This window comes from Corvus cornix, chromosome 2 (assembly GCF_000738735.6).
Source record: "Corvus cornix cornix isolate S_Up_H32 chromosome 2, ASM73873v5, whole genome shotgun sequence".
Classification (NCBI taxonomy): domain Eukaryota; kingdom Metazoa; phylum Chordata; class Aves; order Passeriformes; family Corvidae; genus Corvus; species Corvus cornix.
This window is the reverse complement of record NC_046333.1, coordinates 65,125,619-65,413,976: the sequence shown is the minus strand read 5'-3', so window position 1 is coordinate 65,413,976 and position 288,358 is coordinate 65,125,619. Positions and strand designations below refer to the sequence as shown.

Below are 288,358 nucleotides of genomic sequence, written 5' to 3'. Positions count from 1 at the left end.
TAAAGACCTCCTCTCCTCCTTGTTCCAGGGTGCTCTAGGAAAGGCAATTTGCCAGGGAGCAGTAAGGAATTTCAAGCTGAAGATGTACAATATTCTTGCAAAAGTGTCTGTTTTACAGGATATTGCTGTTCATTTGCTTTTCTGCCATGAGGACTTTGTGTTGCAACTAGAGTGGAAAGATACAGTGGTGTAGTCTCATCTTTTCTTTTGAGACCTGAGGTTATTTTAGAAAACAGCAATTCTAGGATAATAGCTGAAGTTAACAATACTCCTTAGCTAGATGAGCACTACCACAGCTTTAGTTAGTATATACACAGGGTTTAAAATATACTTTTGCTGATATGAGTATCTTAAAATCTCTGGTACATTTTTCCTAAGCCAAAAGGCACTCACAATAAAAAGAAACCAAACCAAACCAAAGGAAAAAAAAAACAACAAAAAAACCACAAACAAACAAAACCCCAAACAAACCCCTAAACCCAGACATTTCAAAACTTTTCAATTATGCAGGATTATATTTAGAAGTCTATTGATGATTTCATGCTTTTCAGATGGCTGTTCATATTGCAAATGCCACCAGAACAAGCTATTAGCACAATCTGAAGGATGACGTGTATTGAACAAGGTTGGCAGTAGAACAGTTTTCTTCCTCTAGGTGTTCATCATTTTCCTGGGGCAATGGTATCATGAGAGAAGGGCTGAAGGTGTAGGGAAGGAGAATATGAAGAAGTCCTGTTGCTTTTTTCTGTGGCATCTTGATTTATGGGTAGAGAGAGTGTTCCCTGTCTCAGTACCAAATAGGATTTGTCAGCCCTTCAGGAGAATTACTGTTATTTTAAGCGTGCTCTGATTTATTTTCATAGAAAAACTTCTGATAGACGTTTCATGCCACTGACCTTTTTAAGTAAGCACTCTGTGTTTCACTGAAGCAGCAGTAAAAGCAAACCATACATTAGGAAATGCATTTCACTCATGATTCTTCGTTGCAGCACACTTCATGGGGGCATTGATCCAATGTCAAAAGGAGGGGTCAATTTAGTTTTAAATCTTTAGCCTTGTGACAGCAGTTCAGGATCTGAAGAAGGATAAGGTGTACCAGGTGCAATGGCTACAGAAACAAATTGTATATGGATAGGCACAACCTCAAACACTTCAAAAACCACAGAGGCTTGCAAGGTAAGATGTGTAGGGCCTGGCTTCCCATGGATGATTTCCACAATATGAAGTTAAGGTGGAAGACTAATTAATTCTGAAGTGATAGGGTCTACACAAAGTTACATGGGAATGGTTAGCCTAGATCAAGTGTAGACAAGCGTTGTTAAAAAAACAGGCCTCTAAAACTGACGTGTCAAAGGTCTGCATGTGAAAGACTTAATTGATGGGTCCTACGTGGTGCTGACAGAGATATCTTAAGACCCTTATGACTTACAAAAAGTGACGACACTAATTACTGGCTAAAGCAGCAATGACAAAGCCCTAAAACTTTTCTGTTTTTTCTTTTTCCCCCGCAATCACAATATTTAAAGAATACAGTGAAAAAGAAGCAGTAGTTGTTCAGCATCCTACCTACCTGTGCCTGCAGTGCAGTAGCCTGTTGCACACCCCTACCCCTCTTCTCCTACATGAAGCAGCACCTTCTGTTCCTGCAGAAGAGATTTCTGCTGCCAAGAGCAGTATGCTATGTCGAGATCTATAGAGAAAAAAGCTCAGTGTGTCCATTAGGATATGTTTTGTTACAGGCAAACGAACAACTGGTGAGAAGAAATGTCCTGTGGAAGAAGTTGCTGAGTGATGTAGGACAGTGAAAGGAGGCAAATGAGCAGTTGGTGATTTAGAGAGAGAGTAACAAAGATGTTACAGGTCGGTTCTGGGAGTAACAAAGTATTTCAAGCTAATTAGCTGAAAAAATATCAGCAGTTTTAATTTCCTGAACAATTAGGACAAATAGAAATATCTTTTGCTTGCTCTGAAAAACATCATTTAAAGAACATCATGTTACAAAAAGAATTAAGGATCTGCAATAACAGAAATGGGAAGTGTAATAATCAGCTAATTCACCTGGACAATAGATCCAGACCTCATAAATAAGATCACTGTCTGTCTTCTGGTTGGCACTGAATGAAATCAAACCTTTTGCAAAACATGTTTTGAATGAAGGCTAATTCACTTCCATATAGTGTCTGCTTATTTTCTGAGGAAAAAAGAATATAATAAAACAAAGTACCAGTAAACTGGAAAGAGAAGTGTGAAATTTCAACAGGGAAATTTTTACAGAATGTCAGTAATCCTTGGGGGAGCAGGTCTCCAGTTGGTACAAATATTCAGAACTTCATTATTCAGCTTCATTTTGTAGGTGGCTTTGCAGAAGCTGTAGGTTGCCCCTGGGCAGCGCAGATGCCAAGTCAAATTGTTCCACAAACGGTATAAATGGATGAAATCGTTAGCTGTGTTTTGAGGCTATGTGGGAGGGAAGCACTGCTTCTCTTCACTACTTAATGCCTCGCCCCCCCATTTCATTCTCAAACCCCAGAGCATCCTGATGGCAACCTCATTATTAGTTGCTGGGAAGTTAATCTTAAATGTAACTTTTGGCCTCCTTGAGTGTGATCAGCTTTCTGTGCTTGCAGGACTGTCGCCTCTGTAACTGTGAAGCAAGTGGAAAGCAGAGGGATGCACGTGGCTCTCTGTGCCCTATCAGCACTACCAGCCCTACTCAAAGGCTCTGTACTGGACTGTTTCCCTCTTTTAAAATTAATCCCCCTCTTTAAATTAATGTCCCTCTTTTTAAATTAATCATTTTAACTTAAGCTTTGCCAGACTGAGTTCCTGGGATAGGTCTTGTTTTTCACCTTTGAACAATAACAGAACTGGCACATTAGCAGGAAGGGCAGTGGCTGGGGTGGGTAGGAAGGAAAGAATCATATAGCAAATAATTGTGTAGGAGGTTTTTAAATATGCAGAACTAGAAAATAAGATCCAGGACTTATATAGATTTGTGATGAGTACATATGTTCAGCTGTAAGTGATATCTGCATAGAAAATGGATCTATTTTTAGTTGGCAGGCTTTGAATCACTCTTCTAATTTGCTATTCTTGTTTTTCTCAAATGTATTAATCCCTGCAGGTGAGTCTAAACTAGAAGATTAAATGTGAGCAACTTAGAGTGATGGGGAAAATTCAGGCTGCAGATCCCAACCCAAGATTCAGACTCATCTCTGGTATGTGTGAGACTCTGAGAGATAAAATCACCTGGAGATTTGAACTTTGTTGGAAAACTGGATGACTGCCCAAGAGTAGGGATCGGACGGAGGAAAGGAGACCTGTGATTCTTGCACAACTCATGTACTCACAAGGACTGCATTTTCTCTAGCTGTAGAAACAACAAAATGTCCTGACTTCCCAAACCCCTGTAATTCTCTGCCCAGCTGATGGATAACTTTTTCTGTCTATCCAGAGGGGGCAGACTACCGCCAGCAGATGTTATTTGGGAGGAAGGGAAGGTCTGTGGAAGTGAATGACTGCCATTGCAACTTTCCTTTGTTTCTGAGGCTCTGTGTTTCCTCAGAACCACAGATGGGGACAGAGGAGAAAGGAAAAGCTTTTTCACTACGTGGATTACCATTGAAGCAAAGGGCTGATTGTCTTAAATGCACTTCTGAGTAGAGAAAGTAAAATTGATGGCAACCTTTGGTTTTTCTTCAGGAGACAGTTGCAAAGGCAAATTGCACTCGTTAAAGAGCTTATTACCACTTTCTGGGATCCAATTGACGCTTTTCTGTTTTTAGTTAGAAGCCGCTGGAGTGCTTGAGGATAGTTTTCAGTCCTTGCAAGATGAGAATGACTGGTAACTTGCTAGCCTTTATTTAATTTTTTAAAATATGATGGTCTAAACTTCCTTCTGAGGGCTGTGAGAGGTTGTCATGTAATTGTAGTCAGAAATAGAGCACTACATAAATAGTAAGAGAGGTGAAAATAGGCCTTAAGAAACAGTGCCAGAAACTGAAGTTATTATACTGGACATCTACCTGTTTTTGAACTGTTGGTTTTCTGGTTGTATGGTGTTACAATATTGCACAGCAGATTCTATTCTAGAGGCTGTTTGTAGCTGTTTTCTGATGTGGATGTGTGTTTCATATTCACCTGTGCACGAATTCTGGGTGCCTTTGAGAATAAGGAGGCAGTGCCTACCTTAGCCTGACTTAACAGTTCTTGGATCTCCATGTGAAAGAGACAGCCTTGCTACAGGCAGCTCGGCTGTGTTCTTGGAAGTCTTTCCAGCCTCCAGTTTTGCAATTTTTTTTTTCTTTTTTTTTTTCTTCCAGCTTTTCTACCTTTTTTTTTTCTTTCTTTCTTTGCAATTCAGCTAATCATCTTTGGCTCTAGAGCTTGGCACAAAGGCCTTTATCCCACTGCTGAAATGGTGTGCTGTGAGGTGCACTGTGATACTGTGCTAGGGAGAAGGGATCTTTGCTGATATCAAAGAATTTTTAGGAAGCAGCGCCACAAAGATCTGTGTTGTTTGTACTGCTATTGGCAGGAATATCTGTAACAAGGGAGCATATGAGCTCAGATATCCTTCAGATCTGAAAGATGAGCAGCAAACCTCAAAGTTGAAAGCGAGGTGAGGCAGTAAGCTTGATCTGACTCACAAAAGAGCAGTGTAGTTACTTTCTGAATTCTGGGGCACACTTGATCTTTCCTTCCTTGATTCTCAGGATACCATAAGTTATGCTCTACCTGTGGAATCTTGTGCTTCATACACACACATCAGGATTTTGTCTGTCACCTTAGCAAGGGTGATTTATTTGGTCTCCCATTCCTTGTCCCCCTCTCCCACAGACCATGGGACTTGGCCAGTCAGCCAACATCAGTAATTAATAGTAAATAACAGATCCTCTGAGCAGTTATTTCATGATCTGTTTGCACAGACTGGTCCCTGAACAACAGCAAATAGAAGGAGTACATATCTTGAACTGTTTAATCTCAATTTATGAGCAGCAATGAAGTGACTACTTATTTATGAAAGCAGTGCAATAGGCAAACTAAAAAGGTAAGAAAGCAATTAAAGGGATGGTTTAGTCTAGCTGGTGAGTAACATTACATTAAAACAGGTAATATTTGTAATGTACTGTGGAAATATCTGTTTACCACCTCCTTATTGTGGCATTTATTTTCAGTGTATGGCTTCATATGCATATTAATTTTTTAACCTCTTAAAGGTTAGAGATTCTTACAGCTCTTTTCTGCTGTCACTTACATAGAGGCTTCAAGACAGACTAACCCTAAACCATTCTGTGTTGTTTTCAGAAAATAGCCAGAAGTGACAGAACTTGCCAAATCTTTCCTTTTCCTTGAAAGCACAGTTGTCTTGAGGGAGTGCTGCTTTGCAAGGACTTCTGCAACGTTTGTTTTTAACTCCTCTGGAATGTGACACATTGTTATCGCACTTGCCTGAGAAGGCTTTGGTTGCAGGTTTATCATATATTCCAGGCTCATGAACTATTTCCCTGGGGACCACACTGCATTCTTGATTTGTATGGCGTCTAGTGGCCAGCCAGCACCATTCAATTCCTGTCCTCTTGGCATCCTGTCTTAGAAAATGACCTCCAATTCTCCCTCAGTATCTCCAAGTTGCTATTGAAAATGTGCCTGCTGTTCAGGAAGACCCACAGGCGAGTCTGGCAAGAGAAAACAGTGTCTGAGTCTAGGAAGTTTCAGTGATGCATATACACACACACACAAACACACAGTCATCTCAGGAAAAGCTGAGCTGTTTATGTTCCTGTCTTTGAAACGATGAAGAATGCAGAAAAATTCCAAATATGTACAGTATGAAACAGGTGCAGGGCAGCCCAGTGACAAACAAAGGGCAACGCAGAAAACCCCAACCTTCAAAACACGGGCTGAGTTTGTGCTTTACAAGGTGCTAATTCATAAGTTATTTCCAACATACAGCTGGGCAGATGCCAGGTTTTCTTTGGTTATGCCTTTTTCTTCCTTTTTTTTTTTTTTTTTTTTTTTTTTTTTAGAAATCAGTTTTGAGAGGAAAACAATAAATAATCCCTTTTTAGGAATTCATTGCCAAACCATCTTGCAGCTCTCACATGGTAACAATGTAGACATTAAGGCATTTGTACACTTGGCAGGAACCCCCTAGAACATAATTTTTAATCCAGTATGGACTTATCAATTATCTTAGTTGAGGACACAGTGAAGCTGTTACATTTTTGGAAACAGGTGCCTACTATCTCCTCTCCACCAAGTAATGACCTTCTAAAAATCACATTTTGAGGACAGGAAAAGCTCTTCTTTCCTTAACTACCTCTGAAAAAAAAGTCAATTGTGGTATCTTTATTTTTAATCAATGAGAATTTTCATAACAACACAGAAAAGCATTTCTTTCATCTTACATTCATTAAACTGTCATTCCAAATTTTAACAACGCATCCGTAATTGAGAAAATGGAGCAATACGTTCCTGATTTATATTGTAGCGGTACCTTGTAGATCTTACCATTTCCAATTTAGCAAGATGGGTATTGCATATTCAGCTGCACACATGCTGTTTCCAGCGAGTTAAAGGTGGGGTACACAACTTAGGTTCCTTGCTGATATGCATCTGCCGTGTGCAGGCCATGAAGTTTGATATTTTTAACAAACACAGCCAAGCTACGTTCTAGAAGAGCATTGCTCATACGGGAAGCCAGTCTGTAGGCAGGAAAGGAGTAATTTATTCCACCTACTGCAGTCCTAGCTGGGCTCCATATTTGGGGTTAGAGGCCCTGCTGAGCAGCGACCCTAAAAGAGCATGGTTGGGTAGGTCTCTCGCTGCAGCCCTTTCACTCACCTGGAGGACAAAGGGTGTTCTGAGGCACAGAATCAGGGCCTCTGGCATAGCTGTGTCTCCCCTGAGTGTCCCAAAGGTGAGCAGTTCCTGATGCTGGAGCAGGAGGTGCCCTGCCTGCCTTCAGCTGCAGTCGAGCATCTCCCTCCAGGTCTGGTTTAGCCTTATCAAGGAGCATTGTACTGTGTATATTACTTAAAAAAAAAAAAAAAAGTTAAAAACAATAAACTTCATGAAGTGTTTTCTACAGTGTTTAAAAACTCAGCTAAGGAACAGTGCCCTAGGAAACCTTGGCTCAGTACCCAAGCATTTTTCACCCATGTTTCGGTTTCAAAAATAGCTCTTGTTGTTAAGGCTAACCTCAAGACAATAACAAAGTAATGATGATGATGATAATAAAAAGGTCTCCACTTCCCTCAGAGATTGGGTAGGAGTTCATACTCCTTTTAAATCTTTCTTTTAAATGTAGCCTTTTCCCATCATAGCTCTTAAGGCAATTTGAATGCTATTAGTGACCAAACAAAGTCACATCACTGTGGACCAAGAAGCAGGAGCTTTCCCCCTTTTTGTTTTACCAAAGAAAAATTAAAAAATGTAATTTTTTTCTCTTCAAATATTTATCTTCAGCACTGACAAAGCTGATATCAAGAGCCAGAGCCATATGTCCACAGGTGTGCTTTTCCAGTCCTCTCAGTCTCAGCAAGTTTCAAGCTAGTGCTACATTGGTTGCGGCAGGCAGATTTTGGGGTGGAAAACACGTTAAAACTACAACACTTTCTCTGATTTCATACTTAGAGGGCACCCTGTTGCTGTTCCATGTCAAGCTGAGACCAGGGAGGCCTCCTTTCTCTGTAGTTCCACTCTAGATTTTTTTCCCAGGTCTTTGCCTCAGACACTGAAAGGCAGTGACGAAGTGTGCCTGGGTCTGACATGGTTATGTGCTCCTGTGCTGATTTTTATGTTAATCCTTAATTTGGTTTAACCATGCAGGTTCACACTGATTATGCAATAAGCTCTTCTGGGAATGCTGAATCTAATTGCAGTCAACTATCACCACTTTAGTCATTAGTAATATTTGTTCTGACAAGTTCTCAGGACTTGCTATCAAAACAGAACAGTTGTGCTTTCTTCTTATTTAAAAAAAAAACAAAAAACAATAAAATGTCAGTAATTCCTTTTCCCTCTCAGGAAATAGATGGATGTGATTGAAGTTTGTTGTTGTTTTTTAAATCTCTTACGACACTTTAATGTACCTGTTGAATAGAAAGATGTAAATAAAAAACTTGCATATAATGCTGATGAAAAGCTTTGTAACCATTTATATTTAAAAGAAAATCTTTGTTATTTGAAAACTAAACAAAAACAGAAGTATTTTTTTCTTAAACTTTGGGGTTTTTTTAGCTAAAAGCTTTCCAGCAGACAGCACAGAAATATTTATAAAGCGTCTCGAAATTTTCTTTTTGATTCAAGTAGTGTTAACAATAGCAGTACAATCATCTCTAGTTATTACTACAGTCACTGATTTTTAGAGGGCAGGCATACTCAGCCAAGAGAATATCTGAAACATACTGGAATTTCTTCCCAAAACAAAATTTTGCTTATCTGATAATGATAGAATTTTTAAAAAAAGTTATTATAGGATCCTGCTGAATTAAATTGTTCCTCTGAAGTTTAAAAGTATTTGAAATCTGGGAGATTCTTTGCTAATTGGGATATAAAGCCTAGTTGAAATGGATTACATTGAGAGATTGCTGATGATAAAAAAAAAGACAAGAAATTGCTCAACTGGACTAATACTGGCTCAGTGTACAATAACTTTTCATTCCTGACTAGTTAGATGATGTTTCTTTCCTGGAGCACTTACACATTCATCTCCCATGGGGCCCATGTCCTCATGGAAGTGTTAACACACATTCCTCTCTAAAAGTTTTTGGGCATGTCCAGCTGAGGTCATGGTAATTAGAGATAGAAAAGACCCTTTGGATCACCACACCTTTCTCCCTGCCAACACAATTCTGTTTCTTTAGGAGCTGTATTTACAATTGATTTGACAAAGCTTTGGAAAAGTGACTCAAGATGAGGCTATGGAGACTGTTACACAACCAAGAGATCATATGAATACTCTTTTTCTTTTTTTTTTCTTTTTTTTTTCTTTTTTTTAATTTTTTTTGGTATTTTTCTTGCTGCAATTATTTTTTCATCTCATAGGCACCTGGGAATCCCCAGGAACAATCCAGTTTGGAGCTTGTCTGTCATTAGCAACTTCCTTCGTCACATTGCCTGCCCATTAGCTCACTCCTTGAGCAGACATTCGGAACTCAGCACATGATGTGGACTTCCTTATCTTTTTATTACTCTGTTGTTGAAGCACTTTCATTCCTGGAAACTCTTAAACTGTCCTGGACTTACTCTCAAGTTTGCTACATGTGAATAACAGCATCAAAGTCAGGCCTGAAAATAAAAATTTTGGTTTGGGGAAGGTTTGGGGGCAGGGAGCAATACTTGTTTCTGACTTCTGTGGCTACGTCTTGTTCATGATACTTCCTCAGTTATACTTTAGTTACTTGTCAACACTACCTCTCCCCAACACCTCCTTCCACTAGATGGAAAAGCCTGATTATGAGCTTGCCTAGTCTGGGCTTACATCACTGTAATTCCATATGACAAAGCCGTAACTATGTTGAAGGCAATAGTGGTTTTTACCTGTTTTCCCTGGAGTTAACTGGCACAAGTCAGATGTCCACATTTCCATTGTCTCCACATATCCTTGCTTGTATATGCTGATGTATTTATTTACCAAGAGAGGTTTTTCTTTCCCTGCCTTGTTCACTGCATGTTGGAAAAACCTTCATGTTCTGTCATATTAAAATAAATACCCTTGTACTTAAAGAAGAAAAAGAAATTAATATGTAATTGTTTTCAAAAGCTTGATGAGGAGGAGGCTTCCTAAGTGGTGGTTAAGATACAAACAAAAAGAATTGGGAGATTTGTTTTTTAAAACCCCATGTTTACAGCGGCCTCTGCTTTGTCAGGAGGCTGGACTGGATGATCTCCTCAGGCTCCTTTGTACCTGGCTTAGTCCATGATCCTATGAACCTGCTTGAGGTGACAGTGGATAATCTGGATGCATTGCTTGAGGAAATTTCAGTAAAAAATGATTTGGTAGAAGTTCATTTTATGCTTCTCTCTTGCACAACTGTTTTTTCACAAAGAGGCACAGTATTTTAGGTCTTTTAAAATAATTTTTAGAATTTATCTCCATGTTTCATTTGTTCTATTCTGATATCAGACACTATATGAGACCACAGTTTTGTTACTTGAGAGCTAAACTGCCTGCCAAACTCTGCTTTAATGTCAAACTGTTGTTTTTATAGAGAAGATAAAAGCTCAAAACAAACAAAATTTTTTTAAAAATCACACAAATCCACAGCAACTTTCAAACAGCATGCAGGCAGCAGGGTGCCTTATAAACATCCCTGCTTACAAAGTCACCTTTTGAAATACTAGCAATTATGCTGCGTGAGGCACAGTTGCTACTCATGTGCCAGTTGTCACTTTTTAAAAGATGACTATTAGTAATATTTCCTCCCTGTGAGACATTGTGAAGTTGCTTGGCATTTTGAGGAAGTAAGCATGTTTTCCAAAATGCATATCTCTTAAAAAAAAAAAACAAACCCAAACCCACAACCAAACAACTTGGCATTTGTAAATGGCATAGGATATCCATGGCATAAATAGAAGCTCATTTTCTGTTGCAGGTGAGGGCTGCTGTCTGCACTCTCACTGCAGCCTCACCACTGGAAGACTACCATGAATATGTACAACACATAGGAAACCTAAAAGGAAGAAAGCAGGAGCAAGTTGTGGAATAGAAAGTAAATCTGTCACCAGCTCCAGTGTTAAAGTATTTTTGTATCCATTACACAGAATTCCAACTCCTGTCCTTGCTCCACTGGGGTTTTTAAGCACTTTTAAAAATTTCTAATAAAAATGGTCTTTTAGGTTCATTGAACCTTTTAGGTTCATTGAACACTTTCACACAAAAAGAAAGAAGATAGTTGAAAACCTGGCTCAAAGTCTGTGAAGTAACATGGAGCTTTTAGATGCCTCTTGAACCTCATGTTGGTCTCAACCTGTACTCATAGAAATTGGGAATGCAGAGACAGATTTAGCAAAAGGGTTTGGTTTGTAGTAACTTCCAAATCTCTCTGTTATACTCCTTTCTTGCTCTGTGTCTGACATTAAAGATGCCATTAGAGATGGAGAAATGGCAGAGACAGAAATAGAGATACTATTCTTGGGGCGAGGGAGGGGAACAAACCCAACCAAAGACCTTTCCAAAATGCCAGCCAAGGCTTTACATTGCTGCTCCTTTCGTCTGCTCTCTATGTGTGTAACAGCCAGTCAGCTGAACAGACATGGAACAGGACGTGGGGTCATTGCCAGAAGGGGCAGGAGGTGGCATGACCTTTCATCACCTTTATTTCAGTGGTAGAGTGCCCTTGCACAAACTGGCACAGCAGTAGCATCCTACCTCCCGTGCCACCTGTTCTGTCCTGCACAGCCTTCCAGTGGCAGGATGCCTTGCATGAGGACAGCCTGAACCAGATTCATTAAACCAATGGTACTTGTGCAATAACGTGCTCTTGCCACTGTTCCTTGAGAAGTAACAGAGGCCTGGGACCAGAGTGTCTGCTGTTCTGGCCTTTCTTAGGAGCTCTGTGTTGTGCGAGCCTAATGTTATGTAATTTCTTCTGTCTGCCAGGTTTAATTGCAAGCCTTTTCAGAGCTTGGGAATGAAAGGGCTAGCAAAACATCTCCAGTGCACAACTAATCTATGCCACTCAATTTTCATTGCAATATGAATTTAATGCAGGGACAGATTAATTGTACTAGAAAACACTGTATTAGAAAGCTCTCATTTCTTTCCATTAGTGGGACCAGTTTTAACAAAATGCAAACTGTTCTGTGTTCCTAAAGAACCACAAAAAGTTGCTTGGGAAAGGCAAATTAGGTGTTTCACTTACGTGGAGTCAAGTGAAATATGGCTGATATTTACCACTGTAACTTGGTTCTGAAGGTACTTTATGTCTCCATTAGCTTCCCAGACTTTATTATAGCTACAGCTTTTATTAATGTGGGAGTTAGGAAGGGAAATAAAAAAGTAGGTATAATAAAGGGAGAATTTAAATTTTGTTTTATTAAGAATGAACAGTATTTTTTATTTTAATTTCTGAACTGTTATATTCCAGGTATAAGCCACCATGTGGTTTGATACCTACTGCTCTAAAATGTTATTGCTTCTTATTTGCATTTAGGGAGGAAAAATCTTCATTGTTACGGGTAAGTAGTCACAGGAGAACCTGCATTAAATCAAAGCTAATCAATACTGTGCTTAACAATGCATTACCTGGGAAAGCAAAACAGATGCTTGAGAAGAGCAGAATTACCATTCTGTTTCTGAAGTAAGTTAGTTCTTGCACAAATTTTTTGAGGAATCCTGACCAGATCATGCCCCTTATTTTCTGAGAAAGGACAAAAATTTTCTGCTTGCTGTATCAGATATGACCTCTAGCCTCTTATCAAAGAATTGCCTGCATCTTTTTCCTTAATGTCCATTTTGGGGAACTCCAAGAACTGTTGTCTTCAAGGACTTGGTTTCATTTGCTCTGAGATCTAGAAAAGTCTGTTTTCACCACCATATTTGAAATACCTCTAATTCTTGAGAAAAGGATAAGTCTTACTGTTTAGTTAAACTGAATGTGATTTCTCTGAGGTTGCATTTATGAAAAAGGAGGTAACCACGACAGGCACAAAGTATTTGGCTATCAACAAATAACCCTTGTTTTAAACAAGTTTTGGTGGAGAGATCACTGCTAGATTTGAGGATAGCTGGCAACCTTTTCTCTCAAGTTAGAGAGCTCAAGAAGAGCTATTTAAGACCCTTCTATAGGGAGAAGCTGTTGAGGAATAAAGTAGTGGGAGAAGTTAAAGAACAAAAGGTGGTCTCTGGGAAGTGGTTGTCATTCTAGGAAGACACTGGTGCTCTCTGCATACCACCTTTGGGTCACCTGGTTTGATTCCCTTCCAGAGATGCACAAGGACTTTGACAACTGGGCTGTGTCACCTGAGTTCCTCACCATGTGGGTAGCCTTAGCCTGCCACTAAACTGATTTGAAACGTGGGCTTTCACATCCTTGCCAGTGCAGGAGTGAGAGCTGACAGCAGGCTGTGTACCAGACTGTTTCTATGGATTACAATAGCCATGCTGCAAGCCCCTAATTTTCTTTCCCTGAATAGGGGTGACACCCTGGTTTAGAGTCCACTGTTCTAGTGTCACTTAATTATGAGGAAATCTGATTTTTTGTAAATAGAGCACAAAATGCAGAAAAAGAGATTCTAGACATCATTTTGCTTCTGAGAACAGCATAGGGCTTAATGGGTCTCTGGGCAGAATGCAAATAAAAAGAGCCCCAGCTGAAGTATTCTTAATGTCACGGTTTTTCAACATGGCATTTAAAGTCAGTGAAAAGCAGAGTGTGGCGGCAGAGCACACGTATCAGTAACCTGAATCTCTAAGAGCCATAGTCTCTTAAGCAGGGCGTAAACAGGTAATACTATCCATATAATAGTTTCCAGGTATTGAATTAATTTGATTAATAAGCTATTTTAAGCTATCCTTTTGCAAATTTTGAGTATCAGCATTCATTGCTGTGATCCAAGCATAACTACCTCATGCTAGCTCCTTAGAACCAAAAAAATGACAGGCTGAATATAAAAGTAAAATTGTCTCACTCAACAACACAGTCCAAGATGGGTGATATGTAAATGAGAAAACAGCCACATAGAGAGATATACCAAATAATAATCACTTTATGTAACTTATCAGGTATAAGCTTTTTGATCAGAAGAAGATGAAAGTTCTATTAAATTGGAAGGGCCAAAGTTTTGATGTCATTTACACAACTACTGACAGTGATGCTAAGAACAGACTTTGCTCCACAATTTCGAACTTCTTTGGCACTTTTGTTTCAAAATACCTGATTGTGTGCATGTGTAATGTTTGTTTCTTTGGATTCTGGATGAGAGTGAAAAGGGAACAGCATCCAAATCCCTTTTTATCTCCCATTACTGTTTTGGCACTGAGAGAATTCTCAGTCAATCATTTGGATCCACTGGCTACGAGCAGCCTGGCTTGAGGTTTAACTCGATGTGCTTTGTCTGCTCCAATGGTGTGTCTTTGCTGTAACATCATTTACTGCCATGTGGCTGCCAAGGCACACCCATGTCACCCCTGTCACAATGTCACTTTAGATGGGTACAGCGATAGGATTTAATTCAGCTGTCTCCATGATGCAGGGTCACTGCTCACAACAAAGCAACAGCGCTGCTCCAACTGGTGTGCTGGCTGTACAGCTGGGGAGAAGGGAAGGCAGGAGAAGAAGGTGTGTATAAAACAAATAAGGATCTGTAATTGCAAGAAACGTGCTTAGATTGATTGCTTGATAACCTCTATTTTCAGCTCAGTATGATCATGTGAACTTTGTGGCCAAAACTTTGCTGAAACAATAGATATAGCTGTGTGACCTTTGCTAATTAGAACCATAATAACAGCACATGGCTGTACAGGAGTGCATAGTGGGGTGAATGGCCAAAGTTAAAGCCCAGTGGAAACATTTTTTGCATGCATTGATCCAAAGCCCAGTGAAGACAAAGGGAATGAAGTCTTATGTCAGAAGCAAGAACACCCAGATCCTCTTCTGATTAAATCTGGAATATTCTGTCCAGACCTTTTAGTTTCAGGTGTTTTGAAGGTAGTTTTTGCTTTAAGTGCTCTTCTATTTCTGGGAATTCCAGTTTGATTATTGGAACACCTTCATGTATCGGCAGAGGGATATGTTGAGTGATAGAGTTGCAGTGGTAGCAGTGGCCTGTCCTTGGACATCAGCAGCCTTGTCCTGGAAGAAATTGTGAATTCTCTTCTAGGAACATTGAGGAAATAGAATCGAGAAGAACAAAGTGGGAGAGCTGGAAGCAGATGGTAATACTAATTGGTGATTATTCTGAGTTACCTGAAATTTTGAGGTCTAGTAAGGCAAAGGGAATTTAGCAGGCCATAGTCTGGTACAAAAATGAGGGGAAAACAGATGGAGAGGTTTGAGAACTACATGCAAGCATGGCAAGGCATTAGGGCAGACTGAGAGCTGCACTGTAGGAAATTACAATGCATTTCAGACTTGAATTTGCCATAATAAAAGACTTTTCCTAAAGCTTGGGTCATAAATGGCACCAACAAATTTCTTCCACAAGCAAATGCAAGTTGCGTGAAGAACTTTGAGTTATTTTCTCTCCCATTTAGCAAGCACTGCTTGTGGGGCACACCCAAGGTGCACAGACCTGCTCCCCCATTAAGCAATGGGAAAGCTGTTTTTCCTCGAAGCCACGTGCCCATCCAGGAGTCCAGCATGCAGCAGGATGCTTGTGCTGCTCGGGCAGGGGTGGAGAAAGCCACTTTTCTTCCACCCCGTCTTTCTTTTCATCTAACAGGAATACCCTAATCAGGGAAGCATGCACAGGCTGTTTAGCAAGGGATCAAATCCATTTGGATGAAATTCCAGGGCTTCAAGGATAACAATGGCAGGAAGAGAGGTTTTTAAGCTGTCCCGTGCAGCACCTTGCTGGCAGATATGGCCTGCTGCCTCATGCTGCCCACCCTTGGAAAGCCCTGGCTGCTCCTGACACCAAGGAGAACCAAAAGCTCACTGGAGTTAAATGAAGAAATCCCTCCATTAATTATGAAATTATTCTGTGACCATAGCTTGCCCAAACCTAAATCTCCTCTTCAATTCTTTGGACATTTTAGGTGTTTTATGGGATGGTATGTTAGCAAAAAGGGAAATCCCCTTCTCCCCTTGCCTCATTCCCATAGGAAAACCCTCCCATACAAACCCCAGTGTAAGCATGGTTTGCATTACAAGCCCAGGTCTCAGGTATTTTCATTCTGAGGGAAAATTTTCAGTATGAGGGAAACTGTGCTTTACTGATTGCTCCTCAAAGCATATGGGGCAACACACAAGTAAGATACAGCGCATAGATTTTGCATGCTTGCTGCCGATGCTGGATACAGTGGCTGGTTTTTCATTCCTACAGCTACTGTTTTTCCTGCTTCGTTGAAATTCCCCAACAGTTAAGGTAGGTGGGCAAATGGATCAGGCGCAGGACACAGGACTGCATCTGGCATTTGCTTCAGGAATGCAAGTGCTGTAGCCTGGGAGATGTTCCTCTATCTGCCTCTGACCCTGGGATGAGGAAGGGGGAGGAACTCGAGGGTTAGTCCAAGTTAGAGCACATTTTTTCTTTTCTAACACACCATGCAGTGCTCTGATTGCCTGATAGTGACTGTATGGGAAAATTCTGTCTTATCAATTTGTTAAAAATGCCTTTCTCATTGGGGACTAGGAGACGGCACTCACAAGCACAGACAGAGAGTGTAGGAGTGCTTTGGGAGTGCTCTGATAATCGGGAAACTCCAAATCCCAGCAATTCAGCAAAACAAACCAGAAACTCCTAAACGGCACCACCACCACTAAAAGGAAAGGCATTTTTTCTGTCCTTGTAATGACCAGATCGACCTAATTTCTGTCATGACAATTTAGTTTGTTGGTTTGAGTTTTTTTTCCCAGCTGACCACAAGAGTGCACTCATGGAATGATGTCCTGCGTTGTTTCCTCCGGGTCATTTCCTTTCCCTCAGCTCTGGAAGCAGCTTGCAGCATGCGGAGGTCGGGGGGTCGGACCTAAACCCACATGTTTGTTTCTCTGGACATATAGATGTTTTCTCCCCTGGGGAGGAAGCCGCTGCAGCTGTACATTGAGCAGAACATACTTCTGTGATGAGTACATGGACACGTCACCACGGACACATGCTGGGGGCACATGTGAGTGGCACAGGCTTTGCCTACAGGCTGTGCTTTACGTTGGCAATGATTTTCTTCCTTATAAGGGATGGCCATACTTAAAGAGAGCATATCTGAGATTCTCCCACTGTCTGGTCTTGCTGTACAGTTGGGCTTTGGGGGCTTTTTTCTTCCCTTTTTCTCCCCCAGTGTTCCTCTACTACTCTTCTGTGACCTTCTAACATTGCAGAGCATTTGTCAAATAGCCAGTAATGGCTAAAGAGAGGCCCATTGTAGCAGGCACTTGCAACAATTTGTTAACAATAAACACGATGTGATTAGTAAATACCTCGTAATTGAGTTACATTATATAGAAATATCAGCTTCAGTATTTGCCAGAATGTTGGGGGTTTTTTTAATTAGCTTTCATCTGAAATAGTTGAGGTGACTTTTTTTCACCTGCTCAGTTTTTTCTACACTTCTGATTCAGGACCGCAGCCAAAGTTCAGCTCTGACTTTGTATCAGATTCTTGGACTGAGACTTAGGAGGACTAAGTAGATCGATGATTAGAAGTAGAAATGTGAAGGAAAATTTGAAAGTCAATTTTCACACTATGCACAGTGTGCATGTGGATTTGACCTGTCTTGCAGGGCTTTCTTTATTGATAAAAGTATTGCTGTTGGAAGATGAATTATCTTTATATCCAGACATGTACAACACAGACAACAACAGTATGAAGTTCCACTGGTTCATGAAGGAGCCTCTTTTGCGGTCTCGACTACTGATAGCAGAAAAGCTAAGCTGATATTTCACTGGTATTTAATGAACTACACATAGGAAACAAATTCAATTTTTTGGGGTGGCAGTTCAAAATACTCCAATTTTTTCTTCCCCCCCCCCCCTTAAGTTTTGAATTCGATAGAGACCAGACTGCTAATAAGCTACAGGCTACATTTATATCTAGCTGTGGGTCTGTGACCCCTATGATTTCCAGATATTTATTCTTTAGATAATGTATTCCTCAAACTGGGAAGGGTAGCCATTTTATATTCCCTCCCAAATCCTCATTCAAAGCGATTCTAAAATCAGAGCTGCATAAAAGCATCATTTAAGGTACAATTGCACAGCCACCAAGCTCACAAATTATATGCAAGTTGTAGTGATATGAGTCTCAAATGTCTGTGGTTTCACCTTTGCAACCACATGAAAACAGCTGCTTTACAAAACATTTCACTATCATTTAATATAAACCCTTTCTCATAATGCTTTTCTCTCTTCCATCTCCTACAATTTTATTTCTACTCCACCCATTTCCAATGTTCCTACAAGCTTTTCAATTTGTTCTGCTCCTTTCAGGTTTATTTGTGCTGTACACCATCCGTAAAGGCATCTCTGGAGCTTTTAAGTAGTTTTGCAAAGACAACAATGAGAAGGCCGTTGCACATCATATTATTTTTGGCTAGACCCTACAGGAACAATGGCTATTGTTTGGCGGCTAGCAGCAGGGAGGCTGCGTTAATGATATAGGGGTTTAGAGCCTGGGGGTTGTTCCACAAATGATTGTGAGGCATTTTAGAGTATGTGTGATTCAACAACATTTGGCAACATCTGTTTTTAAAAAAGATTTTAAAAAAGAAAAAAGCGGGGGGGGGGGGGGAGAAGGAAAAATACAAGCAATCAAAAAAAGAGTGTAAAACATCCACAAACCTGAACCTATGGATAAAAATAATGTGCTCTATTAACTTCTGGGTTTTTTCCTCTTGCACATAATTGTTGCATGTGTTGATCAAAATGACTTTCTATTTGTTCTCCCTCTTCCAGAGATTTTGACTCTGTAAGGTGGTGTTGGCTGCCTGTGAGACGCTGCGGGGATTAGCTTTCGGGCTGGGGCTGCTTTGGGCTCACGGATGTGCGAGTGCAAGAACGCCTGTGCCAAAGGACTGCCCACGTGCTTGAGAGGTAAACGCTGCTGCATCTCTGGGAATCCATCAGGCGCGTCTTTAAGGAAATATTAATGAACGCTGTTTAGAATGTTGAGGCGACTCCCGGTTGCTGCATCCCGGAACGCCATCGGCAACCTTGAAATCGCCCACCGGTGCACATGACGCTGCAAGGACCTGCTGTGGGAAGGAGGTGGCAGCTTTCCGGGGTGGGGAAGGGCCCTTCCCGGCGCCGAGGGCCGGCAGAGCTCCGCCGGGAGCTTCCCGGAGCTCCCGCTCCCGCCCGTGCTCCGCGGTGCTGCGCGGGGCGGGCGGGCCCTGGCGCCGCGCTGCCGCCAGGTGGCGCTGTGGCGCCTCGGGAGCGGGGCCGCGCTCCCGCCCTGCCGCCCTTCCCACCGGGAATTGCCCCTCACGGAGCGGTCACAGCGCCGGCACCTCGGGGGAGCGGAGCTGCCGACTCCCGCGGCGGTGTTTCTGCAGCGGTGCTCCCGCTTCTGTGCTGAGTGTAGCGGGTCCTCGGCCCTGGTGAGGGCAGCCACACCTCCGGTCCTGTGTCCGCTCCTGAGCCCCTCAGTGCAACGAGGACATTGAGGCTTGGAGGGTTGTCAGGCGCTGGAACAGGCTGCCCGCAGAAGGGGTGGAATCACCGTCCCTGGAAGTGCCGAAAGATGCGTGGATGTGGCACCTGGGGACATGGTTTAGTGGTGGACTTGGCAGTGCTGGGTTAATGTTTGAATTCAATGACCTTAGAGGTCTTTTCCAACCTTAATGATTCTGTGATTGAAAGTGTGGTTCTTCCCTGTTTGAGGCACACTTCCGCAATTGTGCTTCTCTCTGCCCACAGCTAGAAAAGCCTGATGGAAAGAAATGCTTAACCATGGAGCTTCTTTTATACACGTGTCCTCATTTCCCACTTGGGCACACTCACTGGAGGGTTCTGCATCAAAAACTTGAATTAACATCTCAAAAAGAAAAGCAGGTTTGTGTTGGTACGTATTGGTTTCCTTCTCCTCTCCTTAAGGAACATAGTCCATACCAACAGTGAAACCATATTGTCCTGCATACTTTCAGGAGGTAATTCTGCCTGCCTTGGGTGTAAAATAAAGCATTATTCTCTTATATATTTGCTGTTCTCCAGGTAGTGAGGGAAATTACCCTCTCAAGGTGAAAGGAACTTGAAGCTTTTCTTAAATGTTTTGAGAGCATTTGATAGAAAGTGACATTCGAAACACCAAACATTATCATGAAATTTTATAGTTCAGAACTATTATTGGGCCATATCCTAGAGGCTTAACTCAAACCCTTGTTTTTAGACTTACCAGTGTCTGCAATCTAAACTGAAGTGTACTGACACCAAACACATTAGGTATTTGGTTTGCTTTTCAGGAACATCCTTGCAGGATAGGGTCTCTGGAGACTTTAAAAGGCAAAAATTCTGCTTTGGGGCTTTTGGCCACTTGTTCTGAGGTCTGGCCTATTGTGATTGTATTTGGTTTTTACTTGATGCTTCTTTCCAAATGGTTAATTCAAGGACAAACAGTTCTCAGCTGTAAGCAGGAGCTTTAGTTCCAGAGTAGTTCTTGGTATCGGGGTTATTTACATGAATCCACAAAGCCAATAACCTCTTCCTCTGAGGTAAGAGTTATTACATTAACCAGCAAGATTAAATACTAACAAAAATTAATATGAACCCATATATGACTGCAATGATTTTTTCCCCCAATATTTACTGAATAATGTGCCTGGGAAGTGGGTCTTAGTTTGGCTCTCATGGCTAAGACTTCTCTTACCCATACCCCTGAGACTCTCGTTAATTTTGTGGCACAAAATATTTAATTATGTGCTCTGCCAAGTGAATACAAGGTCTCAAATTGAATTTCAGTGTCCCTGGGCAACTATTTTAGACACTTTGGTAGAATGTAAATGCATATTTTCTACATGCCAGATCCTGGCTCCATATCCATCAAAGTAAATCCTCGGTAGTTCCACTGAAGGCTTGGAACAATCTTAAATTATGTTGTTGAGGTCACATTGTGACCCTGAAGCTCTGGCAGAGACCCAAACCAAGAAATCTGTGTGGGAAACTGGGGAGGGAATAAATTAGCACTTGCCTATGCTTTTTGTGGGAGTAAACTGTTACAAAGGTGTGAGTTAAGATGAAAGCTCCTCATGGTGGTGGATATTGCGTTCCAGCTGTTTCTGCTGGAAACAGCTCCGTGTGTGTGTGTATGGGATGGGTCCCTATTTTCTGATGGTGCTCTGTCTCAAATAACAACCAGTATTGCTTTTACATTCCCTGACTGTCTGTGTCCCCCTCACTCCCTCCAAACAAATGTCGCTTAATCTTATAAAATCAAAGTCCAGGGGTAGCTTCTACTCCGGGTGTTTTTTTTCTCTGGTGAATTTAATCCTTCATTTTCCCTCTCTGCCAAATGCAAGTGGCAGGTCTAAACAGTATTAGGTAATTGTGGTTGTCATACTGCAGATTGTACTATGGAAAAAATTAATTGCTGTTTTTTCGCCCAAGGGTTTGAGCCGCGGTCCCTTCGTCTGCCTGGGACAGCGTTGTTTCCCTCTCTGCTGGGGCTGCGTTCTGTGGAGCAGCATGAAAGGGCTCCTGTGCAGCTGTTCTGGGCGAGTGGGCGGGCACCTCATTCAGTAATAACAGCTAATTTATACAGCCGTGAACATCCACGGCTATAAATAAACAGTTCTGACTGACTTTGCATATTTAAAATGAAACAAGAGAGACTGATGGACTGGGAATAGAAATCTGGAGTAAATGTTGTAAAGATCCTTACACGGGGTACCTCAGTAAAGCCCTTTGGAAATCACAGGGAAAGTGTGGGTTTGTGAGCAATGACACATTTTCCTCCTTTCAGGGCTTTGTGGACATGAGAGAAAGGAACAAAGCAAATCCAAGACCCCAGCAGTTGTGTTTTGGGGACAGGCATTCCTCATTGCTTTCCCAAAGTGCATGACTGGAATCCAGCTTCTCTCCATACAGGATGTAGCAGAGAGAAGTGCCTCTTCTGAACCCTTTTCAAAGAAATAAACAACTTCCCCATGATTCTCGTCAAAGCTTTGTAGTCCAGCTGCTCAGTCACCACATCAGATCCCAAAGGTACCCCTGGTGTGAGCAGGAGCTGAGAGTGAGGTCTGCCATTTGGCTCCACTGGCTGGAAGTAGAAAGACCTATCCCTCTGTGCTGGGGCCCAGGCGTCGTTTTGAGTTTCTGACAATAAAAGTGTTTGTACTGGACTATCAGTACAAAATAAAAGAATTTAAAAAGCAAAGAGGTAGGGACAAAAATACCCAACAAACAGGGAATTTCCGTAACTTTCTCTTCCCTAATTCCCTTCATGTTTTTCTTCTGCCTGTCTCTCCAATATATTTCCTTTGACCAGCATCTTTCGGCTGAGTTCCTTCTGTGTTCTGCTTTAGCTTCAACAGAAAAGGAGAGAGGAGTGTGTTTGTGTGTGGGCATGTGTAATTGCTTACATTCCCCTTGCGAAGCTAGCTGGAGCGAGCTATCTAGATAAGCTGGGAATTACTGAATGCATGCACGTCTCTCATTGAGTTCACTTAGTTTACAGTCTAGGCCTAGCATGTTAACTTCCCAGATTAGAATTTTTATCAGGTGCTTAACACATGAGAAGAACAATCTTATGTATACACATTATCTTTTTATTGCTCACAGGCAGCTTACAATGTGTTTCGCTTTTACTAAGCTCCAGCAGCATTTGAAAGGTGAAAATACCACCCCCGTGAACTGTGTGCACAGTAGCTCTAAGCGAGGGGTTTTGGCAATGAGGATGGAGTTAGACATTTAAGTACTGCAACTAGTTTCAAATCCTCTTTGAAAGCAGGAATAATAACAGAGATTTTTCTTTTTCACACTGACCATTAAGGAATACTTATGCTACTCTCGGTTTTGCATGTTTATTGGAGTTTGCAAAGCAGATCTCCAGTGTTTTGGATGTTAAAAAAATGTTGAGGCTAATAACAGAAATCAACTATATTGAGGAAAATCAGTAAACATGTGAATGGAGTATAATTATATGGCAGGCAGCTTTATGTTAAACAGTGCTTTAAATTAACATGCTTTCTGTCAAAGCAATCATACAGTCAGTATTACTTTTGCTAATTAGGTTACTTTTGCTGTGAGATTAACTGAAACCAAGAAAAAGGCAGAAACTGTTGCCTTCAGATTTCCTGTTAAAATGGAGGGGAGATATTAAGCATATTAATATTACAGAAAGTTTCTCTTTAGAAGAACTCAGCTTCATGGTGAACTTTCTGAGCAGACATTTCTAATTACAGTGCTTGTTAGCCCAATTTGTTATCTAGCTAGCTTGGAAGTCACAGCACTGTTAAAATTATCTCTCCTCTTAATTTTTTCCAGACTTGATGAAGGGCAATCCAAACAAGAGCTGGCTTGCATTCACAGGTCTTTTACAGAGTGGTGCCAAGCTCATGAGGGAGTGCGTTTACCAGTGATGACTTTTAACCATGGACACATCCTCACGTACGTTGTGCAAGAGATGAGAAATCTGTGTAAACAGATGAACACAATTTTCTTATTCATAGCAGTTGCAGAGTTATCATGAAAGAGGCAAACATTTCATATTTTCCACCAGTTTTCCATATGTCTGATGTCATAATGGCTTCACCAGAAGCTTCAATGCATTGGAGAAAGGATTTATCACAGCTGCACTTATTTTCCTCTACTTCATGGCTTCAGCATTCATGGAGAGAGTGTTTGGCTTCAAGAGGAGGATTCACTTGCCTTTCCACTTGTGGTCCATTATTACTATTGAATCTCCTGTTTGGAGACAGAGGAGAAGATACTATTCAGGTGTTGTAGGGGAAGGCACAGCAGAGAAGTCCTTTCACACATCAAGCATGAGGAGGATGTGAAACTGGCTCCAGCCTCCCAACATCCCTGGGGAACTCTACCCATCTGGGAGTGGGAGTAGACTGTGAGTGCATGTCTTGGACCAGCTGCTAATGCTGAAGTGCTGCAGAAGTCAAATGAGCCTGGGATGTCCCCAGCAAGTAACGGATTACTCAATGACTGAGGAATGATTCAAAATCTGCCATGGACCACACCCATTGAGAATAATTGTGCTTTGCCAGTGGGAGAAAGTATCTGCCACCAAACAAAACTAGTTTGTTGTAAGAGTATGTGAAAAGCTTTAAAAATAAAGCATATCTGGAAGGGCAGCAAATGAGTAATCCCTGCACCTGGAGGATCCTCACATGGCTGGTCAGGACAGCACAGGACCTACTGAAATACCACAGCTTTCTGAAGCACCAGTTAGAGACAGGTTGTGCTCTTGTGGGGCACCCAGTGTGGCAATAATCAACTATTTATGGGTACCTTTTCTAACACACTGTTTCAGCCTCTCTTCCCTGCTGATGATCATTCACTCACAGGAAACTCTCCTTTAAATGATCTTTCCTTGTCCGTAGACCTCAGAGGCTCTGCTATACTAATTGCTGTATTGTATTGGTGTGTACTGACCAAACAGATATTTATGGGGGTGGAAAAAAAATAAACCACAAAGAAAAAAATAGCTTGGTAGGCCAGGACCAACATGTTAACCCACACTTGTTAATGTCTGCCCTCCACTGGTGAATTCCTAAGCCCTGGTTTGCCAGAGGCTCTGATCCAGTCTGCCTCCAGTGGATCACCAGATAAACTTATTACCAAGAATAGGACCGGTGACAAATAGTGCAGGTTTCCTTTGAACAGTCAGTCATCTCTGCCCTAGGAGTCATCTCTGCAGCTTTGGGGAGTGACAAATATGAAGAATGTGAAATGTCAAATATGAATGTGCCATCACAGGTTTGTGATACAACTAGGACAAATGGATGAGTCAAAAGTAAATATTCATATTTCGTTTGCAAACTCTGGGATTTAAATCTTCTAAAATCTGAGTTCCATTCATCATCAGCAATATGGTGAAATTATGGATATAAACATTATTTGGTCACTGAAAGGAATAGATAGACTCTGGATTCTTATTCTTTGTTTTTAAAGGCATGATACAACAAATCTTCTGGAAAGGAATCTCAGTTTAAAAATCCCTCCTGGATGCTGTAATACCAAAGGGTGGAACCTGTGTCTGGAGTAATAAGTACATGCAGAACATCAGCATTTTAACATTCATACAAAAACTGCTGTTGATAAGCCTGTACCAGTACAATGGTAGCACGACTTCATACCCCACACAGTTGCCCTTTGCATCCCTTTATTTGCCGTTCGGGTTTCTGCAATCTCAACAGCTGCTCAGAATAATGACAGCATCAAGAATTCAATCTTATTATAGTGTTGCTTTGTATTGCACAGATTTGTGAGCTGCCACATAGGCTGGATTTCCCAAGGCTACAGGGTATTAAGGGAGCTTGGTTTCAAAAGCCCATAAATATAAAAATAAAACTCAGGAAAAATAATCAGTTGCAAAAACATGTTATATGAATCTGGAAAATGCATTGAATGCAAAAATACTCCAAAAAAAAAAAGAGGAAAATCAGGCTAAAGAGAAGATTGTTGTTTAACTTTATTTCAGCCTTAGGTAAACAGGTTTCAGCAATGTCTTCCCAAGGTATTTAAGAGCTCATCGAAGATCTGGAAGAGCACATCCATCTCTGCACTGAGCAGGATAAAGTTATTCCACCATAAGTTTTCTCTTTTTCCTGAGAGCAATGGCTCTTATTCTTGTCGTGCTTCCTTATCCCTTGCATTATAATATCTTTAACTTTTGTTTTGTCCCCGACGGTGTTCGTCAGCCAGCTGCTGGCCAAAGCTTTCGCTTCTGGAGGACAGCAAGCGTCCAGGTGGGTCTGTTGGAGCTGGTGCCCACTCTGACTGTCAGCCCCCCTTCCTCCCCAGTTTCTCTCCCGAAGGACAGTTCCACCACCCGGGGATAAGCATTTCTCTGGGGCAGGCATTGGGCCTATAAAACCTTGCAAGGGGTTTGCCAGGTATCCCTCAGGAGGCTTTTCAATCACTGGTGGAGCAAGTAGCTGTTGCTAGCTATAGCTCCTCTCCACCTGCATTTCAGAGTATTGAAATGAAGTGGCTGATAAATGTTATTTTGGTTTTTTTTCAGATGTGTTAAATGGAAGACAAATGAATGTGCTCCATCTTCAAATGCTGGTTCTAGATAAGAGACCTCACTTGAAAGGCTGCTCTGTCCGATGTGGAAAACTTTGATCCAAATTTCTCCCAAGGATCTAGTTGTCCCAACAAGAGCAAACCCCAAGCGAACACTGCTTGGCTTTATTTTTGAGGATTCTCCTTTGACTGGTCAAAGAAACATGAGATCAGTTGCCTGTGTGATGTTTTCCACCCATCAGGAATGGGAGAAACTATCACACGGCTCATCTTTGGTACTCAGACCCTGCAGCCAAATTCTTGGCTGAGGTAAATTTATGGCAGTAAAAGAATCAGCTCATTGTTTCAAATTATCCTCTTTGGAGTTTCTCTATTGCTCAACATTGTCTTGTACTCTAGAAACTCTGGGATTTAAAACAAAAAGAAGTCATTACTGGTACTATTTTCTGTGCCTCTCAGGCTGTGCAGCTGGGTTGCCTTAGTTACCACCAATCCAACTATGCAAGGGGAGGGAGAGGAGAGGCACATGAGAGATAATACATTTTTAAAACCTCCAATACTGTATGAAACAGTTTGTCTATAAATAATAAAATGAATTTAGGGTCTGGCACCCTGAAAAGGAAAGAAAAGGTTGTATTACTCTAAAGGCTAGATTTTCCAGCTCTCAGAAATTATACTGCATCTTTTCGGTCAAGCACAGGATGTAGGTTTAACACTTACTTGCTTGAAGCTGAAAGCTGCCATCTACAGACTTTGGAATAAGTAGGAACTAAATATACCTTTAAGTGTGAAAAAGAGTAAATATTTATGTAGCTGGTTTTAGGAAAAATAATAATGGCCTGGAGTTACAAGGGAGTGTGGAAGAGTCCGTATGAAGCATGCTGTGCTGTGGAGCAAGCTTCATTAGCAGCCTACGGTCTACCACAGGATGTGAGTCCAGAAGGGAGCCAGGCTTGCCACTCCGGTGGAGTTGTTTAATCGCTTCTTGCACCTTTGAATAAAGATATCTGGGCAACCGTTCTTCATTCAAGTGGGAAAGAAATAAAAAGAAGCAATAGCCCCAGATTTTTTTCCTTTGGGGAGAATCCTGGTGCCAGCAGCCCAGTCAGAGAGATCTGCCTTTTCACATCCCACCAGCAGCAGGTCTAATCATTTGGTGGCTTCAGGTGTTATTAGAGAAGGTGTTTTCAGATGTGCCTATAGGAACCTAGGAGATAACTTACCCTGTAGCCCAAACTGCCTTTGGGGAATGAGGAGGAAGCAAAAGAGATCAAAAGTGCCCTTCCATGTACTTTTTCTTTTTGGAGGAGGTGAGCAGGGCATAGAGTATGGAACACAAGGAGGTCTGTCCTCTACCACCAATTACTGTTATGTCTTGTGTGGGGGGGTTGGCTTTTGGGTTTGTTTTGTTTTGTTTTGTTTTCTGCAGGATCATTTTAACTGCATCCTCTGCCTTATTGTGATGGGAAGGAGAGACAGGAAAGGATAGGATGAAAAAAAGTACATAGAGCCATTTTTGCTGTGGGAACAAAGGTATGTTGGAATTGCGTCTTCATTCAGTTTGCAGCTGGTTTGTTTCCCTGGAAATGCTGAACCAAAGATTTGTCTCAGTCAGGAATATATTAAGACTCTGGCACACTGTAATTGTGTAATTGGACTGTGGCACTGTGTAATTGGAATAGCTTCCCCGTGGTTGTGTTTCAAGGCTTACTGGGACTTCGTTATTGATACCAGCTTAAGAAAGTCCTACTCTTCTCTTGGGTGGACACAGCTGGGAAGTGGATCAGGAAAAACACTTGGCACCAGCATGGGGAACTGTAACTCAAGGGGAGTGTCTTGCACATGGATGAAAACACCATGTAATTGTTAAGGCCAGGATTTTGTGGCTCCTTTGAAAAATACCAAGTATGCATGGAGAGGCAGACCCACCACACAGATGAGGCCTCCAGGGATTGCAAGAGCACACCAGATATCAATGGAGAATATTGTGTATTGTTTATATATATACTCTGAGGTTACATTCATGCTACCACAACTGGGGTGCTTTTCAGCCTCTCTGTATACACAGAGAAGTTGAGTGCTTGCCCCGATATTTTAGTCAGCTGTTGAATATGCATCTAATTTTTGCAGTTAATTAAACTCTGCTTGGCACAACATTTTGTCCAATCAGTTAACACTTTGGAAATCCAATTATTTTAATTCTGATTATCGCCAATTTATGCAGCAGGCATACTCAAGGCCTAAAATTACTAATGTGTACTCAGTGATGAAAAAAATCTGATACCTAGATGTATCAGATATCTCATATAAAGACTTATGCCATCATGTAGTGATGATGTGGTCTTTGATTAGTAATAGTTACTAATTATGTGATGCCTCTTAAACCAGAGCTAGTGCAGAAAGGTTGCAGATCTGTTTTCATTTACCAGCAATCCCCATCTCATATTATGTCTATGCAGAATAGAATGTGGCCAAAATCTCTAAACATGGACATGTAGAGCAAGCATCTTGTTTGCAAAGGTAGCAAGCAGTGAAGTTGGTTATTCAGCACATTTGAAAGCCGATCTGCTGCTTTTAGGTAGCTGAGTATGGATGGTGAGAGACTAGCTACAGACGCTCTTCTTTGGCTTGACAGGCATGTGAGACTTTGCAAAATGGATCAGGCATCAAATGTTCCCTGAGAACAGAGGGAGGTTGTCTTATTTATTTTCAGAGGTGTTTTTGCAGTGTTTTTTCTTTCATCAGAAAGCCAGTTTAAGAAATTGCAAATGTTCACACATTTGTCCTAAATAAAATACACACGTTTTCCTGACAGAAACACTTTCATCCTCAAAAACTCAATCTTGAATGAAAAAAGGAGAGAGGAAACCAGAAGAAATAATAATGACAATAAAAATAATAATAATGATCCCATGCCAAACCCCCAGAGGTGCATCCTCAGTTCTCTCTTTCTTCCACCTGTTAAATATGCTCTCCTAAATGACTCTTTTTTTTTTTTTTCCCCTCCAACTGCCCATTTGCCCAAGGAAGCTGCCTTTCTTTTTTTTTTAGGTCACTACTGGTTATACCACTACTAAAGCACCAGGGAGAAATTCTCAGCAGTTTGTAAAATTTTCCAAAGTGCTGTTTAAGTCATGGACCTGCTGCCACAGTGCTTTTGCTTGGATATGCTAATACATTCCTGTAAATTTTTGGTAAGCACTGATATTCCCTAGTCTCACAAACAACATGTGATGTGGGTGTAAGAGTTTTAGTCCAAGACATGTGACTTCTCTGGACCCTTCTTTGGACAGGAATTCAAAAGCCTGTGATTATGCTGGTAAGAGCTACTTCTTGAACCACATTAGGGGAAGCTGGCCCAAACTTTGTCTGGTAAGGTTGGGATCCTTGCTCCAATTTGTTCTCTATTTGTTAGCACGTGGGTAGGACCTGACAATTGCTCTCTGACACCCAAATGCCACCACCACCCCTCGTCCCCAATGTACTCATGTCCCCTTCCTCTCCCTACCTGCCTGGGCAGTCACAGCAATTCATTTTAAGGGTATTTTTTTCATATGCATAGAAGTAATGAAGAAAACTTGGACTGACCCCATATCATACGGTTGAGGAACTCTCCAAAGTTGTAGCAGGAGATGATGATGGCAAGGCTACCGGCAAAAAAGGCTGCTAGCCCAGAGGGGCTGAACAAAGCAAAGAGAGGATATACCCACTCTCCCGTTACAGAATAAATCCACAGGACCCTGGCAAGGAAGGAGAGAAATTACCTTTGGTTAGGACTATTCAGTTAGAAGAACCACTTCATCATTTCCAACTCCTGAAGGGCTGAGTTATTAAAACAGACTTGATACAGAGAAAATTAGCTCAGCTGCCGATACATTGCCTCAGCACTTGGCCTATTTGCTGTGAAGCACACTTGAGCCACTGCTAAATTAGATGGGTTTCAGTACAGGTTGAAATGCACACAATATTCTGCTGTCACCCTGGTGGCATTGGCTATTAACAGCAGTAAAAGCACAGTAAAATCACAAAATGTTCAGGAACAGGGATGTGCACTTGATTATGCTAAGAGAAGCTTGTTCAAATAAGCTCTCACATATGTTTGCTCTTTAGTTACAACAGCTTTTCAGCCCCTATCCAGATCCCTAGAGTCTGTGAAGACACGGAGCTGTTCCTCCCTGTCTCAGTCCTTCTGCTGTTGACCACTGTTTTGAGGAGTGGAAAGAAGTTTTCAGGGGGTGAGAGGGCAATAGGAATTCTCCATCACCTTTTCTTTTCTAAGAGGAGGAAGAGAAGAGGAATGGGTAGGTGGGAAACGGATGTGGCTGCTTCACCCTTTTGTGAACAGTTTGCAAAGCATGGTTTGGAAAAGAAGGAAAAGGAAGAGGATTAATATGCCTGCTTTATAGAGTTTCTTTTCTTCTAATTGGGCCCTCTCTTTGTGCCTTTATTATTCTCAGAAAATATCTTGTAGTGCCTGTCAGTTCACTGGTAATACGTTCATTGTTTATGGCTCATAAGAGTGGTTGGTAGAAAATGCCTGAATTTAAGAATATAAAAGTAATCTTTATATCCTAAGTATAGGAAAAATACTTTTTTATTGTGAATAAAATTATTTATTTGTATTGATTATGTAAAGAATTTAAGAAATAGGGTAGGTCTTCATTGATTGTTATCAGGATGTGCCATTTTTTTGATAAGGAATTTAAAAAATCATATCTGAGGATTATGCCATACTTTCCACCACCAGTGCTAACATGGGAATGCAATCACAATTTTTTCTGATGGCACCAGCCTGCCACCTTACGCTGAGCATCATGCCTCAAAGAGAAGCAACAAACAGGCTGCCCCACTATCCCGAAGCTGTGTCGTGACACTGAGGAATGGGAGAATGGTAAGGAAGAAAGAAAAAGGCTGAAAAGATGTTTCTTCCTTTCTCTAGTAAAAGAAGGAAGGAGTGGGTCATAAAAAGGTGGTTTTGTCTTGCCTGTAAATTGAGATGTACTAATCCTCACCTAAGGGATAGAGTGGAGAAATGGAGGGGATTGATAGTAGAGCTGTCTGGACTGAGCATGGAAATATTTAAATGTAGGGACTCATTTTCATGATTCAAGATTCTTTCATCTAACAAACAGAGCTGTGAAACACCAAAGTAATTAAAAAAAGAAAAAAAAAAAAGCCTGCAGGAAAGGCCCCTAAGAGGCTGAGCAGAAATACTGAAGTCCAGGTGCTAAGTAGGGCCTGTGCAAATGTCAGCATGTGTTCTTCACTGCACAGGACTCCTCTTTTCTTATTGTGTCTCAAACAGTAAAACAGAGAATGACAACCACCTTTCTTTTATATAATGAAGAACTAGATTATCTTGATGCAGTTTGGCCAGCTGGTGTGTCTCATATGAAGCACTCCAACCTGTATTTTCAAACCCAAATAAATGACTATGCAGGGTATTCAAAGCCACAGTGAAACCCTGCTCAGAGGCAGGTGTCTGGTGCAAGGTGTGACTGGCTGTTCGGTTTCTCTGCTGCCTCGGAGGGACCAGCCCCTTCTCAGCCCATCGACACTGCTGCAGTGGCAGAGAGAGTTCAGGGAGAGGCTTGGAGGAAGGACTCTGTTGCTTGTGGAACATATGGTGCCCAAATGCGGCTATTAAATTGCCAGGTTGCAGCACCAACAGTAAAATATGTACTTGTGTTAAGATTTCAGTGAACAGGCCAGAAAATTTTTCTTTTGGTTGAAAGCTGTTGTCTGTAGTTTGCAGGGAACCACGAAGAGGAGGCAAAAAGAAAGCAGGCAGGAGTTCCCTTGCTGATTTGGAAACAGTATTGGCATTCTAATATATTTTATCCAGTCATCAGAGCCCTGGCACACAGGGGCCAAACACTCTAAGGGGCCACCTTCCACTCAGCACCCTGGCAACACAGTGCAGCACCAACTCACAAAAGATACTGGGAGGGCTCAGATGTGGTGATGCTTGTGTTGATCTTCATCCTTCGGTGTGGATTCAGGTCCTGATATGAACCATGTCTACTGAGGGGTGAAATTGTTCAGCGGATAGGGATTTTAGGGGAAAGCACGGCACACATGGCTGTAAGAGCAGTCTGGTCTCAAAGAGAATAAAACCCAAATGTTGTCATAAGACAAAACAAAGCTGGCATTAAGCAACTGGGTGAATCAGAACACAGAAAAGGAATTTAGGAAGCCATGGTCGTAATCCTATTAGGCTCTGGGCTGGATTAGAATAAATGGCTCCTAATTTGCTCATGTAATGTAGCAGTGAAGTCCCCTGCTTCCACAGCCACTCTGATGGGTTTCAAGTCACTCAAGTGTTTCATCTGTACAGTTTATTTTCTATTCCAGATGTTCACTCACTGGGCTGGAGATGGTCTCTAGCTGAGAGTGAGAACTGGTGAGTAGGAATGAAAGGATGGGTTTTCTCATAGTTCCAGTGACTTCTCAGAAGTCTTTGCATGAGGACAAGTCACTTCCTTGCTGACCAGTATCCTGTTGTTATACAGGTGTTCTGTATTCTCCACCCTAGAGTCTGGATGTTTCCTCATCTCTGGAAAGTTGTATCACAGTATACCCTGAAATTATACAGACCCCTTCCTGAGTTGGGTCTCAATATAAGGCATCCTCTGAGAGGTTCAAAGTGTTGGCAGCTGCCCATAGTCACACAGTGTGGCAGTGCCTCCATATCCCAGCGCTGCAGCCATGATGCAATGAGCAAACCTACTCCAGGGGTGCATGACACACACAGAGCAGGTGGACAGATGGCTATGAGCTGTGGGAGATGCTGATTAGATACAATTAATTCTCTCAGGATCATTCTCCAACAGGTTGGGGATCAACTGGTGCATTGCTGGAAATGTGGGCAGTGTCCACTGGTGGAGTGGGAGGCGGTAGTGGGGCAGATGCCTCCTTGCTACCCACCAGTTTGCACCTGGCTCCAAGTATCATTTTCTGTCTCAAGTTTCTAAAACCAGCCATGTGTCCCTGCCAAATACCAAACTGAGTTTTACATCTCTCCTGCTCCCATGACCCCCAGACCTTTTGGGATTAGGTGTTTTTGCAGTGAGCAGGACAGCAAGTGGATGTTAATTTGATGGTACCAGTAAAAACAAAAACTCCAGCCCTGAAGAAATTAGTCAAAGTACCCCTGAGTTTATGGCAATTTAGTTACTTTCCTATAAGAGGCCTTACAAGAGCACCTATATTGTGTTTGAAGAAACCTGCCTTGCCTGTGTTTGGAAATAGTTTTCATGGGTCTCAGCTGAAGTTTAAATGATTTCTCCATGGAACAGACTGCTGTCTTCCATATGTCTGGGTGGGAACTTTAGCTAGAGTACAGCCTTTGGCCTTATTTTACAAATAGATTACTTGAGGAAAAAATACCTAAATTCTTACCAGCTGATATACAGAAAAGCGACAAATCCCAGTAGGATCAATCCCTTCTTCTTTGCTGGGTAACGATGTGGCAAGGCAAGGATTTCCAGGAGAGCAAATGGAAATACAGCCGTGTGCTGAGGAAAAAAGAGAGTCTGTCACTGACCGATCACAGTGCCTTCAGTCATTGCTGATCACAAAGTTCAGGGAACTTTCATGAGCAAAGGATTATTTAACAATACTGAGTATAATTGTATACAAATCTGCATACTTCATTTTTTACAATGAAGAAGTACCCCTACAGTAATAAGCACAAACATTTTCTTGTTAATATGATGTAAAAATGAGGTTTGTCTGTAGCATCATCTATGTTTATAATAGGTGAGCTCTCCTTTTGCATTTTGTAATGCAATAATTTTTTTATAATTCCCATTAGAGTACAAAAGATATTGAACTCTATCATTATGTGTGGTTGAGGATGTCAGAAGAGTGCTCCTTGAACTCACTAAGCAATTACTGAATTGCCTTCACATTCTCTTCAAGTCGTTATTGTATTTTATATAGTGTCATTTATTACCTTCCCCAGTGCAATCCCAGTGTGTTGTGCTTCCCTTTGCAAATGGAAAAATGGATAAACATACAGGAGACTTCAGTTAGCTGTGATTGAAGGTGATGAAGGAACTTTAAACAAGCTTATCCAAGAGTGAGAAAGGAGTTAAATTGCTGGAGAAATGTGTTTTCATTCTCTTTTTTTTTGTTGTTGAAGAGTTTGAACTGTAGCTTCAGTTTCAAGGACTTTAATGGTAACTGTCTGAGTATGGAGGATTTTCAGCACTGGGCTGACTGTTTTATTGTGAGGAGCTGCCTCCAAGAGGGATACTCCTCATCGTGGGGATGTTGGGAGCACAGCAGAAAGCCTTCTGGGCTCAGATGTTAAATGGCCAATGCAGGGATTCATGGGATGCTAATGCCTCAATTTGTTGACTGACTTGTACCAATTTAATAATTTGTCTGGGTGAAATTTCCCTACTAAAAGTTTTGTATTTCCTGCGCAAGCAAACAATAACTTTGAATTGCAATACCTAGGACAGATGGCTTAAACAATGTTGGGGAACAACACAGCAAAACCAGTCAATGAAATGCAGCAGGAGAAAACTACAGCAACAACTGTAGCTGATTAGTTGGCTAAATTCCTGCTAATTAAGTAAGTAGTTTCACGGGTAGATGGGGGAGATAAGGGAGGAGGGCAACAGAGAAAGATAGAGAGACTTTTAAATAGGATAAAAAAAAAAAGTCAAACTAAGGATTTTTTTTTTTTCTTTTTCCCCTAAAGGCATAACCTGCTGGGTGTATGGTATGAAGAGTCTTCTTGTCCCAAGGAAATGGTTCTAGCATTTTTAATGTAAGTATTTTTCAGAAACTGTGCTCAGTGTCAGATATGGTAATATGGTGTCAACGTTTTATTGCTGTACCTTTATGCTATAGGTTGTGAAAAATACACATTAAATTCTTTAAATACACATTGAGCTATAAACAGCATGCATGTAAACAGTATTTAACTATTTTTTTAAGAGACAGACATCCACTTTTGTCTGCTGCTTCCAAGTGACAACTCCCTGGCAGCTCAGTGTCCTCCCTCAGCCCTCCTATCGCACCCAGGAGCGGCTGTTCCTACCTGGCTGTCCTTCTATCAAAAGAACCATTCCACCTCAGTTATCTTTTTTCAGAGAAAAGAGATAGAAAATGTTTCTTTGATGTTCCAGTTCCTCTCATTCATTGGCACTGGGATTTTCTTGTGTTCTGTTTAACAAAGATATTCTTCAGCACTACAACCTGCTTGGTTGATTGCAGAGGTCTCGTATCAGTGCAAATGATCCCTGGATTCATTTAACCAGAAAAATATCTTCAGTGCACACAGTTTTCATATATAATCCCTGTAACTGTCATTTAGTCAGAAATCTATGTGTTAAGCTGCTTTCAAAAAGATTTTTAAAAGCATTTATTTTCCATAGTTGAACAATAGTTTGTCCTTGAACAAAACCCAAAATGCCCATGGCAAGGCAGCAGTGATTGAAAACCTGCACCTTGTCCTCATTTTTAGGCTTTAGCCTAAGCTTTTGGCTGGCACTCTGATTTAGAGCACCTCATTTTGACAGGTATTTTGGAGCATGCCCAGGAAAGAGCAGCACAAACAGCCTTTCAGAAAGGCTTTCTGTTGCACAAACAACAGAAAATAGGAACAGGAAAGCAGCCCAAAGGCAGGCATAGAAATCGTGAATGCACTGAATGTGCTGTTGCACCTAGAGAGGAAAGAAAAATGAGAAGTTTCAAAGGCTTAAGAGATTGATGCGGTGATGGCTGTGATGTGTTCCACGTCCATCATGTCCATGACCAGGGGTGAGTGGCTCAGTGTTCCACTGAGAAATGGCTTCATGCTGGGACCCTCCAGCAGCACACAGACAGCATGTGGACAGCCGGATATAGTCACAGGGAGCAGGCTGGGGCTGGTGAGGGGCAGCCTGCAGCTTGAACAGGCAGTGCGTTGGCACCGCTGCTGGGCGGCAGACTGGTAATGCCTGCAAAAGATTGCTGGGAGATCTTTTTAGTCTGTGTTGATTTAGAAAGGCTGATATGCTTTACTACTCATTTTTGTCAGGCTCCTCCACTTATGTAGGAGTTAGAGAAAACACTCAAGGGCCTATAAATCAATAGAAGCTTGAAAGTTACTGGCAAGACTGGAAAATATGGCTGCTTTTGGGAATAGCCAGTTTAGTGGAAGGGGTAGGGTGAAATTTCTGCTCTTCCTGATTCAATGAGATTTCCACTGCTTGTTTCCACATCCAAGGACAGCAAAAGCATTCAGGAGTGGGGCTGTCTGCCTCTTGTTTTGCAAACAGTTTCTTAAAGGTCTCGGATTGATCCTGATTTGGCAAAACAAATGCAAAAAGGAAAAAAAAAAGGAAGTAATTTGTTGTGACATAGGGAAGCTGCAAGCTGCTCTCTTCCCGAGTCCGGAGATGTCACTGGCCCATGACTGCATGCTGTGTCTTCTGTTCAAATAATTGTATCTTTTAAAATATATTTTGCCATGTGTCTTAACTAGACATGCTTTTTTTGTAGAGCCATTTAAATTTGCTGTGAAAATTCCTTCTTGAGACAGTTTTCTACAACAGTTCTCAGCTTCCTCAAGCACTCCCAGGATTTTTTTTTATTATTATTATTTTATTATTTTTCCTTTGTGGCTATAAAGGGTTTTTTTTAATTTTCCCTCTCCGCCCCCCAATTCCTTCTCATGTACACGTACACCCCAGGCTCGCAAACATGTGGGAAAATCTTCCCTTGCACTTCTGCTATCCCAGAGTATATTTCTGCCAAGCCAAACTTTTTCATTAACAGTAAAATCACAGAGGAATTTCTATCGAATACCCGAGCAAGTTTATGACAGCAGATGCGTATTTGCAGAGCAGACACCAGGGGAATGTGTGGATGGCTACAGGGCGCAGAGGCTGCCCTTTTCCTACGACACACAGTTGGCTTTCCACATGATTTCCCTCTCACAGCCCAGAGACGTTGACTTTGGCAACATCATTAGTGATAGACCATATATCATGGTTAATCATATCTGCTGAAAGGCTATAAAGGCTTCTCATATCCTTCTCTAAAAAATAAAAAAAAAGGATGAAAAAAAGATGTATTTTCTCATCCACATTATTTTTAACCATAGGTCTCTGGTGCATAGTCATTAAATATATTTTCAACCCTATTTAGCAGTGTTTCATATTCTTAAACTGACGTATGTCTGAGAAGCGCAGTATTTGTGTGGGGCCAAATTAAAATATACAGTTTTGCCTCTTCCTTTAAAGAAAACTTAATAATTAAGCTCAGATTGACACAGATCAAAACATTGGCAAAATTTGCTGGAAACAGTGACTCATTTTTTATTTCAATTAACAGTTTCTCAGTTTCACATATAAACAGTGAAACTGTCAAAAATAATTAACACAGACGGAGAAAAAAAAAAAAAACCTATTTCATTCCAAGGTAAGGAAAACAGGCTAAAACAATAGCTGTGGGTACTGATCAGGCTATCAATGAACCAAACTGAACAGAGAGCTTTTCTCTGCTCTTGACAGGAATCCTGTTGGTACTTATTTTTATGTTCTTTGAAATATTAATGTATTTACTTGTCTAACAATCTCTGAGGAAAGCTTTCAGCTAACAAATTTTGCAATAGCAGAATTTTTTTTTATTTCTTTCTATAGTGAAGAGATAAAAGTGATGTGACTTTCAAAATTAGAGGCATTTATTTACCTAATCACACTTTTAGCCTGAATTCTTCTTCCAAAAATTCAATTTTAAAATCCTTTGTGTCTCTTTCAGGAAGTCATTACGATTTTTCACTTGGTTTTGCTTCCTTTTCTTCTTTCTCTTCAGGTGAATCTGAACTAGTTATAAAATTGCAAATTTCATTTTGTTGCTCATACAAACTCTGGCATATGAATACAGGGGGAAGAAAGCTTCTTAAACATATGCTGAACTTCATCTGAAATAATGGCATGTTAACTTATCTCCTGAAGACAAGAACATTCCCCTGCTTCTTTACTTTTTGTTTCGTATCCTGTGTTGTATGTTTCCCAGGATACGTTTCAGGTTAACGAGTTTAAACTAAGATAAGTAGTCCTCTGAACATTATTTCCAGTGTTTTCTAAGCCCATATGGAATTTTTTACTTCCCATGTTTTGAGGAATTTGTGTATTTATTTAATGCTATATCCTCGTTTTGCCATTGAGGATTCAAGTGAGAGTGAGTTTCCTGGGGCTGAGAAGAGAGGGTTGGATAGAGTTAGTGCTCAGCTGCAGGCTCCAGCCTAGGCTGCGTTCTGAGCCTATGAATAATCTCCCCAGAGCTGCTGAGATCACTTGTGCGCCTGACGCGTGTGTCGCGGTTGACTCCGTGTGACCTTGTTTGACTCCAGAGCGAAGGAAAGGATGCCTCGGTTGACCAGAGCTGTTTGTTTCTAATTCGTCTGCATTTACATACCCTCCATGTCTGCTTTCCATTAACATGTGAGACTTTAGGGAGGGATCTTTTCACAAACAGTTACCACTGGCCAAACTAAACTCCACTGGGCACAGTTGGAGACCATCAAGTGCTTTTGAAAAACTGCCTGTCTTTCTCCTTTCAGACCAATTCCCTGCAGAGCTTGTGTGCTGACAACTACTCATGGCCAATACTCATGCTTCTCTCTTCCCCATCGGTATGTTACTGCAAAGGAAAAGGAAAAACCCACTTTGGTGTTGCCTTATGAGGCTCATAAGCCAGTGTTCATTGGTTGTCCCTTGAGGTGTTTACTCAGATACTCAGCTCTTTGTTGGGAAACGTCCTCTTGTCTATGGAAATTTCCTTCAGTTGGATGCTTTCATGAACAATTACAGCCTGTGTTATCTGAGCATAATAAAACTAAATGGCTTCCTGTCACCATAACCTCTGTTTAGTTTTATACTCATAATTTTCCGAATCTCTGTATGGTCTCTCCTTTCTTGGCTTAATTTTGGAACAAGTTCCCTCTTTTGATTTACTTTGCTATTATTTTGCCTGTGTGCAAATGCCTCCTTCAAAATTTTCTTTTGCAATCTCTCCCTATACATTTTTCTTCCTCTCTTAACCTCTCTTTATTTTTCAGGGTGGAAAGGGCTTAAGCATAATTGTTCATTTTATTTCTTTAACTAGTATCTTGTCATGTTTAGTTGAAGAAATAATTCTGTCTTAGGGTTCCTACATGTCTTTTATATTTCCAACCATCAGTGCATTTTCAGGGAACCACAGATTTATTTTATGGATAGAGCGGAAGGAACAGGGAGTCCTGTTACTGAGCAGGTGTGGTGGCAGATTAGTGAGGGATCTATTGCTCAGTTTAATTCCAGCAGCACTCCTCTCTGAACCATCAGCTACTATCTGTTTCTGTCCTTTCCATCTCCATTCATGCCCACCTGTAAAGCAACGTTAGTATTTTTTTCTTAGACGTGTAGGTACTTTGGGAGCGTTATCATGAAAAATGGATGAAACATTAGACCAATTGTATGATCAAAGGTAAGAGCTTCAGAGATAAAGTTTCTTGCCTGCACACATGCATTTTTGGGAATAAGGGCCTGGCTGAATATCCTATTGCTTACTAGCAAATGTTTTGCCTCAATGTCAATGCCAGAATTTTAATTGCCTTTCTCTCTGACATTAGATATGTAGTCTAAGAAACTGATGTTGCACTGCAGCTGGAGGCTGACATGAGACTGAAGTGACACATCCTTTGCCGTGGAATATTTGTCTCCAGCTGTTCCTTCGCGGGGTGTGTTACGGAGACTGCACCTGTGCGCACTGGGGTAGCAGCAGCCTGGGAGGATTCCCTGCCATAACATTTGTCTGTGAAACACATACTTTCTCCCTGAGGAAATTGGCTTATGTCAACAAAAATGGAAACTTCAAAAAAATCTGCGTAGTGCTGGGAAAAGCTAAGCATCTTTGCTCTTAAATGTGTGGGGTGATTAATTTTGTGTGCCATATTCCTCACACACACATTCTTCTTCTTTTGCCAAAAGCTGAATGTAATTGGCAGCCTATGAATGTCCATAGTTGCCAGACAGCTTAAAATTGAAACACTGTGAAATGCAAACAAATGGAAATGTTTCTCTCTTGTGTAAATATGCAAGAATTATTAAGCATTAATTACCGCCTGCAAAGAGAATCGTTTAAGATGGTCAAAGATGAACCCGAGGTTGTTCTTGTGTACACACCTGGAGTAGGAGTCGGGTTCAAGTGGCCTGGACAAGAGGATTCTGCCCTACAAACTGAATTTGCACCCCCTTTTTTGGTTAGTGATGCAGCAGCTTCCTAAAATAGCTGTAGTAAGATGTAATCCTTCACACAGATACCCTCACATGAGAGTAACTTATATTCATATAACTTACATTTTTTCCAGATGGAAGTAAATCACATTGATCTGAAATACTATTTCTGTTGATGTAGATGTGTCCACACTGGGAAAGGTGAGGCTTAGCTAGGTAGGCAGAACACAAGCAGCTTGTGTATACCAAGAAGCTCCTGGAGGAGTGGGGACATAGTGAGTCCTGCTGGTATTCTTATTGTCAGGGCATTGGTGGCCTGCTTCAGTGAAGGAAAATTACTTGTATGCACCTTTGTTTGTTCTCTCACTCCCTTGCATTTTCCTTTTTTTATTTTCAGATACAGCTTAGCTACAACAGGGCAAAGTGCAAAGGAGCTTCAGAAGCTCAGGCAATGAGGAATCTGTTGGTATCTTTGCTGAAAGTCTGCCAGGTAAAGAATGTTTTTTCTGAGTCTCCATTTACCTTCCTTCCTGGTCTATTCTCACCTTTTTAGCTTACAAAATCTTCTGAACATGCCCGACTCATAACCATATGCCAGTAGAGTGCCCAGGAAACTAAAATGCTGTTTTTTGTGAAGGTGAGAGGGTAACACAGCTACAGGGTAAATTAGAAAAACAGGTGGCCAAACTAAACTTAGATGCAGCCCGAAAAAAAAGAAAATTGTTCTTTTTAGAAGAACTGTGCCTACAGAATGAAAATATAAATCTCTTACAAAAACACAATTCTACCGTTACCATTTTTTGTGAACACATCTGCTCAACATTTATATGTATCTTTTGTTATAGATTAAAATGTTTTTGAGTTATCTCTTCTGACCCAGCAATGCCCCACTTTACTTAGCATTCAATTCTGTCAGACCCTTCAAAGTGTAGTGTTCCCCAATACTGCCATTAAGTTGAATAATACATGCATATGGTTTAATCCAAGCTGTCTCCAGCAGTTAGCCTCCTTTTGGAGAGTATCCAGATGTTGCTTGAAAAGAGATGACTGGGAAAGAAATAAACAAATTCACTTGACGAATTGGCCAGTGTATCTTTTGTCTCAGCCATCTTCCACTTCAAAAATCTTGTTCAAGTAAAATAATTGTGCTTGAGACATAAGTAGAGTGGACTTTTTTCATCCCCAAAGCTCAAGGTTTTGTATAAAGATGGTAAAACATAATTATCCCAGGCAAACAGAAGCGGAAACTGAGGCCCAGCCTTTGGGTTAAACTCAGTAGAAAAGGAAAGAGAGAAACCTAGTCTGGAATATTTGGTCTCCTTCAAATATGAGCAAAATTCCTTTCTACATTAACCATCCTTTCTGCAAAACAAAGTGTTTCTGCTCAGAGTGCAAAAACATGGCTGAACTGTAGTGCTCACTCTGCAACTATGGGTACCAGGTGGGCAACTTACAGCTCTTTCCCACTGTAAGAGCAGTCCATGTGAGGAAAAAAATGGTTATTCATTTCTGCAAAGAAGGTGCTGCAGCATCACCACAAAGCCAAGGAGCTCAGTATTCCTGAAGTGGTTTTGCATGATTATTTTTTGGGTTCACTCTCCAGTTACATAACAACATATGCTTTCCCTATTTACAACATTAAAATAGACTGAGATTTAAAAAAAAAGTACTCCCACTGCAAAAGATATGGCACTGACGCTTACTACTGATATACCCATGTCTTTCTCCTCCAAAGCCAGCTACATGCTGCCTCAATCTGCCATGAAATGCCTGTAATCTCAGAGCCATACTGTAACAGCAATATGCAAGGAAATGAACCCAAAGAAAAAGTGTCTGCTTGGCAATCAGAACTTGGAGATTGTCCCTTAAAGTGTTGATATTTCCCTGGATCTCCCAAGTGTTTCCAGGGGATATTTTGTGTTGGAAGAAAGAAATGTCTCAGCTAAGCCTGAAGGCACCTGTTGGAATGTGTTCCAAACCACAAGGATTGTCAATAGCAGGGATCAGTCTATGCTGGTGGCAGATGTTTTACGCTTGATAGTGACTGGAAGGAAAATTTCCTACCCAGGAACTGTCAAGCACAAGATGTCTGCAGTGTATTAAGAGCTTTAGAAATAAAATACCAGGTTGTGATAGAGATTTGCTTTATGTGAAGTTTCTCTCCCATCAAAATAATTTTCAGGAAGAATTGTTTTTCCTTTTTTAACACTTGTTTTTGACATTTCTGATAAAGAAAAGCATTTTGTTGTAGGTAAAATGACTGTTATGAGATGTAGGTAGGGTAAGAAAGAAGTTATAACTGATATGTTTGAGGGGTTCCTGCAAAGAGTTCTTGCACATGAAATAAAAATGTATGTCCTAACACCTCTCAGCCTTCCTATGTCATAAACAAATCTGGAAACGGAAAGGGCAAATTCTCAGCTGTGAGCCAGGATTAAAACAAGCAGCAAAGTCTGTCTCCTCTGAGCTCCGCTTTGTGCCCCCCTTGCCCAGCACCTCCACAACTGTGAGCATTTTCAACCAGTTGCCCATACCAAATCCTGGAGCTGGAACCTGCATGATGCCGAGGACATGAGGAATCTTTCATTTTGGTGGATGATGGTTTTCAGAGAGAGCAGTGCCCTTTTGCACCTGTGCAGAGCTCTGGAGCACCACAGAAGGGGCCCTGGTGGAGATGAACTGGTGGACAGAGAGCAGGTGATGAGGTGAAAAGTGCATGATGGCTGTGGTTTATCACTCGGGTATCAGCAAAGCGGACATGCCTCTGTGTGTTTGGATTCCAGTCACACGTCTCTGAATAAGCCTGTCTAAATCAAGGGGCTGCTCAAACCTCGAGCAACTGTCCTCGGCCAGACACCCCAAACCCTCCCACCTTTACCTTCAACACTCACTGGGGACTGCTGCAGTGCGTTGTAAGGCACTGTTCTTAAGAAATGAAGTCTGGAGAGAAATGAGTCTTCTATGCAATTATTTCATACTTTTTGGTTTCTCTGATTCAGCCAAGCACTGAACCTCTCCCTTCTCTCCCACTTCCCATTCACCCCACGAGGCCTCCCTGACCTTGCAATCCACCCACAGTTTCCATGTTACTGTCAGCCTCCTTTCACTTGACTGATGAGAAATATGTGATTGTTCAACACATCATAAAAACCGCCAGAGCAAATGAAGGAGAAATCTGGAAAGTATTTATAGAAAATCTGTAAACAATCATTGCAATCCAGCTATTCAAAGCTGTGCACACATTAGCTTATTAGCTGTAGAGCTGTCAGAGTCTCTTTTGTTATTTCACCTTTTTAAAAAATTAAGGGCTGCTTTGTTATACTCAGCCATTTTGTATTTAAGAGATTCTTTAGCAGACACAATTTCTATTTTGAGCTACAATAAGTGAGATTCTCTTTCCTTATGACTACACATCATTTCATTGACTTCAGAGGTTTGACAAGCACCGATTCACTGACATTCCTTGTGTGCTAAAAGGCTTCCTGAGGCAGCTTCAGGCACATGCATCTGACTGCTGCGTACAGCTCAACATCAGATTCAGATAAGCAGGAAGGAGGAGGTGAGAAAGAAAAAGCTGTGAAGCTCTTCTGGAAAACGGCACAATGCAATGGTGGGACACACGTTGCAAAGTCTCCTTTTTCTCTGCAAGAGTCTGAGGTGTTTCTTACTCACCATAGCATGATTTAACCAGAGCGGGATGACTCCGTCGAGGCTTTTGGGGTAAACCAGCTCTCGGTTGTAGGTATACAGTGTCCAAAAGGATATAGACACAAACTGGAACCAAAATGCAAAATGAAAGAAATTTAAAAATGGAAGACAAACATAACTGATAGGATTTGGTTAGTGCTTTCATTTCTGAGAAGGCAAAACATCTCCATGTTTTTTTACATGAAAAATGATGACATTGCCACATAAACTCACTTTATCACACATTTATTCTGAGATGCAGTGTTCTGTGTTGATACTGAGAGAAAAAAACCCCTGCTTTATAAAGGGCCAACACTGACATTTTCTGTGGAATCCAAGATTAGCTGCTTCTTTTTTTTTTTCCTCTTTCCCTTTCCCTTTGCAGATAGGATCTTTTGATGGTCAAGAAGTTCTCCTCAAGGGACTGTCTGTCAACCCTTTGTTTTGCTCAGTAGCAAAGTAAAAGCAGATCTTGATAAGGCAGTTCACATAAACTTACCCTTTTCCTTCACAATTCATAAGCCAAATTCCTAAAGTGCAAGTGAAAGCTGCACACTGTGGGCACCCTTTTTTTCCCTGGAGAGCAGAAATTACAGTGGGACAACATAACTGGAGGACAGGATCCCTGGTATCAGTTACTGATACCTGGAAGCTGATTTGCAATTCTTGGCCTGACTTTGTATTTGAGCACACTTTGTGCTTGGGGCTGGAAATCAGGGGTGTGAGACTCTGGAAGAGTGAGACTGTGCCACTGTCCTGCAGGCATGGTGAGGATGCCTGGGGGGATATGAGAGCAGCATGGTGAAGGCTGCTGTGCAGTGAAGATAATTAGCCAGTCTCTCTGACTCCGTCCCTGGCAGGGCTTTTTTATTGAGCCAGCTAGCTGAGCTGCTTGTGGACCATGTTTAAGCAGTGCTTCTCAGCCCTCTGAGATTCAGTGGTGGCTGCAGGCATCACTCTCACAGAGTGTACCTACATGTATAAATAATCCATCAGTTCCTGTCCAACCCACGGCATTTTGATAAACAGCGTTGTCTGTGGGGGAGTAGGTGATCCATGATGAATCTGACGTAGGCTGCAACTATAATTATTTTTCTGCAAATCTGTTTCTCTCCAGTGCTTATTTAAAGCTACTCTGGCATCAAAGAAGGAGATGTGAGGTTTTGCTGCCTCTTAGGTACCCTCTAATATCCTCCTGACCTGTGCTGCCCTTTAGAGAAAAGCCCTAAGTTGATAAATCCACAGCTATTTGGACCGTGAGATTAACAGAGAGGTTACACTTCATTCACCCTTTTGGGGTCAATGTGTATCCACCTGAGGACAGCAACCCTAATGTTTGTGCAAGAGGCTTTGCTCTCAACCATGACAGGCTCAGCACTGTTTCTTCTTCTGAGTGGTCCAAATCCATTGCAAATTCAATGGTAAAAGAAAGCCCTTAGTTCTTATCTATTTTATACACATACTTCTGGTACTATACACCCCTAATCATTTATGCAAACATTATTTTCACATACAGAGACAAAGGGTACTTACTGTGGACACTGGGAAAGCCAGGACACTGAAAAGAAGGTCTCTGCTGGAAATTACGCACTTAGCACATCGCAGTTTCTTAATTAGTCTCAACACATCAGCCAGGAAGGACACCCCATAGAAGACAGCCTGCAAAACCTGAAGTAATTACACCTAATGAGGGAAACTCATCCAGCTTTCATTAGCATGTTCCTCAATGAAATCCGTTCTTGCTCTTCAGGGAGCTGTTTTGTTCGTGAGCTGCAAGCCTGTGTGAGGGAAATAGCTGTTGGCTAAATCTCTTTTACTAACCCAAACTGATTAAATAAAGTTGGTCGGGAGATAACTTTAACAGTATCCCAGTTAATTGACTAAACAGAGATGTGTGATGTGATTCAGATGGGTGAAGTGAAGGGACATGTTGAAAGCCAGCTCCTATGTTAATGGCTGACCACTGGATGTATCTGAGCAGGAGAGAACAAATAATTCCAGGACATGTTTCCTGTAAAGCAATTGCTAGATAGCGTTTCCCACTATTTAGCCAATACAGGTTCTTCTTTCTAGAGACTCACAGTGTAGCTGATCTCAGTGTCAAGTAGCTCAAAATGATGTAAGGTGAGAATTAGGTGCAGAAGTTACAAAAACAGAACCTCTTTTGCTAAACTCAAAGGGATTTAGGAAAGAATTTCAAGTGCTTAGAAGCAAAGATCCAGGTTCCACCAACTAAAACTGAAGTTATTATTTAAGTTTAAATGAAACTATTTATAACTAATGAATTTTAGGGTTGAGAGGTTGTGTTTTGGTTTGAGGTTTTAAAACCATTTACAGGTAGTGAGGGTGGGATTTTTGCGGGAGGGCTCTAGGAGGATTTGATAAAGAATTAGGTAAGTGCTGAGTGACAAAACAGAATTTTCCAGATTAGTGTCATATTGTCGAATTGTCATATTATTATGGTTTAAACAAATATTGCTTTTCTAATTTCTCCATTTTCTCTCCTAACACTACACAGCAGATCGAGATGAACCAGATTTGTCAGACACACAAAGGCAGAACAGAACCTTGAAGAAAAATACTTCTCCCACTGTCTTGCATTTAGCACCGAGTCAGTTTAGTTAACTCATGGAGCCACCTCTTCTTTTTAAGGCTAGGTTGTCCCAGAGTGATGCAATATGGGAAATGCAGCCTACTGCAAACACTGGATCAGCTAGTGATGCTTAAATGGAAAGAGGGCTACAGCTTTTAGGATGAGATCTCTTTTGCCATGATCTTACTCTGAATCAGATATTTATTTAGAGCAAAGTCTCTGGAATTGAGGCTGGTTACTTCATCAGTTTCTGAAGAAGCTGAAAAGGGTGGTGCTTGGGAGGGGACAGGATTAGTGCAATGTTTTTCCATCAGAAATTCCTTTATTATCAAAATATATGAGGGGAGGAGGGGACTATGATTTCACCATGCCTGTTGTCAGGCAAGGGCTTCTACAAGCTTTAGTTTGCAGTCTTCCTGTGCAACAAAATGACCATAGTTTGCAGTTATCTGCAACCATCTCCAAACATTTTGTTTCTTCCCAGCACAGGGAAAAGATACACTCTTCCTTCGCTATCCGCTCCACAGTCCAGAGAGTCACCACGGTAGGTACAACTGTTGGATTGTTCCCCTCCTTGTGCAGACCCACACCAGTGGAGGTGCAGAGGTGCTGACACAGGCTGGGTAACTGGCCCAAAGTCACCCAGGACCAGGTATCAGAGGTCGTGCATCACCCTGTTCAGCTGCAAAGCCCCACATTTCCTATCAAGGCTTAGGGTGAACAGATACATTTTTACATAAAAAAACCCCCAAGCAGCTTCATCAGCCCAAAACCCCACAGATGTTTTTGTTCAATTCTGAGGCACCAAAGCAGCTCTTTTAATGTGATTTTTCTGTTCCCATTATCACAGTTAGCAGGCACTACTTCAGTCAGTAGGGATTCAGCCCTCTAAGTCACGGGTCTGGTTCAGTAAAGTCCATGCTGGGATGCAGGGTACTTAGGCACAAGCGCATGTTCAGCCCAAATGTCTGTCCCAATCCTTGGTCTCACCAGGACACCAATACCAAGTCCTTAAAGAGCTAAGAAAAGCCTGGTAATAAACAGAAGCTCTTGTTACACCCTGTAGAGTCAGCAGTAACTTTCTGTAAAAGGCATGAAAAATGAACATGAGGGTGGTGACAGTCCAGTGACACATGGTGACTAATTGCCAATAAAGCAATTAGGGAGAGGCCTGGTTCCCAGAGGATGGGGCTATTATTATCTTGTTCATGGTCAGCCTTACATTAATCATGGGACAGGGATAGGCTGCTTCTTTCTCCGCTTCAAAATTAACTAAAACAAACATTACTGAAAAGAAACAGTCCCAAAACAGCCACATTCTCAGCCTGGTAAATACTCTGTTATACACAAGGGAGGGCAATGTTATCTTCTGTATGGAAAATGCTTTTCTGAAAGTGTAACCTGACCCATTTCTCTGGCTAAACATGGAGAAGAACAACTACTGAAGAAGTTTGAACTCAGCCTCAGGAACTTGGGTTTGTGCTGCTGTAGATCTACCCTTGTTCATCACTGTAGTTTCAGAGGTGTTTCAGACACTTTAGTGATCACCCTGTATGTCCAAGAGCAATGGAAGATTATACAAATAATTTTCAAAACAGAAAACTGAGCTAGGATCATCCCTAGTGCTGCTCAGTCTGGCATTGTGCACCCCCACTAGGTTAAAATGCAGGCTCCAAACCCATTTGGGTTATTGTTGTAAGAAAGGTGCATCCAAATCTTGTAGCCCTCCACTAAAGGAAACATGTTGACATTAAAAAAAAAAAATACATGAAAACATCAAATTATTCCAGATGTCCTGTGAATTTCCCAAGCAGCAGTGCTGGCGCTCACAAATCCATTGCAGGCACTCATGGAATATGAATCCACTGGCTGTAAATAGAACGGATTCCCTAAAGTGTTCCCACACGAACAGAAGGAAGACTGGAAGCATTCAGAAAGCTAATGATTAACCCAAAGAGGAGAATATGGATATGATTATCCCTGTTGGAGAGAGGCTGCTTTCCCCTCTAGACCCTGCAGAGTTCCATGGTGCTGGGTGCTGTAGAAACATTTAATTTGGCCAGATCAATTTTCCAAACTGAGACTCATAGTGACAAAGACAAACCTCAATTTTTATCTAGTGCAGTGATCAAAAGGGCGTTTCTGTTTAACTAACGTGACATGATTTACTTTTGTGTATAAGATCTTGCCATATGTGTATATTGAAATCTCCAACTAGTACAAATAAATCGGGCTCCAAGCTCTGCCCTTAAGGGAGGGATAAATCCAATATTCCGAGCAAGTTATTAGTCATAAAAGTCAACATTTAGTGCAGACACTCATCCATTCACATGATAGTGTCCTGGAAAATATCTTTACTAAATACTGGGCCTATTCTGAAACAAATGCAAAGCAGCTTTCAGGACAATTGAAAAGTATTTCCATTATGGAAGGCAAAAGCGTAAGGAATAAATTGGGGTGGGAATGCAATTAATGGTTTTTAAAGGTGCAGTGATTTACTAATGGATTTACAGCAGTGAGCAGATTTTTATGAGCTCGGATATTTCAGGTAATGAATGATTCTGCTTGCACTGTTTTGTGTCACAGATGAATGAAATTAATGCAAAACTGTTTTTATCTGTCATTTCTGCTTCTGCAATAATGGGTCAATAAACCTCTTTGATACAAAGCCCACTTATCCTCTTTTTTCCCCCTACAATAATATTTCCTTTCTGAATCTTGATTGCTATGATCATTAAGAAGATGAATCTGAAGCAATGTCAGAGCTGTAGCTCTCTCGGGAGAGCCACGTGACTAGCAAGGAATTGAATGAAGTGTTAAAAGAGGGTCATATCTAGAAGGAATTCTTCCAGCATCTCTCCAGATAAATGCATTTCCATCCCCAAGAAACGTCATTTTTCCCAGTGTTTCCATTTCAGATCACAGTGAGGTGACCAGAGCAGCTTTCCACAGAAAGGAATTTTTAAATGCAATTCCAAAGAGATAAGAGAAATTTTGGAGGGAAAATTTCCAAGTGATTCAGCCAGCCAGTGCCAGAAGCCAGGCAATCCCAGTCTGGCAGGACACAGGCAGAAGAGCTGGACAAAGGCTGTCTCGGTGTTCCTAGCTCTGGGGAAGCCTCCAAGGCACCACCCAGGCCTGACCAGCACAGCAGATCCACTGAACCAGAATAGCCCAGTGTGAAGCTTTTGCCTGCTCTTCTTCCCCATGACCATACCTCCCAACATCCTGAGGTGCTTTCTGGGACTGCGTCCAGACTGACAGAAATTCCTTGTGTTGCATGTGCACCCAATGGACATGTGTGGCTGACAGGCACCTCTTGATCCTCCATGTCTCTCAGCAGCAATAGGAAGTGGCTTGATACCAAACTGTGGGAAGTCTTTTAGGTCCTGTGGAGCCCCACATAGAGCACTACAGCATGTGGGACTTGTTGTCTTCTCACCCTCTTCCTCTCTTATAGAGCAGCTCAAGAACCTTTTGCCACCTTTTTGCCTCTGCTTTACCAAAACATGCTACCCAGTTCAGCAGGAGAAGGGGGGTGACAGCATTTCCTTTCCTAATCCCCTTTCATTTTTTGGCAATCCTTTGAAGAACAAGGACTACCATGAAGGAGTAATTTTGCACACCCTGTCCCATTGCCACATTTTCTTCATGAAAGATAGGCAGTATCTTCAGCCCAAACTATCTCCCTGTTGGCTGGCAGCTCCATTTTAGCATTGGGATCAGATCAATGAGTGGTTAAAAGCTGGGAGACAAAGGACTGGGGAAATGGAGCAAGAGCCCTCACTCATAGAGATTTAATAAGACCTGAGCTGTTCAGCAGATCTGTAAATGAGCTGGCAAAGGGAGCAAATACTGAGGTGGTACACTCTTGTGAATCTGACGGGGTTTTTTTCCCTGTCAAAGCAAAGCCTGACTGTAAAATTGCCAAAGAATCTCAGGATACTGAGTGCCTGAGAGATCAAATAGTAGGCAAAAATCAGTGTTGGTAAGTGCAATGTAAAGCATTTCAGAAAAAAAAAAAAGCAGCTTCAATTATCTATTTTTCAACAGTGGGTTCTATATTAGCTATCACCATCCAGTAAAGAAATGTTGGACTCAGTGTGGATAGCTCTCTCAACTCGCCCTCTCCTTGCCTACCAGTGATCAAAAAAGACAAATAGAGAGTTAAGAGTTGTCAAGAAGAATTAAAGAACAAACAAGGAAACACATTTAGGCCACTGTATAAATCCATACATAATTGCTCATAATATATATATATTTTTATATATATATATTATATATAATATCATATATATATAATATCATATATAATTGCTCATAACTTGACCACTGCAGCCTGCCCCATCTACCCCCTCCTGAAACTTGAAAAACTGCTGCATAGGGCGGCATGGATGCTATAATGAAAGAAGCAACCCTTTGTGAAGAGAAATGAAAAAGGCTTGGACTTCCAGCTTGCAGAAAAGAGTAACTGAGATGATAATCTAATGCCACTCTAATGAGTGGCAAAGAAAACATGAACAGGGATGGATGATTAGATTACAACACAGAAATAATGAGGCATTCAGTTCAGTTGTCAAGGAAGCAGGTTTGCACCCAACAAAATGAACTGCTCTTTCAGGCAAGGCACACTTGCCTCATGGCACACAGAATAGGGAAAGTACCAGAAGTATGAACAGGCATGTTTTTCCTTTAGAGAGGTGAAAGGAAGGCTTTGAATGGGTATTAGCTACCTTAGCCTGGATTTATTTTTCGGCTGGGGTAGTCAGTATGCTAGTGGGACAGTAGAGCCATGGAAACTTCATTTCATGCTTGTTCATGCTCTTGCCTTGTGCAGCCTTTCCCTGACAATCTACTGCTGGTCACTAAGGGAAGCTGGATGATCATTTCAGTGAGTATTTCTTCATCCCAAAATGCTGGGTGATGGGTTACTTGCTTTGTCCTTTTGATCTCATGCTTTAGAGCTGGGTGGTAAATCTCATTATTATGGTGCCAGGGGAGGGGGATGGAGATGCTGTTTTGCCTGAAAGTATGGGTGATCAGCCATTCCCCAAAATGGCTATACTGATAAACACACAACATCACAATTAGCAGTACATATGCCACCCCAACTGCAGTGATATATGTGTATCCTCAACCTTCCACAGCTGGCTTGGCCACTGAGGAGAGCTCTGTGGCTCCCGGAATCCCCAGGTAGCGGCCACTTCACTTGCCATTCACTGCCTCTTCGTTGCAAATGTTTTGCAGAGTCACAGAATAGTTGAGGATGGAAGAGAACCAATTCTCCACCTCCCTGGGTGTCTCCAAAAGCCCCACTTGGAGCTGGGGAGCCTTTAGGCTTCCACTGAACTCCAGCATAAGGTGTCTCCTTTTGAAGGGTAAAAGTAGAGACAAACATGCCCCAGACCAGACCTCCCACTGATACTTAACTTTGACAGTCACACAGAATGGATGAAAGGCTGTATAGATCCTGGCGGTCACCCTTCAAATTAGCAAGTGTCTCTGAAAGTTTTCCCTTGTAGGAAACCTCTCCACAAGCCTGGTCTTTCCACCCCACCACCACTACTTCCCTGAGCTGCTGATGGATGCCTTGGACTCTGAACAAACCTTCTGCCCTGGGTATCTCTTGTGCTTTCACTTTGATTTCTATCCTGTGAAATGTTGGCACATTAGAAGAACCAGAACACATTACAGGCTCTCATTTTCTGTGTGCTTTTAGGAAATGTACAACCAGTTGATAGCACTGCTAAAACGCATGTAATAATGTCACAAGCACCTCTCTCCACAGGCTGGAATTTCTTTCCTTTGTGTTTTCAACTAATTATCAAATGAAGCAGGACTCTGAATGGCTAAATTAGTACTGTGCTCTGCTTTGTTTTACCCTTCCTGTAATTTAGAGGACATAAAAGCCTATTAAAAAAATTGAAGTAAAACTCCAAGCATTGAAGTGTATTGAATTAAAGGTTAGAGAACAGGCACCAAACCTGTGTGTGTTCTGGCTGAACAAAGCCCCACTTTTCTGTCCTTCTCCTCACTGACAATGTCTCTTTTACAAGGAAGCAGCTAGCTTCAAAGTACTTTCTGAAAACCAAGCATCTCGCCAGCCAGTACTCTTTCTGCCTGAAACCTGTGAATACATTTCACAGCACAAGCACAGATCCCTCCTTAGTTTCCTTTGGGGTATAAACCACCAAAGGAAGCAGTTTAACAGCAGCAAATACACCAGCTGCATATGTCTTGAGGAGCAGATGGCAGACAAACAAATAGACATATTGGTATCACTGTACAACACGATTTGCTTACCAGATTGAGGACTGTCAAATATTTCCACTGCCCACCGTAAAGGAACACTTCAGATGGCGGCTCTTCTGCTTTTACTTGTGTGGTGGAATAGGCAATGAAAAAATACCAGACAAAAGCAAGGCAGTGGTACGTGGCAAGAGTAGAGATTTCCATGCTTCAGCCAAGAGCAACTGACAACTGGTCTGAAAGCAGCTTTTCTCTTAAGGTGCTCAGTGCATGGGATAAGGCAAGGCAGGAGGGTTTACTTCGGAGCAGTCTCAGGACACGATGCCACTTTGCTCTTGTCAAAAGGAAAAATCACAAGGCTGTGAACTTTGCTTCTATTTGTTTCCCTTTTCACTGTACAGATAGGCTGGGGGGGTGAGGGGGATGAGAAGAATAGGCTTACTCCCTGGATTTAAATGCCTTGCTCAAGATTAACAGATTAGTTGCAGAGTTACATAAGTTTTGGGTTGGGTTATTTTTTTGCTAAAGTGGGGGGAGTTTTGCTGCTGATTTTGTGTAACAGGCTGTCATGTGTCGGGTAGAGAGTGAAAACAAGTGGCATTTTCCTCACTTGTAGCTGTGTTTGCAGCCATGTCTCCAGCTCAGCTTAGGAAGCCTCTGTGACTTGTGCCGAAGAAAGAAGTGGGAAATGTAATGGTCTGTGAAAGAAAAACCTAGTTGATTTGTTGGTAGGCTATGGAGGTGTCAAGGAAGCTGACAGGATTCATAGGCAAAGGTCCTTGGGGTCGAAAATTTCTGTGGCTGTTCACATTTATGCCACCTTTATGCCGTTCCCCACAGCTGGGATTCATCACAGCTGTGCTTTGCAGGCTGGACAAACCCTGAGTCACTCTGAAGATCTGGCAGGGATGGAGACACAGGGCAAAGGCTTTGGGTGACAAACAGGAAGTGCTGAGCAGTGTGTCTTGCCTCTCTGCTTCTTTATTTGCTACCATTCACCTTCAGACAGCCCCTCTTCCCTGGCACAACATCATCACATCATCAGGGCTGAGAAGAAGAGAACAACCAATACAAAATGACCCTAAAATGAAGCAAACAAAACAACTCCCAATGGCTGCTTTTCCCTCTCCTCCTGCCTCACCAAGCAGCCATAATTAGCACTGGAAAACACATACAACATTTCCTAGAGTCTCCATAATTGCCGTGCTCTCAGCAGTAATTGCCACCTGAGTGTTTCATGGGGGCCTTGACGGGGAGCAGGTGTCATGCCCCAGCCCATAGCTGGACCTTCCCCATGCAGGATGGGGAGGCAGGATGCTCTTCCCACCCTTGAAGAGGTTGCCCCATGAGTGGGGCTCAGCTTTGGCTGAGCAGGGCGTGGCTTTGGCCAAGCACACTTCTTTAAGAGATCTCTTTCCCTCCCTGCCTTTTAACTGGTCTACAGGAGCATTGAGCAATCTGCTGTGTTTTGGTTTGGCTTGTTTTTATCTGGCTTTTTTTCCCCCTCCTACTGGATGCAAGGCTCCATGTGGGATAATTTCCTAGGAACTCAGAGAGCAATCTGCATGCATGTTGGGAAACAGACCTTGCGCTAAGGCACTTCAGTAGTCTCCTGTGTTTCATTGACTTCTCCCCTAATTCAGATTGCCCACATCCAGATCCCCCAGGCATTCCAGCCACCACAACCCCAGTGAATTATTGCTGCCTCACTTAAGAAAAAGAAAGATGTAGAGCCTTCTGTGGTTGTTTGAGGTTAGAAGAGAAAATCCCCTGCCAGGAAAAAAAAAAAAAATAAAAGGGATTATGTTTTCTGTACTCTGACAATGTCACCAATCTTTTCATAGAATCATAGAATTATTTGGGTAGGAAGGGACCTTAAAGGTCATCTAGTCCCAGCTCCCCTGTCATGGTGTCTATTGTGGTGGTTTAGCAGCTTAGGAAACTTGGTTAGTAGGGAATGGAAAAAAACCAGCTGGTCAAAACTTCTGTCCCTACAAACCAAGTTTCCTAAGCTGCTAAAACACCACACATGGGGAGGGACATCTTCCACTAGACCAGGTTGCTCAAAGCCTTGTCCATCTTGGCCTTGAACACTTGAACAGACCGGGCATCCATAACTTCTCTGGGCAGCCTCTTCCACGGCCTCACCACCAGTGAAGAATTTTTTCCTAGTATCTAAGTTAAACCCACCCTCTGTCAGTTTAAAGCCATTCCCCCTTGTCCTATCCCTACATGCCCTTGTAAAAAGTCCCTCTCCAGCTCTCTTGCAGAACCCTGTTTAGGCACTGTAAGGCTTCCCCAAGGTCTCACTGGAGCCTTCTGTTCTCCAGGCTGAACAACCCCAGCTCTCTCAGCCTGTCTTCACAGGAGAGGTGCTCCAGCCCTCTGAGCATCTTCGTGGCTTCCTCTGGACTTGCTCCAACAGGTCCATGTCTTTCTTGTGCTGGGGACCCCAGAGCTGGATGGGACTGCTCCAGGTGGGGTCTCACGAGGGTGGCATAGGGGGGCAAAATCACTTCCCTTGACCTGCTGGCCACACTACTTTTTATGCAGCCCAGGATACATTTGGCTTTCTGGGCTGTAAATAAACATTGCCAGGCCATGCTGAGCTTCTTGTTAACAACCCCCAGACCTTCTCCCCAGGGCTGCTGTAAATCCATTCTCCCCCAGCCTGTATTTGTGCTTGGAATTGCCCTGACCCAGGTGCAGAACCTTGCACTTGGCCTTGTTGAACTTCATGAGATTCACACAGGCCCCCCTCTCCAGCCTGTCCAGTCCATCTGGATGCCATCTCTTCCCTCCAGAGTGTCAACTGCACCACACAGCTTGGTGTCACCAGCAAACCTGCTGAGGGTGCATTCAGTCCCACTGTCTATGTCACTGCCAGAGACGTTAAGCAGCACAGTCCTTTAGGAATGCTGCTTTCACTGCTTTCCACTTGAACATTGACCTGTTGACCATAACACTTTCAGTGCAACCATCCAGTCAATCCCTTATCCACTGAGTGGTGCATCTGTCAAACTTGTGTCTCTCTAGTTTAGAGACAAGGATGTCATGTGGGACAGTGTCAAATGCTTTGCTCATGTCCTAGAAAATCTAGCAGGAAAGGGTTTTCATTCTCCTTTGCAGAATTTCTGGGTAGGGGCAGTGCCGTTATGAGCTGCTCTTCCTTGTCTAGACTCATCCCTGTGACAAAAGGCAGGAAGAGAATAGGACTTCAGCATGGAAGGGTCTGTTTTAATAATAGTTTGCACACCAAAGACACCAGGCAGTCAGCTCTTTTAACAAGTAATCTTCACACCAGTCTTTCTGAGGTTGAGTGCAACTTAAGAAATGGGAAGGCTGAGCATTCTGCTCAGTAGGTGCCTGAATGCATGCAAATGAATGTAAATGTATGCAAAATGGCAAGGTATATTTTTTCTTTTCTGGAGGATTTTGGCCAGTATGGCTGGGAAGGTGTCAAGTGCGGTGACAGTTTTCTGATGTGGACATCTGTCCCTCAGACTGAGACCATCTGCTTTGTTTTCCCATATACGAGAAGGAAGATACATTCCCTTCAGCCTAGATAAGGGATGAAATTTGGATGCAGAAACATCACAAAGAAAGCATGAGCACCAAATAGGATCTGAAATCCAACATTCCACACTTCATGGAGTGTTTCTTATTTCACATCCAGTGTGATGTAGCAAGCAAATACATGGGAAAGGTCATATCTTACGCCGTCTCTCCATGGGTATGAACATCAACTGAAGGTTAAGTGGAATAAAGGATTCAGCCCAAATCTTTTTGCAGTGAGTGGAAAAAGGAAGAAGGAGCACACTGGGGTCCAGCAGATGTGCTGCTGCAGATCTAGTGGGACTGTTTATGGAAACACCATTTTTCATCTGCTTGGTACCACACCCCAGCTCACATCTGCTTCTCCCCTGGAGCTGAGCCACATTCACACACTCTGACAATGCTCCCAATCCACTTCAGGGGCTCATCTGATTTGTGCAGAGATAGCTGACTTCATGCTGAAGCAAACTGGGAGCTCCCAGTTAGTTCATTAACATGGTTCAGCTGAAGGATAGAACAAGTATCTGGAGCTGTAAATCACCTTGTGTACACAAAATGTTGTCTGCTCATGCCCAGTTCTACGGGAGTGACTTAGGCCAGCTTGCTTGGCTGCACCAAAATGGGTTTGACTCATTCATGTTATAAATACGGTTCAGGTACAGAGGCAACAGCAAACAGTGTAAAGTGGCAATATCTTAGATGATTGTATGTCTTTACTGGTGGGCATGGTATTTCCAGGCCATCAAGCAGTCCCCAGTTAAGTCCATCATTACCATAAAGTGTTTAATTACCACCTCAACCTGTTGCTAATGAAGCAGCTGATAGAAACAAATATTTTTGCTTCTTCACTTCTGACAATTCGTTTAAAGAAAAGATAGGAGCCTTTCAAATATTCTTCAATATTTTTGTACTGGCAAGGTTTCCTCTCTGCCAGGGCAGTATCCAGTGATGGCAAAACAAGTAAGAGCAAGGCAGAAAATTACTGGCAGGTGACAGCAGTTAGGATCAGGTGGTAGGAACAGATTCAAAGCCACGCAAAAGCCTAGGAGAGGTTTGGGGACTTAAAAAACCCCCTGTTGTTGTGTTTAACTCTTTTCTAGGCACCATCTAAGAATAAGGGACTGGTATAGAATGGGGTCTTGCTTCTGCCAGAGTGATTTTATAAGGTGAAAAAGCCACAAGGAGTTGGGCAAGTACATTTTTCTTCTAGTTTTTTTATGTTTCTGTCCTTGACAGAGTTCTGCTATTTCATGTGTAGATTTCCTAGTTTGGGCATTTTTAATTTACTGCTGTTATTATCTGCCTTGCATTAGGGGCAGCATCCCTTGAAATAGGGGCCTGGGGCCATTCTTGTGCAGCATCTTCTGTGCAGAGCATGAGCCTGTGCAGGGGCTCTGCCTCCCTGTGTTCTGGCTCATTTGCAGGTAGTGCAGGGTTTTGTGTGGAAGATGTGTTTTCTGACAAACATTATCCGAGAAAGCTTTTTAACATGTAGCGTGAGGCTGCCTGAGCTCCATGTCCCCAGGGACATGGATAATGACAATTCATTCTATGACAGCCCCAAAGTATGAAATGAAAGACAATTGACAAAATTGCAAGCTTGGCGTAGTCTGCTCCAGGCATCCTCAAATCCTGAGGCAAATTCTGCAAAATCATGCAGTTGGTATAATTCACAAGACTTAATTCTCTCTGGTTTTACTTGTCTTGGGCTTTGGTAGCTTCTGAGGGTTTGACTTTTCCAACTTTTCTTTGCAGCTGTGCAAGCAACAAGTGTAAAAATAAAATCTGAGGGCTTTGCCCAGCAATGCAGCAGTGATAGCAACAAGTAATGAAGATTGATTAAAAATATCCTGAAAGATTTCACTACAAATCTAAGAAAAGGCAATGCTGCAACATCTGCCTAATGTGTGTGACAAGTAGGGAAATTATACAGTTCTATGACAGCTTATGCATCCTCCAGCATGCACCTCCCCTCTCTATCTTGTGTAAGATTGATATTTTTTAATACATATTTTTAATGAGAAGGCAGGAAATCGCTCACCTCATCTTGATATCTTTGTTCTGAATTGACTTAAAAGGTTGTTCCAAAATGCCTAAATTCAGAGGGATTTCTCAGTCCCAAAGGGATGACTTGTGTACAAGGAGAAATTGGATTCAGTAGTTGGAAGTATTTGCTTAGATTTCAGAGTTTCTCCTTCTCATTGAATTGGCTTTTAAACTGTGTGTTTATTCAGACTGCTAAATGAAATGTCACTTTGATCCAAGCCCAAAACTTCCTGTGTAACAATGATTTGACATTTCTGACTCTTTTAAATGAATGAAAATTATGACTTTAATCAAAACAAAACCTTTTCAGCTAACAACTTGGATTCTAAAAGTAGATATGTTGAAATTAAGAAACATTTGATCAGAAAAATGCTTGCCTATCTCATTATCTCCTACTTGTAGGTGAAATTACTAATTGTTTACCTTACCACCAAACCCCAAGAGCGAGTTCTCTCTTGGCAAGGTGAATATTGCTTAGAAATAAAACACGTTTTTCACTTATTTTCAACAGCTTCCAAGAACTTACATACTTTTTTTAAGAGATCTATAAGCTGCTTCCTAACTTTACCATTTCCATTTTCTGTCAAGAGGCAAAATTAATATTTGAATATTTAGAAATACTGTGCACAAGCAACCTGAAGTTCAGAGTGAATGAAACACACCTCAGTGTACTAGGGAAAAAATTCTAGGGTATTTACCCTGTATATACAAAGTATAACTGGTTCTCAGACTCTGTCCTTTTGGACAATTGTGTTGGGCAAGCTATGTATTTATGTTAATTTTTTCTGCTTTGCCCTTTCTAGGGGGGGTCAAGAATGTACCAGCTGTTCTTGTAAATAGATGTATGTGTGTTTGATAAGCTACTGCATACCAAAATGTTTCGATTTTGTGTGGGGTGTCTTCATCTAACACTGAAACTCAGGAATTTCTAGGGTAACACAATAGAACTCTGACAGAAAAGTTATGTAAAGATTTATGACACAGAGAGCACCTTGTTGGACTGGAGGGATAAGAATTGCAGGTGGTAGAATAGAAAAACCACAGAAGTCACCTTTTCATGACTAAGGAGACATTACTAACAGCATTTTTCCCACTTCCTTTTAGTAGATAGCACATCTAGCACATGTTACTCTTAATGTGGTCTATTTATAACCATAAGTAATTATTCCACATACAAGGCAATAGAGATCCAGCACTGACTCCACTAGACAGTGTTTGCTGAATTGGTGTCATTTGTGTGCAAATCTTAGATAATATTAGATTATGTATTAGATAATAAGATAAGTCCTACCTATAGTCTGTATTAGTATAGTACCTAAATCTGTTGTCACAATCTTAGGTACTTAGATTGCAAGGTAGAGTGTGGAACTGCTTATCCCTGCCATGTGCACGGAGAAGTGCAACCCAAAGCAATGAAATGGTGTTCAGGTCACATGGAAAGCTTCTGCTGAAATGTAAGTTAACAATTATTCCTATTGAGTCCTGATAACCTCTGAAGCATGTTGGAGGAAAGGATATAATTCTGCAAAAGGTGTTCAAGGTGTGCTGGTTTGCTTCCCGCCACTGGTATCATCTTGATGGATGACTCAGTGGGTTATAGAAACATGTGTGAATGCCAGGAATTTCCTAAACCCCCGTAGATGCTGGGGACCTTGCAAGTTGGCTGGACTGGCAAGTACAAGGATCTCTTCTCCCTGGGGATGCTAATATCCTTTGTACACCAAACCCATGTCCAGTTCCTGCTCACTACCAGACACTGAAGAACAAAGCAAATTTTTCAATCTATCAAAGACAGGATAAAACAAAGGTTGCAATGTGTTAATGATGCTAACAACCTGTTAACAGAATAATGAAGTTCGAACCAGTAGTGACACTAAACCGTGCCGTAAATCAAATCCCTCCTGATGGGAGAGAATATTTTAAAGTCCTTGCAAGGAGTTTCAAAGAATAAACCCAGACTTTTCCTGGAGTTTCAGTGCTGCCAGATAGTTGTTTATTAAGTCTTATCAGAGGAACAGAGCCACTAGTGTGACCCAGGCATAACAGAGAGCACAGAAAGCAGGATAGAAGTCCAATTATCAAGATTTATGCGGCCCTTTAAAGATAATTTAACCAATGATTACTAGAAACGTATATTATTTTCACTTTCCTACCAATTATTCAGTAACACGGGCAGGAACTGCGGAATTCTTTGTCCAATCATCCCAAATTACTTTTACTTCAGAATATGGAGTAGTAGAAGAAGACAGTTTGGAGAACAACAACAACCCTCCATTTTGATATTTTTTTGCTCTTATCTATTTACGACAAAGAGAAGCCCAAAACCTCTAAATTTTTCACCCTGTGACAATCTTACATAGTAGTCTATCACCTAATTCACACCACTGTATTTTCTAGTTCCTGTCTGATCATAGGCAGTTTTTTCCAAGGTTGGAGGTCAAAACAGCGTTCTTCAGGGGGGTAAGAACCCTTAAAAACAGGCACAGAAATATTCTCAGCACTCTGGATTCCTACACAGTGGGTTGGTCCAACTGCTGTTCTAGCAGTGGGGACAGAGAGTGGGTTTCCTACCCAAGAGTCATTGCTGTGGTTTTCACAGAAAATATCAGCAGTGTCTGACACAGCTTGTGGCTCTGGACCCTACTTGCATACTGAGTAGTCAGCTGCTAGCAGGCCCTTGCTGGAGCAGGGGTTGCTCAGAGGGCTATTCCGGCTCAGGCACAGCCTAAACCCCCTGCTCAGCTCTTCAGGGAGCCATTGCTATGGCAATCAGACTCTAGCTGGGCACTGTCAGCAAGCAAGTGTTGGGTTTACCAAGTCAATGCTGTTCTTCATCTGCCACTTCTGAAACAAGAAAGCAAACCCTGCAGTGGAAGCTGTGTGTGATACCAATGATATCTCAGTGTCTTGGCTGTTGTTCTTCTCCAGCAATGTATGAGTACTCCTGCAACTGTGAAGAGCTGGCAAATTGCCCCCTGTTCCTCAGCTCCTTTTCCCATGGAAGTTCCCTCTAAATTTTCTTGCCTCTGTGGTGAAGATGGGATGGGGAAGGGGCAAGACCTGCCCTGCTTCCCCAAGCTGAAGTGGCCTGCTGCCTCCTCTTCATTTCTTCTTATCCCGATCACCAGGACCAACCCACACATAAAGATGTTTCTTAACACCAGCACCTTTATGAGGAGGTCAATCCACTTTCCCCAGCTTCCTCTTAGTTGTCACATGTATCCATGCTCACTGTAGTTCCTAATTTGCACAGGTCTTCCTCCCTGGGTGGCTTTTCCTACCTCCTCAAAGTGCTGTGGTGAACATGTGTATTGCCCAAAGAGCTGTGCCAGGCATGACCAAGCTGTGGCCAACAGCATCTACCCGCAGTATGCCTGTGCTCTAGCAGTGCTACATGTGATGGAGGTGGCAGTACAAGCACTTTGTGTCTGCTTCTGAGCCTGTCTTGCTTTGCAGGCTGTGCTTGGGGCATAGCTTGGGCTTGCCCTCTGCAGGGGAGTGAGGGGCAATGGGGAGCCCTGTGCTTCCTCTAGCAGCTGTGGCTTACCCTTGCATCTGCAGCCAGGGCCTCTTTACTTGATTTAGCATGTCACAGTTTCATGGGCTGGGTTGATTTAGTGGTGGCTTCTCACAGAGCATTTTGCCATAGCTGTTCACAAGACTGGCCGTCTCCTTTAACAAAATGTTATCCTTCAGAAGTTATCCTGTGTAGAAATGCACTTGAGTGAGTGAAAGAGAGGGCGAAAAAGAAAAGAAAGACAAAAAAAATTCCCCACAAAATCCACTTTTTCATCCACCTAAAGTTTCCTTCTGCCACTGTCAGTTCCATTACATGATGCTCATTGGCACATTTCCTTTCCTTACAGCTATTTTCAGTGCTGAGGAAAAGTGCCTCCAGGTTTTGCAACACTTCATTTGGTTACTGGTCAGATAATCAGATGTATTTGTGAGGAATTTGAGGTTGGAATAAGGCCATTTGGTACGAAACTCTTGTGCTGCCTCCTTTTCCCTGCCCTCTGAAATCATGCTGTGCTTCATTAACACTAAATATGTTTGCAGGATCTGAACTTTCTCAGTGATGTGCTTTAGCTGCTTGGTGAAAACATAGGTAGTGTGTACACCTTCATGTTTCTGGGATTAGCTGGAGATGGGAGGTAGTGTTTGCTGTTCACTTCCCATCTCAAAGGCTTGGAAGTTTTCATGTATTCTTGCTCCCTAAAAGTGGAGGTGGAAAAAAAGCAGGCCCTTGCCAAATTCAAGATGCTGGTTATCAGCTAATTCTACTGTTTACTGTTCACACAGCGAAAGAACTGCTTGTGTTTGGCAGCGAGCTTGAGTTCATCTGCAGAGTGCAGGACAGAGCTGCCTGCTTGTTTTCTTCAGGAGCTTGCTGCTGCTGCTTAATTGTAGCACTCAGTGGCGATGTGCTGTACTGCTTTCTCTGTGTGCGTTCCAAGACCCTTTAAGGAAGGAAGGTGTCATCTGCCTTGCTTTGAAAAAGGAAACCTGAGTTTCTAGACAAGTAGTGTAGGTGTGCTGGTTCCAATACATTAGATAGAAGCTGGTAAAAAGACAAGGAACAGTTAGGAGTTCAGAGAGTTCTGTTTCTTCCCAAATTTTCCCCATGCTAATATGGACTGATGCTAAGTGGTGCTGCTGCAGGTGTCTGAGAGCAGGAGTCAGACTTGTGATGACTCCTTTCAGTGATAGTGATCAAGGCAGGAAAATACACGGAGGGGGCAGGGAGTGAAAAGGATAAGAGTGTAAAAATAATCCGAAGTACCCCAAATCTGGATGAGGCTTTCCCTGAGTAGCTTCAACACTGGCCTCATGCAAGCTGAGCTGGCATTTTCCTGGGATACCACACCTGGAGCTTTTTTTTGCAGCCAAATGTATATGGGTCTGGGCAGTGCTGCATTCCAGTGGTGCTACTGTGGCATGGAGGGCAGTGCTGGTGTCACCTAAGGAGGTGCCAGTGCCAGCCCTCTCCACACTCTGGGCTGCCAAGAGGAAATATCAGCCTCTGCGTCATTAGCGACAACTTCATGCTGTTGAACTAGTCTTTGATCCCTTCCTCTTCTGCAAAACTGCACAGTGGGTGGTAAATTAATCCCTGGAGTTTAGCCCAGCACGTATGCAGAAAACACAGGGGGAAAAGTAGGTGATGCTGTGCTGATGCTGAGAGCCCAGAGCTTGCCTGTGTCCTTGGTTTTAGCTCGGAGTTGTGCTACTGACTCAGGTGGCAGAAGCTCTCGCACCACCCACGTGTGTCAGCACAGTCCGAGCTTCTTTCCTCACGCCGGCTGGTGCACCCATACAATAAGCCTGAGTCCAGATGCCACTGCTCTTCTAACTAAACGCTGTAGTCATAGTGGAATAAGAGAACCTGATTCAGTCTCCCCTGCCTGAAACGAAAGGTGGTGTTGTCAGCTAAGTGGGCTCAGTGCTGGGAAACTGGGCAGTATTGCTTCATCAAGAAACCAGGAGCAAAACAGAGGAGAGTGACAACTGAGAAATAAACAAGTAGCAAATCTAGTTGGTTAAAGGAAGGGACATGCAGTTCACACAACAATGGGAGGAGCAGAGGCTGCCACACTAAAAGGATGAGCCTTCCCAGTTTCACATATTTTGCTCTCTTACCCTTTTCTTTATCATGCTCTCCTCTCCATTGGGATGTAAATTTCCAAACTCAAAATCTAATGTGTTTTAGGACACTCAGAGGGGAGAGAAGTCTTGCTCTCTATGTGACGGGAAAATGGGAAAAATACACCCTTAACATATAAAAGATTATAAACTTTGTAATCTGCTAGCCAGCTTGGTGTGAGAGCTGAAGCAAACTGATGCTCTTCTAGAAGAAAGGCTTTGCTGAGACTCCTGTGGCTGGATCAAGCTACTGTCTGCTGAAAATGTCTAGTTCAATCCCACTAGCTGTGGCTAGGATGCGGCACATGACTGCAGCACATGCTGAGGATGCTTTGAAGTGTCTTTTTTGCTTTTAATTTTGCTTTTTAAAAAAAAAAATTTAGCTGTAAAGTATGCAGTTCAGGAAGGTCAAGTATCACGTGTGAATATTGCTGACTGCACAGCACAATGGAGGTCTGTGCGGAATGAACTTGGGCCTCTGGTTCTTTGCAGATATTTAGTAACAATCTTGAGCAGAGGATCTTTGCTTTCCACAACGGTTCCTGTAGTTCAGCAAATGCATATTCCCCTCAAAGACAAATCTATGTACCCTGAATATTGCTATTTTTGTGTAAAGCTGCATTTCACTTATTATTGCATAAGAGTTAGGCTGTGTACATTTTCAGGGAGCTTGTCCAAGGCAGAATAGCTACTCTAAAGACAGCACCATGGGATAATGACTTCCAGACTGTCCAAATCTACATTCCTTCAAGCTTCTCCATCAGTGCAGTAATAAAAACTCTGAGCCACCTGGGCTGCATCTGTACTGTGTGGGAGGTAGAAACTGGTGCACTCTGCAGCCCTGCTCCCCTGGCTATCCAGATGAGGCCTTCTGTTGAACTTCCCTCCTACCACATGCCTGAGTGTCCTTCCAGTGGAGCCATGAAATGCATCCTGATAGGGTGTGTGCACACAGGCAAAACAGGGCATGATCTTTGGAAGTAGTGAAGGCTGGATCCTGCTGGAGATGGTTTCCATGAGCACAGCAAAAGTCAATTAGGAGAGGTCCTGCAAAGGACCAGAAGGGCTTCTTCCCTGGACAGCTTTTGCAGTTTTGGGACCAGTAGCTGGCAGAGGGATTTGCTAGTGTAGCTTTGCATTGCTCTGCTGGAAGCTGGTTCCAGAGGAGATGTTGAGCAGACTGAAATTGAAGCGCACAATATTGAGCAGATCTGAGCCGCACCAAAGATGATTTGCACCTTCATGGAACAGGAGCTTGTTTCCCAACAACACAAAAGTCAAGGCATGTGAGGACTTTGCTATAGATTAGTGAAAATGTCATCTATGGGAAGTAATCAGATAATTTAAAAAATAAAAAGAAAAAGAAAGCTATGCTGCCCCAAAGCTGACTCTTCCACAAAACTAGTTTTCGTGACTTCCAAGTGACTCCACAAAATTCATGGCTATGCAGGACTTGCAGAAGCCACTCCAGTAGTGGCTCAAGCTTACAGGAGAGAGAAGATAACAGATTTTGCTAGCTAGCCTTGTACAGTGGGGTGAAGCAGACAAGATCTAAGAACAGAAGCCCTTCTTTCAATCTACAACAAAAGGCTTGCATTCAATGTTGGTACTTTGAATACAAAAAGTCAACAGCAAATGGATATTTAGTTTACTCTTTGGTGTTTTTTCTAAATATATAGTAGAAAATATGAAATAATGCCAGAAATACAAGTGGAAATGTGTAGGAGAATGTAGATTTAAGTGGGCTCTGAACTGACTCAGTAGTGCGGTGGTCTGGGCATCTTTAAATGATGAGTTTGAGGATTGCTGCTGCAAATCTGAAGTTAGCCATGTAATTCTGTGGGACAAGCATGGACTTTTAAAAATTTAATTGAAGTGTCTTTTTGAGGTGGACAAATAAGCTGTTTGTTCTCTGTAATTGGTTTCACTGAGCGCACCTTCTCTTTCAGTGAGCCTCAATGGTTAGATTTGCATTTAGGCCACTGAGAGAAGATTGGGCTGGCAAGAAAAGGTGAAGTTAAGGATTCAAAAACATCATGACAACTACAGGAAGAAAGTAGGAGGGCAAGGGAGAAAGCAGCCTAAAGGGATGGAAAGAGGAAACAGCAAACAATCTCCAGGAACCTGGATCATAAATTTTTCGGACGTATTTTGCTTTTCAAATGTAGAAGATCACCTGTGCAAGTAGGTAGTTAGGTCAGGAGCAGCAGTTCAGAATGGCCTTGTTACCTTTGGATATTGGTTACTTAAAGGAAGATACACTGCTAAGGCTTGGTGAAGCAGGGAGGGGGATTCTGTCTTCTGGAGTCCCTGTATGTATTTTAATATATAATGTCCATGCATGTGATGACATGCTGAATGGCCTTACATGGGTTGCTCCATTTCTATCAGAACAGGGAAGAGTCTGTCTGCATCATCTCTTCTCTAAGAGACCCTGGTGACTGATAACCACTCTTCAGTCAGAACTCACATTTCACCTGTAGGTTGCTTACTCTGTGGCTAAGTCCCTACCCAAAGCAGGGTGAGTTGAAAGCCTGAGTGAATCCAGTATATTTCCAGTGTGCTGCTAAGGCTCTGGAGCTGTAACTGGTAGTTCTCAGACATTAATGAAAATGACAACGCATAAACTTATCAGCCTTGTCCCCAAACCCAGACCTGACCTGCCCCCAAAATTAGGGGATCCTAGCAGCTGCCTAGTGGATGCTTGCTTTGCCCTAAAGTGTTAATTCCTTTGCCCTCACTTGCTTGTTTTTTTGTCCCAGGGACCTCATGGAAAGTTCCCTTGATGCTTCTCTCTGGAACCTGCTGAGGTCTGTGTGTCCCCAGTGGCAAAACCAACTCATTTCCCCTGTTTCTCAACTGTTGAGATGAAACAGCAGATAGCAATCATCCTTTTCCTCTCTCTTAATAGCCCCCCTCCTCCCCCCCAGTGTAGGATACTCCATGTAATCCTATCTTTCCTCTGTTTCTGGTGGAACCTTCCACTGAGGACAAAACTGTTTTATTTGGGAGGTAGGGATACAGAAAGTAGGCATAGTTTTTCACTTTTGTTTTTGTAAACCTTGTTTGAAAGTCACTTGAAGCTCACTGACCAGAGTGTTTATTTTGGAGAGAATACGATTCTGATTAAGTTACAGCGGTAATTGTATGTCATATGTATTTTTTTTTAAGTGGATAAGCTATCCACAAATCCCAGATGATGATATGTCTTGCAAAGAAGATGCTGAAGAGGGCCAAGATTCCAAGATTACTGTACAAAGGAGGCAGTGTCATCAGAGGGTGAACAAAATGGAAATGTTTGCTAGGGGAAAAGAACCAACCATCCAACCTTGTGTATACACACCTCTTTTCATTGTTGCTTTGAGCCCTTGTCCAGTACCTGTCACAGACTTTCCCCTGAGACTTGAATGCATTTGTTTTGCTCACTGTTTGTTGTGGGGACAGTGAGGAAAGGTGAGGCAATGTGACCTGTGTGTGGTAGGGCCAGTGCCTCACCTGCAACCTCAGGCCACCCTGTCCTGAGCTTCCCACCACAGGTACCTCTTGGGCCCTTCTGGAATGGTTGAATTTGGGATGCTTGGAGGATGGTGTAAATTGAAATGGATGAGGAGTTGTGCTCAGACGTGTTACTGGCCTGCTTCACAGGGCTGTGAAGGCAAGGACTGCTGCTGCCACACTGGGAAAGTAGTCTTTAAAATGGAGACCCTTAGGTGGGGCTTCTCCTTCTGTTTTCTTTTTTTTTTTTTTTTTTTTTTTTTTAAATAGAAAGTTTTGAGACTCTTCATCTGCCTGGACACTTTCTAAGCCATCTTTTCTCAGGAGTGACCATTTTTGTCCTGGAAATGATCGTTGTTGTTTTAATCCTGCCTCTTGTCCCTCACAGCCTCGTTGCTTTTTTTGGCTCTGCTCCATCCCTCCCCACCGCCTTCTCTTTACCCCTTTTGGACAAACTGCAGTAGCGTTTGCCTCGGTTAAGAAAAGTGGGGCTAGACAGGGTTGGGCAAGGCTCCTGACTTGTCACAGAAAGGGCGGTGAGGAGGAAATGTGGCCGCAGCTGAGTTTATTTTGGAGACCGCCCACTGGTGCCCTGCCCTTTGCCCGGGGCCCTGACACAGGCTCCAGCTGTGCCGGGCAGACCAGCAGTGTTCGGGGGCAGGTCCTTGTGGAGGAAGGAAGATCCTGGAAATCTCTAGTGCAAAAGAGCAAACGCTGCATTATTTTATTTCAACCTGGGAATCTATGTGGTTTGTTTCTTTTCCTTCCCCCTTTTTTTTTTATTCAGAACAGAAAAGAGTCTGCAGATCTCAGTTTAAAAAACCCAAACACTTGCATTCCTTTCATTTTCACACATATGTCATGATTTGGATAGTCCTGCCATTCTGAAAGAGCGGGTTAGAATGTGCTCAAGCTGAGGAAAACCAGTAACCACTGGGACGTCTCAGCGGGAGGACTGGGTTTCCCAGAGCTGTGCCCTCCTCGGGGCTTTGCTTTTCCCTTGCCCTCCCGTCCCCTGGGCGCTGGGAAGGGGCTGATGCAGCCGAAAGTTGACAGTTTTGTGCAACATCTGCAAATCATTTCGAACCCATCCTTGGGTGGGAGCGGGGGGGAAGCGTGTGGCTTGTTTTTGTTTTGCTTTCCCCAAGCATTGCGCAGGCTGCGGTCTGCTGGCCGAGGCGCCCGGCCCCAGCAGCTTGTGACTCAGGGTGCTGGTGGTTCTCCAGGGCTGGAGGAGGGCTGCCCGCAGCCCAGTGTGACTGGGGAACCACGAGCCTACGTAGGCGCTGAGCTCAGGGATGGGGATGTTCCTCCTCCCGCCGCAGAGGAGCCAGGAAGATCCCTGTCACCACCGAGAGTGGTTAGGCACGAGGCACACGTATTTACAAAGGTCTTTGGGAATACAGCTGGAAAACAAACTGCCTTTGCCCTTTTTTCTCTGCTTTTTTTTTTTTTTTTTTCCTTTCCTGCCATACTTAAAAGTCCCCTGGTGCTTCACCCTCCCTCATAACACTCCCACAGCTCCTCTGCCAGCATCTCCCTTAAAACCGCAGCTGAGCAATTACCACCGCTGCTCCCAGGGTGCTGGCTCCCAGAGGGATGAGTGAGGGGTCCCCGGGAGATCCCCGCGCTTGCCTGCCAGTTAGGTTTAGCAAGGATGCTACATCGGGGAAATCCCGTGAGCCTCCTACAGGAGTAAACCAGCCAGGCGTGCTATACACTCCGTGCGTGTGTGTGTATATATAGCTGTGTGTGCATGTACAGAAAGATATTATTTAGTGGCATAAGCCCTCATTAATGGCAATGGATTTGTGTGGTTTACAGCCCCTAGGAAGCTATTTGATAGCTTTCTCCTAATTTGCAAATCTTTGAAGCCAATCGCCGTACCTGGTGATTAAGGGGTTTTTTTGCAATAATCCGGTGCAGAGAAAAACAGAGGCCTCTCAGTGGTTTGCATGAAAAGGCTGCTGAGCGGGTCCTGTGATTCACGGGCCAAAAATAATGTGTTCTGTTTAAACAACGTTAGCTCTGTGATACAAACTGACAAAAGCCAGCGGAATTTAAAGGGACCCTGTCAAATCGGATCTAAAAATAACGCCAGCCAGCTGTGTTTTGGTGAGTGGGTGTGTGTGCTCATGTGCTATGTTCCCTCTGCTCTGCCAGTCTTGTCCTGGGTTGTGGGCTTTTTTCTGAAACAGGCTAACAAGACATTTGAGCTTTGCCATCTGGTCTCTCGGTGTATGAAAATGCTCTGTTCTGGGAGAAAGGGTCTGGCTTTGGTGTGGGAAGGAGCACCCCCATCCTTGGCCACAGCAGAGCCCCATCTCCCTGAAGGTGAAAAGTTGCTGGTGTGGGATTTAGCATCGCAAAAGGATGTTGCAGCAACACTGCTGGGTATCATCCTTTAATTCAATGGGATGGTGGCAGCACAGGGTCCCCCATCCACACCTGGTCTTGCACTGTTTAGTAGGTACCCTCGAGATGGAGCAGAGCTCTTTCTTCTCCTGCCACCTCTCTGGCTTTGGAGGCATCTCTTTCCCGGGGGGTGCTGTGACTCTCACTTCCCTACAAGCACCTGTGAGATGGGCTCCTCATCATGAGATGGCTCCTATTTGTAGGATAAGGGTCACTTTGAAACTGGGATTCCCCTTCTGCCAAAATTACCCTGTAGCATAAACAGGCATAGCTCTGCCAATTTGCACCTTGTCTGACCTCACCTTGCTCTTCCCAGGAAATAAATCTAGGCTTTCTATCTGAATGTAATCATGCCCTGTGCCCTGTCCCCCTCCTGGGCATGTGAAAAGAAATATGCACATAAAGCCTGTGTATGTGTGTGATGCAGCTGCTTGGAGGAGCAGAAGTGGGCTTCATTTGGTTTCCTCATCTAAAGAAGAAATAGGAGATGGAGAGGTGGGTATTTCTCAGTACCATCTACCCCTGTGCTGTATTTCCCCAAGTCCTGTCTTTTGAAGTCAGAAATGGCAATAAATAGCTGCTGGGGAATTCCCTCCTTCAGAAACCTCAGGAAAACACCTTTGCCCTACACCCAGAAGCAGCTGCCCTGTTTGCTCTTCCCTTTCCCACACACCCACCATATTTCTTGCTACCCTTTCTGTCTTTTTGAGGTTTCTGTTGCAGAAGTCCCTGTCCTGTGGTTGCTCCGTCACTGGCAGTGGAAGTTGAGCATCTCCTTCCCCCTTGTATAGAGACTGCAAACACCAAAAGATCCTTAGATCTTCCCTGCCAGGCAAAGGAAAGAGGTTCAACATGTGCAGCCTCTGGACAACTTTCCCCTTGCTGCTACACCAGGAGCTGGGTGCAGGATTGAGGTGCTCTTTAACTATCCCTTCTGAATTTTTTTTCCACGTGTGATTTTTATGTTAATTCAAACATTCACAAATTGCAGTATTCTTGCCCAAAATATTTACAATAATAAAGCTTAACTCTTCCTCTCAGCATGCTTCAGTGTAACTGGAGCACTTCCATCCCACTCTTTTTCTTGAGGGTTTAGGAACTAAGTCATGATACCTGATTGACTGAAACCTGAAGCAAAGGTGGCTTTGGAATTAACTTAAACAACTTTATTTTAGCACACTGAAACTGTAAATACTGCTATCAGATTCCTTTTTGGTATTGACAACACTTACTTTTTGATGTTATTTCCAAAACAAAATGTCAGCAAAACTTGATGTCTTGGCAGGATTTTGTGCTTCTCTGATTTTGCTCGAAGGCTGTTTTCCAAGGGAGCTTGTGCTCTTCCAATAGTAGTTTTGCTTTGCCATATATTTACTGCTTCAGTCATCTCCCACATGGGGGTGAAATATGCATTTTGCTGTAATATAATGAAGCTAATTACAAATGGGGCTGGTAATAGGATATTTATACTGATGTTTGCATTCTAGTAACTGATTTTTTTTGTTCTAGAGCATTATTCCTTGACTCTGGGCTTCTAAGCGTAGTACAGGACAGCAGTGTCCAAGGATGAAGAGAACATCTGCTCTCAGGAGAAATGTGGCAGATACTCAGAATATCAGATAGCCTCTGGTGTTCTTCCAGGTGTTCACTGAGGGGGAGAAATAAGAAACCCTTCATTTTGATCTTACTGCTGGCACTAAAGTACCAATGGAGTTCAAAAGAACTTTTCATCTTAAGAAGGAGAAAGGAAACTTTCAAGATGTTCCTCTGAAAATAGTTAAATGGAAGACATCCAGATTATGGTCTTTCACATCCACTGATCTGATCCTAGGATAGAAAGATGGACCAGGGGGAAGAAAAACAATTCTAAAGCACTTTTGTCTTGGTATTGTCAAATTGCACACTATTCATCAGCATGAATTCATTATTTGCCTGAAAAATCAGAATAAGTGTTGCAGAAAGCTTTTGTAAAAGTCAATTCCAAATTTCTATCAGAATGCATCCTAGAATACATTTCTGGAATACATCCTCCTTTTCTGTTTACTGTCTGCAAATGGATTTAATGGTGAGAGAGTTACGGAATTAAAACCAAAAAAAGAGAGGGGTGGCAAAATCACAAGCAAGTATCAGAGTAGTCCCAAAAAAGCAGATTCTGAATTCATCATAATCACAAGTGTGGAGTTTTTTTCCAAAAACTATGGAGTTAATCATTCAAATACAGTAAGACACTGGCTGATTTGTGTGTTCAATCAAGACTAATCACCACAGCTTGAATTTTGAATATTAAATGTTTGTGGAGTCTGCTCAAAAATTATGTGTATAATTTTTGTCATGTAGATTAAGTTATTTGATGAATGATGTCAAGCTACACGTCTGAAAGTTAGGAAAGGCTGGTGAACAAAATGCACACGGGGAAGAGAGGTAATTTCCTATGAATAGTTTATTCAGTTCTGACTTTGATTCCAAGACCTTCAGGTCTTAATTTTTCATCAATAGCCATTGATGTGCGACTGAGTTTTTGCTGGATGATGTTTATGGGGATGTTTATGTCTCCCTTCAAAGTGAAGATATTGGGAGCTGGTGTCTGCTGCTACATTGCAGAGCTGCTTCCTCAGAGCTGTGTAACCACAGACTGGTCTGCTTGTGTCCTGCATCTCCTCCTCACGCTGCTGCCAAGTGCAGCCCAGGGAGGTAGGCAGAGCCAGTGAAAATTGAAATTGCAGGAATAAAACAAACAGCCGTAGCTATATGAAGCTGATGGTTAATCAAGTGGAACTAGGAATTAGAAACTGGCTTGCTGAATTAGAGAGAAGCAATGGTCTGATTAAAGAAACTAAAGTGAGTTGGTGAGTGAGAGACAGTAAAATGCAGGACTTCATCAGCATGTGAAACCAAGTCAAGTAGCAAATGATGAAGCAAGAATGAATATGAAAACACTATGTAAGACGGAATCACAGAATAGTTTACGTTGGACAAGGACCTGAAAGATAACCTGGTTTCAATCCCCTGTCACAGTCAGGGACACCTTCCATGAGACAGATTACTCCAAACCCCATACAACCTGGACTTGAAGACTTGGGGGCAAGTGTTGGATCCAAGTGTGGATGGGGCATCCACAGCCTCTTTGCTGACCTCAGTAAAAAGATGCAAACAGTACAGTGCTACACCAGGGCTCTGTGAGCTGGGTTAAAAGGCGTGTTCTTTTAAGTGTGGCTGAGGTGCTCTCACTGCCTTGTGTAAATGAGATGATTTACCAGTGTCCAGTTGACTGCTTCCCTGGGATGTCCTGGCCTTTCCTTGGAGTGAAGCATTTTAGCACCCCTGAGGTTTGCTTGTAGATAGTATGTGTTGCCAGCAGAGGCAGGCAAATTCTGTGCCTGTGCCTTACTGTGATTCCCTCCTGGTGTTAACTGTGCATCTGAGTGTGGCTGGTGTCTTGTACCCCCCAGTCTGGGTAGCATCATGCAGGAGGGATATTTTATATGTGATATCAATGTATCACAGCTGAAGCCCATCTCTAGGGTATGAGCTTGTTTGAAACAGCATCTCAGATTTTCTAATGCATTTTATAGGGTTAAAGAGAAGAGTAATGCTGTGATTTGGATTCTGCTTACAGAATAGACTGCACAGTTAATTGAGAATTTCATGTTTTGGGACATTTTGTGTTTGTGGAAAAAGTCTGAAAAAAACCCTGACATAGCAATCAAGTGTATATGGTAGGAATGAAAACATATGCAATATAGTTTCCAAAGCATTGATTTTGGAGCAGTTTTGTCAAATTAAATTTCACCTTGTTATGGACAAATTAAAAAAAACAAAACACTAGAAATGTCTCTGTTGGGGAACCCTGGATCCTCCGATTGCCACTGACTTCCTGTGACCTCCAGAACAATGAGTCTTCTGACGCTGTCATCATCTGCATCCTTAGGAATGTGTCTGTGATTTGCCACAAATTAGGCAATGATAGGCAAAGAAATGCAGAAGATGTTTCTCTTTGTCTCTTTTTTTTTTTATTTTTAAATTCCAATGTCTACAGCTGGTTTTCATACAGGATTCTGTCCCCTCCCTAGTTCAGCCTTTGCAACTGAATCCACCAGTGAAACTTAACTGTAAATAAAAATGAAATCAACTTGATTACCAAAGCTGAGATACAAGGCAAATGAAAAATATAAGCTGACACAAGGCAAATGGATCATGCTGATTTTTTTTTTCATCAATAGGATATTTGTAATTCTCAATCTAGGCAAGAACATTAATTATTAGCCCATTTATTTGGGCTGTTTAGGTCACACCATCCTTCTAATGAAGAATTAAGCATGGCAACAATTGGGATAAGCAAACCTGTAATACAAGACAAGCGTTTTTGGAAAGTGCAGTCACTACAGTGAAACAATCCTATAGATCTCTGTGCTAGTGATAAGGGAAGAAGGCCTCAGTCTTTCAAGAAAATCTCATCATTTCAGTCACCTGCCCCAGACACCTTCTTGAGTAAGACTCACACCTCAGGGCAACTCATTGTGCTATGCTTTTACAAAAAGTCTCAGAGAGCAAATTGGAGGCTTCATTCTCAGCCTGCTGAAGCACAGAGAGATGGCTCCTAATTATTTCCACTCATGCGTGGAGCAGGGATATTATTACACCTAACAGGAAAACTGGAAGGTTCTGGGGAATCTGTGCTAGCTTCCAAAGAGTACTTTGTTGAGCACATGGTGAAAAAAGTTTCCTAAATAAGGGACAATTTTTCTAAAATCTTGCTATGACCTCAAGTCAGTAAAAGTCCACAAGTTAGCAAGCTGCAATTCAAAAAACAAAAACAAAAACAAAAACAAAAAAAAAAAAAAAAACCAAACAAAAAACCCCCACCAAAAAACCAAAACCAAACAAAAAACAGGCACAGAAAACCACAAACAAATTAAAAACCCCCAAGAACAACAAAACCCCCACCGCCACTCCCAAACAAACAGTCCCAAGGTTAACAAGAATATGCAGAACTGCACTGGTATATGTTATCAAAATTCAGAAACGTATGTACTGGTGGCTGAAGGAATCCCCAAGTGTGGAAGATTGGTGAGAGATCTGGTCAGGTAACCCCACATTTAACCACTTCTTCATTCTTGCATGGGCTTGTATTTCCCCAGGGGAAGAGCAGGAAGGTGGCTGAACTGAAACTTGCTTAGTCACTCCTCTGTCCACAAAACCACCCGTCTGACCCATGTAAAATTTCCAGGTCTGTCACCCCTACTGCCCCTCGTGATGGAACAAGATGATTAGAAAATTGTCTATGTGGTTATTGGACATCTTAGTAAAGGGCTCGCTCCATCTTGGTAATTCCCTTTGACGGACCAGTGCAAGGCAAAGTGTGGGTGTTTGGAGAGGCAAAAAAGGTAAAACGCAGAGAAAAGTGAAAGTGGGTTTATTTTTTTCTCTCATAAGAAGTGAAAGGATTGATTGATGTCATGGGAGAAATTAATGCCCACCCTGACCATGCAGTACCTTCAGGCTTGCTTCATTTTCCTTTACATGGGGACCTGTCCATGATCAATGGGAATTATTTCTTGTGGAAGGATGGTTTGAGTAAAATAAGGCTCTTTTGTGCATTTGCATGAGGTAAACAAATGCTTCTAAGTGCACAGATACCCATCTTCAGAGATGCTCAAAAGTCTTCTGGACATGGTTCTGGGCAGCCACCTCGGGGTGACCCCACTTCAGCAGGGGAGTTTGACCAGATGATCCCTGCAGCTCCCTTCTCACCCCAACCAGGCTGATGTGATCCACCTCCAGAGTTTTCACTTAAAGCTTGCAAGCTTCCCAGGTCTTCATGGGGAAAGGATGGGTGCCAGTTTCCAATAAATTAATTCTGGAAAGAGAGAGGGAGTAATAAGAACAGCAGAGCGTTTTCAATGCCACAGGGTAATGGAAAGTGAACTTCCTTTGTTTTAGATCATGCTGTAGTAATTGTGTGTGTGCTTTCTCTATTGATAAATGTCTCCCTAACTCTGGCTGTGACTTCTCATAGCAGGAATATCAGGGACAAAGATTAAATACATGTCTAGCAGCACAACTACACTAACAAAAACCCCACCCTCAATGCAGCCTTTTCCAACCCGAAGCTTGGAACACAAAAGGGGAAGCATGCCAGAATCCACTTCGTGCCTTTAAAAGCTGTTCTTTCTCTACAACTTCACCCACTCTGGAGCAAATACAGGAAGAACATGATTTTGACTTTTTTTTTTAAAAGCTCTTTTTCAATATCAGGTGCTGTCTGTCTGGGGTTTCTCTGGCCCTTGCAGCACATGCAGTGTTCATTAAGTTAGAGAAATATGTGATGTCACCCCCCCTTAGGTCTGACAATAGCAATGGCTGAGGTAGGAAATTAATGAGTACCTGCTGCTTCTGTTTTTGCTGAAGGCCCAGGAGACATTAGAGTAGGCTTTGCCAAGGACAGTGCAAGACAGGCACTTAATTTTGGAGAGAAGGGACATGATAAGCTGAGAACTAGTTGGAGAAAATTATGTGAAGCATGGAGTGTTGAAACCCCACTAGGCAGAGCATTCTTGGTTCTCACAGTTCTGTCAATGAGTATTTTGGTGGAAATTTAGAAATGCAGCATCTCAAACTCTTCTCTAAATGCATAGTCTATTTCTCCTCTTCCTAAAAGACAGGAAAAAAAAAAGGAAATGTTTTCAATCTATTGCTTAAGGATAGTGGGGAGTCTGGTGGTGTCTGCTTTCTTGCTGGGGAAGTGTGAGATGTGGCAACAGGGAACAATGTTGTGGAATGACTAATGGAAAGGGAGGCACTGTAATTTGGCATCTCCCATGGCACATGAGCAGTCATTTTAGAGATGCTTTTTCCATGGGGACGAATGTCAGCATTGCCAGCAGTTTTTTCTTTCCTGGTTGTAACCAGCATTGAGAACAAGACCCAAAGTGTATTCAGAACTGACTTACACATATAAGCGTGGCATACAATAGATGTGCAGGCTTCAAAATAAATTCAAAGAACAAATTGTCTTGGTGATTGTTCTTGTTATAAAACAATTTTATGATTCCAGAATTTTACTGAACAGATAATATGTTGTTTCCCAAGCTGAAAAAAAAAAAGCCCTGGAAATGAAAATGAAAAATAGAGTTTTCCACCTGGCAGATCAATAGCTTTTCAACATTTTCCTTTTCTTATGTTTCCCAAGTGAATGCCCGTTATTTGGAAGCATAACAAAAATAAGACAGAAAATGACTGTAGGAAAATTCAAAGCAAAGTCTTTCATTTAAACAACTGTAATACACAAAGAAGCGATGAAATCTGATTTCTTTTTTTTCTTTGAGAAAAGAAAGTGAACAATGCTGTATTGCTGCCCAACACTTGATTTGTGAGTGTTGGACTGAGCAGGCCATTTTCTAATGGCAAGTAAATAGCTGGAGTCAGTATCTGGAGGAGCATGCTCCATGGTGGCATTTCCACAGCATCTAATGTAGATGTCCACAGCTTTTGCTACGTGCTTGGCACTGGAGACTTTGATGGTGTTTTTACATGGATAGCTGAGTGCATGAAAAGAGATCCCCAGTAATGCTTAAGTACTGCCAAAAAAATAGGATTTACCCATGGCTGCAGAGATGTCTCCCGGAAAGTCTGAGTTCTGCTCAGAGGGAGGAAGGTCTGGCCAAGTTGTTCAAGCAGTAATGCAAGGGCATTGTTAAATTTCAAACTTTTAAATCTGCCAGTGAACTTGATCCTTTTGAGGGAGCAGAGTTACCCTGTGGTGGCTTGGTGGTTTTTTTTCCTTCTTTCTACTAATCTATGATGTTGCACTTTTAACCTGAAACATTCATTTGCCTTCTGCACCTCCTGGCTTGTGTGCAGCTGTGCTTTGTGATGCTCAGGAAAGCACCAGTGTTAGCAGAAGAGTCTTGCACAGAAGTGCATCTCCCAGTGGCACTGAGCAGGGGCATTGGAGTGACTCGCTGTTGCCAGTGAGTTAAGAAAGCACCGTTCAAACAGCAGCTGTTAGGGGGCATTTAATGGGGCTAGCACAGAGGTGGAAACAAACTTAAAAGTGTGGCCAAGCCCTCCCAATATTCCTGCCCTACCAGGCCTTAGTGTCCAGAGCAGGGTGGTTGCTTTGCTGAGCCGATGGGTGCTAGGGAGGGAGGTTGCTGAATGCTCGGAGAGTAGATCTTGGAGCAGGGGTATGACTCTGCCCAGCATTTCCTCAGCCACCAGGTGACTCCCAGTGGTCTCGTGCCCTGCCCCACCACCCACTGGGCCTTCAGTAGGGGAGTTTTGGACAGGAACAGGGGCAACACCTCAGCACCACTTGTTTCCTGGGACAAGTTGTTCATTTCCTTGTGCAAGCAGGGAACAGTGTCTAAGACAGGGATGCAAAAAAGCTGCCAGCTGCCTGGAAATCCCTGAGATCATCAAGAAGGCTGGATCTGTCCTGATGCCACAAGATAAAGTCTGCCCATTACACTATTTACTCTCATCCTTTTCCCTTGGGAGAAGGGAGCTTCTACCCCATAGTGCCATGGGCTGCCTTAACTCTCATGGCATGAGGACAGATATAGGACCCGAGGAGAAAACCTGGAGAGGTGAACAAGCACCAGCTGTAGGACGCAACGGCAGCTCTCCTTATCCACATCCAGCAGAGCCACTACAGAAACATGCTGGATCTGGAGGGCATCCTTACTGCAGCAGCAAAAGAAGCACAGCTTCTGAGACACAGTTTGCTTGTAGAAGTATGGGCTGCTTGGGAATGCTAGGGGTGTGTTTACACGACCTTCCCCTAGCACCTGCTCTGTGCTCACCCAGTTATCCAGAGGGGGAAGCAGAGCAAAAGAACCAGGGGCTGGGTGCAGAATGCATGATGAAAGTACAAAAACCTGGGAAGAATGAGGAGGAATTTGGGTGATAATTGTGAAACACCTACGGGCTGTGGCAGCATCCTCTTCTGCATAGGGACCTCTCACAAGCACAACTGCTTCATGCAGACCCTACTGACCCTTCAGGCTCCTTCTGTAAGCTCTTCCCTGTATCTGCTTGACCCTGCGGAAGAGGAGGGCTCAGATTGCCCATCAGCGTGCCTGTCCTCAGCTTGTGGCCACAATCAGTAATTATGTTTGGTATTGCACACCCCTCTGATTTGATTTAATTTTAAAACCTCTGAGGAGCAACAAGTTTTGCCTGTCTCTGATGGGTGCACAAAAATTGGGTAAAGGGAGTGTTATGGGTGAAAGCAATGGATCTGGTTTTCTCAAATATCTGGTGGGCAATTTTGAGATCTCAAAAGGAAGCTGATTTAAGGAGAGATGGTTCTCAGCAGGCTCTAGGCCTTTTTGGCTATATAAGAGTCATTAGGCAAGACTTCATGCATTCCAAATCACTAAGGCTTGTATTTCCAATCTTGGCTATGTTTTATCCTAACCATCACCCTGAATGCTACCTTTTATTCAAGACAAGTTGTCTTTTCAACAGTGTTTAAATGCATTCTTAATGTGAATTATCATGTTTTATGGTAGAGCATCTGACAAAGAAAGAGGCTTTAAGAAAGCTTTTTGCTGGCAATAAATTATATCCAAGTTTCTATGATAAGCTGTAATAGCTCTTCAGAGCAGATGTATTTTATCAATTTAAGAACACAGACGGAGAAAACATGTACTGCGTTCAGACTTTTAAAAAAGTATTTTCATGTTAGTGTGTTCACAGTCAACAATAATTCCAGAGAAGCAATGATTGTCTTCCAGTTAGACATGATGCAGCTTGTGCTGTGTCTGTTATTTATATACAGGATGACAGAGGCACTTTTCAAGCCACAAGTTGCTCCTTAACACAAAGCTGGGTACTGTTGGAAGTGATGGGCTATTGGCCCAGGTTTGATCAAGGGACAAGACATGCTCCCAGGCTGATAACTCACCCACATGCAGGTTTATGGACCCACAGGACACGGGAGAAACCTCTCTCAGTTATCTGCAATCCAGTTTCCTGGCTCAGAAGCCTTCTCAGCTGCTGAGGTTGCTGCCACACACATGAGATATGTCACTGACACCAACTTCCTCCTCCTCTTCTTCCTCCTCCTCCCAAATGTCTATGTTCCCAGCCCCCAGGGAGAGAGGCTGGCACTGTCTGCCAGCCTGGGCTGTTCTGGAGTTGCAGCCATGTCCCTCATGCCAGCAGCACATGTGCATCTCACCTGACTCAGAGGGATGGCCCTGAGGATGATAAGGCTGTAGGTGGTGTGGGAAATCCCGGACAAGCTGTCCAACCCTGGAGTGCTGATCCCCTGAGAAATCAACACAGTCCCACTCTCCCAGGTGTTTCTGTGGCATTTGTCTGAGCTTCTTCAGAGGAAGCAGGCCCACCTTCCCTGGATTTTATATGATGGGTAGGGAATATGGTCCTTTCCCTTGCCTTGTCATCTTCCTCTTTTTTACAACAGTGACAATCTGTAAGTGAGGTGGTTTTGCTCACCCCGCAGCCATACGGGTTGATGAACACTACCAATCAACATTTTCGTTGCTTTTTAATTTTTATTTTCCTTGAGAAGAGAGTATTTTGAAGAGAAATTTGCTCAGATTTGTATCTGGTTTTCAACTGGTCTGTGAAAATAGTCAACAGAATTTTCATTACTTATTCTCATCAAAAGACACTGGTAAACAAAGGAAGATTTTGCTAAACACAGGGTTAATTTCCACACCTCTGCAGAGGAAAAGGCACCCAAAAATTTAGGCAGAGGCCTTGAATCTCTAGGACCTTACAGATACAGACTGTGCAACTTCTATGAATGGAAAATTTTCTGGTCCTACAGGTAGACTGGTTTGTTAGAATTAGAGAATTAAGAGAACAGAAAAGCACCTTCTTTGAATTTCATTGTTTTCTAGCTTGGCTTTTCTAAGGAAGCAAGTCTTATGCAATCATGTTGGCTGCCTGACTTGAACCTCTCAGTGTTTGAATCCTTTGGTCATTTTTAGACACATTTTTCAGAGGGGGAAATGTCTGAGATGTTATTAAATTCCATCAGTCATGTGAAAATTAGAGTCCCATAAAATTAAAAAAAAAAGGCAAAATGTGTGCGCCAGCACAGGCAATGTCTCCAACATGATCGCAGATGGTGTTAACTGCTGGAACACCCACATGAGAGAGAGACTTCATGAATGTCCCAACCACAGGAAAAGCTTCCCTGGGAGTTTGAAATCAACCACAAGACACAGATCTTCAAGGAGCCAGATTATGTTAAACTGGGGTGTGTGAGGGAGTAGCTCTCAAACGCCTACATTTTCCCCTTGCCAAGGCCATTCCTATATTGTTTCATTTGCTCTGCATCCCTGAGAAATTTGCTCAGATCTCAAACATCTAAGAGAGTTTTCCCTGAGCAAGGTAATGGATGCCAATAGATGTGCACATCCAGACCACGCAAAGAATTTCTCAGAAACCCTGCTGAGCTGAGGTCAAGCAGAGTGAGGAGACATTTTCTCTCTTCATTACCTCATTCAGTCTTCTCCCACCCACAGGCAGGCAGACCTGGCCAAGGAGGTTTCCAGAGCAGCAGTGCTGATGTGACACTCCGCTGGTCACGTCGCTTCCTCCTTTAATTGTGTTTGTTTCTGTTTCACTCTGTGGTTGGACCAAGATGGGTTGTCCAGGGTTTGCACTTTCCACTTCAGTTCCTTCTTTCTGTGTGGAGGAAATTTGCAACTTCCCCTTATGACATGATGTGATGTAGATCATGACTGTCCTTATGAAAACCCTTCCCTAGTCCTCTTCTCCCTTAAGCTTCATGAGAGTGACCAAACCAGGTTTGTTCACACTTAATTGTTTAGCACAGAGTGGAGCAGCTCCAACTGGAAATGCTGAACCTTTAAGCAGAGCAGCCAGCACCCTTGTGGTTCAGAAATCACTGGGGAAGGCCCATGTTAAAACCCCCAATCTGCCTGATTTGGAGAGGGAAGTTGAAGTAAGACTGTCTGCTAGAGTGCCCCTTTCTGCCAGGGTGAGAGCTGCTGTTCTTTGTGTTGAGGATGATAAGCTTTAAAACAGGTCTAGATTAGAAAATCAGGTAAATGCCCAGATAATGTGTAAGAGAAGAAGCCTGCTAAAGAAAACCAGAGAAAACAGAGCTTCACTTTACCTTGCCCCTATCCAGTCCATCCTCAGGGTTGTTTGTAGATGGTCACAGACAAGTGGATCCAGGAAAAAATGTAAAAGCACATGAAGATCACTGGAATGAGGGATGGTTTAGCAATGGACTTGTCAATGTTAGGCTTATGATCTTAAAGGTGTTTTTGAAACTAAATGATTCTATGATTCTCTGTCTGATCTGTCTGCTCTTCTGATCTTTGACTGCTGGGCTGAGTCATCCTGGGCATATTTTCCCACACTCTCTTGTCCTGAGGAGCACCAGAACCTAGAGAGGGGAAAAGTGTTGCCTCTTACTGTGGGTTTCTGTAAGGCCTGTCACCATGTGCAGTGTTGTGAGACCTCTTACCATGATTCTAAAATGCAGAATAACAGCCCCCAGAGAGTCTGTTCATTGCCTGTAGAAGCCTGGTTTGTGTCTAAATAGGACTGGGAGGAGATATTGTAGAAGCTGTATAAAAAACTGCTTGCTTCTCTCTGGGTTCAATAGCCTTCTGGGTGGTCAGGAACTTTGCTGGCAGGGAAATGGGACATTTGCCTTTTTCTCTGTACTGGATTTGGCCCCGAGGGGCAAGAGCCGGAGGCTGTGGTTTCTGCAGTTGAAGATTAGTTTTCTAAGTCACTGTCCCTGGCAGATAGGCATATCTACATATTTACTCTGGAATGTGATGGTGGAGGTTCTACTCTGTCAAGGTGCTCTCAAGGAATAAACATTACATGTTTTAATTTGACATTAAGATTGGAGCAGAAATTTCATTTGCCCTTAGATGCAATCCCTGTTTAAAACAAAATCTCCATGTACCAAACAAAATCCTGGCTTTGGGTCCCAGAGGGGAAAAAGAAATCATAGTTGGACACCACCATTCGCTTCATTTTCTGCAACAGCTGAAACTTCCAAGAGACAGCAGTCACAGTGCTGAGCCAGATAAACTCTCTCATCCTCAAGCATCAGATATCTTCTAGACACATTCAAATGAATGGCATATTCTGGAGTTCAGAGGAAGACAATGAGAAGACTTTCTTGGGAGGGCTGAACTTCATTTGTCGTTGTGCATCCCTTCACACCAAAGGAGGCTTCCTTATTAAATACTTCCAGTGCCAGGGTTGTTACTGTGGCTTACTAAAGGATGAGACTTGCATGAGAGTTTGCATATAACCCCTTGACTAGAACAAGTGAAATGGGGAATTCGAAATGGCCAAAAAAAATCCTTAGTGAAGCCACAGGACATTACTTTGTTTGGGAAAATTCAAGGACATGTGGCCCTAGGGTGCAAGGAGCCAGAATTTTTCTTAGAGAAAGGGACGAACCTCTAAAGGCTTCTGTTACAAATACAACAGCAGAACATCAGGCAGCAGAAAGAGTTTTCTGGACACGTTTCTATTCATGAATTCTCCCATGATCATTGTTTAATTTTTAATCGAACACCTCCTGAAAAAAAAAGGATTACTTTCTAGTGCTTAGCCTAAAACTGCTCTGCAAGTCTATACATGACACACTGGCTTTGCAAAGCCGCAGCTTGGCGCACACAAGGTCTGTATCCCACCATCGCCCTGCAAACAGGCCATGGAGCAGCCCCAGCCGCTTCTGAGTCACTTGCTGTGGCACAAACAGGTTCTCTGTTCTCATGGGTGGGAAAATACTTGTCCCCATAGCTTTCCATAGCTCCAAGGGTGCTCGTGGTGTAATAAATAGCAGCAGTGGGGCTATTAAAGGGTGCAGGGCTGTGAGTAACACTGTTTGAATTGTGCGCTCACTGCGGTAGATTTATTTCCAGCGTTTGTCCAGCATTTATAATCTTCCCTTCCTGGAGTTCAGGATGAATCTGGAAGGGAGAAGCTTTGCTTTCTCATTTTGTGAACTGGAACAATGCTGTACAGTGGGACTCTTTAGAGATCTTTATCCAAAGGCACCCCACAGTATGAAGAGATGTACTTTATCCTCCTCCTTTTTTCTTGGTTGCTTTAAAACATGCCTTTCACCAGATTAGCCTGAGTGCTAATTCTCTGCCAACGATCTCTGAATCTCGCCCTCCTACGTGTCATCTCTGGCGGTGTAAAGAGTCTCCCCCTTCCTAAGCGTTGGGAAAGAGGGAAGACAAAGGCAAGAAAGCCTCTGCCGGAGGCTGTAGGAATGGCTGAAGTTAAAACAGACGGTGCCCGATCTGCTGCATGTGGCAGGTCACGCTCGAGCTTGGGAAGGTCTGAACCCAGCACAGGATGTAGGGAAGCTGCCTCGTGTTTCCACAGCTGGAGGGGCGCAGTCACAGATGCCACTGCCCATGGCTGGGAGGGTTCCCTGCTACGGTGTGTGTGGCTGCTCTGTGAGAGGCAGCAGAGGATAATGAAGCGAAACCCGGGATTTCTCCAGCACAGCCTGGCATGCCAGGGGAGGCTGGGATCTGGCAGCAGGTAACACCAGCACACGACTCACACCGAGGAGGTAAAGCACCAGGGACATGCCAGCTCTCTCCCTCCATACACAGCATTTGCCCGAGACATTCCTTCTAACAATGAGCTCTCTTGACAAGCAAAATTGAAAAAAAAAAACCACAAAACCCATTGCAGAGGAGCTGACACAGATTAGACCTCAGCATTAGGTAAAATATTCAGCAAGAATAGCTTCTGCTGGGCTAGCTTGGGGAAAAAAAACGCAGAACAAAAATTCAGTGCAAAGGAAGAGTGCAGATTTTTAGATGCGGATACATGAATTTGAAAATCCTGTTTCTTAAAATAAGGAGGGCTCAAGAGTGCTACGTATGGGCTAAAATATAATGTGGAATATAACTCAGATATGCAGATGTAAGAGTATCTTTCAGGTTTGGACGTTTTGTAAAAGCTTACTTTTTTTGTAAATAAATGGAGCTAAGAAGCCCTACTGGCACAGGCCGCATCTAACAAGAAACAGTCTCATTCTTCCACAAGATTTAATGGCTTCTAATGAAGATCTCAAACTTCAGTAGTAGGAGTGGAAACATCAATTGGAAAATGTATTCTCAATTTTCTCAAAATAATGTAGAAATCCTAGCTTTTTAGTGGGATCAAAGCTGGCCTTTGAGGAACAATTGGAAGAAAATAGAGTATTAGAAACATCTTGGTAGAAGCCAACAATGACATTTCCCCCAGCTTTTCCCATGTGTTTCAGGTAGGTGCAGATTTATTAATGCAGACAAGTGTTACCAATTGCACCCTGAGAGAGCATGTCCAGTCAAGCAGAAATCTAGTTTACATACCTTGCCTTCACCCCTCTGTGATTATTTTGCTCTCTATTAAATGGTTGGTTGGATTACTAATTAAAAAGGCAAAAAAAAAGGCTTTCCATTTGCAATCGTTTCAGGGCCTTAATTTCCTTGGAGGTCTAACAGTGTGTGCTGTTGACACAGCTCAAACATTCACATCTCAGTTATCCTGAAAAAGTGCTGCAAATAGGATAATGAACTTAACACATGTATCAGCGTGGGAAGTCAGAGAGTGGGAAGTCGGTGCACCCCTCCAGCAGCAAAGAGTGGAGGATCCTGCCCTGCATGGGGACATCTGTGCAAACACACACTGCCATGCCTATCGAGACATCCTGCCCTGCTCCAGCACTGCCCTTTGTCACAAGGGGCTGTCACCAGTGTACACTGTGGCCCACAGCCTTGCAGGATGCTGGGCTCTGGGGACACCTTGTAAGATGGCAGCTGTTTTTCCACAGATGCAATGAGATGGGGAAGGAAAAAAAAGCTCTCTGGTTACCCTGGTGAAACCAGCAGAAGATAATGGCAGGAGTGAGACCGTCTGGTGAATGTGACACAGAGGCTTTCCATTGTGTTTGCCTTATTTTTAAGCACACTGGCAGGTCTGTGTATATGTGTGAGCTCTTACCTCCTCTGAGCAGTCTCTGCCCAGCACACACCACTGCTACTGTGGCACATTTTATTTCCTCCTGCAGAGAACATGATCCAGTGGCTGTGGCCACTCTTCAGAAAAGTACGAGTCGAGGGCTTGTACAGCCTGACAGAACACAGCTTTCTACAGAGATGAGAAGTGAAACGAAGTTGTAGGGGCAGGAAAGTGGAAGCTACTCTCTGGTAAAAAATCAGCGTGTTTAATTGTGCCCTTACTGTAGTTCAGTCCTCGGGTCCTCTGCCATCACATGGGAGGCTCCCAGCAAGGTACATCTGAGCAGGCCACCCCTGAGCCAGGGGGATGCCCCACAGGAAGAAGCTCAGTGGAGAAAAACCAGCTGCCATTTAAAGGTCTTGGCTTCTCTGCCAGGTTCAAGCACAAGCTGCAAGATGAGATAGTGACAGTAACTCTGGGGGCAGAACCCAGTGCTGGGAGATTTCAGATAGGCAGCCAGGGGCCTCCGCACTCCTTGTGTTCTTAGATGTTCTGAAGGGCCCTGAAGGGGACAGGCACCTTTGCCAGTTATTGATCACAGTCCTCCAGCCTCTCCAGTGCAACCCACATGTCTAACCCCGAGTTTGAAGGCAAAAGGAGTTTGCCCTTGTGATGCAGGATAGGTGAAATCATTGCTTGGGGATTGCCAGAGAGTGCTGTGTAAGAGCCTCGTGTGTTCATCCTCTGAACACGCCAGATTTGCTCAAACTTCAGAAGACAACCTTGTTGTCACCTCTAAGCTTCTCTGGAAAGCAACTGCCTGTTACAAATGGCACTAAAATTTGCCTTCTGCTCTCTGCTTTCAAGATTTCTTGCGTCAGGGCAGCACCCTATAGGCAGCCAAGCAGTGTGGTGCTAGACCGTGATTTCTGACTTGAGGGGCACCTGCCACCGACACCACGTCTGCCCAAGGAAGGCTATGTAACCCTCAAGTAACCTATCTTCAACCAGAAAACAGCCCAAATCCAAGCTGCTTGCATGCCTTCCCAATTCTCCAGCTTGGCAGGAGAAATGGAGGTGGATAATAAACAGAAAGGGAACATGTTCTGCCTATCAAGCTGCCAGAGCAGTCACCATACTGCATGGGATATTTATTTGCTGGCCTAGGAGTAACTATGCAAGTGTATTCAGTTTTTGGGGAGAAAAAAGGACTTGTAGTCAGTATTTCAGTTAACGTCCCAGTATCCAGGCTTCTGAGGGGAAGGCAGAAAGAATCCAGTGGTCATGGTCACCCCTAGGCTGCTGGATGTGGCTTCTTTGTTGTGCTTCCTCAGGTCCCCAAGGACAGTGCAGGTGGCCTAGAAAGTGGCCAAATGCCCTAAGTCCCTGTGCAAACAGGGATCAACAGTGATCTTCCCCTCTGTGCAGTGTTTGAGGGATGGGAAGGAAGGGGAGAGAGGATGGTGTCTCTTGGAAGGGGACGATGTCTGCTGGTGAACAGATGTCATGAGGGACCACGTTGCTGGCGTGGCCAAGCCCAGCTCAGAGCCCAGCCCTGTGGCTGGGCACCAGAACTGACAGATGCTCATTTGTGAGTCCAGCCTGTGTGGCACATGCTTTTATAAATGTACACAGTGCTCCCAGGTCACAGTACTGATTCACCCAAATTTCCAAGAAAGGAAAACTTTACTTCAGATCGCTCTAGTTCTGTGTGCTGTAATAATTTCACTAGATAACTTCTGCTTTCACAAAAGGTAAGAACATTTTAACCAGATTATACATTATTGGGCAAACATTCTTGGTTTTGTTACATTTTTTTTACCTTTTTTTTTTCCCTCCAATGGTGTTCAACCAGCTTCAAAGTTTACATTGGGGAAAATAATTTCAAGAGTTTATAATTTTCAATTTTGTTCTACCTACCTTTGTGCTACTGAATGCCAATACAACTGCAGATTTCTGTTTCATAAAAAGAGATTAAAGGCAATGTGGAATGTAACCTCCTTTGTGCCCAGCTAGAAGTTAAAGGCATTCCATTGTTTCGCTCTCCTGTGATTATAAAAATGCTGCCTTATATTGCAGTTTGCAAAAACATAAATAAATCTGTGGTTTTATACACATAGATGGTCACTTTAGTGTTTCAGAGGAAAGAATCTTTCCAGATTGTTCTGTCTGGGTACAGGAAAAATGTAATGAGTAATGCAAGCAAAAGAAGCAGCAAAACAGCAATTCTAACTACCCTACTCTAAAATGCCAAATGCAGGCAAGAAAACAGGGTTTAATCGGTATTTGCTCCAGTGTCTCTCAAAATAGGATTCCTTTTCTCTCCATTGGGACACATTTTATCATGGCACAAGTGCAAGTAAATAATGCACTACAGGTCATTCCTTGCTTTGAACTGTGGGTAACCAGCTTCACTGGGTACTTGGATGTATGTGACTCCTGCTGGTCCCTGGTCAGGCAGAGGGAAAATGTAAGAATAACTCTGAAGTCCTTCTGTCTGAGCTGATTTATTGCTCAAGTAAGTCTATCACTAATAATAGAGCAACTGAAGCCAAGGAGCACTGCAAAGCAAAGCAGGGATTTACAGCAACCAGAAAGCACGGATTTATTTAAATAGTCAGGAAGATAAATAATTGCAAATTGCAGCATAATTTAGTCTTAATGTCAGGTGCAAAGCATTAAGGAGCTAACCTAACAGCATATGCCTGTGCAGACTCACACAAAATGCTTGTCTGTGTCTTAAGGGTTTTGTTGGCATCCACCTCAATGATCCCCAAAAGCAGACGGAGCAGAGACCTGATCCAGCAAGGCTCTGGACGTCCCCAAGGACATACTTGGAGGTTGAGAGTTCTCAGCATCCTGCAGCACCAGTCTCCCATTTAGGATTGATCTGACTGCTCAAACTTCTGTTAAAAATGCTTTGTTACTAAATCCATTTGGAGAGATGAGCTGTATTCACTAGACAGACACTCCTCCCATCATATGCATTGTCTTATTTTATACACATAAGCTGTACTGACACTGGAGAAGACCACACTTTGTGGAGGATTTTGGGAAAGTTATTAGTAACTTGGAAAAAAATAAAAGCCATTTCAACAGCCATTTGTCTTTCAGGACCCCATTGTCACCACTCCCTGTTACTTAGAGTCAGGACAGGACTCTCACAGAGGCTTCTATTTACAAGTGCTGGATGCTGGTTTCAGATCTCTGGTACAGCACTGCTTGGTGCTGCTGGCTTTTCTGCCTTGGATCATCCATGTTTCGATTTGCTGCCATGCTTGTAAAGAAAGAGCCTTTAAACATGTCCCCTTTTCTCCAACTCTCTTTGGCTTTTCTCTGTTTATTAACTGTAGAGGCATAAATGCAGTGGTTTTTAGCTTAATTTTCTATTAAGAAACAAAAGGTGTTGAGTTGTTGTGGTTATGCAGGGCAAATTTAAACAGTATCTGTGGCAGCCTGGCTTGGAGAAACATTCAAAGAGTTAGAGTTAGAATAAAGACAGCAGAATAACAATGCATGGACTTAAAAGCACAGATTCTATCTCCTTAAAAAACATTCACTACTTTTAGCACTTTAAAGGTTGTTAAAATAACAGCCTGATGGCTGTGCCACCGCTAGCCTCAGAGGACAGTATGGAGGACAATGAGCTTCTGCTGCTTTGTGTCCATTTGCTGTAAACCACTGAGCGGGTCGGAAAAATGTTCCTCTTGGAAAAAGATACTCAGTTGCCCTTAGTCTTGATGGGAGCTGTGACCTAACCTCTGATTCAGCACAGTCTTGTTTTCCAGGTTTCATCATAATAGCTGCTGAGCTGACACTCTATCTTGCTCAGATGTGTCAAGCCATGCATCAGCTGGTGATGCCCTACCCAAAAAAGTATTTAAGCAATTTTCTCTGAAAATATTAATATTGCTAAATTAACCCCTTGGGCAGCACACTCTGTCAGTGATTCTGGCTATGCAGCCTTTATCTAAACACCTTGGCAAGCTTAAATCAGTGTTTCTATGGCAAATCTTCACCCAGTTTAAATAGACACGATTTATCTATTTTAAAGCTATGCTATTTTACACCAGCCAACATAATGGCTCTTTCTTCCCAGCAAACAATCCTGAAAGATTTATTAGATTGAGTTTACCTGAGATGTACACCCCAGATGATTTTGCAAGATCATCTATGCTATCTTAATGCGGAAAGAAGGAGTTTTACTGTTATTGTATTAAATGGTTTTGTTTTTATCTTCTTAGAGAAATTATTTCACTTGATTATCATAGAAGAATTTCATCTGACATTGAGTTTAGGTGCACCTGAATTCATTATACTGTCTAATTTATATTTGATATAAAATGACAATAGCTTGAAACTGTATTGACAGATCTTTACTGAAGATAATTACTCAACAAGAATCATTCTGAATGAATTACATTGAAAATTCACTTCAATTTTACAGCACTCCAGCGATAAGAAACATAACTATACACATTTCCTTTGCTAAATTGTAGCTATAATTTTGTTTAAAACTCTTTGAGTTCTTTCAGGTAAATTTGAGCTCCCCAGAGAAGCTTGTAACACCTAAGCTCAACTTCTGAGACTTGATTAAGTCACTATTCAAGATGATATTACTACAGGCAGATGTCTTGCTCTTTTCCCTGGGATGGCAGGTTGTCAGTTGTGTCAAGGAGACAGTTTTGTGGGAAGGGTGGGAAAAGCGGCCACCTTCCCTGCTCTTATCCAGAAGAGGGTTTGTTCCCCATTTGCAGAGCAGGTAGGGAACTGGTCGCTGCCATGTGTGTCTGGTGATGTCTCCCTCCGCCCAATCCCAGGAAGGAACTGGAGGACCCAGGCTGCACCCCAGTCCCTCTCCTCTGGCTGTTTCAGTCTGTGACCACCATGGGACCAGCTGTAGGTTCACAACTGAGCATCTGCATAACTTTGGGATTACAGAGGCCTTATGCTCAACACTTTGCAGAACCAGTGCATAGAAATAAGAAATATTTCTTTTAACTACAGTGGGTACATACCTTTTACCTCAATAGATTGCAATAATTTATTCTCTCAGTTTTGATCTCTTTCTACTAAAGAGAGCTGCCATAAGTGGAAATCTAATATACGCCTCCTATATTCTTAATCTATTAAAATTCATTTGAAAACACGGGTAATATGTGTGATATAATGGTTGTTATCCGTCTTGTGTTCTTTGGCTAGAAACTGGCATGTGTGGAACCGGCTTTCCAATATTACCTTTTAGAGAAATTTTCTAAAATTATATTCAGCCAGGATATAAAACAGCAAAAAGGAGAAAAAAATTTAATAGTAAACCATGGGAGGGGAGAGGAAGGAAGAAAGGTAAAATATCATCAATACCTCTGAAATACAATTGTGGTGTGTTCACACAGAGAAGGCATTCAGCGTCCACAATGGCTTGACCTAGTAAGCAGTGTAATTGTCTCTCAGACATATTGTAGTAGTATTTATCTCATATCATGTTTAAAAATTAGTTGAGTCACAAAAGTCAGAAATGAAGAATAGTGATGACAGGAATACAGAGGTAGAAGACAGAAGAATAGGGAATGATCACACTGAGAAATCATACTGAGAGTGAGTGTGCTGCAGATAAGTTAATTCCTTCATAGATTATTAATTAAAGGTTTATTTCCTTGTGTTGAAGTATCATTGTCCTAATGGATTTAGACAGAGAGGAAGAAAAGGAAAGAATGGGGTGGATGTAACTCATCATCAGGAGAGGAAAGCCACTGCATGTAATACAGTCCTTCCATCCACGTCATCTGTCTCTCCTAGTAAAACACGTCTGGATTTTCCTCAGCATCTTAGAAATAATTTACATTATTGTGCTTCAGCTGGTTTATTAGTATTCATCTTCCTCTTAGCCAAATGGGATTGTTTATTGAGAAGCATTACTGCACATCACTGACTATCCAAGCTATTTTAGTTTGGCTGTGCTTGCTTCCTTCAAGTCTCAAAGGTTTCCAGCTGCTTGTGCTAAGGATCTGAGCCAGCAAATTGTTGGTACCCACCTAAACATTGACTGCTAGGGGTTTATATGGCTCTTCACAGGAATGTGTACCACAGGCTGCTGTCACTTTCTTGTTGCTGTTCCCACCTGTTCTACCAGCCCCGCAAAACTCTTCATGAGGGATGTTATGTTCAAGGCATTATCTGTGTGGGGAAGAGGAGGGGGTCACTGCCTTAGAGGCCATGCACATGCTCTTTTCTTATTCTTCACCTCTAAAGGCACAGCTTCTCCTCTCCACTTTTGCTCTGCTGGCTCCAGTAGGGTTGTCCTGATTTGTTCCATTCTGAGAAACTAGAGGAACAGTGGTCTTTTGAATCCTCCTTTTGCTAGCACCACTGTGCTAGCAAGCTGTGTAATTACCAGCTGTGTAATTATATTAATTTCAGCTGATAAGTTGATTGATGCTGATTTGGTGAGAAGTGAATCAATTTCGATACTGTAAAAGTTGCTGTACCTTTTTTGCATTACCTTATATCACATGTATTTTCCTGTCTCTATTATAACACACCTTTCCAGACTTAATATGGGTTTGCAGAATTCCCAGTAGACCCTGGTTAAACAACTGTGTATTTTGTGCAAATTTGCTCAGCCTTTCTAGGAAAAAAAAAAATACTATATAGGACAATGCAAAGGATTTTTCCACATGTTTTGCCTTACAAAAAGCAAAGTCTTACGTGGGAAGCTGGCTCCTTGCTTTTGCTCATTGTCACAACCCTAATTACAGACCTGTGAATTAGATGCAGGAGTAGCACTGATAAATTCTCCGGCACGTTTTACTGCCAGTCAAGTATTTTCATGCATGAGTTATTATATAAAAAGTCATAAACCACCTGAAGGAGAGAGCAGAAACCTCACTGGAAAAAGATGCATGTGTGTTGGCCAGCTGTTGTTCCACCAGGAACCAATTTTCTTCCAGTACAAATTCCCATTGTAAAAGCTAATTTGGAAGCTGCTGAACTTTTCATCCATGTAGATTTTGCAAAAAGAAGATGAGGGGAAAGGGGGTATAGTTCAGCATGTGGATTTAGTCTACCCTGTGGAAGACAGGATGTCGTGGAGAATTCTTAGATGTCTTAAGGAATAAAAATAGTAGTCATAGTCTATTCAAATATGTTATATTACACTGATAAAGCATAAATCTGGTTTCAAACAGAACTGCTGGCCATTAAACTAATTGTGTTCCTCATCTTTGGGAAAGGAAATATATCCTGGCGTGGTCCAATAACACAGTATTTTAGAAGAATGATTTTTAAAAATAAGATTAAAAGCAAAGAAATATTCAAAAATTTTAGATCCTACAGAGGGGTAAAAAAACACGGAAAAAATCCCACCCATCACAGAGCCTTAGAAAGCAGGAATATCATTGAACATCTAGTTGTGAAGGATCATGAGGTTATTTCAACCAAACCATCCTAAAGTGAAAATTCCACTGTATTATCCCCCAAAAAAAATAAATTAAACTACAATGGGACATACATAAGGAGGAAATCAAAAGAGCTGAAATGGAAAGGCCAAATGTTTGGTGGTGGAGGGAAGAAGCACAAAAAACAGTAGCAAGAAGGACAACAGCACATCCTTGAAGGGCATCAGAAGGACAGAATTTGGAAAAGAGTGAGAATACAGGTAGTTAAAAGGGTCACTTCAGAAACATGGATGTGGCATCTACTCAAGACAGATTTGTTTTTCTTTTTTATGGATGATGTCTAGAGGTACTATTCAAAACTGTGGAAAACAAAAGTGTTGAAAGAACTGGACGAAGTGGAGAATAGAAAATCTCTAGAACTCTGGAGCCTGGTGAACCATGTAAGTGACAAAAGGGCTGAGTTAGTAGTAGAAGCATTCATCTGTCGTTCAAACAGGCATTACCCTGGGACACCAGAAGCTGTCACATATACCTGGTGTTCGAAAGTTCTAGGAAGTAAGATGACTTCAAACCACAAAGTCTTTTCTCTGAACTTCGTAAGTGAAACCACAGCAGATCACAGAACAATTGGGAGACGTGGTAATCAGATACTGAGTAACGAGAAGGTATTGTAAGAGGTGTTCAAAAGGAAAATCGTAACTGGGAGTAGAAGGTAGGCAGGCAAAATGGAGGATAAATGGAGAGAATGGATGGATTTGTTTTTCAAGAAGGCCTTTGCAAAGCTGTTATCACTATTAGGGTCTAGAATCTAGGCTTTTCATAGTATTTTTCTCCGGCCCTCTGTCTTTGAACCTTTGCTGATCTACACTTGCCAACCTCAACTGATCTGGGTCAGAAAAGGCAAAAAAGGAATATAGAACTGTAGTGAGAGAATGTTTGCAGATAGGCTGCAGAAAATCTGAACAGAGTTTAAGGTAGCAACTTCCTCTGGGTTTGGCATTTGGTGAAAGGAAGCCCAAGAAAACCTAGAGTATGTCAAAAGATGGATGGAATATCTTTTTTTTTTGAAACAAATCTGTACTTGGAAGAGAACACAGAGCAGTAGATGATTCTGGTTTTCATTTTCCCTATGTCTTATATGTTTGTAACAGCCTTTTGTAAATAGTGAACAATTTAAAATATTAAAGTGATGTTAGAACACTCTGAGTGACAAATAGGACTTCACCTGGGACATCAAATTGAATTGGAGCTGTCCCTTGTCTAAAAAGAGAGAGCACATAGATTTCTGGGAGAGAAGAAGGAAACAGCTTTGTTTGGGCAAGAACATGGATTTTCCTTCTTCAAGAAGTGAGGGAACATTGGACCGCTGGAGCATTAGAAGGAAATTCTTCTAGCAGGAAGACATCCCTTAGTTATCTACTACAAAATTTCTTCTGAGTCCTGTAACGCTATTTATATTGTGGCAATACAACTTCCAGAAAAGGAATTTTGGTGGAAACTTCTAATACTGAACATTCTCACTGAACCATAGCTTATGCTGTGAAGAAAACTTCATGAGACAAATAGTGGAGATTCTGACTATACCCCTTATTTTTATTGCTGTTTGTTCTAAGGCATCTCCCAAGTCAAATTTGCAAGACTAGGTTTCAAGTTACTCACACTTTATGATAAATCTGAGAGTAGCACCAAGGTTTAGGGCTTTTATCCTTTCAGTAATGTTCTTATCTTTCAAGGTCTGAGATAAAAAGTTGGATTTACCCAGCTTCCCTTGCATCACTATCTGAGTTTGAGGCAAGTTGTTTTGGGGAATGTGGATACAATTACACTTGATTTTAGTATGAGGGGTTTTTTTCTTGTTTTTGTTGGAAAGAACATTGGATTTGGCTTATGTTCTGAAACACTTTATCTTGTGGTTGCAAACCGGAATTTTGAGTTGCATATATAGTTTTGCTTAAACTCATATCACACTGTACCTGGACTTTCTGAACTATTTTTATGGCAATTCTGTGACTTACCACTTGAAATAACTAACAAGGTAAATGCATGAGATCCAAAATTATTTCAGGTGCTGTCTCACAGGTAAGGAAACTCATACTGAAAGAATTAAAGGTAATATTAGTGATTTAATTCTAGAAAACCATAACTGGCAATGAAGACATTGTCATTGATCTTACAATGTACTGGACTTGCATTATTTCTCCAGACTGATGTGGAGATGCTCTTTCTTACCTTGACTTATAATAGATGTATCCCAGGAATTGGAAGCCTGAAGGCTGGACGCTGAGATCAGATAATATGAAGGATGTGTGACTGCTGCACAGTAATGGCTGTCATATAAAATAAAAATTTATTAAAATAGAGAGTGAAGAACATCCATGCTGGAAATGTCCTATGATCTGATCTTGGCTTATGGTACAGCATAACTGGTTAACCTGCAGCTTTTTTTGCAATGTAATTATGCCAAATTATCAAACGGAAGTATGCTGTTTAATAGTAGTAGTGAGACAATGTACTAAAGATGTGCCAACACTGAGGAGTGTAGTCCATTAAAACAACAACAAAAAAACCCAACAACAAAATCTCTAATGGACCATCCCCTATGTTCCTTAAAGAGGTAAAATCCTTTATTTGCCCTCACTGGAGCAAGGGCAAACTGCCTAAGTAAGACATATGGGACTGGTTTATGTATGTGTTATCATTCTTCCCCCAGCTTGACTGAAATGACCCAGTATCTCAGCCCAGCCTGTCTGGTAGCAGAAACTCATGAGCCGTTTTTCCACTATTTGACCCTGACACCAACAAATAAATCCCAGGGGCTGAAAAGGACAGTTAGAGAGAGAAGAACAAGAAAACATATGGCAAGATCAAGAGATGTGTCTGGTTTGCAATCTGAAGAAATACACCTTAAGATTTTCCTTCTTGCTCTGAGAATGCAACTCAATCTTCTTGCTGCCACAGAAAAACTTGGTCACCCTTCATAGATAAAGTAGTCTGCTTATCTCATCAATTCCCACTCACCCATTACTTATTTCACAAGTTAGAAAGCTGTCAGCATTGCATAAGAACCATCAGCATGAATATTTGATGACCACAGCTGCCACAAGCATAACAAACCTCATATACTGCTAGCAGCCATTAAATATTCTGTTTACTCCATAAATGTACACTTTTAGAAATCTATGGAGAGACACTGTCCAAGGAGATTTGAAGCTGGGTATTTAATATGAATCTTAGTTTTGAATATAAATTATAAACTTCCCTGAGAATCTATACAGCATTTACATCCTCAGTGCATATTTCTGCATTTAATGAGTGCTTAGAATGCAACATCATTTTTTGCTTCTGACTATTGTGTGATGAAATGCAGTGACTTTTCAGTTTACGCTCCACTGGAATGCACTTGAAAGCCGCATGAATATGTCTGTGTTTTAATAGGCACCAGTATTTTAAAAGGGTGGAATAACTTAAAATTGTTTTTTATGAAATACTAGGTTGTAATTGCATATCTTTTCCAATTTTTAATCCTGTTAGAACTTCAGCAGCTTTGCTTTTATGCACGAAAATCTCCCTGGATTTGTAAGCAGATTTCTTTGTGTTTTGCTATCTATGTTTAATGCAGCAGAGATTTAATTTATCTGTGCTGGAATGTGCTCCAGTGGCTTATACAGTGAATAACAACAACTCTTAAGAGTTACTTTTAGATATTAAAAAAACACCCAAATTTTCAGCCTGATTTGTATTCTATTTATTTTTTATTACAAAACTCAAAAAATGTTAAAGGTTTGAATTAGAAATCCACTCAAAAGTGTTTGTTATGTACCAGTACTCAGCTTGTGAGACATTTAAGTGAAGACACCAAACTGAGGCAATGATGCGGAGAAAGTTTGGCACTCAGTAAGTCCCCCATAGAGAAGCTGTTGAGCTTTCTTGAGAAAAAAAAGCTATTTATTTCAGTAAAGATATTGAGTACTAAGTTTTTCTTACATTATTTTCATTCTGGTCTTCAAAAGAAAACTATTTTCAGAGGAGTCCTGGAAAGCAGGAAATAAAAACGGGCAGTGCTCAGTCAGGGGCCGGAGCAGACAGAGATGGTATTCCTGGGGGAACCAAAATGAGCACCACACACAAGTTGGCGATTTGATGTCCACCACGGCCATGCCCACGGAAAGGGCAATAGTATTCCTTCATCTTTCTACACTGTTGTTCCTAAAGGCTACAAGACAGAATGGAAAACCTGCCTGGTGATAGTTAACATGCAGGTTTTACCATTTGAGATGAAACATCCTTCAACCAATGTTTACATGGTTTACAGATTCCAAAACTTGCCACATTTGCCAGAAACCTCTGTAAACCTATTAACCACACTCTGTGTACTTTCACAGACTTTTGTGGCCATACTTATGATGTACATTCTTCATCTAATATCAGATTATTTTGCACAAATTTTATGTGAAGTCCAGTTTAAATAGCTCACAACTAGATATATATAGTTTAAAAACCATAAGCAATGAGCAGAAAAACCTTAAGAAGATTTATTCTTACACTCATCAAAAGAAATAAAAAATTCCCTGTTTCAGCTGTGTACGTCAAAAAGCAGGGCAGTGGTAGCAGTCTGAATTCATCATGCTGTGTCGCCACTCAGGAACACTGGCCTTTTCTTCTTTGCTAACAAAGGCTATGGATCTGATTGAGCTGGATATTTTAAATCTGCATCTTTAAAAAAATTTTTGACACCATTTTAGTAGACAGGGAAAACAATGCAAAACATTCAGAATGAACATGAAGTATCAGTTGTACCTTTAAAAATTATTTTTCTGCTCCTTGCCAGTGTTTCTAGTATCTCTCTAGGAGCCTGAAATTAAACCATTTCCCTGTTGATTTGGGTTGACTTTTTCTGATTGGAAAGAAAGAAAAGAATATGCTTTCCTTTTTTTCTTCTTTTTCTAGCATTGCAAAAGCCCCACAAGGATCCTCTTCAAAGAAATCTGATCAGTGATTTAACACAATATAAAATGTTATGTAAAAGCACTAAGAAATATTCTCATAAAAGCCATTTGGGAACAAAAAAAAAGAGTCAAAAACAAATGTTTCAGCCAACATTTCCAAAGGAAGATCTATCATTTTTATTATTGTTATTTTTAGACTCAATCTTTTTCCTCGTTCAAGCACATGAAGAATTGGCTTTTCATATGCATCTTATGCCAGAACCCAAGCTGGGAACAAGGTGCTTGTCTGCTCTTCAGCATTTGATATGCTGGAGTTGAGGATCCTGAGGGAAGGGAACAAGGCTCAAAGCAACTTTACAACCCTGGTTTTCAGGATAGCAGGCTTTGGACTTGGATGTGCTTGGAAGAATCCTACAGAAAACATCCCTGGGGAAAAAGAGAGGTCCAGGGGAGCTGATTGATTTTCAAGGATCATCTGTTCCCAGCACCAGAATGGTCCATCCCAATGAGCAGGATATCAAGCAAAGGTGGCAGGAGATCTGCATGGATGAGCAAGGAGCTCCTTACCAAATTAGAATGTAGAAAGGAAGTACGCAAAAAGTGGAAGCAGATGCAGGTGGTCCAGGAGGAATACAGAGTGAGGGTGCAGGGATGGGGTAAGAAAAGTCAGCCCATATGGAGTTGAATCTTTGAGGGGAGGTGAAGGGTAAGAAGAATAGCTTCTCTGAGTACATTAATAGGAAAAGGAAAACCAGGGAAAATATGGGCTTGGTGCTGTATGGGGCAGAAGGGCAGGAGACTTGGTAGCAAAGGGCATAGAAAAGCTCAGTGCCTTCTTCCCATTGGATTTTACTGTAAGACTGGACTTCAGCAATCCAAGGGCCCTGAGGCCAGAGGGAAAGCCCAGGGCAAGGAAGATGTACACTGTGCAAGAGGACTGGGTTAGGGAGCACTTAAACAAACTGGACACACTTGAGACCATAGGACCTGGCAGGGTGCACTCACAGGCACTGAGGGAGCAGACTGATAAATTGTGAAGCTGCTCCTGATAACCTTTAAAAGATCCTGGCTTTTGGGAGAGGTACCTTGGGAGTGGAAGAAAAAAGAAAAATGTTGCTCCCTGTCTTCAAGAAGGAGGGTCTGGGGAACTACAGGCCAGTCAGCCTCACTTAGATCCCCAGAAAGTTAATGGAAAAACTCATCCAGGAACAACCTGATAGCTTTCTACAACGATATTAGTGTGTTAGGTTATGTGATAGGCAGTACAAGGGAGGGGGCTAGATGATTTTAGCAGGAAAAAAAGTGGGAAAATAGCAGGGCAAAGATATAAAAAGGGGAGGTTGTGTATAAACTGTTGACTGGTCAGTATGGTTGTATGGCTGTGCCCTGCACCTGCATTCTGTCCTGAAAAAGATGAGACTGTTTCATGCAGAGAAGAGAAGGCTCAAGATGAACCTTGTGTGTAAAAATATCTGAAGGAAAGACGTGACAGGCTCTTTTCAGTGGTGCCTAGTGACAGGACAAGAGAGAATGGGCACACACTGAAACAAAGGAATATCCATTTAAGCCTAAGTAAAAGCTCCTTCACTCCGAAAGTGGAACACTGGGATAGGTGTCCAGGGGGGTTGTGAAATCTCCATCCTTCAAAGCCCAACTAAAAATGGCTCTCAAAAACTGTAGTAGTTGTCCCTACTTTGGGAAGGGAGGTTGGACTGGACGATCTCCAGAAGTCTCTGCCCACCTCAACAGTTTTGTAATTTGGTGGCATCAGTGTAGCTGAGGTGCAGCGCAGCACAAGCTGGGAGCACAAGACATCCTCCCCTGTACCGTCACCTCCAGCAGCTCCACAACTGGAATTGGGAAGGAATTGGTGAGCACATTGCTTGCCTCTGAAGGAAGGAGCAGAAGAGCTGACAAGGAAGAGCTGCAGTCTGCCCCCCACAAGTGGCAGTGGGGAAGCTTCAGCTGTGCTCCCAAGGCTGGTGTTGCCCTGTAAGTGCTGGTGGACATCTTCCTGCTGCTGCAGATCTCTGCCCCTCACCCTGCCCCAGAGAGGCACAGCTGCCTCTTGGCATGCACCTGGTGCAAAGCCTCTTCACAGAATCACAGAATCTTTGGGGTGGAGGAGATCTTAAAGACATTCGGGTTCAAACCCCCTGCCAAGGGCAGGGACACCATCCACTAGATAAGGCTGCTCAAAGCCCCATTCAGCCCATCCTTGGGTGGGTTAGGGTGTCCAGGGATGCTGCTACAGAAATAAGACACAGGCATGAACACCTTCCCCACTTTGCAGGAAGTGATGCAGCTGGGAACATTTCCCAGACTGCTGCCAGCATGGCAGCTGCCCTTGCCTGGCCACACTGCTTGATCCAGAGGGGGAGGTCACTTGTGAGGGTCCAGATGCCTTTCACACCCCATTCCCAGCCACAGACCAGGCTCCTCTCAAGAGACATCCCACTTTAGCATAGGGTAAATATTATTTAATCTAGTAAAATTCCTTCAGATTGCTCTAGACTCTTTAAAAAAAAAAAAAAAAAAAGGCTGCCTGCTAATTTTGGGCAGTTGTTACTGAGACAGTTAAATCCAAGGGGAATTTTATTGGCCTTCTGTAATGCAAGTTAAATATAGGGGCAGCAGGAATTTCCCTCCAGGCCAGATAGGTCTCACATAAAACACTTTGCAGGCATGCACACCCCATAAGGCAATGCCGGGTACTTCACCCAAGTAACAACACTCTCCAGTATTGCAGCAGCCCTGTGTGTGAGTGAGGGTGGCTGATTCCCTTTGTCTGTGTTTCATTCTTATGCTACTGTGACAAAGTCTGTGTACCATCATTCTTACTCCTACCTGATCATTCCTCTTCTTTGATCCTTTCTAGCACCGTGGAACCTAGCTCATACTTACGCCTTTGTGTGGAATTACTTTAATAATTTCATCTGGACTACTCCAGAATTCCACTGGCACACCTGAGAGAATTCTCAGTTTATTTACCTATTTTGTAAAGTTCTGGAGTTCACTCTCTCATTCATTAAAATTCCATGGGAGATGTTTATTTTGCCTAGCACTCAGTGTAAAGTTAAATTGAAACAAAATTATAGGAAAAAAAAGTGAATGGGTAGCTGCATTTCCTTTTCCTTGATTAAAGCAAATTGGTCTGTCCTGCAAGAACTCCTCTTTGGACAAACCAAAGACCTCCACACCTTGTGCAGACATCTAAAGGTCCCCAAAGAAAAGTTCCTGTTCCAGTGTGAACTACTACTCTCATGTAAGTACTCACAGCTTGCAGCCTAAACAGGAGGGGAACAAAAGATGTCTGGTATGAAAGAGCAGGTCAGTGGAAATTCTACAAGAAACTTTTCAGATGTTTTTCAAATGAGCTCACTGTGTTAATCACTGAGCTTTTTTTTTTTTTTTTTTTTTTTTTTTGTTTTTTGTTTGTTTGTTTGTTTGTTTGGTGTTTTTTGGGGGTTTTTTTTTGTAATGGTTGTGTGTTCTGGTAGAGTAGAAGAGGAGTGTGCTACAACCAGGCTTGGATTTTGTGTGCCTTACTATCTTGGCCAAAGAGAAACACTCCCTTGAATTTTTTTTGTCCTTTATTTATAGGTAAAATGAGATCCTAGACTGCACTGAAAAGATGTGTATTGCACCAAACTGTAACTATCTTGGTAGCAAGATACTAAGTGAATTAAATATGTAATGTGTCCTGAAGGAAAGAGTGTGCTTGTAACAAATGCAACTCTTAAACCTGACATTTCTGCAGGATAAAGGAAGACAAACAGTTCCCATTAGCTTTCCTGCCTTCAACACTACATGTCACTGTGAATGGAAGTTCACAAGAGTAATTAGATACCTTAAGGATGAGGTGAAGTTCCCAGAGAATATTGATTTTTAAGTAGCAAATATATGTTCTTGCTTACTTTGTTCAATACAGATTTCTTCTTTTCTCTCTGCAGAAAACCTTGCTGGGAGAGTATTTTCACTTGCCTTGGCCATACTGATGCAAGTTGGGTGCCACAGCAGAGAGGTCCAGGTTTAATGCAAGTGCTTGATTTAAGTATGAGCTGCAGAGCTGGGGCTCTCATTGCAAAACTGCATCCAGAAAATCAGAATTTGGAGGGGAATGGAGAATGGGGCTGCTATACTTATAAACACCTACAGACTGACAGATTTTACATGATCTGGAACACATTGTCATTGGGTGTCTCAAGAATAATCTAAATTGTAGTAAGTTATTTTTTATTATTAATATATTTTATTATTTAAATAATTCAAATGGTTTATGTAAAATCTGTGGAAAATCTGTTCTCCCTGTGTTTGGGTGGCTTGACGGAAGAGGTTGTGCCTCAGTTTCCTCAGGTGGGGAATTCCTTCAAGAGGGACCCATTTCTGCTCTTCTTTTGGGGAAGAAGATTGTCCACTTTATTGTAACTGCTGGAGGTAAATGAATTAATAGCATGAAAACAGCCAGAAAGACAGAAACACAACAGCAAGGACAACATACACACCCAGTTAAACTCAGGATTTGTTCCAGAGGTGAAAATATGAAAAAAGCCTTACAAGCCTATTTCTTTGTTTTGTAAGCTGTGTTTTCTGAAAAGCATAATATAAAGTCTATGCTTATTCTGTTCTAACCTTTTTCCAGTAAAATAAATAGTAAAAATAAGAATTTTTAACCCATCCTCACACCACTGGCTTTTGATATTGAAAAAGAAGTGAGTTTGAAGTAATCATCTTGTACAAAGGAGAAACTGTATTGTCTCAATCATGTCTTAGAGCCTTTGTTTCAGAAATATTACTCTGCAGCATTCTCCTGTGCCTCCTGCAGATATCAATAACACCGTGTCGCTCAGACCAGACTATCAAATGAATTTACCAAACTAACTGCAGAGTAGAATTAATTGAATCTTCCTCACGGCCGAGTGTCCTATCATCCCCACACAGCAGGTAAGTTGGGCAGCTGCTGTAAAAACTGAAGCCATGTGCCTAGCTTAGTGGTGATAAGCAGAACTGATTTCTGTGCAAAAACATTTGATGCAATGTTCCTTCATCTACAGAGCTCCTCCATCCTCAGTTTATATTTCCTGTCCACTTTAAATCAGATGCTTGTACTGGTGAGCTCAGCTAACCCCAATTGTTGTAGGTTTGCTACTTGCAGTGTGAACACCTCTAAGCCAAGGTAACTGTGCCTGTGTCCACGAGGAAAAGACTCTCTTCACGGTCTAGGTGTGTCAGCAGCACCAAAAAGGGAAGGTGCAGCCTGTGAACAGACCTCTCCCGAGAAGCTGTCACATCAGCAGCAGCAGCCAGACATCGTGTGACACTGCGCCGATGCTGTGCCCGATTTGTTTTCTTGCTGCCTTCCTGCAAAACTGCAGCCATCAGTTTTGCAGTTAATTGTCTTCTTGGAAGTGACACACCAGGAAATTCTGATTGAAACACCTGCTTAGCAGGCTCTTCTCAGTTACATGCAGTCTGGATCAATCAGTAAAGCTGTGCTATGAAGAGTCTTTTCATTTTGTGGAGGATTTTGATATTGCAAAATCTGGTTTCATTTCAAATTGGAATGAAACCTAAATTTCAACATTTTTTCCATGAAAGGGAAAACCCTTGGGTCACTGCATTTCTGGCAGGCTGCTGAACACGGGAGGGTGCTGGCAACCCTCAGTCTCTCATCCCGGGGCTTTCCATGTGACTGGCAGGACTGGGATCAGTGAGCCTGAAAACCACAGGGTCTCCCATTTTCCCAGGCAGCTGCAAGGCTGCAAATCAGTTATTCAATTCATCATTCCCCAGCAGTCCACATGGTGATCTCTGGAGAGCTTGGTGTTGTATCCCTTCTCTCCCTCCTTCTTGTGTGATTTGGTTCAGTCTGCTGTATCTCTTTGCTTCATGTCTTTGGATTTCTAGATGTATTCCCCAAGTGCAGACCCTCTCTGAGCATTCCCTTATGAGAACTGGGACCTTGCTATTCCATCAGCCTTGGTATTCAGTAGGAGTTTTGGAGTTGAGTGCCAAGTTTATGAGCAAAAACTTTGTAGCTGATTTGCCTTTGGTGCCAACTCAGAACTTTAGTCAGGGTGAACTTGACCTCCATGTAATGGTCTGCTGCTGATGATGTGGATCCTGAGACCAGTCTCAGGTCTCAGAAACTCCCTGATGGCTTAATCAAACTCTTTCCCAGAGCACCAGCTCTGTGGGTATTCTGGCAGGCCGCCTCCTCAGGGACACATGATAGCTGAAGTGAATACTGCAGCCTTTGCATGAGGTTTCCAACCACATCCCAATCCTCCCCCTTACAGCTCCTTCAACACTATTTTAGGCAGTACAAGAGAAATACAGATCTAGGCAAAACAATAACATGTCTGTGTGCCATACCACGCCTCAGTTTTCTCATCATGCTGAACATTTTTGAGTGCTTTCTGGGGTCTTGCTCTCAGAAATGCAGAGCCTCTTATCTCTGGACCTGACCCTACAACATGGACCAATAGTTTTCCTCTCCTTTTGGTAAGCCCTAACCCCTTGTTTCATCCAACATTAATAATAAACAGTCAAAATGATGCCATTTGGCACTATTTTCTTTATCATATCTATTACACTGTCTAAATCTATTGAAAGCGCCAGTGACCCATCTAATCCCTTACCAAAGACAGAGCTTCACCTCTGTTTCATCTATAGCATGCAGATTTCATTTATCCATCCATTACCCAAGCACAAGTCCCAGCAAAAGTCTCTGAAGACACAAGGTCACACAGCACTAACAACTGGACGTTTTCTGTAATCAGTCTCTTCAGAAGATTTAGTGTGGATGAATCAACTTTCTCCAACAGGCAGAAAATACTTCCTTCAGACAATTTCTGACCACTTGTGATTCACTCAGAGATTGAGAGTGCCAAGTGATTGGAAGAGCAAAAAGGGTTTCTAAGGATGTGAGAGGCTGCCACCATTCTCAACTATGAATGTACCTGAGGACATGAGATGCTGCATTAGACTATTGTGTGAACACAGACTCATTCTATACCTACCTCAAGAGCCAAAGCATGCTTTTAAGGACCTTGTCTGAGCATCTTCACCTGAAGTCAAGGAGGGTTGATGGTGTTTAACATTTCTGAAAAACAGGCCTAACATGCACTGGGTTATGCTGACGTTCAGCCAGGGGCTTAAAGAATACAGTCTTTTCACTCCCTCAGGAGCATTGGGCCAGTCTATTTTCTTGCACAAAACAGTACTAAGAATTTATATATTATTTGCAAGGTGACAGACATTTGATGGAAACCTTCATCTGTTGGTTTGGATACAGGTCTGCTTTCGTGATCTTTTTTGTTTAGTTGGTTAGTTTGTTTTGGTTTTGTTCAGGTTGGGGGGTTTTTTTGCTTATTTGGTTTTTTGTTTGTTTGTTTTTTGGTTGGTTTGTTGGACCATCTAGAAACTTTCTATGGGAGGATACCAGAAGAGTTTAGCTTGTTTACCTTGTCAAAACCAATGCTGCAAGAGATTATGGGAGTGGTATATAAACACTGGGTAAACAGTGGAAAGATCGCTGACATGACAGGACTAGGTTAGTTAAGAGAAGTTCAGCCTGGAAGAGAGACGTTTCTAAATAGACAGTATCTTTTTAGAGGAAATAATAGAAAGAATTGCCTTACCCCTTCCTTTAAGACAGAGATTTGTCATTTATATGAATTCAGATGCAGTGTGTCTGCAAGCCACAGAAGGGAACAATAATCAGACACACAGAAAATCGTCTCAGCTCTAAGGTCCTGGAAGTATCCTTTCCACAAGAGTCTGGGCTATTGAACTGACAGAAAGCTGCTGGAAAAGGAATGTTATTTGAACTTAAGCCTGCTCATGGTGAATTCATTTGAAAATTCAAGCAGATGACTTCAGGGAAATTATTATTATGTTGCTTGCTTAGCTGCAGCTGTTATTTCCTTTTTGTATAGTGTAGACAGAGCTTTACGGAATGTTTCCCAGCACCTTCTGTGATAATTGACAGCTGTATGTAAACCGCCTATTGTTTCAGATAGCACAACATTTTAATTGCATGTTTCACATTAGAAATGGATTGAAAAATGAATAGACAAATAAAGCAGTAACGTATTTAGAATTTGTTTAACTCATTCAGTTTTTATATGTACTCTTGGGTCTATTCTCCTGCCACATGCACGTGAACCTAAATGGTGTTTAATGGAAGCTTTGTGAAAATGCTGAGGAATAACCACTCTGCTCTGGAATTCAGGCAGCACTTTGATATTGTACATGAGCACATGAGAGACTTTTTATCCAAAGGAATATTGTCTGTCTTATTTCCTTTGCCCTGTTATCTTTGGAGATTATTTATTTTTAATAAGGCAGTGGCATCAAAAAATTGCAGAGCTAGATTGTGCTGCCTACGCAGAATGGTGTGTAGGAGTCTAATGACTGTTTTTCCTCTAAAAAAGGTCCCACAAGTATGCAAACTGCCCCCAGATGACCCTGCCAGGATGAAGGCTGAATCAGAGAATCATTTAAGTTAGAAAAGACCTTTAAGATCATTGAGCTCAATCATTTACCCAGCACTACTGAGTCCACCACTAAACCATGTCCTCAGGTGCCACATCTACACTTCTCTTAAGTATCTCCAGGGATGATGACTCAACCACTTCCCTGGGCAACATCCTAATGTCCAATCTAAACCTCCTCTGACACAACTTGAGGCCGTTTCCTAATATCCTACTGCTTGGTACCCGCAACATGACTGATTCCTACTCACTACAACCTCCTTTCAGGTTGTGAAGACAGACAAAACCTCTGCAGAAAGTTTTCCGGAGGAATGAGGAGGTGAAGAAGATGGAAGAAATATTTTGTTACAAAGTCCCTTTCTCCATTAAGGCAATTCTTACAAAACAAATTTGAATGGAGGATTGAGGGACTTAGGTTTTTTAAAATGTAGAACAAAATTTGAAACACCATCACTAATTCAGTAGACCAGCAATAATCAGAGAGCAAGAGAATACTGTATGACACTGGAAAGGATTTTATGCAGATGATGTCATTCTTTCTTTGAATGAATACTATTAATCTGTATCTGAAGCATAAAACCATGAGGTAATGGTATGCATTAATTACTGCAAGCTGCCAGTGTCTCTAGGCCAGTGGTTACCAACGTTTTTGGAGCCAGCCTCTTAGCACTTCTCCTGGCCCTGGTCCCCAGTGGATAACTTCCACCTTTGCCCATATCAGCTGAAATTTCCCATTTCATCCTGCCAGACAGAGTCTTTGCTGCTCTCCTGTGTCCCAGCTCCCCATGCTCCTGCTGCTTTTTATTACTGCCAGCCCCCGAGAACAAGGCCAGAGACCCCAGCAGAGCCCATTCACTTGGTCCCTTGCAATGTACTGAGCCTCACCTTCAATGTGGACATACCTCACTGGTTGGGAAGGGAAGTCCTAAGTTGCCTGAATTGCTCTGCTAGCTCAGCAGGAGTGAAGGGAATGTGAATGCAGAGGGTCAGTGTGGCGTGTTTTCCATCACAAATTGCGCAAGTGTGTGAGCTCTTTGGTAGGAGCTCATTATTGCGTACTTCCAGGCTCTCAGCACTTGCTCAGGAGGGAACCTTGGGGGATTTTCAGAGCATTGTGTAAATGGCCTTGCAGAGCAAGCCATCAGCATTCCCTGAGTATGTCCAAAACTAGTAAATTATGCTAAGGCAATAGCACTTCCATCCATGTTTGGGGGTTTTTTTCTGGTTAGTTTTTTGGGCAGGTTTTTTTGGTCTAATTAGATTGTACATCCTTTGAAGCATATTTTGTAGTGTCTAATATAAGTACAGGCAGATAACTGATACTGATACTCAATACAGGTTTTATAGTAATGTATGAGAAGGATAAAGATAGTCCTGGCTATTTTTATAGTGGTGTAAGTGCCAGGTCTCTGACCCCAAGGTCTAGCCTGCCATTCCCTGAGGACTGGAGCTTAAACTCTCAAGTTGAAAGCAATCAAAAGACTTTATGTGTGCAGCTGACATGCTAAGGTCACCTCAAGGTGTCTGAGATAAGGTTAAGATGTGTGTAAGGACAGAGCCAGCAGAAGCTCCAACTCAGGCCTTGGGTTGAAGGGAAAAAACCCAACTGTGTCCCCTTCTTCCATTCTTTGGTAATCCATCCACATGCTACCAGCCAAGCAGTTGGTAGTTCCAAGAGAGAGGAGAAGTTGTGGAAGAGGAGTCTGAGAACCAGGGTTTAAGGGATAACTGAGACAAAGGAAGCTAAAAGGAAGATGACAAGCTTGATAAGGAAATGGAAAAGGAGGATGAGTATGGGAGCTGGGAGAGTAGAGTCAGAACTGGTTCAACAATGCGAGACTGTACGGAAAATCAGAACAACAGTGGGACAGGGGAACGTAGTCAGGGCAGAAGACTGAAACTGGATGAAGGGTCTACAGAGGCACCCTGGTGGGCTGAGAGAATTTTTAGGAGGAAGCTTTGGGGTAGAGCTGGAACTGCCTGGGCAAGGAGGGAGAAGGCAGAGCATTCGTCAGGGCCAGGGAGAGTGTACAGCAAGGGGATGCTTGTGAAGCAGAAGGACTGAGGAGAGGAAGAGACTCAGCTAGAGGAAGGTGTAGTTTGGCAAAGAGCCTCAGATGGGGAGTCACAGCCCAAAGGAGGAAGGAAGGCAGGAAGGAAGGGATTCAGCTGACAAGGAGAAATGGATAGGGCTGAGGAGTGCCAATGGAAAAGAATCAAAGCAGGAACATCATAGTGGGGTGGGACAGAGTCAATCAAGCTCAGGAAGGAAAAGCAGAAGAGCATGTGTCTCAACGGACATAAGTGATAAATGGTGTCCCTCAGGGGTGCTCAGTGGAGCAGTGTTATGTAATAACTTCATAAATGACACAGACAAAGGGATTGAGCACCTCCTCAGCAAATTTGCAGATGACACTGAGCTGAGTGGTGCAGCTGACACACCTGGAGGATGGGATGCTGTCCAGAGGGACCTAGACAGGCTCAAGAAGTGGCCCACAGGAATCTCATGAGGTCCAACACGACAAAGAGCAAAGTCCTGCACCTAGGGTGGGACAGCCCCTGGTAGTCTGGGGGACAAAGAGCTCAAGAGCAGCCCTGCTGAGAAGGACTTGGGGGTGCAGGTGGATGAGAGGCTGGATATGAGCCAGCAATGTGTGCTTCCAACCCAGAAAGCCAAATGTGTCCTGGGCTGCATCCAAAGCAGCGTGGGCAGCAGGGCAAGGGAGGGGAATCTGCCCCTCTACTCTGCTCTGGTGAGACCCCACCTGCAGTGCTGCATCCAGCTCTGATGTCCCCAGCACAGGAAGAACATGGACCTGTTGGAGCAAGTCCAGAGGAGGCCACCAGGATGATTAGAGGGATGGAGCAGCTCCCCTATGAGGAAAGGCTGAGAGAACTGTGTTTATTCAGCCTAGAAAAGAGAAGGGCTCAGGATGACCTAATTGTGGCCTTCCAGTACTTAAAGGGAATGAACAAGAAAGATGGAGGGGGACTTTTTACAAGGGCACATGGGAGAATGGCTTCACACTGAAAGAAACTAGGTTTAGATCAGATATTAGGGAAAAATTCTTTACTGTGAGGGTAGTGAGGCACTGGAACGGGTTGCCCAGAGAAGTTGTGGCTGGCCTATTCCTGCAAGTGTTCAAGACCAGGCTGGATGGGGCTCTGATCAACCTGGTCAAGTGAAAGGTGCCCCTGCCCCTAGCAATGGGGCTGGAAACATATAATCTGTAAGGTCTCTTTCATACCAAACCATTCTATAATTCTATGACTCTATGTGCCTCTTGCAGCATGTATTTCTTCGGTTCCTACAGCGTCAGCAAACAGCACTGAAATCCACTGGCAAAGTGTGTGTGTGTGTTTGTGGTATTTACACACACAGACACAAACATGAGTACCAGCTGAGAGCCCATCAGATACAGCAGGCAATGCTCAAACACTAGTGAAAGTTGTCTTTTAGCTCAAGTGGGTAATGTCTTCAAGAACAGTATGAAGGCTCCTGTGTGCTGGGGTACTGAGAGAAAACAGAAGCACATTTCTGGGCTTTCAGTGTGTTTTTATAAACTTAGTGGTCTGTTTTTTAATTTTTCTTTATTAATGTTTAAAAATATTAAGTCCCTACTTTTTGGGCAATGCTAAAATTAGGGTTGCAAAATGCTCTCAGCCCTGAGACTTACAGTTTTAACTGCATAATCATACATACATTTTTCCTCAGGACACTGCTGGAGGCACAGGACGGATCTGCTCTAGGACGGATCCAGGGTCCCCTTCCTTGTTCTATATAGAAATTGGCAAATGGGTATTGCACGAGACAAAGAACTGAGGACGGAGACTAGAGTTTGTCAGAGCTGTATCTTGGTTCTGCTCTAATTCCTATATGATGTTAATCAAGCTTTGACAGTTTGACAGCTTATTTAAGCGAGTGTGTTTCTTATATAGTGTATCCAGATTTCAGGTGCTGATGCTTATGTTTGCAGCAAAAGTCAATGTAAGTTGTTCCCTTGTCACGTAAAGTGCTGTATAATGCTAAAGCTTCTGAAAATAGAAATCAAACTGGGCATGTAAAATTAATGAACAAATGGGTATTTGTGATACCAGAGTGGCGGGTGTTACGGATATTAGTAATGCTGTCTCCACCACAGGGTTTGAGTGGCACCATTACAAGACTTTGGTATCATGCCTTGAGCAATATGGCAAAAAGAAATATTGAACAGGAGCTCATTAATGGTGCAATCACACACAATTTTCTGGCTGCAGCAGATCCTGTCTCACGGGTTGCTGACCTCTTAGGTCTGCTGGTAGAAGAGCACATCTCACAGTTCCTTGGCTTCGCAAAAATGATCTGCCTTAGTGTGGGCACTGCTTTGACTGCCATTTAAAAGCACACACACCCCCGTGCTGCCCCCCCAAAAAACTGGATCATTTGACAGAATTTGAGTTAGGAAATGACTACAGATGGAGCTGTGCTGGCAGATCAGAAAGTGTGATTATGTCCCTGGTAGAGAAGGGGTGATGAGCAGCTGGTGGTAGTGCCAGGGCAGTGACTCTTTCTTGGGATGAGCTGTGATCAAAACACATCTGATCCTGTTTCACTGGGGTCCCACCCTCAGCAACACGCAGAACATGGGGTGGCCTTCATGCAGAGCAAAGGAGCACGACATGATGTTGGGCTCCGGTACTCACCACACAGGTTTAAACTATGCCGCACAGGTGACATTTCTCGTGGTGTTTCCCAACTGCTAAGTGGTGAACTTTACAGTGTGAAATGCATTCTGACTGCATTTTTATATGTCAGTACACATGGAAATACATGTTACATAAGGTATATGTGTGTCATGCATATGTATGGAAACATATTTTTGCTACCTTTTCTTTGCTATGCACTAGGAAATACTCAAGGGGCAGATGAATCAATCCTATGGCCCAGTCAAAATTACAATGAGTCTATCAAGTAGACCTCACAGGGAACATTTAAATCCCATAGGTATTTTAGAGACACTTAGTAACTTCTGGTGCTCCTTAAATATTAACAGCTGCTCTGGACTGTTGGACAAAAGATCGTTTGGAAAGCGTTTTGTGCAGATCCAAGACATAATGATGTCTCAGTTGAAGAGGAATGATTTCTTTAATCAAATCATTGTGTAACATGTTTGATTCACCATGGAATTGCCAAGCAGTGTGTCCCAAGTCTCAGCAGCAGATACAAGGCATAACTGTGGTGGTGGAGGAGGGGAGGCAGTAGAAAAGGGAAATGTTTTTTAAACCATGCCCATTCTCTGAATCTTACGCCAGAAGTGGACAAAACAAGTTTCTTAACCAAAAGGGGAGTCTGAAAGCTTCTTTGATTTGTGCCAACTGCTGGTGGTCCCAAGAGTAGTTTGAAAGGAGAAGCAAATAGGCTGAGGGCAGCAATCAAGCACTGACTAGTGGTGAGGATGTCCTAGTCTTAATCCTCATGCCACCCTCAGAGAAGATAAAAGGATATAAAAGGTGCTCTGCTAACTTCATATTAGCAAGTTAGGCAGCTGCCCCAGACTGAAGCCAGATGGCTTTCAGGACATTTTGGTTTGTCTCTGCTATTCCAAAAGACTGTAGCGAAGATACGTGGGCTGAGCTGGGAAACCTGCCCCTCTGCTCTGGTGTACCTTGAGTGATATTCATGTATGAAATGCATCTGTTTTGATTGAGGATTTACCAATGGCAAGGAGGTTTGACATTGGCAGAACTATAATTCCCACCACCTGGTACAGTTTTCTGCACTGAAAGAAGGATGGAAAGGTAGTTAGAGCTCAAGACCCATTTTATAGAAATTTAAAAGACAAGAGATGCACCACTACAGTGACATAGGTGATGTGCACAAGCCTTGAAATGGCTCACAAGACACTTTACCACTTTACCACACAAACCTTCCCTGAGCAAACTAATTTTGCCTGTTGGGAGAAAAATAATCTATTCTTCTTTGAATGAGAAAAACTGAGTTTAAAAATGGAAATCATCTTCTGACAAACTGCACCACAAAGGTGGAGGAAGCTTCCTGTGGCACCCTTGATGTGATAACGTAGAATTAATGCCAGTTGGTTGAAGAGGCTGTCCACATGGTAACCATTCATGCTGTGCACAAGTGATGCAATTGATTTTTGTAATCCCAGACAAAAGTAGACCCTTCTGAAGCATTGTCAGCCTGTGAAAAGCTTCCAAAGACCAAACCTGCTTCTGAAAGCCAATGGTGTGGCCAGCTTCCAGCTTGGCATCTGCTGCTAATGTTCCATCTACCTAAAATTGCCATCATAACATTGCTAGAAAAAGCGTTTTTCATTTCCTGCTCTGCACTGATATGTAGAGTTACTGTGTGCTGTTAGCAACTAAGTGCTGGGTTTCACTTCAGGAACAGATGCCTTTTATTGCAGGCTGGATCCTGGCAGCCCCTCCATAATTACAGAGATGGAAGAGGGTGCAAGAAGCTGCCTGGACTCAAATGTGCATGTGTGGCGCTCTTTCCATCCAGTTTGGTTTTCTCTTTCCACTGTCCTCATCTTTCGTTTCTTAGATGTTAGGCTTCTCTTCTGATAAGAACACGCTCATTAAGTGTGAAGAGGAGCACTTGCCACATCTCTCCAGCATGTGAAAGTGCTGGATGCACATAGCTGCAGTCCCTTCCCAAACCTGCCATGTGAAATTGTTGGTTCAAGCCTTATGGGCTGCTCTGTAGTTTCTAAAATATTTCAGACCTCCTCCATTAAGACATGCTAAGCATCTGCCAGCCTCTACAGATCAGGGCATGATGGGCCCTCATGGTGGCCAGAGTTTAGTGTGAATCAGATTCATTTTCTCTGGAGAAATTTGAGAACTGAAACTGTCCTTGTCCGCTCCCTGGATAATCTCCTCCTGACAGTGGTCATGAATCATCCTTGAATAACTCTTCCATAGAAGTGGTTTTGAAGTTCTGTTGAGTCATCTGTGCAATCTGGGAGCGTTTGCTGCATGCTGGCTCCACATCTGCATTTTCCAGAACAACCCGGTGGGAAATACTGTGTGCAGTCGCTCACGGTGTCCTGCATGCTCACATGACCAGAGGCAAAAGACCATTCTTCTTGGTCACCCCCATCTCTTTTCAAAGGTAATACAGCTTTTGCAGTGCTCTTGCTTTCCAAGTTTTAGGTAAGCCAGGTCCTAAGCACTTGTTTGCTCTGAGACTATCTCTGCTGGTTGAAGATAATGCCTCCCCGAGATACTGGTGACTGTTCAAGTGCAGAGGTCTCCATTCCCACCGATCAGCCAGCAGGTGGAAATGTGTTTACATACACCATTTGCTTCTTTACACAATGAACTCTGTTATCTCAAAGCCCTGAAGAAGGCAGTCTGAACTAGCCCATGTGCAGTGGAGCAGGTCAAGGAGGGTCCACATAACCCTTTCTGCTGGCAAAGCAGGAGCTGTCATCTTCAGGTGGGACTCCAACACACAATCACAGCTGAAAAAGTAATGTGAGTAGAAAACATTTATCCACAGCCTGGAAATCCATCTGACTTCAACCTGGTACATTTGAGGTAATGGTAGCACATGGACAGGATTTTAAATATTAAAAGATTCCAACATAAACTAAATTAAAAACTAATCACACAAACTTGCAATGAAGAGGGAAAAATAAACATAACAACTGAACTCTATTAAGGGATTTGCATTTTACAGGAACATTTTCAAAACTAAACGTTTTAAAAATTGTTTCAGATAATTTGGCCAGGAATAATTATCACATAAAATCAGACTGTAAACACAGAGAAAAACAAATTAAGCTGAGACATGAGGTAAAGTAAGTTATTAATAAGAATTGTTGTTTCATATTTTGTATACTTTTTTTCAACAGCCCTGAAATGTCTTACTGCAGGATAATTAGAATATAATCTTGTTCCAGGAAATCCAGCACTTGCAAGCCCAGCCCTGTGTGTGTTTGCATTCAAGTCTGTCTGCACACTGCTTGGAATAACCTGACTGATGTGCCAGATACTCATTAGTATCTATTAGAGAACAGGGAGAAGGCAAAAAGAACGAATGTTTTAGTTGATTTTTAACTTAGGAAGGAGTACAGGTGCCACTAAAGACCATAAAAAATAGAGAGCAGCTTGGAAAAGTTACCCTTGTGGAATGGAAAGATCAAAGGGAGAATCCATTTGGGGAAAACAGTCTAAAAGTGAACACAACAGGTATTGGAAGTACAAAGCAGTAATGTGAAAAAAAAAAGTGATGATGTGGAAGGATGTTGGAAGTGCAGAACAATTCTTTCCAGATTTATAATGATTTGTAGACAAGCAAACTAGAAAGTTTTTGAATAGATTTTAAAGTAGCCTGGATGCAAGTTGGAATGCAGGCCATATTATTTGCAGCTTGAAACTTTTGCTTAAAAGTACTTGCAATCTCTTTATTGCAGCTGTGTCTTTCTTCAACTTCGTAATCTTTTGCTTGCCGTGTGACATCAGATACATTTTTAGAGTTAAGGTATATTCCAAGCTTTAGAGGTTCTAAAATCATAAGCCAGATGTTTGAAAATGGAGATATTGGGGGCTTAAGAAACAGAGAATTAACACAGTGACATATGTATATACTAGTGTGTATATATACTAGTATATTTTGCAGTTTCTTTTGCTTATTCTCTCTATGAAGTCCTGAGAATACTTAACAGTTCTCAGTAAACCTGGCCAGCCCCATCTGGGACCTTCACCCAACCACCTTAAAAGGGAGCAGAGCCCCTTTTTAGTTCAGCTGAGGACTCTTAGCTTCTGCTTGAGCTCTTGGGGGGTATTTTGGTCTCCAGCTCAGCCTGGCTAGGGCTGGCTATGGAGATATTTTCTCTGGAACTCAATGTCTGGACTGGCTTCCCAGCCTGAACTGGGCACTGTCTTATCATCATGGCCCTACTTGGACATCACTGGACCTGACCTATGACCTGGCTTCCTGTTTGATCTTGGATCTGCCTTCCTGGTTTGATCTTGGACCTGCTTTTGCAGTGTGCTTTTTCCTTATGGTCTGGACTCTTGGTTGCTGTCTCTGAGCCCATCCTGCTTGCCTCACTTGAGGCAGCAGGGCAGGCTATGGGGTCACCTCAGTTCCTGGCTTGCCATGCCTTGGAGAAAAGATCTGCTTTTGCTGCTCTCTCTTCTGCTTTCTTCAAGTGTGCATGTGAGTGTACAGAGGAGGGGCACTGTGCTACCACAATGACAGAAGGTGGTGGCTCGTACCCACTCTACAGAAGTGCTGTGACTGAAGTCACCTTTTTGCCTAAGGAAGATAGAGCTGTTATTAACCATCTACTCTTCCCCTGGAAGCAGGAAAGTAGCAGCAGAAGGCAGAGATAAGGAATAGAAGTCTCTGGCAGCATTGCTATATTGTCTCCACCACAGGAGGAAAATCTAGATAATGGTTTTATTTTCAGATGTGAAGATCTGTGGTTCAGATGTAGCTAGAGGACTTTGCCCACAAATATAGATAATCCTCTATTCAATGTTTCACTTCACTGCAAAGCCTTGCCTGACTAGGTAAGAAATGTGCACTGACGTGGTTCATGTGTTTCCAGAGCTCAGCGTTTAGGTCACACTCGGTACTTCTTATCAGTCAGACTGATCTACTTGTGTCTTATAGGTCAAGGGGACTGGGATTCTGCAGTGAGCTTCCAGAATCACCTTTTTGTCACTGCATCCAACCAACTCCACAATATCAAGGAATCTGGCCTCAGTTTTGGGCCTCGGTAGTAACAGGGCTGGGCAGCGGGTCCCAAATTTGAAAACAAGGAGCCGGCATTTGCACTTCCATGTCCTCTCTGTGCTGCCACTGGGAGCTGCTTAAGAGGTATCCACCAAATGGTCAGGGGGGATGATAGAGAAATGAATGAAGGAAGCTTCAGTTCTTCCTTTTCTAACCTGCATCTTCTCAAGATACATCCAGATTGGGAAAAATAAGGTGGAACACAGTGTCTCCTCATGCAACCTGAGTAGGGAAAAGGTGCCTTGAACTTGGGAGAGAAGTAGTGTGGAGAACAACTGGATAAAGAGACAAAACACAGCAGGAAGACAGGCCCTGGGAATGGGAGTAGTTAAATAAATGGGAATGAAGGAGTAGTTAAAAAGAACGTGTAAGTGGAAAGAATATATTAAAAAAAAAATTACAGGCAGCTTGTGGGGCAAAAAGGGGAGATACAAAGGTAGGTACCATGAGTTTGGCCTCCATAAACCCGACTGAATTATCCTGCTTACTTCATCCTGCAGTCCATAGCAGTGGAGTGAAGTGTTTCTGTATCTCTTGGTTTGTGTGAATAATATGTTCTTGGCATCAGCTTTGGTTTTAATGTGATTGGTTTTTAAACATAATTAGAAGTGTTTTTACAGCTTTGTGTACTTTTGTTTTAGAGACAACAAAAAGTAATGCACAGTTACGTTTTTTTACCAGAGAAAGATCTCTAAAACATTACACCAGAATGGCACTACAGTCTTGATAATAAGAACATGCATGGAGGAGCATTGCAGAATTGGCTCTGAATGTTTGCCACCAAAGCCTCTGACTCAACAGAAAGCACAACCTGTGGTTTGTTAGCCCTGTTGACCTCGGTGCCTCATTGTGCAAGCCGTTCACAGGATCAGATACCCGAGATGGAGCCTTAGATGAGGGAGGAGGTGCTCAGTAATGCTTCAATTATCTATGAGCTTTCTTGATTCAGTAACACTCACTTTTCTTTTTCATTTGGAGTTTACTGTGGAGGTTACAGTAAGATCATCAGGGACTCCAGGAATGCATGGTCCCACTAAGCCAAGGGGTTAACTCACATGCTCAAATGATGCCTGTAAAACTTGATACAAGAACCCCTTAAGCACATGTTCTGGTTTTCTGAGAGTGCATTAGTGGGACTTAACAGACACATAAATTCTTTCCCGAAGATAGGCACAGGAAAAATTATTCCACAAAGGAAATGCCTCTCTATAGAGGGAGTCACAGCTGTGCTCTCCCCTTCACTGCAGTCTGGTGCCTGAAGCCTTTGGGAAGCTGAGCTGTTCTTCAGGCTCGTTTCCTATCTGTGTCCAGCATCTGCCTCATGTGGCTTGGTTGTCTTTATCTCAGCTGGCCTGGCCTCCATGCTGGATTTCTTCTGGTCAAGCAGAGAAACCCAGTATTTTTAAGAAGGGAGTGCACACCGTGTTTGGGTTTTATGGGTTGACTGGCTCCTCCTCCAGTAGCATTTCTATGGCAATAATATAATCTAAGTATCTTGAAGGAACTGTGACAATTTAATCCAGTGGAGGATTCAATGTCTTAACTTCTGCTTTTCCTTGTGTTTCCATGAGCTTATCTGCAAGATTAACAGTGCATCAGCGTCAGATTCTACTTTCCACAAATGTACACACATTTAATTCATCAGAATGGCTGTTCCACAGTTTGGTCAAAACAATACATAAACCATATTTTTGTGACTTAAAAAAAGGCCTTAACATTTGCTGTAAAGACAAGGCTAGGGAATGATTCACCTCTGAAGGAAATAGTGTGCTATTTCTGTTGTACCACTTTTTAAGCCAACAGACAAACAGCTTTGAGACCTGCTGCTGCACCCTAGAACATGTTTTGATGTTGCCTTTCAAGTATTTAAACAGAAGATAGAGTCAATTGTGAAATGTCTTACTCTTTTTTGATGGAAAACAGCTTCAACTGGAATGTGACGAAGCCACGGCACAACTTTCTGGAAGGGGTGCAATGTACAGCTGAACCTGAAGAAGTCCATGTGGAGGCTGACAAACCAGGCTGGAACAACAGCTTGGTCGGGGGAAACAGGGCTGGATGTTGCAGCAGCCATCAGCTGATCCATGAAAAACCAAACCCCAAATATTTCTCTCCTTACTATAGTGAGAAGCCAGCCTTGAACCATGTTTCTTATTCATATCACTGTAGTTCTCCTTTGTCTGTCTTTCCTCTATCTTGTATGCTACATGGGTAATTGTTTATCAATGTGTGAAAATGGGTAAAGGATGCAGTCATACTGATGTGATAGGATATTTGGAAAATGAGATCCATGGCTTTTACAGTTTTGGCCTTATGAAATTTTGGGACAGCTGCAAGACTGCAAGTGCTGTGTTTTCAACTTGCATTTGTTTCCTACAGTGTATTTGAAAATTTTCTACACTCCTCAGCATTGGAGCCTGACCTTGTTAGCCTAAGACTAAAAAGATTTATAAAATCACTGGCCACAAATAGAGAAAATGATTTTTCAGGAGACCCCATAAACAGGCAAATTACATAGTACCACGATAATTCAAAGCAAAGCCATATGTTTAATTATTGTTGTAGCCATTTGGATTTAAGGATGACTGAACACCTTTAAATGATAGAGCATGGCTTACGAAAGGTGGGCTGTGTGGTTTGTGATGCACCACTGCAAATACTCTGTGTAGTATTTGACTGCTTCATAGTCAGAGGAAAAAAGGCTAAAGAAACTTGAAGCTTTGTTGTTGATCTGTGCCTAGTGATCTGCAATATGCCTACAAAGTAAACATCCCAGTAATCAAATAAATTTTAACATGTTTGAGAATTTTCAATAGAATGGGGATTATTTTCCCCTTTGTGGATTTCTTCTATTTGTATCTGTACCACAAAGGACGCAAGGGAAAAGATTTCCACCGAAAATAATGATGTTTTGCTTATTTCCTTTTAACCCTGCAACCTTTGAGCTGCTAAGCTAACTTAACGTGCTCAAAAAGTGATATTTAAAAGACCTCTTCCACACATGTCTGTGGCAAACAATACTAGAGGGCCACTGAATGGCAAAAATACTTGGGGAAGCAAGCATGGGTTGGAATGCTTTTTAATCATTTAGATACGTTAAAATGTTTGTGGTCGAACCTAAAGAAAAAGCATATCACTGAAGGCATCTTGGCAAGGTGCACTTGTGCTAAGTGCCTTATGTGTCTCCTGTTTCTTTAACTGATAAAATAAAAGGCTTAGCTGAAAATGCTTGCAAACCACACAGTATTTAAATGAACAGAACCTAGAGCTACTGAGAAAGAAAGATCAGAGTGAACTGGTGGGGTGAGGTAAAAAGGAGATGCAGTGGAAAATATGAGCAACTTCATGAAAAGTTCAGAAACCTGTGTAACTCAGAAGTAAAAATACATGGGTGGAAGGGAGTAAAAGGGCTGTGAAAGCACAGAGCCTGCTGACCTTCAGAGAAGCAGCTCTTTCTGAAAAGACAGAAGCAATTTGCAGTGGAAAGCCCAAAACTCTGGGACTTGCTTTTCACAGGTACATCTACACTAACTTCAGAGCACCGGCCCAAGCTCAAACTTGCCTCATGTTTGGACACAAGACTCTGCTCAGGGCCTTGGGTGAGCTCCATCTCTGGGAGGAGGAGGGGAGCCTGTGCTGGCTCAGCCCTTTAATATAACCCAAATGGTATCATACCATGCACTGCACATGAGCTTTTGCCTTCTCCCGAATCCTCCATCCCAGACCTCATAATTCTGTGCAGCAATTATCTCCCTCCCAGAAGTGCTTAACGTCACATCCCACAGAGCCCTGCTGGATGTGCGGTGTGCTGAGTACGAGGCATTCATTACATGTCAGTGGTCCAGCCTGCTCCTTATCCTGCTAAGTGCAGGTCAGCAGCACCATCTGCCCATCACTGGGGCTTCCTCTTGGACAAAAAGGCAACAGTGGTTTAACCAGTCCAATTTTAATTATTTTTTTGTTTTTATCCTTAGACTTTGGCATGCCATCATAAATGGTTTGGCCAGACAGGGAGTGGGGCAGCCTGGAAAGTGCTGAGGGTGACTCCCTGTCTCTTGGCCTCATCAGGTGTCTCTGCAGGGAGGATGCTGCATGAGGTGTGGGCACTAGTCTCACCAGGGCTTGCAGTACCAAAGGACACCTCACCGGGACTCTGATAGGAGGTATTCTTCTCACTGGCTGCTTTGCTCTGTGGCTGGTCTCTTGTCTGATCTCTGTCCTGTGACCAGCCACATGAGGCCTCGTGTGCTGGAAGAAAAGAAGGCTGATGTCGGCCTGTGGTGGTGGTGGTTCAAGTAGGATGAGGATTGCTTCCCCTGCCTCCATGAGCTGTCCTGTGATTACCCTTGGGGGAGCACCCCAGCAGTTGGGACTCTTGCACAGAGGGAGAAGGACAGAGTCCCCAAAAGAGATATTAGCATGGCATCTTAAACACAGCTATTCTTGTCTGAGATGCTCTGATATCATTAAGAGAAATATGATGCAAATAAGTAGATATGGTATCAGTGATGCTGAAGTTCATTGAAATGTTTGATTAACAATACCTGGAAAAAAGGTGAAGCTCTGTCAGTGAACTGTGCCCTATATCATGTGATTAACCTGAAACTGGACAGATTTGTACCTTTTCTTGGCCACAGGAGTTCATACTACGTACCACCACACAGAGCTGCAGTGTATACATGTAAATAAAAAAGAAGGTTGTGTCAAAATTCTTCAACGGAACAGTTTAATGGAACACTAATGTTTGATGGAACATTATTTTAATGCCAGTTTTTCCAAATCAGAAAACTTAGCCAACTTATGGGACAATGTAAAAGCAACGCACCTTCAGGACATCCCGAGAAGGGTGGAGATGAAGGCCATTGCCATGCAAAATATCCCACTGAAGACCAGCTTCTTTCTCGGAGCTACAGGCTGTGAGGAGCAGTGCATGACCAGGTCCCTGCTGTTTCCTTTGCCTACCTCCAGGAAAGCATCTGGCTGTTGCTGACAAGGGGCAGTTGTGAGTATCTCGGGTGACAGCTACTGCTACAGAAAAGGGGAAAATGACCTCCCCTCACAGCAGCAGTTGCTGTCCTATCTCTCCAGCCCCACTGCAGGAGCGGCAAGCCCTAGAAAAGCTCTAAGCATCCACTCATACCAGGTAAGCCAAGATCCTCTGACTTTTTTGTAACAGTAGTGCTCAGTGAGAAGCCTCAGAGCACAAACTAATAGACAGCACTTCTTTTAGTGAAACCTTTATGTTAATTCAATACAGACTACTTATAGAATTTCCCTTCTCTGAGAAAATCTTGACTTCTATAGAGAACAGCACTCAGTCTTGTTCTATTTCTTTTCAGAACTTCAGAAGTTCCCTCAAAAATTCCCTGAAGCCTTAATAATAATGATTCTCAGGTGCATGTCAGGATGTAATGTACAATGTAAAGTTTTCACATTTGATGCTCAGCACAGTTAAATTTACCACAGTACTTTACATCCAATTTATCCCAAGAATTCTAGCAAAATCACATACTGTTCAACTAGAGATTTATCATGGGGTGCTTAAGAATGAATTATTCAAGACTACCTAATGTATAGCAATTTCTTGAGAGCCTAATGTGTGTATGTGTATATATTTATACATAAAATACCTGTGAGCCATTACAGAAAACCAGTTTCTGAGCAAGGAGGTTTCAAGTGTAAAACTAGAGGATGTTTAAAAATAGGTGTCCTCCTGAAAACACAGTGGAGTTTTAGAGAGAAGAAAACCTCAATAATCTTCCCCGTTCAGCTATACACACAATCATTTAAAGAGGATCTATACCCTGTAGGGCTCCTTTTAGGTGAAATTTTAAAAGTATCTGAATTCGGCAATGAAGGTTTTTTTTTTTCTATGTGCATATTGATGTGGCATTTTAGATCTCACTAAAAACTCTTAAAGAATTTCCCTCATTTGCACGTTTGAGAAGATTACTATGTGCCTCCTACTAGCAATCATCCACAGTACTTTTCCCAAAGTACTTTACTGAGTGGGTATGCACTTCCTTTTTACTGATGGAAAAACAGACAGAAAAAGATGAAGTGTTCTGCCCGGGATAAACAGCTTGGTACGCTGCCTTTTCAAAGCCCTTGGGACTGCATTTTTTACCTGGCCAGGGGGCAGCCTGCTGGAATGACACTGAACTGGGCTCAAGGCAGCTCTTCGGCCCTTAGCTCTGCTCACTCAAGGGGAGCAGGCTGAGGAGCATCCTGGCTCACAGCTGCCTCTTTGGCTGCTGTTTCAGATGGCCATGGAAATAACCCCAAGGGGCCAGACTTTCAGTTCTTCGTTTTGTCCTCTGATCCCAACTGACTTTGAGATGACTGGTTTTATGTTCAAGAGTGGATCAGCTGCCACCATCTGATATGCATACCTGGGGACCTGTCTCCTCTTTAACCCCTCATTGAGTTTTTCTTGTAAAGACAGTTGTGCTTGTTTGCAGAGGAAGGGCACCGATTATATTCCTGTGCACATCCATGTGGTGAGAGGGCTGGATTTTCACACTGATGGATGGGAGGCACTTTGACTACTTCTAGTACAAGAAACTTTTCCTGCTGGCTGCAGGGGGTTTGCTATTGTCTTATTTCAACTTGCTGGCTGGAGCTTCTATTTTGAACTTACTCAGGTCCTTGTGAAGAGATGAGTGACCTAGAACTCCCTCTGGCACCAGCAGCAGCTGTGATGGCTCCTTTTTCCTGAGGCATCTTTTGAGGATGGGCCAGTATCTGATGCTTTCTCCCTGATGATTCTGGTGACCACAACCTGATGCTTTCAGACAATGAATAGAAAAAGAAGCAGCCAGATGCTATGTGTCCCAGGAGGACAGAGAGGCCTGCAGGACAGATTTTAAGGGACAGCTGAGCAGAACAAGTAGAGGTTCAGACCTAGCTTGAGAGGTCGCTTGGTCTCGGGCTTGTGACTGGTCAGACTTGGTACACTAAGCTTATGGCACCTGTAGGACTGTATTCATGCTGATGTGTTTAGGATAACAGTAACTCTAGCAAGTCAGAGCCCCAAGTCTAAAAACCAGACAAAGGAAGAACAAGGGGGGGGACAGACAAGGGGGAAGACAAGCACAGTCTCTCACAATAAAGAATCATCATTTTCTTGTCCAAGAGGAGTAGCAGAACAGATTTCACCTGAAGATAACTCTTTGAGGGTCTGATTTTCCCATGAATCTCCAGTTCAGCAGTGAATACAATCTCTTGCCCTAAACACCACGTTGCAGACTAGCCAGGGATTTCACTTACATTTGCCTCCCGTGTTGCCTCTGGGCAGGACGTAGAACAGGTTACCCACAGCAGAGAACCTGCCACCATTGTAAGCTGTAAATGTTCTCAAGGTATAATTTAAGTGAACTCAAGAGGAAAAATAGCCCAGAGACAATGCCTGTGGCCAAAAGCTCAGGCAGAAGTGGTGTCCTGTCAGTCCATAGCTATGCAGCGAGCTACTCTGCATCTTCCTGCCTTGCTTCCTCCCCTGTGAAATGGGGATGAAAATACTTGTGTCTTACAAACATGATTAAATGTAGGTTGAAAGAAGGCCCTGTAAAAACCGTGAAAACTCTGAGAATAGTGGTCCTGTTCTCTTAAGGCAGGATCTGGTCTGGACACTGAACTCCAAAGGGAAGGATGTAGCAGGGCCAAGGTCCTCACAGCTGAGCACACAGGCTGCCAGGGGAGCGCAGGCAGGGGAGGAGGGAGAACACGGAGGTGCTGCAAGAAATATTTAATTGGGTTTATTTACTGAAGACATCACGTGCTGGCTCCAAACGCAAAACCCGATGGAAAACCCGAGTGGCAATGAAAAGCTGCCAACACTGCTTTGTCGGGGAGTTTGGTTGACAAAAGAAAAAAAAAAAACCCCACCAAAAAGTCCCGCTAAATCCCCCCTCCTCAGCACCCAAAGCCCGGCCCGGGCCCCTCGCCTTTTGGAGGGTGGCCCAGCGCTCCCTTCCCCGCGGCGGGGGAGAAGGGAGGGCAGCCCTTGGCCGGGCAGGGTGACCCCGCACGGAGCGCGCACAGACACACACAGAGGCACACGTGTGAGCTGTGCACACACACCCCCACAGCTGATGCAGGAAACCAACCGCGGCGGCACAGCCCCCACCGGCAAAACCCGCGTCCCGGGCCAAAAAAGGGGCGCCGCGGCGGAGAGCACGACGCGCCTCCTCCTCGTATTTCCTCCCCCGCCCACTTCCAGCGGCGGAGGGGCTCGCTGCCGCCGCCGGCTGCCGCCCGGGATGGAAAGTTGTAGCCGCGGCGGGATGCGCGGCGCGGCGGTGAGTTTCCCCGGCAGCGCCGGGGCGCGGCGGGCCGGGCGGGCGGGGGCGCGGGGAAGCCCGTCCGGGCGGGCGGCGGGGCGGAACCTCCGGGATCTCCGCGTCAAGCCCCATCTCTCTGCGTGTCCGTCCGTGTGTGTGTGTGCGCCCGGCCGTGCCGGTGCCCCGGGGGCCGGGCCCTGCCAGGGGGAAGCGCGACGCGCACCGCGCAGCGCCCCGAGCGGCGGCGGCTTCGGCCGTCGGGGGGAGGCGCTGCCTCGTGTCGAGCCCGAACGGGAACCCCCCTTGGGGAGACCCCTGGGAGCCGCGGCGGTGAGGGGCCCCCCTGCCTCGGGGCAGGAGCAGGGGCTGGGGCGGCGGCGGCCGGGGGGTCCCACCGGTGAGGAGGAGGAGGAGGAAGAGGAGGAGGAGGAGGAGGAGGAGGAGGAGGAGGAGGAGGAGGAGGAAGTGGCGGGGCAGCAGCGGCCCCCCGGCGCGCCGGCCATGCCTTCCCCACCGGGCCGCGAGGAAACCCCCTCGGTGACCCCTCCCCCGACCCGGGGAGGGGGCGGGACCGGGAGACCCGGTGACGTCACTGCTCCGGCCGCGCTTCCTGCAATAGAAAGTGAGAGAAGGTAAAACACCCCCCGCCCCCCGCGCTCCCCCCGACGGTGACCGGGGCGCCGGGGGGAGGGGCGGGGCGGGCCCGGCGGGGAGCGCGGCTCTCCCCGAGGGGACCCTGGCGGATGCGCCGAGCCCGCCCGTCTTCCCTCCTTCCCTCCCCCGCCGGGCCCGCCCCGCCTCTCCCGCCTGCCAGGGGAGGCTCCCACTCCCCCGCCCCCGTTCCCCCGCATTGTGTGTCCCCCCCGTCCACCGCCCCACGGCCGAGGGGCAGGGCCGCTATGGGGGCTCCCGAGTGGGACGTGGGGGATGGGGCTCCCGGAGGAGGGGTCTGCTGCGGAGGGGGGCGGGCGCGGCCGGGGGCCGGGGGGCTGCGGAGGGGGGCCGTGCCGGGGGGCGGCGCCTTGGCCGGCCCGGGGGGACGGTGCATGGAGGAGGGGTGGGTGCCGGTGCCGGGCTCTGAGTGTGCGTGTGTGTGCGGGCGCGGTGGCGGCTGTGGCGGCGGCGCTGGGTCATGTTTGTGTTTGAGGTTGTCAAGTGAAGGAGGCTCCCGGCCCCCCCGCTCCCCCCGCTCTTTCTCCCTCCCTCCCTCCCTCTCCCTCCCGCCGCCGCCGCCGCCGCGCAGGGGTCGCCGCGCTCCCCGCCGCTGCCGCCGCCGCCATCAGCCGCCGCCGCCGCGCCGGCCCCTCCGCCAGGTTTGCAGCGGGCCCCGCGGGGGGCGGGAGGGGGCTCGGGGGGCGCTGCGGGGACGGGGGTGCGGGGCGGGACGGCAGCCCCCCGCCGCCCCCCTCGGCTGGGAGCTGCGGCAGCCACAACACAATGTGTCCTCCGCCGGCGGCGGGGGGGGAGAACGGGCGGGCGGGCGGGCGGGGACGGGGAGGACCGCAGGCCCCGATCCCCCCCCTCAGCCCACCGCGCTCCGCCGCGGCCCCTCCGGGACGCGCGGGGACTCCGCGCTCGGGCTGCGCCCGCCCGCCCGCGCTGCCCCCGGGGGTGCCGGTGCGCCCCGGCCCCGGGTGGGTTTGTCCGTGCGCCCCCCCCTCTCCTCCAGCCCGGGTCTGCAGCCGGGGCTGGGAGGCGCGGAGCTCCGGCCCGGCTCCTCTCGGCCCCGCCGCCGTCCCCGCTGGGTGCCGGGCCGCGGCCGCCCCCCGTCCCTCTCCCCCCCTTCCCCCCCCCCCCCCCGCGGCATGTGTGCAGCGCTTTGTTCGGTGCGGCGTTGCAGAGGGGTTTTCCCAGGCTCCTCCCTCTTTATTCATTCATGGATTTTTTGCCTCCCTCCCTTCCCCTTCCCTTCCCCTCGCAGTCCCGCTCGCACATACCGGCGGCTCCCCGGGCCCTGGGGCGGGCTGCCTCCCGCCCTGTTCCCCCATTTTTGGGTGGATACTGGGGGATGTGACCACTGCTATCGCAAAGGCCCATTTCTCCCTCTCCCCCTTTTTTTTTCCTTTTTTTTTTTTTTTTTTCTTGTTCAAGCGAGGGAGGGAATGACTTTTGGCGTGGGTCCTGCCCGGTGTTTCCGCCGTGGCTCTCACACGGCCATCTCTTCCCCGAAGGAGAGGGTCCTGCTGGCGAGCGGGGAAGCTTGGTGGCATTAAAGCGTCAGTAAGATGTCATTTGTGCTGCAGGGAAGCGTCGGGAAGGGCTCCTGATTTACGGAGACCCCGGGAGATTTCAAACTCTCGCTCCAAATAACTTGTGTAAAGAAGTGACGGTGTTTATTAGCGTCTTGAAAAACCTCAGCCCAGCTTCAGGGACTTCCCCACTCCAGCCAGAGGAAAGGGGGACTGGGGCTCAGGGAGTGCTGGTCGCTTCAAGCCATCCAGCCACTTTTCTGCATTTCCAGTTCGTGCCTAAGACATGGAAAATGGACCTGTTAGCATAAGGTTTTATTTAATTTCTAAATATTTCTGTTACGCTTGCAGATAAAGTGGTATGAGTTAACAGCTTGACAGGCACTATGCTCTGTTTTGAATTTTTTCTGTCTTTTTCCTTCAACGTACAGTAATACCCTAGTGAAGAATCATTTAATCAGAATAACATTTTCCAGCTTTCCTTTGTGTCAGTTGCAGTAATTTTTTTTCTCCTGTTTGGGTCCTTTTATGCAACAACAGACAAAAGAAACATTAAAAATTAATGATTATATTCCTCAGTAGTATGTAGACTGAAGGGGTGGTTGCAAGTAGTCTATTTTAATTTGGTTTGAATTAAATTTTCACAGAAACATGGTTTCCTTGGAAAGCAAAATAAATGCTCCTAAATTAATACTTGCAACAAATGCTGAAAAATCCACATCCTTTCTCCTTCGAGTAGCTGTCCTTAATCAATTTGCCTATATTAGGGGCCATTCCAAAGTTCATATAGTTTTAAAACAAATTCTTCCTAGTGTTTACTAAAAAAAAATAAAAATCTGTTAACATGAAGTAGTATTACTATAAACAGAAGCAGAAACTTGGTGGGTTTTTTTTTTAAATTTTGTTTAGATGGAAGAGTGTAATTACACCAGTCATTTTCTTCTTTCAGTTCTTGTGCATAAGTAGTTTTCCATAGGTCTTTGAGAGATTTCACATCCTGTATGATTTCAGAAACGCTCATTAAACTGTTAGCAATTCCTAAAAATGTTCGAAAAGTAAGAAAGTGCAGGTAGGTCAAGAACTAGTGTGATCCTCTGCTGCACACTGATATTTCGGCAGAAATATCCCGTGGGGAATTCTTCTAAACTTGCGTGCTCCATGTAAGGATTCTGTAGGTAGTGTTACAAATAGGATGATGCTTTGTGTGTTTGCCCTCCCCTCTGTACTACCCCTACCCGAAGCTGAAGATCTGTATCTGAAAGCCTGATGCCAAATTTTGTTTAATTTTTTGGATTTATTTGCATGAGACAGGGGTTGTTGGAAGATGTTTTCTGGCTACGAAACAGCTGACAAATGTGGGGAAGTGTTTTAGTTTTCTCATGCTTCCTGAGTAATCCTAAAAGGAGTTTCAGCCTCACATGGTTTTCTGAAGATACTGGAACACTTGACTCCATAAAACCTGTTGAGGAATCCATTCAGTGCAGGTTGTGCAGCTGCACTGGGAGCTGCAGGTTGAGCTCAGGGTGGCGGGAGCCCGGGGCAAGAGGCCGGGAAGTGGTGCCGACCCTTTGCACAACAAAGGGCACTCGGATCTGTGGCCCAGCCAGGGGACCGGGGACACAGCAGGAGCCGAGGACTCAGCTGGAAGACCCCAGACTATGGCACGCGTAAGACTGGGAGGGTATAAAAGCCCGGAGGATCCTTGAGGATCCTTTGTCAGAGGCACCAGCTCGGACTGTTACTCTGTTGTTGCCCCATGAAAAAATTACTTAAAGGGCCCAGAGGTGTGAGGCTCTGCTGTGGGAAACCTGGGTCGAGCTGGGAAGGAAATCTTGTCTGACTGTGTGAGACTAGAGAGTGCAGGGAGTCAAGCCTGCTGTGAAGAGACTTCGGTCCCAGCAGTGTAACTCTGGTGGTTGGAGTGTGACTGCCAGGGTGGATCCTGGGCTATCAGACAGGAAAGTTTCCTTAGCAAATCATAGGTGCAGAAATATTTCTTGCTGATTTCCATATTCATTTGAGGATGAAAGGGATCAGATAGGTATCTTTGCTTTTCTTATTGATGCTTACATCTCGTAACTTTCTCTCTCTGTTTTTTTAGCATACGGATTAACTGAGCCCTTTGACAAGTTTATGGAGCTGCCATCTCTCTGCTTGCTGTACTTTCCATTTCTGAGAGGAGAAAGTGGTGCATGAGATTAGAGGAAAATGCCTCGGACAAAGCAGATACATCCCAGAAATCTGAGAGGTATGTAGCTCTCAGCTGAGAAGGAAAAGCTCTTGGGAAACTCGGTTGCAGTTTCAATTATGGATGTATTCAATGTGTTTAAGAAGTTGGTTTTGATCCAAAAGTAGTTTGTAAGCAAGTTTTAGGAGTTGTCCGTGAGACATCTCTAATTTTCAGAGAAATAACTGGAATATGTCCTTATTCCTGCAGTCTGTGTGCTTGACAGCATTCTTGATAATCTCTAGCTTACAGCAATAGCCAGCATGAACTTTGAAAATGCAAAGGAAGAAGCAGTTTCCTTATCAGAGAATTTGCAGTTGAAATATAGGGGGAGGTGGGAAATGGGTGTGACATGGAAGAACTTGACATCTGGCAGCTGGCTGTTGTTTTTCTTTAATAGTTGCCAGTTTGGCTTGCTTTTGAGGGGATCAAAACCTCCTCCCATGCATGGCTTCTCACTGTTTATCTATCACCTGTCACCCATGCTACCTTGAGCATTGCTAGGTTTGACCTTGGTCTCCTCTCTCTCCTGCCTTTGTGCAGCCACATGGTAGCTTGGCTATAAGGGCAAGCAGGCAGGAAACCTGCTCTGCAAACTGACAAGCTTACATGTCCTGGCATTGCCTTGAACAAAATCCCAGTGCACTTTACCAAGCCCGTATGAATGTGAGGAATCTGATCCTACAGGATATTTGTTACTGCCTTGGTGGAAGTGGCCCTAGAGGAATTAAATGAGGGGAAAAATGTGGGTCAGTTGACGAGCAGACATACATGTTGAGGGGGAGCATGCTTCCATCCCCACCCTTTTACGCAGCTTTCGGGAGAACATGCTTCCACCTGCACCCTTACATGTAGCTGTCATCAGCTTTTTTTAAGTCAATTTTACAATTGCAGTATGGAAGCATCCCTTCAGAGGAAAAAAGCCATTACAAAACCACAAACATCAACATAAGGCTTTAGGGGCAGGAACAACATTTGATTCCAATTTTAACTTTTTTATGTCAAAACACAACAAACATCCTCGTGTCTCTCAGTTAGTTGAGAGTCTCTCAAGGGCTTGTGCATAAAGCTGTATCTGAGACCTCGTGCTTGCAGACTGTTGTCATTGCTACCACTAACAATCTCTGTTGGAGAAGACATTTTTGCAGTGTCTTTATTCAGGAAGTGCTGAGTAGCATTTTGGTATGATGGATAAACCTCTCTCACAGATCAGGAATTTTACATTTCTCTTTCTTACTGGATGTGAAGTAATAAATCAGAGCTGAGTTTTTAATATTGCTGCTTACCAAGTTGCTGACTTAACTGAGCTTATGTTTTCTAATCAAATATGAGAGTGATCTAATTTTAGTACTCTGACTGATATCTACTCTTGTATTGCTTGAAACTTAATAGGAGTTAAATCTATTGTAAAGCTCTCTATACACTTAAATAAATAATCTAATTAAACTCTTAATTGTGTAAGAAATTAGTTGCCTTTTTTCCTTGCATAGTGTCTCCAGTCATTTAGCTTTTATCAACCCCTGTAACAGCAGTTTTCATCAGTTCCTATTTTTCTACAACTAATGGGAGTTCTTGAATGAATTGAGGTGGGTTAAATGTTGAGAAGGGAAATAGCAGTGTACAGTAAGCCCATAGTTAGAAATTATGTTGGAACGGCTAAATGATTGTCAAAACTATATAGTTGCTGCAAACTTCAACACCTTGTGAGCATATATTGCTACTACGATGGGTTATTAGAGGTGAAGTGATTTGAAAAATCAGTTTACTTCTCATTAGTTATGCACTATTTCCATTTGTAGTCTAGATAATGAGGAAAACTGGATTTCATTTTCTTTAGTCATTTCATCAGTCCACAAGAGCATTGCAGAAAATATTTGCTTGAACCCTCAGTTTTTGCTAGAACTTGGGGAAACTGAAAGAATTCACAGGTCTGGTTTCTGGCAGCTCATTTTTGCATATACAAAGTTAGACACATCTTAAGTCGATACTATCAATTTAACATTAGAACTTCAAAAAATGGGGGGTTTAGCAGTGTGGTTTAATCCATGGTAATTAGTACTGATGATAACTAAATGTGCAAAGAAGTATAAATGTATTTGGTCAAAGGTGAAACTTAGCAAACTTGGCAACTGAGAAAATATGTTCTATAACATTTGAAAGACAAAGGTGTAAGATTAAGTAACCTGTATTTTTACAGGTTTTTAGGTTAAAAGCTATTTTTGAGTTGTCTAAACCTGATTGTCACCTTTTGTACTGTGTACAAAGAACACTCCATGGCCTTACCTGGCTTTTCCTTCCCTGCTCCCAGCTCCTCTCGTTGCTCCATAGCAGTCAAATTGCCAACAGCTTTAACTAGATTTGCCCAGAGCCCATCAATGTTTAACTTTTTTGGAGATCACTGTTGAACAACCCTTGAGACTCTCCATCCTGTTGTGCATTAGATGAGTTGAGTTGCCCTTGCAGTCCAAATCAGCCTGGAGAATAAACAACCAAGTCCAAGGACCTAAAGTATTTTCCCTTAAGAAAACCCCAACAAAATCCCTATCTCCCTTTTTGCCAAGAAAACACACAGGAGAAAAACCACCATAGAGATCCCCCCTACACACTCCCATTAGTTAATTTGAGGTTTGCTGCAGCGTAGGAATAAGTTTTGAAGGCTTTCATATTGCCTGTGTTTACCGTAAGCAACCTTATTGTCTGGGGAAAATAAAGTAACATTGTTTAATATAGAGACCTAAATTTAAGATTTTGTCAGGAAACCTTAAGGCTCTTCTTTTTGTCATGGCTTGATTTTGCTCATTTTGTATTCTTCTGAGAGATCTGACAGCCTTTGGCAGAAAAGCAGTGGCCCTAAAGTATTAAGATCAGTGAACAGAATTTTTTTTGGTGGCCTTTCGCTGTCTGCTTATAGATGTGTCAATATAGTGCTATGCTGACCTGATTTTACAGCAGGAAAATAATCCTATATCAGGGTATGAAAAAGACTATTTTGCAAATAAAAACGAATTTAATTAGTTGGCCATTGGTTTTCATGAATGTGTTAGTGCCATGGCTTTGATGCCTGTTTGTGTCTGAATGAGCATGTTGAATCTGAAGGTACCAATAAGGCATGTGCTGCGCTGCCCTTGTTTCATTGGGTTGTTTTGCCACATCACCCTTCCCTGCTTCTCACTGCAAATCCATCCCTAACGTGAAATATGTTGCCATCACCAGTGGGCTGCTTTGATAACAGGAGTCATGCTCAGTTTCAGTCTTAGTCTCCTGACCAACTTAACAGTCGTGGTCATCCCCAGCAGTAGGGTTGAGTGGCTAAAATTTGAGAGAAATTACAGTTTTGCAGGTCTCAAAGAAAGATATGGATTGGATGCATGGAAGTTCTGGAGAATGCTTAGTAGTTTCAAAGGCGGAGGCCAAAGGTATGCCTGGGAAAAGCCTGGCATGGGTTGTCTGTCAGCGATGTGATGAGCTGAATTCATAAGCAGGTGTTCCTGATGTTGTCTTAGTCTCTTAAATATTAAAGGTGTGTATTGTGTTGCAAATCAAAAGCATCATCGTTCCTCCTTCAGAAAACAAAGAGGAAAATATTTGCAAAAGTCTTGCTCAGACACTCAGACGTTGCATTTTCTTATTTTTCTTTACTGCTTTAGCTCACTAAAACTAACAAAAAGACTCCTTTGCATGTGGTTGCACCCTGTATTTACATGGCCAATTGATCCACATGTGTAACAAAACATTTCATGGAATCTGTAATGTATTCCCAGAAGTACAGCTACATCAGAGAATCATGCTTTTAGCAGGGCTGAGTGGGCTTGGTTTGTTGTCAGATGGTTGTGAGAATATAGAAGGAAAAACAAGTCATGTTTTTGTTTACTTAGAAGTACCCAGTTGCAGAGTTTAAAATGAAAAGTTTTGTTATGTGTACACTGCTTAGCACAATGCTGTGATTCACCAAAACAAAACTGTAACAAATATTTTGAATTTTGTCTCTTTCTAGATAAGATTTCTGTTATTTTTCAGGAGACAAGTTGTTGCTGTTTTTCCTTCTCAATCAAGTATTTCTCTTTGGAAACAATGGCAGGGAAGCCCATAATGTTCAACGGCCAGTTCCAAACCTTTTAGTGCTTTGCGTTTGATAAGGAAATGCAAGTATATATGAGTAACTTTGCTGAGTAGGTTGATAGCTTTGCAGTAATCTGAAAAGCATGCTTAAGTTTGCTGTAAAGCTGTGTATGTTAATGGCCTTAAAATTTCCAGAAGAGCTGGGCATCTTCTGCTTCTCAAGTGTGAGTTAGCAAAGTCTCTTCACGTTGTTTTAAGATTGTAATGTGTTTTTGTAACTTTTAGTGCTGAAATAGGTCTGTCTACATTGAAAGCTGACAGATTGATATTTCTTATTAGTGTTTGTTGTGCAGTCTCTGTAAGTTATGAATAGATCGGTGTGCTGTGCTTTATTCATGATTTTCATGAAATGACAATAAAAATGTTGAGATTTCTCAAGGCTTGCTTCTAGAATTTGTGCTTGCTTGATTCAAAAGAAATGTAAAAGCACATTTGACTTTTGGGTCTTAGTATTGTTTCTGAGACAAAAATAGTGCTCTAATTTGGGATGTTCCAGAGGGGCTACTGGTGCAGTATTAGATCAGAAGTGCTGGTGGTCTGCACTCTGTGGCTTACTTGTGGGCATCTGTAAAGATGTTGCATACATAAGTTTCTGGAGCAAGAGTGAGACACAGGTGGAACAAGAAATCAGAGTTTTGACTTGGTGACTTCGCTACAGAAATATCCCATGATTTGGCAGCAGGTTTTGTTTCTGTTTATCAGATATAATGTATATAGTGTATAATATCTTCTACAAACCAAATTTGAGCTCCGGACGTCTCTCATGAAGGTAGAGAGAATGCATGGCTGTGTTGGTCTATCACCAGCTGGAGTACCAGCAGATTCACCTGTAATGCAGTGAATAGACAGATCTCTTACAGACCACAGAAATACTCTCTTCCTGTGTGCCTTGTATTTCTCACTTGGAATGTGGAAGGATAATGTTTCTTTTTTTGCTTTTTTTTGTTTTACTGCTTCAAGGTGTAAGATCTTTAGGCTGTGTCTTACGGTGAGTATGGTCCAGCATCTTGCACATTAGATACCAATGTGCCTGCAGACCTGAAATTTTATTGTAATGTGAATGATGTCTAAATGCAAGAAACTGTCCCAAATACTCCCTGTTGTAAGAAAGGCCAGGCTTAAACCTGCAATTAGCCACTTTTTCCCATCACCTGTATTGTTCCTGTCTCATTGTGCCGTGTTCCTAAATTTGATCATGTGTTTTCAGCAGGGTGTAGACTTATTCACTGCACAGGATGCTTGGGGTCTCGTGTCAGTAGCCACAGCTGATGGACAAAAGCCCGTTGAGAGTGGATTGTAAGAGAGGAAGGAGCAGTAGGGTGGATAACACTGGTCACTGTTGCCTTGAGACTGCTGTGTTGAATTTCTGCCTCTACCACTGAGTTTCTTGTCTTGAGACTGAGAGATTCTGTTACATGAAACCTTTTCAGCCACCCACTAGTGGTGAGTGCTGCACTTTGCCTGACTTGAGATACCCAGGCACAAGTTCTGAGTTTGTGCAACCACAGTTGTTCCACTATGGTGACAGTTTGGTGCAAAATACTGCAAAGGTGCTAGGTACATTAAAAAAAAAAAAAATCAAGGTCTAGGTGATGTAAGCTGAAGATCCAAAATTAGCCAACACTTTTGGCACATTTTTTAATCTCTCTCTGTCTCTTAATCTCTCTATGCCTCTGTTTTCTGCTGTAAACTGAAGATACCAGTACCACATCAGCTTTTAATGACTCAGAAGATGAAGTTGTTAGTGTTGTGAAGGAGACACTTGGTGGCTAAATAACGGAAAAGATGATGAAGAAATTGGTAGTAAACAGAGCCAAGCAGTGAGCACAGCTCAGTTTGCGCACTGGCTTCGTTTGCGTAAACACCCTTGCTTTTGGCATCCTCCAACTTCTTGCTGCTTCACCTCACAATCTTAACATTTAAAAGGTATTCTTAAAGCTTACTTTCTAGCTTCTAAAATACCAAACTAAAAACCCAAGAAATTCCACCGTATCGAACCACAAACTTCTCCTGTGAGTCATCAACGTGTCGGGACCTCAAGCTGCAGCGCAGGTTTCTGCTGTGTGAGCCGGGCAGCATGTGCTGGTGTGCCCTGCCTGGACCTGGCACAGAGCTCTGGAGAAAGGAATCTCTCCCATCAGTGAGTGTTCATCATCATGTGTCAGAGTTTCACGCTGATGCTGAGAAAGCCCCTGAAGCCATGAGGGAATACTCACTGGCGGGAAAAGTCTCTAGAGAGGAACATGTTTAATGTCATCATTTCCCGGTTGGTTTTGAGACCGGTTTAAGCCATTGCTGCTGGAAGAGGAGGAGGTGTAGTGGTCCTGCCTCCCACCCACCTCAGATGCTTGTCTCCCACCCGTGTTGCCCTTCTTGGTGTGTTGCCCTTTTCACTTGTCTGTTTGCTGGCCCCACTGTGGAAGAAGCAGTGGCACCCAGAGCAAATTATGCCAGCATCATCTGGCTTAGCTTTTTGGGCTGGGTTGGTTGTTCCATGATGCTGTATGGCCTTGCTGGAGCCAGAGCCAGTGGTGGTGGCAGGCAGGGAGAGAGTGCAGAGGCAGGGGTTGCCTTGAGCCTCTTGCTTGAACTCATGGTGAAACTATGTTGTAAGCTTCTATTTGCCATCTGCGAGCAGCAGGCTTTTTTGAGCTTCTTTAATTGCCCAAAAGCAGGTCTCCATTTTCATGAGGATAACAAAAGGTGTGTTCCCTGTTTCTGGTTTCTTTGCTTTGCCTTCCAGAACCCTCCTTCTCCTGACAAATTTCCAAACTTCACAAGTGATGCAGGTTCTTAATGGATGACTTTAGGAATTTTATTGTACTTGTAAGCCAGCAGGAAACTGAACTGGTCTCAACTAACACCTTAATGAAAAATAAAACAAAACAAAACATTCCCTCTAAAATTTGGCATAGAACTTTCATTCAGAATGAAAAAAAAATTGACCAAGATTTAAGAAATTAAAAAGGAGGTCCAGAAAACTAAACTTGATTGTAGCTGACACTGACAGCTTTGAATATGGATTTATTGGTTTTTGCATATGCATGCTAAATATTGGGGAAAGAAAATTGGGCTAATACAAAGAGAATCTGCTGGATATAGACCATGGTGAAAATAGGTGCTTTCAGAGGGAGTTAAAATAACATGAAGGAGAAAGATATAAGGATGGTATCCCAGCTAACAGGATTGCAAAGAAATACCTGCAAGAATGTTGATGAAAATAAAAGGATGGAGGAAGGAGCTTAGTTCTGCTCTTTTGATTTCAGGAAACAACAAATTGTAATTTTATGGAATATAAAACCATTATAATTGCAGTTAGATATCAGGCTTGAGCTGGAAAGGAATGGTGAAGGGTAATGTCAGAAAAATTGAATTCGTATGGAAACAAAAAAAGCAGCAGTGAACTGGAACTTGAAAGCTATGTATAAGCCAGTTTAGATTTCTTTCAGAATACAGTGAAGTGGAAACAGTGCAGGTCTTTAATTCTGCCTCACCTTTACATCTGTATCTTCTTTATTACTAATTGAGCGTGGAATAAGAAATGCTACAGAATTTGACATTTGCTGAAGCATGAACTCCAGCGTGTTAGGAAGGTCATGAGGAAAATAGTAGTTGTGAAAAGAGAAACAAAAAGTAAAATTTCAGCAGTTGTTCTTTCAAGTGTTTCTATTACAGCAGGCAGTTGACTTTGGGATGAAATTAGGACCACTCTTTTGAGGCCAAGAACAATTATATTTTCTAAGAACCAAGCTTTCTTATGAGCATGTAGAAGAATATGGCTTTTTGTTTAGTTTGCTGGGTTTTTTTAAAATCCTTGCATCGCAGAACAGATATTTGTGTTGCTATGAGTGTGTATGTAAGGTAACTTGAAATGGGGGGAGGGGGTGTATGTGTGTGTGTGTGCATGTGTTTGTGTGTAAAACACCAAAGCCACAAGTGAAAAACCCAACAGCCACCACTAACATGTAATCATCAGAAATTAACATGTAAATAGCAAAATTCTAGAGGACCTTGTTTAAGAGAGCTTTCTTGCAGATTTATGGTCAACTACATCTTAAATGGCTGCTTTGAAAAAGGCAAAGGCTCGTGGTCTTGTGTTTTCACAGTTGGCTTTTTAGGGCCTCAGAACTATGCAAGTTTCTCTGTTGACTCCTGTCAGTATTTTCAAACTCTGTAGCTATCAGTCCACTGGGCTTTGCAGTTGTGGTAGTGTTACTGCCCAGTCTTACATCCAGACCAATAAACTGTCCAAGAACTTGTTACCATTAAAAATACCTTGTTCCAATTAATTCTCTTTAATAAGAAAGGTACTAGGGGAATTTACAAGCTTAGTAACTGTTTCCTTGAAACTTGCATCTGCCTGTGTTACTACGATTGAAAGGGTTTGTGTCCCAAACGCTTGCTTCTCCAGGTGAGGATTCTTGCCTGTGGAAAGAATTCCCAGTCCTTGGCAGGGCAGACAGGCATGCAGGACCTTGGGCAGGGAGCTCAGTAACAACACAATTGTCTGTCTGTTAGGTGGGAGCATCTCTTTGACCTAACCCTTTGCAAAATTGCTGAACAGATGAGAACTACTTTTTTTCTAAGCACAGTCAGTTGCTACCTTCAAATCAGTCACTCATAGCCCACCTTAATGTATTCAGGAAACTTTGCAAAAGACTCTGTTTTGAGAATTATGTTGTTGTGTTTTGGTTTTTAATCCAGAAATTGTTCCCTTCCATGGTGTATATTCTTAGTTTCTTCTTACAATTAGACAATTTGATTTCAAGTTGCAAACTGCTGTAAATATTTATGCTGGAAAACATAAAGGAGACTTCCTAGAGTCACACATTTTCAGAGAGCTGCTTATACCAGTACGAAGTTCCTAGGCTGGTTCATTCTTTCGTATGTTGGACTTCTGTGTTAAGCATTTTAGTTTAGTAATGGATTATGAGATTATGGAGAGAGAATCTGGGGCTCTTAGTTGGAAAAGTAAGATTTTCCTTGCTATGTTAAAACAGATGAATAAACTGGACTTTAAGTTTCCAAATTACATGCACTGGGCGAAGTGCAGTCTTTCCCACCACTTGTTTAAATGTATCATAACTCAGAATATTTACATTAAGAGGAAGGAGTGGGGAAATAAAACACCACAGCAGATTTTTGGAGCCTTCAGTAAAGCATTTATGGGGGAAGTAGGGAAGCTCTAATTCAGTAGGTGAGGCAGTGCTGTTTGTTTTTAAATAAAAGCTTTTTAAATGCCTTTAAAGCTTCTCTCAGAATGAGGCTGCTCAGAGACTGTGCTGACTTAGCAATTCCAAGTATGACCTTTGGTGGCAAGCTGAAGAAGAAATGTCTTTTTAAGGATCCACAGGTTGTGAAAAGCAGAAGGAGGATTTTTGCTAAGGCAGATTTGAAAAAGTCTCTGTACTTGTAAATTTAATCTTTGTCGTATGCATGTAAACTGGCTAATGCAGTAAACTGGATTTAACATCTTTAATTACCAGCAGAAACAGTAAGTAGAGAATGTATGTTCCTATGTTAAATACCCCATGAACTTTCTTCCCCCTGAACTCCTGTGTGTTTAAAAGGTAAGTTCCCAGCAAGTCCCCTTTGTAAATCCCAGGGCAGACCTCCTGAGCTGGAATTGGGAAAGGTTTGGAATGAGCTGCAGGGAGGAAAAGCAGCGGTTCAGCAGGAGCCCATGGTGTAGTGTCGCTACAAAACAACTGTGTGTGTGTTCCTAGTTACCTATGAAATATGTGGCTTGCTCCCTGCCAGCAGTGGTAGTCATGGAATATCCAGAGCACACCGCATGATTTCCTCTTATTTTTGGCCTAATTTGGGGGGCTGGGAAGTAGGGTAAGTTAATATCAAATGGCATTTTTTTTAACTTCTGAGCTCTGTTAAGTCAGATGGGAGATTGCAGGCTTGTTCTTACCCTAAAGGTTGCAATGCAGATGGAATACAGAGCCAGGAAAAGAAAAAAAGTGGATGGAAGTGGCACTTAACATAAAATTGCTGTGGTGGTTTTGCTGTTCCATTACCTGTAAGGAATCTCTAGCTGCTGTGCTTTTTGAAGAGAAGTGTGTGTCTTGTACTCAGTAAATGTATGGACTTTACCTTTCTCCCTGCTTTAGTATTTCTTACAGAAAGAAGTATTTCTGTCTTGGGTCTATGAAGAAAACACAATGGTGCATGTATTAATAGTGTTTATGATAGTGTATTCTATAATTTTTATTAGTAAAATACCTAATATGCCCAAATGTGCCTGTAATTCTCCATTGTCAAGAGGCAGTGCAAAATACGTACGTTGCATAGTCTAATGCCTTGAATCGTAAAAGAGAACTGCCTTCTTCAGTGTAAGGGCAGTGCTTTTGTGGCCAAGAGGCAGATTAGGAACTGTGAAAATACTGAACTTTATTGCAGGAATGATTTAGTAATCTTCAAATGTATCTTTATGTAGTTTGCAATGTGGAGTTGCTGCATTTGTCTCAATTAATGCATGCATTTGTTAGGAGGTGGGATAGTACCCTTTTTTGTGAAAACAGTTTATGGAACATTTAATTTTGTTTTCCCCTGGTGTTTTTTTCTTTATTTTAAACAACATACATTTCTGTGACAAAAAAAAATACTATGTTTATTTTGAACACTGCCTACATATGCCATATCCAGATATATGTGTCCTTTAGCGTATTCAGAATAGTGCTTTCTTTATGTGCTTTTTTTCCTTTTCTTTCTTAAAATTCTGAAATGGTGATGTAACTTTTGGAGATACCAAGAGAAATTGCTGTTCTGGTACAAGATGGTTTTACCTTTGTCAGGCTTATGAAATGCAGTTGGTCTTCAGTGCCCTTTCAGCAAGATCTGGTACCAGGATTGCTGCAGAGCCTGGCTGCCATCCCTGTTCACGTACATGAAATCCATTGCTGCAGTGGAAGAAAGCAAGCCAGTTTCTATTGTCCGGCTGCTAAAATGTGGGTCTGCTCCCTATTGGAAGGGTCAGTCTTCTCTCTCTTAGGCTCATTAATTAGGCTAGAATCCTATCCTGGAGTGAGAGGGCATCATACACAGATGGGGGCACATCCCAGAGCTCATGGGACATTTTTGTAGGCACCCAGGTGGGACATGGTCTTGGCACAAAAACACATTTTAATTATTAATGTTTTCCTAGTATCTTATGACTGACTTCTATCATGCCTTTTCAAAAATAAATGAATAGCACATTCTCCTTTAAGACTGTATTTTTTTAACAGCTTTTTTTTTCTTTCTTTTTCTGTGCTTTTTTCTTTTCTACCATTCTGCCTGCTAATGCAAGTATGACAAGCAATCTAGTGGGCATCTAGGAAACAGGAAAATTTGTTGTGTCATCTTATTCCTGCCTGAATTTTCCTCCTGTTTTTAAACCTCACAAACCTTTGATATTGCGAACATCTCACACATTTCATTTTGCTCCCAGAACAAAGTTGTAGATATAAAGAAATACAGTTGAAGTGTGTTCTTCAGGAATAACATCTGTACAGTGCTTTGAGAAAGCAGAACACGAAGTTGGCTGTAGAGGAGCCAGGTTTGAGGATGGGATACCTGAATGTAACATGCTCAGGAGGCAAGGACAAGTAATGGATTTTCAGTATATCTGAAAACTGGCCCCATTATTTTAAGCAGTGTTTCTACAGGCAGTGTCTCCAAGATAAAAGAGAAAGTGTGCATATGGCTGCATTTCTCACAGGTCTGTATAAACACATTTGGGACTGCTTGGAAGTGCAAAAAAAAAAAAAAGAGTTAATATTGGACTATTTTCCCAACTTTTGTAGTAATTTTAGCACTTTAGTTTTGTTCTTTTCTTGGGGAGAGGGAGGAGAGGGGGGGACGGGCAGAGCAGTTCTTGGTTTTCCCATTTATAGGAGATCCACATTCTAGCAGTTTTTCTTTTGAATGTTCAGCCTCCATGCTTTTAGCAGAACAGTGACCAGATTTTCCAGTAGATCTCTTTAGTCAGAGGAAACTTGTGTGTGATAAGCAGGTTGATGTGCCCCACATGCCTCGCAGCTTCCTTTCTTGTGTCACTTTGTAGCCTCAAGGGTAAAAGATAGATTGAAGCCATTAGAATATATTTTCCTGTGGACTTCAGTATTGCCTGCAGTCAAGTGGTAAAATCTTATAAATGTGGCTTGTGAATTTCTGATTTTCAGTTTGACTGCTAAACCACGATTTGCACAGCATGGCCAGTGACAGTCCTAGCTCATCAGTGCTGGCCTTCTGTAGTTGGATGTATTAATTTATAAAAACTGTTTCAAAATACGTGGAAACGAGGGAATCTGAACACTAAGTTCTTATAGGTGGGAAATATTGGCCTGAGAAGGATGTAGTGGTCAGTGTTTTCCAGAGCTGAAAGTTTCTGGCTAACCACGTACTTCTGCAAGGGCATTCAGAAATATGAAATGTTTTAAAATCTACAGAAATATGAAAGGTTTTAAAATCTCCTGTTACGAGGAAAAGGGAGAGAGGAGACAAGGCCTGGTGTTAAGATAACAGAAAAGGGTTAATGTAGGTACACATTTATGTAGCAGTTACCTGCAAGTAAATTGCAGTCTCACATTTCTAGGAAACACTGTCCTAAAATGTGTCTCTTGAGCCAATGTTTTAAGTAATCAGCTTTTTCTCCAAGAGGCTTTAAAAACACAGTTTTGGCAACAGTGACTAAGGCAGTATTTTACAGAAGAGCCCCCAGTAAATGGAAAGCAAGCTGGTAATCAGTTTTGATTAACGGATCTGCATTCTGTTATTTAAATGTTTACATCCTGATTAGCATTTAGGCTGCATTTAAATATGCAATTTTATTTTAGCAAAATATGAGGCATGGAGAATGGAGATAATCTTTCAAATGCTAAATGCTGGGGATGTAAGGTAAAAAATGTGCACCCACCTCCCTCAGCCTTTTTAAGTGATAGTGATGTGACTGATATTTTCACTTTAGTGGGATTATGGGGTTTCCTAATCAGATATGACTAAAGGAAAAAGTGTCTGTGTCACTTAAGTTACGAAACTAAGTTTTAAGTATTAAGACTTTCGTTGATGAACTAAATGTCTCCTGCACCTCATTTTGTTAAAGACAAAGCAAGTTGAGCAGGTACAAAAGTTTGTGAGATTTTTCTTGATTATTTTAAGAATTGCCAATCTATGATGGCATCTGATTATTGAAATCTGCATTTCCATTGCTTCATGTATGTGTGGAGAATAGTCACTATTCCTTATGTCGCTCATAATGTGGTTTTTTTCCATGCAAAAGCACTGACTCTGATACCAGTTGGTAGGTACCAGAGGTAATGGTTTGCTTTGCCAACTCACTTCGGGTGCAAAGTTGATACTTCCTGCCCAAAGGAGCATGCACATCTTTCTGGGTTGCAGATCCCAGCTTTGTGAAAAGCTGACTGATTCAACAGAAAGGTTGGCCTGCCACGTAAGCACGCCATAAAAAATGAGCATCTGACAGCTCTGTGGCTTAAATAGTGGATCTGATACAGGCATATGGAAAATTCATGCAACAGGGATACTGTATCAAAACAATTTTTGTGGAGAGGCAAAACGGAATCCTTTCCCTCCCTTCCTCCTCCCCTCCTTTGCTTTCTCGTGACTCTCTTTTTATGTTGTTTGCTTCTTACCCTTTGCCTTTTAAATGATGCCTCTTTAAAAACAGACATTTTACACCAGGATTAAGCTGTTCTCAAAGAATTTTTAGGTAGAGTGATTTAACTTTGAAGGGGAATATTCACTCAGGGATAACACATCAGGAAGGTGGGACACCTTTGAAAAGCCATGGCTCCTCTTCCCCTTAATGTGACTGCCTGAAAGGAAAGACAATGTACTGTGCTCAGGAGTTGGACAGGGAATTCCTGAACAGGATGACTTGACTCTTCTTCTTCCAAAGCAAACTCAATATCCTTTCTGTGCCTTCTGTGACACAAACCTTTTCTGCCCTCCACCTGTTATATTTCTGTTTCACTAGATTTGATATCCTCTGCAAGGTTTCTTATTAGTCTTCTACCTGGGCTTGTAGAACAAAGACTTCTGTTTACACAGAAGGACTTCTGTTGTTGAGCTGGCAGAGGTTTTGAGGACTGGGAAGGGATAGAAAGTAAACATATGCAAGCAACAAATGGAACAATCACCCTCCTCTCATAGCAAGCTAGTATATAATTGATATTACTGGCTGATTTTTTTCATAATTTTCTTTTTTTTTTTCCTCCCCTTCTGCTTTTCACATTTTTCACCAACTGTCTTTGGAGCTTCCATATTTTTTGCTGCACTTCTTTCAACAGACCTTTGAAAATAACATACTGCTGTTACAGCTACCATGAAGTAAAGAAGCAGAGGCATGGGAAGATTAAGAGCCAGCTTAACCAAGGTGTGTAGGCACCCACTCTCTACTAAAGCCTGAGGAGCTATTGTGCCCAAAGTCCTTGCTGGATCATGCCTTGGAATGGTCACTTAGGGTCATACTGGGAAATGAAGCTGGGTCTTTCCTGGTTGGCATGGGTAGCAGTGGTTACTGCTGACCCAGTGTTTTCCAACAGAACCCTTCCCTAAAATGTTTGAGTTCTGTGCTTCTCTTTACAAGACCCATCTGCTCATGTATTTGTGCGTAGCACTACGGGGTATAGATTAATGAAATACAGATGTGTTTGTCCAGGGCCATGCCTTACATTGCCAGCGGGACACGGCTCTGAACAATATCACCAGCTGCCCAGTCTGCGCTTTCCTCTTACGAGTTTTATCTGAGGGAAGCTCTCTGTGGCAAATGAATTACTGAAATGAAGCGCCTGAAGACACAGTTAGACTTTCATTCATCCTGAGAAGTAATTAACATCTGGATATCTTGCCACTGAGAATTAATTTCCTTCAGTAGTGGCCAAGTCCTTCTCCGTGTCCCTGCAACTGTTTGTGTGTCTCCTGTTTGGCTGGGCTGTTGCAGTGAATATGGCAGATATGTTGCTGAACATGAAGAACTGTGTGTAGAGCAAGCCTGTGCAGTGGATTGGGGCACATACTCTTGATTTTGAATCACCAGCAGCTTCAGTGGAGCCTGGCCCCAGTTGTGTGCAGGCTGTGGAATTCTCATCTGTATGCAACCTCTGTGAAGCAGCTGACTTCATGCCTGTGGAACTGCACTAGCCTAGGAACCATAAAACATGAATCACGGGAATGAGATCCTTATGGAAAGGTAGAGGGAATAGACTTTTGTCTGCCCAGAGGGAGGAAAACTTATTCACCACTGTTGCCATCTGTGTGCCCAGGAGTGCTGAGGAGCTTGGTGTGATGCTGCATTGGTGAAAATCGACATGGGTTTATCCTTTATGTGTGCTCACCTGAGAAAAAAGTGTTTGGTACACAAATTTTAAAAAGCCTGGTTTGTTCCTTCTGCTTCATATGTAAATCCCAATGTGAGAACTGCAGATCTGCTTACTTAGTGTTTAGAAGTTGTAGAGGGCTAATGATGCTGCAGCATGGGTGTGTGAAGCCACACTGCTGCTCTTTGTGTCGTGTCAATGAGCAGATGTGTGCAAACCATCCAGGAGTCTGCCAACATGTGAAGAAAGGGATGTCTCGCTCCTGGCGCATTGCTTCTTTGCTCCCTTGGTAAAACTTTGCTGGATCCACACGTTGCTTGGCATCTTTTGATGCTCTTGCTAGCTATTCTAAATATCCATTAAACTAACAATGCAGACTTCTAAGTAAAAAGCTCATTGGAAAAAAAGATGAGCTTTTTCCAGAAACAAATCCAATCGCCCCACCCATTTTCTTTCTTCGGAAACTGGAGCTGAGGAATTGCTACAGGAATGCTCTTCCAAGTCACGGTGGTTGCTTCATCCCCTTCCTAATAACTGTGCTCCTGTGGTGGTGAGGAAGTGCAGAAATGCTTCCAGGCTCAGTGTCAAAATCCTCTATCCAGTCACAAAAAAAAAGTAGTTTGCAGTTAAATGGCTAAATATATTTTCAAAGAAAAGCTTTGTCCATAACTGTCCTTATCTGACACTAATGTTGGAGCATGCAGCTGAGAGAAAGATGGGGGTAAATATTCCAATATTCCAGCTGAGTCATCTTTGCTTCTTCCTGATTATCCCTTTCTATTCATGATTAATGCCCATGGAAATATTCTTTAGACATTATTTTATTTGCTCTTCATTTTTCTTTTTATCAAGAAAAATTATATGCAGAGTATCTTACCTTAAAAATTAGATTAAAAGAACATATTTGAGCAACTAAGACAAGAACTAGGAATTAGAAAAGCAGATTTGTGGGTTTTCATTCAATATTGATCCATTTTACATGTACTCCTGTCCTGTATTGAGCCGAATCTTTTTCTTTGCAGAAAATGAGAAGTATGTACTCATGTCAAGAGCATAATTCGTAGTTATTTTCAGCAGGTGCTTAAAAACATTTGTAAATTCCAGCTTGTAACTGAGCAATTCACCCTCCACCCCCTGTATGTAAATTTGTAACAGAGCACACAGTAAGGGGTTTGAGTGTATAAATGATACCTTTATTTTCAGTGTGGAATTCCCATTGAGAGGCCAGGCCTAAAAATACCAAATGTTTCCACAAACAATTCCTGCACACTGCCTGTTGAGTAATACAGCTACAACCAAGGGGAGAGCTTCTGCTGACAGTTTCCCAAATGAATGCAGGAGTCCAAACTGAGCTAGTTTATATATAGTTTTTATTACTGGTCATAAGCTCTTACCAGAAATCCAGATGTGCTCGAATCATGCAGGAGATTAATGACACAAAATGACTGGGGGTGCAGGATGAAGGCTCCTTTTGTGTACCAGAGAGGATGCGGTAACTTCCAGTTAATGACTTCAAAATATCTTACAGAACACAAAGGAGCAAGTTAAGGCATGTAAACAAAAGTTGCCAGACTTCTTATCAAGGTAATTACATGGTATTAAAATGTGTGACTTGATTTAAGGAAATAATTTTGTATCAGTGCTGCCATTTTCCAACGGAGTGTTTCAGTAAATAAATATTTTAAAAAGAAAACCCCAAAAAAACCCACCTCAAAATGTTCTCGGTAAGTAAAAGGGAAATTCAAAAGGGAAAAGCCAAAGGGAGTAGAGGAACTTTACAGGGCAGGCAATGGTTCTTCTAAAATAGTAGAAAATCTTGTATAAGGGAACCCAAAGTGCTTTGGTTTTGGAATGTTTAAACATAGCATATTTTTGAGTAGTTGCTAATTTGAAATGTTAAGTTCCACGTGGAAGTTAGTAAGCTTACGAGTTTGGGTATTTCTCAGTGCTCATGTCCAGTAGGTGAATAGGCATGTTTATGCAACATCAAAACCCTTGATTTTTCTTTTTCTTGCTCCTACCATACTGTACTTACCTTGGGGAAAATCCTGCTTCAGTGATTGTGGAGTTTCATGTCAAAGTATGCTCTCTCCAGATTAAATCCCTGTAGAAGCCGGTGAGTAGCACAGGGAACCTGTTTGTTGTGGCCGCGTCCAGCAGGTACAAGTTTTCTTGTTGCTCAGGGTTTACTCACAGGGACTATTTACTCATTTATTTGGCAAAGAAGTTGATTAGGGTTAGGCTGTCTCTGGATTGGTTTCACCAGAATCTCTGTAAGGACAGTTTAAAGTACAATATGTAATTGGAAGCAGCGTGGGAGAGGTCAGCAGCCCTTGTGGAGTTTTTGTCTTGATTTTTGCCACAGTTCATACAGTTTCACCCCTGAAAGTGACCAAAAAGATCCTTGTAGACCTGTCAGCACTGCCCCTTGGCACTCAGGTCAGTCACTGTGTCACAGAATCCACTCAGGACTGTAATTTCCACTCCAACAAATCCAGTTTAAAACTAGCTTTGGGCACTGCTTACACCAGCAGCTGGTTTAGCCCAACATGTGCCCATGAGTAGCTGTATTTTTCACTCTGTGTATTTAAAGTCTAAGCTGTTAATAATGGTTGAACTCTTCCTAAGCTTATTTTCAGGGTTTTTTTGGCAGAGTATTTTAATTATTGACATAGACTGGCATGGGCTGCATGTTTCCTCTGTGCTTTCACATAGTGATTTTGCTTGCCTTAACTTCTGTAGAAAGCCACCTCTGAGAAAAGGGTAACATTTGCACCAAATTTTCTGCTTCCTTTGGAAACACAGAAAAAGGAAAACATGTTTCCTGTTAGTGACTGTTTTAATTTTGTTTCTGCTTGCATGAGAATATATCCCAAATGTACAGAGAGGGATTTGTTTCAGGGTCCTGTTAACCTGAGACCTTTCAGGATTTTTTTTTGGTTTTTTATTCCTGGCAGTAGAATTACATTCACTGTTTCTCCAATTTTGAATCTAATTTCCAAATATTATGGGAATTGTAATGTAATCATCTCCATGAAATGTCAGATTATGAACACTTCCAGGTTTTTTTGGGTTGTTTTTTTAACCAGTGGCTTCTCATGGCTGGGTGTGAGTGGGGCTGTTTAGCCAGAGGCACTGTTGGCAGTGTTGGGCATTGTCAGGTACCCTTTAGTCTTTGATCATTATAGTTGTTAATAGTACTGTGTTTAATCCTGATAAACTTTCTGAAAATAGTCAAACATTTCTGCATCTATTTTTTTTCTAGAGATAATAAGGATGCCGATGGGCATTTCTTTGTCCCTGAGGCAAGCACAGTATTGATATAGAAGTGTTTTCTCTTGGGACATCAGAATTGAGTCTGGTTTTTCTGTATGCATACTTATCCTTCTAGGCTTGTCATATTCCCTGGAATTCCCACAGTTTTCTGCAGACAGCCTTATTATTAGATATGTGCTTTCTGAAATCTCCATTTAGATTACCCTCAATATCCTGATGATATTGAGCTCACACGTAGCAGCCAGACAGCCCAGATCATATATATATGTGGGGGAAAGGAGAATTGGACAAGAAACAGGGGTTAGAACAAGAGGTTATGAACAATCAGAACTATGTAATTTACATACCTCTGTGGGAAATGTCTACATCTAGTTATGAAAGAAACTTTCTTAGATATTTCCTCAAACTTTATTTTTTTCTATTTGTCTGAAGTAAAGATACTGGAGAGAGATATAACATTACAAGAAGTTGTGGTGGACATTCTCATAGGAGTATATATTTTCCTGTTCCAGAGAAGATTGTTTTTTAAATTACTGATATGCCCTGAAAATATGTAGAAGAAAAGGTAAGGACGAGGATAGAGGGTTGGTGCAAAAAACACCCAACAAAATTAGATCCAGATGGAGGAAGTGGGATCTATGTTCTTCAGCTGTGCAAAGGCTGTCCCACATTTATTCCCCTTTCCCATTATTTTCAGCACAATGTGAGGAACTCTATGCTATATTTATGTATTGGAACTGAGAGTAAGAAGGTAGTAATGAGTCTGTTGTCAGCATGTTGTGCTTTCTTTAATTTACAGCATCATCACTGTGCTGTGCTGCCATAAAGGAGAGAATATAGCCTTTGTCCCCGCTCGGCGTTAGCGGAACCGAGAGTGATGCACGCAGTTGGCAAGGGCTGCAACAACAGAGTCCTCATTCATCGCTGCCATCAGAGCAGTTTGGTTTAGCTGTGTTACGTAAGGCATTTGTGGTATAACTCAGGACATCGCACAGAATAATATTGGGCATGGATATCCAGCTGTTGTGTGAGATACTGAGAAGGGAATAAAGGTACCTTATTGCAGTCAGGGGCTGGGGCACGCCTCCAGAAGCTCATTGAATTAAAGTATTGCGACCCATTCCCCAGCAACCATCACATGACAAGTGCTAGAAGCAGTATTGAGCTACTGCACTAGACATCCTTCTTGCACAAAAATACTCAATTTTACCCTTTAGGAACCTAATGCAAATCCATGAGGGTTTTGTGACCGGACTGGTAAGGGAAAGCTTTTTCTGAAAATACTGCATGAGTTACCAACCTCATGCTGTAAGGGTGATGCAGGGCTGTAGGACCTATAAAACACATAATATTTTTGTCACTGAGCTCTGCAAAGTTTCTGCCATTAGCTTTGGGCTTCCTGAATGTAAATCCACCTACCTTTTGTAGTTAGTATTCTGCCCAAGAGTATGCAAAATATCATTAAGTAGAATGCTTTGGCTTATCATGGAAAGAAGCAAAAGAGCTGCTGAAATACATCAGAAGTTGGCGATAGTGAAAATACTGCCTTGCCATCCTGAATATTATCTGATGAAGTAAAATGCTGTATAAAACTCTCTTCAATAGAAGTGATGGGTCTCAGTGTTTTCTTTTGGAGGGCTAAATAAGTGAAATCAGTCATTTCCCAGAGTCACGGATTGTCTTTGCCTTTGTTTTGTCTGCCCTGTGCCAGGGAGGCACTGGACATTGCCTGCTTGGCAAAAAGTCTTGCTTTTCCTGGCATTTGATATCACTACTCCTCAGTGTGACCTTGCCAAGTGACTAGAGATGCTGGAGAAACTTCAAGCAAAAACTAGTTTTGTGTCAGCCAGGTGGTGGTTTAAGTCCTTTATTATTGAGTTAGCACAAATAAAAAATGTAAAGCATAAAGCAGATTACAGACACAAAGACTGTTGCTATATATTCTATTCAACCTATTTCTCTATGATTTTGGCCAAGGTGTTTTACAGCTACAAAAATCTGAGGATCCAGCTCTGCATAGGTGTCTTTTGCCTTTATAATAGTCCCTTTCTAAGGGGAAATCTTCCCTAGAATTAAAGAAAAAAAATCAACAGAAACATGATCTGAAACTTTCTAAGCTCATTTTTTCCTGTTTTGCCTTCAGTTATGTGGCAAGCAAGATGCTGATCCTATCATATCTTTAAAGCCTATCTGGGAACAGGTCTTGATGCTGAGGAGCATCCTTAAAATTTCTTTGTTTTACCTCGTAATAATTCACTTACATCATGCACTAGAAGCACTTTATTGAATCATGTAGCACTTTGTCTTCTAGAGCAATAACACTTTGTTGTGATTATGTATGACATTAACATGCACTGTTACTTTTACGTGGGGGCCAAACCTGATGTATTAAATCAATGAAAGACTTGGGCTTGGGGGTTGATACTCCTAAATAGTCTTCAGCTACTAGCCTGTTCGACAGTTAGTAATTTTGGGGGGTTCTGGCCATCACAGTGATGAATTACTGAAAATAACTGGAGAGTCTATTGTAACTACAAATTTTGGTATTCATAAATATCTATGGGTAGGAAGTGCTGATAAAAAATCTAGGTAATTTTTCATGGGTCTGGGGCATTCTTTCACTTGACTGTTGTGTTGGTTTAGCACAGCCTGGTGTTAATGGGCAGGAGAAAAATTGAAAATACCCAGTTGAATCATTTTATTAGAAGACAGCATCCATTCCTTACACGTATAACCACGTTTTCTGTAGTTAGGCCATGCAAAAAAAGAAAATGTTTTTTCTTTTTTTTCTTTTTTCTTTTTTTTTTTTGCATTTGAAATTAAATTGAATTTAAAGGACGTATAAATGTAAAGGTAGTGAATGTTCCAGTTCTGGAACAAAGCGAAGTGCTCTCTGTCTTTTCAAATTTACCCCTTTTTAAATAGAATACTTCATCGAGAATAGCTCCTAGCTGTGCTTAGCTAAGCTTTGAGTGTACAAATGCTCTCTGTGTCTTATTTGGGTTCCTAAGGAGGCAATGCCCAAGTATTATTTAAGTATTGGGTTTCAGGCTGAATGTTTTCTGTCTGCTTGTTTTGCAAGCATGTAAAATTACTGTAACTGAGAGAAGGGAAAAAGTGTAGTTTGTGCTTTTGATAACAATATGTATGTAATCAGCACCTCCTGGTTAATGAATTAGTTGGCTGTTTCTTTCATACAGCACTAGCAGGGAAAACTGCTGGGATAATCAGCAAGTATTGGCAGAGGGATTCAGCAATGTATATATCAGTTAATATTTCCCTTAAATAGTTTTCCAGTAAACTAGATCAAAATTTTGAATGGGCCCCCTATGTGTCTAATTATTTTTCAGGAGCTGAGGCAAATAAAATATTATAAACGTGCAGTATTTAATGACTTTCTTAAACCTCAAGAAGCACACAGAATGGTTTTATTCCCCTTTCACAGTGCAATCACAGTTTGCAGAATAAACTCCTAATTTTGAATTTAAAAAATTGAACATAGTTGATGGTTTTGTTTGGGCTTTTTTTTAACCCAAAGAGGCCTCCTCTTAATGTCAATATAAATAGCTTTTTCTTCTGTTCTTTCTACAGATATCTTTTGTGATTGCAATGTATTAAACCTTAGGCTCAACCATGCATGCAGAAGCCCTGTTAAAATTTAGAGTTCACTGCTTAGAGCCATCCCAGAACTCGGGTGTTAAGAAGTAGATGCATCAGCAGAGAAAACATTTACCTTTGGTGATGGCTACTAAACGAATGCCCTCAACAGTGTTGTGTTCCAGCACCCGGACTTGTCTTTAAACATCGTCTCTTACCAACTGGACTGACAAACAAGGCAAAGTGGGCACAGGGCCATTCTCTGAAAAACAAAGAGAGGGCAGTGCATGGATGACCACCAAGTGATGGCCATCCCCTCCTCACACTGAGAGGAGCAGCAGCACAGAACAGTTGTGGTTGAGGGGAGGTTCTGCCTTCGGCCTCGTTCCAGTGCCTGTCTCCCCAGCCACATGATGTTCTTCAAAACAGATCTGCTTGTGACTAACTCCGCACTTTGGGAGTGAAGCACTGGTGAGGAAGGGAGCCAGACAGCTCCTAGGACAGGCTGGAATTGAGTACTGCGGGGGGAACAGCCCTCTGGAGGGAGTGTTTCCAGGGGATGTTTGACATGAGCTTCCTCTTGTTACGCACACTTAGATAGGTACTTCTGCTGATGGTGGGGATTTGGGGGTTTTTTTGAGGGTGTTCTTTGGTTGTTGGTTTTTTATGGTTTGGTTTTGTTTTGTTTCTTTTGTTTTGGTTTTTTTTAACAAAACCAACAGTATCTTTTTGTTTTAAAGTAAAATGCTGTAAGCTTAAGATAAGATTCTTTCATCTTGGCTGTAACAAAACAGTAAGCTAAATGGACAGCTTGGAATGGGTGTGTTTTTCCCAATTAGCAAGCCTCATCGCTAGCACAGTAGTTTTGTAGAGCTTATTATTTGCTGTACATGAATGTGAGGTACAGATTCCTCACTCAGTGATGACAGCTGCCACCCAAGGACACCAGTGCTGGGGAGCAGGGACTTTTTCTGGGCTTGCACCCAAGCCAGGTGCCATGCTGGGAGGCTGATCCCTGTCCAAGCAGGGAGCCAGGCTTCATGAAGCACAGAAGGCTTTGCTGACTGTGACTCTTGGGAGGATCCAAGACCTCTATTATTCTGATGTGTGAAGGTAATTTAAATCATTTCAGCCTGACCTTGGGGATCACCGTGCCACTTTCTGCTGGGTGGTGGTAACCAGGTCTCAGTGCATTCTGGTGATTTGGTGTGAGCACTTTCCTTCTCTATTTCATTGGTGAGCCAGTGAAAACTCATTATTTTCTGTTTAATAACCCTACTGTCCTTCTGTAAGAGGTTTGGTAGCAACAGAGTGAATTACAACAGTATTTTCATCAAATGTCCAGCAAAAATAAGTTTCTGGAAGGACTCAGAATTGTGGGAAGATGTTTTGCAAACATAATTTTCTAGTACAATACAACAGGAGGAAACTATGGTGTGTATTTTGCTTTAAAAAATAAGACCAACTTCAGCTACAAATAATTGTAGAAGTTGGGATCACCAAGATAAAAAAAAATGGCCCACACAAATGACTTAAAATTTTGAGTCTGACTGTGTTTGTACTTTTCTCATGTCTCAAGGCTGCCAAATTCTAGATGCTGTCTTTCCTGGGAACTAACCAATGCTCTCTGGCATGATTTTCACTTCCCCTTATGTCTATATTTGAAAAAGCATATGTGTAGTCCCTAAATGAATATAGTGGTTAACAAGCTATGGATGACAACCCACAAAACATATTTGCTAAAGCAAGTTTCATACTGCTTAATGGAAAACAAATACCAGAACGACTAAACCAGGGATATTGCTATACATGCATATATTTCATGTATGAGAAAAGTTGAAGGAAAAAACCCCTTCTGAGATTTTCCTGGGCACGCTTCTTCCCACTGGAGTTAAGTTACTGTAACTGTGGGGGCAGAACTTGGTTCTTTGGTACATATTTATGTTTTCCCTGGTAGGGCAGAACATGATGTATGGCAGAAACAACTAGGTACTGTCATTAAGTGAGTAATAGCTTCATCCTTCTTAGCTCCTAAGAAAGGAATCATCCTTTACATCCTAAGGAAGTAAAGCCAGCAGTGCCCCTCTAAAGCAGCACTGTTAAGTCATTCTGTACTAAACAGTGTCTCTGTTGTTCCTAAAAGAGAAGAGGCCATGCAGAATTTTCAAGCTTTCTATGACATGTCTTGTGTGCAAGCGACAGGACGGACGTGATGCTGGAGAAGCTTGGTGAAGGGCTGCAGTGCATGGGGAAAACCCCTCCTTGCAGGTAGTACATCACCCCTGGCTGAGGGATGACCTTGGGGGCAGGTGGGGAGCGGACCATGGCTGGGATAGAGCAGATTTTTCCACATTTTTCAACAGCGGATTGCCACAGGTGCATGGAGCCTTTGCTGCCCAACCCAGGTAGCACTGAATTTGGAAGCTCCTTCAGGTAGTAACTGCTGGCTTGAACACAGCATGAAATTAGAGGTTTTATTACAAAACCCTAAAGCTTAGTAGTGTTCTTAACCTTGGGTGCTCAGTCTTTAGCCAGAGTTTCCTGAAGCTTGCTTATACTATTAGATTTTCTTTTTTTTAATTTAAAAGGAACTAAAAATGTATTTACTTGCCTTCTTTCATCTAGTGACTCACATTAGCTTCTTCCACATGACTGCTCTGCTGAGAAGGTTAGGAACCGAAGAAGTAAAACTGAGATTTCTGTAACTTTCTGCTTCCTCTATCAAATCCCTTAAGAAATTATCAAACACTGGCAAGGTTTATGATGTCATTAGAGCCTTTTATAACTGCCTAATGCTCCAGGTAGAAGAAGAAACTTGGTTATAACATGTTGTGTAACCAAGCACACTGGTCTTTAAAAACAGAATTTAAAGCCCATTTTTTCAAATTACCTTTCAGATGCCTATATAAATACAGTTAGTTCTGGTGAAATCAGTGAAAGTTGTTAAATGGGCAGCACTTTCTCTGATATGAACCGCAGCTTTGTTTTGTTTTTCTTTTTCCTTAACTTTGGTCTTTAGTTTCTAAATAGTTTGTTGATCCTAGTGCACTTGGTATTTAGGAAAAAGGGGGTAACTTCCGTATTAGTTACCCAGTTTTGGTAAAGCAGCTGTTGCAGAATGTCCACCCTTCAGCCAGGGTTTAGTCCATGAAGTTTTTTATTTTGTATTTAAGAAAACAGTCTTGCACATGCATGCCTATCTAAGTTTTCTTTGTAGTTTACTGCTGTGGGAAACAGTGGTTACTGAGGAACTTTATACAAACCAGGAAGAAGTGACCTTTCTCATTTGCTGTAGGTGAACCTGCTGTAGCAGGGGGCTTGAACTAGTCCCTTCCAACCCCAACCATTCTGTGATTTCAGAATGAATTGAGGAGTGGCTGCTGGGTGCTTTCCAAATGAGTGCAGCATGACATCTGTGCCCCACACAAACTTCACTCAGGCCAGCTGTTGGTACCCTGTCAGTGAAGCCAGATCTGCCATGCCCTTGCATGAGGCTTTGGCTTCTTCAGAAAAAAAGAAGGATGAATAGAAGTATAAAATAAACTTTCTTTTTATTTTTCTCGAAGTTCAGAGAGCATGTATGTGTGTTTGATACATATATATACACAGAGAAACAAAGCCCAGTATTCCAACAATCCTAATGCATCTGCATAGAACAAAAATACACTTCACATAATCACCCTTGGTCCTGGATATACCATGTAATGATTCTGATGAACTGTTTGTTAAAAGCTGCTGTAGTTAAACTCAACAGTTGCTTTGCATGAGATGTGACTCCAAAACAAGTTGCTGAAACTTAGTTATGCATGTGCTGTGGACAAGGCTGTGCTAAGGCAAGTGCGTGTTGGTAATGTTAGTAATGTTGTTACCGAGATGTTCTGCTCTGCCTGGATTGTTTTCTTGGAGAGCTCTAGTTCTTAATACACTGCCAATTTCCATATTGTGGTAAAAGGAAAAGCCAAAGGAACATGTGTGTGTGGTGGCTGAGATCTTCACCCGGACTGCAGTCCTGTCAGTTTTCAGCGAAAAGCCCCAATCTAGCATGTTTTTAATGGGATCTTTCACCAAGGGTAATGGCTTTAAACTGAGAGAGAGTGGGTTTAGATTACATATTAGCAGGGCAAAAGAACTTTGACTGAACCCAAACTTGTAGCTATAGCTAAATCACAGTGAGGTGGGAGATGTGACTTGTTTGGACACCTAATGGCTGGTCAGTGCTTATAGTCAAATGAGCGAGATCCCTGGTTTTTTGAGACATGGTGTAAATAAGTAAAATAATTTTTACCCCAAACTACTAGTAATTTGTGCAGACAAAATACACATGAGAGGGAAAAGCTATGTACTTTGTACAGAGGCAGGGTGCAGGAAAGGCTGATGTCCTCAAATAGTATGTATCATGTGCAGGTAAAGTATAAAGAAGTGAAAGGTAGTGTTGCAGTAGGCTTTTTCCCTTTCTTATTTCTAGACCTCTTAGCAGCTAATGGCAAACCCCTGATTTTATTTTCTCTGTAGCTGATTGGAAGGACACTGTTTGTGCAGTTCAGGTGACTTTCAGTACTCCACCATGGCTACATCATCTTTCATCATTCTGCCTTAGACTTGCTGTTGATGGGCAGGCTGTACTTGACCTTCACCCAGGACTCCCAGGGACAGCAAGACTGAAGTCTCTCTTGTTTCTGTGATGTAAAATAAAGGGACTGCTCCTCTCATAGGCCTCAGTGGGCACTTGTTGCTGGGAAAAGGGCAAGGTGGTGTGCCTGCATGCAGAACCACACGGCTGAACGGTGTCCCCAAGGAATGATCTAACCTGCTTACCCTAAGACAGGGTTGGCAAAGTCATTTCTGACAGCAACTAGCATTTCTTGACAGAACATATACATACATGTTCTCACCCTAATAAAAAGATACAATATATATCATATATGATGTATATGTGTTTCTACACACACACACACATACAAAAAATCTACTTGTGCTTTTCTTTCTGTCAGAAAGCTTTTCTCACTGTCTTGGTAAAGTCTCTCCTCTTTAAATTTGAAAACTCATTCATTTTATCTTTGCATCTTCCTTCTGAAGAATTGAAGACTTAACTTCTCTGCCTTCAGTTTCCTTTTGTTTAGATTAGATACTTAATTTATCCTCTTTCTACTCTTTCTCTGAATATCTTCCAATTTGCCCACATATCTCATGGAGAGCAGCAGTGAAACTTGACCAAAATGTTCCTGTTGACATCCAGTAATGGTGAGTACAGCAGAAGGCTTTCGTCACAGACCTCTCTTGCTGTCTGTCTGTTCCAGCACAACATTTGCTTTTTTGCAAGAGTGCGATATTGTTGATGCTTATCTAGCTTATTGTGTGCTGTAACCTCTAGCTCTCTTCCACAGAACTCCTGCCTAACTGGGAGAGTGCAAGTTGGGCAGTAGGTGAAAGATAGAAACCTGGTTGTGAGGCAGGCCTGGAATAGTGAAGTAGAAAAAGGGGTAACAGTGGCTTAGAGGAAAACTACCTGATTAAATACCTGAGTAAATATTTCACTGAAAAAAAAGGACAAAACATTGAATATTTTTTGACAGTTACTGAAGCAGATGCTGAAGGGATTTTGGCATAAAATGTGCTGAAGTTCAGTTTGGGTATCAAGGTTATAAAGTGTTTGAGGCTAGGAGATTGCCAAAGAAATGTTTTGCTTGTATATGCAAGACAGTGTTCTTAATAGTATTAACACTAACATTTGCCTGCTTGCTCTGGTGCCTGCTGAAGTCTGTCACTATGCAGCCCAAGCTGCTTTTCTGTGTTACTTTTTCATCTTCCTTGTGGAAAAAAATTCAGTTCAAGTGATATTTGTATAAAGCACTAGATAAATTCAGTTGGGTTTGTGTGTATGCATTTTCTTGTAACAATAGTAATTTTGTATGTTTTGGGAAGTGGTACTTTAGGCTTCTGTGTGGTCTTTTTATCCCACATATGGAATAGCAGTGTTGCCTTGCAGTGTCCAGAGTGGGGACCTATGCAGAGCAAGTCCCATGATGCTTTTGGTTATTTAGAATGTTCTACACATGCACAGTGAGTTTTTTCTTCCTGGAAAGAGGGGAAATCCTCACTCATTGAAACAATTTGTCTTCCACATTGGACCAAAAAAACATAGGTTTTTGTAGTGGGCTAAAATCCTGCAAAATTTCAGCACTGTATTTTTTCCAGTAATCCCAAGATTGTTTGTTCAGCTGCTTTCACTCAGTGTAGCATTTAATGAGAGTATTTATAAAAAAGAGAGGTGGTTAAGGCATGGAACTTTTTTTAAAGTTCTTTGACATATACTTGTTCTTTCGTACTCCTTTCCACATTGTGTGTGTGTAAAGGAGTGTGTGCGAGGCACTCCCAGGAGGGATGTCAGCAGTTTGTGCTCCTGAGTCAGCAGAAGTTGCTGGAAAAAGGACAGAAGTGCAGTAACTGCTGCGGAGAATGCCGCGCTTCGCGTTGTGTTGTCTGATCCCGATTATGGGTCTTAAGCCCCTACTGACAGCTGCAATCCCCTTGTTTATGAATCTGTTTCTAAATGCTTTCTTTCGGAGAGTCACGCAGCTATGACTGCACCCTGGTTCGTTTCGACATTTCCGCATTAGCCTGAAGGGAACTCTCTAAAACCTGCTACCCCACGCTGCTTCCATCCTCAGCGTGAAAGGGGGTGGTTTCATAGTCCTGTGCAAGGACCGGAGGCTGGGGTGGATTTGGGAGCCAGGAGGGAAGGGCGCTCCATGGTGGCTGCAAAATCATGTCGTCAAATATCAGCTATATTCCTTTGTAATTTCTGATCCAACTATTACTGACTTGGCCAAGGACTGGGTTGAAATAATATGGGACTCTGGGAACTTCATATCCCATTAGATCCTTCACGTTGGGCTACTTCGAACCAGAATGGCAAAAATTGAATTGAAATACATTGTTCAATTCTGTATATCTTTTCCACACATGATGTGGTCTGGGTTAGGGGGTTGGGGTTGCTTTTTTGTTTTGTTTTGTGTTTTTAAGTAGCTAACCATGTGAATCCACAAAGTAATGCGCTTTATACTCCTACTTTGCTTCTGTCCTTGAGCATGTGCATTGCTACAAAGGGACAATCACCTGTGGAATTGACCTGTGCTTCATCTTTCAAGGCCCATGCATTGGTGACTACATTATTTGTTGTTTAGCATGTTCTGTGATCAGTGCTAAAATTTGAGTTGCACAGTTCACAGAAATGCTGAGTAACTACTGTTTCCATGTTTCCATGTTATTTTGTTCTAAATAATTCAAAAAGATCCTTATACAAAGCTGTGGGTGCTCTCCTGCATAATTAATACTACAACGAAACCATGGCAGCATTAAAACGAATAGTCAAAAAGGAGCCCTGCCTGTCTGCTACCTACAGAGAAAATTCTGTCCTACTTTTTATTGCTCTGGAAAGGTCTCTACACCACCAGTTTAAAATAGATAGCTTTTGCTAAAGTCCCTCAATTGGAATTTAAGGAAGGGTAAAAAGAGCAGGAGCAAAGAGCTGACATGCCCCTGGAGAGCTCAACAGAAAGAGCAGTGGATGCAAAGTGAAATCAAATCTCTGCTCTCAGGAAGGTGGGATCTATGTCCATTGGTTTTCATAAAGGTACAGTAGGGTTTGAGCCACGGGTGGAGGTGGGTGCAATAAGGCAAGTCTTGGGGTCACCCCGGCGAGTTAGCCACCAACTTTTCCTGAATTTTTTTATAAAAGAACCCAACATAGGCTCACAATTGTGGCTGAATTACGATTTTTTTTTTTGATTGGTACACAAAATACTTTTGATGCTGGAAGTTAAGTTGAAAGTTAACAATGATTCCTTTGTAGCAGTCCCTTTTGAAATAGACAGTCCTGTATCTATAAGAAAACACTATGCGGAGGGATAAATTCTGCTTTCAAGGCTGTATTTTATATATAAATGTCTTATGAATCTTTTTTAAACAATATATATTAACAGGAATATTTACATAAGAAAAGGAAATAGGATTTTAAACTATTACATAGAATATGTAAGTATCCCTGTCCTTGCTTGATTTTTTTTTCTTCAAATAATCAGCAGCCTTTGGCATTTCACACCCTTCTTACAGTAATTTTCAGTAATTTCTTCGTGAGTGCTGATACTTGGTTCTGTCTTTAGCTATTTACTACTGAAGTTTCTCTGAAAGCTTTTACATCCATATCCACTGGTCTGAAACTGGCTGCATTTTTTAAGTCCCCATCTTACTTAATTCCTATCACAACATTTCCTCAACTATGTCACCTTTTTTTGGTTGGTTGGTTTTTGGTTGGGGCTTTTTTTTGTTGTTTTTAATAGAAAACCACTGGTGTTCTCAGCTGTGGCTGTGCTGCCATATCCAGCAGCCTCATGGCAGGCTGTGACCTGATAAGAAGCACTTTCCCAGGCTGGTCTGAGAACACCAGTAGTGGTGCTGGTTGCCTCTCCTGAGCCAAGTTTAGCACCAAGCACAAGGGGAACACCCAGGCCGTGCGAACGCCACCGCCTCAGGCCCATCACAGGCTGCATTGCCTCATGTCACGCAGTGCTGTTGTTGGTTATTAAAGGCATCCATGCTGTCATGTTGGCAGCCTACCAGACCTGTCTTCTTCCAGCTGAGCCTCAAGGCTTATTGTATCAGAGCTCAAGAGAGACATGCCTGCCTTATCTGTGTGCTGGTGGTGTCAGTCAGATGGGTGATGTGGGTAACTGGCCACTCTTGATCACTTATTTTGTGCCTGATTTAAGGGCCGCAGTAGATCCTAGTTCAGAGGAGTGATGCATGTGGGCAATGGGGTTGAAACCTCAGCCTGATGACAGCGAGAAGAGGTACTGTTTGCTGAGTCCCCACAGTTGGACCCATGACAGTGATACACCAAGAACTTGTAATGAATCCTGTGAGTCATCCATCACTGCTTGACATGTCCATTTCCTATACCTTAGTGCTCAGGGGGAGCCCAATCACTACCTGCAGCGACTCCTTCCTTCTTCACCTTCATTTTCCACCCCTGTGTAGTCTGGGCAGGCAAGACACTTGTTGAAGGAAAGAACCTTGATTTGGACCAAAAGTAGAAATCCATGCTGGTGAAACAGCATTAGCATAGAGTGAGAGCCAGTCTGTTGTCATCTTCCATGAAGTAACTGCAAAGTGTCATAAATACGTGCAGTTCTGATTGTCACTGCAGAACATGCTGTGTGACAGACAGTCTTGCTTAGAGGTCTGTATCTCAGGGATTGTGTTGAGTCATACAGTTGATAATCTAAATGTAAATAATAGTTGATGCATGTAAAAATTTGAATTTCATTAGGTGGAGGTTTTAGACTTGAACAAATGAATTACTTTTTTCATGTAATGCTGTAACTTGCTTACTAGCTTTGGCAAAGAGTTTTTCCCCTGATACAGAGATAGCAGATACTAATAAGCAAGCAGACAAGGTTATGCAGCAAGGGGGTATTTTAATCATCTTTGTTTTGCAGCAGACAGGCCGGAGTGAGGTACCTCTTAGAAACAATCTACTTCACTGATACTTTGCTTCAACAGATTGACATCATCTCAGGAAAGAAAATAACTGTTTGCTATTCCTGTCATAGACTTCTTTCAATCACTGCGACAGATGTTCCAAGCATGTTGTTCCTCTGTTAGGTTTCTTTAGTAGTAAAAATACTGCAGTCTAAATATAGTTTAAATTGGTTGAGGAACCTTGTTTGAATATGATTCAAAATCGTGTTATACGTGGTTTAAATCAGAGCGCAACAGGACAAAACCATTGGAAAGTCTAGTTAAGATAATTTCAAACCCAGGCAGGAATTTTTATTCAATCATATTTAAAGTGAAGTGCTGTCTTTTTCTAATATATCTTGCAATCTGATTTAGGATGAACCTGGATAACAATGAACTTCCCTCCCCCTGCTCATTATTTGGAATTACCTTGGATAAAAAATGGGACAAATACTTAGTTAAAGAGTCCTCATTTCCTGTATCTGCAGTGTTGTCTTTTGTGCCAGCTGAATGTTCTACATCAGGAATATACAGATTTTATCATCCTTTTTTTTCAGTGAAACCGAGTTTCGCGTTCAGGAACAGTTGAGGTGACTGAGATTAGAGAACCAGTACACATGCACTAGGTACCTATTATTCCTTTGGGGATTTTGGAAGCTGAGAAGGCTGCTGCCCTTATGACCCCCCCCCCCCCTTTCCTCTAATAGTGAGTTCCGGTTCAAAGCTCTTCTCTGTCATCTTTCCTGCTCATTCACTTCTGGAGGCCACTGGGAGAGCTAACAGGATGATGCAGGCTGAGTTCTGCTGGTGGTAAATAGCTCCTCCTTTTTATTCTCCCACTCATTTTGTACCTAGGTGATTGGTTGCTACTCACGTGGCCCACTTTTTGAGACCACTGGGTTGGGAGTACAGCTTCCTGCCTGGAACTGGGTCATGGTGGTGTGACAGTAACTCCACTGGTGTGTGTCCCTTCCAAGCGCGATTCCAGTCAGTGACGTTGATTGGGGGAATGCTTGTTTTGATACTGGCTGGCTGACGCTTTCTGCTCCCTCTTTCTGACACGTATACAGATGAAGTTGCTAAATTGCGTTGTCTGGGACAAGGTGCTCTTTTGTTTCCAAAAATGATGAGTAAAGAAACAAAGTTCAAGGTTTATTTCGTCACTTGGACTTTTACTGCAGTGATAGAGACTGGGAGTTCAGCTTTAGAAAATGGAGAGTAAATGGAGTTTGTAATCTATTCGTGTTTCATTGCTAGTTAACTTTATTTAATAGATTGGTAAAATAATCCTCCAAGAAGGAAGTAAATGTAGGGAGATACAGGTGCAACGACCTCCAGTGCCCAATGACACCGGAAACAGTTAGCATCCCTCGTTTTGTGCCTGTTTTGTGGGGGAGGAGAGAGAAGCTCATGTGGTAATCACAAGCTGCCAGGTCATTGCAAGTAATCTGGTGCCAGCAGTAACACTCTCTTCAAGGTCCTGCTTCTGTGGGAAACCTCACTGGTGGTTAACTTGAGCATCCAATTTTGAGCCTTCACAGAGGAGAGTGATTCATGTATGCTTTGTCTTGAAGCCATTTGGGCCCTGCTATGATCTCACATAAGGAGACATTTTCTTCTAGGTTTGGTTTACAAATTTGGAGCTGGCATCACTCACATCGATCTTTTTCTTTGGTTTCGAGCTTCTTTCTGAAGCAGTGAAGGTTGTTGTTGCTTACTTACTAATTTCTTCATCATATTTGTATTGATTTAGTGCCCATATGTATTTAAGCTGTGAGAACAGTGAGAAAGACTTTGAACATCTAATTTTTCCCCTTTTTTATTCTTGTAATTAAACAGAAATTCTATAGCATTCCCCCAAGGAGTAACTTTGTAAAGTTCATGGCTAATTTCACTATCCATGGACAGCTGTACTTTTTGGGCTTTTTTGGCAGCATGGTCATGGCCTTCTCTTAATTGTTTCTATGACAATTTTTTATTTGGTTTGGCTTATAATGAAAGAATGAAAGGGTTCTTCAGCATTTAAAGAGGCTGCCTAGGGAAGTGGTTGAGTCACCATCCCTGGAAGTATTTAAAAGATGTGTATACATGGCACTTAGGCACATAGTTCAGTGGTGGACTTGTCAGCACCATGTTAGCAGTTGGACTCAATGATCTTAAAGGTATTTCTAACCTAAATGATTAAATGGTTCTAAGATCCAACCTACTACTTTGAGTTTGCTTTCCTGTTTGAAGGGCTGAGTGAGGCACATCAGGACAGTTGCAGTATCTGAGTTTCAAACTTCATCTCTTTTGTCCAGCTTCCATACCAAGTATAGCAGCATGGTGAGACCTTTAGTTCTTGAAAGGTAGATTGGTTATTTAGAGACAGACATTTGAGATTATTCTTTATTTCTTTGTCCTTATTTATTTATAACAACAAGGTTTCTAGGAAGAAGATACAGCCTTTAGCTCAGGATTTAGTACAGCAAATTACTGCAAGTGAGAAGAAGTTAAGTTTCTTGGAGGTGAATGTAGCAGAAGTGTTCCTGCCTGCCTGTAGCATTTAGATATACCTAGAAAGAATGGGAAACACCCTGACCTTAAAGTAACCTTCTGCCCTTGTACTTTGCCACCTGTCTCAAGACCTGCAATAGAAGATTTGACTGCTTCTCATAAGCTCTTCTACCTAGGTTGTCTACCAGAAAGGAAAAAAGAAGAGTTATATAACAGCATTTTCCTCAAAAACTCTGTTATAGAATTCAACCAAAACCCTGATTTTAGCTCCAGTAGAAGTCTAAAGCTGGCACAAACTGGTTTTCCAAGGTCCCTTTTTCTGTGTTTATAAAGAAAGTAAATGAACCAATAGTTTAATATGTGGGGTAGAATATTCCTAAATGGCAGCAAGGAGAGTGGTTCTTGGTAAGAGCCACAACCACCGATTCACTACTTGGTGAGCTTTCCTCCTCCATCAGGGGATACAATTTGTCAGAAATCACCAGTGGAGAGCTTGGAGGAGAGGAGAGGAAATGCACTGTGATACAGAAACAGAACCCGTTTCAGATATGATACCTTCCTGTTGAACATTAATGAACTGCAGCGGTTGTATGTAAGGTTTGTGGCTCGTTACATATGCTTAGCTTGCCAAAAGTTTCTTGGGGCATTAAGGGCAGGCAGTGTCATTTGTGCAAAAGGCAGAGCTCTCAGCCTGTGGATGTAACACTGACCTTACTTGAACTGATAAACAGCTGTCTTATCCATGACCTTTAATAGCTGAAATGCGTACACCATCTACAGACTTTTTCAGGTTTGCTTCAAAAGAGATCGGTGGATAAAGCATATGTATGTATGTATGCACTGCTCTGTGTGATCCTTTCTGGCTTGTAACAGCACATCAAGGGAATTCCAGAGTTTAGGAGTAGCAGAGCAATCACTTTTCCGTGTGCTTTCTTCCTCATGAGAGGTGTTCATTCATAGGGATGCACGGTTGATCTTAAAGAAAAAAAAAAAACACGACAGAATGTAATGTTGGGCTTTATCCTCCTAATGTAAAATAAGACTTACCTTCTGTTTGCATTCTCTGGTTTAATTTGAAAGAAGACAGAGACAATATTAAAATATAATGAGGGCAATTCATTTTGTGCTTCACAGTGGCTCAGATTTAGAAGAAAAAAACCCCACCTTAATCAGCACAGTACTTAAGGGCTCCCTGTAAGAAGGTTGTGCTTAACCTTCAGCAAACGCTTATGGGCTGCCCTGAATAATAATGGGTTTAAGCACATGCTTAAGTGTTTTCCTGAAGGAAGACCTAAGCATCTTCTCAAGTGTTAGATTACGGCTTCATTTACCTTATTCATAAATCCCAGCATCAGAAGCAAACTTTTCTTTCATCTCTTGGCAGATATTTGGGTGTATAGATTTTTCCACCTCCGTTTGCCCTGCTTTCTGTGGCTCTCTTGCTGCAATCTGATCAGCCCAGGCTGACCTTCAGGGGTGCTCCACATGGTTCGGGAGCCTGCCCGCATGGCTCCGATTGCACGATCAAAGTCCATACCTTGCCTTTCATCTGCCGGCTCTCTGCCCTTCCCAGGGTTATTAATTTGAAGAACTCAAAGGCGCAACCCTTTTCTGCTGCGCCTGTTCCCGGGGAAGTAGGAATGGGAATTGGCGGGTTGTCCAACGGCTTGGCTTTGGTCAGTTTTCCATGGTGGGAGATGGGATTGGAGCGGGTTAAATCTGCACCAGCTGTTTCTTGGTTGGCTGTCGGAAATGCAAGGAAAAAAAAAACAGGAGAGGAAAAAAACCCCCACCAAACCAACCCTACAAAAAATATGGGGGGAGGGGAAAAAAGAAAAAAAAAAGAAGGGGGGGGAAGGCGAAAACAAGAAGAAAGAGGGGAAAACAAAATAAAGAAGGCAGGAAATGGGAAGAAAAAAGGGGAGAAGGAAAAAGAGGAAATACGGGTGCAAAGGGATAAAAATTTTAAAAGAGTAAACAAGAAAAAGGGAAAAAAGAAATGAAAAAGGGGGAAGTAAAACAAAAAATGGAAAAAAGAAAAGAGAAAAAAGGACAAGAACGGAAAAATGGAGAAAAGCGGAGAAAGAAAAAAAAAATCACAGGAAAAAGGGAGAAAAGAGAAAAAAAGGAAGAAAAGAAGGGGGGGAAGGGAAAGGAAAAAACAGGGGCTGGGGGAAGCGCGCAGCCGAGCAGCGCCCACAGGGGCCGGCGAGAGCCCCAGGCCGCAGCCCCGGCCCGAGGCCGCTGCGGGCGCTCCGCGGGGGCCCGGCCTTGCGCGGGGCCGGGCGCGCGCCTCTTGCGTAAGCGGCGGCCCCGCCGCCCTCCCGGTGGTGGCGTTGCCATGGCGAGATAGCGGGGGAGGATTCCTGGGATCCGTAAGCCGGGGGGAAGGACAGATTACGTTTTAACCCGGCACTCCGCGGCACCTAACGTGATGTGGCAGGGTCGCCCAGGTGTCCCGGGAGGGTGACCCGGCGGGCAGCCCCGGGCTGTTGCAGGCATCGTTTTAAATAAAATAAAGCTGGGGGGGGGGGGGGTTGGCTCTCTGGGTAAGAGGATTAGATGCGTTCGCATGGGGGCCAGGATGAGAAAAATACCGCAAGGCTTGAGGGAGGTGGGATTGAGGAATTGGCCTCGATGGAAACGGGAGGCGTCCTTCTTTATGAACATTGCTAGTGCCTGCTGAGAACTGCCTGGCAGGTGCTGGAAGGCGATTCTTTTCATCTGCATATTTTATTATCACATTTAGTTGTCAGTATTTTAATCGTAAGATGTGCACATAAACACACCCTGAGAATCTCTAAGCAGTGAGTCCAAGTACCAGCCCTATGCTGATACTGAGCCTAGATCAAATAATTGACAGATGTCTTTTACATGAATGGAAGGAATGACGGGAGAAGGCATCAGTGTCTGCTTGGGTAAGTTTCTTTTCCGTTATCTTTAATCATTATTAGTGTTTTTGCACCGTCTCTTCCTTAGTGTCAGAATGGGAGCAGTCAACTCTGGTGGGGTCTTCTTGTGCTTTTGATCTTCTCGCTACTCTTTGCCTGCTGGAATTCCTAGAAGCAGGTGAGAATTTATTGAACCCTTTTGCTGTGGGCTCTTCTTTTTTGCTGCGAGGATGTCATTAGTGCAGGCAAAAACTTTATAAATTCTGATGTTCGATTTTAAGTTTGGAAAAGATGATGTCTGGTCTAGAATAGAGTACAAAAAATACTGGTCTGCAAATTACGGTGTTGTAAACACATTTTTTAAGAGAGCAGACCCTACCTGTGTTAATAATAATATTCATTGCCAGGAAACAGATGTGTGGGGGGGAAAATCTTAAGTGAATTTGACATTCTTAAACAGTTTTACAGCAGTGGGATAAGAAATGTAAGAGAGAACACTACTGGGAAATGAGCTTGCGTTACACCCACAGAGCATTTACTGTACATTAGTTATAACCCTGTTGTTTTTGTTGCCTGCAATTAATTGAGTAATTTCTTCCATGACTGAAACTGCAGGTTAAGCATGTTTGCTTTGAAAGCCAGTCTTCTGAATTGAGACGGCTTTTGCACTTACCATACATTAACAAGCTCTTGCAAAGTACATTTTGTGTGCTATGGTTATGAATTCCTGAAAGGTATCGGTGGGGGTTAATTCACTGTTACATAAACAGCCAATAACAGCTTCCGATTGCACTGGAATTGCTCTAAAATAGTTATTAGCTTCAAGGCTATTATGGGCAAAAAGGCATTCCACTTTTGCAAATATTATTTCTATGAAAAAAACAGAAATGGACTACAAGAACTCTAAAGCATTGAAGTGAGGACACTGCAGCTATAAATAGGCAAAGCTCTAGTGTAGCTTTACCACTGGGTTTTACAACTCTGACAAGGCCTTTACCTCCCAGTCCTACTTGGAAACCAACAAAATCTCAACCAAACTAGTTTTCCAGAAGCTGAGCATTTATTGTATGAAGACATTTGAGAAGAGCATCATTGCTTTAGTTAGCAAAACCTGCCTGCTACCTGTGTGCACGCATGCTGATATTCTGAAAAAGAAGAAGTCAGAGCTGGCATCGCAAATAGCCAAGTCTTAGAGCTGTACTGAACTGTGGGAGCACAGGGGCAGCGTGGGGAGCCAGAAGCTGGAATTTATTGCAGCAGGGTTATGCAGCAGTTCAACTCACTCCAGGCGGTGCAGGAAGGAGCTGAGAATCAGTTTCTGAGCTCCCTGGCCAGGAAGCAGGGGTGCCTGGAGGGTGGAAGATATGCCTGCAGCCATTTCGGGTGCCTTCTGATTTTGAAACTTCGCATGGGGAATTTGCTAGATACTTTTGTTGTTGGACTGTTTATTTAACAAAGCAGGCCTGGTACCTGTTGAAGCAGCCTGCAAAATTGGCTCTGTCCTCTCTGGCCATGAGCAGTAGTTGTTTGCTCAGAGAACTGGAAGTGTTTGGATATGAGAACTTTGCTTGCATTTAGACATCCTCAGTTGCCCCCAAACTAGCTTACACCTTTTCTTTTCAGGAACTGGAAATACTGCTTCTGCTGCATTTCTAGAAGTAAAAGAGTACAGCAAGGGGTTTTATGCGTAATTCAGTTGGTTTTTGCATATGACTGTTCATACTGACAGCTGCTTTCCAAAAGATGAAGTAACTTTATGTTTTGATTGTTTCAGCTATAGGAATTGACCCCTGTTTATTTTAAATGCAGTATTGTTCTGCATCACCAGCAGTTACTTATTTAGGTGTCTGAGGGAAACACATGACTTGGCATTAGCCTTTCTTTTCCTCCCATCTCCCCTGATCCCAAAGTAGTTCAGCCTGAAACTTGAAAAGTCAATCACAGTTACCTTGGCAAAATTATAAACAAATTAAGATGGATGAAGCCTGACCTTAAAATTATTTCAGATAGGCTGAGCACATGCAGCCGAGAGCATTAATTGCTGCTGTTTTCGCAGCTACCTTTGGCAGTGTAGGGTTTCCGTAAATAATTCCTCCTTGAAGGAAGTGAGACATGCCATGTCATCTATTTCACTTCTGAAGCCTTTCTGAAATTTCCTGGATTTATGACTTGTGTTAATTGATGTTGTGTAGATAAGTCTTTCAGGTATTTTCATTTGCCTGACATGGGACTAGTCCATCTCTGTATTTTTATTTTGGTATATGTATGTTTGTCATACATATAACAAAATTACACGTTTGTGCACTGTTTAAAAATGGCAGACCCTTACTACAGTCAATATAGTTTTAATGGAATTAATGACATTTTAAATTAAGAAGAATTTTTGCTCATTTGTCTGTTATGTACCATGATTTGGTTACAAACCCCAGCAGTGCTGATGGCCCTGGAGACAATAGATGTCAGGACATGGCACATACTGGAGGATCAGCTGTTAATGTTGCTTCATCCAGTCCTGCTTGTGTTGTGAAAAGACCTTTAGGAGGTGCTTATAGCTCAACCATGGAATTTATTTAGAGAGAGATTTCAGAAGAACGCCAAGCACAAATCTTCCCATATTTTCAAGGTTTTTTTGTGATATTAAATCTGATGGTGCACATTTTTGTAGTGTATTTTACCTAAACATTTGCAAGTTATCTTTCATCCAGAAAATTGGTAGTACAGGGAGATTGAGAAGCATGGATAAGGCTTTTGAATCTTAATGAAGCTAGCCCAGCCAGAGGGGAAGTGTCAGGTGGGAGGCAGAGCTGTCCTTAAAGAACCAAGTGGGTTTCTTTTGGTGTGGTCTAAGTGTCCATTTGAGATACTGTACAGGTTTACCATACTATTTCAGTCTTTACTTGTTTGGGCTTTCTATGTTATAAAGTATATGTTTGTAAACCACTTCATACTGAACACAGTTAAGATTTCATTCTGGTTGAACATCCATGCTTTATTATATGTCTTTATCATCATTGCAAGATAATATCAGGGCTTTATTACTTAATAATAAGTTTTATCTTTAAAGATCATTTTCTAAAAGATTGAAATGGGTTGTTACCTCACCTAGGAGTTATGAGTATGATTGTTGGGAGCACCTGAGAGTTGAGTTAGATGAATGCTGTTTTAATTGGCAGAAGATTACCAGTTTCCGTGGGAAAATTAATTAGTTAAAACCCATCACCAAGGCCTTTTGAAAATTCTTAACTGTATTATGAAGATTATTGATTTTGAAGTTAATGACTACAAGTTGGAAGAAGAGGCTACTTTCTAAGTACCCCAATTTTGCATTGTCCATACAATAATAGGTTTACACTGTATTTAGGAGATGCATACAAAAGCCAGTTGTGTTTTTGCAAAAGGGTTTTAGCAGGAGCTTTGTGTGGGCCCACTCTGAGACAATCTAATAGGGTCTGATTTTCAGAAAGTTCCTTGCTGAAAACTATGCTGGTTTAGGAGAACTGTGGTTGTGCACTTTGACTCGTTAGCTGTTTTTGAAGTCTCTGGTCTCAGTAGTTAGTACTACCTGTCAGAATGTGTAAGGGCAGGAGGAGTTTGTGACCACCCTTGGATGCAATAATAATACACGATGAGAAACTGGCGCAGGTTGCCCGGAGAAGCTCTGGATGCCCCATCCTTGGAAGTGTCCAAGGCCAGGTTGAATGAGGCTTTGAGCAGCCTGGTCTAGTGGAAGGTTTCCCTGCCTGTGGCAGGGGGATTGGAACTAGATGATCTTTAAGATCCCTTCCAACCCAAACCATTCCATGATTCTATAAAATAGCAGCAAAAAGCTGCCTTTAAATTTTTGTGTGTCATTGGAAAGGGCACCGGTAAATGAGAAGATATGGTCAGGAGGGCAGGCAAGGGGTTAATTTTAGAGTATGTTCTATGTAAGTAGTTGGCAATAAAGTGTCTAAATACCTCTGTAAGACTTCATGTGTGCAGCCACTATGTTCCTTAGGAATATAATTATCTTTCCAATAAATTCTTGGAGCGTGGAAATGTTGTTTTATGGACTGGAACTATAAAGTACACAGGAAGGTTGTGTTGGGCGTTGGTACCAAACTCACATATCCCCTGACAAGTTCCTAAACCAGAGACCAGACTTCCCCTCACTAAGAAATTCCCTGTGATGTTTCACCCTCACCGCTCCATCATCATCCCACACATTCTCTTCTGCCTTCCTATCACTGAGCTATGTGGTCAAAAACAAGAATCCCCTTCCCTTTTCCTGCTTGCTTTAAAAGCGGGAATTTTGAGCTTCTAGTAGGTGACTTGCTGCCTGCTTTTTTTACTGCTCTGGGCCTGGACATTTTCCAAGGCAGTCAGTCCTCACTTTCATCTACACCCTGGGATTCCACAGGTGCGATGGAGAAGTGAACCTTTGTGTGAGATTTGGCTGGTTTGCAGTCTCTTGCCACAGGGGAATGGAAGTAATAACAAGGGAGTTCCCACAGATAGGTGGATGTTGTGGGGTTGTGCCAGGAAGTTCTGGTTTCCTAATAAAATTGAAAGACGAATTTCTGGTTCTCTTAAAATCCTTGGGAACTTTATAGTCAGCCTGTCTGAATTTTGGTGAAGAGTCAAATGCTTACCTGAGACTGGAGCATGGGCTTGGGGAAGGCATTTCAGCTTCGTCTAATTTATTCCCTGTGAGATATTCACCTGTGTGTGCCTGTGTACTGCTGTAAGCGATGGGTGGAGAGATAACAAAGAAAAAGCCCTGCATTTTGACATCCATAATTGTAGCTTTACAATGGCTACGATGTTGTTAGTGCAAAAAGCAAAACATAGCCCTATTGAAATTGCTTAAAACAGGTGTATTTTCAGAAGGAGTCCCCTGAACAGTAGTAAATTTGTTCACAGATTAGAATAAGCAATAGATATTAAATCCCCTTCTAATAAGTGTGTGCCAAGCCATTCCTTGTGGGTATGTCAGATGACCTTCAGAGTAGATTTGTACTGTACTCAAACATCTACAATTAAAGCTCATTGAAATTAGATTCATAGGACATAGTTTACATTATTTTTAGAAGTGTGCCTTTGTTTTCCTTTATAACTTGTATTTAATGGGAAAAAAACCAACAAAAATTAAAATGTTAGAAAACTCAAAACTTGTCATATTTCTATAGTTTTTCAGTTTTTCTGAAATTAAAATGTGTGTTAAATCAGAGATTCACTGTTACATGTTTTAAAGACTTTGCACTGAATTTCAGTTTTCAAAGTCTGCATGGCTTCTAGTTTAAATTAATAAAAAACTTGAAGGAAAGCTTTGGTCAAATGTTTTTTTAGGTTTTTTGTTGTTTTTTTTAGGAAAGATGAAACTGGTCATTCCAGAAAATATTTTGTAATGTAGAACTTGCTGAAGCTCATCCTTTCCACAAATACCTTAGATTTTGGTAGTGAATTTTGTGTCAGAATTTTTTTTTGTTTTGGCAGATTCCCTCTGGCAGTATCTTTTTTTCATCTCCTTTGGAACTTACAGTTCCAAGTGAAGATAGGTGTCAGCCACCATATACTATAGCCAAACAATGTGTCTTTTCGTAATATTAGAATGGGAGAAATGGCCAGTCGATCATTAAAGAAAATTGAATTTAGGATTTCAAAATGCTGGAATATCTTAGTAAGAGTCCCAGTACTGACTCTGGTGTTAGGAAGACTCCATGTGCCTTAACAGTACATTTCCCAACCATGATGTGTTTCAATTTATTTTGCTCTGATTTTATGGATATACATTACTTGTTTTGGGGATAAATGTGAGGATAATGTGCCATATAATGCATTTTAGTCTCCAGTTGACATTTATTGTCAACCTGTTTTCTTAAAACCTAGTTTTTATAGGGGGAATTTTAAAGGAGAGCATGTGGATTGATATGCTTGATCTGCTTCTTGCTACGCAGGATTTGTGGTATGATACTTAAAGCCCCTTTGATAATACAGCACAGAGATTCTTATTGGCCTGCACAAGGTATTCCCAAAACGTGTTTGCTAGTGTGGTTTAGTGCAGCCTTCAGGTTTTCCTTGGCATTATGCCTTGAGGAAGCTCTACTGTTGCACTGTTTGTTTTCAAATGTTGCTTCTTAAATATAAATCAGATGTGATATAAAGCAAAAATTTGGAAATTAGCATGGCCAGCCATCTCAAATCTGAGCTAGAAATGAAATATTACAAATTAAATTTTGGTTTGCTCCAAGCCCTGTTGAACTGTATGAGACAGGAGGTATCATTTCCTGCCGTGTATCTTCAGCAATCAGCAGTGTAACAGCGGACTGATTGGTTATTTACTTTTTAATTTCTCTCCCATAGATCTTATGTCAACAGCATTCAAGCAGAGTGTAGCATGGTTATTTTTACTGTGTCTTTATTGGTTGCATAGATTAAAGCATGAACAGTTTTATGAAGGTTGCATTTTTACATCCTGACAACTTCATATTTGCCCTTGTCCCTATTAAAACATTTAATTTCTCTCAGACAGCTTAACCTTTTTCTTCTACTTCAAATAATGACGAGGACAAATATTTGTCAACATCCTTTCAACTCGATGCATTCACAGCTCCATCAGTATCTTGAGTGTCTGGAAAAGTGTTTCTGACCCTTCCTGTAGCCAAGGTGGTGGCCAGATGTGGGAATGCCCCTCTCTGCTTCCATCTCTGCAGCAGTCCTGGTGGTGATGTGCAGCCCAGGCATCACCACCAGCCCTGAGGGCCACCTGGGGAGCTTGCCTTACTACCCCACTCTCCCAAAGTCCTAGGTTGCTGGGGGAGCATGGCAAAGAGCCGGCTGCAGGTTGGGTATGTTTCGCATCTTCATTTCTCCTAAGGTATTGTTCCAGACATCTGAGCTGTAATCAGGTGTAACATAATAACAAAGCAAGCAGATTCTACAGTACCTCCAAACCCTGTATAGTGGAGTTCCACCATTTTGCTTTGGATAAAATGATTAAAAATAGTGAGGGAAAGAATGAACATCACCTGAACAGACACAGTGACTTTGTCAGGATGTGTAGGGCTTTGAGCAGAGATACAGGTTCTGGGAATCTGTAATGTTTGTGAAATAGAATCAGTATTTTTTAAGAGTATGAGTGAGTTAAACTTCTTGGGAGAAAGGGACTAAGTATTTTTTTCCCTTTTATATGTGCTGGGCACACTGCTCGGTAAATATGGTCCTAATCCTTCACTAGCAGACTGTGATATGAACACCAGTGCTTTCCCCTTGTCTCCGTCAGACCTGTGTGATTAAAAACCTACATGTGTGATTAAAATCCTACATCAGCACTGGAATGATTTGGATTCCTTCAAGCTTTCAACTATTCAGGCTGTCAGTAAAAATGGCCTATTTCTACCGACATGTGATCAGAGATTTCGGCCGCACTCTGCCTGGCACAGACCGACGGATGATGGATGTGACTGGTACCTACACAGAATGTTCCTGCTGTGTCTTTTCCTGAATGTGTGCCCAAAGGGAAGCTTTCCACGTTTTTTGAATGGCCTTTAGCTGAAGAGTTGTTTAGGAGGGAGAAGGTATTTTAAGGAAACTGTGGCAGATACGAATCCTGGTAATAAGGCTCTTATGGCCTATGCAGTGCTGCATGACAGATTTTGATTTCACTGATGGCCTTTCAAATGCAGAGTTAGATTTTCTACATGTTACTGCAGCTGAGCAATTGCAGATACCTCCCCACAGAAGGCCTCATTGCCTTTTCATGAGCAAATACTCCCTTATTTGTTCATATCCTGCTCTTTCTCTTTCAAAATGACTTGAAGTGTTTAATTTAGGAAGAACACAGTCAAGTATTTTTTGCTGTGAGATGGCAGAACGGGTGTTTGTTCCTGGTGGTGGGGCTTGCTGGTGTAGGTGTCTTCTGTGGCTTTGGTAGGAATGTTCAGCAGATACTTAATGACCTTCTGTGGGAGGGAAAAAGGTGCACAGGTGAAAATGGAGGAGGTTCTTGTGAATGTCGAGGTCTCTTGCAAGTCTGGAGCTCAGCCTACGTTCCAGTACGTAGGGAGAGAGTTGTGCTGCCAAGAAATTAATGTCTCCTTTACTGGGATACTGAGGGTCTCAGTGCACCACATTCAGAGCGCTTCTGTGGCTTCGCTTACAGACCTAGGTTTGAAAAAACAAAACTGTTCCAGCTGGAAAGGAAGTATTTTTCTTTAAAAAAAAAAAGCGTTGGAGTACCTTGGGTGTGTTGGGTAATTGTGTACTCAAGAAACGCACTTAAATAAGTGAAGACACTCCTGTAACCCTCGCCTGCCAGGAAGGCAGGCGCTGCAGAAGATCCACTCATCGCAGAGGAACTCCAGTAGGTGCAAAAGGGGAGGAGAGCCTTTGTTCTTTGTGCTGTATTTATTCACAAAGAGAAGTTGTCTTTGGCATGTCTGCTTGGCACCAGAGGATTCCCGTTTTTTATCCTGCGGAGCTGCTTTTTCTTGTCAGTGTTGCGGGTAGGTTTCCTTTCCTAACACGGAAGGGGAGAGGTGGCTATTTTCCATAGTTCATCACAAGGTTTCACTCCTGCTGGTTGAAAGAGCCCAGCAAAGCACCTTCTGGAGGCAGAGTAGGAGTCAGAAGCAAAGTCCTGGGCAGCAGCTCTGGTGGATTCCATTCCAGTGCTGTGTGATGAGAGAGGGGAAGGATATAGGAGGATGTAGAGGTGGCGTGCAGCAGGGCACAGTTTGCAGGATATCGGTCTGGGTTCCCGAGTTCAGTAAGGAAAACCCACATAGATGGGGAGGGACTTTATACGAGGGCATTAGTGATAGGACAAGGGGTAATGACTTTAAACTGAAAGAGGGTGGATTTAGATTAGATATAAGGAAGAAATTCTTTACTGCGAGGGTGGTGAGACACTGGAACAGGTTGCCCAGAGAGGTGTTAAATGCACCATCCGTGGAAATAAAGGTCAGGTTGGATGGGGCTCTGAGCAAGCTGGTCTCTTTAAGATGTCCCTTCTCATTGCAGGGGATGGGATTAGGTAACCTTTGAAGGTCCCTTCCAGCCCAAACTATTCTATGATTCTAGCACATGCTCAGTAAATATGGTCCTAATCCTTCACTAGCAGACTATGATACGAACACCAGTGATTTCCAGATCTACATCTCACGATTAACAGTTTGTGTTTAGAGGAGTTCTAAAGCAAGGACACTTTCTGGGCAAAACTAGGCTATACTGTATTTAGCAAGTAAGCACATTTTCCATTAATGTAGTTTATAAAACGTACAAACAGGCCTTAGTGTTTGCTTACATTGCTTACGGTACAAATGTCAAATTTAAATGCATGTGAAACTTTATTTCATATGTTTATTTCTGATGTAATTTGATTTTACTGTGAAAACATTTCAGGAGTTAAGTTTGAGATGTGTGACAGAACAGCAAAGATATTTAATACTTAGCTTAATTTAGAAAAATGACCTTTCAGAGAAAAAAACTGTGCTTGTCAAAAATATACTGATGAATTAATTTCTTGTGATGCCAGTGTGATAGTTGACTTTTGAGAGCAACCTTATAGATAATAAGTTTTATTTTTATCTTAGATCTGTCTGATTGTAGTGCCTCTTGCAAATCAAGTCCCTTTACTGACTTCTATGGTTATAAATACATAGCAAAATTTGGAAGCAAAAAAGAGCAACCAGAAAAAAAACCCAAAAAGCAACGAAACAAAAACAACAATAAAAGAAAAAACCCAAAAAATTAAACCAAATCAGAACAATGCAAATCTGACTGACCAGTGTGGATGGATACTTGGGATTTTAGATGACATTGCAGTCGTAAGATCAGTACCCCATTCCACCACCACCACCTCCCCACTCCCCATGCCTAAAACACCCTTGTAATACTATCTAGAAATACCATAATTGTAATCAGTTTTTAAATGTCCCTAATAGAAATGTGGTAGTAATGCTGTCTTAAAAAATACTAACTTTGTTTCCACAGACTGTGTCAATGACTTTTATTTTGTAAAAATCTGCAAAGAATTTGAAAACAACTTTAGTACTTCTTGTAGGTTTCTGACTGCTTAAATTGATTTATGTTTAGAACCTAATCTTGCTCACTTTGACAAAGCTGGCAACTTCAGCGGGTTTATTTGTGCAGATAGAGTGAGAAAGATTCAGCTTTTGATATAAATACTTTAGCTTTCTGGTTTCTGAGAACTGTTTTCTTACAGTTAATTATGCATTCTTAAAAATGTGTACATTCATAGGCATATGTAGAGGGAGAGATGGCAGCTTAGTTTGCAAAATATTGAGCTTCGTTTTGCCTATCAGTGTTTTTAATTTTAGTCAGAACAATCTCCAAAATGTTAAGATAGATCAAGAGTTAGAAGTCATGTCACATATATTGTCACATGTAGCATCATATACTGTATATGCATAGCTATTACTGGAACATGAGTATGTTTCAAAACATTGTTTTAAAAGTTTTTGCTGGGTTGGTTCAAAGTGGTCCTTTGAGGTTCATTTGTGGAGGGATAGATGTCAAAACAGGAGGTTTCTGTTCTTGTGGGCCATGGGAGGCTGTCAGTTAGAGGGGAGTGTGTGGGAGATGACTCAGCATGGATGGGCTGGGGAATGGGTTTGTGAAAGCTAAAAGCATTGCAAAATAAAAATTCCTTTCTATGCTTGAATTATATTAATTGCAATGGTTTTAAATGAAGTGATGCCAACTTGAAATAGCTTACAAGTTTAAGAGTCTGTATTGTTTAAAAGAAATACTGAAGGGTCAGTGATCAGGTGTGCTTCTGACTAGAACTGAAGTGTTAGTATCAGTAAACAAAAGAACATGAACTCAGCAGTCTAAAAGTATGCAATTTGGGTGAAATGCAACCATAAAAATGCATGGTAAAACCACACGGGTTTAGCCTAATCATTAAATTTTAGCAGTGTTTTGATTTTCTTGTGTAGAAATGTCATCTTAGTTACTTGGGTTAGTATCAAGTTTGCTGAAAATACATTTAGCTGCAAGCTGCTCTTGAAAATAGAAACTCCCCTCTTGCTGTTCGATCGCTGTGGTTGTGATGGAGTCGGTGAGCAGCAGTCATTGTCGTGTTTTGGTGGTTACACTGAGGTCACTCCCAGCTAGGCTTGGCTGAGCATTTTTGGTAATGTTGCAAGTATACTCCAGCTTTGCAGCGGCAAACTTACTGTAATTCTGTGGTGATCTCCTTTTGGGTGGTAGCTTCTTAGAATAGCTTTAGTTATTGTTGGAACAGTGGCAAGTTTAAAGGGTATTGCATGCATGTAATGGTATTTCATCTCAACCAAAACAAAGGATGTCAGTTTCTAAAGCAACCAGAATAATTTTTAACTCTTTCCTCAGTTCTTTAAAACAAACTCAGAGTGATTCGTCAGCATCCTGTCTCAAAGTGACTCCTGCAAAGTGTTTCTGAGGGATAATAACAAGGGGTTCAGTGGACAATTTTGCAAGAACCAGCTGTGGACCATTTTATTTTGTTATTTTGTTTTGTGGATTTTTTAATCTTTAAGCAGTGCAATTAGTAGCTGGGTGGTGTTCTGAAAATCGCATTTGATCTTCATTGAGAATGTTATCTGTTTGCCCTTACTCAGGGAGTGTTCTTCTTAGTAAAGAAAGTGCTGAGATTCTCCAGTTCACAGCTTCAGTATTCCAGGACAAAAGCCCAAGAGCTCATATCTCATGGTGTTTAAAAATGTTTTTCAAACAGAATTGATCAATGAATTCATTTGCAGTGGGAAGGCTAAATCTCAAACACATCTATTTTAAATATCTGCCTGAAAGCAGGGAGGAAATGGGAGCTGAGATAAATTGTTATCACAAAATTGGTGAGAAGTTCAACTCCTAAGACCTACAACTTGATATAAGAAGTAAGAGTTACAAAGCTTCAGTTAGGTCTTCTATTCCACTAATGCTCAGTTAGACCTTCCCTGTATCACTTATTGTTTAATATACCCTTATTTCAAATATTCCTCACTTCTCTGTAAATTAAACTGCTGTAAACTTTCAGACTCTTCTCATTGGGAATCATCTGTGGACTCCTAAGTATTTGTACTGCTCTTAGAACTTTTTCTATTTCTGACATAGTTGTATTGTCTGTATTTTTCCTGAAGCAGCCTAATATTTTATGTGCAAAGACTGACCCTTCCTACAAAGAATTAAAAAAATAAACCAGCAAAGTGCCCAGGAATGAACCTTATGTGCTATGTGGTTATTTGCAGAGAGTCATCAAGACCTGCAGGTCAGTTCCTCAGTGCCGCAGACCAAAAGGTCATAAATTGAATGTTATGAGTAGTTTAAAAAGATACAGGGATTTGACCTATTTCTTTCTTTATGTATTTCAGTGCTTTGATCGTGCCTTCTTACCTTAGCATTTTTGTTGTAACACAGCATTCCAGGTACAAACACTTTTCCATAGTCCACAATTTAGGCTGCTAATGTGCTGGTTGGGTTGCATTGCTGCAGCTGTCCCTTTGAGGAGGTGACTCGCAAGGTGCGATATGATAGCCTGTAGTTCAGCTGGGAATTAAGCCAGGAAATTAAAATATTTGCATGCTCAGAACTATATCCTGCTAATAATTTTAAAACTCTGTTTTTCCCTATTTAAATCCTAATTTTTCAAGGGGTATTTAATGAGTGCCACTGGGTTTGACCCTGCTTTTATGCCGAATTTGGAGCAATAATTTCCAAATCTTTTGTTTACTGTAGTACATGAGGTAGTGAAATTGCAGCCACCAAAATCTTGAAGATCATCTACTAGGAGTGTGAAAATTTTATCCAGTTGATAATTGGTAACTAAGGTTGGATTCTGTTATTGAATCCTGGCTTGAGTTGTTCATGAATACTGCTTGAGTATTCAATTTGAATAAAACTTAATTTCTGGAACTTCTTAAAAATAAAACTGTCACAGTTTAATATGGTTGGAAGTAATTACTAACTTGGTAAAATAAAAACTAAAGTATTTAAACACCTAAACCATAAAAGTGACATGAATTGAAAGGGCGTGGGGTGTGTTGTTGACTTTTGGATGTTGTTGGTTGATTTATTCTTTTGTTTCTCTCTTTGAAAGTATTCTATGCTTAAAATTTATTCTACAGCATGAAACCAAAAGCCAAATACCTGTCAATCTATAAGAAATTGGTTAGTCTTGTCTCAGGATTAACCCAAGATTATTTAGTTTGTATTTATGAATTGTAGCTACAGAAAATAAGCTGTACAGAAAGACTGCCAAAGATATGAAAGCATCAGATCATCTGCTTTAAGAGTATTTATTTTAATTAAATTTAGTCACTGATAAAATATTGTCCAGTATTTTGTTAAAAGAGAAAAGAAATGGGAAATCACGTGTTTAGTATTGTCCTACTTGCTGTGATTTCTCCTAAGTAGATTCTTCAAATGATGAACTGATCTATCATTTTCTCAGGAAAAAGGAAGCAAAAGAAGCAAATAATTTCAGTGCATCATTTCTACAGTGTAGCCACTTTTTATATGCCTCATATTGTACTTCATATTTTTCTTCTTTTTTTCCCTGTACTGTCTTTTATGCTGCCTTTGTTCTCCTGTCTCCTTTCCTTCTCCTTCATCTGTTTCCACATGGAGCAAACTATTTGCCTCTACTTTTAAGAACCATAAAGAAAGAGAGGAAAATGGTCTCTGAGCTCTGTGCACACCCTGAGGTCTCCTTCAAATCAGAGCCATCAGAAGCCTTTGACCTATTGCAGTTTACAAGGGCAGTAACAGATCTATGCATTTGGTGGATGCCCACCACTCACAGCCCTAAATATCAGCACCAGGTTAATCTGGTGGCAGTAGATCGGAGGAACCTGGTCTTGGTGATGTGATTCTTGGCAGAGGAGGGATTGGCAAGAGAGAAGACTCTTGGGAGAGGCTGAGGAGCACTGAGCCCAGCCTTTCTCCTGTTTCTTCTGTGCTAGGAAATCCAGTCATTCCAGCAGCTTCGTGTGATGGTTTGTAACAGTGAACAAAGTGAATGTTGAGAAGACGTAAGTGGAGAAGAGTAAGAGCAACATTTGTTCCTCGGCAGGTCACGACTATGATTTCTTGTCTTGGTTGAAATGTTCAAGGTATGAGCTTTAGTGAGAAGCTGGCCAAGCCTTTTCCCTCAACACAACTCCAGGTGTCCAGGCCAGGGAAACTCAGTGGTTTACTAGTCCCTGTGAACCTCCTCAGGGAAGAGAAATCAGAGAGTAAGAGAGATCATCCAGTTGGCCTTGTTCTCTGTCCTCCTTCCCTTCTTCGTGCATGTGAAGTTTCCAATGTTACATTTCTTCCTATTAACCATGCACAATTTTTGTCTCAGTTAGCCTTTCTCTGCCAGGAAATGTGGAAACTTAGAGCAGGAATTTATTTTAGCTGAGCTGTTGAAAAAAAAAAGAGAAAAATACTTCTGTAAATAGGTACGACATTTAAAACTGAAATAAACAGATTAGGATATATGTAGGGGGTTGGGAGGAAATGCCCTTTAAAATCTGAATAGTTTGGGAAATTTGGGGCTGTTTCTTAAGTCATTAATTTTAGTGCTACCAAGAAAATGTCCGAACAAACTTATTAAAAAACAAACGTAAAAAGCAGTTTCAGGACATTCTACTGGGTTTTCATTTTCATTGTTTTAGTCAAGTATCACATTCTGATAATCTCTTCTCCCACCCACCATATTTTCCAGAAGTCATTGTTCCAACAAAACAAAACAAAAAAATCTAACTGTAAATTAGTTAATAAAGTTGGATGTAATTCTTTCTACTCTGTTGTGGCACAGGGTTGATTAGTGTAAAATCTTTATGTTAAAGGCCAAAAAAAAATTTCTTTGAGGACTTGAAATCCTTGGATTCTCACTTTGGCACATGGTTGTTGAAGTGAGCTCCCTCCAGGTTGAATTGTTCACTTCCAAACACAGGATTGGGATGGTGTGTGCGGCAGCTTGCTGTGGCTTTCTCCCCCATGTTCCTCACCACCCCCTCATCTTCAATCAGACAGCACAAAATTGAGTGTGAATTCTAAATAAAACAGGGAAGAAACACTTGGATGATGTTCACATTGCAGAGCACCATCATTTTGTAGGTGTCTAAGAAGTAGCTCATTAATTGTCTTCCTAAGCTTGCAAGTACGGAAAGAAAATTTCACCACTAAGCCTAGAAAAAGAAGGGAAGAGGGCTGGGTTTTGGATTGGCTTAGATTTTACTTGTTGGGGGTTTTTTTAAAGAATTCATAGTAGTTTGCTCTTCCATAGTATAGGAATTGTACTTCTTGTGGGATGAAGTGAATGTGAATCAATCTATACAATTTTTTCTTCATCTTTCAAAACACTTCATAGCATATTAATAATACACTTAACTATCTGCATACTGCCTTGTTTTCTATTCTTTATTTACTGAACAAAACCTTCTCAGCTTCTTGTAATAACTGGGGTTTTTCTTATAAAAGTCAGTGAGCTAAATTTGCAGTGTCAATATTCCAGCATTTTTTTTTTTCAAGAGCTGATTTCTTATCCAAGGGTATTTTGGAGACATTCAAAAAAAGGAATGCCAGATACTTCAGCCTCCTTTATTTCATTTCTTGGGCGAGAACATATTATCTTTCTTGGAGGGGGAAACAGCATTTCAGGGCTTTTTCTTCAGATTTGATGCTGGTTACCATCTAGGGCAAATATTTTAAAAATTCCCAGCCCTCCTCAAAGAGGGAGAAATAAAAAATTTGGTTGGGACTCTACTTTGGAGGACTGATTAAAGGTTTCACTATTCTGTTCCCTTTCTATATAAATTCAGTTCTTTGCTCCCTCTTACTGGATTTATATGATCTGAGCAATTCTGACTTTTTGCAGTGGTCAGGGACAAGGGCAGTGCTGTCCATGTGGGTGAGCCAGGGTGGGCAGGGTGCCTGCGGGTGGGACCGGGAGCAGGGAGGCTGCAGCAGCGGTAGCCCTGGAACCAGCCTACCCTCTTGGCTCCCGGGACCAGCTGGAGCAGGCACGGAGGAGGAGAGAGACAGAGCTGGCTGTGCTGGAGACAGGTTTTAACAAGTGCTTTGGGACCAGCACAACCCCGCTCCAAGCAGAAATCTTCTTGGAGAAGAGAAGCAGAGAGGAGCTTGAAAATGGCTGGTGTGGTATGTAGAGTAACCAGGTTGGTGCTTAAAGCCGAGCACAGCCTCAGCAGGCTGGTGTGTGGTTGTGACCAGAAACTATCCCTTCGTAATAATGTGAACTGCCCTTGCAGTACCGAACATCTCCCTGGCATGCCTGATTTCCTCACAGAATGCCTGCTGATTGGCCCCCTCCTTCCCCAAGTCATTCCTTGTGGAGTATCTGGGAAGATTTTGGATGATGTAGGGTAATCATCGCACAACTTACTTGCTCTGCTTAGGGTCTGCCTAAACCCGAGCAGGGCATGATCAGTTTCTGGAGGGATGGTTTATGCTCACTCCTGCCATCGTTATCAGGAATAGCACATGGGTTGGAAAAGACCCAAGCGCTCACTGGGATACTCTAGACCTAGTCTTTGACTCAGGTCTTGAAGGAGGATGGGAGCAGGTAGAGGAAAACAGTAAAATAAGTCACTGAAGGCATGGAGTGAGGTATTGGCTTAATACGTATATTTATCACCACCCATTTATAATTTGCCCAGAGAAAAGAACACGAACTCCCTAGGGCTGTTGGGTTTGTAAGCCTCTTAAAGTGGCTAAGCCCCTGTTCATGGCTGCAGCACACTGTTAACAAGAAAAATGCTGTATCTTTGTGCCTTTGCTAAAGTTCTGTGTTTCAGAAACACCTAGTTCTACATCAGCTTGTATTGACTAGCTTTTCAAAGGTGTTTTTTATTTTATCAGTCCAGTTTCTGATGTTGTTTTTTCACTTTAAATCTGCAGCTAGTAACATTTCATTTGGCATGTAAAAAAGTCAGGGCAAAAATAGAAAATTACTATGGCAAAATAAGTTTACAGAATGCACAGAGCAAGGTTTAGCATAACAAGTGAATTGTGGGTTTTTAGGGTTTTTGGGGTTTTTAGTGCTAAGACTCACTGATGCCATTATGACAGTTCATATGTTAGACTGTGTTCCCATAAATGTAACATTAAGACTTACTAGGTTCTTAGAAAAACAAGTAAGCAAAAAAATGAGATCCCTTAGTAAAGTCAATGAAAAGCTTTGACCTTGCATTTAATGTTTAGTCATTCTAAAAGAGTGATTTTGAATATGAAGGTGTGTTTTTGCAGCCCTGTTGGAAGGGGATTTACTGACTAGCACAAAAAGGCAGCTGCCCTTCAGTGTGGAAAAGCCCCAGGCTGTGTGTTATAGTTGATCCAGTTATAGCGGTATTATATTAAGATGCTCCGGCACAGGCAGGAGCTGGTGAGGAAGGAGTGAACAGGGTGGCTGGAGGTAGTGACCCAGAGGCACTTGGCACTTTGGGCTGTACGTGGTGAAGGTATGACTGTGTTTGGGCAGGCTGGATTTTAAAGACAGGCTGGAAATAAGAACAAGGTTTTAAAGAAGACACAGTATCGAGTGAACTCCCTCAACATACCCCAGCAGAAAAATCCCTTGTGTGTAAATTTACTGAGAGGCTGATATTTACACATTTTGCAGTCAATACCTGCTCTTAGCAGACAAGCATTGCCTGCTGTTTTACGGTTAATAGAAATGTGCCGCTGTCGATTCCCGTTTGCTTGAGTGATCTGGGAAAAGAGCAGGAATGGTGAAGTGGCAGTGTTGCTGATTTGATGGGAGTTATCAAGGGAGATGAAGATGCAAATGAAAATGCAAAGGATTTCAAAATGACATTAGGTTGCTGTGCAACCATATTGCAAAAATGACAAATGAAATTCAGTGCAGATAAATGTGAAGTGATGTCCACAGGAAAATTATTCAAACTTTTCATTTAAATTGAGTTGCTTGTTAACACTTGGGCATGAGATCTGGGGGTCATGTATTTGTGTGGCAAAGTCAACTGTGTACTCGTTAGCTGTCAAAAAGCAAATAAAGCATTAGGAATATTTATGGCAGTAGTACAGAAAAACATATCTGTCACTGTAGCGTCTGTGGTGTGCCTTCATCTCTAACAAGTGGGATCGATTCTGATGTCTTCCTCCTAATTGTCTTGCTCTTCTTCACTTCCACCAACAAAGAGGATAAAATAGCACTGCAAAAGCTGCAGAGGTCAAAAGTTTATTGAACAGCTTTTGTGTAAAGCATGACTTAAGTAGATGAGGCCCTGCAGTTTGAAGAAAGATGTGAAAGGCTTACATGGATTCACTATGAAAAGCTCCCATGGATTCAAATGACACTTGGAGAAACTAATGTAGGAATAATCTGTGGGACCCATGAAGTTCAAGAACAGCTCCTGGGGATCACTTCAGTGTTGCCTGGTTTCAGAATCCGTGACTTACTCTTCTGCTTTTCCCTCAACTTCTCCTGTTAGCTGCTGTTGGAGGCAACATATTGGGCTGCACTTTTAGCTTGACTTGTGGGCTTTTGATTTGTTTTGGTTTTTTGTTAGTCATCAAAAACTTCCTTTTTCCTTAGCCAGCAGTACTGTTTATTGTCCATCTTAATATCAGGTAATTATAAGAACTTCAGTATCCAAAGTCCTTCTCAAGATCAAATAGTTTGAACCATTTCTATAGACACTTTAGAATCTCAGTAAAGAGATAATTTTTAGGGTATATGCTAAGCTTAAGAAAATTAATCTCTGCTTAAACAGGGTTGTTGGTGCTGTAGGTTCCTAGTGCTGAATATATCTACTTACCTGATGTCTGCCTTGTAAACTCAATAGTGTTTGAGGAAGTCCAGAAAGAGAAGAAGAAATTACAGAGAAGTTTGACCTCTCAGAGAACTTGCTGAAAGCCTCTGCACTGTTGTCTCAGGTGATGAAACACCAAGTCTTGGTGTTGTTCTACCTGTTGAACCAGTTTTGTGCCTTCTTGTGTTGAGCAAGCCCTCCCTCACCCACCATGCAGTTGAGAACAAGTGCTTTTGGAGTACCAGAAAGATGCATGGAAACTTTTTCCCCTGTTTGGCTGAGGAGTGGCTGGCTCCATCATTTGTCGCTGTGGTTTAGGATCTGTATTTGAGAAAATACAGAATTTAACAAGATCTTTGGGCTCCACATATTATTATTTTGACATTTCCAGTCAGTGGAAAAGCTGTTGGTTTGTTGCTCTTTTTTTTTTTTTTTTTTTTTTTAATGTTTTCAGTTATTTCACTGGCATTTATTTAATTTCTGTGTCAGACTTGAAAGAAAAAGAAATATATATAGAATTGAAAACCACACCTTTTTCCAGTTTGGGGACAATAGATCATAGGTCAGTAAACCTGGTGGGGGAGGGAACCTGTCTCAGTGCAGAAGGTATGAAGGTGCTCCTAGCAGCAGCTTGGAGAAGCTGGTGAACTAGAGCAACTCATGACTTTACTATTTTAACTTCTAACACTGATATTGGGTTAGGTATAGAAACAACACCCAGAAAGCCAAAACTGAGCCTCGGAACAGTGAATACCCTCGAGGCTGTTAAGTAATTATTATGCAGATTTTAGTGATAATGATCACCCTGTCCTAGGTAGGCAGCTGAAATTGGCAGTGGGGCAGAACAATGCCGTAGGATCAGCATAGCAATGGGGTAATTATTGTGCTAGATGGCTAATTAGGAGCTATGCAAATGGATGCAATCAGTACTTGTGTTTGTAATTCGGTAATTCGGTAATTCGGTACCGGAGGGAGACAATGTATAAAGGAATTATCTCTGGCGACTCAGCCGGTGCTCTCAGGAGCACACACAGGATGCTGGATCACCTGGCTTTGTGGGGCAGGTGGAAAAGGATCTAGCCGAGCACACACAGGATGCTGGATCACCTGACTTTGCGGGGCAGGTGGGAAAGGATCTAGCTGTGGCAAGTGCCACCCTTGTGTGTTGGCTTACACAGGGTGAGAAGGTGCCAGACAGGAGGTATTTCTCAGGATACTTCACTTACACTTCTGAAATTTTATGCTTGGCAGCTACTGTGCCTCTCCCCACAGGTGCCTCGCTGTTTGCTATATCCTTCTCTAAGACGACAGTCATCCAAAAATCCTCTTCCTCCCCACCGCCTCCTGTGCTCAGTTTTTAATGAGTTTAAAAGCCTCATAATAAAAATTCAAATAATGCAAACAAACACAAGATTGAAAGCTCCCCAATCACAAATAAATTACACAGGGACGGAGTTGGGGTTCTTATGTAATTTATGCACATACACCTTGTCAACGCATCAGGAGCCCTTACCATATTTGAGTAATATATGTGATGGCAAGGGTAAAGCCATTATATTTAATTTATATACAGCTTTTGCGTTGACTGTTTTATTGTATATACAGTATAGCAGATCATTGCTGATACAAATTTAAACTGGAGATTATAGATTGTATTTTCAAATATACAAGCCTCTTTTTTTCTTAAAATGAAGAATAATAAAAGGAGGATCTTCATTTTCTGTTTTCAGCAGGGTTATATAAAGTATCTGTCATGAGTTCTTCATATTTAAATGCAAATAATTATATATGGCAGGGACTATGATGAGTATTCAAAGTTGACATTAGAATGAAAATGCATCAAATTTTTCTGAAAAACTGATCAAACACGTCATTAGTCAAGGTTATAATGACTAGTAGAACATTATCAGTTGTTTAAAATCTCATTTTAGATGTTTAAAAAAGTAGTTTATAGTTCTTAATAGGATGACTGCTGCTGCATCACCCTACTAGTTGTTAAGAGTTTTGAATTTACATAATTTAAGAGGCCTTTTTTATCCCCTGTTACAGCTTTACAAATACTCTTCAGACCCAGTAGTATTGGACAAACTTCGAGATTTAATCTGTTTTACCTTGCAGTTTTGATAGGCTGGGGACATCTGTGCAATCAGTTACCAGCCTCAGCATTTGGCAACTCACTAAGCTGTGGTGCTGTGATTCTCTAAGCCCCAACTGGAAAGGAGAAGCCACAAAACAAACCATATGCCAAAAAGTGTCAAGTTCCCACAGTATGAAATTACAAAGATGAAGAGACTGTCTTTCCTCATCTGATCTCTTCCTTTTAATCTTGAGTGTTCCTCATTGAACTGGAAAAAGGAAATGTATGGGGACCGAAGAGTGGTTCCCAATTAAAACTAGATTTAAATCTGAGTGAGGAGAGTGCCTCGTCCAGTGGGTTTCGTGAAATGCCTTCTTGCTGCTGTCTGCCAGCTTTGAAGGTGTTTGCTTTGTGGCAGGAAGGCGGTGGTGGAAACTTGGGGCCATCAAAGGCATCCTCAGCTGCCTGTGTCTGTCAGCCCTTGCGGCCCTGGGTGCAGGGTCCCCTCCTTCAGCACTGAGGGACGGCAGTACCATGCCCGGGCTGCAGTCGGGACCCTGGCTCGGCTGGTTGGGTTTCAGTTTTGGAGGCTCTCCTGCAGTGTGGGGACGTGCAGGGGCCTGCTGAGCCTCTACGCTCCCTGAGGAATGGCAAGAGGCAGCATCCCACCAGCTGCACCGCCTCCCAATTAACCTAATGAGCTCCTTGTACAGACAAGACTCTGGGGTTTTGGGTTAGGGTTTTTTTTTTCCTTTTCTTTTTCTTAATTAGCTGGTTAAAGGAAGTCTTGGGATTCATCTCAGTTAACCAAAACACATTAGGACTACGGCGTTCTTGTTTTAGCAGGTCGTAAAGAGCCTTTCCTCCTCCTAGCAAAAGGGAAAGACAAGCATCACAGCCCCCTTGCAGTGGAGCGTGGGCGCTTCTGCATGCTCCCCAGTCCCAGGTGGGCACCCACAGCTGCAGGCAGGGTGCCTTGGGATTAAACACTGCCTGCTGTGCCAAGGGAGCCTTCTATCCGGGAAATGGTCCAAGCTTGCATCATCTTTTCTTCGTTCATTGGCTTCATGTGGCTGCCCTTCATGCCCTGCCTGCACTGCATGGGCATTGCTGCTTGGAGCATGGGTCTTCCCTCTGGGGGAGGTGTGAAATGGCTCAGATGGGATGTGCGGCTGGGCTCAGGTCCTCTGTGTCAAGTCTGAGCCCTGGAGATGTTCAAGGCCAGGTTAGATGGGGCTTTGAGTGGTCTAGTGGGAAGTGTCCTTGCCCATGGCCAAGGGGCTGGAACTAAATGATCTCTGAGGGCTCTTTCCAACCCAAACCAGTCTATGATTCATACGATGTGCTGCTCTGCACCACCCGTCTGGTACTCTGGGTATTTTTTTTATTTGTTTGTTTAATTGATTTAATAATAAATGCTTTCAGGCATACTTCTCATCCAGTGAAATGTGAAGCACTTTGCTACTGGCACATCAGCCTGGCGGGTTTCAGTAGTCTGTAGATGGAGATTTCCATGCAGGGACTCGGCCTCTTTTCACTTGCTATCTGAATTTAAGTAGTGGAAAATACAGCGTTTTGAACTTTCATCAGTGTTTTTCTTAAGCTGTGCACATCCCTGTCTCCCCCAAATAAAAACCCACTGACAATTGTTTTCAGTAATACTGCCCGGTGCATACAGACTGATTGCATTAATGTACTTCAGCTGAAGAATATTTTGTCACTTTGATTTTCTTTTCTGCCCCTGATCTAGATGATCAATACAAGAAAAAATAATTGAAGTGACATCTTTCTTTGTGTCCATCTAAAAACCAGTGCAAAGTGATTTTCTAAATTACTTTTCAAATGTCTCCTGATGCAGTAAGGTAAGAGAGAGTGCAATTTATGAGAAAGCAAGAAGAAAATGTGCTGCCATCTGAAGCTGTTTTGCAGGAGGTATTTTTAGGATGACTCAGGCCTAAGGCCTGAGAATTGTTCTTGTCTTTAACTGAAGGGAAAAAATATGCTGACATTTTCCTTCCAGTTGTTTTGGTTAAATATTTGAAGATATAACTCTAGCCTTTCAGGCAAGATATAAACTTGTATTTTTAAAAGTTTTGATGTCATAGCCTGTTCTCAGCATCCATAATGGTCTAAATCTGAAATCTGCTGATTTTCCACTTGTCCATAACCAGAGTATGTGTGATTAAAGAAAACCAAAACAAAACACTTTTTATTGTTTTAAAGCAGCAATTATACATCTTAAACAAGAAGCCAAAAAAATCTCCTATTTACAGTGATACAGACACATGCAAATATGTGCAATGAAAAATACTCGTGTTTGGATGTTTTGCAAAAGCTTAGTGAACTTTTCGCATCCACCACTCCCCTGTAAGCTTTCCTGGAGGCTTAAAAGTAGGTCTTCCTCAGTGATTTCATTCCTCTGTGTGTTGTCCCTGTATGGGGCAGATGACTTGTTCAACAGGACAAAGTCATCTCATTGTGCTGCTCTGGGGACACTTGAGAGAAAAAATAAAAGATAAAAAAAACCAAAACAAAACCCACAAACAAACCAAACAAACACCCAGCTAGAAAATATGTTGTGCTCCAGCTTAAATTGCTGTCAGAAGTTACAGGTTTTATATTTTGCAAACCTCACACTTCTGAGTATTTCTGCTTTCCTTGCTGAAATTCCTAAGCCTTTGTTTTCCATAACTTACCATATAAGTAAGGCCTTTAAAATCTTACTGAAAATTCATGATGCATATCTAATTCACAGAATACTAGACATATTCAAGGTTTTATACGTTAAATGGGATGATATCTTTTAAAAAAACCCTGTAAATTAAATTTTATTTGTGACTTAATTAAAATCTGTGAGGTTATATCATTCAGTGAAGACCAAAAATAGAGACTGTAAACCTGTTGAAAAATCTGGTTTATTTTTTCATTTAAAACCCCACCACAGCACCACCATATCTAACTCAGACTGTTGGTATCCTTGTAATGATCTATCACAGCAGGAGGTGTGTAAAACAAGAAGCATATTTTACTGCATGCCAGTTTCCTTCCTTGCATTTCTAAAAAGCACAGTTACATTATAGATTTAAAACCTCAAGGAATGTGACGATATTTCCACACAGCAGATACCTGCTGGGAGAGCTGTGTTGGAGAATAACATGAAAAGGTTTCATGCTGGAGTAAGAAAAGCCATTGTGCACAAGTTGTTTCACTTTCTTTTACACACATGCAGGTATGTGTGTGTATATACATATTTTATATGTATAATATATAAATAAAACTATTATATGATGCTACATGTGATTTGCATTTTTGTGGCATGCACCTGCTGGGATAACCCAGAGCTGGCTCTGTGGCTCATTGCACTGCTGTCACATGGAATCTCAATTCTCTACCACGATGCATACGATGATTTCCTCTTTCATTGCAGCTCCATGTTTTCCCCTCTAGTAAGTACTTGGTGAGAAGTGTCCCATCTTCAATGAGAGTGTGTCTTTCACTGTCGTTTGCTTCTAGATGTGTGCTACTCCAGGGGTCTGTCTGCTGAATATTGGGGCCATTAGCATAGGTCTTATAGTAAAGTAGTCAAGATCTGTACTATTCTGGCACAGGGGAAATGAAGAGGGTGCCATACCTAAAATGTATTAGAAATTTCCATTAGTTAAATGGCTTTCTCTTATCCTAATAGAAGTAGATAATATTCCAGTGATAAGGAAATGTTTCCTTTGTAAAATGTTCAGGTTAGACAGTATTACAGGTTTAATTCTGAAATAATATTAAACCAAGCAATTACTGGATTGGATAATATTATTTGCAATTAATAGAGGACTTCTCGGTTTTCAGTTCCTCCTGGGCTTTACAGATTATTTTTGTGTGCTGTATTTTTGATGATAAAGCATTTTCAAAGGTGTGTACCATTAGAACACCTATAATGTAATTATGACAGAATCTGGTATGTTGTCTGAAATAATGTTTCTTAAGATGTTTGACAAACAGCTAATTTAATGGCACACAAGACAAGGAGATGACTGGATAATATAAATTTGATGTAGTTAGCAAGTTCTTGCTGGCGTACGTGCGAGTTGGCAGAAGACCTGGGGAAGCTGCCTTTTGGTGTTGCTGGGGTACTTGGCTCTAAGCCTGCTCTTGCCACCTGCTCCATGGCCCTTAGGGATAACCCAGTTCTTCCCTCCAGCCTGAAACACAGCGGTTTGTCAGGCAGTTGCCTGTGTAGGATCTGTAGTTGTAAAATGCAGCAGGGCGGGAAGCAGCTGCCACAGATTTTGTACGAAGGTTTAGACATGCCTTGGTGTAATAGCCAGAGCACCTAGTGTGTGATGCTGGCCATTGGGAGGATGTAGGCCCTAACAAAACATTTAGCCCCAGACTGATGTTAATACCCACGCCTCATTTACAGTCCAGATCACTGCTTTTGGTTTCCAGCACCAACACCGAGATTTTTCAGTGTTCACAATGTTCAAAACTATTCTGCACAGGGATACCACCATAGGTATGAAGAAATATACACAGCAAATATAACTCCTTGGGGAAAACCTCTCAGGAGATGCAGGAAGTGTAGGAGACTTTCTGGCTGTGTACCAAGCACCTGTTTACCTAGCTATTATTCCTGTTATCTGTGGTTCTTTGTTTGGGATTACAGTCTGGCAAAGAAGTGGCTGGGAATTATTGATAGGAACTGTTGGGGTTTTTTTCCAATAAGAGAGAGAGAGAATTCAGTAGAGGAAATCCAAGCCTTTAATCTTTCTGACAATCTCATGTAGCATGATTCCAATATACTTTAGTAATTTTTCTCGAAAAAGTAGGATGATTGTGAATTCAAATGCATGTATTTCTTGTAGCATTTATGTGAAATATGCAGATAATTATTTTAATAATGAAACTACAGTTTTCTATGTACTTAGGTGTAAGTTTTCTTGACAAAACATTTACTCTGAAGGCAGAAACACCATACATTTTGCATTAAATATATCTTTAAGCATAGAGGAAGTGAATTTGATAGCCAGACTATGGGTTTGATTTCTTGTTGCCTTTCGGTAAAACCTGCAGCTCCATTTACATGGGTAATTTGTTGATACTTTTTTTTTTCCTGTGTGTTCATGTATTTTAACAGCTGTCCTGCAACATTGTAAATTGCTTATTCTATCACCTTTCTGTAAAGCAACAACAGTCTGGAAAAACACTGTAAGATTGCTAGATACATTTTCCTCTGATAGTATTAGTGGCACATGTATATAAAAGATGCTTTGTTTACAGTTCCTCTTATTTTTGTTAGAAATGGTTATTTACAGCCCTTTCTACAAAAAAAAAGTATTAACACATTTAGTATTTCAGCTGTAGCTATAATTCAGGAAAATACCGAGTCTTCTGTGTTTAAAGTAAGCCTGCATAACTGGCTTGGTAAAGAGATGGTGAAAGATTGTGCTCTTTTTGAGTTGTTTGTGTTTTTTCTTCAGCAGCCAGTAAGTCAGCACAAAAGAAAATGTGATAAAACTTTCCTTTAAATATGTGTGTATGTCTCACTAACCCCAGAGGAAGCAGGAAGAAGTTTGGCTTTTAAAATTGCAGTAGTAGTCTTTCTCATGAGAAGCTCTGAGAGTCTGCTTGGTTAGCACCCTTGTGAGATGTTCTGGTTCATCCTCTGGGACAATGTATGACAGAGAAGTTACTGAGCTTTAATGGGAAAGGAAATCTGGTACTTGTTCTGAAAAACAGAAATGCAGAACCAGAGTGAGCTCGACAAAACTCAGTCTTAAAAGCTGCAAGAAGGGTTTGATTCAGTTATAATTATTTGGTTCTACTGAGGAAATAATCAAGAAACAATATCAGACTTCAACTGTGAACAAATGGTTCCAACATGCTTGAGTGGTTCAGCTGATAAATAATAGAGAAGTCATTTAAACCCACTTACTAAGAATTGTGTTGAAGAAAGGGCCATTTTTTGAAACCTTGTGCTGCATAGCAAGGGTGAGTAAAAGTCAGGCTGAGTAAAGCCTCCATGCTTGTGAAGAAGGAGGTGAGGACTTTGCAGAGCTGTCCTTCATCTGTTTATGGCAGCCATGAAGTCTGGTATTTCTTGAGTTGTACCGATAGAGTCTGAGAGGTTTAGGATGAATCCAGTTACATTCTGTTCTTTCAATTTAGTTCAATAAAAACTGACACCACCAGGGGAAAAGAAAAAAAAATAATACAATAAAAAAAGGTTTTCACAGGTTTTTTAGGAAATGATCATTTAGATCTGAAAGCCATGTTCCAAGCTCAGATTTTGGTCAGTCAGGCCATAGTTTGATGCTCAGAACATCCAGAGAGAGAGCTCAGCCTTTCCCAGTGCTGCTGCTTCTTACCAACACAACCTTTTATCCTGAACCCATTCAGAGGACTGTTTGCTACCAAAAGAAAATCGTTCTCAAGTTTTTATTCACTCCAGTTGTGCCTTTTCGTGCTTCTTGCTCTGCTCAGACAAACACACACACGTGCAGAATGAGGTCCCCCCTTCCCACAGAACCGTCTGTGCAGCAGCAGGAGAAGCACAGTTCTCATTCCAACACCAATATGTCTGAGGGGCAGCAGGTGAACTGAAAGACAGGCTGGGAGTAAAGACTCAGGGCTTCCTTTTGCTCCTGCTGTGCATGTGGGAATTTCTGGTAGCTTCACGGAGGAATAAGGTGGGGGCCACCACTCGCCCCCTGCTGCTCCCGTGTGACAGTATTGGCTCCATTGCTTCACTTAGCGAATCTTGTTTGCTGTTCCTCTCACTATGTTTAATGCAACATTGACTTGTTCTAACAACATTTTTCAAAAATGTATTAAAATACTCTGTAATGCACCATAACACCTATTCCAAAGAGCCCCCTGACTGCACACATTATTGTAGATGGTAGGAAGCTACAGTGGGATTAGCTGTTGACTGCAGATCTGATGCCAGTGCTTTTCTTTCTGTGGTTCCATGTAATTTAACATGTCAATAGCCTCCCTGGTAAAACATGATAAAATTTTATATGGCTGTATTACTCATAATGTACCACATATTTACGCATGAATGATATCACTCCTACATATAAACAGATATTGCAAGACTGATTTCAGTAAATGACACACTACAATCTTGCCTTTTTTATATATGTATTTTAACAGTGACTTCTGTTTCTTGCAGACAAAATTGAAGAAGCACAAAAGCAACTTAATGGAACAGAAGACCAACAGAGAGGTAATAACAACCCCCCCAAATAAAATAGAAAATAAATAAAGTATTGTGATCCTAGAGGCTGGTCCAAAGCCTTCCTGTGTCAGTGAAAAGACTTGGCTGGGCTGGGCACTGGATGAGGCCCCAGGCACGTCTGTCTGCAGATCAGGGGCTGTGTCTGTAATGTCCCACTTCAGCTGAGACACAAAGGCTTTGTTTTAACCACTCAAGTAGCTGCCTTGACCTTGATGAGATCGCTGAAGCTGTAGCATCAGGGACCTGCACATTGCTGACTACATTCTGTGCTAACCCTTAGTTCATTATGTGATTTACCTAATCATTAATAACCGTATTTGGTTTATGGTGAGCAATATGTGATGATTTCCAACAGATGCTGAGGAAGGGGACTGATCATCACAGCTAATTTTAAGAAACAGATGACCTGTGGCAGATTTAATCTGTGTGTTAGGGCTTAGAAAGCTGGTGGAAAGTCATTGCATTTCAGGACTGGCTGACTGCAGTGATACTTGTTTGGTTGTGTGATAAATCTCATCTACATACTGTGGAGATGCCCAGACACAGAGTGGGAACCCAAACAGAACTTTCCCAGGTTACTACTGGGCCCATCATGGGAGAGCCACGAGTGGTCATCTCCACAACCTAGAGGAGCACAGGGGCAGGAAGAAACCCAAATTAAGGATATAGAGAAAGAGAGATCCTGTCCAGTCTCCTCTCAGGCCTGTGCCTACAGAGCCCCAGCCCGTGTCCGGGAGTGAAACCATCATCATGCACAGTCAGGGAACAGCTCTGCAGTTCACTTTTTGGACTAACAGTGTTGCTAGCTGGGGGTGTGGGACAAATTGCAGGGTGCAGGGGAAAAGCTTTTGGGGATTGCTCAGGTCATACTACCTGGAATGTCTAGGAGATGAGCAAAAGGTGGAGAGAGTGAGCAATGTAGGTGATACAGGAAAGAACATATCTGGGAAGTGGAGTGATAACTGAATAAAAGGGTTGGTTTGTGTGCTGTCAGGGGCTGGCCAGGACAATTGTCTGGGCTTGTTCTGCTCCTGACCATCACAGTCTGTCCTGTCTCTTCAATATCTCCACACAGAAGGGGGGCTCTAGGAAACAGGGAAGTCCTGAACAGTTCTGGCTGTGTGTGCAATGCTCTGTACCAGCAACTGGAGCGGGGCTGCAACCCTGAGGGCTGATAGCGTCCAGGTGCAGCAACTGGGGAGACTGGGTTGCTACTGGGCAGGCTGAGTTTGTGAGCCAGGCTGCTGGTGAAATCCACCTTGGATGCATACATATGTTTCCATCAGTGGACATTTGCCGGGCTTAGCTAGATCAAGGAGCAGGATGATGTAGGAGTGCTCAGAGTGTCTGTCCAGGATCTGTATGTCCAGCCATATATATGTAGGTATGTATGGCGTGTATGTGTTTAAGCTGTGTATGTGTCCCTCTTGGGAAGACATTTTCAGCCTTGCTACTGGTTGGACCTGGGGGCATGGAGCAGCAGCACCCTCACTTCTCTTGGGCTGCTGGATTTGGCAGATGAGATAATTCCTAGTGTCTGGTGTCAGTGCTTTGGCTTCTTCTGGGTAGGCGTTTACCTTTCAGTGGTAGTGAGCTGCCCATCTGGCCTGTGACACATCTGTGAACAGTGTTGTAAATTGTTGATGCTCTTTCCTGGAAGGCTTATTATCTTTCAAAACAATGAACTTCAAAACTTTTTGACGATTAGGGAGCAGAAGACATACCCAAGTGGATCTCAGCAGAGTCTCTCTGGACCAGCATTTGGTCTCCAATGGAGGGAGTAGGACGTACTGTTTAAGAACAGCACATAAGCCTGGTCACTTTCTTTAGCCTATTCCTTATGAAATCCACGCACATTGGATTTAGAGATGTCTGCCTCATCCCTTTATTATCTAGACATTCATGGAGCTGTTATCTATGAGTACAGTTGATTAAATGCTGTTTGCACCCAACATTTTCTGGCATCAAACTGCAGTAGTTCACTAGCAATGACATTAAAAATGCATGATTTTATCTTTTCTCCTCAATTTCCAATTTTTTTTCCCATTTTCAACAGGTGCACCCTAGCTCAAGCACTGTGAATTATGAAATAGCAGTTCTACACTCACCTTATCCACTGCCTTCATGATTTTATAAATCTTGTCCATATTTTGCTCAGCTTTCTTCGCTCCAAACTTGTAGCTGGTTTCATATTTCAAGATGTTTAATACAGACTGTCTGATATGAGTACCAGGACTGTGAAGTTGCTCTATGCATTTGTAAAAGGTGGAAGAGAAAAAACGTAAGTGGCTAGAGAGCAGACCTTCAAATGTTTGCAGAGACTTTTTAAACAAACTAGACCTTCCATTAAATATTTCTTATGTATTTCTGTTTAGTGTATCATAGATAAGTGGTATTGTCATCCAAACATGACAAACTTGGCACATAAGGTATAGCTGTCTGTTCTTGTTGCTGTTGGTCTCACGAAAGTAATATTGCTCTGGATGATTTTTTGTGATGAACTTGTTCAAGCTAAAGACGAGCTAACCTCTGCTTTCAGGCACTTGTTCTCATGTGTGGTCCAGTAACATCTTTGCATAAAGGAAGATAAATTCTCTAGTGTAAACTTAGTGATGTACTCCGAAAGGGATGGGATTACAAAGGTTTATGTGGTGGTAGCACTCAGCTTTCACCATCTCAGAATCAAAGAGGGATTTGACTTAATTTTTGGCTTCTAGCCTAAATTCCTATGGCTGGAAATTGAAAAATAAATTTTTACATCAAAAACTCATATAGAAATAACTGAGATAATAAAGTTACTCTTTTCAAATTAAAACTGTCCTCTGCCACTGTGGGATTTTTTTAGTTTCTTAAATGCCTGGATAGATCACATTCTTGGTAATATGAAGTAAACAAAATTATTTATTTGAAGCTTTACACTCTGAAGGCTGCTGAAAAAAAGAAAATACATGTTTTGAGCTAAACAAGTAAATAAAAACATGCACATATTCACATAAGTTATTTTAAATCACAATCCAGTGTGTACAGATTCATGGGAAGTATGATTGTGTTTTTCCTCTTGGTTAATTTATTTTGGTTTTCAATTCATCTAGATCACTTTAGATTTGTTTATTTCCTATCTGAAATGATTAAGAAATGTAATTTTGTGAAATTTATCATAAGTTAATTACTGCTCTGTCAGAGAAGCTGTCAGTGGCACAATGTATTTGTGGGGAGGAGTTTTTCATAAGTTTAATCATGCTGAGTTTCTGCTTAGTAGCATTGTGCACTGATCAGTCATAACTTTATACATGTGTGGGATTTAAGTTGAATTTAATTGACTACAGAAATACATGTATTTAACACCTCATTTTGCCATTAGCTATAGTAATCCAATTAAGTGCAAATTAGAGTAGGACTCAAGCACAGATGAGCCAGTAAATGGGCAGACCTAGCTTTCAAGTTTGCACCTTGGTTATTTATACAAAGTTGTAACTGGAGGACCTGCTTTTTTATTTTTTGAAGTGATAGTCCACTATGGATATTCAAACGGCCTTGATTCAAATGATCACTTGAGACCAGAAATATGTTCATTAGGGGCTGTGCTCAGCTTCTTGCTCAGCGAGTGTGCAAGGTGGCTAATTCTCATGTCTCTTCATTTTCTCTCTGCTGCCCAATTGCCACTCTGAATTTTCAGGAGGAGAAACCATGCTTCCTCCTTATCTTTGCTGATATCTCCCAACGCTCGTTCTTTTACACCCTGAGTGTGCCCCTGCTTTCGGGCTGCATTTTGACTTCTGACACAGGTACAGGGTTTCATTAGTGTGATAGAGAAGGTCTTGCTCCACGTGGTGTTCTTTAAAATCTGGAGGGGATGTTGAGTTTGAACTACACAAAACTTCTCCTTGAGAAGGCAGTGAAAGTTTTCTCTGGTGTGGGACTCAGTGGGTATTGTGGGCTGGAAAGCATTCAGGTGAATGCAACTGCTTTATCTTTAATCTGCCACTGACCATCCTGAGAAAGCCATCCCAAGGATGTGTCTCTGTCTTTTCCCTTCCAGACAAGTCAAGTTCTCTCAGATCCTTGTGATTACCACAGAGGCTTCTGATTTGGTCATCCTCAGAAACAATCCAGCCCCTGAAGTGCTGTAAGCATTTTGTTTCCTGCTTTATCCATTGCAGCAGTTCTTTGCCTGTCACAGCACTCTGGATTCTAGGTACATCAGCCCCACCAACACCTCCATTGTGTTCCTTAAGACTAGTGGAACTAACTTGGCTGTCTCCATACTTCGTGTCAGCAATGCTGACTGCCACCTAAATCTCTCCCCCTCTGCTTCTGAAAATGTTCAGGGAACTCAAGTTGGTGACAAACTCTAGCAGCACCAAGATTTGCCAGAAAATGGATGACAGATTTTCAAAAGGACCATCTCATGGCCTGATGTATACTCTGTATTGCCTACCAATCCTGGGGTCTCTCAGGCTGCTAAGACTCCATCATTTCAGGTAACTGCTTCTTGCCATGTCACAGCCAAAAGGGATCAATGATAAATTTCCGGTAAGATGGAAGAGGAATTTCTTCATTCTCTTTCTCATTCATGGCTATTGCTGTGTCCTCAGACTACAGGGTGGTCTGGAATGGCCTGGAGACATGCATGTGTTCCTCAGCCTCATTGGAGTTCAGGCTCGCAGGCAGTCCTGGTTGTTTGTCAGGTGTGAATTCATCCCTCTGAATAAGCTGCTGCCCATGTTTGATCAATTTTTTGACTTTCTGCCTTGTCAAGGTTTAACCCCAGCTGGCAACTAAGCCCCACACAGCTGCTCACTCACTCCACCACAGTGGGATGGGGGAGAGAATCACAAGAGTATAACTGAGAAAGCTGGATGGAGATAAAGACAGTTTAACAGATAAAGCACTCAAGCAAAGCAAAACTAAAAACTCATTCACCACTTCCTATCAGCAGGCAGGTGTTCTTCCATCTCCAGGAAAGCAGAGTTCCATCACATGTAACAGTGACAAATGACATCATTCCTAATGTCCCCCTCCCTTCCCTCTTCTTCCCCCAGCTTTATATGCTGAGCATATGGTCTGGAATATCCCTTGGGTCAGCTGGGGTTGGCTGTCCTGGCTGTGTCACCTCCCAACACCTTGTGCCCCCCCAGCCCACTCGCTGGGGGGGGGGGGGTGTGAGGAGCAGAAGAGGCCTTGACACTGTGCAAGCCCTGCTCAGCAGTAATGAAAACATCCCTGAGTTACCAACCCTGTGTTCAGTACAAATCAAAAACACAACCCCATACAAGACTCTGTAAAGAAAATTAGCTCTATCCCAGCCAAAATGAGCACATGTAGGAAAGAGGGAGATGGGTGTACTGTTTGTACCTATTTCTTCAATAGGTAAAATTTTAAACAGGTTACTGATTGTCTCTGCAGGCTGTTTACAGGATAACAAATCAGTCCTGAACTTATACTTCCAGACCTTCTTAAGGGCATGCAGGCCTCTGCCAGTCTCTTCTCCTCATTTCTTCCCAGAAAGGTATCTCTCTGTCTGGCTTCAAGGAAAAACCTGTTTTTTCTCTCATGGATTTGAGGCTTTGTATTACATGCTACCTCAACAACTGCAGCTGACTTTATTCAGACAAAGCATGGGAATAGTTACATCTTGAACATCACCTTTCCTTCAAGGTCTGTGCTCCACAGCATGGACCAGGAGGCTACATGTTCTGGTGGCTCTTTTTGTTGCAGCACACCTAGTTTCACCCCCAGAAAAGGCAATGCCATAAACAGCAGAAAGGAATAAGCTGTTATTTAAGTTTCAGATCCATGCTTATGTTGGTCCCTTGCAGTTTGCCAGTTCTGATAGTGAGTACTCATTTTGGAATACCCACTTGAGTTAAAGGGTCTATTCGAAGGTCCATTTAGCACCTATTTGAGTCTTAATTTGCCTATCAGTCAAGTTGCTGTAGTTTCTCACTCCATCCTTTCCACATTCCTTAAAGAGCTTTTTCAGTTTCTTGCCTTCATCTGGAGATGCAGGAATTTGAATACTAAGCTGTTTATTCTTCTGTGTCATCAGTTCCAGATTCTCAGCATAGCTCTTCAATTTTTAGTCTGTGAAGATGAATTTCTAAGTTGCTCTCACTTATTCCAGAGGCCAGTTGTGGCAGACCTGTCTTGATATCTTCCAGAGGTGCCACGGGTTTGTCCCTAAGACAGTATCAGAATTTCACCCAGATCAGCTCTCTTTCCAGAGTCTTATGCTTTGATATTAGTAGAGCCTCTTCGTGTTTATCTTGAGATACAGAAACATTGTTGGCAGGTTCGAGAGTTTTGCTTGACTTGATCAGTCATTGTTCAAATGGCTGCAGGTTCTGTCAGTGGTCACTGAGAAACCACCTCGACAGAACCATTCAAAGCCCTGGTTTGCACTCCAGCAAGGTCCAAGCAACTTCTGGGGTGCTGTTGAAGTACACCTTTATTTCCAGCCTCTGTCATGGAGCTGCCTGAAGCCTCCATCATAATTTTCAGTGGGTGCTGATCTGTCTCTGAAGCCTAAAGGTTGAAGCAGTGTTTGGTGGAGTGGCTCTGTAGTCACTGTTTGCATGCAGAACATGACTTTCCACTTGCTTCCTTCAGTCCCAGTATAGCTATGTGGAACCACCCCTGAAGTGAGCGGACCTTTGAGCTGTCGTGCATAGAAAGAGAAAAGAAAGGAGAGATTGCGTTCCCCAGCAAATACTCTCTGAGATGCACAATCCACATGCACATATGTTCCCCTCCCACACTTGCAGTCCCTTCAAAGCAATGTGTTGGCATGGAGGAGAGGCAATCAAAATTAAATGCCCTTAACCTTGTTTGCCCATCTGCTGTTTTTTTAACAGGAATATTATTTTTCTAGTAAAAGAACAGCGCTGAGATTTGAGTGAGGAGGTTTGTCTTTATAAAAGTGAGCATGAGACTTTAGTTCACAAATGTAAGTTCTGCTGCAGATTCATGGTAGACATATTTTGTATCTTCAGAGTTCTTCCAAACCCTCCCTGCTTTGTCATTCCTCTTGTTAAATGAATGCATGTTGTTGACAAATTATAGAGGGAGTTTGAAATAAATTATTATAAATATACCAGGATTCTGCTTAGATAAACAAAGCATTGCATTGTTAAAGATCGATGCTGTTTTCATGTTGTCATGTCCCAGCTTACAGACGACTCTCACCAGCCCACCATCTGGCTCCAAAGGAGCAGCCAGGTCCCTTCCCTCCTCTCCCCTCCTCATAGGCACTCCCATTCCTGCTTTCTGCCACTACACCTCTCCAAAAAAGCAGGTGGGAGCACTGCATGCTGGTGATGTGCCCTGCTTTCTAGGCTGTCACAGAATCATATAATGGTTTGGATTGGAAAGGGACCTTAAAAATTACCTAGTTCCAGCTTCTTCCAACCCCTTTGCCGTGGGCAGGAACACCTTTCACTAGACTAGGTTGCTCAAAGGCTCATCCAAACTGGCATTGAACACGGCCAGACAGCTGCAGTCAACAGTGTATTCTTTCACTTGGGGGAAATAGGAAGTGGAATGAGAAGGGGAGATACCAAAGAAAAATCTGGAAATGTGATGCTCAACAATTTACATGTTTTGATTTACTAGCTTAGTGTGATGTCGTCCTCCACAGATGTTTCCCTGTATTTTTCCAGGAGATTTGCAGGCACAGGAGCTCTCTGGATTCTTTGCTGCTGTGTGGTACCCATGTACTATCATTAGTCCAAAACATTTTCTTTCCATTTTGTATCTGTGGGAAACTGGCTTACTTTTTGGGCAAGGTACATAACCAAGATCCAAAGTTTCATTTTATTCTTTTCATCTTTTCATCCTTATCTTCAGCAACCATATGGGCTAGAAATACAGTCGTTCTAAATGGAAGCATATAATCTTCAAAAATGGCAAGTTACAGTAATGTCATGTTGTTACTTAATGCTGATGAGAGGATTAGCTTGCTTTTTATTTTTTTTTACATACACAAGAACTACCTTCCTTTTACTTTTGAAGTGTTCAAAGCTACCACTTAGCAGTGAGATTTCATGCAATTCACTTGTGCACTTTCCTGATCTCTGATTTCATCAAGTGTTTGTATCTACATTTAAATATGTCAATACATCTGTCTGAGAGGTAGTTTATTTAAATTGTTCTCTGTGTGTCGATCTATAAAGCTTTAATTCAAGACTGAAGTATCTTCCTAAAATATTTACATCAGCTCAGACAGCCACAACTGGCCTAATGCAGGAACTATTTGTGTCTATAGCTCATGTCATACAAGATCTCACGTTTTCATAAAGTCACATCTATTCTTAAAATCTCTGATGTTTTCACACTGAAGGAACATTGTGTGCTGCTAATAACAACAGTGACAACTTGAAAGGTCCTTTCTGTCTTGAGGCACATTCAATGCAGAGGTTTATACCCACAAAGGACAGTGAGAAAACTCTCCTGACTTCTGTGAGAACAGAAATAGTCTCTGATATCATTTAACCTCATTTTTCATTGCTCTTGTCTTCACCAGTTAAGTACATTTTAATGTCCCCACTTTGCCAGTGGGGGCAAACTCATAAAAATGGAGATGTTTATGTGTTCTATGCTCTGAGAGACAACGTTAGAATATGGGCTTAACTCAGGGAAGTTTTCTGGCTCCTGTAAACCTCCTGCATTGTCAGTCAATGTCTGTGTCTGTTATTTCTATTTTAATTTTCTTTGGTTAGTACATTTAGTTTAGACTACTAGCAGCTGAAATCTGCTCGGTAAATCCGCTGCTGATGCTAGACATAGCAAGAGCTGGTGTTGTTTTGACAGGCAGACAAACAGATTTACAGTTTTAAATTGAACATTTCATCCTTTGGAGCTATTATGAGAACTTGGTTAAAACATTAATGGGATATTAAAGTAATAGTATTTTGACTTTTCCTGACAAGTATGGCAAATTTTCGTAGTGACAGTTCAGCAAAAGAGATTCCAACCTGCAAGTGTAATTTTCAAAGGGACATTTTACAAATTAACATTATAAAACAATCATTGGAAAAGCATGTTTCTCATAGTAAATGGAAAGTATCTATTCCAAATCCACTGTACAGTACATTGTTAAATCAGTGGCTGTGTTTTCAGACACAGTAACATTTTGAGCTTGGTCCTGCTTTAATGAATAGAAGGATTTCTTGCAACTTTATAAAATCTGAGGCCAGAACAAGCTCATTTTTGTGGTGGGAGGATGCTGAGCTAACAAACTGGCTAATTTGAGAGCATACCTACGCACGCGCGCGTAGTAAATTCAATAGGGTGCTAATTTTAGCTGATGTGAGCTGGGAGTAAGCCAGTTGTGGAAACGCAAGGTTTTTTACTTGTTAGCTTCCTTGTAGTCTGCCTTGCATATGAGTAATGGGTGATTTTTTTCATACTTTCCTGATACTCCTTTAGCTCAGGGAGTTGTTAGTTTCCTTTGGTCTGCTTCAGAAGGGAAAATATAATGTAAAGATGGATGATGAATGATGAGTTGGATATAGTGTACCACTCTCTGGTAACTATATGCTTATGCACTGACCTGGATGGAGCCTTTCCTAGGAATCTCCTTGAATGTATGGATGTGTGAGAGGGCAAAAAGAGAGACTGTGCACATCTGTGGAAAAGAGCAGGTGAGGCTGGGGGGAGGACAGAGCTCTGAGTAGCTCGGAGGTCTCAGCACTGGGGACCTCCCACTGATGCTGAAGCAAACCTATCCTGGGGGAGATTGTCATTCCTACCTCCAGCATGACAGACCTACAGTCTGGATATTCCTCAATTAGGACATTCCTCATGTCTAGATTTCCATCAAATGAACTTACTCTACTTTTGTTGTGTTCTCAGCACCATTTAGTCCCAAAAGAAAGACCCGCTGTGTGGAACTTTTCCTACTCTCTTTGCCAAGCCTCCTATTCCTTTCTCTGTCTTTAAATAGTGAGGTTGTTAGGTGTGAGCTCTTTCCTACTCTTCATTCCTAGTGAGTTGCTACAGGCAGTATGGAAATTGCTCCATTTGATCCCTGCTTTTCAAACGGAAGATTATGTTAAAGAAATGCAGAGAATGTGACTAAGGAGCTTGTTCTGTTTGAACATCATTATGTGCAAGGATGGTTTAGTTAACATCTTGTTCCTTTCATTTCTGTTTTTTTCCCCAGACTCATGTTTGGGTATTTTGTATTCAGTGTCTCATCTGACCATGCAGCAGTTGCTCTCTGCTGAAAACCCTTAAACTGGCTGCTGTTTCATGAGCCTGTTTATCATTCTTTTTTCATGGCCTTTCTTCATCAGTGGTGTTAGAGGTGGAAGCTGTTCTAATGATTTCCTAGCAAAATCCTAACTTTCCAGTAACAACTGGACATCCGTAAATTACAAACAGGTACTTCAGTTGTGAAACAGTTGACAACATTGCCTGACACTCAAGGAAAATTTCCCTGAGCTATTTTAGTTAATTTCTGGCAATGTACTTTCTTTAATTATTTATATTTAAGCAGCTTTTATTTTTACATGGATAATTAGGTGGAACTGGTTTCTGCTTTGGCTTTGACTGGGAGCTCATTAATTTGCCTTTTGGAGGCATCCTGTCTTTTTTGCTTGTCTTCGGAGTGCCCAGCAAGGAAGAACTTCTCAGGCTGGGATTGCTGGTGATGTGAGTTATCATAACATTGTCTCTCCACTTACTCACAGTCAATGTGCTTTATCTTAACAGCGCTTAAGATGTGATTACTTTTCTCAGATTATATGAAGGGTTCTGTGTAGGTAGGAATATAGAGCTGTTAAGGGGCTGTAATGCAGAGCCAGTACATAAATGCCATAGGGCTATTTAATATGGTAAATATTTTTAATTTTTTTTCCAGGATGTTTAAAATGCTGTAGTATATGCCCTTGCTGAATTTTCATACATTGCCATTTCATGTGTGTAGTTAGGCATTAACCATGGCCTGTGTGGTCATTGTCTGCTGGTTTTGCATTGCCTTTCCTCTGTCTTTCAATGTCAAGTCCTGTGAAACTTCACAGTGGTATAGCCTCTGCTGGTTTCTTACACCATAATGGTGGGAAATCTTGATCAGTATCAAATGTTGTATTTCATTTAATGTGTTTCATGCTAGGCAGGAAATTAATTCTTTTTTGGGGGGAAAAAATCCTATTTTACTTTGGTCAGAGATTTTCAGATGTGCTGAAGTGTTGCATTAGATTCCTGTTTGCATATGGACCTTGGAATTTCTCAGTTGAGGCTCTCGTGTTACCTCAGTCGTCAGATGTTTATTACTGTTTGATCTTCATGGTTTTCCTCATCAAGCATGCTGATTTTATGGCTAAAAATCTGCTGGTTGTTACTTTCTTCTCTCAAGTCAAGTTGCTAGATGCACAAAATAAGATCAAACTGTTCTAAAGAAGGTATTTCTTTTGTTGGCATAGGGCAGTTATGTCCTTACATCAGAAGTCAAGGTTGTCTTGATGTGAGTTGCCATGACTTGGAAACGTGCCACCCACAAGACAGCCCCAGACTGCAGCTTATCATTTACTCTGTACCTGTCCCAAGCCAAACAAGGGTTGGCAGGCTCTCCTGTCTGAGATGAAACTGTATCATGGGAGAGCTTCCTGGTAAGTCCAAGCCCTGTGCCTGGGGGCAAAGGTGTCTCCCTCTCCTTACGCTAAAATGTTATTGCACAATTTATAAAGCTAATCCGTTCTGCCCTCGCAAGGGTGCCCTGGTATTTCACCATGTGTGAGGACTAGCCCAGAGGACACTTTTGTGGCTGCAACCTTTAAACCTGTCAGTTGCTGCATTTCACTTACAAGGTTATGTGTGTTCCTGTTTCTTAGGGAGGAACCTTTTATGGTTTGAATTAATTACTGGATCATATCTGTATCTCTTCACTGTAGCTTCGGTCAGTCCAGGACATTATTCTCCCCACTTTGCAACACTAGTTTTAAGTACAGGCAGTCCTATTATTTCAGGGAAACATTATTCAAAGCCAAGAAATACTTCTTCCTTTCCTCAGTGTTACCTTTATAGGTAACATACCTCCACACAATTCACTCCTGTTAATGTAGAATCAGTGGAAACAGTAGATTGTGTAGTTTAAACTTTACCATTTGTACTAAACATTATTAAATAATATTTGCCAGTTCTTAGCTATTCCTTACTTTTGGTAGCCAGCAATATGGGTATTTCTTGGAATGTCTTTAGCTGAAAGCCCCAAAATTCCATATGAACAGAATGTTTTTATATTGCATTGGTTTTATTGAGGTGCCTGTTAGTTTTGCCATTAGTAAGATGAAATGTGAACAGAATTTGGTGGTGGGATTTGTTTCATGGTGGAAGTCGCAAATGGGAAAAGGAATTAAGCGAAAAGAACGACAGAAAAGCAGGATTCCTGGGGATGCTGTTCCTGGTGTAGTGAGAGAATGCGTCATTGGTGTGTATTCTGATAGTGATGAATTAATAAGATGAAGACCTGTGGAAGCATGTAAACAGTGTCTTGGGTATGAATGTGAGCAAAAGTACTTTGCAGACATTCTGCTTTATCTATTCCAGTCTCATAACAATGGAAATCAATGCAAGCTGTGATAACTATGATAAAATGGCTTCTATTATAGACTTGGGAACAAGGGGACACTGTTTCCCACTGTGTTGCTGTATCCCGGTGAGGTTGGTAAGGTCTGGCTAGGTGGACAACCAGAAGAGTAGTTCTGCAGGTACAAATGCAAAGCCCTGCACCCAGGCAGGAGGAGCCCCAGGCTGGGGCCTGACAGGCCAGGGAGCAGCTCCATGGAAAGGCCCTGGGGGTGTGGTGGGAAGCAAGCTGGGCACCCACTAGCAGCATGCCTGGCTGCAAGGGAGACCACAGCATCCTGGGCTGTGTGGATGAAAGCATGACCATATCAGGGGAAGGAATTGTGTGCCTCTACTCAGCAATCCTTAGAACACTTTTAGATACTCCACACTTATACCACCAGCACCCTACTTCCCACAGTGCAGGAGGAACAATAGAAACCTGGAGTGAGTTCAAGTGTTGAGGCACCACAACCATCAGGGCAGGAGCATTTGTCCTCTGAGGAGAAGATGAGGGACCAGGGCTCATTCAGGCTTGAGAAAAGGTGGTTTTGGAGGGGGTTATCATGGAGTAGTATCGGCGCGAGAGCGGTGGCTGAGCCGGGGAGAAGCCGCGGGCCCGGCCCCGGGACCGTCGGGCCGGCCCGCCCCGAGGGTATCGGTGCGGAGCTGCGGCTCCGCGCCGCACGGTGTGGGAACAGCGGAGCAGCAGCCCCCTTCCCCGTCCGCCACGCCACCTGGACCGAAAGCGAGTGAGTAGCAACCAAAAGGATGCCATCCCAGCAGCCCCAGCAGAATACAGAACGCGAATAAGCTACAAGAGCAGCTGCTGTGTGAGAACTCAGCCGGCACCGATCTCCAAAGTCAACACCAAACAGCCGCCTCATCATTTTAAATTGAACTATTTTGCATTGTTTTACCATTTTTTTTCTGTTGCATAAAAGTTATGCCCTTCCCTTTTCAATTTAATATGAAATGTGGAGGTGTGGTCATCTGTTTACCCAATGCTTCTCTTATCCCATACTGTTCCCCCCTGCTTTCCCCTGCTTTCCCCTGCCCCTAGCCCTGGCCATTCCCTCCGGTTCTCCCTATTGGTTCCTGTACCCCAACTCCGCCCATGTACCACCCCTGCGATCTGACAAAACCCCCCTGCGCCCGGATCGCGAGGTCTCACTGCCTCTGGGAACTTGCGGCGCAGCATGAAACAATAAAGGTTCGCAATGGAGAGACCCTTCTCTCCTCCTTTGCCGTCACTGTGTTGCTGAGCTGACAGCTAGCCAGAGTTGGAGCTCAGGGAAGTCCAAAAGGACTATGGGAGGGCAGAGTGTCTGCCCTGCCCTAAACAGCCCAGCTGTGCCCTCTGGGAAAGCTGCAGCTTGCTAAACCAAACCTAGCACTGCAACAGAGTCAGATTCTTCACAGTGGAGAATGGTGAGAGGATGAGAGGCACGTATCAACTCAGAGCTTACTACCATCTGTTAAAAACACCAAGAAAAATAATCATGTGCTTACAGGCAATCTGAAATCTGAAGCCATACTCACTCATGCCCTGTGGAATCATCTACTGTTTGCTGGTACGAACAAAAGGATGAATGTTGACACAGATGAATGCTTGATCCAATCCCTGTCATAATGCTTTAGTCTTTGATTGTCAAAGCTCCTCCCTACTTTTTAACTGATCCATGTCAAAATGTGCTTTGCATACAGATCTAGTGTTTTTAAGGGTCTGCTCTAGATATGTCTAGACTGGTGTTCTTAGTAATAAAAGTATGTAAACATGCATTAATCTTGCTGACAGGTGTTTTCAAATACTACTGCTGACTTGGAGTGCCCCAAGTTTTGTGGCTTGCCTCCTGACCTCTGAAACAGGGAGTGACCACCCTCTGGCCACTTCAAAAAGTCTGAAATTAGGCAGCTGAAATAAGACTGTTAAAATTGTTGGTGATTTGCTTTAAAATCCTATTCTATTTGAACTTAAAATCAAGCATGGCACTTGTGTTAATCTTGTTCAAACCTTTGCGTTGACTTCTTGGCTGTGAACGTTTTCATAGTTGTGTGGGTTGGTTATGTAATCAAGCTTTTGTTGTTTGGGAAAAAATGTAATTCTAGGAAAAATATTTATGGCAGTACTAACATGTAGGAAGCAGTATGAAGCTAAAAAGTAATTTATTAAAAAATGAACATTTATTTATTCCTTGCGGCATTTTAGTGTGAGTTCTGGTGGCCTTACGTTTGCCAGCAAGACTTATTCCATTATTTCATAATTATTTTCTTTATTTATTCATGGAAAGAGACCCAGTGAGGTGATTCATGGTTGCTTTTGATAGTTTTGGTGAAATCAAAATTAAACGGTATATAAAGCTTAGCTTAAATCAGAATAAGATCCTTAGTAAGAGCGTCTCTCTTTTGAGACCCCTTCCATCTTCGGATCACTAGCGTTGTCAGGTGTCAGAGTAACCTCTTAGCCGTTCATTTAAGACATCAATTAGTAGTTGAAGACTTTCAGAAGAGACTTGGTCTTACTTGCAGTGCCCTGGGAGCCGAAGTTCAGATTAAGAGCTAAAGATCAGGCACTTGGGTTTGAAAGTTCGGTCTTTGTATGGGAGCCAACAGTGATTTTTTAGATTCTATAACATAAAGTGAGTGCATGAGATTAAAATTATGCTGCTCACTGGACTGCAGGGATAGATAGTGGTTGCTTGCACCATGTTCACAGGGTGGCACTGAGGGAGAAGGGAGTGGAGCCCTTCCTCGGTTCCCTCTTACTCTCTTTTCTTCAAGTGCAAGCCTGTAGCTCTATTAGAAGGGAGAGAAAGAGAGTGGGTGTTATAATAACATGTAGGCTTTGAGACAGGCAGTTCTGGAAGTTACTTAAACAAAACCATTGAGATAATTTTGTCAAGACACTGTCTGGTTCACCAGTAAGTGCTTTGGAAGAAAAAATCAGATCACTTATAACTTCTCTTATTTGCTGCGTGAGTTACTCTGCAGCTTGCTATCTACACCATCACACCTGTGTTCTTTTGTTCTATCTCCTATGCATAGATCAAAGTGCATCAGAGAATTTGTCAGTGAACAAAGTCCTGTTTAGAAACATCAGCTTTTTCTTGTCATGTTTTGAGTCCAGAATTCATACCAAAGCAAAAGAATTAAGTGGAGAATCTTGAGAGCAGGCAGAACAAAGCCAACTAGACAAAGCACGAAAGAGATGCTCTGGTGTCCCTGGGATGTGAAAAGCGAGGTACTGAGCACAGTGGCATTGTCCCCTCTTCTCCTAGCCTGGGTAACTTAATCCTATTTGATGTAATACAGCTTATGAGAAAGATTCTTTTTAGACATCTGATTGAGGTGACAGCAGTTCTCAACAGTACCACTTCACCACCAGAGGAAAAGGGGAATTACCACTGAATGATGAGAATGGCTGGATGATTGCAGAGGGAGTGAGCAGAGCACATGGAGTGGCAGGGAGAGAAAGAAAAGCAGATCAACTTCATATTTTTTCTCCACATGAGGATGTTTTTGTGTTCTTTTTGTTCAGTGTCAGTTTGTGGATGTGGGTACACTGACAGCCCTGGCAAATCATCACACTCCTGAAAGTTGCAAGGCAGAGGAGTGTTTAGCATTTGGGGACTGAGGCTTTCTGCCGTTTTTGTTGATGCCTCTAGAAATATTGATGCAGTTGACCTTCATGCAATCATGTAGCTGTAGATTAAGAAATGTGCAGTGGAATATCTTCAACATAAACTGAGAATACAAAGCAAAGGCTTGTACAAAAAGAGTGACAAAGTGAAGCAAAGTTGTCGGTAATTCCATTTTTCCTCCGGATATGCCAGAAATTTGGTTGTTAGCAAACATTAGGTGAATATTTCCATTAAGAATAATAATAAGGATTTCTAAATTATCCAGGAGTAGGGTAGAACAAAGGACTTAAACAATTTTTAAGCCATGTAAAGCCATTGTCAAGAAAGTGCATTTTACAAGATTTTATAGACAGGTACACTAAAGCAATTCTGTGACTCCATCTCTGGGATCACAAAACATGTAGCAGCAGAAAGACAAATAAGAAATTAGTTCTCATTATTTCTGTAGAGTGGAATTTTATTGGTCTAGAAGCAGCACAATTAGTGATCGTGAAGACTGGAAAAAAGTACTATTTCTATATGTATGCAATGTATAACTTGCCTTTGTTTGTTCTTTTTTCTTTTCTTTTTAACTTCCCAAACAATTTTTATGCTTTGGCATGTGTTGAACAGCATTTTAAAAAGTAAAGCAGTAAAGAGATCATGGAAAATTCTGATCTTGTTAATCATAGTGAATTAATCTTTTTAACTGCTTGGTTGATAGAGATGCATTTTTACTTCCTTTAAGGCTTTCGTAGGCCACATTATATCTGTCAGCTGTGTTGGTTTCCAGTTCACCAGTACATGGTGTAGGTTGAGTATCCTTGTTCTTTGGCACTGCATGGTTGAAACCCAGAAACAGTAGCTTTGAATATTCCGAGATAAGAGGAAGCACCACATCATTTGATTGTTCAGTTGCTGCAGTATGAAACACCTTAGTCTTTTGTGTGTGCATTTGCTTGGATGTTTGCAATTCATGGCACTCTTACTTTCCTAGCTCTGTAATGTGCCCAGCTCTTCCCCTAGCACCCTGCTACAAACACTGGCAGTATGATTGGTGTGGAGCCGTGATTGTGACAGCATGAAAGCTACAGTGTGTGCATAAAAGGAACCAAATCACTTATGCTCAATTAACGTGGCCATGTTTCAGAGAGATCACCAAGCCATGGCTAAAAGCACGCTTGTGTATAATTACCTTGCTATTTTCTCTTTGATTTGTGTAAAACGGGTTTTTGTTGTTATTGAAGAAAAAGCAGTTGCAGTAGACTATGAATTGTAAAGAATTCACCGTTAGTATTATCAATGGTAACCTATTAGTGTAAGTCACTATTAAACTGTGAAGCAATGGAAAGTACAAAACATTGTGATGGAAGACTGCTCAGCTTTGAATATGTTAAATCCAGCCTAATAGGAATAGGTTTTGATGATACAGCAATAAATCCAAAGTTCATTTAAAGGTTAAGTGAACAATTACCACAGAAATTTCTTTCTGGATGTCCAAGAGGAGCACAACGTTACCAGAACTAGGATTTGGAGCCGGTAGTTCTGGCAAGGGATTCAAGCATCTCTTTTTTGGGACTGCTGAATGTGACAAAACAGACTCTTACTCTTCATAGGTAAGGTTTCTCTAGTACGGCTGGGAGAGGAATGGGTCAGGTTCTTCCACATTTGCAATGAATTATGTGTGCTGTGGTTTCACCCCAGCCAGCAGCCGAGACTCCATAATTCCCATTCTAGCCACTGTAAAGAAAGTTAACTCTACCCCAGCCAAAACCAGCACATTGTGTGATGTGTAGTCTTTAATCTTTGTTTGCAGGGTAATCTGAATATCCATTCACCCTAACTGAATATATATGTATAATTAAGTTGGCGTTGAGGCAGAAATTAGATTTTGGAATTCCAAGTATCTGGCATTAGCACACATCCCAGCTGGGTTGTGCTGTGGCATGGAGAAAACGTAATGTCTTTGCTTTTTTTCCCCTCCTGGTCACTTTGCATTCTCTTCTGCTAGTCAAGCTTTAGTCATTGCCTGGATTTCCTCTACATGGAGCAGGAATTTCACTCTGGATTCGTCAGCTACAGTATGTCTTGTCAGATGCACACGATGCACTGGCTTTCCTCCCACCACAGAATGGAATCCAGGTGGTGTTTCTGCAAGAGGATAGTCCCTGTGCCACTCCAAGGGGCCATAGGGTTGATGGGTACTGGGAAGTCTGAGCTTTCTCCACTTGCCTCCTTGTGAAGTTTACTGTGAGAGTTTCATCCCTTTATACATGGTCTTGAGGCTGTTCTTTACCTAGAAGTGCACATAAACCTCTCTTCCTGAGTTACCCGTGCTGGAAAAACTGCATGGGGTTACTCAGTGTGGCTTCCCAAAATATGTGTGTCTGAACCTTCCAAGAGCAATCAGCCCTCCACTCACATCAGATTCCTCCTTTGCTTTTAATAATGGCAGTCAGACGAGTAGGGGTTTCACTAACAGCCTGATGAAGGAATTGTTAATGCTTAAAAAAATCAATTTACCTCCATTTAATATTTCGCTTCCTCTGTGCTACCAGTGATGCTAGCTGAGGCAGTGGCTATGACTGTGTCTATGTTAGGATAGAAGTAAAAAAAAAAAAAAAAATTAACTGATAGATTATCATACATTTGAGGTTGACAAAGGTGTGTAACTTGGGTATCCACTGAAAAAAAAGCTTCTGTGTTTCAACACTGAAATTCGGTCTATATGTGTTTTTTGTTATAGATGGAATTGGACTGTCTACAAATATAAGTGCTTGCTACAAAATTATTCTGCTGAATAATGCTCCAATTCGTTTGCTGTTCCCTGCCCCCCTGAAACTCTGCATGCATATCTGCTTAAAATCAGCAACAAGTGTAGCTAGTAATGAAATAATTCAAATTTAGTTTATTTTGTTTCATGATGCACAAATATAAAGTCATTTAAGTGTGACTGATTTTATTCATCCACAGTAGTTGCTCATCTGAAATGCTATTGAAATTCAGTAATTGGAGCTCTGAAATACAGTATTTGACAGATGGTGTGGGTGGTTGTGCCATTTCCATGATAAATCTACTTACAAATATAACCATGAGGAAGTTGTGTTCATTCCTTGACTACAGGAACATATAGATGGAAAAAGTGACAAACATGACATATGTGTCTTGCTTCTTCATTTGCCTCCTGTAATGATTTGAATTCTTAAACTAGTGCAAGAGGGAGGCTTCTTTTACTTATCTGAAAAGGAGTTGCTAAAATATTCCTTCAGTAGCCTTCCTTTTCTTACATTTCCTTTGAAGCTTTTCCTATAGTGAATTACTTTTATAATGTCTTCAAGCATCAGTTAGAAAGCATTGCTCATTTTAGATGAAAACAAGATCGATCTTCTCTAAGATACATTTACTGTTAAAAGAAAATGTTGGAGGCTGGAGAGACGGACAGTCCTGTTGCCCCAGGGCTTACTGTTGAAACTTAGAGATGGTAAAATGGTATAAATAAAAAATATACTGCATTATCCAGTTTGAATATTCTTTTTTATTCTCTTTGTGTTTTAACAGAAATCACAGATGCTGGTACTAGAGGAACCCAAGATACAATTAAGGGTGTGAAAAGAAAAAAGATTGTGTCTGAAAACCATCTTAAAAAAATACCAAAATCGCCTTTGAGGAGCCCTGCTGAAGCCAAGGTTAAGCAAAATGTAGACCCTTCACCGCTGAAAGCTCTTCCGGATGCCTCTGAACATGCCACAGCACAGGGTCACCTGCCTGTGCAAAATGGAAATCAATGTACCAAACAAAATGGGGGAGCACTTAGTGGTGAGATAAGTGTTGAAACAACCAAATCTGAGACATCAATGCAGACAAAGCTTTCATTGACACATCAATCCTTAGATTTGTGTAAACAGGCAGCGGGGGATACTGATGCAAACCAACTGAACTCAGCAGAGAGGAAGCCTCCCTCAAACTCCTCATCAAGTAATACAAAGACTGACAGTAATGAATGTATTAATTTTGTTGATTGCAGTACATCATCCCCATGTACTCGTACTGCATTCGATGTCTTACTAAAAGCTATGGAGCCTGAACTGAACACCTTAGCACAAGAGTGCCCCCCTTATGGGATGCAAATAGAGAAACTGAGACCAAATAAAACTGTAAGCACCTCTTCTAGTCTCACGTCCAATACAATAAGTGTCCAAAATCAGTCTGCTTTGTCACAGCAGGAGTTTGCAGCTGGACCTCACTATTACCCATGTACACTGAATAATGTGCATGTAGCAACAACGGCCAAAACTGGACAAGCACAAGGCCAATCAGTTTCTCATTCACAAGACCTTATTACTAAAACCAGTCAGCAAAATCACCAGGTTGTTATGTGTCCAAGTTTAACTAGGTCTCTGGTGCAACAGCAGAGTCAAGAAAACCCCAAGCTCCAGAAGATCTACAGCATAGCAGTAACTTCGTCTGTCGTTCACACCTCATCTTCCACTGTAACTCAGGTTTTTTCTCAAAACCCCTTAGTAGCTAGTTCATCTTCACCATTGTCAATTAACACATCGAGTTCAACACACTTGTCTATAGGTCCCATGTATAATTCAGCCCAGATAGCATCAGTTGTAAACCATGGTGTAGAACAAATATGTAGCCTCTTGAAAGACCAGAAGCCTAAAAAGCTAGGGAAGTACGTCTGTGAGTATTGCAATCGGGCCTGTGCCAAGCCCAGTGTTCTCCAAAAGCACATCCGATCCCATACTGGAGAGCGACCGTATCCTTGCGTGACGTGTGGGTTTTCATTTAAAACCAAAAGCAATCTCTACAAGCACAAAAAATCTCATGCACATACTGTCAAACTTGGACTTGTCCCACAACCAGATTCAGGTGGCCTCTTCTTATCTCATGACTCAGATAAAGCACTTAGCATTCATTCAGATGTGGAAGAAAGTGGTGAAAGTGAAGATGAAGGCACTGCAGATGAAAGACAAGATGATCAAGAGCTGGAACCTGCACAATTAGTGAAAGTCATTTCAAGTGCAGAAACATTGCAGAAAGGAAGCCCTATTCCATTAAGCAGCCCAGACTGTATACAAGGTGACTCTTCGTTACATGATGCAGAACCTCAAGTAAGGGCAGCTTTACCAAAAGTAGTAGTTCATCCTGTAAATGTTTCTCCATTGAGGGCCGATAGCCCAAAAGTGACAGAGCCAGCACCTGAGCTTGCTGCTGCACAGAGAAAAGGAGATTCTAAAGTCACAACTCTTCAGTCAAATTTAACACATACAGCCTCATTCAAGGAGAATGACATAAAGCAGCATCAGAAAGTAGAGGCAGGCCTGTTAGAGGAACAGCCGGGTTCTACAGGAGGACCAGTGCATGCTCAGCTCCAGAGACAACAGGCAACTGATGGTTCTCAAGATCAGCAAGGAAAATGTCTTTTGAGCCCTAGAAGTTTGGGTAGTACTGATTCCGGTTATTTCTCTCGTTCTGAAAGCGCCGATCAAACAATGAGCCCTCCAGCTCCTTTTGTAAGAGGATTGTTGACGTCTGAGAAAGATCCAAATAAAAATCTTCCCTGTGTACCACGAGCAAGTGGCGTGGTAGCATCGGTGGTACAAACTGTTTGTGCTGAAAAAAATCTTATTCTCTCTGGCCAAATGCGACCTCCCTTGGCAACAAAAACTCTTGAGGAGCGTATCTCAAAGTTAATTTCTGATAATGAAGCTGTTGTGGATGACAAACAGTTAGATAGTGTGAAACCAAGAAGAACATCTCTTTCAAGAAGAGGAAGCATAGATTCACCAAAATCCTACATATTTAAGGATTCTTTCCAGTTTGATTTAAAGCCTATGGGAAGAAGAACTAGCTCAAGCTCTGATATACCAAAGTCTCCTTTCACACCCACTGAGAAATCAAAGCAAGTTTTTCTTCTTTCTGTACCATCCCTCGACTGTTTACCTATAACACGAAGTAATTCCATGCCTACCACCAGTTACTCAGCAGTACCTCCTAATGTAATACCTCCCTCTCATCCCCTTCGAGGAAGCCAGTCATTTGATGATAAAATTGGCTCTTTATACGATGACGTTTTTGTGTCAGGACCTGCTACTCCACTGAACCAAAGCGGACATCCTCGGACCCTGGTTAGACAGGCAGCAATAGAAGATTCTTCTACTGGTGAAAGCCAAGGTTTTGGACCAGTGAGATCTGTAGAAGAAAGTTATCTGGGGTGTAATTTATCAAATGAATCCTTATTGCAAAGGAGCAAATCCCTGGCACAGGGATCGAATTTAGAAAAAACAAAGAAGTCCCCTCAGGTGCGAGGAACAATGTTTGAATGTGAAACCTGCAGGAACAGATATAGAAAACTGGAAAATTTTGAAAATCATAAGAAATTTTATTGTTCAGAGTTGCATGGACCTAAAACTAAAGCAGCAGTCCGAGAGCCTGAGCACAAAACTGCTCCAAACAGTACACAGCCTCAAATTCTACACTACAGAGTCACAACATCAACTGGTGTCTGGGAGCAGACACCCCAGATAAGGAAAAGAAGGAAAATGAAAAGTGTTGGTGATGATGATGACCCACAGCAAAATGATACAAGCATACCATCAAAGAACACAGAAGGCCAAAGCAAGCCAGCAAATTCTTCCAGTCTGTCAAAACACAGTGCAACAACTGTGGTAGGATCACAACAACCAAGCAAACTTCTGCTTCAGAATTCCCAAATTCAGCTTGTGGCTCGTGGCACAGATCAGACTACTGAGCCAAAGATGGCTCCACTCATTGAAAAGCAGGCAAGTTCAGCTGTGCAAGAAAAGGTGGAGTTGAAAAGGCAAGGGACTGGCATTTCAGTAATACAGCACACCAATTCACTGAGCAGAAACAGCTCATTTGAGAAATCAGAGTCATTCGAAAGAGTATCACCAGTTTCTTCTCAAGAGCCCAACAAGGCTGCAAAGCACCGCTCTTCTAATACAGTTGTAATCCAAGAAGACAGACACTCTCATCTGAGCACTCCCCAGCATCACCAACCCTTGTCGTCAGAACCGCCTAGAGGGGAGGTTCAGGAAAGCCAATTAGTTTCTAATGAGAGAAGTGTGCCACCTCAGCCATCAAGACTTGTTCGCCAGCATAACATCCAGGTTCCTGAAATACTGGTCACAGAAGAACCAGACAGAGACCAAGAAAACCCATGCAGCGACCCAGAAAAGACAGAAAGGTTTAACTGGCCACAACGCAGTGAAACGCTGTCAAAATTGCCAACAGAAAAGCTTCCACCAAAGAAGAAGAGAATTCGCTTGGCTGAAATGGAACATTCATCTGCTGAATCAAGCATTGACTCCACACTTTCCAGAAGCCTAAGTCGGGAGAGTAGCTTGTCTCATGCCTCCAGTTTCTCAACTTCACTTGATAAAGATGAAACTTTGAAGGCTGAGAACCCTTCCAAAGCAGAGCCTGTTAGTAAGTCATCAGAATTCCTCATGATTCCTGCTGGTTCACACGCACTGGCAGTCCCTGGACCTCATTACCGGGAAATGAGACGTGCTGCCTCAGAGCAAATCAGCTGCACACAGCCCTCGATGGAGGTTGTGGACTACAGGAGTAAGTCTTTTGACTGTGGAAGCATGTCTCCATCAAAACCTGTCCCACTCATAGAGGTAGCCACTCCAAAAGTATCATCTGCAAATGGAGCTGCTGGACACGTGCCTCTGCTAGAAAGGAGGAGGGGGCCTTTTATAAGACAAATATCTTTAAATATTGCTCCAGAAAATCAACAGCCTCAAGTGAAATCGACTTCTTCATTGCAGGCAGCTCATGCCACAGATGTGCCCACAGTGCCATTGCACAGGCTGCAGACCTCTGGCAAATCCTCGGTGGAGTTTCCTTCAAATACTCAGCATTCACAGGCTAACTCCAGGCCTCATTCAGCAATTCAGAATTGTAATCCTGTTAGCCTGTCTTCAGCTCAACAGCCTTTAGATCACATGTTGAATAATCAAGGCCAGCCATCCTTGACTCATCAGCCTTCCCAGCCATCTACTAAAACATCAGCCCAAGGGGAGCAAGCAAGCAAAGCAAGCAAGCAAGCAAACTCGCTTTCTTGTCATCCTGATGAAAAAAAGGACTGTTTTGCTCCAAAGTATCAACTTCAAGTTAAAACATTACATATAGGTCAACCTTACTCTTCTAAATTGCTGAAAAATACTTTATCAACTCAGACTGGTCCAAGTCAAGTTGTAGTGGACCAGAATGCATCCTCCTTTGAAGTGCAGACAAAGCTCTTGGACACATCTAATCCATACTCTGTGCCTCCTCTAAAGCAAATTGTTCCTAATAACTGCAGCAGTCAGATACATCAGATTCCTCCTTTTGTGGTTCCCGTCCGTATTCAGAGCAGTATGCCATCCTATGGCTTCGCAACTGTTACACCCCTGCCTCACATTTTAGTGACCCAGGATCAGGGAAATCAGTCCATCTGCAAAACAAATGTTGGGACAGTGCCAACTCTTGAAGGCAAAACTCAGCTGCCAAAATCTCACAAAGATCATCAGAGGACTTTGCCAAATTCATTTGAATTTGAAAATTCACCACCAGAAAGTGGAACCAGAAACTCACCTTTGTCAAGTTCTTCAAATATCATTCAGAAAGTGCCAGTTAGCGGACTCTTCCCTCAACCAGAAGTTACAGCTTCAAGTAAACGAATGCTTTCCCCAGCAAACAGTTTAGATATTGCCATGGAAAAACAGCAAAAACGTGTTAAAGATGAGAGTGGAGCTGCTTGTATGACAGATGCTAGACCATCGCATTCACTGAACATTAGATCTAATGACCCTACTAGTAAGCAAAAGAAACCAGTTCTGGTAAGACAGGTTTGCACCACAGAGCCTCTTGAAAATCACCTCTTGGATCCTGATGATGTAACACAGAATGAAAAAAGCAGCAAGGCCAGTACTTCAGATCTTCCTGACCATCAATCATCTGACACTGGGGTTTCAGAAACCCTAAAGAAGTCACCAGAATCTGAAGACCTTAAGTCTTCCACATCACCGGTGTTTGTAGTTAGGAAACCTTCTGAATTGTCTCCAGTCAATAGCCAGAGTTCTCTTCTCAAGGCTGTAAGCAGCAGCCAAGAGAGAAGGTCCCCAAGTAACAGTAATGAGAGCAACCACATCAGCAGCCCGGGCCAAGCAAAGCCTGTAGCAACACTGGCTGTGATGAATGCAGGAGAAATGCAGAGATTGTCGTTTCCAAGCCTCAAGACCACAACGAATTTCACCTGGTGTTACCTCATGAAGAGAAAACCGTTGCATCTGCTGCAAAATGATCAAAAAATCTCTGCCTATTCTACATGGACCATTAGTCCCAATAACCCAAATCCACTCGGCTTGTCAACAAAGGTAGCTCTCTCCCTCCTCAATTCCAAACAAAAAGTTGAAAAACCACTGTACACTCTGGCAAGAACTACACACCCCAGATCTGATGTATTGGTCTATTCAAGCAAGTGGAAAAACAGCTTGACCAAGGTACTTATGCTATGTTTGATGTATGCTGATCATTTACAGAGGATTTGCTTTGGAAATTATGCTGCTTCATATTTTAGAGAATGTAATATGCCTGAGACATACCATATATATGCTTATTTATTCTAATTATGCTGGATCAAACTGCTAAAAAGATCTTAAGTAATTCAATTAAGAAACCTGTACATAAGAATTTATCCGTTTTTTATGGAAATTAGTTCCTGGGTTTAAATCTGTGTACTGAGTGTTTATTGTGGCAGAAATGTGTTTGGCTATTTTTTTGCCTTGCAAAGAGTAAAACAAAATAAGTCTGATAAAATACTTTTTAAAACACTTTTAACTTAAATTAATTTAAGATCATAATTGCATATTGTGCCTTAAAAGTCAGCAGGTATTTTGTGCTTACAAAAGAGTGCTCAGCTTGAACAGGTGTCCATGGATACACCATGAAAACAGTTTTCACCATCGCTGATCATCTAATTCTGAGAGGAACAGTATGCCATTTCCCTTTCTCCCACCTAGGTTAATCAGTGGTGTGAAATAATGACAAAAATAGAGACATTTTAAACAAAACTGCCACTGCCATAAAACCACTGACAACTTCTTGGATTGGTATGGCTCCAAAGGTAACATTAAGTCTTGTGCTGAGGAATGTAGTCCAGGCAAAGGTTGTGACCCATGTGAAAAATCACATCATTCCAGAGCCCAGAGTGGCAGAGCAAAATAGTCTCTTGTTACTTCCTTAGCTGTCTCAGGGCTGCACAGATGTGATCAGGACTTTACTTGCTGGACAGTTTTCTTATGGACAGGACCAAAGCTGTTCTGGTTTGGACTGGATTTGATGTTCCTTAGTGATTGAAATGCCTGTGTGTGTGGGTGAAGGTGGCTGTTAGCCCCGCATTATGGCAGCAGGTGTCTGTGTCTCTGTAATAGACCCAGTAGTGGGTTTTATTGTCCCATCTACTGAAGTTGTAAAGCTCTCTGAAGCGTGCAGCACGGTTTCACACTTTTCCTTCCTCTGTGCTGCAAATGCCATGTCAAACACATTGGAGCTGGCAAAAACAGGGCATTAGCCCAGACCTCCCTTTCTCCATGATCCTTCAGGGTGTGGAAATGGTTTGGCACGGGGCTAAAGCGACTGTAACTTGTGCTACTGCCATCAGCAAAACGTCACAGACATTGGAATTCGGGGTCCATAGGGCAGCAGTCACTCTAGAGGAGACATGCCACAGCCTTGGGAAAAGACCCCTATTTGTGTGGGTGTTGAGGGACAGAAACTGCTGCTGTCAGAGATCACCCTGGAATGTTTTTGTGTCTGCTAAATGTTTTGCTAAGATATAACATTGTCAGTGGGGAGAAAGCAATAGGAAGAGAAACTGTGTGATAGGAAGAGGTAGTTTCAGAATTACAGGGTGAGTTGTGAAGGTGTGCTGAAACCTTTAAGGCCAAAAGGGCAGTGGAGTTAAACCTGGTCCTCCTGAAATCTCTGGGAGACTTGCTAACATTTATACTGGAATTCAAAACGTTATCCATAATGTTTCATGCAGAAAATGCATACAGGCTGCTGATTCTGTTTTAGTGCTGTAGCTGAATTGAATGGTTGGTTCCATGCTAGTGTGCTGCCTTGGCTTAAACTCTTACTACCTTTTTTATTTCAGCCTTCTTCCTCATACATTTCATGAGATGTTGCACTTAAATAGTGCTAAATTAAAAAAGAAAAAGAAAAGAAAACGGAAACAAATGTTTAGCTTTTTTCATTGTATGTAGTTGAGCAAGTCTTTCTAAGGCAAGTCTCACATCCTTGTGTCATTGAGTCATGTTTGTTTTATTTTTAAAGAACAGTCTATCAGAAGAAATTCTGTGATAGCAAAGCAATTGCATGACTCTTGAAAAACAGATTTTCTCTACAAACAAATTCTGTTTTGAATACAAATAATGGATAATAATATTTAAAAAAAATATTTTGACAGCAGCCTTTTAAAACACTCCAGGAGTGCTTAAATTCTGTAATAGGCAGCTGTCAGGTACATTTACAGTGCTTCTGCCGCAAAAGAAACACAGTTACTAATCTTTCTTCAGTCTTTCTTGCTGAAGTTTTGAATGAAGCACATGAGCATGATGGAAATGAAGAGTTCTTAAGCTCTGCTTGAACTGATTTACAGGCTTTGCTCAGAGCCATTACTAAGGAAGAAAGTGCAGCAAAAAAAAAGAACCAATTAAAGTTTAATTGGCACCTCAGATTGTATAAGCAAGGTGTACCATGGCAGAAGTTAAAAATTTCAAAGACCTGATAGGTATTTCTATCTAATACTTCCAGAGTTTGTCTGCTTTCCCTTCTAATGATTTAGGCAGCAGGATTTCAGCTGCTTTCCAGAATGCTGCTGCTGCTGCTGCTGTTACAATATACCTCTGTATTAGCAGTCTCCAGTTAGACCTGGTAATGGAGTAGCTGATGCCAACTCGGAAACTTCCTCACAGGAGCCATGCTTAAAAAAAACCCAAAACCTGAAATTCCTCTGCTCAGGCCCAGTAATTCCACCGGGCTTTTTTTGTTGGAGACTGAGGATGGAAAACATTGGAGATCATTTTGGAAATTAATATTCCATTAAGAAAAAAAACAACCAAAAAACCCAGCACAAACAAAGCCAACAAAGAAAATAGCAAATAATTCTAAAAAAAATGTGGTTGATTTCCTGCTTAGAAGCTTGGCAGGGTCCTGAGTTCCTTGGGGAGCCATGGTTTAGATTGCAGGTCTTGGGGGTTGTGTTTGCTCAAGTGGTTTGCACATTTTTAACCCTGACCTGACAGAGAGCTTTAAGTGCTACTACAATCCAATTTACAAATAATAATAAAATTGCAGTACTGTTATGTCTCACCTTCTCTCACAGCTGTAGCCCTTTCCAGAGTCATTTGGTGTATTCTGCTCATGGGGCTGTAACTGCTGATCTTCTCACCGAGATAAAGCAACTTGCTGAACTGTTCTGGGTTTGCCCCCAGAACTAAACCATGTTTACTGACACCTCGTGCTGCTGCATAACCGCTACTAATCACTGTCACAAAAAAAGGCAGTTCTTTCAACAATAGGTGCCATGGGAAAGGAAGATACACGTGGACAAAATGCAAACAAAAAGGAACCCTGGGACTTTGTTTGCTCTTCACAATTCACTGCTCAGAGGCAATAGGTGAAGTTGCCATGTTCCAGTGATTCAGAAAACAAACCACAAAATGTTATTGTGAAAGAAGCTCCTGGAATGAGTGCAGCATGTTAAAATGTAACAGGAGGTTTCACCTGCGTGGAAAAGCCTTATTTTATCTCCCTGCTCTTTTTATTTTATTCCATTTATTATTTTTTTCACCTGTTTTCCTCGCTTGAATTCACTGGTGTTATATCAGGAGTTCTTTCTCAAGCCTCCACATTGATCTTGGCTCTTCTCCCTGAAGTGAATCAGTCGTTTGTGCAATATTCCAGGGTGATGGTTTTTGAGCAAGGATAGGCTGAAGAATGGAAAGTTTCTCCTAACTGTGGAAGGCTTTCCTTTCTTGGATGATGTGCCACAACAGTCCAGCTCACCACTGGAAAGTAGTTAAATTCAGAAGATTTTTATGTGTAAACTAGTAAAAGTTTAAAGATATTAAAAACATTTTTCCCAAGTCGCTGTGTGCCAGTGGGAAAAATGTTTAATGAATATTCTAATCTGAAGTTTATAACTTTGATGATTCAGGCTGCAAGCATGTTTTTTTTCCAAAGGATGTTGTAAAATACCAGAAGTATCTATTGAACTCCGGTCTCTGGGCAGCCCTAAGAGCAATTTTTTCTCCATTTTATACCAGTAATTGAGGACAGTGGAGTTAAATTGGAACAAAATGAGTAAAGTAGAAATGAATCATGGTCCTTGTCTCTATGGGAGTAGAGAGACAAGACTGTGTTAGAAATGGAAGGCAGAAGTAATCATAGAGAGGAACATTTTACAGCACTGCTGTTTTTCTGCCCTTTCCACCAGTTCATATGGGGCTTGGGGGGATTTCAAGTGAGGTACATTAAAGGGTTTCCACACAAAAAACCTGTGCTCCTTAGAGACCAGCCACTCTTTAAAATGTACAGAGGGCCCAAGTCATCTTCATCATCAATGTGAAAATTTTCAGAAAAAGCTAAACAGACTGCTTTTTTTATTATCAGTGAGCATTTTTCTAGATTTCTGTGACAGGCACTGAAATAATTTCCTAAAGTAGCAAATAACCCGTAAACTAAAGTACAGCAGAGGAGGTAAACAATTTTAAGTCCTAAGTTGGGCTGTCTTACGTCTGTACATAAACACGTGTTTAAAAACAAAAAGGGTAGTGGGAGCATCAGAGGTATTTGGTTTTGTGGTAGTTTTTGCATTCTGAGTGCTTTTGTGAATATACAACTTATTATAACAGTTTCATCATAGTTTGGATAACAATGTGGGTCTAATACTTCTGAAATCTTTCTTTTTCCTTTGTCTTTTCACTACTGAAAATTAAATCTGAAAAAAAAAATAATTAGTATATAGGATTGAAAGATCAGGCACTTAAAGATTGCATTATTTCAGCTGCTGGAAGTATTTATGTGGTTTTGGTTTATTGTGTGTATTCTGTATTTTTCACAGCTCTCTTCCTGTTAAACTACAAATGTCACCTTGTTATTCTTTGTTTGCAGTGGAAACAAAAGCAGTTCATGTGCCAAGTAGTGTAGAGAAACTGCAGAATAGCTCAGTTGCGATTATTGGAGCAGGCTTCACTTCTGATATTTCTCATCCAGAACATCATCTCTTTTCACCTTGTATGACTGCTGTTAAAAAATGCAGGGTGAAATTTCTTTCTTCCTACACACAGGCAGAGTTGTCGTGCGTGCTTTGGTAGAAGTGCTCAGGCATTTGAAAATGCAGCCCGAATCAATCCAGAGGGCCGTATGAGGGCGTACGGGTTGGGGTAGTGCTTGTGCATGTGCAGGTTCCTGGGGATTTCAATTGAATAGGAAGATGCTTTTCCTCTGATCTCTGTTAATTCCTTATCATGTGGGAATTAGAAACGAAGGCGGTGTCTGAGGCTGCATGAAGGACAATGGGCAAGGGCCGGGTGCCAGAATGATGTCACCCTTCAATGTATGTAACACCCAGCATAACTGATCAGTCATTTTAAGCCAGCCAGTGAAGTCACTCCTCTTGCCAAGAATTCACAAGCTTACAGCATTAAATTTTATAATGAGTGAAAAACATAAGGCCAGACTTCTTTTTTCTCTCATCATTTTATTCACTTATCAATATGAGCAAATGAGGTAAACGTGCCAGCTATGTGGGTAGAGCAGTTTATAAATATAGCAGTAATAATTGCTGGCTAATTGGATCATTCCTTCATTGTTGCCCATTTTATAGATCTCCTAGACTTGGAAGGAGTAGATTTTAATTGGCAAATGTTGGGGGAACTCATCCTCCTTAAAACAAACAAAAAAAAGTTCCTTGACTAATAATCAGGGAAAATGAAGAAATATAATCTTGTTCTGTTAGACAACTGTATGCTTTTTCTTGTCATTTGGTCTGGCAGTAGGAATTTAAGTGTGGAGTCTTGCTTTGGAATAGTTCTGGAACCCCTGTTAATAACCTCACAAAATTGGGAACAGTCAGTCTCCAGAGCAAAACATCTGCAGTTCCTTAAAAATATTAGCACTCAGAAATGTTACCTGTTAATAACCTCTCTAGGTACCCCTCATTCCCACCCTGCTCCTCTCTGCTGTGCCATGGGAAGGCAGCTCCTGCCAGCCATGAGGCATTGCTGTGTCTTGGGTCAGCAGGCAGGCTGGTCCAGCTGCTGCTGTTCAGGAAGCACTTCGGTCTGATTGTACACATCTTTCTCTGAAGGCTATTTGTGAGCTAAAAAGCATCACCTTCCCCTTCCCAGAACAAGGAAATGGCATGTCCTACTGCAGACTCAAAGCGTTCCTGGTTTCCTACAGGGCCATCATCTCTGTATAGATTTAGCAGTCTGCAAACAGGCAACGCGTAGTAGAAGTTTAGCAGAGTAGTAGAGAAGAATTAGCAAAAGATATTTTTTGCTTCATGTATCTTAACAGTTTTAAAAATCAGTTATTAGAATTGTGGCTTTTATGATGCTTTTACTCACCATAACTTGAATGTTTGAATACCATATGAAAAACACTAATTTTAATGATAAGCATATCTCATTTTCTTTCAGCGAGCGTTAAATAGGAAAAAATTGACTCCAACTGAATTCAGCAATAAGGAAAACTCTGAATCAAGTACTGAGCACGATAAAGAAAACTCCTTTATCAAAACTATACCAAGAAGAGTTAAAATATTTGATGGAGGGCAAGTATTGTACTTTGTATTCTAGATATCATTGGGAAGATATTTTTTCCTAGATTCTAGACTTTGCAGAGATGTTGCTTCCTGATTGATTTATTTTAAACAACAGTTCCCATATTGTGGTCTGTGGATGTTGGTTTATGTTTCCAAGAAAAATGGAAAGTCATCAGTAGCATGGAGCCATGAGAGTTATGAGAAGGGGTAATAAAATAAAGAATAGTAGGCAGTGCGATTCATTTTTTTTCCAAGGAACGAGCATTACTCAGTGCTAAAGGCAGCTAGATACAGCCAGAGATGTAAATTCTGTTCCTGTGTTTCTCTTACATGATAAATAATACCTATCTGCAGCAAGGTTGTATAACTGTAGCTGGAGAGGATATAGTCCAGAGCCTAAGCAGCAGCCTGTGGTGCAGTGTCTGTCTGGCAGCTTGCTGTGGCATACACAGGCTGGAGAACTCTGATTTGAAAAGTGCCATGGAAATATTTACTGAGAGCCCTCCTCCCTGCACCGTAGTACTTTAAATCTGTTGCCTGGTATGAATAACAGTTGCTTTAGCCACAGTGTTGCACAATGTATAACATCTTATAAAACAGATTTTTTAATAGAGAAGTGCCAGTGACACCTGTAAAATTTTGTAGCACAAATAGTGCATATTTGATTATTCCTGTAATTGGTGGTCAGCTGTTGGGCTTTGGTTACTGGTTCCCAGTTTGAATCTAGTCTAGGCCAGCAGTTAAGCCATTACCAGCTGCTTAGGTAAAACACTGCTGTGTCTCTGCTCAGATCCAGACATTGCAGGGACCAGGTCACAAAAGCTAAGCACAACCTTTGGCATCCTTGAGTGGAAATATGAAGGGTGTAATTGAATCTGAATGACTTTTTCCATCTAGAGACAGTCGCCATAGGCTGAGTCCAGAGGACATTGATAGGGAATTTTAAATGTTTCCCATCATCATAACTAATGTTGTTCCTTTTCTGCATCCAAGGCAGAACCTCAAAGATGCTCTTTTAAAGCTTCCTCCTGATGCTCAAACCTGCTTCCAAGAACTGACACCTTTAAAAAGTATGTTCCTATGTTGCAAAGAGGAAATTTGAAATCTTTAAATGCTTAGTATCAACAGTACCTTTATTAAAAAAGATGAGCTGCTATTCCTAAACCACTCTATGACTCCCTAGTGAAAAATATAGATATGAATTTAACAAATACTTGCAGGAGTGAGCAGAAAAAGAGCGTGATTCGTTCTGTCAGTCGTTGTTTTTCATGTAATGTGTTATTTTTAAAATTCTGGTAGATGAGGGTTTCTAGCTGGAATCATTTCCCCATTACGACTGATTGCCTTGCTCTTATGGTACTGTTACTAGGTACAAGTCCAATGAAGACTATGTGTATGTGAGAGGGAGAGGGAGAGGGAAGTATATCTGTGAGGAATGTGGAATACGTTGCAAGAAGCCCAGCATGCTGAAGAAGCACATTCGCACACATACCGATGTCCGTCCTTACCACTGCAATTACTGCAACTTTTCATTCAAAACTAAAGGTAAGGCCACTTCACTGGGAATGTTTTTCCCTCTTTTTCTTTCTACTTTAAAGTAGAATTCTTTTCTTCTCACAATTGGCTGTTTGTGAGCTAAAGAGGTTGCCTCTCTGTGGAGCTTTATTGTCTAATGCTTCAAATACTTGTAATTTCTTATTTCCTGCTTTTCCTTTGTCTTCTGTATATTTATTCAGATAATCACATCTTCGTATGAATGAACTGTCTGGCGTGCCACAGTGGGTGAGAAATTGGAGTGGAAGAGGGAAATCATGGGAGTATTATGAAAGTTAGGTGAAGACAAGTGAGGTGGTTAGCTGCTTATCCTAGATAGAGATGGGACACAGAATTTTAAGTCACTTACAGTGTCATTTGGAGGTAGGAGATGGACATATATTGTACTCATACTGGCACTCAACCAATTGCTCTAGGAAAGAAATTGGCCTCTAATAAATTACTATATTGAAATTTTTTTTTTTACTCTTGAAAGGTAAAGGTTCACTTTCCACTTGACCTTCTAAGACCCAGAGTTGGACCTCTACTTTTTAAAGCCTGTTTACACCTTTAGATACTTAAATGCATCCTAGTTTAAGCAGGCAGTATATTAAACAGTGGTACATCCAGGACTCAAGTGAAACAGACAGGAGAAGTTCACAGTGAAAATACTTTCAACAAATAATTCTAAGCAGTCAAATTTTCCTTGGCTTTGAGCATCATTTAGCAACAATCCCCCCCCAGCTGTAACCTCAGGAACATTTGTGTTTTTAGTGGGTTCGAGACTACTCAGCAGTTGGGTGGAAAACTTCCAAGATAACCCAGTGCTGCACAAAGTGGGATGAATAAACTTCAGATGTGTCAAAACTCATCACTGCATCCTGACAGGCTGGGTCATCATATTGCCTTTACAATTAAATGCTGGAGTGCAAACCCAGCAAATTCTGATTATGATTTTTTGCAGAGGAGGGGTGCTGGCCAAGTTTGAGTAATTAAGTTCTGCCCCTGTAAAGTTCTCCCTGGTTAGAGTGGTAGCAGATAACTTGTATTCACATCCTCTTCTGCATTTGCCATGCATGGCTCTTGCCATTAGTGCTGGCAGAGTCAGGTCACACAGTTGGGTGTTTGATGTTTGGTAAGCCACCCTTCATGACAGGACAGCTTCATGAAGTGTGCAAAACTGGAAAAATTGCTATTTGTGAGTCAATATATTCACAAGAATTATTTCAACATTTGAGATGAGTTACCATCTTCATTTCAAAGCAGAAATAAAGTACTCCATAGAAGAGCCACCATTACACTGTAATTTCTCCTGTTTAAATACCTCAAAGAAACATTTTTTGAGAAGTTTAAGTATGAAGTGAGCAGTTACTTCTAGTAACATGCATTTCATAAATATCCTCATTTACAGATCTGAGCCACTCTTAGCCATTTCTTGGTGATATTTACCATATTTTCTTTTTAAAGGAGAAGGGGAGAGCAGCCTGTGGGGCCTCTCAGCTACACATTCACTTTTGAGATTCAGATCAAGTGTGTCCATGCTCTCATTTTGAATAAGATTAACGTTTGCTTAAGTTGGCATTGAAAATGTTTACGCTAAAAATAGAATTCGTCAAATACTGAAAGAGCTGCAAGATACAAACCTCAGTTTCACGTGATAGTTTTCTGTCAACATGACTTTGAAGGCTGAATCACCCCTTTTCATACTTTGCCATAAACAAAGGAGGGATCTTTTACACCGGTACCAAATGCATCATCATCTAGAATTTCCATCCTCTTTATTTTATCTCAATAAAAAACTTCCTGAAATGTAGACAGAGAGCTGGTAGCATTTGGGGTGGTAAATCTGCCACAGCCCTTGACAGCTTGCATTGAGGGACAAGGTTCTAGCAAGTGTGAAATCAAATTATACGGTTGTTATAAATGTACCTGAAGAAGAGATGGACACGTGGAGTGTATATTTGTAGACATTTGTGTACTCGCAGAGCAGATAATTCTTTTAATTTTTTTTCTTAAGGAAATTTAACAAAGCATATGAAGTCAAAGGCACATAGCAAGAAGTGCATGGATTTGGGAGTCTCAGTAGGCTTAATAGATGACCAGGATGGAGAAGAAGAATTTGGTAAGAAATTAAGGTCTTCTTTCTTTACAGAATTATTGTGTCTATTTTGTCATCTCAGTTTCTTACCCTTTCTTTTCCAAAGCTTTTTAATTCTTGTACAGGAAAAAGATACAGAGATAAAAATCTTAAGAGCTAGTCCAAGGGAGCCAGAAAGACTGGAAAAACTTTCACTGAAAGAAATGACAAGCATATGCTAAGGATAAATTGCTGTTGAATTTTTCACGAAGTGTTATGCAGTTTAACTTTATCACTTTCACAGATAAATATGACAAGATTGAAAATACCAGAAAAACAGCTGTTTGCCTAGAAAAAATGCAGTCAAGTGTAGTGCTTCTTTGAAAATAGTTGTGCATGAAGTGGTCCAAGTTTTGGGATGCATATTTCATAGAAATTATATCACTAACATGCCACACAAATCACAAATATGTTGCTGAGTGCTTTTCAAGGAGGTTAATCATCTTCCAGCATAGAGTTCTGTCCTCCTTCACAAATAATTAGGATAAATCTGCAGATAGAGAACATACAGAAATTAAAAACATTATTCATCTTGACCTGTTCTACCTCTTCATTACTGATGAGAATGTTTTCAGAATGAATGCATTTGCTAATAATTGGAATTCTGCACTTCCCACATCCTGAGAAGATTCTGCTGAAGAGGAGATGAGATCAAGGACAGTCAAAGAGGGCCAAACCAGGTTCATGAGTGACTTGCTCAGCATGATAAGAAAGCTGCACCAGACCCAGTGAGATGGAGAACAGCACTGTGCATTAGGACTGTTTGGGATCTCGGCATGTTTAGTGCAGTGATGGCATTTTTTCCTTCCTCACATTCCTCTGTGGGGAGATGAGTTGTGTTCCCTTGCCTTGGTGGATTTTTCTCCTTCCACTGGAATAGTTTATTAGATTGTGGATGAGGCTTGGAGAAAAGAAAGCGGTGGGGGGTCTTTGTTTAAACAGTAAGGGGAAAGAAAGATGAATGCACTTGCTCCCATATGACAACCACTGGCGGAATAAGCAAATCATCTTGAATCTAATTCTAAATAATGCTGGGAATATGACTCAGATGCTGTGATTCAGTAGTGCACTAGGTAGAAAGAAACCTGCGTTTTTCCCTTTTTTGGCCTTCTTCAATATACTCCTTCTTCGTAAGCAAAAAACATGTCTCCCGTCGCAATTTGAGGTACCAGAAAAATAAAGCAAAAGATAAGCAGCAGGACAAATTACTGTCTTTTTCTTACACAGGAACTATTTTTATTAATATTTTCAGTCTTTTCGTGACAGAGAAATTGTCACTTTTTAAAGCAATGTTCTGTAGCATTTGACATTTTTGTGAGTTTCATAAACTATGGCTGAACAGATATTTCCGTTTACTAGGGACTGAAAACATTTTATTGATAGATAAATTGATATTCCCAATTGTATGCATTAAAAATTGCATTTGTGGTTATAATGCAATGGGGGAAATGTAACAAATGCTAACTGAATTTTCAGTAACACGGGGTCGAAGAAAGCCACTTCAAACATTTGTTGAAAGAATGCTTTCCTTTGACTTCAGGACTATTCAAACGAGAAAGAGAGAGGCTTTCCCTTTTTACATATCATGTACAGGCATGTTTAACCATAGTATAAATATATTATATATTCCCTGAAATATGTTCTTTGCTCAGCACAGTAATTACTTAATCAATGAAATACTCTACTCTGGAAAAAAAAGCACAGACATTCTACGGGATTTGCTACATAATCCTTGAAATTCTTCATGGAATTTAATTTTATGGCTACAATGCCCTTTTTTTTTTCCCCCGAAATAGAGGAGGTAGCACTTCTTTAACTGGAACCCCAAATCAAAAAGCAACTTGGTGATAAAATCCCCACCTTCTTCAAAGGTTCTGGCTCAGGTACCCATAGCAAAACCAGCTGTGCAGCACAAAGCTCAGCCCTAGAGACCTATCCAAGAGGCAGGGTAATTAAACCCCTGATAGAGGTGTGTTTGCTGCAGGCAGACCAGTCCAGGCTCTCCAGTTGCTGCAGACTACAGGGCATTTACAATTATCCATGGAAATTCAGTGAGCAACTGTATGCTTCAAAAATGTGATTTCATCTGTCTGCTCACCTGGCCAGCCATGAAGGTTTTTCTTCATGATAATTCAGAATCTTGCTTGTCAGCCTATTTTTAAGGCAGAATTAGGAGGGGGAAAAAAGTGCAGTGTATTGCATATCTGGTTTTTTAAGTGTGATTCGGTTGCCCTCTCTGAAATCCTGAACATGCTAATTTTAGGCAGCATTTTAATCTGCTTCAGCCACCTCTTTGGCTGCCCTTTCCCCAGGGCAGTGCAGCAGAGCTCACACTGGGGCCAGCACCCCTCGTGCCAGGTCTGGGCTCCAGGGACAGCCCTGCCAGCAGCACGTCACCCCCAGAGGACGGCGTGATGGGCCGTGGGTATTGAGCTGCACTTGTGGTGTTGCATCTTTGGCCCTTCCACCCCTCTTCCCTCTGGCATGCTTCCACCCCTCTTCCCTCTGGCATGCATTGCTGGCATGGTTGTGCCACATATCCTTCATGTGTTTTAAAAAACGTCTTTAAATGCTGAAATTTTTGGGGTTTGGTTGTTAAAAATGTTCTGTCTCTTAGACAGTGGTGTCTACTCCCATCGCTTTCCTCAGCTGGAAGGCAACATGAGAAGCAGTAGAGAAAGGTGCAGAAAATCTGATAAGAAATAATTGTGACCTCAGAAAAAAAAATTTCTTCCTGAAGACTGTGTGAAATTGGCCTGTTTCTTGACCTGTAGAATGTCTGTCTGTCTATCTGTCTGTCTCCACCTAATTCATTATCTGAACATTTGGAATACTGATTATTCTTCTGGTAATAGAAATGTCTGCACCTTTGCTTAAAATAACTAAGCTGTATGTCTTCCACTAGAATTCCACTTTGAATTAGAGAATTTACCCAGAAATTTAAGAAAGCCACCAACCTTTTATTTATGAAGGATTTTGCTGGTTCCCGTCTTTTTTAGTTTTTTTTAAAGGCTGGGCAATCACAATTATTTGAATATACAATTTTTTAGATTCATATGAGGAGCCAGGTGTGACTGACAGCAGTACAGATTAAATGGATGCGAACTGAACCAGGAGTGCAAACTTGTGCACAGTCCTGGGCACAGGCAAAAACACACACACACACAGAGTCTGTTTTTTCAGTAATCTGAGAAGCTGAAATTTGTTGTGCTGTAGTGTCTCGGGAAAAAAGAAAGATGCTCTCTAGCTGTCTGAGACTGTATGTGATCAGAGCTTTTAACATAGCGTTCTTTGTATTTGGACTTGTCATCATTTGGGTATTAGTAAATACTTTCTGGCTTGGGTTTTTGTATTCAAAACCATTCCCTCATCCATTTATCTTTAATCTTCTGCTCTGTGGAATGTTCTTGTCACCAAAATACAGGGTTACAATGTGAGGAATGTTAATATCTGAATTAAATTGTCAGAGGAGGTGAACTGTTTAGTGTGACAGACTGCAACTGGGGAAATCCTCTTTGGCCATGCTCACACAACATTTTTCTATCCAGTCTTAAAAACAACAATAATTTGTGTTCAAATTAAAACAGTTACAAACTTTAAACTTGTAATAAGCTAATGTATGAATGGTATGGTATGTCTGAGTAAAATTGCACAAGAGAATTCCTTAATAATGAAATCAGTAGATGGGCAGAACATGTAAGTGGTTTCTGTGCAGAAATTTTATCCCAAAATATTCATTAGCAGTAAAAAGACCTAATTGTAAGTTTCAGATATGTATTTATAGATATCTACATACACACATATTAAAAAAACACTTTCATTTTCTGCAGTGTTATTACCACAGTTCTAAGTTAATTAGCTGTACGTTACTTACAGTAGATTTTAAGTGAGTTTCAATGGCTCTTCATTAGCTTAATCATGACACAGTCTGTGTTTTCACTGAATCTACATTTAAGAGGTGAAAATAAATTAAAATCTTTGCAGTAATAGCCCCCTTTTACGAACGGAATGAAAGTCTGGTTCTGTATAATTTACCATAATAATTTTTAAATATTTTTGTTAATATCAGTGTCATTCTTCAACTAGATTTACATTAGGCACACTGACATACATACATACATACCCACAGCCTGACATTAGACTACCTAGTGCTAGGTTTGATTTACAATATACGAGTTACTTGAAGGTTTAGGTGTAAATAATCCCTTTAAGCAGAAGTTGCTCTTACTTTTTGGTTAGTTTCACTTCATTATTTTCTGTGGTCTTAGGAGTGAAAGTCAAAAGCTCACAGATTTTCTTGTTCTCATTTCTGAGGAGCCCTGGTGATCACCAGTCTGAATTTAACCCAGTAGATGTCACTGTGAGTCCTGTTAGAAGGTGATGAGCAGTGGACAGTAGCTGAAGCAAGACTGAAATCAGCCTTGAAATAATTAAAGCCTATGAACAGACTTAGAATGGCAGGAGGACAGCAGATCCTAACAGGGTACAGATGCTAACATTGTTTAACAATATCTTGTTTACCCCTCTTAAAATTTGTGTGCATGGTTGTGGAAAGATCTATTGCAACTCTAATACCATGGATGAAAGGCAAGTGTAAGTTGTAATTGTTTAGAAGAATGCAGTGAATTGATAACATATAGACCTCACTTTCAATTTATGATCATATAATGACATGCTGAAAAATACTTCTGCCTTTCTTTCCATAGTCTACATTTTTTCTTGAGTTTGATGGAGAATATATAGAATATAGAATGGATGCTTTATTTTTAACTGCTTTTATGTAAATGCTAATCCATAACTGAAGATACTTCTAGAACTTGAGGCAATAAACACTGCTTTGTATTATTCAGGTGTTAAAAGACAATAAATGTAATAAATTTAAATTTAGATGCTAATAGATAGTGAATAGATACTTAGTAAGCTATGTCTTTAATCTGCATAAGTAGACCTAATGGCAGTCATATAGTTACCTACATAAATGCACATTTGCTTAGGAATCTGTAAAACTGAGCAGTCCGGACTTGTATTTTCAAGCCATTCTTGTCTTCCTGCCAGTGAAAGAATGAAAATGAACACTTTGCTTTTTATGTCACAATCTACTTAAATATGGTTAATTGTAACTGAATGTGACTAAGTTATAAGCTGTTGAGCTTTATCACTGGATTTGGTACAGAAATTGCTAAGTCTCTGACAGCTCCTCAGTAAGTCAGGTTGTGTGGCAATGATACTGCAACTAAAACTAAAAGCTGTAAGTTGAGGTTCTGAAGAACCTTTGTTTTAAGTACTTTGTAGTATGATGATAATTAGATGGCTGTTGCTAAAACCATGTACAGTAAGGACTCCTATAGGAAAAACTTCTAATAAAATGAAAATTACCAAAGTACATAGGGAGACATATTTCAGTTACCTAATTCATAGCATCCCAGCTGGAAAAAGCAGTATGTGGACTTACCAGCCCCAGGCACTTCACAAATGGACATATTAGGATGCTGATAATTCCAGCTAAAACTATTGTGCTAAAGAACTGGGAGCTTTTTCTTTCCTGCTCTGGGGTGCAATCTCAGTATAACAGAGCCTTGTCCAACAAGCTCAGCACCAACACCACAAACACAGTAGACGGCTGACCAACTGAGGACTGACAGCAAAATAAATGAAGGACTAAGGTGTCTTTACCTATGGTTTGTATACGCTTCACTACATAGGATTAAAAATACAGTTTTCTTAAAAATAATTGTAGCTGGCATGTGAACAAAATCCCCAGTCAAAAGTTTTGTCCATGTTTCTATTAAACCTTTCTTTCCAGCTGTTCCTAATTTCTCCAGAGTTCAGATCTGTAAAATTCACTTTCTCCTGTGAAGTCCAGGAAGAAGAAAGAGTCTTTCTAAGGGTTTAAAAGAAAAGATTGCAGCAGTTGCCGGAGGATGAGAGGCATTACCTACTCTTCCAAAAAGACTCTTTGTAAAAAATTGAGGCTGTCTTGAACAGTCTGTCTGTTAAAATGGTGAGAGTTGAGTTACAAATTCAAAAGAGAAGTAGTTTTCATAAGCCTTCACTTAATAGTGTGAAACTTTTTTCCTTTTTTCTTTTTTAAAAAAAAAACTGTGAACTTTCATGCCAGAAGCCATTTCTCCATATGTTAGGAGCCTTTAAATTTATGATACATCCTTCAATTCGAAAATACCGCACACCATTTTACAACCTCATGCAAAGTTAAACACAGAAGTTATTTTGTTCCCTCTGGAAATTGAGTCCGTTCTAGTTATGTGTGTGTGTGTATATATATATATATCTATATCTATCAGCTACATAAGCATATGGTTATAATTGTACACAGTTCAAGATAGGAAGTGAAGAATTAATTTTCCCCAATTAAAACTGCCAGGGAACTTTAGTAGGCAGTGTACAATTACCAGAACGGATTGGAGCCAGTACTACTTTGTTATAAAGACACTGCTTGGAAGAGTCTTCCAGCACAAGGAGTGGTCACAGCCTCAGCCCAATGTCTCCTTCAAAGGAGACCCATAACCCGGCCTGGATCTTCTACTGCTTAAAACTCCAGCATCGGGTCTTCTTGTAACTCCACAGTGATGCTTAATGGGATCACTGATTGGAAAAGCTTGGGCACCTCTTGTTTCAGCAAACATGCATGCAGGTATAAAAGCCAGAGCAAAGCATTCCTTCGTGCATTGCCAGAACAAGCAAGTCAGGAATCTTTTTTTTTTTTTTCCTCATCTGATGTTGCAAAGTGGTGTGGGAGTAAGGGAACCACATTCATCGCTGTCACCTCGCCTACACTGCAGGCTCTGGCTCCAGGTAACCACACTCAAATAGAAGCTGGCAAATGCACAAAGGGTGGAGGTAAACAGGGAAACAATAGAGGGAAATTATATGCCATGGAGTCCTGCATGTAAGGAATCTGTGTTCCACACACAGTTTCCCTTTCTCTTTCCATGGCTTTATTGTAGAAAGCTGGGATGTATGCAGAAAATTCCTACATAAACAGCATTTGCTAGTAAATCCCGTAGCATTTTTAAGCGTTGATTTGAAAGAAGGTAGTTTCTTGTTGTAAATCAGGGCATTGTTTGCACATATGTTTTCTTTGCTTTACAAATGTGACAAGTCAGTCTAATCACTTCAGGTAGTTTTCTTGCCAGTAGAAACAATCATTTGTGATTGACATCAGCTTTCATAGAAAATGTGATTCATGTGGAGAGAGGGAGAAAAGAGACAAAAATAAGTAGGATTTCATAGAGGATACTTATGTGATGTTGGTAAAGAGACTGAATTTAAGAGGGAGTCCAGAGTAAATTCCAAGACTTTGCAATGCTCCCTGCATTATTTAAAGAGTTGCAGGAAACCTGTGGGTCACCCTTTAGATGTGACACAGTCTTCAGTATCTGTTACAGAGGCATTGAGGGGATCACAGAATTACAGAATATTCTGAGTTGGAAGTGACCCACAAGGATCATTCAAGTCCAACTCTTAGCCCTGCACAACACCATCCCCAAGAGTCTTACCATGTGCCTGAGAGCATTGTCCAAATGCTTCTTGAACTCTGTCAGGCTTGGTGCTGTGATCACTGCCCTGGGGACCCTGTTCCAGTGCCCAACCATGCTCTGCGTAAAGAACCTTTTCCTAATACTCAACCTAAACCTCCCCTCACACAACTTCAGGCCATTCGTCCATGTCCTGTCACTGGTCACAACAGGGAAGAGCTCAGTGCCTGCCCCTCCTCTTCCCCTCATGAGGAAGCTGTAACTGCGATCAGGTCTCCCCTCAGTCTCCTCTTCTCCAGCCTGAACAGACCAAGTGACCTCAGCAGCTCCTCTAATGGCTTCCCTTCAAGGCCCTTCGCCATCTTTGTTGCCCTCCTTTGGGCACTCCCTAATAGCCTAATGGCTTTCTCATATTGTGGCACCCAAAACTGCCCCCAGCACTCGAGGTGAGGCTGCCCCTCTGCTGTCTCTCTGCCGCAGAGCAGAGTGGGACAATCCCCTCCCTTGCCTGGCTGGTGATGCTGTGCCTGATGCCCCCCAGGACACGGCTGCCCCTCCTGGCTGCCAGGGCACTGCTGGCTCATGTTCAATTTGCCATCAACCAGGACCCCCATGTCCCTGTCCATGGGGCTGCTCTCCAACCTCTCATTCCCCAGTCTGTCCGTACATCAGGGTTGTCCTGTCCCAGGTGCAGAATCCAGCACTTTCCCTTGTTGATCTTTCCTGTTGGTGATTGCCCATCTCTAGTTTGTCAAAGTCTCTCAGCAGGGCCTCTCTGCCTTCAAGGGAGTCAAGAGCTCCTCCCAGTTTTGTATCTTCTGTGAACTTGCTCAGTGTCCCTTCCAGTCCTGCGTCCAAGTCATTTAAGAAGATGCTGAAGAGCGCAGGGCTGAGGATGGAGCCCTGTGGAACCCCACTAGTGACAGGTCACCAGTCTGACATCACCCCATTCACTGTAACCCTTTGTGCCCAACCCGTGAGCCATTTGTTCACCCACCACATGGTGTGTTGTTTATCCAGCTGTGTGCTGGACAGTTTGTCCAGAAGGATCCCGTGAGAGACACTGTCAAAAGCTTTGCTGAAATCCAGAAAGGCTACATCAACTGGCTTCCCTTGGTCAGCTGGGTGGGTTACCTTATCATACAAGGAAATCAGGTTTGATAAGCAGGACTTTCCCCTCATGAAGCCACGCCGGCTGTGACCGATGGCTGTGTTGTCCACGAGGTGTTTTTGAATACCTCCCAGAATAATCCTCTCCATAACTTTACTAGGCACAGAAATGAGACTGACTGGTCTGTAGTTTCTGGGGTCCACTTTCATGTCCTTGAAAACTAGGACAACATTAGCCACCTTCCAGTCAGCTAGGACCTCTCCAGATTCCCAAGACTGCTCAAAAATCATAGAGAGAGGCCTTGTGATCACATCAGCAGCTCTTTAAGTATTCTCAGATGAATCCCATCTGACCCCATAGACTTCAGGGATCCAGCTGGAGCAGCAGTTCCCACACAACTTCAGAGTCAACTGGGAGTTTATCATTCTCACAGTCATGGTCCTCCAGCTCAGGGCACTGGGACCCTCCTAGCTTGTAATTTGTATTGAAGACAGAGGTAGTTGTTTCCATTCAGAAATCAAACATATGTAGATGTTCTAACATTTTAGATATGTTTTCTTTGCAAGTTACTGATGAAGAAACACTGTTCATGTGAATAATAGAAATGACAGAATTATAGAGAAAAAAATACCAAAAACATTTAGTCAGTCCACGTGTTATTGTTAATAATATCTTTAACAATCCTATTTGCCATAATTTTGGAACAGAAGTTAATGAATAAATTTTTCCACTAAAATGTATTTTCTATTTTGAACAGCTTTGCCTGTGGATAAGAATTATAAATTAAGACTATTTAAAATTCTGATAAATATTTTTGTTAGGATCATTCCAGTGACCTGGAGGATTTGGGGTATTTTTAATATGTCTGACATATTCACATCTGCTGTAGTAAATGTAGGAAATCTAGTTCCCGTATTTAGGTAATGTACAAATTACTGTGTAGGCAAAGAAGGGAAAAGTCATTACAGAGGGATTTTTTCAAAGAAGCTATTAGTTCCTAATTGTATCGCTCATCTGAAACCATAAAGGCTTATGATGATGGGTAACTTACTGAGAGGTAGCTCAATTAAACCCATTTATTTTATCTGGAGTTCAAGGTGCTTGTTTTGGTTTTGGTAACATAGCAGCCTAAAGTATAGGCAGTATATTCAAATTCTTTTAAGGGTCTGATTTTTTTCAGAATTGTCCATTTTGATGGTAAGTTCCTGTGTAGATTTCCCTAGAACAGCATCTCTGAGCTTTTATCTAACCAGACATCACTGGTTTTACAGAGCCAAATGATTTTTATGCTGATATGTTTTTTTGGACAGCTCAAGAGACAGACCTTTAATCAAATACAAAATATGAATGTATTCAAAGCATTTTGTCTTTTATAAAATATGATCCCAGACAGCCTGGCTTGGAATCAGACACAGCAGATGGGATTTTTTTGTCTCTTTACTAAAGACGACTCTTTCTTTCCAAGTTAGATACAAAAGAAGGTGAAAAGCTATAGTAGAACTGTATTTTGTAGAGAAATTTACCCCTAGACAGCAGTTTGGCTTTAAGACTTGACGTCAGGAGGGCTTCTTTACGCAAACAAAGATTCATAGGTAAGTTTTGATACAAAGAGGGCTTTCTTGGCTCCTAGGACATCTTGGGTGATTTTTGAATAAACCTTTCCAAACATTTGTGAAGTGAAGAAATCTGGTAAGGTCTAATTTTGGTCTCTTTTGCCTGTTAACGAGACAGATTCTTGACTAACAGCCTCCAGTCTTTCTGTTTGCATCCTTCAAAAACCTTTGCAGCCATGATTCATATTAGGTACAAGGACACCCACTTATGAGTCAGAACCAGCCAGAGAATATCCCACTGCTAAGGTTGACAGGCCAGCTCCACATGTCAGCACTGGGAACCTAATGAACCAGGAATCTGCTCACTGCTCCCCAAAGGAAGAGTGAAGGGTGACTTTGAGCAAATGGTTACAAATGGCATGGAAGAAAACGGCCAAATCCAGAAGGTTAAAAACAACACGGAAACAGAAGATGAAAAATTATGTAGCTGTATAGTAAAATATGTAAGCTGGAAAATAAAAATTAAATCTTCCCTGTTGCTTTGATGCAGTGGGGTATGACTGGAAAATACATATGCCATGTGGTTTTTTGGTGTTTTTAGTTGTTCTCTCCTGCTTCCTTCTCAGTCTAGGGCCTTCATTTTCTTGCCTTCTACTTCCCACTTCTGCAGGTGAGAAGCAAAGATTTGGCTATGACCGGTCAGGATATGACGTGGAGGAGTCTGATGGTGGAGATGAAGATGAAAATGACAATGAGGATGATGATGAGGACAGCCAGGCTGAGTCGGTGCTATCCACAACGCCCTCGGTGACGGCCAGCCCCCAGCACCACCCCTCTCGCCACGGCCTGCAGGATGCCGCCAGCACCGACGACGACATCAGGCTTCCAGACTGCTTTACTGGGGCTCACACGGACTCCATGGATGGTCTCCCAAAAGCTCTGCTGACCAAGATGACTGTCCTTAGCACAGTGCAGTCAGTCAGCAGGACCTCCAGGTCGCCAGTAGAATCCACCCATCAGGAAGCACATGAGGACAAAGCCCAGGAGAGAGGAGTGGGTCCCTGCGGTGCCGGTGCAGCACTGACAGACATCGCTCCTGCATCTCCAGGTCGCCAGATGTCTGTGGATTACCCTGGTCCAGAAACAGCCTTGGGCCACTCCTTAATATCAACTGCAGCTCTTACAAAGGTAGGAGTATTTAACTCCAGGGAGAGAGTGGTATTTTAAGTCCTCCTTCCAAAAAGATCTTTTTGGAGATTTTTCAGACATTAAAGTATTTGCCTTTCCCTTTATTCTTAGAATTCTTGGTGATGAGTCTTTCAGAAGAGTTAAAATTACTCAAGGCACAAATATGTAGGACTCTAGAAACAAGGATGTAGTAGAAGCATTGCTTTTCAAATTCTTTAATTTGATTGTATTCTTCCTGAATGGATTAATTTGTATAATGGTTATTTCAGCTGATGTTTGGAGCTGGTAGATTGTATTACAAATCAGAAGGAAATAACAAATATGTGGAATGAACATATGGTGGTGGTCATCAGAGGAAAGTGAGAGAATTCAGCAATCATTTCACTCTGAAATATGATGATACAATCATTGGTAATTCCAAAGGGAAATTAATCTAGTCCCAAAGTGTTTTGCCTTATCACTAAAAAAAATGGTGCAATTGCTTATCTATCCTCCAAATGTGCTTAATAGTAGAATTAGAAAGAGCACCAGATGTTCAAGGAGACTGGGAGATTGCCCTTGCACAATAACGAAAGGAGAGATGAACATGGGACTGAGACCTGAGTTCCCAGTGCTCTCAGCTTTTCTCCAAGCTGAAAGAAGATTTTAATCAGAAAAGGACGAATTTTGCCCATGCACATGCTAGACACCCGGCTTTTCAAAGCGGTGTGCAGAAAGGTGAGATCAGTCTGTGTACAGGGCTGTGGGAGCGTTCAGTAATTTTGGCAACTGTTCTCTTTTAAAATTGTGCCCAAGAAATCACAGAGGGAAGCAGCAGGTGTTGAGCCCTTTTCTGTTCATTAAAGCGGTGGCTTTAATGGACTGTGATGGGGACAGTACAAGTCCCTTACCTAGCTGACCCTAAAGATATCTTTTGGTAGTTTTGAATTCTTACTACAGACCATGAAGGCATTCGTGCTTTTCAGAATATTGCTCAGAAAAATAAAATGCAGAATAGTTTAATTAAAGGTGTAATCAGAGCACTGCCTTCTCCATGATGAGTACAATATTTAGAAATACTACATTGTACCATATAATCATTGTGGTTGGAAAAAAATCTTGAGATCAAGTCCAAGCGTAAACCTAACTTCGCGTGCAGTTATAGAAAAAAAGTAGCAGATAATTTTCAAAAGCATAAATAGAAAAAATTTCAGTCTGTTTTAAGTACTTAGTGGCTTGGTTTTTTCTTTGAAAATTTATACTACTGGATTTATTTTTTTGCGAAGTTTAAGGTAGCAAACTGTTGACAAGGAGAAACAGTAAAAATTATTGCTGCATTGCATTGTTTGACACAGGCTCAACCGTGTTTGTAAGAACTGTGAGTTCATGTGGCAAATGGAAATTGGAGCGAGTTTGTAGTGTGACAGAGAATAAAATGATCTCTGATCACTGTATATACCTGCCATAAAATGGGTAGGGTGTTCCTATTTGGAGTTTAGGTTCCATTGTTGCCAATGGATACCAGAAGGACATTTGACTGAGTTTACTCCCTCATTAAATAGAACCACTGAAGCCTTAAGTAAATATTCACGCAATTAAAAATGTTGAACGGTGTTCATTTATATAGCTTTAATAATTGTCTACATTAATACATTTTTCAAAAAAAAGAAGGCACATAAGTAGTACAAGGCAGTAATTCCTTTCCAGATTTTCTTTTCCTTTCCCAGACCAAAAGAAGCATCAGCCTTGTGTCTCCAGTGGTTAATCTACAGTCCGTTCCTATTGTGAATGGCTGTGGATCCCAGTTCTTGCAATCAAGCCGAGGAGTCAACACAGCTCAGGAAGGCTGTTGTACGTTCCTTCGAAAGCACCCATACCAGTTTATCAGGATTTCTTGTGAGGTGTCAGTTCTGAGAAGGATGTTGGCTTCTTTCTCACACCCATCTTCTCATTTAGACAGGTCGGCACTGCATAGCCAGTTAATCATATTCTCCCTTTGCCAATACATTTTCTACCAGCAGATTTCCAAAGCATTTTTTTCTGTTTTTCAGTTTTGTGCCTGCTCTAGAGAATTTTTGAGAGTTAGGACTGTATAAACTAAGTAAGGTTGCACCAGTACGTGTGTGATGAAAATGCCTAAAACGAGAGAGAGAGATCGCAATTGCACTTTCAGACTACTCGTTCTAGGAGGTTCTAGGAAAGGAGTTGCAAGCCTTGGTCAGTAACAGGCTGTAGGAGAAGAAAAGGGAGGATAGAAATAGGATTGTAAGTCCAGGTGTGTGCACCGAATAAATCACGGTGAGCTGAGGCAGCAATAGGATGTGGATCCCACGTCTCACTCCAGTATCCAGCCGTCACCTCCACCTCTGCAGGAGCTGTAGTTGTCAGCCATCTCTTGTCACTGCGTACCCTGTCTGCCACATTAGAAGCACCTATGACAAATGTGCCATGATGCTGCCTCTGCCTGCCAGAGGCTGTAATGCCTTCAGGAGAGGAACTTGGTGCATCAAAAATGCCAGCTTATGCTTATTTAACCTTCGTGCCTGAGGCAATTTCCACATAGAACAGTTCTCCAAAGCATTCTCGCCACTTAAAGCACACATGCAAAAGATATTCAGCAATGTTTTTGAGCATTAGTGTTTGAGAGAAATTAAGCAAGGGTAATTAGGAGAGGAAAATTCAATTAGTGGGTGAGGAAGGAGTTGGAAAAAGAAAGGAAGGAAATCAGTTCATTGTTCAAGCTGAGCACTATATACTACAAACCATTTTGTTGTTGTTCTTTCTTAAAAGGGGGCATGGGAAGCACTCCCAGCTCCCTTGTGTTTTTGTGCCACTGAAGGGCAGCCGTGGCTGCCACATTAACACGCCTGTGTTGTTCTCTCCCAGAGCACGCCCTCCATCAGCTCCCCATCCTCGCCAGCAGACCACAGCATGCAGACGACAGCGCCGTCACCCTACACTGAAACCCTGGAGGAGAAACCGGCTGCTGAGCCGAGGGCTGCACAGACTCACCTCTTCAGCCACCTGCCCCTGCACTCACAGCGGCAAGCCAAGGCTCCCTATGGCATGGTGCCGGTCGGGGGCATCCAGGTGGTCCCTGCCGGCCTGGCCACCTACTCCACCTTTGTTCCCATCCAGGCAGGGCCAGTGCAGCTCACTATCCCAGCTGTGAGCGTGATTCACAGAACTACCAGCGCCCTTGGTGAGACAGGTGGCACAGCTGCTGGCACCACCGCAAATCCCGTGGGAGTCGCCGAGGTGAACAGCGTGGTGCCATGCATTCCCATCGGCCAGGTGAGCGTGCCGGGCATTCAGGGGCTTGGCACACCCAACCTGCAGCCTCTGCCACCGCTGGGCATGGAGACAGTGAACATCCTGGGCCTGGCAAACACCAACATCGCCCCGCAGATTCGCCCTCCAGGAATTACCCTCAACGCCGTGGGCCTCCAGGTGCTGACAGCTGGTGCGGCCCCGCAGGGCACCCCCAGCCCGCAGGGACACCTTCCTGGCCTGCAGATCCTCAACATCGCCCTGCCAACCCTCATCCCCTCCGTCAGCCCCGCCAGCACCGAGGGGCACGGAGCCTCCGAGGCACCCGCCGCAGGCTCCAAAGCCGGCGAGGTCCAGCTGGAGCCAGCTCCTGTTGGCTTCCCCGCAGCCGAGGCTGGCCAGGCCAGCCGGGGTGCTTCTCCTCAGGCGGTGGCTGGCGGCCAGCGGTACAGTGGGAAGAGCCATCCCGAGCCCACCCCGCTGACCAACCCCATTGGCCCGGGGAAAGCTGATCCTGAAAAGACTGACCTCGCAAACCCCAGCAAGCCAAAGCGTGACCTCCCTGCTCTCCAAGTGAAGAGGGCTGCCCCGGCAGAGCCCCGCTCCAAGGTGAATCCCAACATGTTAACCAAGTCCCCAGTCCACCGAACTGTCACCCCGGACAGACAGGTACCCAGGCCAGCCGCCCCCCCCCGGCGGCAAAACACGGTGCAGTTTAGCGATGGCAGCAGTGACGATGAGGATAGACTTGTAATAGCAACCTAGTTTTTGTTTTTCATTGTGTTCTTATTTTTAGGGTTTTTTGGGTTTTTTTAATAACACTTGCAGGTTTCTTTGCAAACCTTCCTTTCCTTAAAGCACATTTTTCTGACACAAACCCATTACTAATCTTCGTGCAATCATGAACTCTTGACCAATAATTGTTGTTTCTTGTCAGCTCCAGCCATTTTTGTACATGTTGTATAGACGATTGTGCCTTTTGGAGTTTTATGTTTAGAAACCTGTACAGATTGTTGAATATATATATATAAAATATATATATATAAAATATGTATATTAAAACCAGGTAGTTGCTTGTGTTTAGTAAGTAAACATCCTATGTCAGATAAATAAAGGATTAAATTATATGTTGCACTGTTAAATGTAAATTTTTATGGCTGTGGGACAAAGTTTCTGTGTACAGATCTAGTATGTAAAACTCCATATTTATTGTATCCATATTAGTCTTGGAAAAGGGTCTGTCCATCTTTCTTGTGTAAGACGGTAGCTTTACACTTCAAAGAGAAATACAGTATCTGTGTTACAAAATATTACAGTAAAATTTTGTTTACTGACTTTACCATTGCTTATGTTGTGCCTTCTTGATGCAGCCCGGTAGTTGGAGAGGTGCTTAACTCATTCCTTTCAGTGCCCTTCCAGCTGGTTCAGCTTGAAAGGATCTGGTGGTGGTAAAAGCCCCTGTGGTTTCACCTGCCATGGGAGAGAGAGCAACTCATCAGGCTTTACTTGGAGAAAAATCTTCCATTTCTAAACATCTGGCAATTGCAGAGTGGGGAGGGAGTCCCTCAGCTTTCCATAGAGCAAGCATCCATCCACCTTGTGGTTTTTTCCTAACTAAAATTTGAAGACTTGCCTGGGGGAAAATGGCAAAAGGGTCAAGATGAAATATTTTTTTTTTGTAATCTTGAACTATAAAACCACTTTTTACTGACATTAAAATGTTGTTACACAAGAAAGGAATAATTCTTTGTGTGTTAATTGCAAAATCTGCCATACAGTTGGTGAAAATGCCACTGCTGTAATGAGGGTTTGGCATTACTGATTACCATCAACCTCTTACAAGACTGTGTTTCAGGTGATCTTCATTTACAGGTAGACAAAGCCATTTTCTCCCTAAATACAACTGTGTGTTACTCATGCAGAGAAAGAAAAAGGGACTAGAAGTCTGACACACACAGCTAATATGGCTGTTTTAACAACAAACCTGTCACTGTGGGCATACAAAGAATGGATGGATCCTGGCATAATGAAATTTACCATTCCTCTGTTTGCACATAGTGAAAACAATGTAGAATTATCACTGGATTGTTGAGGTGTTCCAATTATGGCAGGAGACACTTCTGACAATTTACAGGGCTACACATTCCTAGAAGTTTCAAATTGACATGGGATTCATGCTGTAATTTTTAAGTAGAGTTGGTTTCCTGCTGTGTCCTTTTATCACATTGTTACAGAAGTTTTTATAACCCCTTTAATAACAAAATTCCAGTAGGAAACTGGAAGTTGTAAATTAAAAGCATGATCACCTTTATGGAATTAACAAGGATGAGCACATATAAAACGACTGGAAGAAAAGGATGGGAAGCAAATCTGGAAAAAAAAAGGGAGTGAACTTGAATGTGAGCTGGGCTGCATTGTTCACAGATTAACTCCTGTATCCATCTCAAGGAAGTAATTCATACCTTACACTGCTCATATTCAAGAGCAGCACTATCCTAGATCCATTTTTAACTTTACACTGGCTTTTGAACTGTACTCACATTGTGCTCATTACATTATTCCATTACAGTGTGTTGTAAAACTGTAGGCGATGTTGAATGAGCTTTATTAACTTTCAGAAAGAGCATTTCAGTACCAGAAAGTCATTTCTATTACTTGTGATTATCAGGCAATTGTAGTAATCCTGCAATTAGAAACACACACAGTAGGAAGGAGAAATTACTCCCATCTGACATGAATGTGCAGAGCCTCGCTGAGGGCCTGAGCACCCGAACCACCAAGCACTCTCAACTCACATTGAACCTAATGAGAGTTAAGAGTCCTCAGCTCCCCACAGTGCCGGACTTCAAATTTGTGAGTGTCTTTTGTGCAACCCCTGTGTGAAGTGTCACTGTGTGTTTGTATGTTCTTTTTATAAGCGTGGTGTCAATGTGTCTTGTATCATTATCATTTATATCTATGTGAGATTACCCCAACCAGCCAAAGGTAGAACTGAAATATTGCTGTGTTACATGTGCTTTGAGAGCCTGAAGCTTTTTCGAGTAGAATCAGGTGATGGTTTGCAGTTAATGAACTTGGGAAATTTTGCATTAGTTTTAGCTCCTTTGAAATGGACACCTAACAGTAAAATAGAACTATGATAATTAATTTGAGCATATTTGTCTAAAGCGTGACCAAAAAAAGATGACAGAATCAGATAGCTTTACAGCAAAATAAAACTATCTCCAGAATTTTGAATGCCATCACAACTTACCACCATTTCTCTGATTTTTATAAGGCAGCAGTAGGTAAGAAATTGCTGTTGCACATGCCCCTAAGTCCTGATTTTACTAAACTCCAGAGATTTACTGTATACACATCTTAAATACATACTTGAGGAGCAATTTGTTGTGCTCTCATATTCTGTTCAGGATTAATTCCAGGAAGTCTCCAATTTAACAGAAAATTCAGCTTGGTGAATTGGGTGATCTACATCTGTCTTTTCTATTCTAGGTGTTTTGAAGACATCAAGGGCAAGAGATGGAAGCATATCTTGAAGAGTAAGAATGACATGAGAACAGATATGTCATAAAGAGGAATGTTAAGACATATCATTTGGGTAAGTTCATATCAGGACAGTAGGGAGAAAGGACCAAGAGAATGGGCACTGATTCAGCCATAAGGCCCAGAAGATGGGAGTTGCTTCTGGGAATGTAAAGCTGCAGGTCAAGAGATCTGAGGACAGATACTGAATCATCACTTACCCAGGCAAAGCAGATAAGCCACATTTGAGGCAGGAACTCTACTATTGGCAGGTAGTTGCAGATATATATAATGTTCAAACCAAGGTTGGAGGAAATCACAGTTTTCTAGAAGACTGTGGTCCTGAATATTACACTGTTTCCCTTCCCTCTAGGATGTTTCCAAATGGATATTCCTTGAGGTGCCTCTACAGCTTGAGCAACAGGAACAAGGAAGAAAGACCTGAGAGAAAGTTAAACTCTGTACCTCTCGTCTGTTAGTGCTTGTAACCAACATCTATATACGTGTCAGCACACAGGGGTGTCCTGCATCAGCACAAGCCTGTGACCACTGCATTAGCAATTACATTTTCATTCTGAATTAATTCCTTTTGTTTTAAATTATATTGTATCTTTATTGTCTTGTCTAGAGTCATGAGTGATTGGGAAATCACATTCCCCCTGCCACAAGGATCCTTCTGTTCAAAGCAGTAGCAAACACCTCAGAGACCTGCCAGTGCAGCATTAGGCTGCTCTTCAGATGGTGTGAATTATCACAGCTGAATTGGAGTAAATAACACTGGGCTGTTTACTCAGGGATCAATTTTTAACAAATCTGTCAGACACCCTCTGGCAAATCCAGCACAGCTGTTTAAACGTTAAAAGGCCAGAACAAGTGTTGCTTCTCAGTGTATCCAGGCACACTCTGGCATCTTCTCGCAACCTATTCCCATCAGGAGGGTGCAAGCAGGTGCCAGCTAAAGGCTGGCTACAAATACAGCCAGAGCACAGACATGGCATGGTCAGCTTCTGTGCGACCCGTGCAGATGCTTCCCTGTGATCTGCCAAAAGCGCTCACTAGAAAAAGAAACGACCAGTGGCCTGTGGCTCTTTCAGCTCAGGCCTCACTTGGTTCCTCATTGCATGATGTTTGCTGGGGATGTGGGTACCTGATTTTGGAGGCAGTGTGTCCATATAATAATAAAAATGGCTTTGGAACATGAACTCTATTAAATGTGTCTGTGTTTCCTGCTGGGGCTTTAATAAGCTACAGCATGGCCTACCTGTCACTTCTTAGGTCAAGAAATAAACGAGAGACAGACACATTCAATGTACCTGGCCTCAGATCTCTTGACTGTAGCATTACATCCCCAGATGCAACTCCCAGCTTCTGGACCACAGCTGAAATAAAGCTAACTTCATAGGTCCAGGGGTGCTCTGCCCTGCACTGGTTACTGCTGCTGTGCACACTTTTGTGCCTTTCTTTCTGAGCTTCAGATTGCTGTAAATTGTGCCCTGAGGCTAGAACAGCCCACAGTTGCTCCGTATCAGCCAGTCCCCTGCCAGAAAGTCTGATAGCAGTGTTTTGCTTACAAATTCAAGTGCCCATCACATGCATTTCATCTCAGATAACCTACGTAGGCTGAACACAGTATGGCCCACCTCTAAGCCACAGATGTACCATGAAACAAAGACATACCATGCTCTACACTTAGCTAAACATTCTGTATGGTTTCTTAACAGATTTATCTCACCTTGAGTTTACTGACATGTGGTTAAGCAGAATATAAAATTAATTTATCACTATATAACTTACCCCAGAAGTCCTCATTTTTTGCAAGATAATCCTCACTAAGCTTTCATAAACACTGTAGTTTAAACCTGTAAACTGCCCTTCAAATGTGTTTAACATTGGGACAGTTTCATGAAAACAAAATTTAAAATCCTCAGTTTTATCACAAGTGACTTGCCAAGAGCCATGGAAACCAAACAATCCACAATTGAGAGTGCTCACTCAAGATACCTTCAGCTGACTTATCTGATGGGCCACTGCTTCAGTTCCTATGGAAAGTTCCTCTGAGACCAGTATGACCATCCCATAGTAGGGAATCCTTTCCTTGCTTTCCTGGTTTTTAATACAAACCATGTCACCCATCTTAGGTGACTTCTGGCCAGTCTCTAATTGTTACATTATGAATGACTAAAAAAAAAAACATGGCTAGAATTGTCTTCCCATGTCTTAGGGAAATTTCCTTTCCCTGTAAGTAGTCTCAGCACTTACAGATGGTCTTTAAATGATACACCAAAGACTTAACACCATCTCTGGCTTACATCTTTGAAGATGAGACCACTGTCTTAGGTCTAGACACTGGACTGCTGATTCTGTTACTGACTTTAGATGAAAACAAGCTACTTTAAAGTACTTCAAATTGATTATTAAGTAATTTTATGTGGAATGTCCGTGGGTGGATAAGCATACAGCAACAAGGGTGTAACAGCCCGTAATGCATTGATTTGATGTTCATGTTTTGTTCCAGGAATGTTAAAAAAAAAAAAGGTGGTGTTGCCATTTATATTTGTTTGTACATTTCTCCTCTTTATACTGAACAGACTATTCAAAATGTTAGGAGGTGACTGGTGATTTTCAGATATTCCATGAGATCTAAGGAAACCATGCTAGCTGAAAGATGGCAAGGCTTTACATTCCTATGGTTCAGTCATGGAAACAAAACTTAGAGTTCTAAGATGAGTCAATTATCTAGGCATGCTTAGTTTTCTTTGGTAATTGCAGGCTTGTTTTCCCCAATAAGGTCAAATGTTAAGGCTTGTTTGGTTTTGTGGCTGTGCTCTTTAGTGTATTTGAAATCCATTACCATGCGTGAGGCATTTGTGCTGGAAACAGGCCAGCTGAAGGCTGTTTGTAAAGTCAAATGCCCCCAGCATTTCCTCTTTTTGTTGAGTTTAGGCAGTTACAACATCCTTTTGGGCTTCAGAAGTTCCATTTGCAGGTTATTCAGGTCTAAAGTGTTTTGGTGTTGGTACCTAAACACCCCAGAGTTGGATTCCTCCTTCTGAGAAGGACAGCATTTGACACAGGTGACAGTTCCATGTTGTATAATGAGTAATAAGCTCTTGGTTGAAATCACTGACCCCTAGGAGCCATTTGCCACCCCGTCATCTTCCTGCTCCAGTGGCAGACATGGAAGTGAGTTCAGAGCCCACTTGTTGGCACAGGACTCATCCCCATTGTAGCCCCTCTTTCATGAAGGGCTTTTCACAGAGTGCCTGTGGAACGCAGGAGTGATCCCTGGACGTAAACATGCAGTGAGAGACACAGTGTGGAGGGAGCATCACTGAGAACATCCACCCACCTCCCAGGAGCACAGGGACAAGGTGCACCAATAGGGATTTTGCTCAGTGCTGGGCCTCACACAGGTGCAAATTTTTAAAAAGGAGTTTGTCATCGTTGCAGGGCGGTTAGAATAGATGACCTTTAAAAGATCCCTTCCAGCTCAAACATGATTCTATGAACAGCACCTACCCAGACCTGAGACACCTGAGTAGAAAGCCATCATCTTGACACTTAGCCTTTCCCATCCCTTATGATCAAAGCAGATCAAGTCAAAATGAAGAATTAAAAGGCATCTTTTGACAAAAATTTTTGACAAATCAGAAGGAATTTTGACAAGAAGCCAAAATTCCCTGTTTGAACAGAAAATTACTACAGCTTCTGATTCTGGTAATCCTCAAACATTCCCCAGCGAGCAGCTGCCCTTCTGGCACCCAGCTCTTCTGCACAGGATCTAACAAGGTAGTATCTTTCAGGAATACTATGTCCAGAGTGACCGTATCCTTTGTAACCCAATCACAAGGGCTTCATCCTGAACACGAGCATGAGGAGGAGGAGGAGATGGTGATGCCCATTTCTTGTACACTCAGCTACCGACACTGCAGTGGTGGCAGTCTCTGCCACTCAGCCCAAGAGGTGCCAGGGAAGGTTCAGTCACCATCCTCTAGTGCTGCACCAGCTCCCTCCTCATCAGCCAGAGACTACACAACAAGGGAGGCAATGTCCCTCAGCTCCCTGGGTGAGAGGTCACCTCCATTAGTTACACCTCCTTCCCAGGAGGCTGCTCCAAGCTCCTGTGCTCTGGCCAGGCACTTGCTGGCAGAAACAAGGCCAGGAGAGAAGAGAGAGGGAAAGATAAACCAAGCTGCAAGACAGAGCAAGCCAGGGAGAGCACGGCATTGTAACCAGGCTGTTGGGCTGTTTGGGCACGGGAAGGCAGCTCTTGTATTTCAGACCTGTTACCCAGTGTTAGGTGTGTCCCTGGTTTGCAAAAACAGTCTAGGTGCCAGAACAGAAGCAAATGTTGAAACAGTGCCTCTTTGCAAAACAGAAGTCATGTTTTCATCTGGACACCAGACAGTTTTGCTCCACCAAAAAATCAAGTGGGTGGTGCAGAAATCATTTTTGGCACTTACGGGTTTAAATTTTGTTTCCCTCTTTGTTTATTCCCATACCTATAATGATCCATGATGCTTTTCTTATTTACAGTGTTTCAGAGCAAGAGCTCACACTGCTAATGCTGATTAATTCTGCTGGACTGGGCAACTGGCTCCCCTGTGGATATCCTGTTTTCATAACTCCTTGAGACATCCTCCAACTCGATCAAAGATCCCGAATGTATTAGATATGAAGACATCAGACAGCTCAAACAGATTAGAAAAGACACACACAAAGAAATGTGTCCCAGCTTCTCCCTCCTGTCCTGTAGAAAACTGGCATGGTGAACACAAACCTAAGCACTTGTCATAAAAAGTAGGACAAAAAGAAGAAAATGGAGAGAGACTTTGGGAATGTAGTTTACCCAGAGACTTCTGCAAATTGTCCTTTCTAAGTATTTGCACTTTTGTACTTACTTAGTTCTCCCTTGCAGTTGGGAACTCCTCAGGCTAGATCCTCATCTGATGAAAAATGACATCTGTGAGCTTCAGCAAGACCTGCACCAACTGCATCAGTGGAGGACTTGGGACTACCCCTTTAAGCACTGAGCCTTGCCTACAAACACAAAAATTAAAGGAACATGAAAACCTGTGGTCTGTTTTTTCAAGTTTATGTAGTCTGTTGCATCCTCCATGGTTTTATTCAATTTTCCATTTAGCTACATGAACAACTGAAAGGGTCCTGTACCAGTGAAATGTCAAAACCTGAGGTCATGAGGTCAAACTAGGTTATCTTAATAGTCTCTTCTCCCCTTGCAATCTTTGCACACAGGTTTTATCTGATGAAAGAGTTAAAGTCTTTATTTCAGCAACGTTTGATCTTGAAGATTACACAAATAATTAGTCTTTTAAGCTTCTGAGCTTTTTTTAAAATAGAATTTTAAACTGTCCTTTTAATGGACGCCTTTTAATCCTTATGTTTAAGAGTAAGAGCCATGCTTGATCTATGACGACAGACAATGTGTTTGGATAGTCAGAAGGCCATTTTTATGGGAACATTTAAACAATACATTGTGTTTTTTCAGGAAGCTCTTCCTCCAATCAGTGGAATGAGCTGACTGAGGGACCAGAGGACAGTCCTTTTGCTGTCATTAAGCTGATGTAAAAGGAAGATGGGATGTGCTGCTCTTATATCTTAGACTGAACTGTGCCAGGTTTATTTTTAGTCCTGGACTTCTAATTCTTCTAGTATCCTTCTGCACTTGGAGGGCAAAATAAACCGTTTTAACCTTAGGCACTGTGAATACTCACTTGAAGGCAGTGGAGGAAAGAACATCCATCAGGAATACACTCTGCAAACACTCAGCAAAATCATTAGATCTGCATATTCTTAATCAATGATTAAATTTGCAAAAAATGATTAAATTGGCAAAATAAAGGGTGATGGTTTTTATCCAGACTATAGTTTGTCCAAGTCCCTGGGTGGGATTCAGCTGTTTGAGGAAAAATGTCCTCAGGGTCTGGTACTGAGTTGTTCTTTGCCTCCAAAAAAAAACCTCCATTGTGGGAGCATCAGCATATAGCAGGGTTGTGAGAGGCATGTGAATTGAGCCCAAAGTTTGCCCCTTGATGCAGCTTGGGCAGCCGTCAGGGCCACTGCAACCATGCAGCAGAGGTGGGACTGGGTTTGAAGGAACAGTGGCCAAATGACATGAAAAATATTAACCTTCAGCATAGAAACAGAAACCTCACTGCCCATTCCTGAGGACAAATGGATAATCTTTTTTATTTTCAGTATCAGTGGAATTTCTGTTGTTTTTGTGACCTTCCCCTTTTAATTGGACCAGTGTATGTAATACACATGTACTTAGAAATGCACTGGAAATAATGATGGATGGCATAGTTTTCCAGCATTTGAAAGAGGAGGGGGGCAATTGCTGGTATGTCCAATCTGGAAAGCAGTAGGAATACCACAGCATATGCTTGAAACTTTGCTGAGCATGTAGGTCATTATACCAGATGCTTCACCTCCCCCAGATTCCTCCCTGTCAGTTCATCCAGGGCAGTGATGAAGGAGCTAGGGACTACTGGCTTTTTATCCAGTGCTACCTTGTTCCTCAAAAGGGTTCAGACTCTCCCTTCCTCCTACAAGGGACTACTTACTTAGCACATCTTATGTTCTGGATGTGCATGGTAATGCAATCTTGTCAGCCCCATCGAATCAGACAATGACTTGGGTTGGAAGGGACTTTAAAGATCATCTAATTCCAACCCCCTCTGCCATGTGCAGGGTTGCCCCTCCTTGTGAAATACTGACCAGACAGTAAAGCTGTCAGAATAATGATCATGCCAAACCACCACTTCCCAGGGGGGTAAGGGGAGCTGGAAGCTGCATGTGTCTCACTAGCAATTACACAGCACAAAAAAGAGAGCTGTCTGAGAAGGGCGTGGAATTTAGTGCTTTGGAGGGTGATGTGAAATACTTTTCAAATATTTGTTTAGGCCAGAAAGTTAAGACAAAGAAGACAAAGCCTGGCCTCAGCATTGTCACAAGCAGTCTCCTGCTGCCTTCAGGAGGGCCAGGATTTCGCTCATGGATTTTTAAGGCTGGCGCAGAGACAGTACCTTACAACAGAGCATGGGCATTTCTGGCACAATGGGGATTGCTGTTACTGACACCGGAAAGTGATTTTCTTTTCTTTGTTTTTTTTTTTAACCTGGCATTGCTCCTTCAAGCAAATTAAAGTCTGATACATTCGCATTTCTATGTGTCATTAACCCAGACACCTACTGCAGGGCCTAAAGCTTGTGGCTGCTGGAGAGACTAAATCCTACTAATGCGCTTTTCCTAACGCACTGAGGGAATCTGAAGTCTCTCCTTTTGAAGCTGACTTGCTATTTTGACTAATTGCTTCTGGTAACTGTTAATAGCATTTTGCAAAGGCACTTCATCTGCTGACGGCAGATTGATGTAAGGAAGGGACACAGTTCACATTTCCAAAGGGAGCATCGGGAAACCCATTACCAGCTTCATTAATCTGTTAATAATAAAATTAAAGTACAAATAAAATGTGACAAATTGAGTTCTGTTGTGAAAGTCACTTTAACAGGAGGCTCTGAATAAAGGTCAAAACAGACTCTGATTTCTGCCGGGTTCTAATAGTGGAATCAGAGGAGAGCATTGTAGAAACACTGTAATTAATCTGGCAATGCTATAATTGTCCCCAAATGATACAGAGTTTGAGGAGTGATTTTTTTCCTTTTTCCTTGAGAACATTTACAAAACCTGGAACATAAAGCTCTGTCACACAACATTTAAGTGCTAATCCAATTTCGCAGGAAGCTTTCAACCATGTAGGTATGGTAGATAGGCTTACTCTCACTGCCTGCCTTCTTGTGGCTGCTACCTCAGTCAAAACTCCAGTTTACCCAGCACAGGGGTAAAAGAGAGAAGAAAAGCTCTGCAGGTGTAGATTGTCTAACATCTGTCAAAGAAATAAGCCAGACATTGGAAAGAGGCTTTGCCAGAGTCAATAAGTCAGATCAGACACCACTTTTCTGGCAAGGATGGGATTGGCTTACCAATCTTGTTTAAAATGGTTTTACTTTTAGGGTTATCCCCCAAACCTATTGGTACCCCCTGCATCAGCCTCCGTAGCCACATTCTAGGTTAGCAGTTTTGTTTCTGCAGTATTATCTGAAGATCCTAGCAGGAGGATTATTTAGGAGTAGAGTCTAGATTAAGATATCCTGCTGAGACTGATTCCAGTCTCTCCAAGGCACAGTGTGAATGGGTTCTGTAGAAAAATATCAATTTATCTAAGTTCTTCTTATTACTGTTGAGCAATTGCCCCAAAAGCAGTCAATCACAGAGCATAATTTGGGCACACAGCTGCAGTGAATGGAGGGCTTCCTGCAGCCTGGCAGAGCAGCCTGTGCTCCCTGTTCAGGGAGCACCTGAACCAAAGGCACGCTATTAAGAACCCAGCCAGGCAAGCAAATACATAAACATGTTAATGTGAAGTGTTTGAGAAGAATGGCTCATTAAGTCAGGCAGGATAATGATACAGAAAACTAATGGCTCTATTTTACAAATCGGCAGGAGGAAAAGTAGAATGCTGTCCCTTTTTTTTATGCAAGCCAAAAGGAGTCTGTAGAACCTCCTCTTCTCCAGTCATTTCAGGGATAATCCAGACACTGAAGAGACCAGATTCCCAGTTTGAGAAGCACCATATAGTGTCAGCTATGCCAAAAAAGAAGCAAGGGGAGGGTGAGGATAAAGAATGAGGGAAAGAGAGCACCATTGTTACCTGATCTCATAGAAGATGTGAACAGCATGGTGAGGAATTGCCCCAAAATTGATGAGGTTGAGGGCTTGGGTAAGGCAAGAAGCCTGAAGCAGATACCTGTCCGTGTGAAAACACTTAAAGATTGGAAATGGGATATAAACTGGGCTTAGTGGTGAGAAATTTGTGTAGATTGTGAGAGGAGCTCTTAAGCAGAGAGGCAGACTATGGAAAGAAGAGAAGGCAGCAAGATAACTGCTGGCTCTGGATGGACAAATTTTTCATTGGCACAGTGGTCTCTCAGAGGAAAGGAGTAGGACAGAGGCTGACATGAGCAGATTTTTCTGCCACAATGTGTAGCAAGTATTATTCTTGTGCTCTGACTTCAGCTGCTTGCTTTACACTAAGTTTCACATTTAATATCTATTTGTGATAAACATCAAGTCAGATCTCTAATTCTTGTGGTAGTGATTTGAGCACGAGAAGTGGAGCTATCAATCTGCTTTGGTTTGGGTTCACAGAGAGCTAAGTTGTCTCTGCATGGGAGAAGATTTTGGGAAAAGCAATGATGGGCGGGCCCAGGATTGCTGCTGCTTTGGGAGGTGGCAATAGCCTGATTTTCTTTGTCAAGGACTCTGTCCAGCTAAGAGAGTACTATTTCCTACCTCCTTGTTCCCATTTTCCATCAATTTTCCTATGCTTTCGAAGTGGGTCTTTCTCACACATTCAGTGTTTTTATAAGGCAAGGAAGACAAGTTCTGCCTGGTATCTCTCTTTCCACCTGCTTTTCTCTCTTCTGTCCAGCAGAAATTTGTGCATTCTTGAGCCAGTGTGAGCCTGACAGATATGGCCATAACAACTGTGAAAGAACATCCCCAGGTCTGTTTGATACCCACCAAATTCCTGAGTCTTCCTCGAAGCCTTTGCTAACCTCATCTGCCGCACCACAAGGAAGGGGCTTTGTATTGCTATTGGTTATGTATGGGATCTTGCAGCTGCCTGCTGTAAAAGCAATCATGCCCCAGGCTTTTCTTTTTGAATAATATATGTTTCTCTCATAATTGCTTTCCCTTTCTCCTTCCCCAAGAGTTCTGCCTTGTAAAAAATTAGAGAGAACAACCCTATGAAGAGAATTACTATCAAATAAGGAAGACCTAATGCCTGAATGCCCAAACACAGCTCCACTAGTCCAGTCAGTACAGTATAACTCTGGGATCAGCATTTGCTCTGAGTTAATCCAACTCTGTAATTTAATTATTCAAAGGCACTATTATTATGGCAAAAACATGGCCTTGGTAGCAGAGCACCGGAGCCTCAGCTGAGGTAAACATCTATGTGCCGATCTGTTGTGCCAGGGTCACCTGTAGGAACAACCATCACAAAAATTCTCATACAGTCTAAAAGGCTGCTGTCTCTCCTTCAAGAGGCTCTATTTAAGCTCTCCAGGGCTTCTAACACTAAAATAAAATGGTAGGTAGTAGAAGAGAAATCAGCTTGTAGCAACAAAATAGTAGCCTGCTCATGGAACAGCAGAGAGAAGTGACGGCAGCTTGGAAAACCAAGCTATGAAAGCCCAAACAAGGGCTTTTTCTTTTTTGGTTTTGGTTTTGGTTTTTGGTTGTTTTTTTTTTTTTTTTCTGAGGGAGGGGAGGTGGAAAAAATTATTCAATCTGGCAAAGAATAAAGAAGCAACAAAGACCTGAAGGTAGAAGCTTAAGTGAAACATGTGAGTTGTTACAAAAATAGAAAGGAAATGAGAATACATAGCCAATATGAAAACAGTTTAATATGGGATGTTCCCCATTCTTTTCTTATGTCAATATTTGGATAGCTTTCTCCATGGCTCAATCACAACTTCTAAGCTTGGCACAGAATTTATTGAATGAGCCTCTTTGGCTCCAGTTAAGCAAAAGATGGAGCAGAGAGTCCTAATGCTCCCCATGACTATAAAATTTATAGGCATATGAATTTATGGGAATGGAGTTTGCTTTTAAGATCCCAGTGTCTGGCTGGTTGCCTGGTGCAGGGGAGGGACTAATCTACCTGCAGGGATATGTGCTGGACACTGAGCCATGACTGCTCTCCAGGCACCCAGTGTCACCAATATCCTCAGCTGAGAGGTGGACCCAACTGAGTATTTTCAACACATTTTCTAGGGGATAGTTTCTATCCTAAAGTCCAAGACTGAAACCTGCCATGATTTATGTGCTTCACCCACTGCAATCAATGTCATCAACTGGGGGAATGGTTCCACATCAATCACAAGCCATAAAATCAGGTGTACATCAAGTGCAAGGGGCAACTCGCTGCTACTAAAGTAAAATTCAGCAACATCAGTGAGTGTTTGAAGTTTCAGGGCCCAGAAGGTTCAGAACAAATATAGACAAGAAAATACTATGCTGTTTTGCAGCCCTGGGCACTGTGGTCTCTTATTCAGTTTAAGAACATAGATTATACCTTGGTTGTGGAGGCGTAAGGAAAGATCTATTGTCAGAAAATATACTGACAACTGCTGGATGGGGTTTCCTCTTCTCCAGCGGAAGGTAGCACCTCCCAGGCTTGGCAGGGGCCCTGGTCAAGTTCCCCAGGCAGCAACACTGAGCTCTCAGCTGGGGCATAGGGACAGTCCTGCAAGGAAGGGACTGCCAGTGGCAGGCAGAGCCCTGAAATGCCTGTGTCCTTGTGCTTGGAAGAAAGAAGGTGTCATCAGTCAGGAGTGTAGCCAGAGGACAGAGGCAGGGCTGCTTGGGTCAAGACCCTGGGGATCAGCAATGTTGGACATTTCAGAGCAGAGGAAATAAAACCCTCACGTGCTCAGGGGAGCAGGACTTTATAACTTGTCTCCTCTCTGCAACCAAGTTCACACAAGGGACAGATGTGTGTATTTATCTATAGGTCTCTGCCTCAGCTCTCTCCCTCTAAGGAGAAAAAAAGCCAGTAAGACCACCAGGTTAGCAAGTGGTGGCAGCCCGACCAGCAGGAAACACACAGCTGGGATACAGCTATCAAGTCTTCATCAGGACCATGGGACTCCCACTAGTGGGATCCTCTTTCTCCCTCCCTCCCCTCTCCTCTTACGCTTGCCAGTCTTAATTTCAATTTAGCTGTAAGAGTCTCTTTGCTTCTGACATTTCCTCATGTCTTCCCTAAGTAAACCAATGTTTATGACATTAAATGTATTCACTGTGCCTTGGTATTAAGCAATTGCTTTTAAAAGATAATCTTCCCTTTTTGGTTATTACCCCTTTATTTTCACTGCTATTTTTCTTGGTGAGTTATATGTGGAAGAAATTACTGCTATTTTGTCTTGAGGTTTCCCTGAGGAATCTTGTAAAAATGAACAGTCCTTTTACTAAGCTTTCCTATACAGATTGAGCAGAAATAAAATGAGATAATTAAATGGCTCCTGAAAGAATCCAGTGCCTAAAGCCCTGGGGAAAAAATAATGTTTCCAGCTACACCATTGTGAAAGCCTTAACTGAAGTGCAGTGTTTGTGTTCTGCAGAGGGTCTTATGGCATCATCCCCACCAGCAGCAGCTCCGAGTGCTTTCCAGGAATGCAGTTAAGTGACATAACTAAAAAGTGTCACCTGTTTGTTCTCACAGCCTCTCCCCACTGGGAGAAACCCATGTGGTTGAGAGACTTGTTTTGGAAGTATATTACTTCTGTTTGAGTCACATTTTTATTCTTGTTTTTAGTATACTTGTTATCATCTGTATGTGTTAAAGAAGTTTAGTGGCACTCAGGGAATGAGTGTGTCTCCTGGCTGCCTGTTCTCCTGAGCACTTTGTTCTTCAGTAGGAGATTGAGAAAAAAATTAGCGTTAGGAAAGTTTTTCTCAAGTTTTAAATAAGAGGCTGCATTTCACGCTTGTGATACGCATAATTTGTGCCTACAAATCAGCATGATGAATAATGTCTTGGCTTGTTTTGCTGTGCAAAAATATCCTCCATCCATGCAAAGTTATGGTTGCCACAGTCCCAAGCATGGTTGTGGCATGAAAACCCTCAAGTCCCTTTGTCTTTTTTACAAAGCCTGTGAGGTTTCCTCAACTTTGGAATTTGCCCTTCTAGTTGGATCAAACAGTCTGAAGCTGTTTAGTTTTCTGGCTCATCTGCTCCCCCCCTTACTTCTCAGAGAGTAAGAATTAATGGGCTCAGTCCTGTAAGACACTGATCTTTCTGGCACCAGTTCAGCAAACTACTTATGCAAGGGTTTAAATTTTAGCTGCCCAGGAGCTGCTGAGATTAATGGGACTGTACCAGGGACTACAGTGGGGTCATCTTCCCTGACCCCACGGCCTGACCTGCCGACATCCCTCTGGCTCCCACGCTGCTATAACTTGGGGGTGACCTCAGCACATGTTTATTTATCCTGGAATTAAATGGGTATGTGGGGACTTTGCTGGATCTGCCTTACACTGCCCAGCTCTTAAGTTCAGATACCCACAGAGCAGTCACAAGGGGACAGCAGATGGGGTGGGATCGGCTCCATGATGTTGTCATGTGGCAGTCAGCTACCCTGGCCATGAACTCCTTCAGGCACCCAGGATATGGGTAACCTCTGGGGAGAGCACCCTCCTCCTCACTGTCCCACTACATTTTCTGAGGGTTTTTTGCATTCCAAAAGGTTTCATGGTGAAGTAGAGTCAACACTCAGGTTTGGGTACCCAGGTTTCTGGGGACCTGGACCTCAGTGGTTTCCTGCAGTGCCGTGTTGCAATGGTGAAAGAAGAGGCCACCATGTCAAGCAATGCTTGTGCATGAATAGGGGCTCTCAGTAGTTCTTTGTTCCTTATAGAAAACACAACAACAAAATTCATCTGAGGCATGATCACTCACAAAACTTATGAACCTTCAGAGGCAGCCAAAATTGACCCATCCTTTTTTCTTGAGAGGGGCAGGGGAAGCAATCTCCACTGGTCCCAATTACTCTGTTCGCTAGAAAAAATATTTCCGTGTAATGACCTCAGTAGGGAGTGATCAGCTCCTTTTGTGTATTAAATGAAATCTCTGGGGGGACATTAGAGCCTGTAATTCATATTTCTCAGATGCAATTTAAGTCTTTCATCAAAAAACCTCATAATAACTGAGCACCGCGATACCCAGTAGATTCATTTTCATGTGGAGGATGAAAATAGCCAACAACATGTTAACAAATTCCATGGGGAGACTAATTGTAATGATATAAATAATGTAACGTGGGCATGAATTTGCAAATATGCTTCTTTATGGATTGCTGAGAACAAAAAGGCCCTTTTAAACATTTTCTTTATATTAGGATAGAGGTGGGGAAAACCTCCCTAGCCTGCTCATTAAGAATGGAGTACATGAGCAGTTTCCAAAGGTCAGAGCCCAGAAATGATGCATTTCTATATCTTACTCAGAAAAAATTCCATGTGCCAGGAAGGCTGCTTGAATAAGTTTTCATCACTTCTACTGCATTAAATTGACTGAGGAAAAGAGAGGTCTGCATGAGTAAGAGCTTTCACTTAGGGATAACTGCAGAGAACTGCAGAGAAGAACATCACTTCCTGTGCAAAGAACTGATCCTGGATCAAACATCATGTTTTGAGGAACACGTGTATCATTTCCAAGGTTTGGGGTCTTTTCCAAGAATTGCCAGTGAGTGCAGGACAGCCCAAAGCCTCAAGATGCTTCCTCCACCTGCATCCTGTGAGATCACTGCTATGATAGAAAACGTCAGCACAAACGGACCTTAGACACGATTTAGCCCCTGGAGTGGGCAGGCATTTTCTGATGGGAAAAGCAGCATTCTTCCCCCTCCAGCTGGACACTTTATCTAACACCATTGCTTATGACAGCACACTGATGGATGCACGTCTCTGTGGCAGTTCACCTCCTGAGGAGAAGCAGAGCCTTTGGTAGGACTTAGCCACACTGCTCAGAGTGGGGGCGGTTTCTGTGTAGCAAATGCAAAGCTACAGGATGATAACCCAGGTCAAGGAGAGGGACAATATGGCTGGAGGTAAAGAGGGGTGGCTGGGAGAACAGAAGAAAATACAACAAATTGTTTAGCAAATAAAGAGATGCATTTGCAGTTCAAGTGACACTAAAACATCTAGAAGTCTCAGAGAAGGATAACAGTTTTGTCAATCTATTAGGAGCTTTGCTTAAAATAATTTTAATTATGATTTTAAGCATAAACCCTGCTTTAGCAGGATTCAGCATCTGTTGTTGAAACATTTTCCACCAGAACCCTTAGTTTTTACATATCTTTAGATATTTACTGCTATTGAAATAACATATGAAAAGATGCTTATCAGCCCCATCCAAAACATATTTTCTGGCATACAAATGCTTCAGTCTATTTTTGTATTTAATCATCTATAAATAAGCAGACTAAGAAATTGTCAGATAGTACACATGCAAGCCATGTGTACATCCGGTACTAATTTTCATCATGCACTCAATTTGTCAAAAAAAGAAAATTGAGCAGAATAAGCTTCCTAAGCCCATTGGGCTGAGGCAGAGTAAAGTTACAGTGGCCTATGGAAAGCAGAGCAAGAGGTCAGGCCTAGTTAGGTATTTTTCCTGATGGATTTGCAAAGGATAGCGCTTGCAAGGAGATGTGGCTTGTGAATGATGCAGCTGGAAAAATCACCTGGGGTAGACACAGCTGCAGAGTGTGGGCTCAGCCTACAGGTACAGGTTATTCTGCTGAGAAGAGACAAAAACCTCCAAAACTTGTGCTCTGCTAAAAGCCTTTTCCAGAGATAGTCCAGGCTGAGGAGACCTAACACATGCTGCCACAGCCCAAGTTACGTGGTAACCCTTTGAAGAGAGACCATGATTTATCATCACTCAGTCCTAAACTCTTTATGTCTTACAAGGTAACAAATGAAATTATTTATCTTACCAAATCCTTTCAAATCACTTTATCCCTGGAAAGCTGTCTGGAAAACCACAGAGGAGCTGTAACAGGCATGTCCACAGGCATGGGAGAAGCCAGCTCCCATTCACTCAGGCCAAGCTACTTGAAACCACAGAGAAAGACTGATAACAAGTTCTTATTTTTTGTCATTGCAAGGGCTATTAGCCATTTCTTTCTGCTCTCTTCTTCTCTCTGTCTGTGGATACCTTAATGTTGAGTTTATATGGTTCGGTTTATGCAGAGGTCATAAACAGCCTGTTCCTGCTGTAATTCCCACCACCAGCCCGCTCTGGGAGAGCACCAAGGAACAAGCCCAAGGACCAAGAAAGAGGTGAACTGCCAGAGAAAAAGGCCAGTGTGTTATACAGGAACTCCTTTGTAAGCAAGAATATTAAAAGGATAAAAATCGATTCATAATGAATTCAGGAGGCTCTCTCTACATACTTTAACTGCCTGGTATTATCTCATTGAAGAGGCGCTCCAGGCTCACTAGTACAAGTTGTTACACAAGCAAAGCACTCCAGCATTGATTTTTTTCTTGCTGAGGATTATGAATCAACGTGATTTAAGCAACTCTACTCCTGAGAGTAATGACCAGCCCCTGAAAGTTTAGCCAAGCGCAGGAGCTTTCTGGACAGAGGCAGTTTTGTATCGGTGCTTTTAATTACATTTGAAGACATGGATTATCCATTGATATTTGACCTCTAATTATATTTTTAAGAGGTGGCTCTATTGAAAAACAGTTATATTGTGAAGATGTGTGCAGAAGCTTAAATGAAAGCAATTTTTTTTTAACTGTGTAACACTTTCTCTTGAATGAGCAGATCTGAGCAGGCCAGAGGGCCAGAGGGCCCCCCCCACACCATCAGTCATTTCCTGAAGGCTTGTGAACCTGATGTGGGAGTTGTGGTTATGAGCTACGAGTGTCTAAGCTAAAATGCAAGTTGCTGCTGCCCTGGCTTGCATCTGGAGAGACTGGAAGTCTGTAATTGCACAGTGGTAGCTGTGCGGTGCAATGCTGCAGGCTCCCCTCCAACTGCATGCACATCCCATGGTTTTCCTATCAGTAGGACTGAGCTGAAGTTGCTCCAAGGCATCCAGCACCTGCCTGTTGTGCAATACTTCTTACTTAGGCAAGAGGGGGAACAAACCCTCCCTGCACAGATCCCGGAGAGCAAAAATACAAACTGTAGCTATGGAGTAAGCATTTAGTGCTGGAATCATGAACAAATTTGCTTGGCCTTGCACTTCCCACTGCAGCAATCAGCAGCTGTTTGCTGTCTGTGATGGCTGCCAAATACAGCGCCCTTTTAGAGAGCAAAGAGCCAGGCAGGGCCCTCCTGGCAGAGTTTATAGTTCTCTCTCCAGGATCCCACCACTTGCCCCAAGCTGAGAAAACTGTGAGTTTCTTTGCTGTTTATCATTTATCTCCTCTTTCCACTAAACCCCCTAGTCTCTGAGCTGTCCAGATGTGCTGATATCATCCAGGGCCTTGCATAACTTTCCTCTTGGGAAAAAAGAAAAAAAAAAAGGCTGCAGTAGCAGTTCCTATGGAAATTTATTATTTTAATAAGATCCTCTGAAGCACTCAAAAGCAAACTAACAGCTGCTCAGAGACCAGTTGTTTCCCCTGAATTCATTGAATTTCTGGGTGAGCATGGACTTTTGGAATATAAATTTGAACGCTTCTAAAACTGAAACTCAGAAAACATCCAGACCAGAAACAATATCCTGATGAAGCTGAAAACTGAATTTAGCATACAAGTCCCTGTTTTCTTTTCCCTCTGAGCAGGAGAGAAAAGATCACTGGTTTATTGCTCTGTTACTAATGGCACCAAATAACTTTAGATCTAACATAAGGAAATCTCTTGTGTTAGGGCCAAATTGCAGGGGTATGCCAGAGTTTGCATTAAGAAACCACACACATCTATTCTCTTCTGTGCTTCCTGTACAGCCTCTGCAGACTTCACTGTGCTACTTCTGACTTACACCAGCACAGGAGAATGGGAAACCAGTCCCAGTGCAGCAGGAATGACTGCAGGGTGATGAGTCTGTAAAACCTTGTGTGTCAGGAAGGAGGGATGTAAGGATCCTCCATGACAGGAACTAAGGGTCATAAAGCAGATTTGAAAATGAACTAAAGGATGTATTTTCTTCACACCAAATACAAGCGAGCCACAGAAACTGGCTGTGAGATGCCGTGAACAATAAAGCTCATCTGTTTTCAGAAAACTAGGTAACTCAGTGGAATAGGAATCCATGGAGGGCAACTACATTCAAAAGCACCACCTCTGGCTCAGGAAGTCTTCTGTGATTCATGGGGGTGTCTCACATGATTTCCTTCTCCATTCTCCCACTCCTTCCTAGAAATCTGCCTTGGACTGGTGTTGGAGTCTTTTGGTCTTACACAGCACAGGTGTCCATTCACGTGGAAAGGGATTACGTCAGCATGATATCCTTGCCATAACAAGGCATCCAGAATGCACAAGGGACTTGAATGGATGCACAAGGGATATGAAGGGGATGCACTGTAGCACCTGGGCCCTGGAAGAGGGTGAGCAAAGTGAGACAACTCCTATGAGAAGGAATTGACCCAAATTCTTATATATTTTTTGGTTTTCCATCAACTGGTTGACACAAACTCTCCAGGATCCCACTGAAGACCCTTGTGGCAAGTCAGCCATTATTGGATTTTGACTTCAAAGTCTTGCCAAAATTTCAGTGGTTTGGATTTGTTGGGGTTTTTTTAAAATACAAACAGTGCTCAAGGTTATATTTACCATGCTTAATTTAACAGTATTTGGTGCAGAGGCTGTAGAAGTTTCTGGTTTTTTCCATACACAGATGCCCCTTAAGAATCAGACTATGCTACTGCCTGGAAAAAGCAAAAAGCATCCTGTCTTAGGACCTTTTTGTGAAGATTTTTCCATGTTGTACTTTGTTTTGTTTTTCCATTTAATATGTCAGTGGACATCATGACAGGTGTGAAAAGGCTGCTTCCTTTATCTTGTACATTCAGATGGAATTTATTTCCCTATGTATCACATGTGATTGAGTCCAAAAGCTTGGTCTTACAGCAGGTCTGCAGTATAATGTCTATAGAATTTTGCCATCATCCTTCACAGGTATGCAAAGGAGTGTAACAACTAGTTACTTCCTTTGCTCACATGGAAAGTGAGTGTAAACTGTTCCAAAGCTGTGACCCTGGCAGAGTTTTATTTGTAGAAGGAAAGTGAACAAACTTGCCTGGCTGTGTGGGGAAATACCCACCTTTTCAAGTCTGGCAGTGGTGTCCTTGTGCAGGGGTGTGGGATGAGCTACTGAGGTAACTCTGTTCCTCTCTGATCCCTTGAGTGACTGTACCTGTATTGGGTCGGATCAGGCATTGCTGTCCTCCTCCTCTGCATTCGGCTCTTGCAGCATCAGACACTGACAGCAGCTGCTGTCCAACTTCCTTTCTGTGCGTTCCTCTCCAACAAACTCTCCCTGGAAGAGAAGGGGAGAAAGCTGAGGGTCCCCAAAATATTGTCTTTTCTTGTCCAGAGACAAGGAAACACCTCTGTATATTTTGCCACCTTGTAGTCAGCCTACCATGAACTCACTCACTTTTGTACACTGCAATTATGAGTGATGAGGGGAAAGGACTTTTCCAATTCTAACATGCTTAAGTCCTCTTTCTTGAGAGAAAATCTTGAGTATATATATAAAGGCACTGTTAATTCCCAAGGACATCAGATACCTATAAGCCTTGCAGGGTGCCACACAATTTTCTGAGCAGTTCCTGCCTTTCCTCTACACGAGTTTAAAGATGAACAGCAGAAGGAAGTGTATAGACCTGTCTGCCTAAAGACTTAAGCCCAGAAGAGTAACTATGGACTAATTATTCCTCTTCTGCACCAGTGTGAAATGCTTTTAAAGAGCCATTTATGATCCTGTTATTTCAGCCACTGATGGCAGAGGAAGCCAAGGAGACAGGAGGACATGCCATGGCTGGAGGCAGAGCATCTTATCCATCTTAGGGAAAAAACACAGCACCCATCTCCAGCTACAACTGACTGAACCTCCCTATGAAGGTGCCATTAGTTGAGTTGCTTCTTTCAGAGCCTCAAAACTATGTGAGCTGAATCAGGGCCTGTAAAACACATTCTCACACAGCTTTAAGTGACGATATGTTCAGTGGTTTTAGGAGGTTCTGCATCTCCCCCATATTCCAGGTCCTTAAAATATTTCACCTCAGTTATGTGACCACCTCTGCACCCATGTCCTCCTAGGGGTCTCTCCAGCTTTCTTCTTTTCCTCCCTTTCCCATCCACACCACAGCTATATCTGGCCTCACTTACCAGCTATAATTTTCTTTTCTTTTTTACAGGCTTATTTTCTTCCTCTTTTAGAACTGCATAACCCTTTGGGCCTGCCAATTGCAGTGAGGGACGAAGAGCTTAAAATAAGAGAAAAGAAGTCAGAGATATTCCTTTTTATTTATCATAAAACCCAGACTTTTGGTTTAGCCCTGAAAAACATTCACATTGGAAATCTAACACCCTTTTCCAGCAGCACCCTTAAATAAGCACAGCCACAGGTACAGTCCAGGGGGAGGAAGGAGCCAGAGCTGCCAGCTAATTACCCAGCCCACTAGGAAAGCTGCAACAAGCTCCTGAAACATGTCCAAGGAGAAAAACAACAAAAGGAAATCTGGTGGGGCTGGGAATTGACAGAGGCAGGGAAGGAATAGGTTATTTCAGGAGGATTAAAAGGTCAAAGGACTCAGTGTGGAGAAGCCAGACCAAATCCACCCAAAGCTGTTAGTATGGGATCATCTGAAAAACAAATCCAGGGGCTAATCCTTCAGCCTGCTCAGGAGAGAAGTGCATGTCAAAGATGTACCCCCTCCTCCTGCTGAGCATGTCCTCCTTCTGACTGAACTCGTGAGATGACCCTTCTCAGATGTCCATCCATCTGTGACACCACCTCATCCTTTGTCCCAGGTTTGCTCAATCCTTATATGCAAGCAAATGGAAACCTGTAGGGGCAAGTAGGAAGCCCAAGGGTGAATTCTTTGTCCCCATACTAAATACAGGCACTGTCACTCCACTCAAAAGGATGGTATATCAGGGAAGAAAATAGCAAGCCTTCCAAGGCAGTTCCTGTCTTGCCAAGTAAGAGTGTATTCTGCTTCCCAGGTGCATAGTAGAAAAGATGTGATGAAGAGTTGTGTGACCATCCTAAGGCTGTGAACCTCCCTGGTGGATGTCCCTCACCTCAAAGATGTAAAGAGAAATACCAAGAACCGTTTACTCCACACCTAACAAACTAAGTGGAGCTTTTCAGTTCCAATCCTTAATGCTGCCCGCACACAATATTGCCCTTAATAATGTCCTCACAGTCAAGGATAGGAGACAGCTCTATACCCTCCATGGCATCCTTTGCTCCACAGATGTCTCTAACAGTTGTTCTTGCCACACACACCAGACTTTTCACACTGCTCAGGTTAGCAAAATAGGCTGCGGCGCAGAAAAGTAATAGGCACCTGCTCATGACCCATGAGCCTGCCCACTTCGTTTTTCTCTTTTAGCACTTCAGTCTGAAGGGTATAAACTTGGTTACATTTCCTTACAGACACAAATTCTCTAGAAGACAGGGCTTTTCAGCATCCTCAAAGCAAAACAACTCATGGTTTTCTTTGGGATGCAGCTTTGAGAGAAGATGTCTCAGGCAGGTCTGGATGAAGCCTGTATGTGAGGTCTGGATGAATTGCAGACATGCCTATCGCTGTGGAGGGATCCTTCCAGTTCTAGCTGTGTCTCCTCTGCCTAATACCTGTGTGAGAAGGCTTTGCTGCCTCTGCCGCGCCGGGATGGCACTGACGTGACTGGTGGCATCTCCCGCGAGCAAAGCCCAGCCCGAGGCTGCGGCTCCCGGCTCTTGGCACCGGGCGGCAGATCCAGGCACCACCTAGAGGCACTCGGGCTGTAGTAAGGCTGGAGAGGTCAGCTCTTTTCCACCACATTAACAATGTAGTACGACGTCTATCACTAAAGCTAAGAGCCTCAGCATTCCCATTTTCCTGTTCCTTATTTTATCAAAACAAGTTGATTAGTTTGAACAATAAATGCAGGTCTGGAAGCCCTCAGGGAGAGAAAGCTGTGGGCAGATCCCCTGGGAGGGGAAATTCAGCCCACAGCAAAAAGAGTCCTGTGGGACAGTTTAATTGGTGTTTCTCCATAATCCAGGCAAGATGTGCTCAGTTTGCCAGCAGCTTGGTTTAGGCACTTTTTTGGTGAAAGTCTCAGCCTCGATTTTTAGCCATTGAACAAAAGCAGGTTTCTGTAATTGCTTTTTGTGGTCATCCACAACATCCCAGCTTTTTAGTCTTGAACAGTGAAGCAGCCCCCCCAGGCCAGAATTGACCAGGATTGTAGCACTACTGAGGGAAAAATCTATTTCTCTTTTCTCTTCCGAAGCCAGTTCCTTTGGGAACTAGATACTGAGCTGTGGTACTGATTCCCTGCACTGAACCACGTGGGCTCCTATCCTTGCATCTGGATTAGCTCTCCAGAACACGGTGAACTAGTGCCCTCAGAAAACAGATTCACGTGTCTTAACTTCCTACCACCTTCTCATTTTTGTCTTTCCAGATTGTTCTTCTTTTCTTTTGCAACCTCTTTTTCCGCTATAAACCTGTTGCTGGCCCCTCCCAAGTAGGAACTTAAAAAATAATTGCTAGGTCTACAAAGGCAGAGGTGGTTTTGTTTGTTTTATGCCACGGGGTATGTGTCATGAAGTTTATTGCACCACTGAAGGTCGTTACTATAATGAAGTACCTCTCCATAATAGGAACTGGAGACAAGCCTTGGATCTTTTTGTGCCTCCAAGTAGCTATTTTCCTACACTTGGTCTCCCCGACCAGGGAGAAACTTTCTAAGAAATATCAATGGCCACTTTTAAGATCCAGAACAGCATCCTGTCTAATATTTCTAACATACTCAGACATACAAAAACATCACTAAACCCTTGTGGTGAGAGAACCACACCTCTGACAGATCTGAATGGAGATAAGAAAAATATTTCCTGAAACTCATTAGACTAAGATCAAACCACCTGAAAAAGGAGAAGTGTCCTCTGCTCAATGAAACTCCTGAGCTTTGGATTTTATATGATAGGGGCACACTCCATAAGAGGTAAGTGGCCTAGCACGGTGACCATATGCACCTGTGAGCTCAGAAACATGAATTTCCTTTCTCCGTATTCCCAAGAATGCAATACCTCAAGAGATGTTTGAAATCCTTCTGTCACCTGCACTTTGTCATGTACTGGCACCCCACAAAAGGACACGCATCTGACCTTGATGCTGCAGACACTTGAGCATGTGCCTAAAGATATTCTCAAAGCCAGTCAAGCTGGTCATGCAGTTAACACCACTGAGCACAAGTTACCTGTTCAAAATGAGCACTGCAGCAGGGACCTTGCAATTCCAGCAGCTACATGGATCTCCTGTTGGAACTGTCTCTCTTGAGTAGCCCTCCGCATATGTGTGTTTCTTCCTTGGGTCCTGTTCTAGTGCTTGACTCCCTAAATTTTTCTCTTTCTTACCACTTTTTTTTTTGTTGTTGTTGCTCTGGGACTAACTTAAATGTCAATGTTACATTACAGAGAGGATACAGCACTTTGTAATTCCTTCATTGCTTAGCTGTATTTCTCATGCCATGGGGCAATGTGTTTGCTTCATGACTCTGGGCTGTCAAATAACCTTTGAGAAAACCATGCCCTTGCTGATAAGACCAAAGAAATGAAAAATGAAAAAAAAAAAGGGCTTTGGCAGAGCAGTTTCTATTGCATGCACTAATCAGTGCCTTCTTTTGCTGCAGTGTACTTTGCTACAAGGAAATGCCTGGCAGGTTCGCTATCTCAAAGCAGCATTTCACCTACTGTAAATGTTCATCAGAAAGAGAATGAGGAGATGGAGCTCCAGTTCCACGGGCCCTACGAACTGGTCTCTTTTGGGAAGGTCTCCCACTGCGGCCCACCACAGGGCCAAGTTCTCTGCCCTCCTGCTTGCAGCTTTGGAAATGGGCAGTGCTGGCCCCACTTGCTGATTTCCCAGTATTTCACACAGCACAGAGCCACTTGCAAGGTCCAAGAAGCCAGCCCCTTTATTGCAACTGAGCTTTCACCCATTTATGTTCTGTACAGCACACATGGCAATGGTGGCACAGGCACAGCAAGCAAGGTCTCAGCTGAAGATAGAACCACAAAGAAACACAGAATATTTGGGGTTGGAAGGGACATTTAAGACCATCCATTTCCAACTCCCCTGCCACTTCTAGGGCTGGGGCATCCACCATTTCTCCAGGCAACTTGTTCCAATGCCTCACCACCCTCATCATAAATAATTTCTTCCTTATGTCCAACCTAATTCTACCCTTGCAGTATATAATTGTTGCCCCTTGCCTGTCACTACAGGCCTTCGTAAGAAGCCTCTCTCCATCTTTCTTACAAGCCTCCCTTACATATTGAAAACACACAGTAAGGTTTCCCCAGAGATGAAAAGATGATTGTTTCCAGTAAAAGTCTCTTTTTGCTACAAGAGTTGGAAATCCTACCTTCTCGTTATAAGGAATATCATACACAGTTCCAAGTAAACTTCAAGGAAAACAGGATGCTATTTCATTCAAGTATCACAACTGATATTTGTATTAAATGAAAGAGTGGAAAAATTGTGAATACTAATGAGAGCAAAGGGTAGGTGGCCTTAGGTGGCCTGCTTCTTCCTATTCTTGTAACAAGGGTAAGTGGATGGAAACGAAACACACATCTGCTAATGAACATGGCGTAATTTTGCTAGAAAAGGGAAGTGAGGATTTCTTTTTTGCCTGATCCTAAACCATTTTCCTGTCAATATAAGTGGGTTTTGAGAGGATCACTTTGCCTTGCTGCTTTCTATTTCCACTTTGCCAGGGAAACAAGCAAGCTGCAAAGAAACAGACAAAGCTCTGAGCTGTGTCACATGGCCCAATTCAAAGAAGGAAACTCTTTGAATCATCAAAGGAAGCAGGGGGTTTATTTCTTTTTTCCATTATGCAAGATAACACATTTTCAAATTTACTGCCAGCTCCAATTCTTCTGGGAAAAGAGGGAGTTCTGGGAACTAGTAGCTGAAGTAAAGTTAAAAACTTGGTGTCGGGATCAAAATTCTTGGGAAAGGAGGCCTTTCTGTTCCTTGCACTTGGCCTGGATATCTACCCAATTAAGTTTCATTGTCCTAGAGAAAAGTGTGATTTAAAAGCCCTTTTAAAAACTAGGAATAAAACTATATGGATAACTAACCACTGAAATGTGTTGGAAACACAATGCTAAACTTCGTTGCAGTCAGGTTTGGACCCTCCTTACAACTCTGCCCTCCTAAAACTAAAATGAAACTGCTTTCACTCTATTTCAGATGGTGTGAGACCAGTTTAGCTTTTCAGAAAGATGCTTTCACTTGAAAACGGAAATATATCTACAAGAATTTGAAGGAAGCTGAGATGTTCTGTCAGCTGATGGTTTGACCTATACTGTGTGATATATACAGTTCCTATTTTCAAAAGATTCATCCTAGACCCATTGTAAGAAGCTGGTTGTTCCTGTTGAAATTGAAACCAACGCTACAGTTTTACAGCATAATGCTGTTAGGGCAGGTGGAATATGTATGTCTTTAAATAAGAAGAAGACATTATTAAAAACTGTGAAGAGATGGTAAATGTTGGGGAAAATTGACAGTAGGAAGCAATTCTTAAGGCTCACATACAGTTATGCCAATGGTAACAGGGTAAGTCCAGCTCATCTAATTGGAACAGGATTAGTCAAAGGACGATGCATATACAGTGCTAGTGGCAATGGTGGAAAAGTCTTCATCATCCACAAACTTTGTCAGAGCAGAGACTGGCATTCACTCTGCACAGCGCTACACCATCAGAGCAAAAGTCCCTGGGGATACCTCTCCTACAGAGGCTTCCTCCATTTCAGCTGAATGCCTACAACTATAATGCTAAATGCTTAGCGAAAACTGAGGAAACTGCATTGCCTTTTTTTGACATAGCAAGCAAACCTGCTTGAAACAGTAACAACAGAAAGGTCTGGCTGCAGGCACCAAGACTGCAGTGGAGTTCCCAGGGGCACCAGCTCAGGCTCTGACAAGAAGTTAAAATGGAAATGGCTGGTGAAAAATTCATAATAGAGACATGCCTCAAGGACACTTAGTGAAAACAGCCAGAAATGCTGGCCTCATTCCTATATGCTATTTGTCATGTATGTCAAATATTGACATACAGCCCTGTCAGGCATCTTAGTTTTTTAGCTGTTCTTAGGAACCTGGAGACATTTATAGCCCCTTCCCTTGCAGTGGTGCCTCATCCCCACACATTTCCCAGGCACTTCGTGGTGTGCTGGGGCAGTGCCGATGCCGCAGGTGGCATGCACACTTCAGAACAGGCTTGTTCTTGCAACTAAAGGCAGGGGGTGGAGTCTGTAAGGTAATCTTAGCTCAGTGCTGGGGCATCATCTATCCTCAAGCTGCTATTCCTGTTTTCTTGGCCTTGACAGGTCACAAAATCTCCTTGTCAGTGTCACCAATGAGTAATTGCCGTAACAAACCCTGGATCTGTGTGGCCCATATTTTGCCCAGACATAGAGGAGATATTTTAATGTGTATATGTCCCTTGCAAAAGAGGAGGGTGTTCCTCTTATTGTCCCTTTGTAAATAAGAAGGAGAGTTTCTGAATTTTATTTTTTTTTTAATAACTGTAGTTAATCTAGAGTTTCTCTCCTCTGTCAACTTTCAGTGTAATTTGTTCAAGCTGAGACCGGGTGCAAGAAACAGCTGGAGCATGTTTAGTGCAATGTTTCCTCCCAAAGCTGCCTTCTCCTGGGAGAAACAAGGGCAGATGAAGACTAGAAACTGCAGCTGAAAAGAGATGATCAACACTTCCTTTACAGGCAAAGTATGATTTGGTCAAAAAAATAGACAAGCATCTGCCTAAATGGACAAGTAGATCTTTAGTGCTAGAAGCACTGGTTTGTAATGAGGCTGCTTTCCTGTCCATATTCCAGGCAGTCACAGACAGAAGTGTAATGCTAGGGAATTTGGGAACAAAGCAAATACCTGGAACAAGTAACAGGAGAAAACCAAACCCACACCTATGGCTCAGGCCACATCTAAACCCGTGGTGTGTCCTAGCCCATACTCATTTCTCTTACAAAGAAAAGACTGGAGCCAGAAACCCGCTCATCAAACCCCAGGCTCTAAACAGAGGGGCAAAGCAGTCGCAGAGGGGCCACATGTTCTTGGCCAAAGGACTGTGCTGTAAAGAAAGTTTGACACCATTCTTGGAACAATGCATTTTTCTAATTACTTTCATTTCATCAAGGCTTTTATGCACTCAGTAAAGGGTAGAGCCAGCCAGTTCTCAGAAATCTGATGATGTGAGTCTTTGGAGACTCATCCAAAGGTGGAGCAGGCCACAGGACAGGTGGAAAAACTAGGCATCAAAAGTCAATTAAATTCATTAATTCAAAGAAGCATCTCTGAGCAAACTGCAGGAAGACATCACAAGTGCCTTTTCTGAGCAAAGCAACATAAAATCCAAGTGATGGACAAATCAAAACAGAAAAAAATGCCAGTTTTAATAAACAAACCTCTGTGTACTGGAAAGGCTGATAACGTAACAGGCAGGATACAGGACATGGTTTCGAGGAACTCAGCCCATTTCTCTACTCCCTCAGCAGTTTCTGAGGGAATCCTGGAAAAGTCACCAACTTGGATTCATCCCCAGCTAACTCTAGACATTAAGAAGAGGACGGTGCCTAAATTTAGGACAGTCAGCACCTTAGGCCCTTTTCCATACTCCAGAGGGCAATTCAGACACCAGGTGAATGAACCAAGATGTTCATTTAGTTTAGAAACCATATCTGCTCTCTGGTGGCACGAGTACTGTCCTCCACACTTCAATTCCCAGCTCTGGACACTGGGATGGCATCACTGATTCTTTGCCAAGGCCACGGGAAAGTGATTATTATTAAAGAACATGAAACCCTGAAATGCCCTATTGATAGGAGCAAGGTATCAGTTAGAGCAACTGCTCTTAGTGATTTTCTTGGGAAGATTTTCTAATTGGAAGCATTGGGTTTGAGTTCCTTGAAAGCCAGATTTGCCAAGAAGTAAGTAAAGAAACCTGATAAAGCACATTTTCCACTAACTGTTATTTGCAAATAAGTGTTCTGTCACATGCTGCTGCATTCACAGAAGAGGTTATATATGAAACTAGATCTGGTCTTCTACAAGTGACGCTTTCTGTTTTGTATTTTCCTTTTCTTTGCTAAGGCCTTCTGTTGAAGTTCTTGCACTAATCCCTTGTATTTATAGATGATAATCTTTATATAGTTAAACTCTTACTTGCATAACTCATTCTTAAGAGACTGATTATCAACACATGTAACCTTTTGGCATCTTTTCACACTTCTAGAAGACATAGCTCATGCTGATTGTATTTTGAACTTGAGTGGACTTGACAGAATGGAGCTGAAGGCCATGCAGATATATTTCTTTTTTTCCAAAACAAACTTGAGAGTCCAAGAATAGCTATGAGAATATATCACAGCCCTGTGGGATCAACCCAGCATTTTGTGTCTGACATGGCTGAAGGTGGATGTGTCTGCAAGAGACCAGGCATAAGACAGAGAGCTCCTTCTCCAGAATAGCTCCCAATCTAAGACTTTCTAGGCCAGAAGTAAGGTCTTTGCCTTACAACTTCTACTAATGTTGACACTAACATGAGAATTGGGTCAATTAAAAACCTAAATCCAACTTAAGCACCACAGTATTAATTGCTTGTAACACCAAAGGGTTATGGCTTGAATTCCTTTGGGGCCTCTGTGTGCAGGATCCTGAACTACTACAGCAGAAATGGTCACCCATCTGAGCCACCCTGGCACCTCACAGGACACTCCCTTGGCAGTACCAGGCACCCTGTCACCTACACAAGACCTGGGTGGGAGGGCACAGGTCACCTGCCCATGTTCCACTCACAGAGACTAACCTTTTGCCTTGCTCCTGTTACTCTGTTTGCTGCTCCTGCACAAGAGCAAATGCAGAGTAAAGATGGAAACAGGAGGAACTGCTACAGCTTGCTGGGACAGCGGATAGCCAAGTGCCTCCAGTGCCCCTGTGGTTCACTGCAGGGGGAAGTGAACACTCTTTCTCCCACAGTATCAAGGCAGAAATGGACAGCTGAAGTAAGGGAGAAGTTCCTGTTAGCTCTCACCTAAAAGTTACATGGATTCTTTATTCCCAGGCTATTTAGCCTTTCCCTTTTCCCACCTGATGTTTCCCTCATTTTAAAAATTATTTTACTTCCAGTGAAATATTTTCCTGTTGCTTGCAGTTCTTTGTTGTGGAAAGTATAAGTGGGAGGAAGGTTTCACAACAGGTTTCACCCTCTGAAACCTGGATCTCTGCAAACCATCTTATTTGTGTTTCTGGCAATAACACTTTTAGCCCTGGGAGAAACTGTGAAATTTTCTCAGTAAAGTTGGCTTTCTTATCTATTTCAGCTCTGAGTTTGATTTTTTGTATTTTAAATGGTATCTAGTCACTGCCACACAGTGTCAGGACCTGATTGGTCTGGAAGAGCTTTCTTTTCTTATCTGATGGAAGCTTTTCTGTATCAAGGATCATATAGCTGCAACTTTCCTCCCTAGTTTAAATACAATTTTGTATGCGGAGTGAATTTTGGAAAGAAATTGATCATTGGTGGTATTGGACAGGATCCGTTTGGGCCACGTGTTACAAAGAAGTAGGGCTGAGGTTGCTGGATCAGTGGCTGTCCTTACTCCTCTCCTCGGCACTTTAAGAAGTCCACACCTGTATTGTGAGACAGGCACCCATGTCCTTTGATAAACCTCACTAACTGGAGATGGGGAGAAATGAAGAAAGCTGGTTTGCAAGAAATTAGACTTCTGCCCAAGGACTCTCAGAGCTGTAAGAAGAATTAAATCCTTTATAGGGCTGGGTAGTGACAGATGAGAATAAGGTAATTTCCAAGGGCTCAAATTACCATGGCATGCTAGAATGGTTCGGGTTGGAAGAGACCTTTAAGATCATTCCGTTCCAAGCCCCTGACATGGACAGGGACGCCTTCCACTAGACCAGGTTGCTCAAAGCTCCATCCAACCTGGCCTTGAACACTTCCAGAGACCGGGCATCCACAGCTTCTCTGGCCAACCTGTTTCAGTGCCTCACCCCTCACAGTAAAGAATTTCTTCCTATTCTAAACCCACCCTCTGTCAGTTTAAAGCCATTCCCCCTTGTTTTATCACTACATGCCCTGGTAAAAAGTCCCTCTTCAGCTTTCTTGCCCCCCTTGATATATTGAAGGGCTGTTCTAAGGTCTCCCTGAAGCCTTCTCTTCTCCAGGCTGAAGCACTCTCTCAGCCTGTCTTCACAGAAGAGGTGCTCCATCCCTTGAGCATTTTCATGGCCTCTTCTCTATTTTCTCCAACAGGTCCGTGTCCTTCCTGTGCTGGGGACCTCAGAGCTGGACGCAGCACTGCAGGTGGGCTCTCACCAGAGCAGAGCAGAGGGGCAGAATCACCTCCCTTGACCAGCTGCCCGCATTGCTTTTGATGCAGCCCAGAATGCGGCTAGATTTCAGGGCCGGAAGTGTATGTTGCCAGCTCATATCAAGCTTCTTGTCAACACCCCCTGTCATTGAATCACAGAACCACAGAATATGCTGAGTTGGAAGAGACCCATCAGGATCATCGAGTCCAACTCCTGGCCCTGCACAGGACACTCCAAGAATCACACCATGTGCCTGAGAGCATTGTCCAAATGCTTCTTGAACTCTGTCCGGCTTGGTGCTGTGACCCCTTCCCTGGGGAGCCTGTTTCCATGCTCAACCACCGTCTGGATGAAAAAAAACCCAAGTCCTCCTCAGGGCAGCTCTCAATCCATTCATCCCTCAGCTTGTACTTGGGCTTGGGATTGCCATGACCCCCATGCAGGATCTTGTGCTTGGCCCTGCTGAACTTCATGAGGTTTGCATGGGCCCACCTCCCAAGCCTGTCCAGGTCCCTCTGGATGGCATAGTTAGCTCTTTGACTTGCACGTTATGTAAAAAATTTGCATCTTGCATAGAAAGGGGCACTGGTGGATAAGACAACCCCTGAGAGGAAAGTAAGGTGCAAGAGGGGCAGCAAGGGAAGCAAAGGGACAAGTTATACAACTTTCACTTAGTTGAGAATAGTGTTTCAAATCTGCAGAAAACAGCATGTTGCTCCCCTTGTTCCCTAGACAGAAAGCCACAGTTCTACAATCTCCTTTTATTGTTTTGCTGATAAGCAGGCATTTTTGCATTTTTGACACTAAACAAAACATCCTTTAGAAAAGTCGGTGCCATAGCCTTTTCCAGCTGGAAAGTTACAACCAAAGGCTGGGTGCCCAGCTAATTTTTTGTCCCTTTAACATAATGTCTCAGAGGTGGCTGCCCAAGGTGCTCCAGCTAGAAAGGGACAAAGCCTGCTGCAGGAGTAGTCAGCTTCAGCTCCTGCTTCCACCCTTGTCCACATGGGCAGCAGTGCAAATATGGTGCAAAATTCCCAGCTCTCAGGGTGATCTGGCTTGGCGTGCACCGGGATGACTCGTGGAGTACCTGACTTTGTATTTCCATCCTGCAAACACTGGACTGCTAGCCAAAGTTTAGCCCTCTTCAGCAGATTTTATAAGGTCCCTATTTTGACCCCTATTGTTAGACTCCTCCTTTAAACAGCTTTAAAGTGAGCAAATTTTCCTTCTTTGACTCCCAAAGGATATTTCTGCATGGAACAAAGCTGAGCCCGGTACCTCCCAGTCTCCAAGCAAGGGTCAGGATTACCCGTTCCTGGGGAAACCCACCTCCTGGCCTGGCAATCCTGGCAGCCTGAAACGACCCACCCAGTCCACTGGTAACAAACTGAACTTATCAGTTTTTGCATTACTCAAGCAACGGGAATAGCTTGATTCTGGTTAGTCCCAAGATCTGAAAGTGGAGCTATCGAAAATCGCTGAATCAGAGGAAATGGATCTCTGACAACAATAATATTTATGAATTCTTATGAAAATTGCTGAAGATGTTTTTGTTTAAAAAAAAAAAAAGTGGAAAAGAACAATACCTTCAGAAGTGCCTGCGATATGTTTGTGCCTTGTTACTCAGAGGAAACATGCATGCTAACAAAATACTTTCTGACAAGGCATTTTGACAAAGCTGAAAATATCTTACACCAATGTGAGTCATTTTGGCTTCAAGAGCACATCTTAGAAAAAGGAATCTCAGGAAAAAAAGTCTAAATAAGCTCTGGCATGAAAGACAGTCTTCAAGTGACAGGCCTAGAAAGGCTACACATATTTGTACTCAATACAGAACGATTGCTATCTTTCAACCCACACAACTGCTTCATGTTTTTTTCCTTTTTTTTTTTTTTTTTTTTTAATGACAAGAAAGAAAAAAAAATCACCTAGTTTCTTTGCTAACTTTTGGACCGATAAAGTTCATTACTTCAGAGGGCTGCGATTACTTTTTGTATGTCGCTGTGTGACCTCTGCTGGCAGATTCTTATCATGACTGCAGCAATTCACACACATAGGTACGGATACATTGGCATTCCCGTAAGTCCCGCCCTACATACACAAGGAGACATAATACATAAGACGATATAATCTCTGCTCTGGAAAATAGACTCCCACACTGGAAAGGTGTGGGGGGAAAAAAAAAAATTGTATAACCCAGCTTACTCCACTCACAGATGTTTTACAGGGCAGTTTTTAGAGTACCTTTGATAAATAGATATGACCATCTCAGGATGGGGTCACGGGTGTTTATTCAGCATAATGGTCTAAATGTTCATTATTGCTCGGAAAGCCCCTACACTTCATCCTGTTAGAAGCAGGGAGGTTACACCGAGGAAAGGATTAGTCTCCACTTGCATTCCTTTCTTGTACTCCTCATACCATCTGCTAACAGCCATTGTGGGAGAGAGGATACCAGCTAAATGGACCTTTATTCTGACTCAGCACGGCTGCAGACAGTCTGTCCGCTATGATAGAGCAGCACAGTATAATTTGATACTTTAAAAAATGGTCATTCACCTGACAGATCACAATGCAACTTGCACTTAACAGCCTCGCTCTTTGTGATATCCAAGGTCATTTCTATTATTACAGCACAGTGCACGGAAATTCCACAAATACCAAGAGAGTCTTATCTATTTATCATAGGTGAAATTGGCACACTTTATAGCACAACGGCTCTGCGGCGGGTCACAGGCATTTGAGTTCACTTAAGTTTATATTCAGGGGCTGGCTCCCTCAGCTGGGAGCTCGCTGGATTCCATGGATGTATATATACCTGTGATGGCACTGCCGCAGCCACTCCTCAAGTGTCCAGGTTCCACGCTGACTCTGCTCCTTGATACGAGGCTGCAAACATAAACATGCCAGAAAAAAAGACCTTGCCAGAATTAGCGGTGAGAGCCAAAGGCAAAGGGCAGGCACGGATCTTCCCTCCTTCCCTCCCTGCCTGGCTTTACACCTGCTCACCCCTAAAACACGCTGTGTTTAGCACCTTGCTTTACCATGGCAGAAAAGGGAGATTATAACCCAATGCTCCGCTGCTGCTGCCAAACACAAAACGCTTGAGACCCCAGAGCACGAGGGGAGCAGGCCGGAGTCCAACACAGTCAGGCATCCTTCATCCCTCATAAAAGACCCCCGCATCCCACTGCTGGGTTCTCCCCAAAGCAGTAGCAGGAGCAGCAGGCCCAGAGCCCCAAGCCCTGAAGCCTTAAAGCACTGAAACCATGAAGCGCTGAACCTTGAGGCCCTGAAACCCTGAAGCCCTGAAACCCTGAAGCCCCGCAGCCCTGAATCCCTGAATTCCCGAATCCCAGAGCCGCCCTCAGGTGCGACGCGCGGGCAGGGCGCCCCCTGGCGGCCCCCGGCGCGCCCCTCCCTGCCCCCGGGGCGCCCTCGGCCCCCCCGCCGCCGCCGCCGCCGCCCCCCGCTCTTGAAGTTTGCAGGCGATTTCCTTTCCAGCCCGGCCTTATCTCGGCCCGCACGTTGCCGCGCGGTGACTAATAGGAGAATAACATTGTCTCGGGATAAAATAGCGCCGGGGCTGTTTACCCGCTCCATGGGGGTTCGCTATAAAAAGGCGCCGGGGACCGCCGCGCCAGCCAGACGCGCCGGGGCGCACCGAGCCGCGCCACGCAGGGCACCCGCCACGGCGCTCCGTCCCCACGCCGGGAGGCACTTTCTCCGCTTTTTCCTCGCCTTTTATTAAGTTTTACCCTGTTTCCTCTCACTTCTTCCATCCGCCCTCCGCCGCCTGCTATGGATTATTGCCACATGATCGTCTCGCTGCTCTTCGTGCTCTGCCCGGGGCTGCTGCCGGCAGGTAGGTGCCGGTCCGCTGCCGCTCGCCCCCACTCGGGTCCGGCCCCGCGGGGGGCTGCGGGGAGGGGTGCCCGAGGGATGCCGCGGGAGGGGATGCGCGGGTGCGTTGCCTTGCCTTGCCTTGCCTTGCCGCGGGTGCTGAGCTCTGCCGCTCTCTCCCGCAGCCCCCGGAGCCGAGGTGGACGCCGCGCCGCCCCCCGCCGCCGCCGCGCACCGCCGCGCCCGGCGCTGCTCCTGCTCCTCGCTGATGGACGAGGAGTGCGTCTACTTCTGCCACCTCGACATCATCTGGATCAACACCCCCGAGTGAGTGGAGTGGAGGGGTTTCGGTAGTTCCCCAGCGCCGGGTTCCCCTTGGGTTAGAAAGAAAGGGAGGGAGGTGTGAAGGCGAAAATTAAGAACCACAACCCCCCTGCAGAGATGGGAAGGGGAGGAAAGAATAGCTATTTGCACAATTTCTCCTACTGCTTTACCTCCCTGCTCCCACTTTTCTGACACATTTAGCAACGAAGCTGTTCACCAGAAGAAAGCAAGCAGGGTTTGGCCACCTAGATTGGGCAGATAGCTCCTAATAGCCCTAACACACCTGCCTTCCTTAAGTCTGGGCAGCAGTATTTCCTTTAGGTGCTGCTCAGCAAAGGCTGCAGGATACTTTTCGCTATGAATCAGAAGCAGACAAAATGCCAAAGGCATGATTTTGCCAGCCTGAATTTGAGCGGTTTTCTTTCTGACAAGTTAGGAGGTTGGAAGGAATACTTTGACACCGGGTGGCTCTAGCTGCCTTTTACTGCTCTCTGCTGCAAATTGATGCGTCCCACGTGCCAATAGGATTATGCACAGTATCCATTTCTACACTCTCCTCACCAAAACGTAGTGAGCTGGAGGCTCATCTAACGCTGCAAACACTGGTGATTTCTTCTGCTGCTGGGTTTCCTCTGAGCACAGAGGATCTTTTCCTCACTTTTACTGCTTCTTTCAGTGTTGGCAGTAGCCAAAGTTCAAAGAGATGAGGTTTTATTGCTTTCTATTGCACAGGGAGGCACAGCAGCCTTGTGAAATCACAATTAAAAGGTCATTATCCTTGTCAGTAGCCATGCTAATGAATATGTTGCATGATCATCAGAAGCATTTGCGTGGAAACTGTGACTAACGAGGCATTCCCAATCCCACAACCTTTACTCGTGCAATCAATGCCATTGATAAGATTGCCCAAAATACCCCACAGTGTTTTGAAGCCACAGAATTATTTGAAAGACTTTCATGTTGTCTCTTTGATCGTAGGAAGACTGTTCCGTATGGTCTTGGAGGCCCTTCTCGACCCAGAAGATCACTGAAGGACATGGTGCCAGAGATGCTTGCTGAACCAAGCAGCAGATGCCGATGTGCCAACCAGAAGGACAAGAAATGTTTGAACTTCTGCCAGACAGGCAAAGATCTCTGGTGCGTCTCTTGTTGCTACTCTTTAAAAGGCAATGCATGTGAAAGGGATGGACTGTGGTGCACTTACTCATTTTGGAACTTGCTGAGCAAATACTCTCCCCAAAGCTTTGCCTCCTACCTGAGTGCTCAGACTGCTATGATACATAATATGGCTTGGCCCAGAAAGATTGCTTATTACATGCCTTGAGAAGTGGTTGATGAGATGCCTCACCTTGCGGACTGCAGACTTGGCTTTTTTTTTAACAGCAGCACCTTTTCCCTTTTAACAGGGCTCAGTCCACAGTGGAGAAAGCCTCACGGCACCGCATCAAAGCCGGCAATTGCATTGGACCCGAGTGCATGAACCGACAGCTTGTTGACAGCAAGAAAATGAAGAGGTGAGTTTCTTCTCATCCTGTTGTAGTTCCCCGGAGCAGCAATAGAGAGCACAGTTCACCTGCCTTCAGGTCATCCTGGGCTTAGCTGGTGGTTTCAGCCTGAGTTATGGAGGAATCAGTGAGGATATTTTGAGGGCTTTTCTTCATGCTCTGGGTTTTTAGCTTGTGAGGACACGGGTGCTGAGCTCAGCCTGCTATCTTCTGCTTGCATTCAGTGCTCAGTCATATATGCCCATGGAAAAGTATGGAATACAGAAGTTTGCCCATACTAAAGAAGACTCTTTAGTGCTACAAGCAGAACAGAACTTACGGGAGCAGGGCAGCCTGATAATATTGAATGAGACTTAGGCCCTGGAAGTCTTAAATAATTTTTTGAAAGTGGCGCTTGCTTACTTACTTGAAAAAATGCACCGATTCATTGGAAGTAGGATCGGGTTTACCTGAAAGAAACAACACAGAGGAAATAAAAAACCCACTGGAGACCTCCTGACTGGCTACTTAAGGAAGTCTTGGGCATCTATATTTGAGTGCACATTTTAATTTAATGTTTGCATTGAAATTATGAATACAATATTTCAACTATCTTAAGTTAGCCTAATTCTAAGAGAGGTATAGCAAACAGCAGTTTATTAGGATCCCATGGCAGAAATCTAGACTGAGGTTTATTTAATCAAAAACTAAATTTTTTCACACTTCATCATCACAGCCATATTTCTTCATTATCACAACCATAAATGTTCATTTCTTGTTTTTGCAGGCTGGAAGCCATTGGTAACAGTATCAAAGCTTCCTTCAGGATCGCGAAGCTGAAGGCTGAGCTCCAGAAAGGGCGAAAGCTCAAACATAACCGGGCGAACAAGAGGCAAAGCGTCCGGGAAAGCCTGAAAGCATCCTAGTGGGAAGATCACCTGAATCTTTCTCCACAGTGCTTGCGGACAAAGCATCACGAAAACTCTGTCTTGACTCCAAAATTCCATGATGGAGAAGGGTCCCTCTGTCCAAGTGTTTGTGCAGTGGAGCAAAATGCTAAGGAAGTCCTGTATTTGGAGATATAAAGACAAAGGATTTCATCATTTTGGTATTCAGGTGGATGGGTAGAAGGGCTGAAGGGAAATCTGCAGTAACATACATGAAAAGCCATCTGTCTGAAGAAACATTTGAATACTGCTTCTGGAAAGTTACCCATCAATTGAGCAGCTTTCAGGGTCTACATCAAAAGCATCTTGCAAGGAGGACTTCACAGATGTGCTTAGCAAGGACAAAAAGCTAGATCTGAGTGTACAAACTTCAAAGCAAAGAACTCTACCTTTTGATTAAAATGCAAAAATGAAAGCCACAGTGCTACTTTAATCAGGACTTACTGCATATATACATGTCTACCTCGCGTACTGTTTGTTGCACTCCTGCTAGAGTATTTTTACACCTTGTTATTGCCTTTACTAATCAGCTGCAACCCTTTGCCTTTTTTCAGAAGTCTAGTTTACTTGTACAACCAGAGTTATCTGAATGTGGGTTAGGCACTCTGGTTGTTTGCATAGTCAAAGTCCTTTGGCTTTGGATACCAAAGGACTGTTCAACATAAAATAAGTTAGAGGACACTACTAAGTTTCCCATAACAAGGATATTTGGTCAACTGAAGTTCTAATAATAGATGTTGTTGTGTCTTACATGCTACCAAAAATGCACTGAAGTGGGGATGTACCAGAGGCTGTTGCAAGATTTATTGAGGGCCTTGTTGGGTGGAAATGCATTGAGACAAAGGGTTGTTTTGAATTAAGTCAAAAGGCTAATATTGGGTGAATGTTTATAGCAGTGAATTTGTTCACATTGTTGAATTTACAGACGAGTTGAATCTTATGTGCTTATTTTTGTGTCATGTATTTATATTCACACAAGTTCTTCATTATATTTACCATGTTGAATACACATTGAAGTAGGCCATATTGGTCTATGCATGTTTTACGGATTTCTGTATGAAATTGGGAAATGCTTTATGCCTATCAAGGTAAATATCTTCAGAAATAAATATTTTTAATTACTGTATTGGCTTGTTTTTCCTTAGTCTGTGGCTCCGTGATCATGGAGGTGGATTGCCCCATGTACAAAGCTGACCTGGGTGAAGTGTGTGCACAATTGCCTTTCTGTCAGATAATCCAGATCACGGCAGTGAAAGTTTGTGCTAGATGTGAGACAGCAGAAGATACTTGTTCTAGCTGCAAGCTTGCTCATCAAATCTTCATGGCAAACTCTAAATTGGACAAATGAATTTATCCTGGAGCAGTCTTCTCACGTGTCTGATGTCTTTTTCACCCAGCAGTACAAATTATAGTGTTGGATGTACTATAGCATTAAAATATGGGCAGTAAGGGTTTGGGTATAGATGAACTAAGGGGGAAAATGCACACAGCGGAAAATGTGTGGGCTGTACTGAACTAGCAAATGTTACTTTTTACTATGTTATACTAGAAATTTCAGCTCATTGCATGCAAGTTAAAGATGGAGATCTCAATGGAACCTCAATGGGCCCCAAGCCCAGGAAAGAGCTAGATCAATAGTTAAATTTTCACGTTTCCAAACATTGGCTTTAAATGGTCATACCTAGAAAGATGCTTAAAGCAAATAAATGGATTTAATAATCTCTGATCCTATAGGGGGGAAAAAAAGCACAAGAGTTAATCCATGGACAAAACTGAGTGGTTTGAGTTTTTTTAAAACAGAACTTAACAAAGAAGTACAATACAAGGAGTGTGACCCAAACACCGAAATAGTCACCATAGAAAATTTCTGAAATTGTTCTGGATTTCTTGTCAATATTCATAATATTGATAGTAAAGCCCATATTGTGTTTCCTTCACACTGTTCTGCTATGCTTTGGAGCAGTAATTCAGCAGGGAAATGACATTGCTGGCAATCCTGGTCTGACAGGAGTGCCTGGCCCAGGCAGCGGGAAGGAACTGGGAGCCCCTGTGCTTCTGCAAGGCAGGATGCAAAGCCGGAGCTGTCCTTTGATCTCTACATCACCCGCGCTGACTGCTCGGGATGCGCCTGGGTCAGTGACCTCTGTCAGGAGTGAAGAGACCTCACTAACGCTCCCTGGTTTTCCATTTCTTGCCCTGCCAGTGGTTGCCTTTGGCAGGGAAAATAAACAAGCAAGTAGTTGGGATGCTGCCTCTCACTCAGCCAAAGTGGCCGGTGAGCAGCTGGTGTGGGATGTCCCTGATAGGGAAGGGGCTGCGCATCAACATCCCCATCCCAGTTGCTCCTGTTTCCTCTCCTAGGAAAGAGTGTGAGGAGAGGATCAGTTCTGAGAGTGGAAGAGCATTGCAGCAGTGTCTGTGCTCTTATTAAGGCTGGTTATTTGGATTTTGTAGGTGGCCGGCCTAAATGATGCTGTGGGTGGGCTTTAGTAGCCCAAATTCCTGGCTATCTGTTTAAGAGATTCTTGAGACACCATCCTAAAAATAAACCTGTTCCTTCTAGGGTTTACTCTGTTCATGCCTGGAGTCAAAAGCTGGCTTCCATTCTCCTTTCCTTCCCAGTAAACTGCATCTGCTGCTTGCTCATGCTGCAGCTTTGTGTAGTGATGGGCACTCACTGGCCTTTAGGCATGCCACGGGTTTGGCATGGTCCCTAGAGTTGTGCAAAGTAAGAGCCTGAGCCTCAATCAAAGAGCACGAGGAGGGCACTATGCCCTGATGGCAGGGGCTTGCAGGATTTGGGAAGAGTGGCAGGAGCTGTTTCATGCTGCTCAGCTGGCTTCAGGGACCTGCTGGTGTAAAGCAAGGGTGGAAGGGGATGCACTGCTGCTTCTGCACTCCCTGCCCCCCACACACACTGTTTGCCTTGTGGCATAAACTGCAGCTTACCCTGATTTGCAATAATGGGCTAGATTGAAAAAACAGAGTTTAGCAGTCTGTTTGTCTCATTGCATAAGCAAAAGGGAACATGAAGTATTTTATCTTAAGTTTGGCTCATGCACAATTACCAGGGTCTGTCCCAGAAGTTTGCTCCTTCTCAAAGCTCTATGGCAGAGAGAGATTCACTAATGTAGGCTAGAGTCCCTGGTGAGAAAAGAGAGGCATAATATGTGCTGGGATTTATGGCACTGAACACAGAGCAGTGTAAAAGTACATTCTTACTTATAATAAACGACCTGAGTGAAAAAACATTCTACCTGAAGCCAAAGGAAACATTGTGCTGACTGCAGATGCAGGGCTGCAGAGTCAAGGCTCTTGTTCTTCTAACTAGAGCTAATCTCACTTCTCTGAAAAAGGGAACCTTCCATGACCATGATCTATCTCCTAGTGTGAGGTTCTTCTAATCCAGGATAAAAGTTGAGAAGCATAAAGGAAAGTGTATAGGGAAGAGGGACACCACTTTCCAGTGTGGCCCAAAAAACACCTGACAT

At 42.4% G+C, this 288,358-nt stretch overlaps 3 protein-coding genes and 2 long non-coding RNA genes across 15 annotated transcripts; 2 read left to right on the top strand and 3 right to left on the bottom strand.

Annotated features, from left to right (window-relative positions):
* Window positions 1-22,345: 22,345 nt before the first annotated feature.
* Window positions 22,346-53,007, bottom strand: LOC104691394 (androgen dependent TFPI regulating protein). Of its 3 annotated transcripts, none has more exons than XM_010402862.4 (6): window positions 52,605-53,003; window positions 45,242-45,376; window positions 43,694-43,795; window positions 33,204-33,319; window positions 29,391-29,542; window positions 22,346-23,504 (listed from the first exon to the last, which is right to left on the bottom strand). In XM_010402862.4, the coding sequence occupies exons 1-6, from the start codon at window positions 52,755-52,757 to the stop codon at window positions 23,461-23,463; spliced, it is 702 nt and encodes a 233-aa protein (XP_010401164.1). In that variant the 5' UTR covers window positions 52,758-53,003; the 3' UTR covers window positions 22,346-23,460. The 3 variants fall into 3 exon arrangements, with proteins under 3 accessions (XP_010401164.1, XP_010401166.1, XP_010401165.1); XM_010402863.4 differs by lacking the exon at window positions 22,346-23,504 and adding an exon at window positions 25,222-28,479 and having other exon boundaries at window positions 52,605-53,005; XM_010402864.4 differs by lacking the exon at window positions 45,242-45,376 and having other exon boundaries at window positions 52,605-53,007.
* A 71,436-nt stretch (window positions 53,008-124,443) lies between these two features.
* On the top strand, window positions 124,444-253,144 carry HIVEP1 (HIVEP zinc finger 1). 7 transcript variants are annotated; one of them, XM_039549719.1, is made up of 10 exons: window positions 174,560-174,650; window positions 194,177-194,230; window positions 213,985-219,947; window positions 226,155-226,288; window positions 227,649-227,824; window positions 229,830-229,934; window positions 240,780-241,297; window positions 244,163-245,155; window positions 248,039-248,144; window positions 252,605-253,144. In XM_039549719.1, the coding sequence occupies exons 1-9, from the start codon at window positions 174,581-174,583 to the stop codon at window positions 248,045-248,047; spliced, it is 8,022 nt and encodes a 2,673-aa protein (XP_039405653.1). In that variant the 5' UTR covers window positions 174,560-174,580; the 3' UTR covers window positions 248,048-248,144; window positions 252,605-253,144. The 7 variants fall into 7 exon arrangements, with proteins under 7 accessions (XP_039405648.1, XP_039405651.1, XP_039405650.1 ...); XM_039549714.1 differs by lacking the exons at window positions 174,560-174,650; window positions 248,039-248,144; window positions 252,605-253,144 and adding exons at window positions 124,444-124,544; window positions 128,817-128,963 and having other exon boundaries at window positions 244,163-245,311; XM_039549717.1 differs by lacking the exons at window positions 174,560-174,650; window positions 248,039-248,144; window positions 252,605-253,144 and adding exons at window positions 125,044-125,158; window positions 128,817-128,963 and having other exon boundaries at window positions 244,163-245,311.
* Window positions 163,155-165,102, bottom strand: LOC104691399. The gene is made up of 2 exons (XR_752150.4): window positions 164,608-165,102; window positions 163,155-164,251 (listed from the first exon to the last, which is right to left on the bottom strand). It is a non-coding gene; the product is annotated as an uncharacterized LOC104691399 (long non-coding RNA).
* On the bottom strand, window positions 227,737-282,115 carry LOC120409736. 3 transcript variants are annotated; one of them, XR_005601511.1, is made up of 8 exons: window positions 282,028-282,115; window positions 281,088-281,158; window positions 268,558-268,693; window positions 268,014-268,111; window positions 267,037-267,159; window positions 252,970-253,108; window positions 245,887-246,016; window positions 227,737-230,439 (listed from the first exon to the last, which is right to left on the bottom strand). It is a non-coding gene; the product is annotated as an uncharacterized LOC120409736 (long non-coding RNA). The 3 variants fall into 3 exon arrangements; XR_005601509.1 differs by lacking the exon at window positions 227,737-230,439 and having other exon boundaries at window positions 245,733-246,016; XR_005601510.1 differs by lacking the exons at window positions 227,737-230,439; window positions 268,558-268,693 and having other exon boundaries at window positions 245,733-246,016.
* EDN1 (endothelin 1) lies at window positions 282,051-285,993 on the top strand. The gene is made up of 5 exons (XM_010402865.4): window positions 282,051-282,134; window positions 282,298-282,439; window positions 283,415-283,573; window positions 283,843-283,950; window positions 284,708-285,993. Exons 1-5 carry the CDS (start codon window positions 282,071-282,073, stop codon window positions 284,844-284,846), a joined length of 612 nt encoding a protein of 203 aa, XP_010401167.1. The 5' UTR covers window positions 282,051-282,070; the 3' UTR covers window positions 284,847-285,993.
* Window positions 285,994-288,358: the final 2,365 nt, after the last annotated feature.

Excerpts from the sequence above, each read along its gene's own strand:
- HIVEP1 (XM_039549713.1), top strand. The coding sequence starts at position 174,581 with ATGTCTGCTTGGCACCAGAGGATTCCCGTTTTTTATCCTGCGGAGCTG. Across the intron at positions 174,651-194,176 it reads TTTTCTTGTCAGTGTTGCGG|ACAAAATTGAAGAAGCACAA; the intron begins GTAGGTTTCCTT and ends TGTTTCTTGCAG. Across the intron at positions 227,825-229,829 it reads CTTTTCATTCAAAACTAAAG|GAAATTTAACAAAGCATATG; the intron begins GTAAGGCCACTT and ends TTTTTTCTTAAG.
- EDN1 (XM_010402865.4), top strand. The coding sequence starts at position 282,071 with ATGGATTATTGCCACATGATCGTCTCGCTGCTCTTCGTGCTCTGCCCG. Across the intron at positions 283,574-283,842 it reads CAGACAGGCAAAGATCTCTG|GGCTCAGTCCACAGTGGAGA; the intron begins GTGCGTCTCTTG and ends CCCTTTTAACAG. Across the intron at positions 283,951-284,707 it reads GACAGCAAGAAAATGAAGAG|GCTGGAAGCCATTGGTAACA; the intron begins GTGAGTTTCTTC and ends TTGTTTTTGCAG.
- LOC104691394 (XM_010402862.4), bottom strand. The coding sequence starts at position 52,757 with ATGGAAATCTCTACTCTTGCCACGTACCACTGCCTTGCTTTTGTCTGG. Across the intron at positions 33,320-43,693 it reads TCTGGTTAAATCATGCTATG|CACACGGCTGTATTTCCATT; the intron begins GTGAGTAAGAAA and ends TTTTTTCCTCAG. Across the intron at positions 23,505-29,390 it reads CCTCAACCGTATGATATGGG|GAGATTCAATAGTAATAATG; the intron begins GTCAGTCCAAGT and ends GTCTCCAAACAG.